Raw genomic sequence first — 253,060 nt, 5'->3', positions numbered from 1 at the left:
TCCTCTCTTGGTTTCAGCCACGGCACATGGCACCTGAGCCTTCTCCATCCTTGAACCTTTCCTTCAATCAGTTCATAAATGTTCTCTTTAAACCCAAAGCCACTGACAGAAATAGGAAAGACATAAACAGGAAGTGACTGCAAAGTCAAAGTGGAAAGAAATTTAATTTTATGCGGTAACCAGCAAAGGTGGCTAGGAAAGGCTCTGTTTCCATTTCTTCTCTGTGTGTATGTTTGCTTGGTGTTAGTTTTTGAGACACTGTCTCCTGAGTGAAGATTAAGAGTCTGAGATAGCCTCGAACTCTCAATCTTCCTGCCTCAGAATCCCAAGTGTTGGTATTACAGAGGTGTGTCATCACACCAATGTCTCTAATTGTCATTTCCTCCCTCCCTCTCCCCTCCCTCCCTCCCTCATTCCCTTGTTCCCTCCCTTTATTCCTTCCTACATCCCTTCATCTCTTCCTATGTCCCTTCATCTCTTCCTCACTTCCCCCTCCTTCCCTCCCTCCCTCCCTCCCTCCCTTCTTCCCTCTTGCCCTTCTTTGGAAAATTAAAGCGGAGTGCAGTGCTATAGGTCTGTCGGTAGTTTCAGCTGTTCAGAAGGCCGAAGCAGGAGGATGCCTTAAGCCCAGGAGTTTTCAGCAAACCCAGGCAACATGCCGAGACCTACTCTCAAAAGTACAGTGTGAGACAGGTGACTGACGCGTGTCACAAAGATCTTAAAGACATCTTCACACCCAGTGGGGAATTTTTCCGAAGAGAGGAGAACAGCCTAAAGGCTTGGACCCAGAGGTCGCTTAAGATGTGCTCTAGGCCCTTTTCTGAATCTTAAGGCAGGACCAGAACAGCCAGGTCTCGGAGTCTATTTGCTATATGCTATTTGCTAATGAAGTGAGAAATCAGGATTCTTTGACATTTAAGATAGGGCAGTGATTGTCTTCTCTTTCTTTCTTTCTCTTTTTTTAGTTTAGTTTTTTATTTTTCAAGAGCCTCACTGTATAGCCTGGAACTTGCTGTATAGGCCCGGCTAGCTTCTAACTTAGAGATCCGCCTGCTTCTGCCTTTCTCAGTGCTGGGATTAAAGGCTCCACCACCACAACTGTCTCTTTTACTTAAAAAAAAAAAAGACGTTTACTTACATGACTCTCTGTGTCTCTGTGTCTCTGTCTCTGTCTCTGCCTCTCTGTCTCTCTCTCTCTCTCTGTCTCTCTCTCTGTGAGTGTGTGTGTGTGTGTGTGTGTGTGTGTGTGTGTGAGTGTGTGTGTGTGAGTGTGTGTGTGTGAGTGTGTGTGTGTGAGTGAGTGTGTGTGTGTGTGTGTGTGTGTGTGTGTGTGTGTGTGTGTGTGTGTGTGTTTGCATAGACTCATGGCATGGCATACATATGAAGGTCAGAGGATAATTTGCTAGTCAGTTATTTCCTTCCAGGGATTGAACTCAAGTCACCAAGTTTGGTAGCAAGTACCTTGAACCACTGAGCTGTCTTTTGGCACCACAGCACCCTGCTCTTAGATGGGCCAGATGGGGCTGGGGCAACTAGGCAGGGGCTAGAGGTGCCAAGGGGACCTGGTCTGTAAATATTCTGACATCTTGACTGGAGGTGAGCACAAGACTTTACACAATTTCCAGAACTTTGAGAAACACACACTTAGTGATGAGTGAGAAGGGTCCATTTCGATATTGGAGGATGCCCAAACGGTGGCTTGATCTCAGTTAAGTGGGCGTAGGTAGCAAGGAGGTGAAAGGTGAGGGCTTTTCTTGGGTCAGCCTACATGGAGGCTGGGAAGAGGAGCCAACAGGATGGAAGTCGATGGTGAGGGAAAAGGCTTCAAGCTTTTTCTTGCCGTGTTACATGTGCTCCCTGTCCACGTGGACCTCAGTGAGGCTGTGGGGAGGTTAAATGCCTTCTCATTATGCATAGGAAGGGAAGTAAGTGACTTGCTTGGCTTGACCAGCAGCATGATGTGGCATGGTAAGAAACCCAAGCTGTTGTGTCCCACACCGAATTCCAAACAAATAAAGGAATGAATGAATGAATAAATGAATGAATTCGGAATGAGTGATTGTCACTGTACTCCAGGTGCTGAAGCCACACCAGCACACTCAGGCTGGGACTATGAGAACGTGGTATTTTTAGAGAAGTGGAGGCCATAAAACTTGTGCCAGTCCCCAACGCCCAACCCCTCCTCCTGAGCTCTGAGATTGTGCCCGGCCTTGGGAAGGGCTCCCCAGCCTTATCTTGAGAAGAGTGAAACTGTAAAAGTCTTTATGGCTTTGAGATCATGTCTGACAGGAGCAGCGATTGTTGCCATAAACCAGAGCTGGCCCTGGAAGGAGGGCGATGCCCTCAGTTGCAAGGAGTCAGGAGACAGTTGAGCAATGCCAAGGGAGCGGCTGCTCCTGAGCCGAGCTCTTTGGGGCCTGTGGATTAGAGCCCATTACAGACTTAGCCCACACTGCCCCTGCCTGGTTCTTATATTTTTAAAGCTCACCCACGCCTCTTTCCATGTTATGATGTCATTGAAATTAGGACGTGTCTTTAAATCACGAATCCCACAATGGCTGTTGGTTAAATCAGATGGGTGGCTGTGGCTGGTTGGTTCTGGTCACTTCCTTTTTTTTTCTCCTGTACTTTTACTGGACATCTGTACCTTTTTCTGTGTTTCTCGAGTGACGTTAGGACCATTTGAGGTAGAGCCATTTGAGGCAGGGCCATGAACTGTGGCAGTTTCTGGAACCCTTCCATTGATAAGAACACTGGAGCCTCTGCAGCTGCAGCCACAGTAGGAAACATCTGGAGATGACCACAGAGTAGCCTTCCCAGAATGCTGCACCATGGAGATGCCTGCCAGTGTGGACGGTGACAAGTCAGAAGAATGGGGAATAATGATTCTAGGAGGCAAAGGGATCTGGAACAGCTGGTGGATGGCTGCAGGGGTTTGGGGGCTCCTTCATAAATACGTCTTGCTTGCATTTTCCACTTTCTTTTCTGGTTTCCCCATGCAGCCCAGGCTAACCTCCAACTCTCTGTGTAGCAAGAACGGCATTGAATTTCTCATCCTCTGCCTCCCACGTGCTGGCCTTGTAGGTGTCCCCCGTTATGCCTGGTTTATGCAGTACTGGGGATGGACCCCACGGCCTTAAGCTAGGCAAACACTCTAACAGTGAGCTACACACCCAGCCTAGTATTTTTATGTTTCCAAGTAAACAAGAGAAACATGTGGATCACTAAGAAGCCTGGTATAGTTGCTCAAGCCTGTAATCTCAGCACTGGAGAGGCTGAGGCAGGAGAATGTGTAGTTTGGAGGCCAGCCTGGGCTGCATGATGAGTTACAGCCAGTCTAGGCTTGCTTCATAGTAATATATGCTTCATATATATATATATGAATAAGAATAGAAAAGAGTCTGGGAATGTCATCACATGTGTGCTCAGCATGTACAAGATTCATGGTTCAATCTCCAGTACCACATAGGAAGGGGAAAAAAAAAAGACAAACAACAACTCAAAGATCTAAAACATCTTATCTTTACGAATTGGGGTTGGGGTGGGCTGGAGAGATGGCTCAGAGAGTAAGAGCACTGGCTGTTCTTCCAAAGGTCCTGAGTTCAATTCCCAGCAACCACCTGGTGGCTCACAGCCATCTATAATGAGATCTGGTGCCCTCTTCTGGCCTGCAGACAGAACACTGCATAAATAATATAAATATAAGCTGGGAGGTGGTGGCGCACGCCTTTAATACCAGCACTGGGGAGGCAGAGGCAGGTGGATCGCTGTGAGTTTGAGGCCAGCCTGGTCTACAAAGTAAGTCCAGGACAGCGAAGGCTACACAGAGAAACCCTGTCTCATTTTTTAAAAAAAAGTATTGGGGTGGGGCAGGCAATAAGAGGGCTTTCTTAGGCTTACTATTGGGATGGAGCATCGTGACCAAGAACTACTTGAGGAGGAATGGGTTCACTTGACTTCCATATCCCAACTCACAGACTGTGAGGGAAGCCAAGGCAGGAAGTCCATCAGGGCAGGAACCTGGAGGCAGGAGCTGATGCAAGAAGCCATAGAAGGGTGCCGCTTACTGGCTTGCTCCTCATGGTTTGCCCAGCCTGCTTTCTTATAGAACCCAGGCCTTCCAACATCAATCACTAATTAAGAAAATTCCCTACAGCTTGTTTACAGCCTGTAGGTTCCCTCCTCTTGGATGACACTAGCTGTGTCAAAATGACATAAAACTAGCCAGCTCAATAGCTGAACAAGTAAAGGTGCTTGCCACCAGGCCCAGGAATGTGACTTCAGTCCCTCAGGGGAAAGAATCTAGTCTTGCAGGTTGTCCTCCGGCCTCCGTGCTTGTGCTATGGCACTCCCTCCTACTGAATCAATGGAATGAAAATTTTAAAAAGGATAGATCTGGCTATGCGGCCCCAGCCAGACTCAAACTGGAAATCCTCCTGTCTCGGACTTCTGAGTGCTTAGGTTACCGTCATGAATAACAACACCCAGCTCCAAAAGTTCTTTGAACAAATGTAAATTAAATATTCAAAGTGACAAGAAAGCACTATGTCGCCATTTGATTGGCAGTGTCTTCTTTCTACGTGATAGGTAAAATGCTGGTCCCTCTTACAACCTTAGTACCTCAGTTCAACCTCTTCCACCTCACCAAGGCAAAGAACCACTGAGTGACAGAGCCAAGCTCTGAGCAAACCCTGTGTTCTCTCAGTGCCAAGGCCCGACTTGATGCACAGTAGCCGCCAGGACATTCCTCTCTTGTCCCAGCTGGACTAACAACAACTCTGCCATCCGAGGCACTCCGAGAAATGGCGAGCTGCCTTTGTTGTTCAGGATCCCAGCAGAGAAGAGCACCTGCTGGACCAGCCGCCCTGTGCGCCAACTGCCCATACCAGAATGCCCAGTATGGCTAAGCCTGCCCCCCAAACTACAGTGTTACATGGCCTTCGTGGCTTTCTCAGGACACTGGCTTATGTGTGTGCCTGGAGCAGCCTCACCTTCCATGACCAACATGTTCTTAGGCCAGCTGATGGGACTGAACTGTCCAGTTGAGGCAAGGAACATTCAAGAGCTGTTGTCTGGCTCTCTCGACGTCACAGAGGGGCAGTGCCAGGAAAAGCTCTAGAGTCCACACACCATTCCCTCAGATAGCTTGGATTTAGATGAGTGAATAAGGCAGGAAGAGGGATTCAAAAGTGAGGCATAGTGGCACACACCTGTAATACCAGCACTCAGGAGGCAGAGGCTGGTGGATCTCTGTGAGTTCAAGGCCAGCCTGATCTACAAAGGGAATCTGGACAGCCAAGGCTACACAGAGAAACCCTGTCCCCCAAAAACAAAGAAACAAGGAACAGGGATACAAAAATGAGTAGAAAGAAAAGACTTCCTAGTCTTGGATTTGCTGGGGCTTGTGGGCATAGTCAAAGGTCTTAACTTGGGTCTTGCTAAGTCCGCACAGTTCTGGGACAGTTGAGGGGGACTAAACCAGAGCAGGCACAGCTACCAGCCCCCCCCCCCCCACTTCTCCCTACCAAGACCCTCTCCAGAGCCTCCTGTCAGGCTTGGGACGAAACTCAAGCTCAGCTGGGCACAGCTGGGCATGGTTGTTTACTTCTATAATGGCGCACCTTGAAAGCTTGAGGCAGGAGGATCGTGAGGCAGGAGGTCACCCTTGGCTACATGGCAAAGCCCAGTCTCAGGGCAAAGAAACAAACCAACAAAACTACCTCTCAGGGGCTGGGGCTGCCTCAGCGGGTACTGGGAGCTCGACACTGGGCCTGGCATCCTGAGTTCCAGGCCTTGCATGGACAGGGTGGAAGGAAGCGACTTTTACAAGTGGTCCTCTGATCTTCACAAGTGCGCTGGGGTGTGCTCCCTGCCCTCCCCTCATAAATAAATATTAGGTGTAGTTTTAAAAATCACCCCTCACTAGGGTCCTGAGTCTGCCCCCCCCCCGCCCCCCGCTTCAATAGCCAGGTTCCTGATCCTTCCCCTATATTCCCTCGTGATGCTTAGTCATCCCTCTGTCTTCTTTCCATCCCAGCCCTCTGGACTGCTTCCCGTGTGCCTTCATGCCTGAGGGTTCCCTAGTCATGGCTCTCTTCCCAGGCTCCCTTTCTCTGGAACACTGTTTCCTCTACTCTCCCAGCAGCCACTTCTTCCTATCCATTTGGGTCTCGGCTCCAGCGTGGTCTTCCAGAGATGCCTTCTGTAAATATAGCTCCGTATAGGAGTGTCGAAGCTCAACCCTCTCTGTTGCAGTGGCCTAAGTCTACCCTTACCTCATGCTAAGCTATCCAAAGGGAATAGGCACGGCTGAGCGCCAAGCAAACTTCATCAGCAAAGCAGGCGGCAGGCTGGACTTGGCTTGAGATCTTAAGCATAGCAGCCCTGCTCTAACTTGTCATCTTGTTTGATTTTCTTCATTGCCCTTAAAACTTCCAGAAGCATCTATATGTTTGCTTATTGGTTTATTGTCGTCCTCTCCTCTTTCCCTCCTAGGGTGGTAACTCCACAGGAGCGGGCACTTGGCCAGTCTTGTTCGGTGTTGCTGTGTTCACTAGTCTCTAAGATGTAGCCCCAGAGAGGCCCCCCTTTTCTGCTGTCCATGGCGTGGTGTGGCCATCCCAGACAGAATAGGGCTCCCCTGAATGAAGAGGTGGAGTCCGGCTTCTGAGGCCCTTGGTTTCCATCTTGCTGTCTTGGGTCCCTTGGCCTTGGATGTTGGGAAGCCATGTTGAAGACACTCGGGGACCCACGGAGGTGCACTGAGGCGTGCTGCCAGTGGGCAGATGTGAGAGAGGGCGACATTAGAATGAATAGCTCAGCCCATTAAGTCTGCTGGTGACACATCAGGGGCCCAGTGACACTTCTCCTGAAGCCTCATGGGGGGACCCTAATACAGAACTCACTCACCTAAGCCATTCCTAAAGTCTAGCACCTCCAAACCATGAGCTAATACATGCTTGTTGCTTTAAACCATGGCAATTAATCTTCAAGCCCCAGTTGCACAGCATAACATTCATATAATGTTGACCATATATATGCTCAATTAATATTAGCCAAAAATAAGTTAGATGCTTAATAAAAATAAAAGATAAGGTTCTGGACAGAAACGTGTACACACAGGGGGTGTACGGCAAGCACTGGAGTTACAGTGGGGGTGAGAGATGGGTACCAGCAGACTAGAGAGAAGGACCTCTGGGAAGGCTTGGACAGTGGAGGTCAGAGGTGAGAAGGAGAGCTGCTTTCCATGTGATGCCCTTTTGCCCATTTGGATGTTTACTTTTCACCAAGTACACACAGCAGAGTCAATCAATGGAACAAACAATCACGATTAAAATAAACAATTCAGTTAGCGGGTGCTTTTGTAACTCTGAGCACACTGCCTGCTCTTCCCTGTGATGAAATACCTATTTCCTGGTGTCTTGGTCCATACTCTGTTGCTATGACAAAATACAAGAGACACGGCAAGTTATTAAGTAAAGAGATATGCTTAGCTCATTGTTCTGGAGGCTGGGAACCCTTAATATCACAGCTCTGGTATGTGCTCAGGGCAACAGAGCTGCATTGTAACATGGCGGAGGAGCATCATGAGGCGAGATAGGCTCATGGCACGCTACAGCCATGACTGCAATAACATATTATCCATCAGCCCACACACAGATCATCTCCATCCATTTCCCCAAAGTTTCCACCTCTCAGATCGGCTGTGTTAGAGATCACATTCCAGTCGCACAAGGTTTGGGAGACGGTGTTCAAACCGCAGTGTTTTCACATCCTCCAAGACATGTTCAAATGCCCTTCTCCTGGCCCCTGCTGCCACTTCCCGGAGATAGCTCCCGTCAATGACTTCCACTCTCGCTCTGTCAGATATCCTCTAGTCTCTTCCAACCCCCCCCCCCCCCAGGAGATGCCGTGCCTTCTGAGTTCTGGGAGAATTCGGCAAAACCAAGAACCCACAGGGATTAAAAACAAGGAGATGGAGATAGTGGACACCTACCTTTCCTTCTGGCTGAGGCCACACATCACTTCTCCGTGCCTTCTGCTTCTGTTTCAAGGGGACCTCTGCACCTGCAGCTGGCCTGGGCCAGTACCACTGCTTTGCGCTGCAAGTGTGTGTGTGTGTGTGTGTGTGTGTGTGTGTGTGTGTGTGCGCGCGCGCGCGCGAGCGTGTGCGCGTGTCTGAGATACTGACATCTATTGCTGGCCCTTGGGTCGTCCCTCACCATTCCCTAGAGTTCTTCTTTGCTTTCCCATGCCAAGCAGTTTTGGAGGTGGAAGCCAGGGCTCCTGCATCCCAGGCAAGGACTCTACCAACGGAGCCACATCCCTGCCCTGAACTTAGAATTTTCTATACATTTTATATGTCAGCTTTTCATGGGTAAAGGGTTTTATGGCAAAGAAATTATGAGTTTCTGACCGTTCTGGGTTTTGCCCATCAGAAAGAGACTGCGCGAGGCAGGCTGTCTTGAGGGTGATTCCTCTGAAGGAAGGAGGAGTCTCCCAGCAGGCAGCAGGCCACTGTGGTCACTGCCTTAAGGGTAAAAGGTGGCCCTCTAGTCAGAGCCTCAGCATATAAGTCCTCAGGGCCTGCTCTGTGAAATCACAGTGATACACTGGAATCCAATAGTCAGACATTACTACCCAAAGAGGCAAGGAGCCAGTAGGGCACGTGGCTTGGGAAGGCCTCCCTGATCATAACTCCACCCCCCCCCCAAACATCCAAAACTCACTTCTTCTCATCACTTTCCCTTTCCTGGCCCTGGTCCTCCCTACCACAAGCCCATGCTTGCCTCCTCCCCCCTTGGCCTCCCTACCCTACACGAACACAGAAGCTTTCACACTACGCAGTGGTCATGTGAAGCATACATTTTCTTAGTCCCACCTCACCCCACTTGGCCCCACAGAGCACTTCACCCCACAGAGCAGCATCCAGGTCTCCAGCCCTGTGTGGTGGTGGGTGCACTCTGAGAACCTCTACACTCAGGAGGAGGCAGGCGCGGCAGAATCTTTGCAAATTCAAGCCCAGCCTAGTCTACACAGTCGCAGGCCAGCCAGGGCCACATAGTGAGACCCTGTCTCAAGCAAGAACAAAACCAAAAGCCCCCTCTGTCTTCTACAAACGCGCCCCGCCCCCTTACCCCAGCAACACTGGCCTATATCCTCAGGACCCTTGAGCTCTTGTTCGCTCGGCCTGGATGGCTCTTCTGCCACAGCTTCAAAACCCACTGCTGGGAGCCCAAAGATGGCTCAAGGGCTAAGATGCCTGCCCTTCCAGAGGACCTGGATTTTGTTCCCAGCACCCACGTGGCTCACGACCTTCTGTAACTCCAGCACAAGTGGCCCCATCCCCAATGTCCTCTGACCTAATTGAGCACATGCTGCACAGACATACACACAGGCAAGAACACTTAGACACATAAAACTTGAAAACAAACAAACATCAATACCTCTTTAGGTTCTGAGGCCACTAAACCTCATGAAACTGGCAGCATAAAGGGCAACTTGGCAGGAAGATATCAAAGCTGGGGACAAGGGTGTGTGGCCGGGAGAGGCCCCTGAACTGCTTGAATTGTATACTATGTGCGCAACCAAACCATAATACATTATTAATTATACCAAAAGGATCTCCCTGATGAGTTTGCCTCTTAAGAGTACCCTAAGGCTGAAGACTTGGCTGCCAGCCTGGGTCGGTTGGAGCTGGCGGAAGGACCGAGTCTAGGGAGGGTAGTGTGGGCTGAGGAACTCAAGAAGGCTGTTGGGAGTGGAGGTGAGAGAGCCAGGACATGAGGCAGAGGAGTGTGGCCTCTCATACCATAAGGGACCCAAGGCTGGAGATGTCAGGGGAGTCACCCAGGTTGTCCCTGGGATCAAATCCAAGTCCCGTCTCCTAATGCAACAGACTCACGGGTTAGAGGGACTTACACGCCTCATGTGCAAAAGACTGCCATTGCTTCTCACTTGACTGGTAAAGAAGAAGCACCCTTGCCCAACGTCACCCAGCAAAGGAGCCTCACTTTGGTTTTATCCCTGGCTCCAAATGATCATCCACTTCCCAACTCTCTCACAGCTTTGGGCCTCACACTAGGTCTCAGCCTGAACCCCAGAGAGGACTAGGGGTTCAAACCCTGGCCTTTCCCAGACGCTTGAGCCCTTTTGTCCCCTTGCCACTCCCCCCGGACAGTTAGGGTCCCCCAACTCCAAAGTAGAAGATGACTGAAGCGCCCTGCTTACCAGACTATTTTTAAAAGTGACAAAAACAGTGACAGGGCTTGTATGTGATAACGGCGATGACATGACTCCTGACAAACAGCTGAGCTGTGAGATACTGACTAATGGCACTGGGATTTATGGCCTGTGGGCCCAGCCCCAATAGACACTGAAGTCACAATTAGGGTCATGGGCAGAAAACTCCCAGCATCCTTTGCCCAGGGAGAGACTTGATATCTCCTTTTCATATGGGGGTAGGGGATAATTTCTGGGACCACTCTCCAGGACCACCATGTTTTACCCATCTGGCTGGGTCTGGCACTTTCAGTATCTCCCTTGCTGAAGAAATACCTTGTCCACTAAACTTTACAGAGGCCTGATCGGTGCATTTCTTCCCAAGCCTGGGGGAGGGTGGCGAGCAGGTGGTGGCGGTAAAAGAGATAGGATAAAAGCCTAGCATCGGGAAGACATTTACTGAGGGCCACTAGTGACTCAAGGGGACCTAGAGAGGAAGCCAGGGCTGGACCCTAGTTTCCCAATTCCTAGGATGAGGGCTTTACTAAACAAGCCTGTCAGAGGCTTGTCCCTTGGGCCCCTGAGAATTCTAGCCTGCCTTTCAGTACTCACAACTTGTCCTTGGGTGCCTGAGATCCTCTTCAGAGACCTCATATTGCTTTTTTTTTTTTTTTTAAATTAAAACAGAACCTATATATCCCAAGAGTTCAAACAATATGGAGAAACAGAGGACAAAGTTCAAAATGATGACATTTCGCTCTATAGAGACTGAGAGAACCATCCAAGTCACCAGACCGTCCCATTGGGGCAAAGCACCACATCCCCTCCCCCCTTCCCCTTCCCCTCCCTCTCCCCCTCCCCCCCCACACCCCGTCCCTGAGCCAAGTTGTGCACTGGTTTCAGGAAGCTGCATACTTGATAGTGTTGAACAGTGTCATAAGTGTGAGTTACAATGCTATAGAAAAACAATTTAAGATTTCAGAAGAGTGATATTATGCTCTATGTATAAAATCCTCAGTAAATAACTACAGAGGTCGGGGAGCTGACTGAGAAGAGTGCTTGCTTGCTGCTCTTCCAGAAGATCAGAATTTGGTTTTCAGCACTTACTAGAGTAAGTTGAGTCCAATGGATTCAACACCCACTTCTGACCGCCACAGGCATTGGCCCATGTGGCATACATTTACACACACACTTTTACACAATTTTTTAAATAGTGCCTAATGAATGGGATGTTTACAAAGTTAAAATGAAGGCCAGGCCTGGTGGCTCACACCTTTAATCCCAGCACTCGGGAGGCAGAGGCAGGAGGATCGCTGTGAGTTCGAGGCCAGCCTGGTCTATAAAGTGAGTCCAGGAGAGCCAAGGCTAACACAGAGAAACCCTGTCTCGAAAAACCAAAACAAAAAACAAAAAAGTTAAAATGAGAAAAAGGCCAGGTGTAGTGGTACATGCCTTTAATACCAACACTTAAAAGGCAAAGGCAAGTGGCTTTCTGTGAGTTCCAGGGAAGTTTAATCTACATAGGGAGTTCTGGGACATCCAGAGATACACAGTGAGACCCTGTTTCAAAAACAGAATCAGGGGGCTGGAGAGATGGCTCAGCAGTTAAGAGCACTGACTGCTCTTCCAGAGGATCCGGGTTCAATGCCAGCACTCACATGGTGGTTCATGACTCTCTTTAACTTCAAGATCTGACACCCTCACACAGACACACATGAAGGCTAAACACCAATGCACATAAAATTTAAAAATTAAATTATTGGAAAAAAACCAACCAAACAACAACAAAAATTCAGTGACTCATGACACTCTGAACAGAGCTTAGGGTTTCACAGGAAGAACTCAGTAATGAAAATCATAACAATAGTGATTTTAGTTTAAGGATTATTTTTAGCTTAAGGATTTGGGGGGGGGTGGAGGGCAAAGGAGCGCATCCAGGAATTAGTTCTACCCTTGTGCCATGTGGGTTCCAGGGTTTGAACCAAGTCTTCAGGTCTGAGTGGCAAGTTCCCTTTCCTGCTGAGCCAGCTCGCTGCCTCCTTCGTATTCTTTCACAATCCTCTCCATTGAAGATTGCCTGGAGCGCCCCCATGTGTTCACATTTTGTCATAACATCTCGGGGACTGCAAAAGCTACCCTTTGAACTGGGATTCAGTTCCCAGGGCCCACAGGTTGGCCAATAACCGTCTGTAACTCCAGTCCCAAGGAACCCAATGCCCTTTTCTGGCCTCCTCAGGCACTGAATGTGTGTGGTATATGGACATACACACCCGGAAAACCCCATATGCATAAAACAGAAAGGCACCCCTTCATCCAAGTTTAGTATTTCTCTGAAAAAACTATGCAGCTTGTGCACAAATTAGTGAATTTCATTGTGATTTTTCATACATATATATCACTGTGCTTTGATCAAGCCCCACACTTCTTCTCCCTCCTTCCCGCTAACCCCACCTCCTTTCTCCCCACCACGTTAATTCTCCTGCTTCCATGGGGTATATGGATTTGCGCAAACACATATATGTAGTTAAGTCTAGACTCTCTATATGTTAAAAAGTGATATTTTCTAAATAATAATTAGTTAATTAATGTTCATGTCTACGGGTGTTTTGCCTGAATTCTTGTGTACCTCTTGTGTGCCTGGTGCCCACACAGTTCAAAAGAGGGGGTCAGGTCCCCTAGAACTGGATTTATAGATGGTAGTGAGCGGCCACGTAGGTGCTGGGAGCCAGTGCTCTTAGGCACTGAGCCGTCTCTCTACTTCCTCCCATTACCTTCTCTCATTCCTCCTTCCTCTCTCTTCTTTCGTGCTCCATACATACTATATAGTATGCTAATTGTGTGTTGTATATTATATTTAAGTATGTATTCCACATTCTTAATAAAGCATGTGGAATTTGACTTTCCAAGTCTGGCTTATTTCACTTAATCTGATGGTCTCCAAGTGCATCCATTTTTCTACAAAGGGCATAACTTTATCATTTTGTGTGGGGGGGGAGCATTTTGTTTTGTCATTTGGGCTGTTCTATTTGTTTGTTTGAAGCAGAGTTTCCTGTAGCCCCGGCTGTCCTTGAACTGGGCATGTCGCTGAGAATGGCCTTGGACTTGGGACCTTCTGTGTCTAATTTCCCTCAAGCTGGGATCACAAGCATGCACCAGGATCCCAAGTCTTCACAGTGCTGGGGAGCCCAAGGCTGGGGATGTAGCTCAGTAACAGAGTGCTCGCTTAGTGTGCAGGGCGTACTGGTTTTGGTCTCCAGCATCCCATAAAATGGGGCACAATGGTACATGCCTGTAACACCAGCATCCAAGAGACAAGAGGATCAGAAGTTCAAGGTCATCCTTTCAGTATTCTTTACAGCTGAATACAATTCCAAGGTGCATTTCTGCCACGTTTTCTTTATCTATCCATCTGCTGCCGAGTGCTCATGCTGGCCACCTACCTATCCTGGCTATTATGCACCAGGCATCAATAGGCCTGTCTAGCTTTGTGGAATGCTGACACAGCTTCCTTGGGGTGGATATCTAGGAGTGCTGTGACTGGATCATATGGGAGACCTATTTTTAGCATCTTGAGAAACCTGCGTAGTGATTTTCCATAATGGGCACAACATTTTACAAGCTTGGAATCTTGATTCCAAAGGTCAATTCTTGGCTTTTCTTTTGTTGCAAGGCCACATTAAAAAAAAAAAAAAAGTACCCAAAACTACACTAACCCAGTGGGTCCCAAGTCCAGCCCCAGCCTTGCCATAACACCCTCCCTGAAGGTGGCAGGGAAAACTCAGCTGAGAACCATTCTACCTCCTCTGGGTTCAGGTGCCAATGAAAAAGTGATCTGGCTTTTCAGGCAGTGCCACCACAGTGTCAGGGTGACATTACCTACCTGGGCTTAAAAATGCTTTCATCTTAGAAATCAGCACAGTGGCTTGCACCCGCAAGCCCAGCTTACTCCCTCAAGCTGAGACAGGAGGCTCAACAGCCCAGGTCAGCCTGGGTTCTATAGTGAGACCATGTCTCAAAACCATACCAAACCAAGAGCAGTAACCACAGAGAGCTCCTGGCAAGCACGTGGAGACGTGCATGTCCGCTCTTTTTCAGTATTTCAAACGACCCGCAGAGTGCAAGTTATTATACCGTCTTTCCCTTTCCCCGCCGCAGTGAACTTTGGGCATCTCTTATGCCAGCAAACAGAGCTGGGTCGGAAAGTGCTTGACTCAAAGGCTGAGAACTTGAACAGTCAGCAAGTGCTGGCCAAGGGGAAGGCTGAAAACAGCTAAGGTTTACTGAGAGCTTTATGGGGCCCCAGGCTGAGCTGCTGCTTTAATGTGAATGCGCTCTCATTTGATCCGGAGGGATCATGTGTCAATAGTCAGATGGCAAGCCTGAAGCTCCAAGGTTAGAACTGGGGTTCTGACCCAGGTCCTTCAGGTTCAAGTGTGGCGCTCCCAGGTAGTACACTTGGGGACAATACGGAGGAGGGCACAAGGGAAGGTCTTCTAAGTGTCCAATGACAGACTCTGAAGGTGACTAGAGTGGAGTTGCATATTGAGAAGAAAGAAGGGAAAAGAAAGGAAAGGAAAAGAAAAGAAAAGAAAGGAAAGGAAAGATTTCCTGCTCAGTGAGAGCAGCCCATTGCACAAACCCCACCTATAACACAATCAAAGCAGTTCTGCATTTAAAAAAATCTCTTACTGCCCCCATTTCTAGAAAGGCGTGTGTGTGTGTGTGTGTGTGTGTGTGTGTGTGTGTGTGTGTGTATGTGTGCAGGAATACCACGTGTGGAGATTGGGAAAAAAATCAGTGTCTTCCACCATCATTCTCCACCTTAGTTTTTAAGACACACTCTCTTGTTGGGTTCGGTGGTGCACGCATGTAATCCCAGCAGAGGCAGAGGCAGAGGCAGATGGATCTCTGTGAATTCCAGGCCAGCCTGGTCTACAAAGTGAGTCTTGGACAGCCAAGGCTACACAGAGAAACCCTGTCTCAAAAAACAAAAAACAAAACAAAAAAAAAACCCCACGCTCTCTCACTAGACCTAGAGCTTGCTGAGTCAGCTGGACTGGCTGGGCAGCAAGCCCTCGGGACCTGCCTCTGCCTCCCCTGCATAGGGTTAGGGACGCATACAACCTCCCCTCGCTTTTGTATGTTTATTGTACCAGTGTTTTACTTGCATATATATCTGTGCAACACGTGTGTGTTGTGCCCACGGAGGCCCAGAAGAGGACATCAGGCCCCCTGGAACTGACGTTACAGTTGTGAGGCTCCATGTGGGTGCTGGGAATAGAGCCTGGGTCCCTCTGGAGGAGCAGCAAGCATGCTTGACTCCTGAGCTGTCGCTCGAGCCCTCACTTGTTCATTTGTTGTTTGTTCTGATTTTTTGTTTTAAACTCAGGACCTCGTGTTTGGATGGCGAGTACTTTGCCAATGGAGGCGTCTTCCCAGCCCACTCCCAAAATCCCTTTTAAAATGTGTTCTGAAGCTGGACGGTGGTGGCACATACCTTTAATGCCAGCACTTGGGAGACAGAAGGAGGCGCATCTCTGTGAGTTCGAGGCCAGCCTGGTCTACAGAGCAAGTCCCAGGGCAGCCAGGACTGTTACACAGAGAACCCTGCTTCGAAAAACAACAAAACAAACAAACAAAAAAAGTCTTTTCTGTGGAGAAACACTCTTTCCCGTCTCTGTGAGGAGACTCGCCCCCACAGCTTTTCTGCTCAGTAGAAAACTTCATTTTAATATCAGGTTAGAATGTCCATCCAAGCTGCCAATACAAGCTGCCAACCTGATTCAAGTGTGAGCTTCCTCCATGGCCCAGCCAAGCTTGCTGGGGAAAGCGGCGTGGATGCCTCTTATCTCTTCCTCTGGGCCAGTGGTGCTGTGGCGCTGAGAAGGGTAGCTTGAGCTGCCCCAGCCTGGCTGCCTTCCAGCTCTCTGGACCCAGAAGTCACTGAACGCTTCTGATTTAGCTGGGCACCACGGAGATGGCCATGCATACAGGCCTCTCCTGCCTTTGACTTTTTGGAGGATGCAGTTCCCTTTCAGGGTATGTGCAGGGCTCATAGGAAGGGGAGGGGCCTCTCTTGCTCCTGGCCTGATTTTAGCAGTGGGGAGTTCGGCACTCGGCTCTTGAAAAATGACAGCTGGCTATCCAGGGGAGCTTTCTCCATTTTTGTGCAAGTCCCTCCCACCTTCCTGAGCCTCCGTTTTCCACTTTTCTTCAGGAGATGGTGATATTTACGCACTTGGCTTGTTACGAAGTAGTGCGTGACCCAGTAAATTTACAGAACATCGTCGGCTCTGACACACTAGGACCTCCCAGCACAGCCCTGCAGTTGCCTCTCTGTGTAACCGTTTACAAGCCAGTTGCCCTCTCAGTTCCCTTCCCTTCCTTTTCCTTTCCTTTCTTCCCCTCCCTTCTTTCAACAGGGTCTCTAGACCCCCAGGCTGGCCTCAAAGTTGAGATCCTCCTGCCTCAGCTTCCTAAATGCTGAGATTATGGACTTGCCTGAGTCTGTTTGCTCAGCTGCCCCACGGAACTCAGGAGATCTGAGGCTGTCCCCACACTGCCTCTGTGGGGTTAGTAGAGCGAGCACACAGAGAGAGGCTAGCACAGTGCCAAGTGTGTGGTCAGAGCGAGGCCGTATGCTGGAACCGTAGATGGTGAGGTGAGCTCTCAGGCTGGCGTTGACGGGGTGGGGTTTCTCCCATCCCTGGCCCCATCACCATTTAGGGCCATGTTTTGGAAAAGATTCAGTCTGGCTGAGATCCAAAGCCCCTGGGAACAGACAGGACATCCTGTCCCTGTCCCTCCAAGCAGCCATGCTGACTCAGGGAGATCAATGTGTGACCACAAAAACACAGCTAGCTCTGACCTCTTCTGGGAAATCCACACGGCTAAGCCCTGGACACTATTCTGCTCCCATTCAGAGACCTGGACGGCTCCCTTCCAGGGACTGATCCTGGGCTCTTGAGCAGAAGGTGGCATTCAGAGAAACAGAATCTCTGGCACTCAAGGCATGCCAGGCGGGGGTGGGGGGGGCAGGGGGTCACAAGCTTCACACGACCCTCCGATTGAAGTCAGATAGTTCTCTTGTGCTTGCCAAGCCTCTGGCTACCCCCACCCCCACCCAGGGCTGGACAGTTTTCCAGCCAAGTCAAGCTCCAGACCCCTCAGGCTGGGTCAGAGGCAGCAAGAGAGATCTGGTGAATAACACGGGAGGTTTTCTTCTTTAGAACCCCGAGGAAGGGCTAGGGTGAGCCCACCCCATCCCGCAACTCCAGCGCCCAACCCCTCACTGTCACTCACTTGGTTTGTGATTTGGGCAAGTTCCTCTGCCACTCAAGAGTTCCAGCCCTGCCCCCTCCCTTAAGAACTTTGCGTCACACATGGGGGCTGGCGCAGAGTGGGGGGGGCAGGCGGCGGGGGGAGCTATTATTGCAAACAGTACTGAATGTCAAGCATAAAGTAATATGAGCAAAATACATATGCGACCCTAGGTCCAATCTGCAGCCCATCCCCCCAAGCAATCAAACTAATAAACAGTAGGAAGTATATGCTACAGTGGCTTAGATGGTCTGGGTTCAAAGCCGGGGGCAAAGGAACAAGCCACGAGGCCACACCTCTCCATAAGGACCTCAGTTAACAGGTGCTGTGCATGGGACAATATTTACAAAGTTGGTGACACAGCTGACCTGCTCAGGTGGTCAGGGTGCTTGCAGCAAGTCTGGTGGCCTGAGTTTGGTCCTCAGGACTCACCTGGTAGAGGAGGAAAAATTCTCCAAAGAGTTGACCTCTGACCCCCTACACGTGTGCCATTGTGCCACACCAACATCCACATCACACAGACACATATCACACATGACACAGAATAAACAAATGTATATGAAAATTTTTAAACAAATAACAAAACAAAACACTTAAAATACTTTATCATCTCCTGTGTGGCCACAGGTAGTAAAAATGGAAATAAAAAAGTAGCAGAGTTGTAGGAATCCATGGGATCCGTGGCTGACTGACAGGATGCCCAGATTAAGTCTAAGCGTTTCTAACCATGTTGGTAAGGCTCCTGGAATCACACAGCTAAGTGTGTCTGATGAGTCATGGGGGACTCATATTTAGTGAGTGCCTACTATGTGTCTAGTGCTACCAGAGACCACACAGTGTGAGTGTGTACAAGCATACACACACATGCATATGCACACGCATGTGTGCATGCATGCACATATATACTTAGGGAGAGAAGCAGTTTAATTTTCACTTTTTAAAACCTTGGTCTTAAAAAAACAAAACAGATGAAGAAAGTCAAATTATACTTATAGCTTAAAGAGTTATTCCAAAGGTCCGGAGAGATGGCTCAGCAATAGAGAGCACTTTCTGCTTGTCTACAAGATCAGGGTTCGACTCTCAGCACCCCCACGGCAGCTATCAGTGATCTGTATCTCCAGTTCCAGGGGACCCAATGTCCTCTTCTGGCCTCTGAGAGTGGTGCACAAATGTGCATGCGGTCAAACACCCCCACACAGAAAATAAACATTTTTTTTAGAAAGTCTTTTAAAAAACAATTTATTTCAGAACAAGCATGACAGTCATAACTGTAATGCCCTTTGGGGTGGGGGAGGGGCGGTCACAAAATAATTGGGAGTTCAGGGCCATCCTCAGCTTCATAGTTAATTCAAGACACTTTGAAACATGTGGAAACTATCTTTAAAAAAAATAATAAATTTTAAAAAGGTCCAGCAAGATGGTTTGATAGGTGGAGATGCTTGTGGCCAAGCCTGTTGGCCTGGGTTTGGCCTACTTGGTGGAAAGAAAGAATTTGAGTCCTGTAAGCTGTCCACCGACCTCCACATATGCACGTGATAAGTGTGTACTAACGCACGCACACACAAAATGAACAAACGTAATTTTTAAAAAGTAGCATTTATAGCAGGGTGTCTTAGCTCATAGGCAGAAGAGTTGCTTCAAGCTTGAAGCCATTGTGTTTTACACAGTGAGCTCCAAGCCAGCCAGGGTTACAGAGCAAATCTCTGTCTCAGAGATAGGGGTAAGAATAGCTGTGAATAGGCGGGTGGTGGTGGTGGCGCACAACTTTAATCCCAGCACTTGGGAGGCAGAGGCAGGTGGATTGCGGGGAGTTTGAGGGCAGCCAGGTCTACAAAGCAAGTCCAGGACAGCCAAGTTTACACAGAGAAACCCTGTCTCGAAAAACAAAAAACAAAAAACAAAAAAACAACCAACCAAACAACAACAACAACAAAAAAGAATAGCTGTGAACTGTACTTGTATGCTTATACATTTCTTTTTCAAATAATCTCTTGAGTCATGACAAAATTCCCAGTATAGATGACAGCTGAAAACAGCTCAGGCATTCCTAGCCACCGTGGCACACTAGCGATGTCAAGATTTCTTTCTTCAGAGGTGGGTCGAAGCTCAGAGAGCAGGCTGTTTGCAGCCTTTCAAGCCAGGCTGCGGGGTGAGCTGCCCTTTGGTGACCTTTCTGCTCTGGAGTGGGGTGATCATAGCTAACAGACATTCCGAGTGACGGTGCGCCACGCCGTTCCTCAGAAGCTGCCAAGGGGCCCCTACCCAAAGCCCACAGCCCTCCTTTATGCACATGGAAACCGGCTCTTTGAAGGTGATAGTCCAAGTCTGTTGCTTCTGAGTGTCCAAGACAGCAAAGAATACAGACGTTCAAGTCTCTGCTCAGTCACTTTAGTTGTTTTGTAATCATGGACAGCTTCATGTCCTTCCGAGCCTGTTCTCCAACCTCTGAAGCCAAAGAGACAAGCTGCGTAAGGTCTCTAGGACAATGTGGAGTTTGGGACTACGCTGACAATCAGACTTGAGTTGAGTCCGACTCTTTCATCTTGGATCCCTTCTGAACTGGAGTGTCTTGTTCTGTACAGACCACTGTGCCCCTGCTGCTGTCCACAGGATAATTATCAGACATAAGTCAGATGACACAAGCTCAGTGTCGCACTGTCCTAGCTGCTCAGCATGCAGGAGCTGTCTTTTGCCTGTGTACCTGAGACGTTCCTCCATCTCTCTCTCTCTCTCTCTCTCTCTCTCTCTCTCTCTCTCTCTCTCTCTCTCCTCTCTCTCTCTCTTTGGTTTTTCGAGACAGGGTTTCTCTGTGTAGCCTTGGCTGGGCTGGGCTCATTTTGTAGACCAGGCTGGCCTCAAACTCACAGTGATCCGTCTGCCTCTGCCTCCCATCTCTTAAACTTTCACTAGAAGTGAGGAAGGCTGACTACCCTCACTAAACTCATCGCCTCCTGCTGGTAGCATCTAGAAGTGCAGTCTGGGCTCCCAGGGCCACCTGTAGGCCAGGTATCTGGGTTAAAGAGAGCAGCACAGCAGGGTTCAAGCTACCTACTACATGTGCAGCTTATGGAAAGTTTGCTATATTTGTCTTATGAGCCCATTTAACCAGCTTTGTTTTTGTTTTTTGTTAGTTTTTGCTCATGAGGACTAACTATGTTAGCTACTTTTCTGTTGCTTCAATAAAATACTCTGGCAAAGCCACTTAAGAAAGGAAGAGTTCCCTCGGGAGGCAGAGGCATGCGGATCTCTGTGAGTTCGAGCCAGCTTGGTCTATGCTATGAGTTCCAGAAGAGCCAGAGCTCTATGGAGACCCTGACTCAAAAAATAAGGAGTGAGGGTGTGTGCGGGGAAGAAAAAAGCATTTGTTCTGGCTTACGGTTCAGGGTCTGGAGATTGTTATGGCAAGGAAGTCATATTGTATTCACAGTCAGGAAGTAGAGAGAGAAATGAACATAGGTTGCTGCTTAGCGCCCTTTCTCCACTTACGTGGCCCAGCATCCCAGCCAGGGAATGGTCCCAGGCAAAGCATCCCCGCTGCAGTGAACACAATTAAGTTAATTCTTATAGACCCATTTTGCCCGTGCTCCTAGAGCCCATCCAGCTGACAATTAGCACTAACCTGCCTAGGGATGGAGGTGCTCTGGGAGTCTGGATGACTTGGCCAACATCATTTTGAGTTCAGATGACCAGATTTTGGTGGGCAGGATCATGTCCTGTCCCCTGAGATGTCCCCATCTTAGCCTCTGGAATTTGTGAATATTTTATGGGGTAAAAGGGATGTTGTTGATGTGACTAAGGATCATGAGATGGGCAGATAATTCTGGATTATTCAGATGGGCCCAATGTCATTGTTTTTTGGCGGTTTGTTTTGTTTTTGTTTTTCAAGACAGGGTCTCTCTGTGTAGCCTTGGCTGTCCTGGACTCGCTTTGTAGACCAAGCTGGTCTCAAACTCATAGATATCCACCTGCCTCTGCTTCCCCTAGTGCTGGGATTATAGGCATACATCAATGCACCTGGGTTGGGCCCAATGTAATTGTAAAGTGAAAGGCAGGAAGATGGGTGTAATGGTGAAGTAATCTCAGCTACTCAGGATGTTGAAGCAGGTGCATTGGAAGTTCAAGACCAACCTGAGTAAGTGTCTCAAAAACAAAATTTTGAGGGGCTTATTATGTAGCCCTGACTGTCTTGCAACAGGATACCCAAACCAGCTGGCCTGAAACACAGAGATCTACCTGCCTCTGCCTTCAGAGTGCTGGCATTAACAGCATAGGCACAATGTCCAGACTTCTCAAATAGTTGAACATGACTTTTTTAAGAGACATGAGCATTGACACGTGTAATCCCAGCACTTCCAAAGCAGACACAGGAGGACTGTGAGCTTGTGGTCAGCCTAGACTAAAGCAAGTTCCAGGGCAGGCTACGCTATGAGACCCTATCCCAAACAAATAAACAGTGCTAAAGAGTGATGTCTTTTAGTAGTAGAGCACTTGCCTAGCATGAATACTGACACACACACACACACACACACACACACACACACACACACACACACACACAGCGAGAGCAGGAGTCTGCCGTGACAACAGAAGGAAGATGGTAGAGTGACACAGGAAGGTTATGCACCAAGTAATTCCAGTAGTTTCTGCTGAAAAAGACAAGAAGTAACCGTGAGAGAATGCAGTGTTGCTGACTCCCTGATATCTATAACAAAGCAAGAAAATACATTTGTGTTGTTTCAAATTACTATATAGTAATTTGCTGTGGGGGGAAACATGATTCTAATACTTATTTTTGGGGCAAAGGGAGCAACAGGATGCCTATTTTAAATGTGAGTTTCTGCACTTGCTCTTAGCCAAAGGCCGAGAATTGATTAAAAGTTAGTTTCTGAGAAATAAAGGTTTCTAAAGTATAAGTGTGTCCCAAATGTTACATAATGCACCTCGTCTTAAAAACAGACCTTTGTTTATCTGAAATTCAAATTTAGCTGCATGTTTCCCTATCTTAAAAACAAATAAGAGCTGGAGAGATGGCTCAGCAGGTAAGAGCACCAACTGGACCTGGGTTGGTCCAAAGGACCTGGGTTCGAATCTCAACATCCACATTGCAGCTCACAACTGTCTGTAACTCCAGTTCCAGGGAATCTGACACCTTCACACAGACACACATGCAAACTACCAATGTACATAATGAAAATAAAAATAAAGAAATTAAGATACAAACAAACATAAACACAACTCAGGATTCCCAGGTCATCTCCTCCCACACATGCAGTTTGGTATCTGGCAAAATCCAAGTGCCCTGCTGGCCACTTCCCATCACCCTGGGACTCCTCTTCTCTATAAGGCGAGGAATGGAAGAGGTAATTTAAAATCATCCCTTAGGACCATCAGGATTTCTCTCTAGAAACGGCCTAATGTCCTTATTCTACCTGAAAGAGGAATCTCAGAGATTTGCCCCCAAATTACAGTTGCATGAAACACGGGTATGTGTGTGGTGAGGGTAGTTAATGGGCCAGGCGTAGAGCTAGTAAACTTCTTTTAAGCTACTGCTGTCTGGAGACAATCTTATGAGTCCCAAAGCAGGAAACAGGTAGTTTCTGAGTCTGGGTCCAGGGTAAGAATCATGTTATTTATGATGAAACTGAGGCCAGGAGGCCAGGGCGCTTGGCCAAAGTGGCCCCGCTGGTGGCAGCCAGTCCAAACCGCTGTCAGCTGAGGAGCAAGGAGTTTTGAAACAATAATGCCGAGGTCTGGGGTCTGAGGCTGGTTCCTGCACCCATCATGAAGTAGGGGAATCTGCAAAAACATGAGGACTTAATGAGAAAATGATGTAGAACACTGGGCATATGGCAGAATGTTCTGGGGAAGTAACTGCATTCCTCCTCCAGCACTCGGTTTCCCAGCCGGTGCCACCAGGTGGGGACAGACCCAAGGCAACGCTGCAAAGCTCACTCATGCGCACTGCCGGGTGGGCGCTGCCTTCGTGTGCCCTGAACGTCACTTCCGGTGCGAGGGCCGGGCCGGCCGGCTGGGGAGTGCGGGTCCATTCAGCGCGCGCTGCCAGCCGAGGCTCCTGCCGCCGTGACCCGCGCTCCGCCCGCCGCCGGGCTGGTGAGTGCCCGCGAACTCGTACGTGTGCCTAGGGGCCAGAGAAAGAGACCCGAGAGGGCAAGACCGCCGGAAGTGGGCCAGAGGGGCGGGAGACCCCAGGAAATGGGGATACCTGGGGAGGGGGCGAAGACCGGAAGTAGGGGCCTTGGACCGCTGTCAGCGGCTCGCGGGGGCGGCGGAGTCTCTGGGACTCCGAGAGAGATATCTTCCTGCCACCGGTTGTTATGAGAGAGGGGGAATGCTCCACAGAGAGATGGCTCCAGGTGGGGAGGATGTCAGGCTTTGTATCTTGTCCCCAAGGCCACCCATCGTGTCATTCCCCAGGCTGACAGCCACTGCTGAGCACCTGGGGATCAACAGGAAGCTGCAGGTGGAGGCTAAAGATGATGAGGCCAGGGCGGGGCTTGACACTTCGCTCTGCCTCACTGGACAGGGCTTGCCGTGTACTTCCCCTGATGTTTGCTGAGTGCTGTCATGAGCCGGCACTGAGGCTTGTGGTGACCCTGGCAGGCAAGTTTTCTACCCTGTTGGGATTGACACTGTAAGGGGGGGGGGGAGGGGGGGCGGTGTCAGTTTCCTCCTTTGTAAAGTGAAAACAGTGATGATAATGTTCTTGCTCAATATTTTGAAGGTGAAATGTGGGGTTGACCGTGTAGTTCAGTGATAGGATGGTGCTTAGCATGTGCAAGGCTCTGGGTTGGTGGTTTTGTTTTTTTTTTTTTTTTTTTATCTCCAGCAAAGCACAGGAAGAAATAAGAAAACGGATGTACGGTGAAGGGCTTGATTCAAAGCAGAACCCTCAAGCATGAATGACTTCTTTGCCTCAGCCCTCCGTGCTGTAAGCTGCACGAGGCAAGGATATATTATTCTCTGCTATGTCCCTAGCATCCGTCAGCACAATGCCTGGCACATACTGGAGGCGGTCAGTGAGTCTTTGGTAAATGAGTGGGTGGCAACTGACTCTGAAGGGTCCTGTCGAAACGCCTGTGAGACTGAATAGAGGTTTCCAAAACCAAACAGGAACCTGGTGCTGCGGGGACTTAACCCACAGGAAGCCAGGTGGGCTGTACGGAATAGACGACATTGCAGTCGGGCCTTGAAGAGGACGAGTTCTCTGGCTGGTGGCAGAGGAACTTTGATGCAGAGGTGTTAGATGTGTGAGACAGTCCGAGAATGGTGGCTCATTAGTTCATCTTCCCTGGCAGGGGAGGGGAGAGGGAGGAAAGGGGAGGGCCTTTGAGGCTAGTTCTGCAACCTGTGGCACTCCAGCCCATCTCAGGTAGGCAGTGAATTGGGATTCCAGGCACCTACCTGTTGGTGACTGCCATGGAAACCGTCCAGGGTGAATTCCGCGAGGTCGGCATTGTCCCACCTCTGCAAAGTGCATTCAAATAAAGCGTTTATGGTGTGGGGCCTATTTGTCTTAATACCTTTTTAGGTGCTACATTTGGGTTAATGAACAAGACCTGGCTAGCACACACCAACGGCCTACACACACACATACACACACGCACATGCACACACACACACATACACACACGCACGCACACACACGCACATGCACACACACACACACATACACACACATGCGCACACACACATACACGCGCGCACACACACACATACACACACACATATACACGCACATGCACACACACACATACACACACACACACACAAGCATGAGATATGTGCTTGTCCATAGAGCTCATGCCAGGCAGCCCAGACACCCTGGAGTGAGTGAGGGCTGACTTGTGTCACTGTCTGCTTTTGGCTGAATTGTCGTTGAACCTGCCACATCAGCGGTTCTCAACCTGTGGGTCCCGACCCACAGAGACCATTGGAAAGTACACACTTCCATCATGATTCACAACAGTGGCACAATTACAGTTACAAAGTAGCAAAGGAATTTTACAGTTGGGGTCACCACAACATGAAGGACTGTTTTAAAGGGTTGCAGCGTCAGGGAGGTTGAGAACCACTGGTCTATATCATCACTTCCTTTACAGTTCATTTTAAAAATTAAAAAGTTACTTTTCACCGTTACTTTCTGTGGATGTGCGGGTGTACACACGCGGCACACATAACCGGGTGGGGGGCAGTGTCAGAGGTCAGCCTTGCGTTGGTCTCCTTCTACATTTACGTGGTTTTGTAAATTTGGTAAAGTTCGACTCCAAGGATGGAACTCGGGTTGCCAGGCTGGAGCTGCACGTGAGCCATCTCGCACCCCTAGTGCATTCTTGAGCCAACAGAGGAAACAGATCATGCCCTTCCTCGCTCAGCACAGAAGTTTGAGGTCCTTACTGGCCTACAGCGCCCTGGCCACTAGCCCCCAGTGGGCCTCTGAATCCGTCGACTTTCTCCCACCTTGCTTCCTTAACTAGCTACACTGGGCATCTTGCTTTTCAGAAAAGCCACACATTTTTTCAGGTACCCTCACCCAACTGTGTAGTATTTGGCTCACCCTGTCTTCTCATCTTTGTTCAGATGTTACCTAGGTGAGCCTTCCCTGGATGCCCTATTTAAAACTGCAAATCCGGCCCCATTCCCTACGTTTCCTTTTCATAGTTGTGGACTGTATATCATGATTAGAAGTATCTCCCATCTCTACCGGACTCAGTGAAACAGGAGTGTTTTTTGGTTGTTGTTGTTTTTTTTTTCTTCTGCAACCCCAGTACCTGGAAAAGAATGTGGTGCATCATAAATGTTTGATATTTGTTGGGTGTGTGTGTGCTGCATGGGTTGGGAAGAGCTGAGGAGAACATACCACAATATGACCAGAGTGAGGACATACCTTTGGAAGCAAGTGCAAGAAGCTGGTGGGGCTAGGTGTTGGAATTCGAGAGATGGAGTGCGCAATCCTGTGGTTTGGAGGGAGTGGCCTGCTTGGTCGCTGGCTGCAGTGAAGCAGAGGGAGTGAAGCCAGGGCGTTACAGCTACGCACAAGAACTCTGGGCTGGCTCTGCTTTCCTTGTTGAGTATGAGGTGGAAGAGCAGCGTCCACTCACAGATGAAGGCTTAGGCTCGGCAGCCAGGGAATCCTGCTGCTAGCTTATTCCCAGGGTGCCTAGGCAGGTGTCCTTTTGTTTTCTATACAGGAGTGTGTTAGGGCAGCTTGTCCCAGAAGCAAGCCCTAGGGTGCACAGGTCCACAGGCAGTGTGTGGAGTTTACTGGAGTACCTACACATATAAAGCCTTCACTCAGGGATGTAGGCTCCTGGGAAGGAGCTTCAGGCAGGAAGAATCCAGCATGTGGACGGAGTCCTTGAACTCAGTTGCCTTTTGGATGCACCTATGTCTCTCTTTCTTGGTTACTCACGGGCTGGAGGAGTTGAAGGGTGCTTGTGGAACGTGGGCCTTAATTGATAGTGCCACTGAAGGAACAAGAGGCCTTCTGCTACATTTCCTTAGCAGAGCTGATACATTTTCATGATCACCGTAGCCAGTTACATTGTAAAAATAAACTCAAGCAAGCTGTACAGGAGCCACTTGTAATCCCAGCACTCTAGAGGCTGAGGCAGGGGGTTAGCAAGTTCCTGGAGCTGCATAGTGAGACTGTCTCAAACAAACAAATAAACAAACAAACAAACAAGAAAACGAAAGAATGGTTTTTAAAAGTCTCTTAAATGTCCAGCTGTTCAGATCTATTTCCTAGAGATAACTGTTGGTGAGTCAGTCTGTCTGTCTCTGTGTGTGTGTGTGTGTGTGTGTGTGTGTGTGTGTGTGTGTGGTGTCTGGCTGTCTTCTTTGATCATGTATTGATTTGCAGGGGTAGGAGGTATGCTCATGCCACAGTGTAGATGTGAAGATCTGAGGACAGCCTGTGGGAGTCGGTCCTCTTCTCCCACCATGTATGTCCAGAGACGAAGCTCACACTGTTAGGCTTGGTGTCTCGTGCCTTTACGTGCTGAGCCATCTTGCTGGTCCCTTACTCCACTAGTCTGCTGGCTCCAGGGATCCTTTTGTGTCTGTCCATCCCCATCCCGCGTCCCCAGCACTGGGGCTACAAACTCATGTGCAGTGGTCCGTGGACACTGGGCATCAAAGTAGCACTCCCTCCAGCCTAGCTTTGAATTTCAGTATTGACAAACTGCTCTCTAGAAAGGTTCTGTTTATATTCTCGCCAGTATTTTAGAGAACCTGTTTTTTATTTTTTGTTTTTGTTTTTGTTTGGTTTGGGATATACATACATACACACACACACACACACATATATATACATACATACATACACATACATATATATATTATGTATATATATGTGTGTGTGTTTTAAACTGGGTTGGAATCTCAAAGTTGTTTGCATTCACATTATGTAATGACAAGCCATGTCTCTGTTTGACACGTCCAAGGGAGGCATAGTGTTCGGTTGTTGGGTTTGACTTAGGAGTGTGATTCATAACATGATCATTTCTCCTTGGGACTCACCTCCCTGAGGTAACTTGGGGAAGACTCCAAATCCCCCATGCACACACATTTGTGCAAGTTTGTGAATACGCACTTGTCAGGGTGTTCCAGGACAGGGCAGAAGACTAATGGGGTTAATTCTCGCTTTTCATCTTCTATGGTCATTAGGCTTATGAGGCAAGCTACCTGTTGAACCATCAGCAGAAGGCTCATGGTACACTGCCTTTTCTTTTCTTTTTGTTTGTTTCTTTCTTTCTGGCAGGGTTTCTCTGTGTAGCCTTGGCTGTCCCAGAACTTACTCTGTAGACCAGGCTGGCCTCAAACTCATAGATATCCACCTGCCTCTGTCTCCTAAGTGCTAGGATTAAAGGCGTGCGCCACCACCCTGGCTCTGTGCTGCACTTTCATAACCCCACCTGACCTGTGGCCTGTCTGTCAGCAGGGACCCTGATAGCTAATGTCAGAAGAAAGTGACTCACTGAGAACCAGCCCCTCTGTGGCCTCACTCTCCGAAAATGAGCTGCCACTTCCTCCGCCTAAACCTCCCGCCTACGTGTGCTCCCTGACGGAAGACTTGGTCACCAAAGCCAGGGAAGAGCTTCAGGAGAAGCCCGAGTGGAGACTCCGGGATGTGCAGGCTCTTCGAGATATGGTGCGGAAGGAGCACCCGCATCTGAGCACATCCCTGGATGACGCCTTCCTGTTACGCTTCCTGCGGGCCCGAAAGTTTGATTATGACCGGGCCCTGCAGCTGCTGGTCAACTACCATGGCTGCAGGCGGAGCTGGCCAGAGGTCTTCAGCAACCTGAGGCCCTCAGCCCTGAAAGACGTTCTCAGCTCCGGATTCCTCACAGTGCTGCCCCACACGGACCCCAGGGGCTGCCATGTCCTCTGCATCCGACCAGGTACTGGGGGGATGTCTGGTCTCTCTGAGATGGGTCTGTCCTTCACCTGATTTCTCTTGTAGTCCCCTCACATCCTTGCCTTTCCTTGTCTGGTTTTGGCTTTTAAAAACAGCCCAGGCTGATCTCAGACTCACTGTGCAACAGAGGATGGTTCTGAACTCCTGACCCTCTTGCCTCTACCTCCCAAGTACTAAGATTTTAAGTGTGGACCACCATGGCTGGCCTCAAAGCTCTTTTGACTACAGGTGGTAAAACCATCCTCAGACCACCTGAGGACCACAAGGAAGATTTGATTTAACGAAGCAGAAACAGCTCCAAAGATGCTGCTACTCTGACCAGGAGCTAGACCCCAGAGCATGGACCCCCAGTGCTGTTTGTGCTTGGCATGGGTAGTTTTTCCCACTGAAGCTAAATATGGCCACTCTCAGCCTTCAGGCTCACCTGGCCACCCAGTGATCTTCTGTCAGTGCAAACCCAGATTTGCAAAGGAGAGAATACAGTGGGCTGAGGGATCTGCTTTTGGTCATGGGATGCAGGCATGCTTGCCACGCCCCTCCTGGCATCTTCTCTGCATGAGCTGAGAACAGATATAAGGGAGGCAGTGTGGGCTGCACAGAAGCCTGGGCCTCCCTCCCACCTTTCCTGTGGTGGCTTAAACCCTGACAAGATTCATTTCGCCTTTTTTTTTCCTTTTCTTTCCCTTCCCCTCCCTGTCCCCCCTCCCCCCCCCCCCCCCCAGTGCTGGGAATGAACCCTGGCCTGCACCTGCTGAGCAGGAACTGTCCCACAGAGCTATGCTCAGAACCCCATGGTTCATTTGCTGATACCAACACTTCATAGTGGTACTTGGTGTAGCTTTTAAAAAATGCATCTTTCTCTTCTCCCCCCGCCTCTACCCCGCTTTGAGATAGTTTCTATGTAGGCCTGGCTGTCCTACATAGCAGTCCAATAGGAACTTGCTATTTAGAGCAGGTTCTCCTCAAACTCAAAGATACACTTGCCTCTGCCTCCCCAGTACTGGAAAGGCATGTGCCCAACTTCACAACAAAACAAAACTATGTCTTTTTAACATTACACAAAGAACTGTGGTAGACTCAAAGACAAATCAACATTATTACATCTACCTGTTCTACTTTCTTGTCTATTGACTTTACTATTCAAACAATATAGAGAGGAGGTGGCGGCTTAGGTATCAGGAAAGATAATGAAAACAAGTTCCTGCTCCTCCTGTGTTGGCACTTCTCAGATCTTTGGCACAGTCCTTTGCAGTGAAGGAAGCTCCCCACAGAGAGCATTTAAGATTGTGACCCTAGGAGAAGCTGAAAGAGGGAAACATTAGAAACGTTTTACCCAGTGAGTGGAGGATGCGGGAACTCTAGCCTTCTGATTCCTAACTCTGTCTCCTGAGCACCAGGTGCAGCGGAGGAAACAGCCCTCACTCCACTCACAGCCCCTGCAGTTCCCCTCAGTGCAGAGCCCACAGACAGCGAGTTAGAGTGCAGCGGGCCCAGAAAATGGGGGAGTGCTGCAGTGTGCAGATCACCTGAAGGGGTGTCACCGAACAGTCTCCTCCGTGTGTTTCCCTCTAGCTGGATGCCTCACACCATGTTCCCGTCTAACCTCTTCCCAGACTGTCTTTGCAGTCTAGACCATTTCTCCACCCTGCCTCACATGTCACACATCCACACAGAGCTGGAGCCGTTTTACCTGCTGCTGTGCTAGGCACTTTCTGAAATTAGGTGCTTATTTTAAAATAAGCAGTGCAGATTTTTTAGCACCAAGAGACCTAGAAACCAGCCAGCAAGCTTTGTCCTGCTACCACGGGCTCAGTGAGCTCAGCTCATAGAAATGTTCTCAGATGGCACCATGCTGGCTGCCCCTCCTGCTGGGACATGGCTGTGCTTGGGTTATGAATTTTGTCCTCCTGTTTGGATGAGATTTGGACCCCTCCCTGCTGACCCAGCTTCTTAGGAGGAAGCATACCTACGAAGCTGTGTTCCCAGTGGATTTTACATTGCCTTTTGCTGAGCTCGTTTGAGGTGTATGTGATATGCAGTTATATTGTGGTGGGCTTAATTCACATGAACATTAGTCACCAAGTTTGGCCAAGATTTGTTAGGAGAATCGTGCATAGGGCAGCGAGATGCCTCAGCAGGTAAAGTCGCTTGCCCCACAAGCCTGTGTTTGGAATCCTGGAATCCAAATAAAAGGGGAAAGTGACGATCCATGATTATATTATGGTCTACATACATGCTCTATGGCACACATGTCCCCTCACATATGATTGGGTATATGTATCATGCACACATACTCATAAATATTTCTAAAAAGAAAATAATTGTGTGCACATTGCTAGCAAAATGAAACTTCGTTTTATAATGTATTCTTTCATGGTTTCATACATATACAATTACTCTGATCATAATCCCCCATTATTCTTTGTCACCCTTCCCGCTGAGTCCCCAAGCCCCCTTTTCCAAGCAGCCCTCAATGTCTGTGGCCCTGTCCCCTGCAGGGAGTAGGTGGGAGTAGCCTACTGCATTTCAGTGGGGTTGCTTTTGTGAGCATAGGTTGGGTGTTATTTACCTGAGTGAGGGGATCTTATTAGTAGCCACCACTACTGAGGACTAGGACCCCCTCCCCCAGCGTCTATGGGGATGACTTTTGTTTCTGAAGCAGAGTCTCATGTAGCCCAGGCTGGCCTTGAACTTTCTACATAGCTGAAGAAGGCCTGAACTCCTGTTCTCACTACCACCACCTCCCAAGTGATGGGAGTGAGCCACGGCCCCGACTCAGCTTTGTCTTTCTACAGGACATAGATCTTGGTGGAGATTTTCTTGAGAATAGTTAACAGCTGGGCATGGCGGCCCATGCCTATTATCCCAACCCTCAAGAGGATCGCTGAAAGTTCCAGACCAGCCTGGGACACAGAGAAGCTCTGTCTCAACCCGCTCATCTCTGATCCAAATAAATAAATAAATAAATAAATAATGAGAAGAAGAGAAAAAGAATAGTGATTAATAGTAAAAAATACCATTGTCATTTTTTTTATCCTTCTCCCAAAAAGAAAAACCATTAAATATGCAAATTATTACTGAAGCATGTGTCCTGCTAGCTTGCACTTCATTCTCAGGCCACCTCTGGACATCAGGCTCATAGCTTCACAGGTATGAGAGGGAGGAGAGATCTTCCCTTTTTCAGGAACCACACCCAAGACTGAGTCTGGCTCTATGTGACCTGGCTCAGACCACAGGCTCTGGCTAAGATGTCATACCAGCCTGGCCAGCCAGTCCCCATTTCTTACCTTCCCTGGAGTCATCAGTCAAGTCAGTTCTGTGCAACCTGTGTGGCCAGAATGGAAAACCAGGGTGGTGATGTCATAGCACTTGATGGCAGGAAGCAGAGTGGCCAAGAAGGCAGGTGTTTTACCTGTTTCCTTAAGATACAGAGGCTCAGAGTGCTGAAGCATCTTGCCCAGCGTTGGAGCCTAGCATATCTGACTTCACAGCTCATGCTTCCCCCCACCCCCATTCCGCGAGACAGGGTTTCTCTGTGTAGCCTTGGCTGTCCTGGACTTGATTTGTAGACCAGGCTGGCCTTGAACTCACAGTGATCTGCCTGCCTCTGCCTCCTGAATACTGGGATTAAAGGCATGTACCACCATGCACAGCTCAGGTTTTTAACCTTAACACTCAGTGGTGTTTTCATCTCCAGATGTTCTGCTGGGTTTGGGAGGTTACAAAACATCAGTTGTTGGCTAGACAACATCAGGTGACAAGAATGTCTTCCTCTTCATTGCAAAGCCAAGGTTTTAGAAGATGCATCTTTCTCTGTGCACTTGTTTGTATTCATTCTGTAACGCTGCCCATCTCTTGTAACCTCAGACAGATGGATCCCAAGCAACTACCCAATAACCGAGAACATCCGAGCCGTTTACTTGACATTAGAAAAACTCATTCAGTCCGAGGAGACCCAGGTGAATGGGATTGTAATTCTCGCTGACTACAAAGGAGTGAGCTTATCCAAAGCATCTCATTTTGGTCCTTTTATAGCCAAAAAGGTGATTGGCATCCTTCAGGTATGGCCCCTCTTTACCATTTCCCCCTGCTGTGGCTCTTTGCTTTCCCCATAGCCCTGTCCACTTACTGTTGTCTTATGGAGGATTACACAGACCCCACTTCCCACTGGCAGTGAGAATAATCTTCAGTCCTTTATGCCATGACTCCGCAGGTACCTGCAGAAGGTACCTCTTACCTGTGCTTAATGGGTCACAAAGCCCTGTCGCCGTCACTGCAGTTCAGTCCTTCAGGGAACACTCTGAGGCAGACAAGAATTTGTTTTCCTTTTTGATAGATGGGGCAGCTGAGACCTAGAGACCACATACAGCCTGCCCCTTGTGTCATAGCCACAGAAGGCTGAGCTCTTGGTTACTGATCTGCCCCTTGGGTGCTGCCCCTGTGAGCTGTGACAATGCCGGTGGTCCAGCCGCCCTTCACTGAGTTACACAGATGCCCAAGCCCCTGCTGTCAATCCACTTCCACACTGATCATCATTTTATTTTGGTTTTTGAGCCAGAATCTCTTGTAGTCCAGGCTGGCCTCAGACTTGTTATGTAGCCAAAGACGGACCTAATCCTTCTGCCTCTACCACCAGTGCACAGCTCCATCACTGTAAATGCAAGTCTTGATTTTCCTTAGCTTCTACTGCTTTTATTTTCCTTTTCTCTGTCTTTCTTTTTATATTTGTTTGTTTGTTTATTTATTTTGGTTTTTCGAGACAGGGTTTCTCCATGTAGCCTTGGCTGTCCTGGACTCAATTGGTTGACCAGGCTGGCCTTGAACTCACAGAAATCTGCCTCTGCCTCCCTGAATGCTGGGACTGCAAGCATGCGCCACCGCGCCCAGCCTGTTTTTATTTTCTTGTGCTAAGAATAAACTCAGAACGTCATGTGTGCTGCGCAGACAGTCTCCCGCTGAGCTCCACCCCTGGCTCCATGTTTTGTTTTTAAATTCTTTTCTGGGTACGGCTGTGTGTGCCTGGTGTCTAAGGAGGGTGGAAGGAGGTGTCACATTTTCTAACACTAGACTTACAGACAGTTGTCAGTTGACATATAGGTACTGGAAATCAAACTCGGGGCCTCTGGAAGAGCAGCTAATGCTCTTAACTGCTGAGCCATTTTCCCAGCTCCTAGCTGTGTGTTTTGATGGCTCCTGCTGAAACACACACACACACACACACACACACACACACACACACACACACACACACACACACACATACCACACACACAGTGTTGGAATTGAATTTGTATCTCTATTTTTCTACTAATGTAAAGATCACCCAGAAGGGACCAAAATTCCAGGGTTAAATAAGTTTGGGAACTGTGTGACTTAATGTGTCCCTTTCTTGTGCCTGTCACTATAAACATCAATGTATTGGACAGGGTTTCCCCAAGTGGCCCTGGCTAGCCTTGAAGTTACTCTGTATGTTAATTACCTGTTTTGTTGCTGTGATAAAATCCCATGACCAAGGCAACTTATAGGAAAATGTTTATTTTGCGTATAGTTCCATAGATATGAGTCCGTCATGGCGGGAAGCACGGCACCCAGAGGCCAGCATGCTTCACATCTCCAATAGCACCAAAGCAGAGAACACTAAAGGCAGTGAGCAGCTGTGTGCTCTTAAAGCCTGTCCCCGGGGCCATGCTTCCTCCAGGAGGCCACTCTTCCTCAACTCCCCACACAGTGCCACCAAGCGGGACCAAGTGTCCAAGCCTAAAGGAGACATCTTATTCAAACCACCATTCTCTAACCCAGGCAGGCCTTGAGCTCGCTCTCCTCATACCTCAGCTTCCTAAGTAGCTGTGGTTACAGCCTGAACCTCGAGGGGAGGCTAAGGAACCCTGACTGACTACGTGTGCCTCTGGCTCCCTCACCTGTTTCCCAAGCAGTCCTGCTTCACGGCATCTTGAAGATGACCTTGGGAAATGCACTTGAAGCAGCTCTGACCTGGAGGGCCCTCTGTTTTCCAGCTCTTTCTCTGTGGGCTTGGGGCTCCCACCTCTTTGATAGCTCTTCTGATGCAGACTTCCTTACAACTTGTCTTCCTGTTGGTCCCCACCAGGGCTGTCTCTGAGGAAGCTGTGAGGGTCAGGCCAGACTGGGGCTGGACTTACATGGTTTAGATGGGGAGGGCAGCTGCAGAGGGAATACTACTACAGATACTACAGATGCTCTAACATGGCGTTCCTCCCCCGTACAGGATGGCTTCCCCATTCGGATAAAAGCAGTCCATATAGTGAATGAACCTCGGATATTTAAAGGCATTTTTGCCATCATAAAACCATTTCTGAAGGAAAAAATAGCAAACAGGGTGAGTGATGTCCTTTGAACTTGATACTTTTTCTTCCTTCCTTCCTTGCTTGCTTTCTTTTTTTGGTTTTTCTAGACAGAATTTCTCTGTGTAGCCTTGGCTGTCTTAGACTCACTTTGTAGACCAGGCTAGCCTTGAACTCACAGAGATCCTCCTGCCTCTGTCTCCCAAGTGCTGGGATTAAAGGTGTGCACCACCACCGCCCAGCTGAACTTGATACTTTTTAAAAAATCTCCCTTGATTGTTTTTTCTCACTTGATTTATTTTTGACACCTAGAATATCATTGTTTTTGTCCAGGAACTAATTTAGAAAGTATATTGATAAACTTGATCATCTTTAAACAAATAAACATGTTTATGATAAACAGATAAACATGATCCATCTTTTTTATGAGGGAACTTGGAACTAGTAAGAGTGCATACTTTGCCTAAAGCAGGAACAGCATCAGGATGCTGTGTTTACAAGGGGCTGAAGGTGGGATTTTAATTATAAGATGCCTCTTTGCTCTGTAACCTATTCAGACTTCCTGATCTCCTGGCTTATGCACTGGGAACCAACGTTGCGTTTTATGTGTAAGAGGATCTAGGAAAGGGAAGGGATGGGTCACCAAGCAGATGGATTGATCATTGCTGACTTGGAACTTCATGCAGTCTCAGTGCTCTACCACTAACGTACACAGCAAGCCCTAGATGACACTTTTAAAAGAGGGCCCTCCTTTCTGACCCACAGAAGTCCCTCCTCTTGTCATCTTCCTCAAGGGCACTGATGGAAATGTGGTAATAGCATTTTTACTATCCTTCCTTGTACCCAGAGACATTGAGGTCTCTCCACTCTCCAACTTATGTTTTTAAAGACCTTTTCGTGTGTGTGTGTGTGTGTGTGTGTGTGTGTGTGTGTGTGTGTGTGTGTGTGTGTTTCCCAAGGAAGTCAGAAGAGATCATTGGCTCCCCCAGGAATTGGAGTTACAGGCCTGCTGTGAGCCACCTGATGTGGGTGCTGTGAACTGAACTCAAGTCCTCTGGAAGAGCAGTACGTGCTCTTAATTTCTAAGCCATCTCTCCAGTCCAGTTTCATATCTTTACAAAAAAAGAAGCATACAGAAATAGAGACTTTCAAGGTTGTAAGAACTAAAACTTAAAATCTAGAGAGAGTAGAGCCTGGTGTGAGTGGTTTTAAATATCCTCAGTAGTTTTGATCAGGTAGACTTGAGAGCTGCTGAGTGGGTGTGAATCCATGTTGGTCCTGTCCTGCTGTGATAAAACACCTCCCCCCCCCAAAAAAAAAGCCATGTAAGGAATAAAGGGGGTGGTTTTGCTTCAGTGAGATAGTAAAGACAGCAATAATCTCCCATAGGCATGCCTGAAGGCCTGTCCACCAAGTGCGTCTGTCACTCTGACAGTCAACACTGCCTTTCGTGGTTCCTAAATGCTCTATTTGCATTTTACCATGCAGCCTGCGGATAGACTTTTTGCATCTTTGAAACTGTCTTATTTGTGGTCCATGATGCTCTTCATTCCCTCCCTTCTGTGCCCACTCATTCAAAACTACAGCTGATGAACTTCTATATGAAACATGAGACGAACAGGCCCAGGTTCTCACACTTCGGAAAACACACACAGAATGGATTAGTTGTGTAATAAAGGGGTTGTGCACTCACTAGGGTAGTGAGAACTGGTGCCGCTAAGACTGCTTGTGAGGGAGTAAGCCATACAGTTGGGAGACCAGCACAGGATAATGTTGAGGCACAGGAGGGTGCCCGCCCAGCATGCTGGGAGAGCTGAGTGATGGGGAGAACAGTGGGTGAAGCCTAAGAAATTAACAGGCCCCACTGTGACAGGCTTTGTGGGCCTGTGAGATGGGAACATCAGAAGACGGTAAATACGGTGGTGTTACCTGAAAGGAGAGGACTGTGCTGAGACAAGGCTCAAGATTGAGAGGCCAGGTAGGAGACGGATGGGAGGCTCTGGGGAAAGATGGTGGCTCGGGACTGATAGGGGTAGTGAAATGGTTGCCTCATGGCTGTCCTGGAAGGTCCACTCCATGGAGGGTGCAGCAGAAGATAAGGTATTCCAGGCCCCTGGGGCTGAGGAACTTTCTTCACTCAGAACATGTTTATTTGAGCACCTGCCACAGGGAGATTGTTTCATTACTGATTCCCCAGCACATGTGTGTCTGTGCTTTTATTATTATTATTATTGTTGTTGTTGTTGTTGTTGTTGTTGTTGTTATTATTAGTTTTTCAAGACAGGGTTTCTCAGTGTAGCCTTTGCTGTCCTGGACTTGCTTTGTAGACCAGGCTGGCCTTGAACTCAGAGCAGTCCACCTGCCTCTGCCTCCCGAGTGCTGGGATTAAAGGCATGCACCACCACCCAGCAATGTCTGTGCTTTTAAAAAAAAAATGTGTGTGTGTGTGTGTGTTAGGTTTGTTTGTTTGTTTTTCAAGACAGGGTTTCTCAGCCGGGCATGGTGGCACACGCCTTTAATCCCAGTACTCGGGAGGCAGAGGCGGGCGGATCGCTGTGAGTTCGAGGCCAGCCTGGTCTACAAAGTGAGTCCAGGACAGCCAAGGCTAACACAGAGAGACCTTGTCTCGAAAAAACCAAAAGAGAGAGAGAGAGAGAGAGAGAGAGAGAGAGAGAGAGAGAGAGAGAGAGAGAGAATAACACCATCTGTTAAAACAAAACAAAAAACAAAAACAAACAAACAAAAAGACAGGGTTTCTCTGTGTGTAGCCTTGCCTGTCCTGGACTATAGATGAGGCTGCCTTAAACTCACAGGCCTGCCTCTGCCTCCCAAGTGCTGGGATTAAAGCCGTGTGCCACCACTGCCAGGCCCAGTGTCTTAAATTTCTGTTACTGTGATAAACCCATAACCAAAAGGATATTGAGGAGGAAAGAGTTTATCTGGCTTACATATCCCTGGTCATAGCCTACTGAGGGAAGCTGAGACAGGAACTTGGGCAGGAACCCGGAGGGAAGAACTGAAGCTGACTGTGGAGGAATGCTGCTTACTGGATTGTTCCTCAAGGCTTGTGCCATTTGCTACTTTATAATCCCAGAACCACCTTCCCAGGGATGGCAATGCCTACAGTAGGCTGAGCCCTCCCACATTAATCATCAATCAGGAAAATGTCCCATAGGCCAATCTGATGGGGATATTTTCTCAGGTGAGGTTCTCCCTTCTCTGATGATTCTAGCTTAATCAAGTTGACAAACAACAACTTACCAGCACAATTAGCATAGATTAGTATATAATAAACCAGTGTCGTTATGGCATTTTCATTCTGTTACCCTCTTGTCATCCTCCCACTCCTGTTGATCCTCTGCCTCTCAACTAGTCCCCTTTCTACTTTAATGCCTTTTTTGTCTGTTTTGGTGATCCGAGAATCTATTTAGGGTTACTTACAAGGTCATGAACAAGGAGCCATTTACAGGAATATGGGCACTAGCCAGTGGCTATAACACTGAAGAAAATGCCTCCTTCTCCCCTCGCAACCATTAATTGCCTATACATCCTCAAGGGAGGAGTGGTTCTCATGCTTCCCCAAGCCTGTGATGGAATGTTGAAGGCCCAATCTGTGCCGGTGGTCACAGCTGCTGAGTATGCCTTTTTATACCCTTCTGTTTTAGTTCTTCCTCCACGGGTCTGACCTGAACTCTCTCCACACAAACCTTCCAAGGAGTATCCTCCCCAAGGAGTATGGGGGCACAGCTGGTGAGCTGGACATTGCCACCTGGAATTCGGTGCTGATGGCCTCGGAGGATGATTTTGTAAAAGAGTTCTGCCAGCCTGTGCCTGCCTGCGACAGTCTCCTGGGCCAGCCCCTGCTACCTGAAGGGCTGATCTCAGATGCGCAGTGTGATGACTCCATGCGAGCCATGAAGTCGCAGCTCTACTCCTGCTACTAGCACTCTGTTGGGAGAGCCACCATGCATAACTCCTTCCGTCCTTAGGAATGCACAAGGCTTAAGGTGCCGAGGCCTCACTCTTGCACCATCATTATGCAGCAGCATGGAGCTGCCCTTAGAGATTCCAGGGCAAGCCCATCACAGGCAGACCTTTGACTACCTGGATAATTCCAGGGAAGACACAGAAATTTCCCTGGTGATTCCCAAATGTTTGGACTCTTAAGTTTGCAACTCTTAGTCCAGAAGCTATATCTGTTCCTTATGCATCCTGGAAGCAACAGGGGTCAAAGTCACTCTGAAGTGACCAGAAGACAACCTGATTGATCATGACTCTGAAGCAACTGCCAGTAATGAAAGGTGGCCACATGTGAGACTTTTGAGTCTCCTTCCCATAAACCCTAGGTGTTGACCTCTGTTGCTCATCAGCAAAATTCAAGGTTCAGGCCTCAGTTGTTACCGCTGGGCCTGGAAAGCACTGTTAACTGAGCAGCAGAAATACCAGGACACAGGCAGCACCTAACAATTAAATTTGGAAGCCAGAAGCTTCAGAGCATCCCTGGGATTCCCAGGTTGAATCTTGCAATAGAAGCTTCCCAGACCCATAAAGCCTTAGCTCTGGTTCTCTCTGGAATCACACAGGTCAACAAAAAATACTGGGTTCTAGTACTGTGTGGCCAAAAGCATTTGGACTAGGAGTCAAGTGTGTGACTGGGTAGGACATGGACCTCAGCTTGTCATTTCTGAAGTGAGGCCAGGTGGCATGGGGACCTTTGGGGATGCTGAAGATGTTAGGTTTTCTGCTTGGAAAGATGACCACCTAGAGGTGATTGGGTCTTGTTTCTTTGTGATATGCACACAAGCCTCATGTAAAGGAGTGTTACCATTTGGCCCTGCCTTTAAAGAAACTAGTATGTTCCTGGGACTTGGTGGTAACCAACTGCCTTTGTAGTAGATGGGTAAACTTGAAAGGTATGGCTCTTGTGAGGCTGGCCGAGTCTTGTACCCAGATCTTGTATAAACTCTTTCTACCCTGGAGACACTAGTAGCATATTAGAAACAGCCACAGTAATTGCCAGTTTGGGGCTTCTTCAGTTTTTGTCCCTGGAAACACACAGGGGCAGGTTATTGCTGGTTCACCTGGGAGGCCCTGCCCTCCCAGACACGCTAGAGTGTTTGTCTAGTGTGGGAGGACCAGCTGGCCAGAATGTGAGTTCTGTGTTTGGGCACTTTAGACACCTGTCAAGACTTCAGCCTTAACCCAAGCATCGAGTAAGGTATTTATCTCCTGGTTTTTGACCTGCTTCCTTTGGTATTCATTGTGTATTATGGTGTTAAGTAGTGTCCGGAACCGTTGCTTGTGCACTTAATAGACTAAGCAGGCATTGCACACAGCTTATAGACAGTGCTTTGAGATTCAAAGGTCAGTCGGTTGTCACTAAGCTGTTCCACTCTTACAGCAGTTCCTGACACGTCCACAGAAGCCCTTTATGGAAACTTATCTCAATAATGCCAATTCTGGGGACATTGTTTTCACCATAGATGCTAATCCTTGATCTTGACCATAGATGCTAATCTTGATCTTCTAGGCCCTGGCTGAGCTCAAGTGCCAAAACACACCACTCTTGACTGTCCATGGAGACCATTTGCAGCTGAGTTTCTGCTATTTGATTTAGCTCCTGCAGGTTTTCTGACTAAAGAGACAGCCACCCAGACACCTGAAACCCTGAAAAAACCCGTGATGGCTCCAACCCCAACCACCTGGATGGGAGCATCTACGAGAAGCTTTCTTAGGTCCTAGGTGGGTAGAGAGCAAAGGAAAAAAACAGACCAAGGCAAAGATGAATCCCTTAGCCCCACCAGGCTGCCTGGTTTAAAGCCTGTCACGTGACTGGCTAGTTCTTTGTCTATTTGACTTAACAAAGGGACAGTCAGGCTTATGGGGGAGAAATCTCAGAGCAGAAATGCTGCCTGCTTGCCAGGCCTTTCTGGTTAGGCCAAGAGCGAGCCATTCCATCAAGTCTCTCAGGAGACTGTATCTGTTGTCTGCCCCAGCTGCTCTGCTTCCTGAGTTGAGAGACCTGTCTGGGCACCTCAGGTTTGAAGAAGGCTGTATGACAGGGATCTCCTGGTGTAAAATAAAGCAACTCCTATACTGAGCAGCAGGGATGCAGCAGGCCTCATTTGAGGGGAACACAGTGCTGGAGCTAGCCAGTGAGCAAGAACTTGGGAGTATCTGACTTTAGGGAAAACTTCTAGACATTTTCCATGGCTGGAAATGAAGGTCACGTGGTATTGGGAGGGAAACGGGATGGTGAAGTAGAAATGGGTGTCTGCATTATCTTTGTGCACAACTTACTTAACATGCTGAGCGCTGGACAGAGGCTTGTACACTCAAATCTGAACCCTGTTCCTAACTGGCTCCCCCGATCCCGCCCCTTAAAGTCAAGATTATTTAAGAATGTAGATCAAGTGAGTTGGTGCTGAAATGTGCTAGTGTAGGAATGCAGTTTTAGTCTCTTGCCCAAGTCCCCTACAGACGTCAAGGAAATCCAGCTTCCTAGACACCTTCCTTATTCTGCCTTCACGTAGGGATAGATAAAATCTACAGAAACAGCCAGAAGTGCTGGCTTCCCAGCTTGGCTTTCTCTAGGCCCAGGTGGCCTTGGACCACATCTCATTCTAGATTTGTAGGCACCTCAGGTTTCAGGGCAGCTTCTTCAGAGTTGGAGGGACTAAAGGCATTCCCTCTGAATATCTGAGATAGCTTTACTACCCAGTAGGGAGTTTGGGAGATGTCACTTCATCTTTCTGGCCGTTCATGGAACTTGCTTTTTCATTTGGGCAGCAGCAGCTACACTGCTGTTGTGCATTATGATACCTCATCTTGAAGTCGGCAGCACTTCAGGTTCTTGGGAAACCTCCTTTAGGAAGGAAACTGTTAACTCAGTTGACATATGTGTAGCTGTGCATGGTCATGTCAGGCAGGAACACCAAGCACATAGGCTGCTCAGGACAGACTTCTTGCTAAGGCCTCTCAGGTTGGTTTGTTTGTTTTGCCATCCATTCACTTTGTAAACCTAAGTAAATTTCTTTCTGCTCTCCCAACTCAGAAATGCTCACTTTCAAATGCAAGAAGCACCGTCAACTATTTTTTCTCAGTGGGAACTTGCTCCCAAGAAGGTCCAGTGTGACTTAAAGCCAGAGTCACATTTATTGGTTTGTGGCCCCAAATTTCCTGGTTTTCTCTTACCTGGGGGCCTGTGGGTATGTTTTCAATCTCACTGGATGTTTTTTCTATCAGGCAGTTAGTGGTAGCTGCTTTGGATTCTTGTGGATGTGCCTCAGCTTCCTGGCGTATTACATAAGAACCCAACAGGTAAAATACTTGAAACTTCTCAGTGGCCAAGACCTCCATTACCCTCTCTGATGGGTGGGAACTGGGCTTTTTCCTGACCAGACTAGGCCACTGTTTTAGCCCCTGGTCACATTCCTTACTTCAAACTGAAATTCAGTTTGGCTCTGAGTATAGGCACATGTGGTGGATTCATCTACTTCAGTGTTTGTTTTGACCAAATGTTTATTTTTCTAGTGCATTTTTCTAAGTGGCGAAAATATGTAATTTTAGTATGCATGACTGGGTCTCCAACAATAAAAATCCCTGTAAAGCCAAGTGTGTGTACTGTGGGTTTGTTCTTGAGACCGGGTTTATGTGACCCTGGTGACTTGGAGAGACACAGGTTTCCTAACCATGGGTCAAGGTACAGCTTCCTGCCCTGTAGATGAGGTTGGGAGGGACACGGTGGCCGGCACTGGCTGTCAGTGAAGAACATCCACACTAAGAGCATGTCAGTTGCTTTGCACACGGTAGAGACACTGTACATTTTCCGGTCCTAAGACTTTTGAGATGTTTCTCTGGATTGACCCAGAGGCCTTCCCATGATAACTCAAGAGCTCCTGTGGGCTGGGGCACATGTGCCAAGTACACAGAGTACATAATCTCAGTTAAATTTTCAGGCACTATGAGTGAAATGTATTGTCCCCATGAGGAAAATGGGGGCCAAAAATGTTAATTAGCTTGCCAAAAAAAAAGCCAGGCAGTCCAGCTGGCTCCTGAGTCAGGAGCACATGATGGCTGGAGTTGAGTGGCACAGCTCTCATTCTCACACTCAAGTAACCAAACCCTGTGAGAATGGAAATGGGGGAATCTTTCAGAGAAACCGTTTTGTTTTTCTTTTGGGTGTTTTGTTTTGTTTTGTTGAGAGAGGGTCTTATGTAGTTCCATCAGATCTCAGATGTGATATGTAACCAAGTATGACACTGAATTTAAGCTCCTACTGCTCCCACCCTCCCCACTTTTACACGTGTGAGTCCAGTGGACTCTTTCTTTTTGGTTAAGACAAAAGTCTTACCCTCTAGTCCAGGATGACCCTTAAACTGGGGGCAATCCTGTCCCAGCCTCCCAAGAGCTGAGATTATAAGCATGAGCCACTATGGCTGGCTCCTTTGGGCTCATTTCATACATTAAGTATATATAATGGGCTTATCACATTATGTATTTTATCATGTTGACTTTATTACCATCTCGTTTTCCCCTCCCACAGATCTCATTTTCCCAACTAGTCCCTCTTATACTTCATGTCTTTTGTGTGGCCCAGTGAATTTAATTAGGGTTACTTACAGGAGTATGAGCAATTTACCAGTGGCCACCCTTCTGAAAATGTCTCTCCCTGAGTGACCAGTAACTGCTTATAGATACTGGGGGAAGGGTGGAGCCCCAGGACCCTCTCCCAGCTTACTATAATTTCCTCAGTGGGGTATGGCCTCACTACCCACTTCCCCAACAACTTTTCATCTCAGAACTGAATTTAACATTTTCATCCAGGAGCACTGTACACAAGCCCAGACTATGAAGGGCACTGGGGTGGCATAGTGTCACACACATTAAGCTACTACCAGCCATTTGTTTACAAAAGGCATATAATGCCCCAGGGCAGACTGGGTCCTCAGGACTAGTCAGCCTGGCATGGTGGTTGAGTCAGTTGAGGAACCTAGAGCACAGAATGCAGGCTTCCTGCTGGCTTCTGGTGACACAACATGTAAATGCAGACTGCAGCAGAGCATACTCTCCATGTGAGTCAGTCTCCTCTCTTCCTTTCCTCCCCTCTCTCCTCCCCTCCTCCCTCCCTCTCCCTCTCTTTCTATGTAAGAAGAAAAATAGTCAAGGAAGGATTTGTCATAGACAAAAAAGGCTGTCCTACTTTCAATCAGATGTTATGGTTTGGTAGAAGATTTCAAAAGCTCTACCAATAACCAGGCCCATAGCTTGCCTAGGGAGACAAAGGAGAAATTACTGGAGACTGCACTTCGCACCTCACACATACTAGGCAAACATCCCACCACTAAGCTACATGCCTATGTTTCTTTTATTTTTTTATTTTAAGATAAGGTCTCCCTATTTTGCTCAGGCTGAAACATGACCTACAGCAAAGGCAGTCCTAGAGCTTATGATCTTCATCATGCCTCAGCATCCCTGGCTTCAAGGCTATTTTTGGCAGTGCCTTTGGCTATTAAGATAAATAAGCTGGGTGTGGTGGCCGCTGCCTATAATCTATTTTATGCTTAGTTGGGTAAAAGAGTGCAGGACTGCTGGCAAGGGCCGGGCCAGCCTAGCCTACAGAGCAAGTCCCTGTCTCCAAACAAAAAGTCCGACCTGCAACAGTGATTCTCAATCTTCCTGAGGCTGGCACCCTTTACTATAGTTCATTTTGTGGTGAACCCCCCCCACCACCATAAAATTATTTTCATAGCTACCTCTTATCTGTAATTCTGCTGTTATGAATTGAAATGTAGTATGTTTTCTTATGAGATCCCCGTAAAAGGGTTGTTCAGTGCCCCCCGCCCCCACAAAAGGGTTATGACCCACAAGTTGAGATCTGCTGATCTAGATAATTCAGCTGAGCCAACTAGTTTTCTCCCAGCCACAGCTAGCCTCTGCTGTTACCTTTGTTATGTTCCTAGAGCACACCACTGCTCTGAGTCAGGGGCCTCGATCTACACATGAAGGTGTGATGAAAGAGCAGGTCAACTTAACTGGAATGGGATGATTCAAAACAATGTCCTATTTTGAAGTATAACCCCAAGCTTACTCAAAAATGCTGTCAGTTTTCATGTCTGTGCACAGTTCTGCACTTGACATATAAAGCACTCGAGACTTAAATGAATGTTTCATATTAACAGGCAGATTTAATTCACTCTTAGAGCGTAGACGAGCAAAGGTGGAACTAATCCCTGGTTTTGGTTTTTCGAGACAGGGTTTCTCGGTGTAGCCTTGGCTGTCCTGGACTCTCTTTGTAGACCAGGTTGGCCTTGAACTCACAAAGATCTACCTGCCTCTGCCTCCCAAGTGCTGGGATTAAAGGCGTGCACCACCATGCCCGGCGCTCCGTTTTTGTTTTTTTGTTGTTTTTCAAGACAGGGTCTCTCTGTGTAGCCTTGGCTGTCCTGGACTCACTTTGTAGACCAGGCTGGCCTCGAACTCACAGCGATCCACCAGCCTTTGCCTCCCAAATGCTGAGATTAAAGGCACGTGCCACCACGCCCGGCCGGCGCTCCGTTTTTAAAGAGAATTTACTTAAAATTAATCTCAAAATTATCATGGTTAAAAAAAAAAAAACCTTTATTGAACTTCACTACCTTATTTTAGTTTAGAATTCTGTTTATTTTGAATCACGTAAGGCAAAGAACAGGGAGTGCTTTAAAATTTAGGACTTTTAAGGGTCTGACCATGGCTCCTCTACTGTTCAGAGAAGGGTTATTTGTCTCACATACTAAGATCAGGGGCCAAACCTATCTGCACCACAAATCCTTTGTAACTTGATTTCCACATATGAACCTAAAGGACAGTAGTTCCAACAGCTCCTGTCAAACCCAGTTTCCTACCCTCTAACTCTACTTAGCTGTCTGTATAATGACTGTTTAATTCTCTAAGACCTCAAACCCAGCCTTCATCAGACTCTGAACATCTCTGACCATTTAAGTACATCTAGTCTTGTTTTAAGCCATAGTGACATTGGCATTTACTGTCAAATGTGCTTAAAATAGATCCATTCTATGAGACAACTTTTATCCTAAAACAACCTCCTGTACTACGTACTGAGGTTCAGGCAGAATGTTCAAGGTCACAAGCACTGTGTATATTCAGTAAGCAGTAGATGGCCTGTGGATAGATAAGCTGTCAATTTCTCCCCAAACCCTATTTACTTCTCTATTTCAAATCTCAGATGAATTGCCCTGATATCTGATATGAACCAGAGTAACAAATCCTAAGGGCACTCTCCTGAGGGAGTCACAGTATTGGCCTCTCTTGAAGGACCTCTTCTTAGGAGTTTTCACACTAATATACCATGCTGGTCACCTCATTTTCCTAAGATAGGAGAATGTCTGTCTGGCTTGTCACCCCTACAGGGACTAGTACAGAACAATCAATGCTTTATTATGCCTCTTTACATGTTGCTTTTCAGGAATATCTTCTGTGACAGTGCCTTAACTATCTCTTACCTACTTTGGTCTTTCACAGAGAAAGTATTTGGGATAGTTCCTAAATGAACTTAAGACTTAACTTACTGGTCAAATCTTAAGTGGTAGAAGAGGAACATCCTGCCTGAAATGTCACAATGACGCGGGACTCTCTAACCAAGCAAACAACAAAAGGAAACCTACCAAGCGCTTCTGAAAAAGGAGCTTCAAGAAACTAGGTATGGTGGCACAGACCTACACTTCAGTACATGGAGGCTGAGGCAGGGTGATCTGAGTTCCAGGCAAGCCTGGGACACACAGCAAAGAACTTTTCTAAACAAACAAACAAACAAACAAACAGGCATCTATTTTAATCAAGTACTTTTATAGTGTGAATGTAATAAACTAACATGCCTTTGATTTGTACACACACGCAACAAGATCGTTACATAACACTGAAATGTTTCCCAAGTGAACTTTCATTTTAATCAAATCTCCAAAGCATTTACTAGGATGACATATCTAATAAAGCCACAGGCGTCTATCAAGCAGTGCCAGCGTAGTATAAAAGTTAAGCAACTCATTAGTCGCCTCTCAGCCTTATGAACAGCCACATTTCTGGAGAAGATTTACATACAAATTCCTTGCCAAGAACCAGGATGTTACACCTCTGAAGAGCCTATGCAAGAAACAGCGTGCATTTCTTTTTTGGTTTGTAAGGAGACTAATAGAAATATATTAAAGGTAGCCTCAAATATCCAACAATCTTTTTTTTTTTAAAGATTATTTATTTATTTATTACATATACAGTGCTCTGCCTGCGTGTACACCTACACACCAGAACTCATAGATGGTTGTGAGCCACTATGTGGTTGCTGGGAATTGAACTCACCACCTTTGGAAGAACAGGCAGTGTTCTTTAACCTCTAAGCCATCTCTCCAGCCCTCCAAAAATCTTCTAACTTACAGTTTAAACCAAAGTTGTAGGAATGAATCCACAGGTCATTTTTTTTATATATATAAAGAATTCTCTTCACAGCACAGCTGTAGCTCATGTTAAAACACAAAAATGGTCCCTTTGTGCTATAGCCTTACAAATAAACATAATATTTATGTATATATATATATGAAAGCTCAGATTCTGCATCAAGCATTATTCAATCTTGCCTTTTGATATAAACTTGAATACAGCCAAATTTGCAAAGCATTCACTCCATAGTTTAGTTGACGAAATGTAGAAATGTAAAATGGATATGCATTTTAAGGAAAGGAGAGTTTATCAGCTTTAGCTGTGTTCTTGACACCCTGAGCTCAGCTGAAGTCCCGACCAGTGAGGACCAGGGGAGCCACAAGAGTCCAGAGGTAAAGGAGGAGGCACACCCAGCTGGAAGACATTTTGACCCACACAGCTAGCCACTTGCTGGATACCTTCTGGAACTTGGCATCAGGGCTAAGAAAACAAGAGGGAGAGAGGAAGATTAGTATCATAAATCTGCATCCCTCCCATTCCACTCACCCTGGCCAATACCAAGAACCCCCAGTAAGACTTAGCTGGCACTATTAACCCTAGTACTGTCCTAGTAGAGACTTGAGAAGCTATTTTTAGTTGTTATGGTCAAAGGATTCTGCCTCTCAAACAGCATTTTCCTTCTTGCAAACATAAAAGACATAACTATTCTTTCAGCAAGGTTCTGAATTACACTAATTACTAGCAAACTGGAAGTAGAGTTCTTGAAATGGTTTTTCCAGCCGGGCGTGGTGGCGCACGCCTTTAATCCCAGCACTCGGGAGGCAGAGGCAGGTGGATCACTGTGAGTTTGAGGCCAGCCTGGTTTACAGAATGAATCCAGGACAGCCAAGGTTACAGAGAAAAAAGCCTGTCTCGGGGAAAAAAAAAAGGTTTTCCTTAGGACATTAATACTTTGACCAGGTCACTTTAATATGACCTCTCTAAAAACACAGAAAAAAATTATCAAGGTCAGGTCGAATGGCTTTATGTCATGATTTTCTTTCTCAAATAACCTGTCTAGAAAAGCTACCAATAATTTGAGTGCAAAGAATTCCAACTGGGCTCTATTTCAAGCACAAGTTGGCAGATGCTTATAATCCCAGAGTTAGGTGCCCGTGGCAGAACCAGAACAATGTTTGAAGTAGGACCATCTCAAAGCTAGACTGAAAGGATATCTACACTGGATACAAACACTTCACTTCCTGAGACAGGGAAGGGCTCCGCAGTAAGGATAATTCAGACTGTCCAGGCATTGCCAAGGGCTGAACGCTCTTCCCCTTTGTCTGTGCCTCCTACCTGTACCAGCTGGTTATGGTCATCATGATGTACAAGGAAGCACAGCAGAGCATCAAGTGGAACAAGGAGTAGCTATACTGCACCCCTTCCTTCTCGTTGTCCACAGCCCGCCGTGGCTGTCCGTCTTCTTCATCACTGGCTCCATTGGTGGTATCACCAAGGATAACACTGTCACTCCCAGAAAGGGTCAGCTTGTTAACTTGGCTATTGCTTGAAGTACGGATGCTGAAAGTAATCCCAAGAAAGTCACGTCAAAAGTGAACCACTTTAGATGAAACAATGCCTTTATCCCACACCTAGTAGGTTATTTCTGGACTGTTCCTACTTTGGACACAGAAAGCCTGCTCAAAGCCCTGCACCAAGTTACAGTCTGCTGCCTGTTAATTACAGGACGGTACTCTTAGTAGTTGCTCGCCCATGGCTCAATGCCAGGAGCACGCTGCCCAGTGTGTTCTTCTACCACCCAAGGCCTCTGCTGTGCGTGTCACATGCCGGCCTCCCTCTTCCAGCTAACATACTCAGCCTTCCCTTCTCTGTCTCAGAGCCGCAGCCTCCTGAAATCCTTCCCTGCATCACCCCTTCCTAGGCTGCGTGATAAGTTTCCTCCCACTTCCCACAGCTCTCTAGGTGTCCTGCCCCAGCACTTGCCAATCCTGCCTTGCTTGCTATTCAAAGAACTCTAACATTAGCTAGTCATCTCTGGATTCCAGCACTGCAGATACTCATTAGAAGAACAAACGAGTTTACGATTGAATAAAAAAATACGGAGAAAGAACAAAAATTACATGATCATTTCAACAGACAGAAAAAGCACGTGACAAAATTTGGGTTTTTTTTCAAGATGAAAATACTCAAAATAAGAAGATAGACTTTTCTTCAACTGATGGAGCAAATGTCATACTTAATGCAGGAAGACAGAAATTAGTGCCCTTTGAGATCAACAACAAAGCAAAGATCCCACCGTAAAATTTACTATTTAACACTGTATCAGAACCTCTAGCCACAGCAACTAGACAAAAGAAAGCAAGCAAGCCACAACTGATGTCAGCAAGGTCCAAAATTCAGAAGGCAACTATCTCTATAACCAAGTTACACCATGGAGGACCAGTAATGTCAGCACGCAGGCGCTGATATAAGAGGATCAGGAATTCAATAATGTACATACAGGCAAACATACACACATACCCGCAATCCCACCACTCAGGAGAAGAATGCAGAATTCAAGGTCAGCCCAGGTTACATGAGACTGTCTCTAAAAAAGAGGCCAATAATTGATAGCTCAACAGGTAAACCTGATCTCTGTGTACCCTAGACAAGCCTGGAAGGATAGAACCAGTTCCTGAACATTATCCTATGGCTTCTGCACCATGCAGTGGGCACACATCCACACACTTGGGAGGTGAAGGACCAGTTAATAGGTTATCCTCGGCTATACAGCAAGTGTGAAGCTGGCCTGGATATGTCTCAACAACAAAAAGCCAAAAATCTTAAGAGAAAAAAAAAAACTGAGGACCAGCAGGATGGCTCAGTGGGTAAAGGTGCCTGCTGTTAAGCCTGATAAACTCACCTCAATGCCCAGGACTCATGTAGAAGGACAGATCCATGTACAATTTATCCATTAACCTTCATATGCGTACCATGGTGCAACTACTGCTCCCACATAAAATATATATACCAGATAAAATGGTTAAAAAAATTAAGTTAAATTAATGCATAAAGTGGAAGGATACTCCATCTAAAATGACAAATGACTAAAGTATCATGTACCAAAATGCTATCCATGGTGAAAGCAGATTCCAAATAAGATATTCTTATTTTGTATTTTATATGTAGTCTCTCTCATTATGCCAATTTATAAAAATAAATTTATCTTGACTAATTTGGAATATTTCTTATATTTTTAATATTTTCCTACTTAACTATTAATCTAATATACAGTATTATATAAAAAATGAAATGAGAAGATAGGTACAGATGAAGTCTATCTGTGGTTTTGTACTAGGGACTATTAAATTTACAAGTTTTTACTTAATCCAAAAAAATTTTGTCAGTTATTGAGATCACACCCAGGGCTTTGTACACACTAGGCAAGCGCTCTAGACTCTGACCAACACTTTCTGCCCAAATCATTGTATATTTTCCTAAAAGATAATTTTAAATATCCCTATTGTAGCCCATTTAAAATCAGATAGACTTTTTTATCCTTCTATACAAAGAGGCCTCCATAAGGCCAGGAGGAATTATGAGGCTGTTTTTTTTTTAAGTTTAAGAAATATACAAAACTGAGTAAGCAAAGACATGTAAAGGACTTTTCATTAAAAAAGAACTACATTGTTTTAATTCTTCACAGTGGTTTAAAAAACCACGTCACTCACTTTCATGAGAATCTTGTATTAAGCACCTCTTACCTAGAACTTACCTAGAATATATAAGGCAGACAACAAAGATACACAGCCCCCCAAAATCATCCAAATTCATAAAGTGTCCATTCTGTGATGGTGGAGTATCGGCGGGAGCAAGAGCAGTTGAATTTGCTGGGGACACAGTTGGTGCAGTGAAATGGGTAATGATGCTCATGAGGGAGGGGTTGCAGGACCGGTCTGAAAATGGAAGGACTTGTTATGATTAGTTACAGTGCACTCCTGTGCCAAGACAGAAGCACAGGGCTTGTCTACACAACATTTAGCTTAGAAGAACTTGAAACCCAGCAGTCAATACTGCGTTTGTGTCACAATCAATGACCTAGCTTTAGAAAAAATACTATCTCAAGTTTTATAAACATCCATTATGACTTCATTGGTTTTGTGAAGTGTAATAGTGTTTTAGCCAAGTGCTCAGACTTTCCAAACGGGAGCTTATCCCTATTTTATTTCAATTATCAGCACCAGGATCAAGGATCCTACAATAATCATATACCTTTTTTAAAAGTCTATTGAATTTTTTTTATTGAACAATAATTGCTTAATCATTGTTAAATACCCTCTAGTTATTTCTGCTAGAAACTGTAACATCAAAGTAAAACTTAAATAAAACAACTCTAATTTTAAAAATAAAAATAGGACTAAAAAAAAAAAAAAGACTCAGTGAAGCCGGGCGTGGCGACGCACACTGTCAGTCCCAGCACTTGGAAGGCAGAGGCAGGTGGAGCTCTATGAGTTTGAGGCCAGCCTGGTCTACAAAGTGAGTCCAGGACAGCCAAGGCTACACAGAGAAACCCTGTCTCGAAAAACAGACAAAAAGACTCAGTGGTTAAGAGCACATGGTACTCTTGCAGAGGACAAATTCATTTCTCAGCACCTACACTGGAGATCTGGCACCCTCTCCTGGTCTCTGAAAGCACCTGCACTCAGGTGCATATACCCAGACCTGCACATATATACATAATTTAAAAAAAAATTTTTTTTAAGAGAAAAAGAACACCAGGCATGGTGGAATACACACCACTCAAGTAACAGAGGCAGGAAAATCTGTGTAAGACCAGCCTGTTTACACAACCAGCTCTAGGGCAGCTGTGACTACAAAAAAGGGGACCCAATCTCAAGTCCTTCTCCACTCAAAAAAAGAAAACAGAAATTCCACCAAAAGTCGAACAAGGTCACCCTTGCCCACCACTCTAACTTAGTCTAGGTTAGAAAAGGCCTAGCCTATGCAAAGGACTGCAGCCCTTCTGACAGCCTGTATGAATAGGTGTGAGCAGACAGGGAGAATCACACATAAAAGGTATATATCTGAAGTCTACTGTCAACACTGGGCATTTACAAGTACTTTTATTGTTGGTGTCACATTTGCTCTAGCTAGTCTGTATACCTACCGAAAGAGTAGTTTTATCAAGAGGGTCACAACATTTCCTTACCAGGTTCATTGGTCATGGCTGACCATGTGAGGTAAAGAGTGTACAGAGTGATGATGGAGGACTGTAGGAGGCCAGAGCGAGTCTGATGTTCCTGTGCAATCAAAACAAAAACAATGCCATATGGATTGCAAGAGACAATTGTCTGAAAGCCTATGTGCCTCCCTAGAATGCACTGAATTGTTAGAAATTGAAAACTTTATTCTTCCTGACAGTTAAAGGCGACAGGTAGCCCTTCAGTTTGAGTTAGTTTACAAAATAATAAGGAAGACAACGCATCTACTGCTGGTTTGCAAAACCATTTCACTATCTTTTTTTTCCCCAAGATTTATTTACTATGTATACAGTATGCACCAGATCTCATTATAGATGGTTGTGAGCCACCATGTGGTTGCTGGGAATTGAACTCAGAATCTCTAGAAGAGTAGTCAGTGCTCTTAACTGCTCTCTGAGCCATCTCTCCAGGACCCCCCCCCCTTATTTATTTATTTATTTATTTATTTATTTATTTATTTGGCTTTTCAAAACAAGGTTTCTCTGTGTCGCCCTGGCTGTCGTAGAACTCACACTGTAGACCAGGCTCACAGGTCTCTGTGAGACCTCAAACCCACCGAGATCCGCCTGCCTCTGCCTCTGTAGTACTGAGATTAATAGCATACACCACCACAGCCTGTCTTTCTAGACTCTTTTATTTGGAGAAAAATCTGCTGAGGTATACCAGGCGCGGTGGTGCACACCTTTAATGCCAGCACTCAGGAGGCAGAGGCAGGCGGACTGATGTGAGTTCCAGGCCAGCCTGGTCTACAAAGTGAGTCCAGGACAGCCAAAGCAGAGAAACCCTGTCTTGGGGGGGGGGGGGGGAATCTGCTCAGGTCTACCACAAAATAGCTAGGTGACCCACCACTTCTTGGAAACTTCAGTTTTCTTTGCTCTTAGTATTCTTTTTTTCTGGATACTATTGCCCAAACTCAAACCTGCTTCAGCTTTAAGCCTTGCTGGGGCTGGAGACTGATCATGTCCAGCTAGTAACTGAATGTGAGTTAACATTTTTTCTTTTTGAGACAGGATCTCATGTACTCCAAGGCTGACCTTGAACTAACTAGGTAGCCAAAGATGATCTTCAACAACTAATCCTGATCTTCAACAACTAACACTTCCTGAATGCTAGGATTAGTCACATGGTACCTTGCCTGGTGCTCAATCAAACTCAGGGCTTCGTGCAGGCTGAGAAAATGCTCCGCCAACCAACCAAGCTATAGTCCAGCCCCTCATGCTCTTTAAAATATACATATTCATTTATTCTGTGTGTGTATGGTGGGAGGTGGACCAACAAGAGTGGAGGTCAGGAGCTGGTTCTCCTTCCACTATGGGTTCCAGGGCTGGTACTCACTGGGGTCAACAAGCAAATGCCTTTATAGGCTGAGCCATCTCAGGTACTTCCTCATGTTTTCCTGAGAAAGAGTCATACTACGGTTTTCTAGACTAGCCTCCAATTTCTTAATGGATCATAACACTTTGGCCTTTGTGGAGGAATGTTGAGTGAATGTATCAACCATCAATAGAGCTCTGTTTAGTCAATCAGTTGGGCAGAAGGACAGGAAGTGAGAGGCGGGGCTTCCTAGAGGAGGAAAAAAGTTTGATGGTTGGAGAAGGAAGAGGTTTTTATGACCGTTGGAAGAGGAGGAGGAGGAAAGAAGGGGACTTAACGAGGACCGGCCCAGGGGTCATAGTGGCAAGTGCTTGGAATATATGTGTGTTATAAGGTTTAGAGTAGTTTGTTTAGTTTATAAGTAGATTAGAATCAGCTCAGACTCTGCCTGGCAAGGTGCTGGCAGCTTTAAAGTACGTTTCAGTCTCCCTGTGTCAGTTATTTGCTTTGTAGGCAGAACGGATACAAAATACTATAACAAGCCTTAAAAGTAGCTGGGACTGCAGGGATATACCACAAATCCAGTCATTTTTCTCACTTAAAAAAGAAAGAGGGGGGAAAAAAAAAGACCATCTGCGCTTATAGGCATACCCAACTATACTCACTTTAGTTTTCTTACATTGAAGATAATTCTCTTAAATTTTCTTTTCTCTCCTTCCTTTGGTCTACAATTCTAGTAGCCCGAATTGGCCTTCATTTGCAACAATCCTCCTACCTCAGCCTCCTAGGTTTAGACTAGCTCTCTCACTTTTTTTTTCTGGTTTATTTTCAATCATGTGTGCTATGTGTCTGAGCACTTGTGTGTGGGTGCCCTTGGAGGTGATGAGCCACCTAATATGGCTGCTGAGGACTGACTTTAGTACTTTGGAAGAGCAACAATTGCTGCCAGACTCCTTAATTTTCTCACTTTTGTAAAAAGTATGTATGTTGTGTGTGTGTGAATAAGGACAGATGTATGCCTTGATAAGTATATGGAGTCAGAGGACAATATAAATATAATGATCAGTCCTTGCCTCGTCTTCTACATCTTCAGCACTACATCTACCAGACTAGCTGGCCATGAGTGTCCATGGACTTGCATGCCTCCACAGCAGGAACCCTGAGATTACTGACATGCACTACCACACTCAGCTTTCTTTTAAAAAAAATTATTTATTCACCTTACATGCCGATTGTGGCCACCCTCCCTCCTCCTTCTCCCCAACTCTCCTCCCCTAGTCCTTAGAAAGGGGGGAGCCCTTCTCTTCTACCATCTGACCATCATGACTGCCTGTATCCTCTTCTTCTGTGGCTTGGCAAGGCTGCCCCACCTGGGGGAAGAGTTCAACAAGTGGGCAGTGGAGTCCATGTCAGATTCAGCCCCTGCTCTCCATACTAGGGGACCCACATGGAGACTGACTGCCTATCAACTACATCTGAGCAGGCGGTCTAGGTCCTCCCCATGCATGGTCCTGGGTTGGTGACCCCTGGGCCCAGATTTGTTGGTTCTGTTGGTCTCCTTGTGGAGGTCCTGTCCCCTCTGGGTCCTTTTATTCCAACTCTTCCATAAGTCTCCTTGTGCTCTGTGCAAAGGTTAGCTGTGAAAATGCCGAGGTTTTTATATGCACTTTGGGGACCTGCCCTGTGCTTGGTGCTTTATCCACTAAGCCATCTCCCTAGTCATAACTTACTCTTCAAAGCTGAGCATGGCTCTGATTCCAGCACTAGAGAGAAAAAGAATCAGAGTCCAAGGCCAGCCTGAGCTACAGGAGACCTTGTCTTAATTATTGATGTACATCACCACACCAAGCTTCAAGTTACCTGGTTTGGAACAGGGATTTTTTTCTTCTATTTCGTTTGTTTGCTTTTTTTTAGTTTTTCGAGACAGGGTTTCTCTGTGTTAGCCTTGGCTGTCCTGCACTCACTTTGTAGACCAGACTGGCCTCGAACTCACAGCAATCTGCCTGCCTCTGTCTCCCGAGTGCTGGGATTAAAGGTGTACGCCACCACCGCCCGGCTTTTTTCTTCTATTTCTATTTTGTTTATTTATTATGTGGAAGGATGTGTGTGTGTGCCACAGCATACATGTGAAGGTGGTCAGAGGACAACATACGGGGAATCAGTCCTCTCCATCCACCCTAGGGGTCCAGGGGATGGAACTCAGGGTATTCAACTGAATAACAAGCACCTCTACCGACTGAGGCATCTCACCAGCCCCAAGTTACCTAGTTTTTAGTCTTCAGTAAACGAATGTCATTATGATACATGGAACTCAACTGGGCAAGAAGGTCCAGAAGTTCAAATTCTAGACTGTATAGTGAATACTAGGCCAGCTAGAATGATAATGTGAAAGTATCTCAAAGTATAAAATTAAAAATAAAAATCAAGAAAGCTGGGTTCTCGGGCTGGAGAGATGGCTCAGTGGTTAAGAGCACTGCCTGCTCTTCCAAAGGACCCGGGTTCAATTTCCAGCACCCACATGGCAGCTCACAACTGTCTGTAACTCCAAGATCTGAGACCTCCCTCCCCCCCCCCGCACATACACCAATACACATAAATTAAAATTAAATAAAAATTTAAAAAAAGATGGGCTGTCAATTTCACATGCCTGCTTACTAAGTTATAATTACAAAGACTTAAGCATGACACGGAAAAATATTTAAGTAGCTAAACATAACTTCACTAAAAACAGTGCCTGGAATTTAGGCTTCTAACATTAATACTAAGTTTTTCACAGGAGAAAGCAAAGTATCTCCATACCTGAATTTTGGGGAGGATGGATACAATAGAAACCGCAACACAAAAAACCAGGTTAAGGCTGATGAAGACCTTGTTTTCTGTGCAGCCATCGGGTTTGGTGTAGAAGATGTAGAGCAGCACGGCAAAGATGATGGAAAGGATGTAAAAGAGGCTGGTAAAAGACAGCAGGGCTGCAAAAGGGGAGGATGGTATGAGCATCCACCATTTGAATAATTAAGACCAATTTTCTTCCATGCTATACGAGTGAAGAGATTTAATACATTCCTATGCTGAGCAATAAGCCACAGTAAAATTTGAGATTGCCCCCAAGTTAAAGTTTCATACTGTTTTGAAACTATTCACCATTAAACCCCAAAATCCACTAATAAAGTCATAACCTGGATTCCCCTAACCCGGTTTCATGGGTCCAATGAAAAATATTTGGTAACTCTGGTCTGAATAATCTCTGAATTACGTATTAGATGTGTATGTAAGTTTTTCTACATGATCCCTGGTCTTTCAATAGCACGGTTCAGGGTCTGGTACAGCGTGGGAACACCTGTAACCCTACCTAGCATGTGCTCAAGGCTAGCCTCAACAACACAGAGCTCCTCTTCTCAAGGTAGGCATGGACAGTAACTGTGCCAGGGACGATGTCTGGAGTAAGCAAAACATCTCATCTGAGACAATCTCATTCTACAGCCACTGGCTACTTAACCCACCTCCCATCAATCCCTGGTCTAGGAAAACTTCATTTGCTACTTTCAAATATCACAGAAATAGTCCTTTCCATTCACATGATAACCAATTGGCTGTGTAACAGAGGTGATTACATTATAAACAGAGAGGGTCCAATGACTGGATGCACTATGCTCATCTTCCAGCAATGCATTCAATTTACAATAGGCATGGCCGACAAACCCAGCTTTTTCAAAGGCAGCTATAGGGGTTGGAGCAAATGCTCAGTGGTTAAGAGCACTACTGGATGCTCCTCCAGAGGCCACGGTTTCAGTCCTGGGGAATCTGAAGCCTTCTTCTGGCCTCTATAGACACTGCATGTATGTAGTGCACAGACAATTGCAGGTAAAATACCCAAACACATTAAAAAAAAGAGGAAGTCCTACATTGAGAGTTTATATATTTAAAACTGGAGACCTTATTACACACCTACTTAAGGTAGCAGTAAGACTCTAAAGTGAGTTTAGATACGTACCAGCATACCAGAACCTTGGGTTTCCTTCTTCCATTCGATTTACCCATGATTCATTCCAGGAGTGAGCCATGTCTACCAAGAGCACCAGCTGGATCAAAATGAACAAAGTGGCCCCGAACATGCCAGCCATAAACCAGACTGTAAACATAAAAAGCCGTTATTTTTCTTTTTTTTCTTTAATTAATTTATTCTTGTTACATCTCAATGGTTATCCCATCCCTTGTATCCTCCCATTCCTCCCTCCCTCCCACTTTCCCCTTATTCCCCTCCCCTATGACTGTTCCTGAGGGGGATTACCTCCCCCTGTATATGCTCATAGGGTATCAAGTCTCTTCTTGGTAACCTGCTGTCCTTCCTCTGAGTGCCACCAGGTCTCCCCCTCCAGGGGACATGGTCAAAGGTGAGGCACCAGAGTACGTGAGAAAGTCATATCCCACTCTCCACTCTACTGTGGAGAATGTTCTGACCATTGGCTAGATCTGGGTAGGGGTTTAAAGTTTACGGCCTGTATTGTCCTTAGTTTGAGCGGGACCCCTGGGCCCAAATCTGCCTATCATAATGTTCTACTTGTAGGTTTCTAGGACCCTCTGGATTCTTCTACTTTGCCATTCTCCCATGCTTCTCTCATCTAGAGTCCCAGTAAGATGTCCTCCCCTCTGTCCCAGTTTCCTGTTAAGTGAAGGCTTTCGTGGGACATGCGCCTTGGGCTAATATGCAGATATAGGTGAGTATATACCATTTGAGTCTTTCTGCTTCTGGGCTAACTCACTCATTATGATCATTTCCAGCTCAATCCATTTATCCACAAATTCTGGGAATTCCTTGTTTTTAATAGCTGAATAGTATTCCATAGTGTATATGTACCACAGTTTCTTTATCCATTCTTCTACTGATGGACACTTAGGCTGTTTCCATGTTCTGGCTATTATGAATAAGGCTGCTATGAACATAGTTGAGCAAATTTTCTTGTTGTGTGCTGGAGCATCTTCTGGCCTCATTCTATTCTTGTATATTCTAAGGAGTGGACTAGCTGGGTCTTGAGGAAGCCCTATTCCCATTTTTCTGAGATAGCACCAGATAGATTTCCAAAGTGGCTGTACTAGTTTGCATTCCCACCAGCAATGAAGGAGTAAAGAACTGTTATTTTTCAACATAAAATAACATTTCAGAATATGACTGCTAATATTTATAGGCAGACTTCAACTCAGGTAAAAGAGGCAGTAAAGACATTCTGTCTGCAGCAGGACAGTATGATTGTTATTTCAAACTTACAAGTATTGAGGAATGTCGTGCTGGATTTCATCTCTTTAGAAGCATTTTACATTTATTTATTTGTGTGTGCACATGCACACATCAGGTAGACACCAGAGAACAATTTCTGTGAGTCAGTTCCCTCCTTCTAGCAGTAGAAATACAGGGGTCAAACTTAGGCTGGTCATGGGACTTCGTGGCAAGTACTTTTTACCCTCTGAGACCTTTTGAAACTTGTTTTAGGCTGGGAGGTGGTGGGATACTGCTTTAATCCCAGCACTCGGGGAGGCAGAGGCAAATGGATCTCTGTGAGTTTGAGGCCAAAGCTACACATAGAGAAATTCTGTCTTGAAAAACAAAATAAAACTTATTTTGGTCTGTACCAAAAGGAGCCTAGCGAAATGATCCACAAGAGATAGTTACCAACAACCATGCTAATTAAGCCAGACCAAGCAAGGCATGGTGGCACACTCCCTTAATCCCAGCACACAGTAGGCAGAGGCAGGTGGATCTCTGTGAGTTTGAGGCCAGCCTGTTCTACAAAGAGAGTCCAGGACAGCTAAGGCTACACAGAGAAACCCCATCTCGAAAAGCAGGGTGAAAAAAGGCCAGACCAGGAGTAGGTTGTAAGTTAAAGCCTCCAAAACGTCTGTTGGTGCTGAGGCTCAGGGGTACAAAACCATGATTGTATCAATGTTTGAGTGGAGTTGGAGTAATAGCTATCTTTTTGCAGAGCTTAGCAATATTTTCCAGATACCATATGACAATTACTTTTTATTTATACTTCCTCTAATTATTTTAGTTTGCACAAAAAAACTTTTTTAGGTTAATACATCTGGACCATGGTCAGGGTCATGGACAGTGAGCATGCAATGCCAAGCTAGATGCGGCTATTGGGGAGTGAAGGCTGAGGAGTGTCTGGGCAGACACAAAAAAGAACCAGGACAAGATGCTGTTACTTGTCACTTCACTAGCACTTCACACTCCAAATAACTCCATGAGACTTTTCCTTTACTTTAATTGGGAAGGGGAAAACCACATGGGAAAGTGTCAGATGTCACCTGTTGCCATGTCACAGAAGCAAATGAAGACGGGGAAAAGGCAACATGAGAATGTTAGGTCTTCATGTTGACAAGCCCTCTGTTGAACTTTTTCTTATAAGATTAACTATTAAACAGTACAAAAAATTAACATATAGTTCCAGAAAAGCTGATCAGTGGATTAGTTTTAATCCATCATTGTCTTAATATGTAGTCATACAACTGGACATAATGTTGTAAAGGCCAGTCCTACAAATCAGTAACGGAATTGCAGCTCTTCCTCAATCACCACACAGTTGTACATGTCAACGCCTCAGCAGTCAGTCATACCTGAAGTGAAATGGCCCCCAGGAATGTAGAAAGATCCAACCATGATCCCAATAATGGCAGCAATCTTGAAGAACCAAAACCTGTTAAAATACAGAAATATACCTATGAAATGATCATTTTCATTCTTTTTTTCTTTTAATGCATGCTTTACCTGCACCTACACTTGCAGGTAGGAAGAGGGCATCAGATCCCTATATAAATGGTTGTCAGGCACCATGTGGCTGCTGGGAATTGAACTCAGGACCTCTGGAAGAGCAGATAGTGCTCTTAACCGCTGAGCCATCTCTCCAGCCCCATAGTTTTTATTCTTACACTGAAAAAAATGCATTTCTGGTTACAAAAATAAAGCTTAAATAGCATTTGCAATATAAATGTCTAGGCTTGCTTCATTTGACTTGAGTCTATTCCACTCAATATTCCATACAAAAAATATTAAACCAGGCCTGTGACACATGCCTGCGACCCCAGCTACTCAGGAGGTTGAAACATGAAGATACAGCCACACCCCCACACAGTATAAGCAATGTTATACTGGTCAGCAGAAACAAAGCTGAGACTCATAACCCTTCAGATGAGCTTCATTAAGAGTTATAGCTTCACAGGCAGAGGCAGCCATGAAGAGACAGCTATTATGGATAGCAAGATGGAGATCCTAAGGGGAAAAAAGCCTTCAATTCCCTTCAGTTCCCCCAGATTATGAAGAATAACAGCATCATATGATGGGACTCTGAAGGAAAAATTCCTGGAAGACAGTGGGTTATTGGGGAACTTGATTGGGGTGGGGGAGGGGAGGAGTGTTGCTTCAATACTCAGTCTATGAGTGACTTGGCATTTGGGCTAGTAGTCACAAGGCACGATGGCACTAGATAAAAATAAATGTACAATTCAGGGATGGTAGGTATGGCTTGCTAGTAGCTAAAAGTGGGCGGAAGGAAACTAAGCTTTGCAAAAGCTGCAAGGTCACAGCATGTGCTGCTTATCAACTCTCCTGTGAGAGCTGGGGGTTGGTGGAGTGGAATGGCAGAAAGCAGCTAAAGGGCTGTAATCTAACATTAGCATGCAAGACAAATACACTCATGAATAAATTTAAGCGTCTTCTTAGTTTTAGCACATTAAAGATAATGCCTTTTCTAGAATTACAAGTTCTAATGGTGAGAGTCATACATGGAGAGTCATAACATTTATATGAAAATTAGCCCCTAATCCTCCATTTACAAAATTGGACATAGATACCATGTCCTTAGTCAAAGAGCACTTGGCAAACAGGCCAGGACCACACATGACTTGTCTATAACCTTTACTACTGTCTTGAGCTAGATATGGTGGCACACCCCTGTAACCCTGCTAGGGCGGTGGAGGTGTGAGGAACAGCATCTCAGGCCAGCCCGGGCTGGTGAGGCCCTGTCTTAAAAAGCCCAAACCTACCAACCAGCCAGTGTGGCTTGCACAGCGGAACATGAAGTAACAAGCTTAAAGAACTGAACATACATGAACTTTAATCCTATCTGCAACCTTTTGCAGCTAAGAGATCTTAGGAAAAATATTTAACTTCTCTGAAATTCAGTTACTATGTCTATTAAAAAACACAGAGATTGCTAGGTGGTAATAGCACATGCCTTTAGTCCCAAGACTAGGGAGCCAGAGGCACCCAGATCTCTGAAATCTAGGCCAGCCTGGTCTACAGAGAGTTCCAGGACAGCAAAGGCTATCCAGGGCAACACTGCCTCAATAAGTAATAGATAAATAAATTTACAAAGCTCCCACCAGCTTCCAACTGAGAAGTATATGTGAGAGAGGAACTGTGGTTAGAAGGGGGACACAAGAGAATAGATACATCAGCAGCCCATATAGTCCCCCCTTCACTGCTTATCTTACTTGTATGCTATGTGTGCATTCGTGTGTGTGTCTACGTGTCTCAGGTACACACTTATCTACGAATGAAGAAAATATGCAGAGTCTAAGCAATGTGTCTGATCTATTTTTCTTTTCTTTTCTTTTTTTTTTTTTTTTTTTTGGTTTTTCGAGACAGGGTTTCTCTTTGTAGCCTTGGCTGCCCTGGAACTCACTCGGCAGACCAGGCTGGCCTTGAACGCACAGAAATTCGCCTGACCCTGCCTCTCGAGTGCTGGGATTAAAAGCATGCACCACCACCGCCTGGCATATTTTTCAAGGTAATAAAAATCTAGGAACCTGAAAGCTAGGGGGAAAAAAGACAACCTTTCATGTACGCATCTGACCACTGCTTCCACCCAATAGCAGCTTGACAGCTGTAGGAGAGTAACCACACACTGAAAGACAGTCTTACGTACCCATTGTGTATTGCTGCTCTGGGATCTTTACTTGTTTTTACTTTTAACATGAGCAAAAAGAAGGCAAAGAAAAAGATGGCCACAGCAAAGTTGATCCGATATACAGCTTTAAAACCGACCAGGACATCACAATCTTTCTCTGCCTTTGTGTCAGCCATCTTGATTTGAAATCCTCCTTCACAGAATCCAGGAATCTGAGGAGGCAAGGAATTTCAATGCCATGAGAATATCAACATCACAAAAACGCTACCTCACTACAGAAGCAGGGACTTGTTTAAAAAAGAAAAAGAAAAAAGCCCCCTTTCAGCAATTTCAGCACTATGAGATTTCTCTTTGACTTCCAATTGACTCAATCTTATTACCTAAGAAAATAAACAAATCACATTTAAAAAAAAAAAAAAAAAGGATGGAGAGATTGCTTAGCCATAAAGAGCACTTGTTATTTTACAGAGGACCAGGATTCAGTTCCCAGAACCAAAATGGTTGCTCACAACTGTCCATCTGTGCTGGAGAGATGGCTGAGAGGTCAAGAGCACTGTCTGCTCTTCCAAAGGTCCTGAGTTCAATTCCCAGCAACTACATGGTGGCTCACAGCCATCTGTAATGTGATCTGGTGCCCTCGTCTGGCTTGCAGGCATAGTACATGCAGGCAGAACACTGTATACATAACAACTGCCCATCTGTAACTCCAGTTTCAGGGGAGCCAATGCCTTCTTCTGACCTCTAAAGGCACACATGGTGCACATACATACAAGCAGGTAAAACATCCAAATGCAATATACATACAATGAGTGGTAATGACAGTTAAGCCTGTAATCCCAAAGTTTGGGAGGCTCAGTGAAAAGACCACAAGTTCCAAGCCAACCTGGACTACAAGATCAGTTTAAGACTAGCTTGGGTCATTTAGCATCAAGCCCTTCTCTGAAGACAGAGTACAGCTCAGTGATAGGACACACGATGAGGCTATGGGGAGGCTATGAGTTCAGTCTTCAATTAACCCGTCCAACATTATCTCCATTTTCCCACAGAATTTTTCAGCTACAATGTAAAACTTCCAAAATAAAGGACTAATGTAGGACTAAGGTTTCCTCCAGAGCCCAACACTGCTAGCTCTGACTTCTACATCTGCAAGTGGACTAATGCCTCATCTTCTGTGTCCTGACTACAGCCAAGGATAATTTAAACCAAGTGTGGTGACACATACCTGGACTCTCAGTACATGAGCGCTAAAGGTAGGAGTACCAATCAAGAGGGCAAGGGCAGCCTAAACTACATGTTTAAGTTAAGTCTAAACTACAAAAACCCTGTTTCATAGTAATAATTATAAGAACAACAATGTTACAAGCCCTGAGTTACTGGGGCTGGAGAGATGGCTCAGTGGTAAGGAGCATTTGGTTCCCTTGCAGAGGATTGGGGTTTGGATCCCAGCACTCACGGTGGACTCATAACTATCCATAACTCCAGTTCCAGGGGATATGACACCCTCTTTTGACCTTGGCATGACCACGCACACATTTGATGCATATGCATACACGTGGACAGAACACTACTCATACACAGAAAATAAAATAAATCTTTAAAAAGGTATTTAAAATTATCTTGAGTATAATAGCAAAAAATAACAATTGTAAGTACTGTAAATACAAAAAGTAATAAAAAATAATCACATTGTAAGGCGCTGTAACGTCTACTTACCTTCTTCAGCTCAGTTTGTATGCCTTCTGTCATCATGATGCAAGACACAATAGTGCCAAGGATGAGAATAGAAGCATAGATGAGCCGAGTTACAGTGGAATTCTTACTGATGGGACAGCAACCACACAGCAGACATGATGCACCACTACAGAGGCATGGAACCTGTAAGAACACCACCATGGGCCATAAGAAGAGCTCCTTCCTTCACGGCTGTTGTAGAACAGATGAGGCAAACCAAGATTTGGTAGTTTTAATAGAATCCCCTTTAATATGGCACATGCCTATAATCCCAGTACTTGGAATACAGAGACAGAAGGATCATGAGTTCCAAGCTACATGGGCAACAAATCAAGGCATAGTAACACACATGTGCAATGTCAGCATTAAAGAGCCTTATGGGAAGAGCATCACAAGTTTGAAGCCAACTGGGACTACATAGGAAGTCTATCTCAATGCACAAACCAATACAACACAAAGCGAAAAATTGAAAGGTTTTGGGGGCCAATGTTATTTCTACCACTTTAGCAGATTATGTATCTAGCCCTAGTTTTCTTTCTGTAAAATGGACTCATTAATAAAATACTCCTCCCACTGGGCGTGATGGTGCACGCCTTTAATGCCAGCACTTGGGAGGCAGAGGCAGGTGGATCTCTTGAGTTCGAGGCCAGCCTTGTCTACAAATCAAGTCCAGGACAGCCAAGAGTACATAGAGAAACCCTGTCTCAAAAAAATAAAATAAAATAAAATACTCCTCCTTTAGACTTTACTACAAGAAACAAGCCAACCACAATGCCAGAAACATAGGAAGAGCTTTCAAATTACTATATTCACAAAGAACATGTTTTGTGTAAAAACAATATAAGAAAAACACAAACAATTCTACTTTTTATTTAATCATTAGCTCCCAAACTGATGTCTCATCATAAGGCAACATTACTACAGTCAGGCGTGGTGGCTCATGCCTTTAATTCCAGTACTTGTGAGGTAGAGATGGCAGCTCTCTATGAATTTGAGGTCAGTATGGTATAAACAGTGAGTTCCAGGCCAGCCAAGGCTACACAGTGAGGCCCTGTCTCAACACGGCCCCTCCCCTAAACAAGACAACATTATGTGCTAGTTAGAAAACCACCTGACTTGTCATGGTTCTTGACGTTATCAAATCATAGTACAAGAATGGGCTAATGCAGATTTATAAGCAACAGCTAGTAAAAGTGGATGACCAGAGCTGCAGAGATGGCTCAGCAGTTAAAGGGCACTTGTTGCTCTTGCAGAGGACTGGAGCTCAGCTCCCATTAGCCACATGGTGGCCCACAGCATCCCTCACTCCAGTTCCAGGGGATCCAGCCCTCTCTTCTGACCTCTGTAGACACCAGGAAGGCAGACGGTGTACACACATAAATGTAGGCAAAATACTCTACACATAAAATAATCTAAAACATTTAAATACAAAAACAATGGATGACATGGTCATTTTTATACCTTTCACAGATGTATCAGGCTTTTGTATTAGAGCAAGCTGAATTAAAAACCTAGTTCTCAGCCGGGCGTGGTGGCGCATGCCTTTAATCCCAGCACTTGGGGGGGGGGGCAGAGGCAGGCGGATCGCTGTGAGTTCGAGGCCAGCCTGGTCTACAAAGTGAGTCTAGGACAGCCAAGGCTAACATAGAGGGACCCTGTCTTGAAAAACCAAAACAAAACAACAACAACAACAACAAAACCAAAACAAAACCAAAAACAAACAAACAAACAAACAAAAAAACCCAAAACCAAAAATCACCTAGTTCTCTCAGATATAAAATGGGCTTAGCCAGGTGGTAGTGGTGCATACCTTTAATCCCAGCAGAGGCAGGTGGATCACTGTGAGTTTGAGGCCAGCCTGGTCTGCAAAAAGAATTCCAAGACAGCCAAGGCTACACACAGAAACCCTGTCTCAAAAAACCAAAGAAACCAAAAAACTAAAATGGGCTTAATGCCACCTATGATCTGAACAAGTTCACTGTGTGAAGAATGACATGTCCAGAATATAAAGTAACCAGCATAATTCCTGACTGAGAAAGGGCTCAACATAGCACACTATGTCCAACAGGAAAAGTGGAAGTACGCAGCTAGCCTCAGTCCAGAAGAGCCAGATTATAGTTCAAATCTGTCAATGGTATAATTCAGGTGCTTTGAGCAAGTCACCGTGGTGCAGGCAGGCCTAAAATCTCTACACTTGAGAGGCAGAGGCAGAGGCAAAAGCAGCGACAAAAGATGGCCACAAATTTGAGGCCAAGCTGGTCTACAAAACACACTCCAGGGCTACCTGCAACTCTATCTCAAAACAAAATTTTCAAGATCCAATGAGACTAACGTCAGAAAAAGGTTTATAGACTGATCTGCAGTGCAGGGAAAAACTAGACAAAGATGACAGAACTGTGTGGAACTACTCTAAAATCAAAACAAGGTTTATAGACTGATCTGCAGTGCAGGGAAAAACTAGACAAAGATGACAGAACTATGTGGAACTACTCTAAAATCAAAACAAGGTTACTTTTGCCTTAAAGTCTGGTCAACTAAGGCCCCTGCTGCCTCTGAGCAGAAACACAAAGAGTTAACCTTAACAAGCCCCGGATGCAATTTATTTTAGGGCATCCAAATAGCACTGTAAAAAAAAATCCACTCCTGCCAGCGTATGGCACACACCTTTGATCTCAGCACTGGGAGACAGAGGCTACTGGATCTCTGTGAGTTAAAGACAGCCTGGTCTACAGATCTTCCAGGACAGCCAGACCACACAGAGAAACCCTGTCTCAAAACAAAAGAACAAAAACCAACTCCATTCCTTTTTTTTTCTCTTTTTTCTTTTTTTGGAGACATGGCCTCTCTAAATAGCCCTGTCTATGCTGGAACTTGCTCTGTAAACCAGGCTGGGCTAGTCTTTACTGCCCACCTTTGCCCCCAGAGTGCTAGAATCAAAGGCATATGCCATTATGCCCAGCCTACTCTACTCTTTAATGAGTAGTTTCAGACTCGGCTTGAACCTTGACCTCTAGTAACTCCGGTCTATCATGCAGATCGTTAATTCAAACAAACTGCTCTGTGAATTTTATTTCTCAGGGAAATAATAAAAATTCTGCCTAACAATTAAGAAAGAGCCTCATATAGTTACCCTCCACCACTACTACACTGCCTTGAGCCCCTTAGAAAGCCCAGCAGTTAGTGTCCATTGTTTTGCCTGCAGCAGCTGTACTACAATGCATCTAATAAGCTCTCTATTGTCGCTTCTGTCTTTGGGGGGTTATTCACATACCAGGCATTATCAGCCTGTCAAGCCAAAGAAGAGTAAAAACATCAACTTCAGAAGGCAACAACCCTGAGACACCATAGTGTCAGAGCTGTACTGTAGCTTCAACCCACTGCTGTTGCTTTAAAACCTATCTGCGGTGCTTTGCTATAAAGTTTCAGCAAACCAACATACCTATTTACTTCTCTGCATCATAAATATCTTGAGGGGAGGCTGTACTTAACACCTTTGCATACTGTACAATCTGCCTATCTACTATATCCCTATTTCATAAAAGGAGAACTCAACTCTTACTGTTGCTCAGGCCAAAAACCTAGTCTCAAAGCCTCCCTCATCTGACTTAAAGGACCAACTTCTAGAAAATGAGGAGGGCGTTTTAAAGCTAGGGGTGAACCGCTTCTCATCCCAGCTTAAAAGTATCTATTCCACTCATGTTTTCAAAAGACAAAAATCCTCGGCCTGACACTAAAACCTTTTGCCTTTTTGGGTAGGACCCCAGCTCTCCCTGAGTATCCCATGCTGGCCTCTCTCAGGCCTGCTTTAGCCTCCAGAATACTGGGGTTACAGGTGTGTAATTATCCTGCTCTTCCTCTTTCCCTCCTCAGACTACAAGCAGCAAGATCTAATCACCTGCCTGAGTTCATCGGCAACAACTCAGTCTTACACACATACACTCTTTTCATGAAAAAAAGGAAAGCCAGGCGTGGTGGCACACTTCTGTAACCCAGGCACTCAGGATGCTGAGGCAGGAGGATCTACAGTTCCAGATGGCCTGGGCTACAAAGTGATATATCCTGTCCCTATAATAACTTGAAGCATTTTGTTAAAACAGGCCAGGTTTTTTTTGGAGGGGGGGTGGGCTCGCACCTGTAATTCCAACACTAGGTAGGCTCAGGTAGGAGGATTGCTGCAAGTTCAAGGCCAACCTGGACTACAAAGTAAAACCTTATTTTGAAAACAGTGAAGGCCAAAATCTTTTGCTAGGAGTGGTGATACACACTGGGTCTCCCGAGTGTTGAACTAACAAATGATCTGCCATGCTTGGCTCGCCACAGCCTTTTCATTTCCTGTTATTATCTCATTCCACTCTTGAATACTAAGCCCCTACTGGGAAAAAATGAATTAATAATTAAGGAGTTTCTAGATTATAAATGCCTGGATAGCATCATTTTAAATTTTCGGTTTAAACAACGGGGGGGGGGGGAGTGAGAACAAGGTATCTCCGACATTACTTCTACCCCAACACATGTCAGAGACATGAGCAGAGGCTGAACCTTTGATTCATTACATCATTTCGGGAATGAGAAAACATTAGGCACTGGTTCAAGCTACCAAGCTCGTCTGAGGCAGATCTGTTAGATTATTCGGTCTGTTCTCTTTCCCAGATCATAAAATTAACTTTAAAAAAAAAATGTTTTACAATTGACAAAGCGGAGAGGAGGAGAGGAATACTCGGAATGCTAGAGTGTTTGATCCCCAAATATTTAAGCCGCAGGGCTTCTAATTAAAGAAACGGCTACAGCCAGTTCCCTTCTGCACCCGAGCTGCAGCGGCGCTGACTTGAAATCCGCGTTCCCAAACCCATACTGCGTAGCGCTGGCATATGCCGAGCTGTGAAGGAAGGATGACTCCAGTGACCCTAAATGCATGACGCCACCTTCTACCCACTCACGAACCCCCGCCTAGTTAGGAACCTCGCCGCCGCCCGTCCTCCGGAACCCTGGGTCCGGAAGCTCGCGAGGGCGGGGCGTCGAAATTGTAAACAATGGCGGCCCGGCCTCCCGCGACCCTCCGCCCACACGGAGAGCCAAGCCACGCCGCCGCACACGGGGACGTCGCCTACCGGGGCCTGGATTCCAAGCAAGTCCCCCCCGCAGCCCCGGGCCTGCCCGCCTCCTCTCTGCCAGCCTCAGAGAGACTCGGGCCTGCCTTGGGCAGCCTGACAACCATTCCCCGCGCGCCTAAGGCCCCGGAGGACCGAGGCCTCGGGACTCACCCAGCTGGCGAGGGAGAAGACGCCCAGGACGGCTCCCATGGTGACGCTTGGGGCCGAGACCCACCGCTCGGAGCGACTCCCTGTGCGGTGTCTAACTGCCGGCTGAGGTGTCGCCTCAGAAACGCGACGATTTCTCAAGCCCCGGAAACTGGGCCCGCCCTAAGCCGGACGCCCAGGTTACGTCATCGAGTGGCCCCGCCCACGGCCCGCAGAGGGGGGAGGAAGGCGGAGCCCAGCACTTGAAAGGCGGGGATATGGCTGCTTGGGTGGCCCCGGCCGCAGAGGAGTCGTAGCGAACAACTCTGGGTTCCCTTGGGGCGCTAGGGATCTGAGGGGGACACGAAGGTGCAGTGGCTGGGCAGTACTTTGGGGTTGTGGAGAGATGAAGTGTTTGTAAGGTCAGGGGCAAACAGGCTATGTTGGGCCGTTTAACAACCTGTTAGGGTCTGTAATTCCAGCTAGAGACTTAGAGGAGGATCGAACGTTCAAAGCTATCCTAGGCTACATAGAGTTCCTGGCAAGCCTGGGCTACAGTGGGACCCTGTATCTGAAAGAGGAAGAGGGTTGCTCATGAAGTAAGAGTGGAGGTGTATGCCACTAACTCACTGCATTGGAGGGGTGTTAAATAGGCTACTCTGGCCAGGTCGTGAGGTAGAAGATTTCCAGACTGGCGGTACATCTTTTTTAGCTGAGATACCAGGAGAACTAAAATTGGATTTCAGGGTTACTGGTGTAAAGGTTAAGAAATAGGTCTACAGGAGATAACCTGGCCAGCTGCAAAGAACAGCCCCACTAAAGATAGCGTTGCCTAGTGACTGAAGGGTCCCGTCGGAGAAAGAGTTGATAAGAGACCCAGTTTTATGGCCACATTCCTTCCTGGCCACCAGGATAGGGTTAATAAAAATCCAGCAGTAACCTGGACAAGGTAGTGAACAAAGAAAGCTAAGCCATTGGGTGGTCTTGGCGCCTTTTTCTGTAACTTGTCACTGTAGATGTTAGGTCTCTCTCTCTCTCTCTTTTTTTTTTTTTTTTTTTTTTTTTTTTTTTTTGGTTTTTCGAGACAGGGTTTCTCTGTGTAGCCTTGGCTGTCCTGGACTCACTTTGTAGACCAGGCTGGGCTCGAACTCACAGCGATCCGCCTGCGTCTGCCTCCCGAGTGCTGGGATTAAAGATGTGCGCCACCACACCCGGCCTGATGTTAGGTCTCTTTATGTTACTCAACCAATAGATGCCAGGTTGGAACTCCCCTGCTTTGGGGTGCTGGGGGTGGGGGGCAGAAACCTACAAATTTACCCTCAGCCCAGAGATCAGGGCTCTTTCTGGATATTACTGTGTGGGTGACAGGTCTGAGCCCCTGCTCTGAGTCGATTAACGGTCCTCATGTATATTGCTTCGGTATTGGTTTTATGGGGGCAGGGGATCTCGCAATCTGGGTACAGCATTAACCAGTTACACCAGCAGTAAAAACCATTTTTAAATGTATCTCTCTCTGGCCAGGTCATGGCCGTCTCTGGTTGGCTGCCCACTCTTTGCCACATTTCTAGTGACTGCTGAGCCCACCTCTGAAGAATGGAGCCCCAGGCCTGCTCTGAACTAACAGAAACTGAAGCCTGTTGCTAGACTTATTTAACCAGGCCTCTCATTTGAACCACCACATAAACCAGGCCTGGTGCACACCACACACAGGGTCCCAGTGCTTGGCCTGTAGAGGCAGGAAGGTAAGAATGTCGAAGTCAGGCTGGGCACTGTGGTGGACACCTTTAATCCCAGCACTGGAGAGGCAAAGGCAGGAGAATCGAATTGGAGGCCAGCCTGGTCTACATAGGGAGCTCAAGAATAGCCAGGGCTACACAGAGAGACCCTGTCTCAAGATAGACAAACAAACAAATAAACAAAATTTTAAGAGGCATATCCTCTGCTACATATGGAGTTTGAGGCCAGCCTGAGCTACATGAGACCATACCTTTAAAAAAGGTAAGGAAAAAATAAAAGGGTTAGGAGGTCAGGGGAGATCGCTAGCTCAGCAGTTAAGAGCAAGCACTGGCTGCTTTTCCAGAGGACCCAAGTCCAGTTCCCAGTACTTGCATGGCAGCCCACAACCTCCTTCTATAACTCCAGTTCCCAGGGTCTCTGACACCTTGTCCTGACCTCCGTGGGAACCAGGCACACACATGCAGGCAAAACACCCACATACGTAAAATAATAAAGACATAAACCAAGGCACTCTCAGATGCTCTGGTGGAAACATAGGGCATTCCGTGGTCAGACTGGCTAATGAATCTTTCTCGCTAACAAACGTAGGAGGGCCCAGCCTACTGTGGTTGCTAGGCAGATGGGTTTGGACTACAAAAAAAAAAAAAAAAAAAAAAAAGTGGGTTGAACATACACCACAGAGAACAAGCTTGTAAGTAGCCTTATCCATGATCCTTGATCTTTCATTACCTGTCTTCAGGTTCCAGCCTTGACTTCCTTTCCTGGATCATAACAAACCCCTTCCCTCCTCACAGCAACAGATCAAACGATTGGACAACAGGTCACAGCAAAGAAGAAGGATGGAAAAATCTCTTCGGTAGGTCTGATGCTATCTGATGACAGGCTTGACCTGTTAAGTTATTCACAGGATGTTAGGTCAGACACACAGGTGACAAAGGAATGGGTAACTGCTAAAGATAGCCCAAGGAAAACCTTAATTAGGCTCTGGACCTGCAACATTCCAAACTTGAGGAATCACTGGAGTTCTAATCAGTTAATCAGCCTTTCAGAGGAGTTAGTGTAAGGTGTCAGTCTTCCCAGGAACTTTCATTCACAGATCTCCCAGAGGACCAAGCACCACATTTTGTGTACCCAGGAGCCAAACAGGGATTTTCCTTATTGTTTGGAAGGCTCATTCCTAGGATCTGATGTAGAGGAGGCTGAGTAGCAAGCAGGAAAGCTTCTTCAGGAAAAAGGAGTGGCTGGAAAAGATATTAAGGAAGAAACTTGTGGACCGTAGAATAGCATCAAAAACAACAAGATGGCAATGTTTTACCAGGACAAAAACCCCCTTCCCTTGATGGGTCTCAGCAAAGCCCTGTACCTCAGTTGCCTCCCCTGTATAATATGTAGCTATCATTTCACGTGGCATTTCAAATTTTATGGAGGGGCAATTTTGATATTTCACTCACCCTTTTCCTATCTCGATGTTTCACTTCCATAGTAAATCTGTCACTAGGGAGAGAGGAGGAGCCTAAATTGATTATGAGGGAGAAGATGATGTTAGTGATCTTCTAGCCTGCTGATTTTTATTTTTCTCTCTTTAGACAGTCTCACTATGTAGCCCCCACTGGCCTGGCACTCACTCATAGTAATCCACCTGCCTCTGCCTCCCAGTGCTGGGTACAAAGGTGTGTACCACCTCATCTGGCTGTCTTTAAATTTTTTTCCCTTATGACTCATTCATAGCCAGGCGTGGTGGCGCACGCCTTTAATCCCAGCACTCGGGAGGCAGAGGCAGGCGGATCGCTGTGAGTTCGAGGCCAGCCTGGTCTACAGAGTGAGTCCTGGACAGCCAAGGCCACACAAAGAAACCTTGTCTCAGAAAAAAAAAAATTAAGGTTGATTCCTTTTTACTTTATGCGTATACACTGTGCGCGTGCCAGGTGTCTGAGGAGCCAGAAGTGGGGGCGCTAGAACTGGATTTACAGAAGATTTCATGCCTGCTAAGGGCTGCTGGGGCAAGAACTCAGGCCCTCCACAACAGCAGCAAGCGCTCTTTTTACCCGCTGAGCTCTCTCCTCAGCAAAAGTCTTTTTTTTTTTTTTTTTAATTTCAATCTAAATTATCTGGAGCCCACAGACCAGGTGTGGAATCTGCACTTTTAACAGTCTCTAAATCAATGCTATTCTAAGGCTTTCTCCAAAGGAGAGAGATCTTAGGTCACTTGTAACAACTGCTCAGATATAACTACTGTGCTGCCTTACGGTCCTTGGCCAGGTTTGAAGGTTAGCGCTCCTGTGGGGATGTGACAGCCGGCCCTAACCTGATCTCGCTGTGCTGCTGTTTGGTAAGGACTCTAGCCCAGTCATTAAAACACCTCTTTCCATTTTCCCTGGGTGGTCGCGTTTGTGTGACGATTTACACATTAACTCTCCTGTGATGGCTAAGGAACTTAGCCTGGTACCAAGCACCCATCGACTTGTTCTAAAATGCCCGTGAGATCCTAGGGCCTGCAGGTGCTACCTATGTGAGATAAGAAGATGAGGAACAGTGTTGCTGCTGTGAGGTACTTAACCCAGTTGCTCTGGCTTTTGTAAACCCACTTATGGCCCCGGAACTCAGATGAGATGGTCCTTTTATCTCTGCATAATGAGGATGAGAAACAATTGAGGGCAGTAAAGCATTTTTTCCTTGGCCAGCCCTGAATTCCACAGAGCATGAGATACTTGTGGCACCCACCTTTGATGTCCACTTTATCAACCCTCCCTAAAGGAGGCTAAACTCCTTTGGTGGACAGGCTTCTGAATTGGCTGTAAGGCTGTTGTCTTTCTGCCAGCGGTAACAATAAATTCATAAATTCGGCATGGTGGCGCACGCCTTCAATTTCAGCACTCTGGAGGCAGAGGCAGGTGGATCGCTGTGAGTTCAAGGCCAGCCTGGTCTACAAAGTGAGTCCAGCACAGCCAAGGCTACACAGAGAAACCTTGTCTCGAAAAAACAAACAAACAAACAAACAAACAAACAGAAGAATAAGTAGATGTCTCTAAAAAGAAGTCTTTGGGCTGCTTCAGAAAGCAGCCTTCAACTCTCTCTAGCCCTTGCCTATGTTGGCAGTATGCATATGTGTTTATATGTGTGTAGGTCTGCACACATGCACACATGTATAATCTATCCCTCCTCTTTACATGGGGTAGTGTTCCAAACACATGGTGCTGCACATTCCATTTATTCACTTGATAAATATTTACTAAGCCTTCGCATGTGCCAGGCACTGTTCCCAGTGATGAGATAGCAGACACCAGGGAACCGAGTGCCTGTCCTTAAAGCAGTGTACGCTCTAGTGAAAAGAAACAAGCAGCCAACAAGTACGCAGTGTAAGCGTCAGACACTGAATGAGAGGAGAGAAGAATACAAACCCGAGTTTGTGGGGAATCTACTAATTTAAAGGTAATCAGGTCAGGTCTTTGTGGCCAGGTGCAGAGGCACAAAGCCAACGAGGAAACGAATCCTAGGCATACCTGGCGGCAAGGATCAGGATACAGGACTGGAAAAGAAAATGAGGGCTTGAGGCAGAAGCCCGACTGGCTTAAAAACCCCAAAACCAAGTGTTGAGGAAAAAAAAAAATCCATGGTAGAGTGTTTGTTTGCCTAGCACGTGCAAAGTCCCGGGTTTGCGCGCCACTGCAAAAACGAAACAGAGGCTGGGAGTGAGGCTGGGTGTGTTGGCACAGGCCTCCAACCCCACAGTTCTGGAAGCAGAGGCAGGAAGATGTCTGAGTTTTGGGACAGCCTAGTGTACATACAGAGTTCTAGGACGGCGAGGGCAGCATAAAGACCCCATCCACACCCCTCCTCCCCCCAGTTAAAAAAAAAAAAGTAGAAGCAAGAGCAGGGACTAGTTAGGAAAGCAGGAGACTATTACTATACATACCCATAGCTTAAAGACAGGTGGGATCTACACGTAAACTGTCGACAGCTCTTTTGGATCTCCTTACTTTAGGTGGCGTTTGCTCTAGGCCAGGCAGCCGTGGAACTCACACTGTAGCCTAGGCTAGTCCACATTCTCAGTGTTCTTCCTGTCTCAGCCTCCCCAGTGTTGGGATTACAGGTGTGAGGCACCATGCCTAGTTTTACTCTCATAATTCTTTCTGCGATGTATCTATCTTATGGATGTACTGCCATTTATTTGCTCAATAGCCTAGCGATGCACATTTAGTCTCAACTGCTTTAAAAACAACGGAGTTTGTGATAGCGCAGCCCCAAGCTGATGACACTGTCATTGCTTGCCAAGGAAGAAACCACTTTACCCCAGGCGTTATTGACACTTATTTTCTTTTTCTTCCCAAAGTGGTCTGGTTTATGTACAATGTGGACCACGTGTGCATGATTCCCCTGCGATGGCAAAGGAACTCTCTTCAGGTACTCCCTAATAGCTGTTGACCTTTGTCCCGGAATGAATGTGAGACCCTAAGGGTCTGCAGGTGTCACCTATAAGAGACAAGAAGAAAAATGCTGTTGCTGCTGGGAGGTAATTAACTGCTTGCGCTGGCCTTTGTGAAGCCACGCGTGGTTCTGTGACCAGGATGAGATGGTCTTTATCTGAATAGTAAGGATCAGAAACAACAAAGGGAGCAAAGCGGTTCTATCACCCAGGTGTGACTCCCATTGAGCATGGCTAATTGTGATGCCCACTTTTCTAAACCCTTCTTGATTCGGCTCTAAGGCTGCCATTCCTCTGCTAGCAGTAAGAATACACTCATTTTGGGGCTAGAGAGATGGCTCAGCAGTTAAGAGCACTGGCTGCTCTTCCAGAGGTCCTGAGTTCAATTCCCAGTCAACCACATGGTGGCTCACAACCATCTATAATGAGATCTGGTGCCCTCTTCTGGTGTACATGAAGGCAAAACACTGTGCATATATGATAAAAAAAAATACACTCATTTAATCTGAGTTCTGATCGAGTCTAATTCTTCGGTTTTTCTCAGTGGATTGGAACTCCACAACAGGTAGGAGCATCCTTTGTGCTTAGAGCCCTGTATATCTGCAGGGTTTTTTTTTTTTTCTCTAGGAAATGTAAGTATTGTTTACAAGCCAATTATTTCCCGTGCTGAAGTTAATTCTGGAGATCAAGTTCTCAGAAAACAAGAACAAAAAAACCAAACCAAACAAAACCACCACCAACAAAACACAAATCAAAACAAACAAACAAACCCAACCATTTTATTCACTATTTGTTATAACCCTTCCTTCTAGAGTTTATAACAGGAATTTGTCACTCCACATTAATTTTCTAGTCTTTATTTCTGGTCAAGGGGCTGGGCTTGTAGCTCCGTGGTAGAGCACTTACCAAGCATGTGTCTACTACCATGTCTACTATAACAGAAGAAAGAAGAAGAAAAGAAGAAGAAGAAGAAGAAGAAGAAGAAGAAGAAGAAGAAATAGTAATAGTAATAATAGTAATAATAGTAGTAGTAGTAGTAGTAGTAGTAGTAGTAATAATAATAATAATAATAATAATAATAATAATAATAATAATAATAATAATAATAAAGCTAGACCTGGTGGCTCGCGCCTGTAATTCTAGCAGTTGGGAGGTAGGAGGCAGAAGGATAAAGGAGCTCAAGGTCATTTTCATGAACAGGCTGAGTTGAAGGCTTGCCTGAGCTACACTGAGACCTTGTTTGAAAAAGGAAAAGAGAAAGAAAGCAAAATAAGAAAGGAAGAAAGAGAAAAAAAAAAGAAAACACAAAACCCAACCCAACCAACCAAAGACAACCTAAAACAACAACAAAAACCAAACCAAAAATTATATATTACCATCCTAGCAAACTTGGGCTAAAGGGCCCCTCTACTCCACAAATCCCTTTCGAGTGGCAAAGGCGAACTGAGGCACGAGCAGCACCCGAGGTACAAGTCCTCATCAATAGCCTCGCTGTTCCTAAGCCCATCTTCCATCGCGTCACCTCTCCGGAAAGCTAAGGCCCAGCCTCAGGAAGGCTTTCCTCACTATGCCCTTTGCTCGCGGCTGCCTAGCCCCCGCCCGCACCCGCACCGTAACCGCACCCCCTTTCCCTCCCCTCCTCCCACCGCCGCCTCCGACCGCGTCCCTTCCGGGCCGCCGTAGTGTTAGCGACGCTGGAGTTCGGCAGCCGCGTCGCCTAGGCAACTGCTCGGCGGCGGGCTGCGGGCGCCAGGCGGCCCCGGGGAGGCGCTCGCGCCGGCGGCCGGGGCTCCGCGAGGCGACGAGGCGGCAGGTAAGCGGCGGTAGAGCGGGCGGCCACGGCCGGGAGAGGAGCGATCCACCAGGCTACCGGCGAGGGACGGGCCGCGGGGACGCCGGGCAAGGACGGAGGGCCGGACCTTTGTCCCCTGGGCCCGTGAGCTGGCGCCTGCGACGGCCTCTGACCCCAGGCGCGTTCGGGTGGGTGCGCTTTCGGCTTTTATTCTTACTGGTCTCTCCAGCCTCATTCTAAAGTTTTCCTTTTAAATAATAATTTTTAAAAAGCTCCTTTTCCATGAGGGTTCCTCGCGGGTTATCTAGGAACTGAAGAGAACGTATACGTGTGTCGCTCTTTGGGAGTCGGGGGGGGGGGGTCGGCGAAATTGGACTTATTTCTGCGTCAGTTTTCTCACCTGCACAATGGGGATAATGTTATTACCTGTCTTATAAGATGACCACAAAGCGCATTTAGTTAAAATCCCCAATACGTGGGAGCTTTTCTTGTTGGTACTACTACGAGGGGCATCATTGAGTATTTATTGAGAACCAGGGCCAGGGCTGATCGCCAGCGGTTTAAAAAAAAAAAAAAGTGAATGAGACATCTTGTCCTTAGGGAACCCTACTCCTGTCCGTAGGAACCCGACCTATGGGCAGGAATTTGGTGTAATTTGAGCTATGGTTTTTCACGTACTCCTGCGGGTACTGAATATAGAGGAGGCAGTTGTAGACCTTCAGAGGTGAGAGGGGTGGTCAGAGAGAGGTTACTTTCAGAAAGAGATTTTGAAGCCTGCAGTTGTGTTGGCCAGAAGACAGAGGCTGGTGACATGCCCGGTGTTAGGAAGACAGAGCCTTGAGGAAACAGCCCAACTTCTAGAGAATCTCCTAAGAATTTCAGCCTGGAAGAGCATCTGAAAAGTAGAAATGGTCTCTACTCGACGTTTGAGAAGCCTTTGTTCCTCCCAGCAGACTTTTTTTTTTGGTGGGGGTGAGGGGGTAAAGTTTTAGGAAGTTTGGTTTTTATTTTTAGGAGCCTTCAAGGGAATTGCTTGTTTTATACAGGATTTTGTGGCCTCCAGGCTGTCCTTGATGCTGCTGTGTAGCCAAGGCTAGCCTTGAACTCCTCACCCTTGTGTGTCTCTACCTCTTGAGTTCTAGAATACAGGTGTGAGGTGGCAGAGGATTCTAATCAGGTGTGTGTGTGTGTGCGCACATGTTTCATCAGTAGTAGATTTCCCACCCTCTTTGGTCTCATCACTCTTATTTTTCACTTTGCAGCCAGTTATTTGTGGTGACTCAGAAAAAAATATATAGAATGTTTCCTTGGACCCTTTTTCATTATTACAACTAAATACCTGAGGTTGGATAGTGTTAGAAAGAAAAGAGGTTGTTCGGCTTATACTTCCATAGATTCCTGGGGCCCACCTCTGACCATGGCTCCCTTACAGCAGACTCCTGAGATGGCTCAGAGTTTTGCATATTACAAGATGGGGAGTTTAGGATTCCTCTTTTTGTGGTGCTGGGGGTCAAGTGACCCTTGCCCATAGCGAGCAGGTGTTCTTGCCTTCTCTCACAAAGTCCCAGGATCCAGTCACAAGAACTCCAACCTAAGGACCTTTTCTAGTGCTGATTCCTTCCCAAAGGCCCCGTCTCTAGACACCGTTTCCACTGCCTTCCCCCACCGCCTCCCTCACGGTGGAAATAAAATCTCTCAACACATGAATCCTTGGGAGATACATGCAAACCACATCTAAGCCATAGCGAGGATGAGGTGCCAGGCACTGTGCAGCACTGTGAGGAGAAGGCTGGTCCTCACCATGGAGATGGAGCCGAGTCAGGAGATGCTGCCTCTCTCCGGCACGTGCTGTGTAATGGGAGCCATTGCTCGGGTGCTTCCGGTCAGGTGAATACAGTCTAGTTTGGAGGTTGGGGAGGAGGAAGTAGTGTGACGTAGCCCTGTCTGGAGAGATGTGAGAATGGTAAAGGGACAGTCTTTTAAACACGTTCAAAAGCAATGTCACAGAGCCCAGCATGGTGGCACCTGCCTATCTCCCCAGCATTTGGGAGGTGGAGGCAAGAGGCTACATAGCAAGTTCAAGACTCGTCTGGGCTGAGTGAGACCTGTATCCCTGTTTGGCCTGGAACTTGCTTTGTAGGCCAGGCTGGCCTAAAACCCACAGTGGTTTATGTGCCTCTGCCTCCAGGCACTAGGACTAAAGGTGTGCCACCACACTGGGCCTTATTTATTTACGGAGGTGAAAGGAGTTCACTACAGCTAGAAGTGGAATATTAACACTGAGCAGCTGTGGTGGTTCACGCCTGCAACCCCAGAACTCAGGAAGCTGAGGCGGGAGGCCAGCCTGGACTACATACACAGCTAGGTCTTGTCTCAGCAGTCCCCCCTTCCCCCGCTCATCCCAAAATAGCCCAAATAATACTGAAAGATAATGAGAGATTCCAAAAGGGCCCAGGTCTGAGGGCTGTTGCTTTGCACACTCTCGGAAGAACCATTCACTTAGGGGACACCAGAAGAAGTGACTCTGGAAGAGAAGACCTAGAGGGTGTCATAAGGAAGACAAACGCAGAGGTCAGCTTTGCCAGATGCCACCGAGGTGGCAAGTAGGAGAAGTTAAAGTTAGATTGTGCCATCGGAATAAATAAGTCCCAGAGGTCACTAGGGACCTGACTGAGCAGATGTGATGAGATGGCGGGGGCGGAATCTATAATGTCCCAGCTTCCAAAGGCTCGGTGTATCAGTGGGCTGAGGTAAGAGTGGGATGTGAGAAGACAGAGTGTAGGCAGCTCTGAGAAGGGCGCCTGTGGAGGGAGGGAGAAGCCTGGAGCGAGGGAGGAGTAAGGGAGGGTTTTTTTTTTTTTTTAAAGCATGGGGGAGAGCTTAAATGCAGTTGGCATAGAGCTGGTGAGAGGGAAAGGCTGAGAAGGCTTGGGAATGGAAGGGAAACGCCACAGCACGGCTTTCTCTGGAAGGTGGAGTGATTAGGCTGAGGCAGAGAGCTTATTGCCAACAGAAGTGCACCGGTGGAAGGCAGCAGCCACAGCTAGAAGCTGTTAGTGTGGAGAGCAAGGCATGCTTTCACCAGCAGGCCTTTTTGAACTAGTATGCTGAGCACCCACCGCCCATGCGCTTTTGCTTTGGTGGGGTGGGTGGCTGGGGCTTGAACTGAGGGCCTTGAGTGTTCTATGCAAGCGCTCTACAATCCCTCACTAATCGAATCTTTATAAAAACCTTGTGGGGCAGGCCCTGTTATGACCTCCAGCTTATGGATGAGAACTGTGGTAAAATGCTTACCCCAGATCACATTATATTTGGGTCCTGTGTTTTGGTTTGCTGAGTCCAGAGCATTTAATCTTTATGTGTGTGTTGTGTGTACACCTGTGTGTGCAAGTATGATTTTTCTGCTCTACTACTCTCCGTCTTTCACTGAACTTAGAGTTAGGGTGGTGGCCAGAGAACCCTAGGGATTCACTTTTCTCCATCCACCACAGTGCTAGGGTTACAAGCATGCCCACCTATGATTGTCTCTTTTTTAAAAAATGTATACGTGTTTGTGTACCTGACTGAGTGTATGTATGTGCACCAGTTGCAATGAGGAGCCCTCAGAACTGGAGTTGTGTGCCATCATGTGGGTGCTGGGAATCAAACCTTGGTCCTCAGTAAGACTAGCAAGTACTCTTAGTCTGGAGCCATCTCTTAGCCCCACACTCATCTTTTTATGTGAGTGCTGGGGATTCAAACTCAGGTCCTCATGCTGGTATAGCAAGTGCCCTTACTCAAGAAGCACCTCTCTAGCCCAGAGCTTTTACTCTTAGTCACTGCCTAGATGGTATAATTCTGTACCTTCCATATTATATATATTGAGATAATTCAAGAGGTTAACCTAAAAATACTGTTGGCATACACCTTTAATCCCAGCATTTGGGAGGCAGAGGCAGGAAGATCTCTTAGTGCAATGCCAGCCTGGTCTACAGAGTGCATTCCAGGACATCAGGGCTACACAGAGAAACTCTGTCTTAAAATCCTCACCCCCTAAAAAAGAAAGAAAAGCAATTGTTATTCTACCAGAGGACCCAGGTTCAGTTCCCAGCACTCACTTGGTGGCTCACAACCATCTGTAACTCCAGTCCAGTTCCAGGGAATCTGATACTTTTCTGGCATTTGCACAAGCATATATGTAGGCAAAATACCTAAATACTTTTTGGGGAGGGGGTTTAAGACAGGGGTTCTCTGTGTAGCCCAAGCTGTCCCAGAACCTGCTCTGAGGATCAGGCTGGCCTTGAACTTGAGGTCTGCCTGCAGTAAGTGCTGCTAACTCCTAAGCCACCACCCCAGCCTTTCCCCACGCTTACATTTATACTTATTAAACAACCTCCATTTTCCTTCCCCCTCAGTTCTGACAGCCACCTACCTGCCTTCCTTTCTACTTTCCTTTCTTCTTCCCTCCCTCTTTTGTTCCCTCCTTCCCTTCCTTCCTTCCTTAAGGCTTTAACTCCCTCATATGCCTCACTTAAAGTCACTCACTCAGTTTGTTTTTAGTGATTCAGTTATTTCACTTAACATATAGTGTCCTCAAAGTTCAGCCTTGTTTTCATATGTCAGAGTTTCCTCTTATTGAGACAGTCTTACTATGTAGCTCCAGCTAGCCTCAAACTCAAGGTAATTCTCCTGCCTCAGGCTCCTGTATGCTGAGCTTACCAGTATGTGCTAGCAAGCCTGGTTCCTTAATTTAAGGTGACTAATACTTAATTTGTGCTTCTAGCATTTAGCTTATCCATCTGTCTCCATTGTTGGAGTCTTGGGTTGTTTCCGTGTTTTGGCTCTTTTGATTAACACTTCTGTGAAACACAAGTTCCTGAAAAAGGTAAGGACCTTGTGTCTGTGTTGTATGTTCATTGGGGAACTAATCCTTTACTCAGTGGTGGTATTATTATTATTATTATTATTATTATTATTATTATTATTATTATTATTATTATTATTATTACTATTACTACTACTACTACTACTACTACTACTACTACTACTACTACTACTATTACTACTATAGTCTTAACTATTGTAGCCTTGGCTTTCGTGATTTCACTATTAGACCAAGCGGTCTTGCGCTGAGAGATCCACCTGCCTCTGCTTCTGGAGTACTTGGGCTAAAGGCATACACCACCACACCACACTATTATTATCTCCGATTTTCTAAATAGAGTATTATGCAGCTAAAGCTGGCCTGGGACTTTGTTTGTAGCCAAGAATGACCTTGAACTCCTAATCTTCCTGCCTCTGCTTACCAAGTACTGGGGCATTTATGGAAATGGGAGCTCTCAGGGTCTGAGCTAGAAAAAGGGTTCAAGGGTTAAGAGTGTATGGTGCTTTTCCAGAAGACCTGAGCTTGATTTCTAGTACCAATGTCGGGAAACTCACAACAGCTTTTAACTGCAACTCCAGAGGAGCCATACTCATACACAGACACATATATACGTAATTAAAACTATACACAAATCTTAGCTGACTGTGCTGGCACCTGGAATCCCAGCACTCGGGAGGCCATCCTCTACCGACTTAGCCACACTCTGAGCCCCTATTCTTCAAGTACTTTTTGGAGAGCGACTTCATATACCTTTTAGAAAAAGATACCTTGGTGCAGTGATGTTGTCTTGTGCCTTTTGATGCTTATAGCTTCTCCACCAGGATTCCCAGCTTCTCTGTTCAGAGTGATTCGTTCTTGGAAAAACTGTTCAACAATGGCAGTATCTGTGTTCTACAGAGTAGGTGCAGTCAAGGGCAAAGTTAATCTTTCATTTATATTTGACAGTTTCTTTCTTTCTTTCTTTCTTTCTTTTTTTTTTTCTCGAGACAGGGTTTCTCTGTGTAGCTATATTTGACAATTTCATAAGTGTATATCCTGTTCAACTACCCCTTTCCCACTCCCTTAATATCCCCAGCATGCCCCTCATCTTCCTGTCCTCTGTGTGTGTGTGTGTGTGTATCTGTCTGTCTGTCTGTCTTGTTGCCTTGTTCCTGTGCAGGGTTTAGGCATTTATCCACAGCTGTAGTGAATTCATGACTATAAAAGCCATGTTATGTCCAGAAGACAGCACTTCCCAACAGCCCTCCCTCTCCCCTAGCTCTTACCTTCTTTTTTCCTTTCTTCTGCAGTGTCTCTCAGACCTTGGGCGTGGGAGTGTGATAAGGGTGTCCATTCAGTACTGGCTCAGTACGCATGGTCACTTATTCTCAGCATTTTGACAGTTATGAGTCCCTTCATCAACCACTGCCTAGTACCGAGTCTCTGACTAAGGCTGAGGGCAGATGTGTAGATAGACATATTTAGAAGACAGTTTGACAACATGAAAAATTTAGCAAAAACAATAGGTTTCTCTGTAGAGCCTATGATCTTTCCACCCACGAGCTTTTGACCAGGTTTATAGCACCAGTCATGAGCTCCCTGCTGTGGAACAGGCCTCAGATCCGATCAGAAAGTGGTTGGTCGCCTCTGTAACAGCCATGCCACTGTTGTACTAGGTTGGTATTGTAGCATGCAGGGCCTGGTGCTAGGTGAAATCATGACTATCTTTTCTTTTCCAGCAGCCTGAATAGCACTGTCTGGCACAAGAAAGCTATAAAGTCAAAGAATAGCAGGCATTTTTAACTGAGCATCTCTAGCCCCTTAAAAATAAATCCTAAAGAAAAATGTCAGCTGAGGAGAAGGCTCAGTGAGTAAAATGCTTGCCTGATAAGATTGAGGACTGTAGTGCAATCCCTAGCACCTGTGTAAAAGTTGGCTGTGGCCATGGATGTCTGTAATCTCAGCTCTAAGGACACGGAGACAGGAGAATCCCTGGGCCTTGCTGGCCCAGGCAGTCTAGCTGAATTGGCATGTTCCAAGTTCACTGAAGACCCTGTCTTACACACACACACACACACACACACACACACACACACACACACACACACAAAACCTCTGGCTTCTGAATGTGTGAGCACTTACTGTGTACACACATACATTCACATATGTATGTACACATCTTCTCTAATCTCTGTTTTGATCCAAAGACTGCAGAAGAATTCCTACCCCTAATTTCTCTCTGTGAGTCACCATAATGCCATAAGAGAGAGAATGTGACTTTCCAGGCCCGATTTTTCTTTTGCCATTTAGTGCCTGTCCTTCTATGAATTTAAATAATTAGTTTGATGTGTCAAAAGTTTGGACTATCCCAGAGAGTCCTGTATAATGGAATTTCCTTTATTTCTAACTCCTGTAGCACTCCGAGCTTTGCTTTTTACAGCATTTCTCATGACCAGTCCCCTCCTATAATTGCTATTGCTGTGTGTGTGTGTGTGTGTGTGTGTGTAAGGACAGGAGTTCCTCACTGGACCTTTACCTAGCTTATACATAATTGGTGATCAGTTGTGGTCTTGGAACTAGTGAATGAATCAAGGCCCCTTTCTTTTACTTCAGAGCCCTCTTCAGTAACACTGTCTTTGAGTTCATTGTTAGTGAAGGCTGGTCATCTTGCCTCTTCTGTGGGTCAGATTTTACGTTAGGGGAAAAACATAAATGTTTTAAAGCTAATTTCAAACCTAAACAACAAAAGAGCAAATAGTGTAAATTAATCCCTATTATCCACCATCTAGCTTCAATCATTACTAATATTTTAGAATGAATTATGATTTGAGATGAAGTGTTCCATGGTAGAGATGCAGGGCATGTAAGATGGGCCGAGTGGACCAAGAGGAGACTGGTGGCCCACAGAAAGACTAGCCTGCCTTTAGACTATTGTGAGCACTACCTGAGTTGACAGACGGAAGTGCAAAGAACACTGCCCACTGCATGGAGGGTGTGACTTAGGTGCCACCACTGCTGTTAGCACCGTGATCATCACTACACAGCAGGAGAAAGGCAAGCGTGGCAGCTGAGGTGCTCAACTAGTGAGTGACCTTAGGCACCACTCTTTCCAAGCTACAGTTCCTTTGTATGAGAATGCGGCTACTAAGATTGTCGTAGCCACCTAACCCACGAGAACATCACAGGTCATAAATCTACTCTGAATTAACATTAAGGACAGTTCTCCATAGTATTCTGACCCTGAGGGGATCACCCTGGAATGTTTTGGGGTGTTAAGTTAGTGCCTTGTATGGTTTTTCATTCTGAGACTTCATGAGCTTCACCCCCAGATCTATTTGTCAGCCCAGCAAATAAACCTTATAACACAGTAAGGTTTCTCTTTTTTTATTTGTAAAAGGCGTGTCTTATTGTTTGTGAGGTAGAGTCACTCTATGGCTGGAGGGTCTCATATTCCCTATGTAGAATAGGCTGGTCTCACTGTGTCTTCCTGCCTTAGCTTCCTGGGTGCTGGGCTGCTGCTGCTGCTGCTGCTGCTGCACTACCATGCCTGGTTAAATGTTTGTTTTCCTTCCTTCCTTTCATTCATATATATTTATTCATATTCTTACTATGTAGCCCTGGTTGGCCTCCAACTCAGAAATCCACCTACCTGCCTCTGCCGCCAAGTGCTGAGATGAAAGACATGTGCCAAGCCCTGCTAAAATGTTTATTATTAAAGCACTTTCACTTTATAGTTTGTCCATATATGCACTGGAGTTGAAATTCTTATCAACCAAGTTGATAAAGGAATAAAAATAATTTTCCTAAGTGGTCCTTGGCTAAGGAGCAGTGTTGGGAAAATTTTATAGCAGAATCTGTTTCACCATCTTTGGAATATAAACACGATTCTTATTTGTCCAGATTTCTCACAGTCATTTGTCAACCCCTAATTAAAAATCACTCCATAAGCCACAGATGATTGTGTTACTTTCCCCAAAGCCAGGATTTTCATAGATAAGTTAGTCTATTTTTCTTTTAAATGAAAATTGAGTTATAAACAAAATGCTTTCTTTTCCAAGATACAAAGAATTCTGATTATGCAGAACACTCTTCCAAACACACAGACTTATCTGTCCCAGATAAGAATTTGATTCCGTGGGAAGAAAAATGGACTAACCCTGATGGTTCTAATAAACGTCTGCATGTTTGTTTGGCAGGACAGTCAGCTGTCACATCCCCTGGGTCACAGAAAACCAGTGCACTAGACCCAGATTCTCAGGAAGTCTTAAAACTTAAAAATGTCTTAAAAACACACACACACACACACACACACACACACACACACACACACACACACACACAACTACTTGCTGTTTAGGCTTGACATTTTAAACATTGGATTGTTGTTTTCGCTAGCATAAGTTTGGCCTTCTTAGCATTTGTGATTCATCCCATCTTATGGTTTATAAACTTCAAGGAGATTAAACCCCAACTTTATACTCCCCAAACTCCAACAAACAAATATATGATACAGTTTTATCTCAAAAAAAGAGCAGCACCTCAAGCCACCATTTAACCACACTGGCAAGTAGAACTCTTCGTTTCCTGCAATAGACTTTTTCCCTGGGTCTTCGGTGTATGTGGTTGACACTTCTTTTCAAGGGCGCTGGTGCAAATCATCTCTGGTTATCTTCTAGTGCTGTCTTAGTAGAAGGCAGTCTTCTTTCCAGGACATTAGCTGGTTAGCTTTTGACACAGGGTCTTTCTACATAGCACACACTGGCCTTGAACTCATTACAGGGTGTGTGTGTGTGTAGTCTCGTATAACCTAGGCTGGCCTTGGCTTTGAATTTGCTGTGTATGCAAGGATGATCTTGAATTTTAGAACCTCTTGCCTATACCTGCTGAGTGCTGTGTTTACAGATGTACAGTACTGTTCCCAGCTTGCGGGATGCTTGGAATTGAACCCAGGGCCTCATGCAGGCTAGGCAGGCACTATGCCAAGTGTTGAGCTATATCCTTAGACTTTTGTTTTGTTTTTGAGACAGTCTCAGTCTGTAGACTGCTGGAACTGAGTTTGTAGTCCAGGTTGACTGAACTGGAATCAGTTTTACTGACTCATTCTCTCAAGTGAGATTACAGGTGCGATACTTAGCTTCTTCCCCTTATAAGAGTTATATGTATAAAAAAAGATTTATATGTATAAATATTGTACATATAGATAAATCTGTTCTTTCCATAGCCAGGGCAAACTTTTTAAAAAATCAGTTTAGTTGTATACTCACATGCAGTTGTAAGAGGTGACAGAGCAACCCTGTGTCCCCTTTCTTAGTCTCCTGTAATAAGAACATCTTGAAAAGCTATACAGCGTCTTCATGATCAGGATGCAGCACAGCTGTATTTTTTACTTTTCTTGTTGCTGTGACAAAATACTGACAGGGACAGGGAGGCAAGCTTCATTTTGGGTCTCAGTCCCAGAGAGTTGCAGCCCATCCTATGGGGAAGTCATGGCAGAGTTCATAGTTCATTGCTATTTCACAACTATGATTTTGCTACTGTTCTGAGCCATCATGTAAATACCTGATGTGCAGGGTAGCCAACATGCGACCTTTGTAAAGAGGTCCTGGCTCCTGGAGGGGTCACTCCCACTGGTTGAGAACCACTGATCTAAACTATTATGGATACCTGACTTTAAACAAACTTAACTTGTTTTTAGTTACTTGTTTTAGGCTCTTGACAACATATAGAGAGGGCTAAAGCTTGTCCCTGTAAATGAATTACATTTGTACTTAGCATAGCTACAAGCATAGTTCTGAGCACAGTAAAGCATTTGACCATGTATAAGGTCATTAACTTAACGCGTATTAATTATCTTTAACAGTTTACAACAAGTTAATAGGTTTTATAAGATTAGGATTTTAGCCAGACGTGGTGGCGCACGCCTTTAATCCCAGCACTCGGGAGGCAGAGGCAGGTGGATTGCTGTGAGTTTGAGGCCCACCTGGTCTACAAAGCAAGTCCAGGACAGCCAAGGCTACATGGAGAAACCCTGTCTCAAAAAACCAAAAAGAAAAAAAAAGGATTATGATTTTTATAGTTTTATTGTTAAGTTTGAGCCTTAAATATTTGAATAGAAGATTCTTTAACATTGGGAACCTTATTTTTCTCATCTATTTACAGTTTTTGTGTTACTCAGTTTATACAAATAGCTAAAGCTTAACCAAGTTAGCAAAGGTAAAGAGGCTAGACATAAATCTTCAAGTCAGGTTTCGTTAGCTGAATGGCCTGAGGAATTTATAAACTTTAGTCATTTTATATACATATGTATGCACGTACATACATACATATTTATATACACACATATATACATACATATGTATACATACATATATACACACATAACATACATATACATACATATATATAAATTAGTTTGAGTGGTTAGACATATATCCCTAAGTCATTTATCCTGAGTAGACCTTTACCACCACCTTAGACATTTTTGTTGTTTGTAAGTTCTATTTTTCTTTTTTTTGTAAGTTCTATTTTTCATAAACAAGAATCCAATCCAAGTTACATATATAGTAGCATGCTATAGCAGATCTATTTTTTAACAAGAGTTGAATCCAAGTTACATACAAGCATGCTGTAGTAAATAAAAAGACTACCTACGTATAGATTTTTTAACTATCAACTTTTTTTAATGATTGGTTTATTTTTATTTTATGTACATTGGTGTTCTTCTTGCCTGTATGTGTGAGTGATGGTGTTGGACCCCCTGAAACTAAAGTTACAGACAGTTGTGAACTGTTGTGTGGGTGCTGGGGACCCTTGGAAGAGCAGCCAGTACTCTAAACCACTGAGCCAACTCTCCAGCCCTAAACTATCAACTTTTTAAAAAAACAACCTAAAAAATGTTTTATGTGTATGTATGAGTGTCTACATGTGTACCACTCATGTGCCTGGTGCCCTTGGAGGCTGAAAGAGGGTGTCAGATCCCCCTGAACTGGAGGTGAAGGGGCTGTGAAACGCCACCAGGGTGCTGGGGACAGAACCTGTGTTCTCTGTCAGAGCAACAATTGCTTTAAACCACAGAGCCATCTCTCCAGCCTTTTTCTTTTCTTTTCTTTTCTTTTCTTTTCTTTTTTTTTTTTTTTTTTACATAATTTAAGATAATTTTTTTGTCATAGATTTTACGGATTTTTAATCCACAGCCAATGAATTTGCAAATCCTGAGATACAGAAAGTTTATATTTTAGCAAAAGGTTTAGTGACGGGAGAGAGGGGTGTTTCCAGCATTCAACAAAACCAAGTGGAGGCCGATGAGACAAGCAGCAGTAATCCCTTTGGGGAATAGTTTACTTTTTAGTTGTTTTAAAGCACGCAGTGTCTTTTGTGGGGCGGAGGCTGTTCTTTTTTGTTGGTCTTTGTCACAGAGTAAGGTGGCCCACCTGACCCAGGACAGAGATTTTAGAGGAAATGTCTAAACAAACATGCTTGGGTCTGGAGAGGGAGGGCCATGCATAACTCAACTCCGGAGCCAGCTTAAAAAAAAAAATAAAGTAGAACAGCATGTGACAATTTTTAATATTGTCCATCCTCAAGAGACATTTGAGTCCCTGTAAAACTGAATTTACGATCAGAGAGAGCAATTAGAGCGAGTAGAGCAAAGAAGGCTCAGCGATAAGACAGGGGCAGGGAGCAGAGAAGGCTTAGAGAGAAGAGATTTTGAGATCATGTGCTTATGCAACAGCAATAATTGTTATAATCTCCTTGAATTTGGAAATGAAGGATGCCATTTTCTTGTCGTTGAGCTGTACTGGGCCAAACCCTTTGCAGAAAGACATTGAGGCTTTAGTGAAATGTCTGTGTGGGAAGAGGAAAAGACTTTAGAGAAGGCAGGTGAGGAGTTGATGCCCCCAATGCCGACTGAGAGAGCGCATGGCTAGAGAGCAGGAAAGGAGACGTCCTTTAGAAGCAGAGCCAAGAGGAAGTGGGAGAGAGGCTCAGGGAAAAGGGCACGAATAGGAACTCCACCAGAAGGAGGATTCCAGGAGAGGGAGGGTAAGTGCCTTAGCAGAGCAGTGCTCTGAACCACAGAGGAGAGCCATACCGCAGACTCACAGGGAGACTTTCCGTGTGATGGGTGCCCAGGATGGGGCAGAGCAGGCTCTGGGAGCCAGAGACCAAAACGACACTCGCTGAGCATGCTAGGAGAAACAAGTGGTTACAGCGCGTGGGGGAGAAGTAGCTAAAGATGCAGACTTTAGAATTTGGAGTCAAATATGATATTTGGGTGGCAGAAGCCAGCAGAAACAAGTAAGTAATACCTTAGGAGAACCAAATCCCAGATTTCTGCACCAGATGTATGTGATGGGGCACAAAAAAGAAATTACCAACATGACCGGTCCATGCCATAGTTTAGAGGAAGGTTTTTATTTTAAAGAGAGACTAGCCAGAGGCATCTGGAAGAATTTAGAGCAGAGACTGGACGTGGCCAGAGCCATCTGTGAGAGAGAAGAGAGAAGGGAAGGGAAGGGAAGAGAGAGAGAGAGAGAGAGAGAGAGAGAGAGAGAGAGAGAGAGAGAGAGAGAGAGAGAGAATAGTTAGGAGAGAGGGCAGAGGGCCGCAGGAGGAACTTATTGTTACAATGAGAACGTGTGGGTGTCTGGGAGGAGGAAGCCTGGGGAGGCAAATGTGGACTTTAAAATATCTCCTGCTGATTTTATCACACGGATCCCTCCAGGAAGGAATCCAGGCAAAGTGGTGGGTTTATTGAAAAGGAAACGAAGACTGTGTGTTGGGCTTTGGCTGTAGCTAGAAGGAGGCACCATGTGGCACCTGGTCTCGCTGTCAGCATGCTCTGATGGACCTGTAGCTTTTGTAGCTTGAAATTTACTGGGCCCACCCTCTCCTTCACCTTGGCCCAGAAGTTACAGTCAGATGAAGCGTTCTGTTTGAAGTGAACCCTTTATATGTCTGTAACCCCAGCGTTTGGAGGGCTGTGGCAGGAGTTGAGTGAAGGGCTAAGCAGTTACAGGTGCTTGTTATGTAAGCCTGACAACCTGAGTTCAGTCCTTGAACACACGTTGAGATGAGAGGCGAGAACTGTCTGCACAAAATTGTCCACAAAGTTCATGTACAAAACGCACACTGTGACACATGCCTCCCACAGGAATGATAAATGAAAACAAACAAAAAGAGGAGGCTGTGACAGTAGGATGGCTTGAGGCCTAAGGTCCAGGCTGTGTGGGCTTCATGCCGAGGCCCTGTCTCATGGCTGAGGGGATAGCACAGTGGTGGAGTGCTTCCGTAGCATCTGGAGGGACCTGGGTTCGATCCCCAGCAGGAGGGAGCAAGTTCTTCAGAGATCCAGTGCAGTAGCCTAGCTGAGAGCGCCATGGCTGTGAAGAGAGAGGCTGTGGGGGATGGAGAGCGCTGGGGCACTTAGGCTCCTCATCGCTTCAGTGGAAACATTTGCTTGCTCTTGGGGCCTCTCCAAGAAGAATCAGGCTCAGGAATGCCTGGCTGACTGATTAACTGTTCCCTTTTTAGAGTCGGTGGCCGAGTCTCTGTTTTGGAAGTGCTTATATAATGTATACCACCTGTTATCTGTGTATTTTTAGCAGTGAGGTTTGGGTAATCCTAATCCTGTCTGGAAAAGAGCAACTGTTTACCAGAAGCGCTTTCTCTTCGCTTTGACTCAGGCTGACTCACCCTCATTTTCCTTCCCACTGCCTCAGAATGATCTTGCTGGGAGGGAATTTTTAGGGAATTCAGTTAGCTTTCTTTCTTTCTTTCTTTCTTTTTTACTTTACAAAGTTGAAAACTATCATTGATTTTTGTCTCAGGACAGACTAAAGTTTTTATGCCACCGTGGTAGAGCCATTGTGACCATGTAGCCAAACATATTACATAGAATTTTGCCTAGACAAGTTGGCTGAGTGACTGGGCAAGTGGCAGAGGTGTATAGGTGACAAGGAGGACCATCCTGTACTCTGGAAACTGCTGTCAACTTCTGTTGTCCTTGGGATTTTCCTCCTTTGAGATAGGAATTGGAGCCAGGACTTTGATGTCCTCACGCTGGCCTTAAGACCACAGAGCCGACTTCTGACAGGGTATCAGAGACACCAAATGGGGAAGGCTTGCAGAGCAGGCTGACTAAATATCTTTCTGTCTTCACTTATCATTCATTCAGTGTGTTCTGCTGATCATGTGAGACACGCTAACCACCAGGGCCGCAGCAGCGGTGGGTAACAGAAGCGCTGCCTGCTGTCACGGCCTGACAGTTGAGTATGCCTGTCTTTTCTCTGCCGCCTACCCCTTGACTGATACTGCTGCAGTGTTGTGGGGATAGGACCCGGGACCTCTTGCATGCGTGGACTGCATTCTACCACTGAGCTACACCCCAACCCACGTGCTTTATAAGTGTAAAGGGGAGCATGGTGTCACTGTGGCCTGCACATGCGACGTTGTGTGTGGCTGAAGTGAGGGAAGAAGGCTTTGAGGGGAGGAGGCTCAGAAGCTGACGCTGACGGGCCGGTGGCACTTTAACTGGGAGAAAGGGTAAAGGTAGGGGTGGCATGGTCAAAGGAGTTTAGACTAAATAAATCATGACTTGCTTTGGGAGGAACTGAAAAGAGTTGACGTGACAGAAGGGCAGAGTTACTCTGGACACACATCCATCTGCAGGCATTAGCGAGGTCAGGTCACAAAGAGAACTGGAGGCCAGCATTTGAGTGGCTGAGTAAAGTTTGTTTATGGCAGAAAGCTCATGGCCAATGCATGTACCCATGGAACCGGTAGCCCAGAGTTAACCTGATGTTGAGGCCAGTGGGAAGGAGCTCAGCATTACTACCAACTGCCCGCCAAAAGCTGGGGATATGACTATGGGAGACAGGGTGGAGGCTTGGGGCGGCAGGCATTGCTGCTGGATAGGCAGGGAGTCTCAGCTTGAGAGCACAGCGGCCTCTTGGCCGTCAGTCAGGGTTTTGAGGACAAACCTCTCAATGCTCTCTATAGGAGCCTAAGTGTCTGAGCACAGCAGGATTGTTCCTCAAGGTATCCTTGAAAAGCCTCCATGGATCTTGCATTCTGAAGAAAGTCTCATAAATGAAGACGCTTTTGAGATGGTCAGTAGGCAAAAGCACTTGCTGTATAAACCTGAAGACCTGAGTTCAATCCCCAGTGTCCACAGTAGAAGACCAGAACCAACTCCTCAAGTTACCCTCTGACCTCCATCATCCATCAGGTGTGCCATGATACACACGCACACACACACACACCTCTTTTCCTCTCTTCCCTGCCCCCTCTCTCACTCCCTCTCTTACCCCTTCCCCTCTCTCTCTAACACACTCTCTCTCACCCCCCCACTTCCCCTCTCTCTCATCTCCCCTCACACACACATACACACTCTCTCTCACCCCCCTTCTCTCACACACACACACAAACAAAAAAAAAAAGAAAGAAAGAAAGAAAGAAAGAAAGAAAGAAAGACAAAGGGACAGGGAGAGACTCAGTACAGAGAAGGGATTTCCTCTCTGCTCCACTGACAAAGCAGATAAGAGTCACTGTGGGTTTGATTGTTTCTCTTGTCTGTAGCACATGAGACCGTCTTCCTTTTAAAACTAAGTGTACAAACATTGGTAGGTTTTGAGCTGTAGATTTACTCAAGTTTGGCATCATTTAAGTGTTAAGATGAGGGTTTTTGATGTGCTACCAGAAATCACTAGCATAGTAGCACTCCGCTGTTTTTGTTAATATTTTCTGTTCTTTGACCCAACTCCCACTGGGGTTGAACCCAAGGCTTGAAGTAGACCAGACTCTTGTTCTACACCACTGAGCTCCACCAGCTTCAGCTGTTTTTGTTGGTGTTCTTCTGTTTTCAAATTATCAAAGAGTGTTTTTAGGAAGGGGACAGTTCGATTTGTTTGTTTCAGGACAGTGTTTCTCTGTGTAGCCTTGGCTGTCCTGGACACGCTTTGTAGACCAGGCTGGCCTTGAACTCACAGCAATCCGCCTGCCTCTGCTTCCGGAGTGCGAGTTCTGGAATTAAAGGCATGCGCCGCCACCACCTGGCCTCATTGTTGCTCTTAAAGAAGGGAAGGGTATAAATTTATCCTCTGTGTTGCTATACGCAATATTGGGTCTGAGTTTTGGATGTTTGAGATAGTTGCCCAGGTTGATCTGGAACTTCTTGAATTTGTGATCCTTCTCCCACTTCCATGAGCTCAAAGTGGGCACCACCATGCCTGGCCTCTGAAGTGCTTCCATTTCTGTTAAAATTAAAATACATTGAGAGATGCAGGGCTGCTCAGCTTTCTTTCTTTCTTTCTTTCTTTCTTTCTTTCTTTTCTTTCTTTTCTTTTTCTTTTTTTTTTCTTTTTTTTTTTTTGGTTTTTCAAGACAGGATCTCTCTGTCTCTCTGTGTTAGCCTTGAACTCACAGCAGTCCGCCTGCCTCTGTCTCCCCAGTGCTGGGATTAAAGGTATGCACCATCACGCCCAGCTTCTTTTTTTCTAAAAAACCGAAAAACCACAATAACCAGCTGGTACCACATGTATGTATTCATGTGTGTGTGAATGCAGGCACACATGCCACAGAGAGGACCGTTTCAGGTAGGACAACAGTGTCAGTTCTTACCTTGTACCCTGTTTGAGGCAGGGGTCTCATTCACTGATGTATAAACAAGGCTAACTGGCTCAGAGAGTTCCCTGTTGTCACTGTAGGCATACTGGCTTATAGAAGTGCATGACCAGACCCAGCTTTACAACACTTAGGAGGAGGAGGAGGCAGGAAGATCATTACCTGAAGGATAGTCTTGGCCACAAGGTGAGTTGGAGGCTACCTTGGGCTCTGTAGTGAGTCACAGGCCAGTCTGAGCTGTAGGGCAAGACTCTGCCTTAGCAGACCAAGACAAAATTAATCTTTTTATTTTGTTGTTTGTTGGTTTTGTGACAAGGCCTCATCCTTTAGCCCAGGCTGGCCTCAGGCTGATAGCAGTGTGCCTGCTTCACCCTCTAGTGCACTGGGTATAGTTATGAATTAGCATGTCTGGTTCTTTCCACAATGCCAGGAGTTATTATTAAAAAGAAATCTCTGATAATGCACATTCAAAGCAGAACACCCACTCTAGCCATGATAAGGCTGATTTTTCATTCTCTAGAAATTTACATTTATATTTTATCCATCCCTGAGGTCTTGTAATGATAGCACTTACCTTCTCTCGTTTTGACAGCTGAACAAAACAATAAAAGTAATACAAGCACATAGAAATAAACATCAGAGAGAATGAGAAGACTTGCCAGGCTTGGAGTTCAGGCCTGTGACCCCAACACTCAGAGCTCAAGGCAGATTTAAAGTACAAGGCCTGTTGGGATAGAGACTGAGTTCAAGGCCAGCCTGATCAATGTAGTGAGACTATGTCTCCAAATAAATACATATTTTAAAGATTTATTTATTTATTGCGTGTAAGTATGTATGCTACGGGGTTGTGAGCCACCTGATGTGGGTGCTGGGAACTGAACCCAGGTCCTCTGCAAGAATAGCAAGTACTCTTAACCACTGAGCCATTTCTCTAGCCCTAAAAGAACATTTTACACACACACACACACACACACACACACACACACACACACACACATTTGTTGTTGTTGTTGTTGTTGTTGTTTTTCGAGACAGGGTTTCTCTGTGTCGCCTTGGCTGTCCTGGACTAACTTTGTAGACCAGGCTGGCCTCAAACTCACAGTGATCCACCTGCCTCTGCCTCCCGAGTGCTGGGATTAAAGGCATGCACCACCACCATGCCTGACTATTTTTTGAAGGATTAGAGATATAACTCAGTGATGGAGATCTGTCTCAGTTGCACAGGGGCCACAGTCTCAATACCACAAAAACAAACAACTACAAAAACAAAACACCCGAAGACAGACTTAAGGGGAGAGTAAGCATCTCACTTCGTTCAGGCCCTCCGAAGACCCTTGCTTTTTCACTTCTGCCTTTTAACTTTTCCTTAAAAGATTTTTTTTGTCACCTCAGAATCTCTGCAATGTACATGAACATGTAATTTTTTAAAAGGACAGGATCTTATTATGTAGAACAGGCTGGCATCAAATTCACAGAGCAGGTCTCTCCTTCCACCATGTAAGTCCCTCTGCCAACTTTTGCCTCTGTAGAGTGTTCGGGTTAAAGACATGTGTCACCACTGCCAGCTTAATTTTAAAAAGTGCTTGTGCGTGTGCGTGCGTGCGTATCTGCATCTGCACCTGCAAATGTATCTGTGTACTTGTGAGTGGGTATCCCTGTAATCTAGAAGAGAGTATCAGATTCCCTAGAGCTGGAGGTAGAGGTGGTTGTGAGCCTCCTGGTGTCGATGCTGGGAATTGAACTCCAGGCCTCTGCAAGAGCAGTACGCACTCCTAAGCAATGAATTATCTCTCCAGCCCCACATGTAATTTTTAAAGTGTTCCCTTGGGCGGGTGAGATGGTTAAGTGGGTAAAGGTACTTGTTGCCAAAACTGAGTTCACTCCCTGGGATTCACATGGTAGAAGAAGAGAACCAACTCTCAAAAATTGTCCTCTGCCTTCCACACATATACATGTCTGCACACACATACACAAACACACACAGTAGGTGATATGTTACTAAAACTTTAAAAGAGATGGCTCAGTCATTAAGAGTACTGGTGTTCTTCCAGGAAACCCAGTTTCGATTCCCAGCCCCTACATGGTGCCTAACAACCATATGTAACTCCAGTTCCAAGGGATCAGACACCCACTTCCGGCCTCCCTCAGCATCAGTCACACAGACACACACCCAGGCAAAACACCAATACATATAAAATAAAAATAAATCTCAAGAAAGCTTAGAAAGCCAACTTGATTTCTTTGCTTAAAAGATGCATCGCTTTAGACAAGTAACATTTTGGAGCTTTTGCTTGTTCACTTGTAAAATGAAAATAGTGACAAATGCTCAGAAAGTAGCTATGAGGATTAAAGGAAATCAGTTTCTTTTTCTCTTTTAAAAAGATTTAGTTATTTTATGTGTATTAGTAATTTGACTGCATATATGTACTATAATGATGCCTGGTACTCGTGAAAGCCAGGAAGTGTCAGATCCCCCAGGAATCAGTTCTGGACAGTTATGAGCCACCATGTGGGTGCTGAGAGCTGAATCTGGGTCTCCTGCAAGGGCAGGAAGTCCTCTTAACTTGAGGCATCTCTCCAGCCTCATGTATATTTTATATATTATTATTTGTGCATGTGTTTGCATATGTTATGTGTGTATGGGTACACATGTGCCACAGTGTAGAAATCAGAGGGCACCTTGCAAGAGTTGGTTCTCTTCTTTTGCCATATGGATCCCAGAGATCAAACTCAGGGCCTCATTTTGGTGGCAAGGACTTTTACCTGCTGTGCTATCTCACCAACCACTTGGTTTTGCTTTGAAGTGCCATCTTATTCTGTAGCCCTGGCTGTCCAGGAACTCGATATATTGAACAAGCTGGCCTTGAACTCTGACCTGCCTTCCTTTTTCTTGAGGTACCATTTAAAGAATATCTGAATCCGTGCATTTTAGCACACACTTTTAATCCCAGCACTGGGAGGCAGAAGCAGAAGGATCTCTGAGTTCAAGGCCAGCCTGCATCAAGCACAGCACCCAGATTGCAAGCACTTCTGTCCCTGGCTGCTTCCTTTAAGGGTGGTATTGAGGATCTGAACCCTTCATGGACTGATGCAGCTTCTCGGCCCCATGAAACCTATTCTTGTTCTTGTTTTGCGATATGTTTAAATAGACATAGACTCCAATAGTCTGCAGGCCCAGTAGGCTGGGTATTTAACAATGGCACTACAGCTTCTGGACTGCTTACTGCTTTCTTTTCTATTCAGTATTCCTGTCAATCATTTCCACCTGTTGTTAAGTCCTGGAGCCAAAGAGGAAATTGAGGGGTGAGGTCAGTCTGATGAGTGTGCTCTGATAGGTCCTGCCATATGGTGGAGGTCTGTTTGCTCTTCTGCTCCCTCAGTCCGTTGTTAACCCTGTAGGGGGTCGCACTGCATCTATCTTATGTCTTTGGGATCTGGTGTACTTGGTCCCAGCACATGTTTATAAGTGAATGAGTGGAGGTTGGTAGTACTGTGGTGCCTTTAGTATACACTACAAGTGGCTTGGTACCTATTACCAGCAACAAGCAATGTCCCTCAAAACTGTTGCAGTGTTCTTAAGAGTCTGAGAGTTCCTGGACATGATCTGTGACAAACCTGAAGATGATTATCAGATTCCATTGAAAATACACATTTTCCGTAGATTCCCGAAGGGATACATACTGTACAATTACTGCAAAGTAGGAAAGCATTTCACTGATCCAGAGGACTGACTGTCTCTCTCTCTCTCTCTCTCTCTCTCTCTCTCTCTCTCTCTCTCTCTCACACACACACACACACACACACACACACTTGTGCATATTAGTTGCACAAGAGAAGAAGGATTTCAGAGTTTCAGATCAGTCCATGGTTGCTTGGCCCTTTGCACTTGGGCAGAACATGGTAATGGTAAGAGTGTGTGGTAAAGGTTAGCTATTCTCAGCATGCAGGAAACAGTGGGAATACAGGAAATGGCCAGGCCAACAGTGTCAAGGTTGTGCTCTCAGTGACCTATTTCCAACTAGCCCCCACCCCTACCTTTCACTAGTTCCCAATAATACTATCATATTAGAGTCCATCAAGGGATTAAACCATTCCTGAGGTTGGAGTACTCAAGATCTAATTGTCTCTGAAAATGCAAACACACACACAGATACAGGCGCGCGCGCGCGCACACATACACATTCACACACACACACACACACACACACACACACACACACACACACACAGAGAGAGAGAGAGAGAGAGAGAGAGAGAGAGAGAGAGTAGTGAGTGGGCTTCATTCATTACCCAGTTGTGTCTTAATCCAGTCGAATTGAAGAATCCAGGCAAATAAAAAAATCAGAATTGAGCTGGGCATGATGGCGCATACACATAATCCCAGCACTCAAGGAGGCAGAGGTAGGAGAATATCTGTGAGTTCAAGGCCAGCCTGGTGTACAAATCAAGTCCAGAACAGCCAAGGCTACACAGAAACAAAAAAAAAAACAAAACAAAAACAACAACAAAAGAAACCAAACCAGAATCCAGTCAAGATGGAGATCAGAATTGACCATCACGTATTTATCCCTTGAACCCACTTACTAGATAAATATCCGAGGGCTGGGGGTGTAGAGTACTTGCCTAACATGCACAAAGTCCTGGATTTGATTCCCAACACTGCATAAATGGGCTAAGGCAGGCCACACCTGCAGTCCTAGCTCTTGAGAGGTGAAGGCAAGAGGATTAGAAGTACAAGGCCACCTTCAGGTGCATAACAAGTTTAAGGCCAGCCTGGACTACATGAGACCCTGTCTCAAAACTAAACAAATAACTGAAAAAGAAAGTCTATGATCTAGGTATGCTAGCACTTTGAGATCTAGACCCCTGATTTCATGCCTTGCAGAAGTTTCTCTAGGGTTCTGTAGATTTCCTGAGAAAGTGTGGTGTGCACTTCTTTAGGTCACCTCAGTCCTTCTCTTCTGTTTGCTTTTTTCCCTCCTTCCCCCTTCGTCCCTCCCTCCCTCCTTTCCTTCCCTCTCACGTCTCTTCCTTCCTTTCTTGTAATTTGGGGGTGAAGCTGCAGGCTAAGTAAGCACTCCAGTTGAGCTATGCTCTCCAGCTACCTTTCTCTGTTCCTTAATTTGGCAGCTCTGAGTTGAAACTATCTTCCTCCTCTGATTTTCATTCAGAGCAGGGAGCACAATCACTAAAAAGCACTTGAAGTATTGTTGGCTGGTGGTTTTGAGGCCCCAGGATGGGGCCCCAGGTTTCTGCCATCCTTATGGCTCCTTGTTCATTCTCTTGTTTATAACACACAGATTGACCCTGGAACTCCAGTTCTTCCTCCCGTGCCCTGCGGAGCTACTTTGAAACCTGCAGCTTTTATTTCTATTACATTTTGTAGAGCTGAGCAACTCAAGTGGTGCTCGGCCGTGAGATCCAGCCGTTGGACAGATGCTTGTTTAGCAGGAGAGAAGATTACAAAGAGCTTCTTTGTTGGATATATGTTGTAAGATCTTCTTGGAGTCTGTGAAGCCATTCTAATAAATCCCCTAGGTAGTTTTGCTTGGTTTTTAACTAATGCTCTTTGTTACTAGTGGATAGGACCTGTAAATATTTTGGAGATCTTGTTTTTACCTAGAACAAAACATTGTTACGTGTGTGTGTGCACTCGCATACGTGCACGCATGTGTAGATTGTCATCTTGGTAGAGGTGCCTTCACCACTCACTGACCCGTCTCTTGAGTCCCAGGAGGAACTGTGCATTTTGCTGTTTGTTTGATTTTGTTGTTTTTTCCAAGGCAGGGTTTCTTTGTGTAGCCTTGACTGTCCTGAAGTCCCTATATAGACCAAGCTGGCTTCAAACCCAGAGATTACCTGCCTCTGCCTCCCAGTTGCTGGAACTAAAGGTGTGCATCACACCGCCCTTCAAAGAGCTGTTTTGTTTTGAGATCTACTAAGTCAATTCCAGTGCCTGTCCCCAAGTTGTTTCTCCTCTGTTTATGTTCCTTCAGTGTTGTGTTCTCCATCCTCTCTTTGTTTTTCTGTTTGCGATGCTGGGGATCAGATCCAGAGCCTTGTGGGTGCTGGACAAGTGCTCTGCCCCTGAGTTCCACTCCCACCCTCCTGTCCTAAGAGTAATGACTTACTTTTTTCACAGAAATAGCCTTAACCTGCACTTTATAAAAATTAAGGTCTTGTGGAAGTACATAATTTAATGAATAATCTCTGTTTAGAGATGTCCTCATTTAGCAAGTCTGAAGTGTGTGTGTGTGTGTGTGTGTGTGTGTGTGTGTGTGTGTGTGTGTGTGTGTCCTTTTACAGATGTAAATGGCTCTTGGAATAGTAATAAAATATAAACTATGAACTCAGTACTTTGAATTATCTCATTTAATTTTGAGTCTCTGAGATGAGACCCTTGATTCACAAATCAGCAGACTTGACATTTGTGGCTAGCTGGTGACTTGTGTAAACATGTCACCAATGCTTGCTTTATAAACATTGTGCTACTAATGAATGCATCTACTTAGGTGTTCTTGTCTCGTTGTCTTTGTGTGATAAATTTCCACATTGAGAGTCACATGGCCAAGAGTGCCTGTGGAAAGCTAGGGCTGCAAATGTAGAGCATTTACCTAGCATGCCTGAGGACCTGAGTCTCATCCTCAACATTATACAGTAAATATAAGCTGAGCATGTGATGTATGCCTTCATCTCAGCACCCTGGAGGAGGCTGAGGCAGGAGGTTAGCCAGGCTATGTAGTAAGATTCTGTTTCAAAATAAAACAAAACAAAACAATAACAAGAATTCAAGATTTGTTGGTGCCTTTCCATTCGTCTTAGAGTGAATGTCATTAGCATTCTTCTTGGTGGATGCATCGTGTGATGGCCCTGCACGTCTCCAACATAAATAGCCACCCTGCATATAGACCTAACAACAACCATTTTTCTCTCTTCTAGACAATGCCTAGCCCTAAAAACAAAACAGCTTTTAGAGGTAGCTAGCTTTTCTAAACAGACTCCTGTTGTTGAGTTAAAGCTGCAGAAGGTTCTGCCTGCTTTTTGTTGTAGCTCCACCATTCTCCTGTGTGGTATGCAGTGAGCTCCAAGGGCATTGGCAGTCCGGCACGCACTGCCTGCTTCTGCTCTGCACTCGGTGGGTAATGCTTCTGCTATTTGCTTGGCACGCCTATGCGATTACAGATTTGTGGATCGCTTCTGAAAACCTTTATCCTCCTACACAAACTGTGACATAAGCAATGTTCTCTGTGTGGGTCTTGAGCTGGGCATGACAGCGTGATAGCAGCACAGAACATGCTGACTATAGTCATTCAGATATTTGTCAGTTTGTGCGGTCCTTGAATGCTGTTAAAATGTGCATGGATTGGGATTTATGATTTAAGCCTTAAAGGAAATATTATGTATTTCAAATCCATAGATAGATGAATTTAAAAGCCACATGCTCTTGAAATGTGATTTCTTTTTATAATCTTTAGAAGCTCAGCAACTCAAGTTAGACATCCTGAGGGCAACACGTGTTGGGGGGCCTGGGGGTGGCGTGGGGAGGGAATGTGTTTGTTGAAATTGTCCAGGAGCAAAGCTCGGCTCACTTGAAGCCCAGAGATTTGTCATCCAAATATGTGCAGATTGCTGATGCTATAAATAGTTTAAACTCAAGTAAACAGCCTCTTCCCCTAGCTGCTGTTTGGCCATTATTCACACGGCAGAACAGGCTGGGAACAGCACCGGCACCACGACTCAGTGCATTGCACCCAAATCCTGGCCATCTCTGCCCAACAGAGCCGCCAGCTTCTCCACACTTTAAGTGTCTGGAGTCAGATGTTTGTCCACCTTAACTCCGTATATTCGGCGTCCTCTCTGGTCTAGCCTGTTGTGGGGCTTTGTCAGCTTGCCACACCGCTCTGGACCAGTACTAGCCAAGATTATTGGCAAGAATGAAAAGCCCTGGGTCACATGGCTGGACTGAAGCAGATTTAGGAGGCACGGGTGGTGTCTCTCAGAGCAGAGGTATGCATAACTGTTTGGAACCAAAAAGCATGACAGCAGTCACCAGAAGTCCTCTGAGCTCTGTACCAACAGCTGGTGTAGGTGCCAGGATCTGGCTGCTGGTATTTTCAGAGCCCCTTCAAGACTCACACAGAATGCTGACAGAGCAACTGAGGACATTCCATGGTTGACTACTGTTTCCTCTGTACTGGGGTCTCCCTTTCCGTTGTCTCCTGCTGCTCTCCCTCCCTCTTCAGCTCTCCTGCTGCTCTCCATCCCTCTTCAGCTCTCCTGCTGCTCTCCATCCCTCTTCAGCTCTCCATCTCTCTTCAGCTCTCCTGCTGCTCTCCATCTCTCTTCAGCTCTCCTGCTGCTCTCCATCCCTCTTCAGCTCTCCATCTCTCTTCAGCTCTCCTGCTGCTCTCCATCTCTCTTCAGCTCTCCTGCTGCTCTCCATCTCTCTTCAGCTCTCCTGCTGCTCTCCATCCCTCTTCAGCTCTCCTGCTGCTCTCCATCCCTCTTCAGCTCTCCATCTCTCTTCAGCTCTCCTGCTGCTCTCCATCTCTCTTCAGCTCTCCTGCTGCTCTCCATCCCTCTTCAGCTCTCCTGCTGCTCTCCATCCCTCTTCAGCTCTCCTGCTGCTCTCCATCCCTCTTCAGCTCTCCTGCTGCTCTCCATCTCTCTTCAGCTCTCCTGCTGCTCTCCATCTCTCTTCAGCTCTCCTGCTGCTCTCCATCCCTCTTCAGCTCTCCATCTCTCTTCAGCTCTCCTGCTGCTCTCCATCTCTCTTCAGCTCTCCTGCTGCTCTCCATCCCTCTTCAGCTCTCCTGCTGCTCTCCATCCCTCTTCAGCTCTCCTGCTGCTCTCCATCTCTCTTCAGCTCTCCTGCTGCTCTCCATCTCTCTTCAGCTCTCCTGCTGCTCTCCATCCCTCTTCAGCTCTCCTGCTGCTCTCCATCTCTCTTCAGCTCTCCTGCTGCTCTCCCTCTCTCTTCAGCTCTCCTGCTGCTCTCCCTCTCTCTTCAGCTCTCCTGCTGCTCTCCCTCTCTCTTCAGCTCTCCTGCTGCTCTCCCTCTCTCTTCAGCTCTCCTGCTGCTCTCCATCCCTCTTCAGCTCTCCTGCTGCTCTCCATCTCTCTTCAGCTCTCCTGCTGCTCTCCCTCTCTCTTCAGCTCTCCTGCTGCTCTCCATCCCTCTTCAGCTCTCCTGCTGCTCTCCCTCTCTCTTCAGCTCTCCTGCTGCTCTCCATCCCTCTTCAGCTCTCCTGCTGCTCTCCCTCTCTCTTCAGCTCTCCTGCTGCTCTCCATCCCTCTTCAGCTCTCCTGCTGCTCTCCCTCTCTCTTCAGCTCTCCTGCTGCTCTCCATCCCTCTTCAGCTCTCCTGCTGCTCTCCCTCTCTCTTCAGCTCTCCTGCTGCTCTCCATCCCTCTTCAGCTCTCCTGCTGCTCTCCCTCTCTCTTCAGCTCTCCTGCTGCTCTCCATCCCTCTTCAGCTCTCCTCTGCTGCTCTCCCTCTCTCTTCAGCTCTCCTGCTGCTCTCCATCTCTCTTCAGCTCTCCTGCTGCTCTCCATCTCTCTTCAGCTCTCCTGCTGCTCTCCATCTCTCTTCAGCTCTCCTGCTGCTCTCCATCTCTCTTCAGCTCTCCTCTGCTGCTCTCCCTCTCTCTTCAGCTCTCCTGCTGCTCTCCATCTCTCTTCAGCTCTCCTGCTGCTCTCCATCTCTCTTCAGCTCTCCTGCTGCTCTCCCTCTCTCTTCAGCTCTCCTGCTGCTCTCCATCTCTCTTCAGCTCTCCTGCTGCTCTCCATCTCTCTTCAGCTCTCCTGCTGCTCTCCATCTCTCTTCAGCTCTCCTGCTGCTCTCCATCTCTCTTCAGCTCTCCTGCTGCTCTCCATCTCTCTTCAGCTCTCCTGCTGCTCTCCCTCTCTCTTCAGCTCTCCTGCTGCTCTCCATCTCTCTTCAGCTCTCCTGCTGCTCTCCATCTCTCTTCAGCTCTCCTGCTGCTCTCCATCCCTCTTCAGCTCTCCTGCTGCTCTCCATCTCTCTTCAGCTCTCCTGCTGCTCTCCCTCTCTCTTCAGCTCTCCTGCTGCTCTCCCTCTCTCTTCAGCTCTCCTGCTGCTCTCCCTCTCTCTTCAGCTCTCCTGCTGCTCTCCCTCTCTCTTCAGCTCTCCTGCTGCTCTCCATCCCTCTTCAGCTCTCCTGCTGCTCTCCCTCTCTCTTCAGCTCTCCTGCTGCTCTCCATCCCTCTTCAGCTCTCCTGCTGCTCTCCCTCTCTCTTCAGCTCTCCTGCTGCTCTCCATCCCTCTTCAGCTCTCCTGCTGCTCTCCCTCTCTCTTCAGCTCTCCTGCTGCTCTCCATCCCTCTTCAGCTCTCCTCTGCTGCTCTCCCTCTCTCTTCAGCTCTCCTGCTGCTCTCCCTCTCTCTTCAGCTCTCCTGCTGCTCTCCATCTCTCTTCAGCTCTCCTGCTGCTCTCCATCCCTCTTCAGCTCTCCTGCTGCTCTCCATCTCTCTTCAGCTCTCCTGCTGCTCTCCATCTCTCTTCAGCTCTCCTCTGCTGCTCTCCCTCTCTCTTCAGCTCTCCTGCTGCTCTCCATCTCTCTTCAGCTCTCCTGCTGCTCTCCATCTCTCTTCAGCTCTCCTGCTGCTCTCCCTCTCTCTTCAGCTCTCCTGCTGCTCTCCATCTCTCTTCAGCTCTCCTGCTGCTCTCCCTCTCTCTTCAGCTCTCCTGCTGCTCTCCATCTCTCTTCAGCGCTATTCATTTATGGTGACTGCAAGTCAAATGCCCGTGAGGAGCAAGTAATAGGGTCTGGTGGGAAGAACACTAGATTAGGATCAGGGAATCTGAATTCTCGGTCAAACTGCTCACCTTTCTAGCTGTTATTTTCAAAGAGGATAGTCTTGAACCCCTGTTTTCATGGGTTGATGAGAAAATGTGTGGGGAATTACTTTTGGATTCTACCAAAGTAGCAGAATGTGAAGGAGAGGTGTGACGGTTCAGACCAGGGCCCTTGGGATTGTTGTGAGAATTAAAAACGGAGAGTGAAGTGGCAGTAACAGCAGTGGTCACATTAAATATCCTTTAGGTGACTGAGGATTCTAACCTTGAAGTTACACTGGGTTTATAGGTGTTGACATTAACAAAGGGCCTGCTAAAAGATGATTTTAATAACTGATAATGAAAGATAAAAGTTGAAGTACAAGTAAGATGTAACTGTGAGTGAGTGAATGAATGAGTGAATTTTGTTACTGTTTGAGACTGGGTCTCATTGTGTATGTAGCCTTGGCTAGTCTAGAACTTGTTGCGTAGATCAGATTGGCCTTGAGCTCACAAAAGATTCCCCTGTCTGTCTCCAAATTGCTGGGACTAAAGATGTGTGCCACCATGACTGGCCATGACCAACTTAAAAAAACAAAACAATGAGTCCAAAAAGGCACCATTCTCCTATGCCCTTCTCACTCTGAGACAACCATTTATTGTGGTATCACCTGCCTTGTAATTTTATTTTATGTAGTCTTGTATAGCGTAGACTGGAGCCAAACTCACTATGAAGGTAAAGATGATCTTAAACTTGGGATCCCCCTGCCTCTGCCTCTGCCTCTGCTGTGCTTGGGTTTCAGGTGTGTTCCACCATGGCCTGGTTGTTTATTTTGTGATGCTTGAATCAAAGCCAGGGCCAGGGATCACAGCAGCTAGGCAGACCCTCTACTGCTGAGCTGCCTCACACCAATCCTGTCCCCCCAAGCCCCATTTTTATATTTAGTATCACAATGCAATAATTTAACAGCCGTTGTTATTAACAAAGTTCTCCAGTTAGCTTACATATTCATTTTTTCCAGGCATAGCCAACCAAGACCAAAAAAAGTTTTGCAGGGCCAGGCGTGGTGGCACACACCTTTAATGCCAGCACTTGGGAGACAGAGGCAAGTGGATCACTGTGAGTTGGAGGCCATCCTGGTCTACAAAGTGAGTCCAGGATAGCCATGGCTAACACAGAGAGACCCTGTCTCAAAAAATCAAACAAAACAAAACAAAAAAAGATTTGCTATATAACCCAGGTTGTCCTTGAACTCAGCATCCTCCTGCCTCAGCCTTCCAAGTGCTGGGATTTCAGACCTGGGCCAATGGTTTACTTTTGACAGTGTTCTTTCTTTGCAAAGTTCCTGGTCTTCTCTTTTGAAGTGGGCAAGATTAAGTGGCTGTCAGCCATGCTCTCTACTCACACAGTTCCGACTTTGAGCTTGAAGACTGTCTTCCTCTAGCTCAGGAAACTTCTGAGAGTTTCTTAAGATACTTTCCTATCTTCTCCCCTTTGCCCTTTTCATTTTGTTTTGTTTTGAGACAAGGTTTCTCTGTGTAGCCTTGGCTGTCCTGGACTCACTTTGTAGACTTAGCTGACCCCAAACTCACAGCAATCCTCATGCCTCTGCCTCCCGAGTGCTGGGATTAAAGGTGTGCGCCACCACACCTGGCCCTTTGCCTTTTCTATCCTGGAATTCCTAGTTAGTGACACATTGAACTCCCAGGATGTTCTAAATCAAGGTCCCTTTTGCTTTGTGTCTCTGTCTGCATTGAGAACTGTCCTTTCCTCACCCCCAGTCCTCCTGCTGAGGGGTTAGTTTCCATATTGATAGTGTTGAGAATTCTCAAGAGCTCATGTTTGTCAATTTCCTTAATGCTTTATGGAAACAATATCTTCAGAATTCCTCAAGTAAGAGTTTATGAAACCCTTCTCATTTGTCCGATTTTCTTGCGTTTACTGAACCTATTTTCTCTTTAGTCTTTGCTGTGCTGGTGGTTTTCTTGTGATAATGTTCTTGATCAATAATGAAAGACTCCTTTTAGGGCATAGGTCTTGGCTTTCCTTGGAGTTGGTTGTCTGCCCCATAGATCTCCTCTTTCTAGAAAATTGTTGGACACCTTTGGGTGGAAAGAGTGGTTTGCTTCAGGGCACATGAACAGACCCAGCAGGTAGACCAGATCACTCAGATGTCATAAAAAGAGGCCAGGCTCTTGGGAGAAGCCTAAGGCCATCTCTGTTTATGTAAAGAACCTTCCTGTCTGCCTGTGGTTGTGGAGCTTCCGACACTGTGTGCTGCAGGGCAGGGGTAGGAGCTGGCTGGCCAGGCGTGGATCTCCTAAGTCCTTTGTTACTGTCACTTCCAGGGTGAGATGCTCCTTCGGGTTCTACACTGCAGTTGCTTCTCGTGTCCCACAGGCACTTGTCAATATACCTAACTGTGGCACTGCTTTCTTCTTTTAGAAGCTATTTGAAGGGAGATCTCTTCTTCCCTAAGGACCTTTCCTAGAGGGAGGGCCTTGCTTATAGTTTACAAGGTGTGTGTGTGTGTGTGTGTGTGTGTGTGTGTGTGTGTGTGTGTGTGTGTCTACTCAGAACTGTTTGAGGCACTTAGAATGGATACATCAGAGACGTTTTGGCCTTTTCAGTCTAGTATAACACGCAGCAGGTACTTAAAATAACATGCTCAGAGGAATGAGAGACCGTTCCAGCATGGATCTCATGTGGCTCCAAACCAGGCCTCTCCAAGAAAGTGACATTTAATGTGGGATCTGGTTAAGCAGAACCAGAGGGTGGAGCAAGCAGAGTGGGCGTGGCACTAAGACTCTGAAGGTAGCCAGAGTGCCTCCTATTAAGCTTGTAGGTTGTGCAGCCTTAAGAAACTCTTTCCTTCTGGAAGGATACTACCAGCTACTTCAGTAAAGTGCTTGCTTTCCAACTGTGAGGACCTGGGTTCAAATCCCCAGGGGTGGCAGCATGTGCCCTCTAGCCACAGTGAGGATGAGGGGGTTGATCCCTGCAAAGTTGCGGGCTAGCCTGGCCTGTATGTAAAGTTCAAGCAAATATACTGACCCTGTCTCTGTGACCCTGTGGGGGTTGACTGTGCTGCTTCCCATCTGACTCATGTTTCTGATTCCAAACCTGACTTTGAGATCTGCACACTGCACACTAGGAGGCTCTCTGGTTGTGTCTGCACGCTAGGGTGACAGATAGTTTTCATGCCTTTTTTTCCTGTTCTCCTATAGAGTCCCATCTTTTTTACATAAGTACTTGTTGTAATTGAAAAGATAAGGGCAAGAAACTCTACTTGTAGTTGTAAATCTCAATATGTTTCTCTGTTGTCTAGAAGCATGGCCTTAGCTGTATGGCACGGAGAACAGGTGAGCTGTAACTGTCACCTCTGCAGCCTGCCTTTCACGAGGCACAGGCTGCACAAGGTGCACTTTTTTGTTTTTTTGTTTTTAATTAACATGCACAGCTGGGTGTAGTTGAGCATATCTTTAATCGCAGCACAGAGTCAGGCAGATCTCTGTGAATTTAAGGCCAGCCTGATCTACAAAGTGAATTCCAGGACTGCCAGAGCTAGTAAGACTCTTGCCTCAAAAAAACAAAACAAACAAAACATCATGCAGTTTACGGTAGCTCTATGCATCAAGAAAGCCGATAGTGATAGCCGGAATCTATTATTCATGCATACGTCCTGTCAAGAGATACCATGGCCAGCTGTGGCGGCTCATGCCTCTAATCATATTTGAGAACCTGAGGCAAGAGGATTGCCATGAGTTCCAGGCCAGCCTGGGCTAGAGTAAGACCCAGTCTAAAAACATCAGAAGAAACAATAGCACCCCACCCCCAACACACACATATACAACAAAACAGACAGACAGACAGACAGACAGACAGACAGACAGACAGACAGAAAATCCTCAAATACCAACCTAACAAAAAAGAAATACCAGTGAATTGTTAATTGAACAGATGGCCCAGTTGGCCTGTGTGAGTGGAGGGAACAGTCCTGCCTCCCTTGTGGGAGCTCTGTGGGGTTGGAGGTGATATATACAGACACACAGACTGTTGGATGTTTATCATATGCAGGTGACAAATGTTTTTGTTTATGGGTTTTCTTATGCTACTAAGTGTCTTACAATCTATTTAAAATGTTACTCAGAAACATCTTTTTCTTAAGACTCTAGCAGAGGAGTATTAAAGACTCACCTGGAAATAAAGGTGGCTCAGAGGAGAAAGGCTAAGGTAGCACTAAGGATGCTCAGAGGGCAGGCCAAGCCTTCGCAGCCCAGGGAGCCCAGGGTCAAGGGCAGCTTCATGGAGAATGGCTGTGTGAACCCCTCAGACAGTTCTGTACCTGCTTTCCTCCCCTCCCCCCGTTCTCACATGGGGTCCATACTGCTGTCTGTGGAGCGGAGAGGCCCTTTCAGAGGCAGTGACACGAAGTATGAGAGTGTCAGGATTGTGCATGCCCGGCCCTGGAGATCCCTGAGATGGAGCACAACCCCTGCTGCTTCCTTCCTGGGCTTCTGAGACTCATCCCCCCCCCCCACACACACACACACTGCCATGCCTGTCCTCTGTGAATGTTACTACTCATCAGAGCCTCTGTCTGACAGTGTGATCACCTTGAGGATTACATGAAGTGACATGTGTATGGTTCTGGTTTACATGTGTCTCTACTGTTGTCAGCTATGACACAGCATGAGTGTGTCATGGCTGTAGGTTGGAGAATTAGAATTCTCTCTTCATGCATTCTGCCACAGATGTATAATCACTAAGATCTACAAGGCAAGTGTTAGGAGCTACGTGCTAAAGAAACTGATGTTTTTTTGTATGAGCTCCTATTATTTTTGTTCCAAACCAGAGGGTGATGTCAGTAAAGTGACCTTTCCCACGAATGCAACCTTATTTCCTGACGCCCCTTGCACTTGTGGGATGAAGGCACAGCTAAACAATGGGCCAGTCCATTGTTGGCCCTTCAGGCTGAGTTGCACTGAGAACAGTCAGGGCAGCTCTCAGAGGGGCCTTTGTGCAGGACTCGGTCTGACATTCTGGAAAAGTACGGTGTCTTTCTTCTGCTTTCTCTTACTCAACTTTGCTACTTTGTCATATCAATGTCTTTATTGCATCATCACCAGGGCAGAGAACCATGGAGCTGAGTCAGAATTAGAAAATCATGTCTTTACCGTTAAGGCATTGTGATTTAAAAAAAAATTTTTTTTGGCAAATTTTTTGTACTTATAGTATGTTAGTCACTTAATCCTCACAAGAACTGGAAGGGTGTGGGGAGAGGCCTCAGTCAGTATGCTGAATCTGGATCCCTAGCACCCACATAGAAGTGAGGTGTGGCTGTACATGTCTGTAACCCCAGTGCTGGGATGGAGGCAGGAGGATCCCTGCAGCTCCTTTGCCAGCCAGCCTAGCCAAATCACTGAGATACCCTGCCTCAAAAAATAATATGGAAGGATTGAAGAGATTGCTCAGTAGTTAGAGCACTTGCTTGCTGTTCTTACAGAGAACCTGGGTTAGGCTCTCAGCACCGTCACTGTGGCTTAAAACTGACCATAACTCAGTTCCAGAAGTCCAATGTTCTCATCCGACCTACCCACATAGGCATCAGGCACACATGGTACACATACATGTATGTAGGCAAAACACTTAAAGACAGAAAATAAAATGTTACACCAAAAAAAAAAAAAAATAAGTTGGGAAGTGATTGAGGAAGACACCCAGCATATATCTCTGGCCTCCACATACATGTGTACATATGTACACATACCTACACAAACATGTATTTACACAGAGCACACACAAAGACCTTATTAGGGGAGGTTATGATGTTATGTTATGATCCCATCCTCCATTGGGCAGCCAAGGCACAAACAGATTGCCCTAGGTCAGCCACAGTGGGAGGAAGGTCTTGCCAGCCCCCACATCTCTCCCAGTTGTTTATGTTGCTCCTGCAGGGTTCTCAAGCTGGTGGGGTTTATTCCACTAAGTTCATGAACTTATTCCAAAGCTGCCTGGTTGGCCAAGACCTTCCCAAGAAGAGCCTGTTTGCTTGAGTCCTGATAAGCATCAAAGTTCTCTGAGAACTAATTGAAATTCCTATTAAGTTACAAAGGGCCACCACCTCCCCCATCTACCATAAAGAGCTGTGACCAGCAGAGTTCCAGCCCTAACTTCCCATCCCCATGCATGCACACAGTTGGTTCTGCCCCTTTGCGGGGAGGCAGTTAAGTCCTCCCGGAATTTTGGTCACAAAGCCAGTAAGCCCACCTGTAAGCTGACCTGATGGGCTGAAGTGCTTCCTTATCAGGCAGGTGGGGTGTTTGTTTTAAGAATAGCGTTGGCATGTGTGTGATGTTCATTCTGACTTAGGAGCTAAGAGCCTCGGTTTCTTTATGACTTTAACCGTATCACATAATTTCTCTGCTTCATTTTCTTATTGAGGAAAGAGAGTAGTAGTTATAATTCTCCTAGACGAGTGGTGAGAATCAAAGTAGGTGAGGTGCACAGTGAGAACTAACATCTGTCCAGTACTTATCTGCACTGACACTGTCTCAGCCCATTCTGAGTGTCACTGCTCATAATCCTAAATGAAGCCACTAGTATCCCACTTTACAGGTAGGAAAACTGAGATGGGGGGAAGGAAGGGGGAGAAGGGGAAGGAAAAAGAGGAGAGAAGAGAGACACACAGGAGGAGGAGGAGGAGGAGGAGAAGAAGAAGAAGAAGAAGAAGAAGAGAAGAGAGACAGACAGGCAGACAGGGGTCCAGGAAGTGAGTGTGTGTGTCATGTGGGACCCAGATCCCACCTCTGACTGCTCATGGTGCTCACAGTCCCTGCCTGGCTCTCCTTGCTTCTCACAGACAAGAGGGAGAGCTTTGCTGTGTCTTCCTGGCAGAGCACACTGCAGATGTAACATTCTTATCTAGCCTGACCATTGCTGGGTTTGTCCCTACGGACAGTTCAGTTCTCTTACTTGTTTATCTTATCTAGTAGTTTTTGTTGTCTTGTTTCATGTCCTCTGGGACTCCTTCAGTGAATTCTTTTGGGTTTTCTCCCTGAGAAATGTTTTAGCTCCACTGTACAGAAGTCCCCAGGAGCCCACAAGGCCAGGCATCTTGGGCCAGGGTTTCTTCCGGCTCAGGCATGTGGCTGTAAGCCTGGAGTAAACTACTCCAAGATGCATTTGATAATAAGCTCTGCACACACTGGCTTCCAGTGGAATTTCAAACAGGAAAGACACCCATGGTATCATTTTACTGATGAAACTGAGGTCCAGTGACTTGCTTGAGGCAGGGCCAAGACCTGGCGCCAGTTCTCCAGGCAACAGACCAGTGCTGTGTCCCAGCCTTTCCTGTGTGCATGCATAAGGACATGAAAAGACACACACACACACACACACACACACACACACACACACACACACACACACCAGCCCACCTTGGGGGACTGGGCAGAGGGGTAGAGATGGAGGAGGCATAGAGAAGCCTCCTGCCTAATTAGCACATTATACACCCAGGAAATGAGTGGAAACCCAGCAGAGTGCAGGCAGCCGCAGTCTTCCCTCAGTGACCGAGAGAGAAGCAGAGGAATTTACACTGGCTACTGACTGACCACATAGGAAGCCTTTTGTCACTGTGGCTGCACCGTTGAAAATTGAAGGAAGGATGTTTGACAAATGTGACAGCCTGGGTTGCAGTTACAGCCCCTGGCGCATTGTCCAGAGGAAATAGATCTCTCCCGTGGAAACTGAGCAAGTGGGTTGAGTGGTTGACATCATCAGGCCGAGAATTGGATTACAACAAATGGGGACTGACTTGGCCGGAGACGTGGGAAACACCCACTAAAACCTCGAAGTGCTTTTCATTTAGGAGACACGGGGAGAGAGAAAAGGGGCAGAGCAAGCTGCCTGCTCCCGTCTGCACCACCCTTCTTGAACCCTGGCTTCTTACTCTGCCTCCCCTTCTGACCAGGACCTCTGCACTTGGAAGAGACGTGGCTCCTGTGAGTACAGCTGTGCTGCCTTGCCTACCCCCACCCCAACCTCCTGCCACCCACAAAGGGTCTGTTTCTATATTATAGTGCATGGACGGTTGCTTCTGACATTACAGCTTTCTCTGCAGCTGACCAGGGCTGCAGAGTGCGAGCCTCATTCTCACAGGCAGGCTCCATCCGGACTGGAGACTTTCTCTCCACAAAGCTTCAACAGTTTTCACAGCCTTCAGAGCACCCACTTGCCCACATAAAGGCTAAAAAGCCAAGCCTAACTGTAGACATTGCTGTCTGTAAAATTTTAATAGTTTTCTGATTATAAAGTTTTGTTTTAATTCTGATTTTAAAAGTTTTACAAATTCTAGAAAGAATGGTCTCACACATATTATATTAAAAACCCTAATCCTCCTGCTTCCACCTTATAAAGGTTGAATTTCGAATACCAAATTGCTTAGGTTCATGTTGTAGCATTGGGTGGAAAACTCTAGGTGCTGAAGGAGTGATCTTTAGCCTTGGCTTTATCATCTTTTTCTTGCTTCCTTTTAAAACTTTGTTTGTGTCTAGGAAATAAACAGACCGTATAAATCCTCAGGCTTTCCTTCTCTTAGAGTCTGCTTTCGGGATTTTAAACAAGGCAAGCTACTCTGTGAGTGAGGGCTCGGCAACTCTCGGTCCCTTTATTAGGTTTCATTTTAGGTCTTCAGGTGGCTAGAATTGGCTTGTGGCATGCTGTGATCCATCTCCCTAAGTAGCAGGTTAGATATATTTGATATATTTTAAAGTTATTTATTATATTTTTATGTCTATGAATGTTTTGCCTGCATGTATACTCGGGAGGTCTGCCTGTACTACTTTAATGCCTGGTGCCTGCAGAGGCCAGAAGTGGGCACAGGGTCCCCTGAAACTCAGGTGGCACATAGGTTGAGCACGCAGGTTAAATAGAGTCGAGAAGCTACAGCTAAGAGGGAAACACACCAGCCTTGGAAAGCAAAAAGCAGGGGTTGCCAAGGGTTAGCTCAGTCAGGGTGGAGCATTTGTACCATATACAGGGTCTCCCTGCTTTTCATCTCCAGCAACACACACACACACACACACACACACACACACACACACACACACACACACAAAGGCACCATTTAGTAAAAAGCCACCCAAGGGAAGTGTGTGGCCTTGGGCAATCGTTTCATACGCTGGGACCTGAGTTTCCTTACTTGTACCTAACCAAGGGGACAAAACCAGATAAGCTTTTGTATTGTTTTTCTTCTGTGGCTGACCATTATAGCGTTTGGAGCAAAGTGCCCTAGGTTTTCAGTGTTCCAAAATGGCTAAAAACTAACCATGGGGGAAATCAGGAGGAAACAGAACAAGAGACATGGCACAGTGGGTGAAGTACTTGCTTGTGTAAGCATTAGGACCTGAGTTCAGATCTCTAGTTGACACGGAAAAGTTGGCTGTAATGGCAAGAACGTTTATAATGTCAGAGCTGGGGACATGGAGGCAGGCCCTAGGGCTCACCAGCTAGCCAGCTTAGCCGACTGAGCTCCAGGTTCAATGAGAGACCCTGCCTTACAAAATAAGGTACAGTGTGATAGGAGCAGGGACCTGATGCTGGCTTCTGGTGCACATACTGATGCACAGGGATACACACACGCACACTCAAATGCCCCTCCTGCACGTGCAAGTGCATGCACCACACACAAGACACAGAAAACAAGCAGGATTAAGTTGCTTGTGAATTTTTAAGGTTTTCTACAGATTGGGTATGCCTGAAAGAGGCTAAAAGTCAGAGTGCATAAGCATGTGTATTTAGGAAGTGAGGGGTAGGAAAAAATGACTATTACTGAACACCCTTCCAGTCGCCAGCCCTTTACCGTAGTAGATGGTCACTGTTAATCCCTGGCCGCCTTGGCAGGAGGTAAGTGTTTCCAGATTCTGCTGAACTCATTCCTCAAGTCGATTGAGCTCCATGTACATAATTAGTAGCTGACTTCAATTCCCATGTCACCACTGGCCTATCCCCCGGGAGCTGATATCTGTAGGCACATAGATAAAAAAGAGACAATTCTGTTTTAAAGAGATTTAAGTTTATTTTACTCATGCAAACGTGCATACGTGCCTGTATGGCATCATGAGAACCATGTGCCCTTGCAGGCCAGAGGGCATCGATAGGGTGCCCCAGAACTGGAGTTAAAGGTGGGCTACCTGATGTGCACTGGGAGCAGAGCCTGGGTCCTCTGGAAGAAGAGTAAGTGCTCTTAACTGCTGAGCCGTCTTTCAAGCCTCAACAATTCCATTTTAACTTAAAGCCTTTCACTCTAGTTTTTAGTTTGGCAAGAAAGGTGAGAGATGGGAAAGAAAAAAAAAATCCCTGTATTTGCCTCTGCGCCCCCTCCCCCACTTTTTAAACCTAGTGTCCTGGCAACTGTTGCTGTAGGGAAAGGATGTCCACAGCTAGGATGCAAACAAAAGCAAAAGCCAGCTGTTGTTCCAGGTCTTGTTAATTCTTTGTCTTTAAGGCCATCAGAGACCCTAATCCTCAGGAGGGTGTATTGTTTGGAAACTGTTTGATGTAAGGTCAGGGTTAGAGGGAGAGTTCTCACAGCCCCTTAGCATATCTTAAAGCTGCAGACTTCCCCAAATGGCTGTGCCATCTAAAGTGGACTTGTAGCTACCCTGTAGCAAGGGCAGTGGGAGGCTTGGATTTTCCTCTGTGCCTTACCCCAAGCCTAGCCTCAAGAGTTGGGGACTCTGGATAGAGGCCATCCCTCTTTCTAAGATGATAGTGAGGCCATGACACTGCAAGGATGGGGCTTGGGCTTCTGCCGGGAAGCTGTGGTGGGAAGTGATGGCATGCCTGCTTCATATGCGGGGTGAGGGTGGCTTTAGTTTCTTGTGCTATCATAGTGCCATTACAGGGCTTTTCCTGACATGTGCCATCCTAGTAATGAGTTCAGGCTGTGGAAGGGACTTCTGTGGTCAGCTTGCTCTTGCATGGGTTTCCTGTCTTCCTCAAATGTGTGTTAATGTGAGGTTAGGCATCTCGGTTCTGCTGGTCTCTTTTAATCTTCACAGCAGTGATGTGAGAGGTTTTCTCCATCTTACACAGAAAGGTACAAAGATGGGGAGAGACTTGCCCAAGTTTTCACATCTAGCAGGTGATAGAGGTAGAGTGCTGAGTGAAAGTAGAAAAAGAAAGAAAGAAAGAAAGAAAGTAGACTGTCCCTGCCACCCCAGAACTTGCCTCACGCTGCTGTCCTGTCCACAACACCTCCCTGGGGCTTGAAGAGGGGTATTGTACCAGAGTCAGAGGCAGAGTGGTGTTACGGTCTAAATCTACGCCTTAGGCCAACATGCTTTATGACTAGGTCCCACCTAGTTTACTGTACATTCTGTCTGATGCCTGGCTCCTGGCCCTTGGCCACTGTGGGCCTCTGAGATCCCTAGACTAGCTAGTGTCTGTAGTCTGCCTGTGCTTTTGGTTTAGTTTGGTGGGAAGACAGGAAAGGGCACTACATGATGCCCTCTTAGCTCAGAGGCCCTGCCCAGATCTTCACTCCTCCTTCAGAGCCTGCCTGCCTTTGGGCAAAGCTGGGATCACACTCAAACCTAGCCCACGGGGTGTCATAGGAGGGGATGAGACACACCAAATTAGCACCTGCAGATTGGTTCAGCTCAAACTCTGAGCTGGGTAATCCATATCTGTGGTCCCAGGACTTGAGAAACTGAGGCAGGAGGATGGCCATGAATTTTAGGCTCTCCTGAGTCTCAAACCTGTGTAGAATGAGTTCTAGGCCAACCTGCGCTGTGTGTGACCCTGTCTCCCAAAGAAGCAAACAAACCACAAAATAAAAAAACGCAGGGCCGGCGAGGTGCCTCCGTGGGTGAAAGCTTGCTGTACAAGCCTGACCATCTGAGTTCAATTCTCAGAACTCAACATGGAAGGAAAGAACTGACTTTTGAAAGTGGTCCTCTGACCCGCACATGCATGTCATGTGCACATACACCCACCACCACCACCACCACCACCAAAAGGACAAAACAACAAAACAGCATGCTCTAGACTGCTGTTTTACAATACGAGAGAGAATGCTAGTGGTGTGGACAAGGCTTCTGAGCCTGCACTCAAATGTGGAATTTACATGAAGACCCCAGGAATGCCTCTTGGGTCTACAAACCAGGCTTCGGGGCTGTTCTCTGTCACCAAACACCTCGTGCTGAACTTCAAGTTAGCCATCAACATGGAGGCAGAAAGAAGTGGCTGCTACTCTCGGGAGCAGAGGGCCCTGGCCTGGCAGCTGAAGGAAGAGCCTCTTGCCTGCTACAGCTTTGAGACACACACCCAGTCTACTCAGCTGGGGGAGAGGGGCCAGGAGAGATTCCTAAGCAGAGACAGAAGTGGGAACTCCTGGAAACGGTTATTACTCATGGCTCACGGCTGTGCGCACCACCTCCCGGAAACCCTTTATGGTGCCTGAGAACTGGCCTGGCTTCCTCTAAAAGGCACTGAGTTTCTGGGAGCCGCACTCGGCTGTGAAGTGCAGACTAGAGCTTATCACCCTAGTACGCCAGCATTTCCCAAGTGATAGAGGCTTTGTTGATGCTTGAAGAAATTGCTGCTTCCATTTGGCTCTTGAGGACAGGATAATGGGCCTTCAGAGCCCTGAAGAGCGGAGTGGGTGCTGGCTAGTGCGCGCACATGTCCCAGGGCTCTAGGCCAGCGCTGTGGAACACTTCACAGACGTGGTCCCTACCATTCTGTAAATGTGTGTTGAGGGCTCTCATACTGTTTGGAGTCTGAGTTTAAGGCAAAGACTCAATTCAAATTTAGATTAAATTAGTTCATCATTACTGCTAGCAGAAGGACGACAGCCGTAAAGCCACATCAGGGGCTTGCAGTGCCAAAAGGAACTAAAGGAAGGGTTCATAAAGTGGGCATCACAATTACCTCACGCTCTGTGGTATCCACAGCTGGGCAGGAAAATTGCTTTGTGCCCCTCAGCTGCTTCTCATCTCCAGTCTACAGTGATAAAGGTGCCATTTCACCCTGTCCCACAGCAGTAAGTGGAGTTACAAAAGGCAGAGCAAACCGTTAATTAGCTCACAGCAGGAACACCATTTGCAGGCCCGTAGGATCTCACAAGCATTTCAGGACAGAGGTCAATGGCTATTTAAGGGGTGCCTGGTGCTGGCTTAGGTTCCCTAGCCATCACTGGGAAGTCATACATCAGTTGTCATACAAATTAGACCACCCAGGGAAAACAGAAAGAAGTGTCATTAATGACTGGAATAGAGTGGTTTCTCCCTGGGCAAGCAACCACACAGTGTCAGGTTAGGGCTGGCTGTCACATTGCTACAATACCAAGCACTGGCTAGAGGAATCACAGACAGCTTTAGTTGTCTCCCTCCACACCCCCCCCCCTTATTTTTGAGACAGAATCTTGTGTAGTCCAGACTGGCTCAAACTCAGTAGATAGCTAAGGCTGGCCTTTACTAATCTTTCTTTCCTCTTCCTCCTTTGTGCTGTAAATTGTAGGTATATACGCTATCAGGCCCTGCTCAGAATTCCACATGATTCCTGGGTTGTTGCTGTTGGTTGGTTGGTTGGTTGGTTTTTGTTTGTATTGTTTGTTTTGTTTTAAATGGCATATTGATGGTTAAACCAAGTTTAAATCAGGCGAGCACTTCACCTGGGGCTACCTCCCAAGTCCTGTGATGTAGGGAAGCCAGCCAGGGAGTGAACAGTTACTGTGGCATGTGCCATGAGAAAGCTGTGGAGGGCTGTGGAGGGCTGTGGGGGTGGGGGACTGTGGGGGACTGTGGGGGACTGTGGGGGACTGTGGGGGGCTGTGGGGGACTGTGGAGGGCTGTGGAGGGCTGTGGAGGGCTGTGGGGGACTGTGGGGGACTGTGGAGGGCTGTGGGGGGCCGTGGAGGGCTGTGGAGGGCTGTGGAGGGCTGTGGAGGGCTAGGCAGTGGGTTCCAGAGACTCTGAGGTGCAGCTCTCTTAGCCCACACTATCCCTCCCGTTGCTGTGCCTGCAGCTTTGCAGCTTTGCAGCTTGTGCTGGGAGCTGCAGCTGCAGCTGAAGCCCTTGTTCCTTCACCTGCATGCTTCAGAAGAGTGGAAGGAACATTTCCTTACACAGTTCAAGGGCCCCTCCTGGGATGGCCTTGGATGGGGAATCCCAGCTCCAGGGATAGGTGACTTGGAGTCTGAAGTCACCAGTGGATCCAGTGGATGTTGTATTGCTTTGTTTTTATAGTGTTTCCCAGACGCTCCTCCCCTAATTACAGCTCAGACTTAAGGAAGAAACGCTACATAGTGTAGAATACTTAGACTAAATCACCATTCGGTGCTTTCATTTCTCTGGTGTCTGTTTGAGTGCCCATCTACCCATCCTCTCCTCACACTGTCCTGTTTCTCCCTGGGCCTAGTGTCACGTGCATTTGTGTATCCTGGAGGCGTGCGTGTTCTGGGCTGCACTCCACTATACAGCACAACTGCCATCTGAGTGGGCGTGGCTGCCACCTTCATTTGTCTTGCCTTGCTAGTCAAAACAGGGGTGGTAGGCCTCCTGTATGGTGCTGTGGTAGGAGTATGGAGAGGGATACAACCTTTTACATTTTTATTTATTTTAGTTTGCTTGTTTTGAGACAGGGCCTCACTATGAACTTTGTGTGTAGACTAGGCTCTCCTCAAACTCAGAGACATCTGCCTGCCTCTGCCTCCCTAGGATTAAAGGCATGCACCACCATGCCTGGCTCTGGCCAAGATCTTTTTTTAAAAAAATTTTTAAAGCTTCTTTAACATATATAGTCACCGGCTAAGATAGTAGCCAATCCTATGGTTACTGAAAATTTTTGAATTGTGACCTAGAAAATGCATGGATCATAGCTTCATTCCCCCCCTCTCTCTGTCTCTGTGTCTTTCTCTGTCTGTCTGTCTGTCTGTCTGTCTGTCTGTCTCTCTCTCTCTTTCTCTCTCTCTCTCTCTCTCACACACACACACACACACTGACACATAGAGGTACATACAGAATTAAATGGATAATAAAGTAACAACAAGAAATTAAAAACAGACCAACCAAAACAGAAGAAAACAATAACAACAAAAACAACCTTCCTGGGGTTAAAGAAACAACAGGAAGCCAGATGTGATACATGCCTTTAATCCCACCACTCCTGAGGCAGAGGCAGGCGGAACTCCAGGTGCTGGAGGCAGACCTGGTGTAGGTAGTGATTTCCAGGGCTATATAGAGAGACCCCATCTCAACTAAAAAATGAATAGAAAAATAATAAATGTAAACATAGTTAGCTTGGAGTAAAACAAACATGTATATCTGTGTGCACACATGTGTGTGTGTGTGTGTGTGTGTGTGTGTGTGTGTATGTGTGTGTGTGTAGATGCCCATGGAGGTCAGAAGAGGGTGTCGGGCATCTTAGAGCTAGAGTTATAGGGATATAGGTATTTGTGAGCTACCTGATATGTATGCCAGGATCTGAACATAATTACTGAACCAGCCTCCCAGGCATAAGATGTATTAATTGCTTACAGTCTGCTAGAGGAATAAATGCTCAGTTACAAAAGACCGCATCTCAACAAAACAAACCTGTTGTGGTGTACCCTGAGAGGGGCCCAGAGAGTGGAGGCAAATCTGAAAGGCAGAGGACCTGGAGCATTGAAGCTCTACCTTCAGTTCACGTTGATGCATTTTCTCGTGGTCAGTGTTCGTTCATCGCCTGTACTGGGTGGAGTGGTGGATGGATAGTGTAAAGGAAACAGGAGTAGCCCTTCCCCAAATGAAGTTCACCCAGACCAAGAATAGGTGTTAGTACCACAGACACAGGCTGACTGAGGTAGAAGAGAGAGTGGGCCAGGGTTTCCTTGAAGAGGTGGTACTAAAATGGGTTTAGGAGGCCTTGATGCCATGAGCCAAGAGCCAAGGGGTAAGGTTAGGGTGTCATGGAGCCAAAATTCTCACCCAACAGGAAGAGGAGCACATGAGCAAGAAAGTGGAGTCAGGAAAGCTTGTAGAATGTTAGAGAAACTGACAGGAAGCCAGAGTAGACAAAGCAGAGGAACCAGGAGGAGTGAGACGCTGATGGTAGCAGCGCAGCAGGGCCTGAAGACGTGGGCCTGCCTGCTGCCTGCTGCCTGCTGCCGTAAAGTGTAGAGGGCAGAGGTGAGAAGCCAAGCAAAATATCTCCATAGGATATGTAGAGATGGAGGTGTCACTGCTGTTTTATTGAAATCTTTATTATCAATTAAGCAGCAGTGAGAAGCAGAGCATTGCCCCCCAGGAGAGCAGAGGCTGATTCAGACAGACACTTCTCTCTCAGGCAACTGGGCTTCTTTCACTTTTATTTTTATCATTCCTCTCCTTTCTCCTCTGTCTAAATGATTCAAACAGTATTCACATTTCTCTTCTCTGAGATCATGGTCTCACAGATATGAAAACCAAAGCGTGTGCTGGGAGCAACCAGCCAGCGAGCACCTCTTCCCCAGCAGCCAGCCACTCCGGGGGCTGGGAGGGGATAATTTATGTTTTACGTTTTGTTTATCATAAATAGATAGCTTTGGCTGACTTTAAAAGTTCACAGAAATCTATATGCCTACACAAGAATTCCAGGCCAGGAATCTGTCTTAAAAACAAAACAAACAAACCCCCAATGGATTGAAAGACCTATTCTGTTTTGATCCTTCCCCCTCCCCTCAAAGTGAAAGCAAATGCTGCTTCAGGTAGGTAGGTAGCTGTGTGAGGCTTCACGTGCCTGTTACCCAGCACTGAAGAGGGCATTGTGAGGCTAGCTGGCACTACATAGGAAGACTGTTCCCCCACAGAAAAGCAGCAGTAATATATGTAGTTTCACAATATTCGTTTACACAACCAAGCATAAACATCTTTCCATGTGAGTTCTTTATACTTGAAATGGCTGTGTAGTGTCTTAGCATCCTGATATCCAAGGATTTGTCTCCATTCCCCATACAGGCAGCTAATTCCACACCGTGTCTTTCCGTCCTTTCACTATGTCTATGGTATTAATTCCTAGCATTGGGTCCGTGCTCATTTCGTGTTAGCTATCCCAAAGGTGGTTCCAGTTTACAGCCCAGAGTGTGCCTAGCTCTAATCTTGTTTTCTTTTCTTCCATTTTCTTAGACTTTCATCCTGATTAATCAAGAGTGAAAAATCTGAAGAAATGCAAGCAGGACAAAGAAATTAAACTAGGTGGGTAGCACCTCTGTACCATCACATCACAAGTATGCCTACACACCTTTTTCCTTTTTTTTTTTTTTTCTTGAAGAAAGAAAACCAATAGGATCTAAAAAGTTCGAGGGGAATTTTAGTCTCTTGAATAAAAGGCAGGGTGGCTCTTACCAGAAGTTACATAACATCATGCTGCAGTGCCACAGGCCTGATTCCCATCCAGACAATTTCTTCATAGCATTGGAAAGACAGCTTCCTTCCGGTGTCTTAGCATGTTTTTTCAGCCATGTTCTCAAACAGATGGAGTCAAACAGCTGATTAGTGACTTTGGGTGTGACTCCACGTTTCTGCTCTAAAGGAATGTTTACAACCACCAGAGTGTGTTATAGGGATTGTCACTTTAAGACTTTGATAGAGTTACCAAAGCAAGCAAAACTCAGTCCAAAGAAATGGGCACAGCCCAGCAGTCCTGTGAGGAGGGATGGGGCAGGCACCTTCCATTTGGAGACCAACTGCACACATGGTGTGAATGGGCTGCCTAGAAGTGTGCTATTTTGGGGGTCAGTATTCACAGTTTTTATGATAGCCAGGTGTTCTGGCATAGAGGTGCAGCAGTGCATGGTCTAAACTAGGCAGCATGGCTGTTGCCTCTCCTTCTCTCCGACTGCCTCGCCCTCTCCTTCTCTGTCTCTCCCTCTCCGTCTCTCTTTGATACAAGGTCTTACCATGCTACTCTGGCTGTCCTGGAACTCACAGAAATCCACCTGCCTCTGCCTCCTGGGTGGTGGGATGAAAGGTCTGCACCTTACCACACTGCAGTGTCACATTGTGAGTCCATGGTCCACAGACATCTGCCCACCCGTGTAGGTGTCCATGGCTGTAACTGTGAAGGGAGTGAGGAACAAAAGCCACTGAGCCCAGCTGACCCACGGGCACCTGGCTCTGTGGGAAAAGTGCTGAGTGCCCGCGGGTGAGCTCATCGCTTTCTGAAGCGCTCACTGGATCTGTTGTGCTTTTGTTCCTCAGCTAGGGATGTGTGAGGAAGATGGTCTTGTAGGAACAGCACAGCTCTAATGAAGTTCAGTTTAGACTCCCTCAGGAAAGAAATGATCTTTTATCTCAGTTGCTCCGCAGGTACCACAGCAGAAATGGCAGGCACGGTCCTTGCCCTCAGGAAGCCTAAGGTCTGGTTGCTAAATGAGTGGTGTTGTCCGCACTAGTACAGAAGCAGGTGAGCAGTGGTCTGGAGAGGAGTGCGCCAAACAGGCTGCAGGCCGCAGGGCTTCTGGAGCAGCACAGGGCAGGCCCAGAGGCTGGAGGGGGCTCTGAGCCCCTGAGGACACAAGGGTGTGCATGTGCTTGTGTAATACAGAGCAGATGCCAGGGCCAGAACTGAGTCTGCAAATAGCTGCCAATGAGTCCAGGCTTTACTGATGGTTCTAAGCAGAAAGTCACTGAATGGTATTCCAGGAGCCATGTGACTTAGGTTTAGAATGGTGACCCTTCTGGAAACTAGGCCCAGTTAATTTTCTTATTCTCTCCATCTGCTTTCATCCCCTCTCCTCAGGGCTTGTACTCTTCCACTGGTGGACCCTGATGAAGAAAGGTGACAGTCTGGGAGAGATGATCTCCTTTGGAGAGACTGAGGAGGTGGGTGGGTGGATAGTCATTCAGGGTAAAGCAGGTCCAGGTGGCCCTGTCCAAGTCCCTTCATGCCTGTGAGCACCAGCTGCCTCTTGTATTAAAGGGTGGTGGGCATTACCTTTATCCTGTTTCCTTCCACTGTGGATATTTTACATGCTTAGGTAGGGCTTCTACAGAAATTTCTCTGCCTTTTTTTTGTCACATAATGTGTTATTGATATCCTCACAGGGATACTGGGGTTTCACTAGCTGCTGTTTGTCCTCTGATAAGGGCCTCTCTCTTCCCTGATGTCACCTTTATGGGAGAGTGAACAAATGCTGACTGAAGACTAGGTGTGTGCTTGGCCATGGCCATAACAGAAGGCGTTTAGAACTAGTAAGCATTATGACAAGCACACCCATGCTTTGCTGTGTATCCATGGCTGTCCTGGAATTCTGTAGACCAGGCTGGCCTCAAACTCAGATCTACCTGCCTCTGCCTCTTGAGTGCTGGGATTAAAGGTGTGTACTATCACACCCGAGTCATTTTAGTCTTAGGCAGTACCCAAATATACAGATATGGAAACTGAAGTGCAAAAGGTGAAGTAGAAAAGCCCATCTCTGACCGTTGTGCACCTGCCATTCTGTATGTGTTTCTACAGAGGAGTTCAGCCATGGCGGAGGCTGTGGAGAAACACACACAGCTCCTCTGTTCTTTCCCAAACCATAAGCTCTTAGCAAGGCCATTGGTGACTAACATATGATCTGGACCTGAGTCCTGGGGCCACTTGTCCATTCACTGTTTTCTGGAAGACTTCCTCTCCACATGCATCAAGGCCACCTCTCTGCCTTATGGTGAGTTCCCTGGCAGCTGAGTGTGTCTGCTTAGTTCACTGGGCATTCTCCTTTTGGTCTGTAGCTAAGGTTCTATTTCATTCCTGATCTTCCTGCTTCCTGCTCCCAAGTGCTGGCTCTAGTCATGTGCTACACATGTGGCTCTTATACCTGGCCTTCTAAGTTTTTTCTTTTTTGAGACAGGGTTTTATGTCACCCAGGGTAGCCTTATTTATAATCACAGTCCTCCTGCCTCTACCTCCCTAGGGCTGGAACTACGTTCATGCTACTCCACCCCCAAAATTCCCTGGGGTTACTTCCAGATGGCTGACAGGTCTATGAGAAGAGCCTCGTTATCTATAATCACAGGGAAATGCAACTTAAACCGAGTGAGTTAGCTACCTCCCAGTGTAAGCAGCGCTGTTATAAAAGGCTCTGGGAGACTGAAGAGGCTCTTGCTCGTTGCTGTTGGAAAGTAAACTAGCTGTTACTGAGAGCTGTGGAGGTTCTCAAGAAAATGACATAGTCAGGTTGGTGACTCACACCTATACTCCTAACATTCAGGAGACTGCGGAAGGAGGATTGTGGTGAGTTTGAAGCCTGCCCACGCTACATAGGTAGACTAATGAAAGAACCACCACATGGTCCAGAATCTCCTGCATGGTTATCTAAGGAGATGGCTGGGTCTCCTAAGTGGATGCCTGTAGTCCCGGGTGTACCACAGCACCATGGGTCACAGTAGCCAGGACATGGAAGCAACTAAGTGGTCAGTGACAGATGAATGGGTAAAGAAAATATCGTGAGCCGGGCGTGGTGGCGCACACCTTTAATCCCAGCACTTGGGAGGCAGAGGCAGGCAGATCTCTGTGAGTTCGAGGCCAGCCTGGTCTGCAGAGCAAGTCCAGGACAGCCAAGGCTAACATAGAGACTCTGTCTCAAAAAAAAAAAAAAAAAAAAAAAAAGGAAGAAAGAAAGGAAAATGTGTGTGTGTGTGTGTATGTGTGTACATATGTGTACATCATATATGTACCCTATATATGAATACTACTTAAAATGGAAAGTTAGTCATAACAACAAGGGTGGACATGGAAGACATAATTAGCCTGAGTAAAGCAAGGCAAGCAGAGGAGAAGTACTACATGATTTCATCCTGGGTTTTGTTTTCTGTCTCCCCCCTCTGACCCCCCCCCCCCAGAGACAGGGTTTCTCAGTATAATAGCCCTGGCTGTCCTGGAACTCTATTTGTAGACTAGGCTGGCCTCAAATTCACAGAGATCTGTCTGCTTCTGCCTCCCTGAGTGCTGGAATTAAAGGCATGTACCACCACACCTAGCCCCGTGATTTCATTCTTTTTGTTTTGTTTCTGTTTTTACAGACTTATTTATTATGTATACAGTGTCTGCCTGCGTGTGTGACTGCCCACCACATCTCATTCTAGATGGCTGTGGGCCACCATGTGGGTGCTGGGAATTGAACTCAGGACCTCTGGAAGAGCAGTCAGTGCTCTTAAACCTCTAAGCCATCTCTTCAGCCCCCATGATTTCATTCTTATGTGGATTCTAAAGAACCCAGAGAAAAAATAGAATGTTGTTGCCAGGGCTTGAGGGCCTAAGGATTGAGACGGTGTTGGCCAAAGTGAGGAGTAAGTTTGATGTACAGCATGACACCTAGAGCTAAGAATCACGTGTTCGGTGCTTGACGGTTGCTAAGAGAATAGATCTTAGGGCTTCTCATCATGAAAAATGAGAGGCCATGGATGCACAATTAGCTAAATGTGGTCATCATTTAGGTAATTTAGTGTATGTGCACACAGATACATAAACATCACACTGTACACCATGAACACACAGACACGTGCGCGCGCACGCACACATACACACACACACACACACACACACACACACACACACACACACGTTTACTTTTGAATTTTACCACCATAATGCCGAGAGGTTTAAACATCTATCTAGTTCATTGGAAGCCATCATTTAACCCTGTTGAGCTGCTGAATCATCTAGAGGTTGGTTTACACTTTAGCACAGAAGTGTAGCATGGCCACATTCTTCCTGGCATCTTACTCAGCAACTCAGGTTATTATGTGTTTCTGAGCAGGAATGCTAAGGCTTCTAGAAATCACAGCATTTGGACAACAACCAAAAGCCACAATGTGGCACAGCCAAGGTTTCACTCCAGGCTTTTTTGTTTTTGTTTTTGTTTTTTTAAGATTTATGCCTTTTATTTTTTAACTATACAAAAGCTACTTCATGGATTTTACTTCATATTTTTAAAATTAATTTATATATTTAATCACTTTATAGCCTGATTGAAGCCCCCTCCCTCCTCTTCCCTCACACCCCTCTGAAGGTTGAGGCCACCTCCATAGGTACCAACTTACACAAAGTTGCAGCAGGACTAGGTACACCCTCTTCCACTGAGGCCAGACATGGCAGCCCAGCTATGGGAAAGGGATCCAAAGGCAGGCAACAGAGTCAGAGACAGCCTCTATTCCCATTGTTAGAGGATCCACATGTTGACTGGGCTGTACATCTCCTACATATATGTAGGGGCTTAGATCCAGCCCATGTGTGCTCTTTGGTTGGTGGCTCAGTCTCTGTGAGCCCCCGTGGGCCCAGGTTAGTTCACTCTGTAGGTCTTCCTGAGGTGTCCCTGACCTGTGTGGCCCCCTGTCTCCTTCATTCCAGTCTTCCAGAAGACTCCTCTAGCTCTGCCTACCGTTTGGCTGTGGGTCTCTTCATCTGTTTACATCAGCTGCTGGATGAAGCCTGTCCGAAGACAGTTATGCCAGGCTCCTGTCTCCGCATAGCAGAGCATCATTACTAGTGACCGGTTGGCTCTCTGCCATGGGGTGGGTCTCAGGTTGGCCCAGGCATTCGTTTGTGATTCCCTCAATCTCTGTTCCATCTTAATCCCTACACTTTTCATAGGCAAGACAAATTTTGGGTTGAAGGTTTTATGGATGGGTTAGTGTCCCCCTCCCTCCACTGGAGGTCACATCTGGCTACAGGAGGTGACCACTTCAGGTTCGCGGACCTTGTGACTCAGTTTCCCACCCACAGTCCACCCCTCCCACCATTATTTTTAGCACCATCTCTGTGTAACCAGGGCAGGACCTACTGCCTTTTTTTCTCTTTCACTTTCTAGTGGTCCCAGGACTTGGGGGTTTTCAGCCCTTCCCTGCCTCCAGCCCCGCTACTGAGATTCTTCTCTGCTTGCAGAGCCAGGGTCTCTAGTGGGAAGCTGAGAGTAGAGCTCTCCAGCTGCTTATCAGGGAAGCCTGTGCACCCTCCTGCCAGCTGCTTCCCAGGACCCCAGGCTTGTGTCCTCCTCTGACTTAGGGCCTCTGGGAATCCCCTAGATGCATGTTTGCAGTGACTCGGTTGCAGCTGTCAGTTCCCAGATGGTTTTCTACCCAAATGGAGTTTAGGAGTGTTAGCCTCTGCTCAAGCAGCTTTTGGTACATTGACAGCCAGAGCCCTGTGCACATTGACACTGCTGGGTGGGGAGACTCTAAGGACCCCAAGGCTCCTGTTGTCATGGACACAGCTTGATACTTACACACGTATACACATTTTCTTGGCAATTGTCCGTAGCTTTTCTGAGATTGTCAACCATATCTTTTTCCTTAGTAATTTGAGAACTTTTGATCTAGAGAGAATTCCTAGATCCAGGTGCAGCGTCACAGTATTTCTGCCAAGGGTGAGCAGAGATAGACGTGCTAATAGTGCTGAAGCTCACAGCTGCCCTTTGAGATGTTCCAGACTCCCATCATGAAATGCACAACCTGACTCTTATTTCATCCTGGGCAGCCCCCAAGTGCTCTGAACATGGTGTGTCATGTTCGAGTCCATGGAAGGACCACTGTGAGCAGCTATATTGTGAGCATTGATAATGGCAGAAAATATGTTGGGGCTAAGCATGGTGGCACACATGCTTTAATACTAGCACTCAGAGGCAGGCGGATCTCTGTGGGTTCGAAGCCAGCCTGATCTACAGAGAGAGTTCCAGGACAGCCAGGGCTACACAGAGAAACCCTGTCTCCGAAAACAAAACAAAACAACCAACTACCACCACCAAACAAACAAAAGAGAAAACCCTGTCTTTAAAAACAAAGCCAGGCATGGTAATGCAAACCTATAATCCCAGCACTCAGGGAGGCAGAAGCAGATGGATCTCTGGGAGTTTGAAGGCAGACTGGTCTACAAAGCAGGGACAGCCAGGGCTACACAGAGAAACCCTGTCTGGGGAGAAAAAAAAAAAACAAAAACAAAAACAAAACACCAAACCAAACAAAACCAAAACAAAAAACCCAAATAAAATTATGTTGCGAGCTTCAGTTCAGTCTGGCATCCACTGCCAAGGGTACCATTAAATGCATATTGCATGCTGTCAAACTCAACCCTCATAACACCCTGAGAAAGCTGGTGCTGTCATTTTACATGTGGAGAAGCTGACTGTTTAGGAGCCTGAGTGACTTGCCGTAGAGTACATAGCCAGTGAGCTAGCCAGGAGCGTGTAACTGAAGCACACCTGCTCATCTGCCTTATTTTTAGGGAAAAGGCAGAAAAATGAGGAAGTGTTCTACATAGGGCATACAGTCCTAGACCCTGTGATTCTGGGAACGTTGCTGTGTGGTAGCCTGTGTGAGAAACCACATCCATGGGAGTGCTCTGAAAGCTGGAAGAAAGCCGTAGGGCATAATGCACTAATGCACCAGTGTCTACACAAGAAGGGCTCGCACCACCAGAATTAGGGTGTTTTTCTTTCTACAGCTTTATGAATTCACATACCATATAGTTCACCCATTAAAGAGTCAGTGCTCTTCATACTTGGACATCCATCTCTGCCATCAATTATAGACAGACGTCTCCATCACCCACAGAGAAACCCTGCATGTTTTGCCACCACCTTCCTGTTCCCTCCCCAGTACCAGGCCACTGCTAATCTACTTCATGTCTCCAGATGAGGGCTTTGAGACTTAGAGAGTAATAACGTGAGAACCTGGTGCTATGGGATGTATCCTTCCTCAGAGAATAATCAGAGAAGTGAACTTTGACTCTAATGTATTTTATAGATGGCTTTATTTACTAAGAAGCTCTGAGTATGTCTTGGATCCACATCACTTTGGGACTAATGTAGGCAGGGGCTGGAGGTTTTGTCAGATTTATATGTGTGTGTGTAGATGCACAAGTGTGCTTATGCACAGAGAACCCAAGATACCCGGCGTCCTCTGCCATTCTATGTGTTCCTTTTCCTACAGCTCTTAGCTACAGTGTTTGTGGCTTTTTGTTTGTTTGTTTGTTTCTTTTTTAAGGCTTTTTTTGAGACAAGAGTTTCTCTTGTAGATCTGGCTGTCCTAGACTCGTTTTGTAGACCAGGTTGTCCTCGAACTCAGCAATCCTCCTGCCTCTGCCTCCAGAGTGCTGGGATTAAAGGCGTGCGCCACCATGTCTGGCTGTTCCTGAAACTCTTCCCACGTTCCAGGTATGTGGGCCTCCACATACGAGGGCTGTTGTACCAGGGCCCCAGCCCGAGTGTCTTTTACAGACCCACCAAGGGGAGGGAGTTTGGAAGTACGCATGCTGCTTCTACCAGTTCTACCATGTGCCTCACATGCTGTAACTTGTAAAGAGTTAAGGAATTAGAGTCTGTCTCCCTCGCTAGACCATGAGCTTCCACCAGGCCATACTTGTGTCCATGACGTGTAGTCAACAAATCTGACACACAGTGATCAGTAAAGTGTTGGATGATTGGATGAATACTGTAGAGATAATAATATCTTGCTTCTTCTCATTTTATTCTGTGTATTTTGGGGGGTGACTTTGGCAGGACTCTTGGGGGAGCTGGAGAGGAAACCTGGGCTGGAAGTGACTCAGGTTTGCTCTAGTTCTCCCCTGTTATATCACACATCACCTCGGTACCCAGTAGTGGGGGGAGCAGTGGGAACTTGCTTTCCCTCTTGATTTTTGTGGTCAGGACTTTGGATGGATTGCCTGGGTAATTCTGGGACTTACCTTTCATGCATAGTGACTGGACCTAAATTAACAGGGGTTGGCAAATAGCCAGTAACTGACCATCACACAGCTTAGGCCTCCTCAGATGGTCACTTCCCAGAGCTAGTTTGGGTGCCTCATGGTATGGCAGCCTCTGATTTCCTGTATTGCTCTAGCACTAGAGACAGGCATCTCAGGAGAGCCAGGTGGATGCTGTATGAGACCCACTAACCTCATCCTAGAGTCAGACCTCATCACTCATTTTATGTTAGAAATTAGAGACTAGGGTATAGCTCAGTGGTGTGTGGAAGACCCTGGGTGGGAACCCCAGTGTCTCCCAAAAGTGAAAGAGGAAATGGAGGAGAAGGGAGAAGAGCAGTTAATCCGAAAGTCAGCTCATGACTCATCCAAAAGGGTTTAAGTTAGACCGTCCATCGCCTTTTTTATTTTCTTAATGGCGCTAAACCCAGGATTATGTGTCTGCTAGGCTAGTGCTCTGTCACTGAGCTGCATTCCCGACCTATTAGATGCCAGCGTGTTCAGCAAAGTCAAACGGCTTGTAGACAGGTTGCAGAACTACTCTAGAGAGGCTGTCTTCCTTCCTCCAGACCCCTAAGCCTGGGGTACCATGCCCAGAGGCACTACCTGGCACAGCAGAGCTGCAGCTCAGCCCAGCCCAGGGCCTTGGCGAGCCTGCGGGAAGGGATTTCACTCTCCTTTCCTGCCCTTGCCTTCATAGTAGAGGGGCTGTCCTTTTCTGGAAGTCTTGCTTCACAGCTGAGCCCCAACTAAGCTTAGATAAGGCACAAATGGCAGGAGAGCTGGGAGGAGCATGCCTGGCCACGGAGAGGACCAGCGACACTCTGCTGCTTCATCCCACCCCACGTAAATCACATCCTGGCCCTGCTGGGGAGGGTAGAGCTGCTAAGAGGGTCAGGTTTAAAATTGATACCTCACGTGATTTTTTTCTATAGCTGTGGATTAAAATTTTTGAGGCTAATTAATTCATAGACTCAACCAAACATCACTGAAAAGACTGAAGAACCCGATCTCCAGCTCTAAATCCAGTGCAGAGGACTCGGTGTGGTATACCTGGCCTATGCTCTTAGTCCTGGGGAGGCTGAGGCAGGAGAATCAGACGTTTGAGGCCAGCTTGGGATACATTGTGAGACTCTGACTAAAAACCAGAAACCACAAGTGAGAAAATTCAGCACAGAACTTGGCTTAAGTATGGTTACTGCATCTGCTGTTTGTTTTGGCAAGCACAGGAGAACATTTTCTTAAGCCTCCCTATTTCCTGCTCCACTTCTTAAAATTCTTTCTTTGAGGCTAAAGACTGGGGTGGCTGGGTGGGCAAGGGACAAAAAGATGACAGAAAATAAACAGACCTTAAGAAAAAAATCTTACTAGATGCTAGACCCCATTGCAGGCCACTTCCATGCTGTAGCCTGCTCACAGACTCCATCCTGCTCCACATCTGCCATGTGACCTTGGGGAAGCTACTGACCTCTCTGAGCCTCCCCTGTCTTTAGCAGAATAGCCACTATAATGCTTTCTTTGTCATAGGCGTGGTATGCAATCAGAAGAGAGACCACCTGGCCCTCTGCTAACAGTGAGCCTTGAGAATCCTCACAGCACATTCAGGGCAGTTTAGTGCCCATGTTTCACAGTTGTCCCTTTGTCAAGTAGGTTGGCCAACACCATAAGGGGCCAGATATTAGCCTCAAAATCCCTGGCTGTATCCACTCCAGGCACCAGGCCTTCTTGACTTACACAGTGAGACAGAGGAGCCCTGGTGGTTTTGAGTCCTGTGGACTTCAAACAAGGAATCTTTAAAAACAGTGCACAGGAGCTGAGAATGCTCTCAGGCAGAGGGAAGAGGCCTAGAAAGGTCAGGGATTGCATTAGGTTTGAGAATTAGGGTCAAGTGTGGCCGAGCAAAAATAGGCTATGAAGAAAGAAATGACGAAAGACTGTGAAGGAAGGCGGGGCTGGGCCATTGTGGGGCTTGAGGGGCTGACAGCAGAGGTTAGGGTTTTCCTGGTGTTGAAGGAAGCAGAGGAATCCCACGGCCCAGTTTCTGTTTCAAGAACAACTCCAGGCTGCATAGGAAGTTGCCTTTGGGGTAAGAGGAATGCAAGGCTGTCGAGGGCCTCTGCATGGCACTTAGCGGGCAGACAGCGGGCACACTGAAACTGTTGCAAGCAGAGATTATGGAAGCTGGCAGAAACTGTAGGTGGGTGGCCGAGGAAGAGAATCAAGAATGGCTCCAACTCTCAACTCAAGCAGCCTGTGACAGGGGAAGGCTGGAAGGGGGCAGGTTGACAGCTTGACACAGGAGGGAAGCCCAGTGACACACGAAGTGGGCAAAGCCACACATTGTAAGGGAGTTTGAAGCTCTTTGGGGTTCACCAACATACAGTATTTAAAGGAAGGGATTTGTGCCACACCCAGCACCCCACTCCCACCCTCACCCAAGAGTGCACAGATCATAAGACTGAGGTTTTGGGAGAGAAGTTCTAACATATAGGTCCTGGTGGAGGCAGGAGACCCCATGGGAAACGTGTCTAGAGAAGTAAGAAACAAATATGAAGGTGTCCTTGTCCCCTAGCAGTGCAGAGGTCACTGATGGCCTTGTGTGTCCCAACACCCTACCCTTTCCTCCCATCACACCACCTCCCACAGCAGGTCTCACAGCTACACCTAGATGGTGGAAGTCTGCACTTCCCGTGTGCAGAGGCTGGGAGCCTGCTGGGAGCCTGCTGGGAGCCTGCTGGCACCCTGCTGGCACCTCTGATCAAAGCTGCAGCCAGGCCTGCTCTCTGCACTAGGTACTGAGCACTGTGAGGTCCTGCACCGCATGTGTCCTAGGGCACTAGGGAGCACTTTGATAGTAGCCCTGTTGGTCTGTGTGCTTCCAGCTTCCTTCACGGAGATGATCTGGGGACTACTGGTTTAGTAGATGCTGGCCTTCCCGTCTGGTATCTATAGTTCACACTGGCCATGGAGATCCCAGGCAGTTTGTCCACGCTGAGAACCTTTTACACAACTACTTCACATTCCTGTACCCTGGTCCTCTGTTTTTTTTTTTTTTTAAAAAGTGCTTGCTTTTTCTGTAACTTCTGCAAAATATTTCATCTTTTCAAAAAGAAAAGAAAAGCAGGAAATGACCTTTCAGTGTGGAGTTTTAATGGAATCTGGCCTAGCAATGAGGACTAAGAGCTGCAGACTTGAAAGACTGTAGCTCTTGGCACAGCCCAGGGCCTCTCCAGTTTACAGAGCCAGGGAGAGCAGCAGAGAGGCACGAGGGAGGTGCCATCCTGTGCTGACGAGAGCAAGCACCTGCGGGGGCTTTGGCCTCTAACTTCAAGGCCTCAATATAAAGCCTTTCCCTTCAGGCGTGTTCAAGGTCAGGCTCCCTATCAGCATCCAGCTCCCACAGAGTTCCTCCAGGGTTTAGGCAGAGAGCTTTGGTGTCCGCTGCCTCCCCCCCCCCCCCCCCCCCCCCGCAGGAGCACAGGCTGAGATAGAGGCTATTAGACACATTAGATGTTGGCTCTGTCTAGATTGTTCCCTAGCCATCTTCATTTTGTGTGAGATGAGGTTTTTGTAGTTTGTTTGCTTGTCTGGTTTCTGAGAGCAGGTCTCATATGCAGCTCTGTATGTAGACCAGGCAGGTAGTGATCCTGCCTCTCCTTCCCAGGCGCTAGGATTTTAGTCAGATGTCACCACACCTGGCACTCCCCCCCCCCCTTTTTTTTTTTCTTTTTCAAATGTACCCAAAGCCACTTTTCTGACCTTTGCACCTTTAGCTGAACCACGAGTACAACGTTTCCTCTCCTTCCATAGCCAGTGTGGTACTCTGCCACGGTAGGTTAGCATCCTCATTCAGCATCTTCTCTTGTGTCAGACTGTAAATGTCTGGTCTCCAGTGTGTACCTTACACCTGGCAAGGTGCCTGGTATATCCGGGGTGCACAGTAGACAGCGAACTCTCCAGGCTGGAAGAGACTTAGAGATCACACTCCATTATTATTTAGATGTGGGAAAGGAAGCCAGTGGAGGAGGTCTGGGAGTCTGCCTCCTGTATGAGGGCTGTGAGGGCTGGGCACACCTTTACCGATGTTGCGTGCTCCTTCCCCTAGAGTCTAGACACAGTTCATCACATAGTGAACTCCGCCGTGAGCTGGGGCTCTCAGGTAGAACAGTGCACATGCGCATGCCGGCCAGGATTACTTCTGGTAGAATTTTTATTCCACCCCGCAGCGAAAGCCAAAGCAAGAAAAGGGGTTTTTTTGTTTTTTGTTTTAGGTTTTTGTCTCTCTGCAGCACCATTAAACTGAGAGTAAACAAAGGAGCCAAGTGAAATGTCAGAAGGAAGGTTTAACTGACAGCTCAGCTACACTGGGACGCAGTGATGTTTTATTAATTGGCACTTCTCACATCTCATGGAACTTTCCAGCCCCTGTAAGCCTGTATTCTCACCACATCTTCATTTCAGCCATGAACTTCAGAGTGTTTTAGTTGTTTCCCGAGGTTCAGGGGCAGACGGCGGCCTCTAGTGTGTCCCAGGAGGTCAGTAGGGAGGCTGGCTGCAGGAATGCACTAGATGCGGTCCACCACAGCACACCTGCAGCCTCTGACACATGACAGCAGGGAGCTCTGCGCTAGGCACCAGGACCTGTAGATTCTAGAACCTTGGTAAGACACTCTGCTATTGTTGTTGTTGTTATTACTACTTATGTTCAGGCCTTACTATGTCACCCTGGCTGGTTGGGAACTCCCTGTGTAGACCAGGCCTCCTCAGAAATTTAGCTGTCTCTACTTCCTGGGAGTAAAGGCATGTGTCATTATGATCCTCTGTCCTCAGTTTTTTCCTAGGGTTTGAAAAAACAAGAGTCTTTGCTAGGTGGTCTCTGGAGTACCTCTCAGGTAATTCTGCCATAAGCTTTTTGTTAACTGAGCAAATATTTGTTATGGTCCTGGGTGCGTCACCGCTGTTGCTCTGTTGCAGGTCCATGGCGGGCCAGGGCTAAGGGGAAACAGCAGCACAGACCCACATTTTGGTGACCATTTTTGAGTATATTATGTCAGTATGTGTGGCCTTACAAGCATGTGCCTTACTTTTTAAAGATGGGGTCTCCTGTGGCCCAGACTGGCTTTGAATGTTCTGTATAACCAAGAGTGACCTTAAGCTTCTGACTCTCTTGGGTGCTGGATTGCAGGAGTGGCAGTCACACTCAACTTTGCTTTTCTCTTTTTAATCATTGGCCGTTTCTGAGCCAGGTATGACCATGAGCCTGACTACTTTTCTGAGTGCCCCTCATGCCAGCAGAGGGCAAAGGACCTGAGGGCGAGCCAGAGGTAGAGGTAGGGAACAGGTGAAAATGCTAGAAGAAAAGTGTTGTCATAGGCCAGCTTGTGTGGTGTTTAGGCCTATGCATTGGTGCTGCGCAGGTGACGCCTGAGGGAAGCCTGAGCTGAGGGCCATAGAGTTTTGTCTTGGGCAGCAGATTATGGAAATAGCACTTGCCCAGGAGAAAGAAGAACCAAGAGAGGCCCAAGAAGGAAGAGAATGTTGCTGTTCCTAATGATGTCACCCAGGTGTCTGCATCTCAGCATGAGCGAGTTTATGGCCATGTCATGGGATAGAGAGATGTACAGAGCGGCGTGAAGGGCAGCCTGGGAACAGCACAGTCAGGGGCTCTGAGAAGCTGAAGTCACCCTAGTCCCCAGCTTCAGTTGCCTCGTTTCTCAAGTGGAGAGCAGAGGAGTCCTGTGCACAGGGTGCTGCTGATGTCATCACCCTGGCCACCCTGAAGGAGGACTCGGGCTATTAAGAGTTGTTTATTTAGTCAGTAAGTATGAAGTACCCACCACATGCAGGCCCTAAACAGCCCTTCAGGGTACGCTGGGCAACAAAGGAAAGAACGATGGTGTTTGCCCTCATGGGAGGGAGGCGACAAAAGAGTGGCCAGCGATGGTTGGAACCCTGAGCTGTATACATTCTATACTCACCTGAAACATGGGGTGAGGATGGCCCAGGCTGGTTGGGGGGGGGTGCTAGGAGAAGGGTGGATGCAGAGCGGCCAAAGGGGAATCAGACGCAGGACACCATTTAGTTTTGGTTTACGCGAGACAGAAGGAGAGGAAAGACATCTGTAATTGCTGATTACAAAGCTTTAAGTTTTCCTTGGTCACATAAGTATATAGGAACAAGAGAAACAAAATGAGCAAAGAGCAAATTTCATAAGAACTAAAAATGAACATGATGATACAATCAGTTTTCTTTTAACTCAATGTCTTTTCCTTAACATTGGAGTCGTAAAGCCTTGCGGTTACAGCAGTGCTCGCCAGGATGACTGTGAGACTGATCCTGTGTCAGTTTGGCACAGCACTAACAGATCAGAAGGTGTTTCTACCACCTGCTGCATCAAACTTCTCTTTCCACAGAGGTCCAATATCTCTGACTCTTGCTTAATTGTTCCATTCCTTCCTCTGTTTTTCTTCTTTGACAGAAAACCACCATTCATTTTCTTTGATTCTTAAAATACTGTGTAGCCCCTTGGTTAAGCAAAGGTGGCCTATCCTTTGTTGTCCTGTACTGACAAATCTGTTCAGGAAAGCAGGCAGTTCACTGGTTTCCTCTGTGTCTCTGTCATAAACCCGTTTCAAAACGATTCCTATCTTTATTATGATTCTGTAAAGAGTAGAAGAACATCAGGATTCCTAAAGCCATTTACTTTGCCTTCAGGAAGGTACCAACGTTGTCAACAACAGCCTGATCAAATTTTTTTTCCTGTCTATGCTAGTTTTTTATTTCTGAAGCTGCACATAAAAGCCTAGTGATTCAATTACAGTTTGTCAGCTTCTAAAATTTCTCTAACAATTGTTCTTAGATCCTCTATCTCATCTAAGTTAGTCTAAGTAGGTTCTATAGAAGACTCAGTTTTCTGCAGTTTTCCCAGGGAGCTTCCCTTCGGTTTATTATTTTTTATTAACACTGGCTTTTGTTACATTATTGCTATTCTAGCCTTTGGAGAGAGGGCCTTTAACAGTAAGAGATGTCCACCAAGGGCTGTGAAGGATCAATCCAAGACATCCAGGCCAGCTGGAACTTTGTCAAACACAGGCCTTCAGGACGCTTGGTTGATGGGGCACTGGAACTTTGTCGAGCAGTGGCCTCGCCATAGACTCAGTATTTTGTTTTAAGCAGCATAGGATTGGTTGAAACGGGAGTGAAAATAAAATAGTATCTGGAGGAGAATTGGACTTCTGACAGGGAAAAGGCACAGAGCCTTTGATGTGGCAGTTCTGCTTTTAAGGAAACAAACCCCAGGTCTTAGGGGGAGGGTAATTGAAGCAGTTTGAACAGTGGCCACATAGGGTCCCGCAGCTGCTGACGGCGGCTGAGGTCTGGGAAGACTGTGGATATAGCGTCAGTGTTTTGATGTAATCATTGTTCAGGGTAATTTGGACTTACTTCTAAGACATAAGCTTGAATGAAGAAAAGCAAGATAAAAAAGGTTTGGCTAGTCATGATAGCTCATGCCTGTAATCCTAGCATCCGGGAAGCTAAGGCAGGAGGATTGCTGTGAGTTGGAGGCCCACATAGGTATATAGTGAGATCTAGCCCAGCCTGGTCCATATTGTGTGTGACCCTTTCTCAAAAAGAAAAGAAAGAGTTCCCAAGAAAATGGCTTAGTGGGTAAAGGCTCTTGCCTCATAGACCTGGCTACCCCAGAATAGCACAGAAGAAAGCTCCCCAAAGATGTCCTCCCACACACCTATACCACTAAATGTACACGCACAATAATAAAGATATAAAAGAATAAATGAAAATTTTGTTTACAAAAGTTTTAAGGGAAGGAGGAAGGGAGGGATTTTGTGCATCACACAGACTTTTCTGGAAGATATACTGTGGTTGCCTCTTTGCATTTGTACCTTGTGAGTTTGATTCTGCATACACACATAATCCTAACGCTCAGTGATTTGTGGACTAGGGTTGTAGTTGTATCATGCAGAAGGCCTTGGCAGTAATAAAAAGAAACCATTTCCCTAAAGAAGATTTAGGAAGGAAGCCAGCTGTGGTGCATTCCTGATCCCAGCAGCTGGAAAGTAGAGGCAGGACAATCAGGAGTGTAAGGCCAGCCTTGGTTATATGGTGAATTTAAGGCCAGCCTGGGCTATTTTAGACCTTGTTTCAAAAAAAGTAGAGAAGATACAAAACTCTAAAATCAATCTTGCCAGTTGTGGTGGTGCACACCGGTAGGATTTGCTGAAGGAGGTGGAGGTAAGATGGATCATGACTTTGAGGCCAGCCTGGGCTACACATTAAAGCCAGGTGGTAGTGGTGCACACCTTTAGTCTCAGCAAGCAGATCTCTATGAGGTCAAGGCCAGCCTAGTCTACAGAGTGAGTTCCAAGACAGCTAGGGCTATGTAGAGAAACAGTCTCAAACAAAAATCACAATTTAAATACTCAAGTGATTGTACGATTTTATTTCACCTAACAGTATATATATGAATATTTCCTCATGTTTGTCTGTCTGTTGAGACAGGATCTTGCTGTGTAGCTGAGGCTAGCAGGACCTGACATGGTCTTCCCTTGCACCCTAAGTGGCTGTGACTCTAGGCTTGTGCCACCACAGGATGAAGAAGGTAGACACGGGAGAAAAGGGAACTTGGGTGTTTGTGTGTTGAGTTGGAAAAACGCCCCAGAGCTGTGTTTGGAATCCCTGTTCCCTGAGGGATGGGGTAGGTGCTTTCCAGGGTTGGGTCTGGGCTTTGGCAGTGATCTCTCTTTGTGAACAGCATCAGCTCAGAGGTCAGACAAGCAAGAGCAAGGTCAGGACCCCAGGAAGTCTGTCCCAGGGAGAGGCTAGCACTTCACATTAGCAGGTAACTCCATCTGCTGGTGTCAGATCCTGGAGAAGAGTGCAGCGCTCTGGCAGGCGGAGCGTTTCCCTGCAGTCCCTGGGGTCTGCCCACAGAAAGGGAGCTGGGGGAGAGACCGAGTGTGTAGGTGGGGAAGAGCAATGTGATCCAGGTGTATTTATAGAGCACTCCTCTGTAGCTGGTGCTGGGCGGAGCATCCTGGAAGGAAGCAGCAGAACAGGTTGGCTGAGCTGGCAAGATCAGCCCTTTCAGTCTGGTGCATTGAAAATCCAGGCACAAATCCCTCCTTTCATGGAAAAATCCCTCTTTTCTAACTGGGAAAAAAGCTGAGGAAAGGGGCTACAACGGATGGTGTGGGTCGCCCAGGATTTGACCCATCCTGTGGGCAGTTGGTGCCACATGGGGAAACATCTGAGCCTAGGAACCACATGGATCGGCTGAGACCTTTCCAAGTCAGGTTATAAAGCAGTGCACTGTGTTTATTTACTGGGTGGGCCATTGAGTGACTGCCTTCAGCAGTCTTTCTGCTGGCAGCGTTGTCATTTGTATTTGTCCCTGCAATGTTATTACCATAACAACAGGCCATTTAGCTGTACTACAGCTTTGAACAGTTTTCCCAAAGGAAGGGGAGACAGTGACCAGCAAAAGGAAGCATCTCCAGGAATTCTTCAGCTGAGGCCTCGCCATAGCTCTAGTGTGCATCATAGTTAAGAAAGATAGTTGGGGTGCGCCATCTGCTGGATGCAGGGGGGACTGCCTTATGCAGACTTTTGCCCCTGCCTTCACCTTTCAGGTGGGGAAATGGCACAGAGAGGGGCAGGGTCTTTGCTCCAAAGAATAGGCTGTGAAATATAATGTATGGTATTGTCCCTAAATAATTACTGTGTTTCTTCTTACCGTTGTCCATCAGAGACAACGACTTTGTTCCCACTCCAGCGTACTCCATGTCGTCTCTCCACCTTTCCCATTGGAAGCCAGCCAGAGAAGTAACTGGTGACTGGTTGCTTTCCTCTCAACGTGGCATCCCAAATGCTCCCATTTCAGTAGCCACACCTCTGTCTACCTCTTGACTTATGTCAAAAACCAAAATTCCCTGTCTGTCAGGTACTGCCTACGTATTTGTTCTCCAAGCTGTGTCTAGAACCCATCTCAGCACCTGCTTGGTCCCTGCTGGTCCCTGCTTCCTTCTCACACCTGACCTCCCCAGCAGCCTCCTAACTCACTCCATCCACAGTTTGTCTTCATGACCGCACCTAAAGCCCCTCTGGGATAAGGTCTGGCTCTGCCCACTCTCAGTGTCCTCCATGTCACTGTCCCCTCCTGCAAGACCCTTCTGCTCTCGTAATGTACCCCATCTTTCTTCCTCAGAGCCTCAGTGCTTGCTGGTCCCTCCCTTGGGATGTTCTGTGCCTCTCTCTTTACATTTAAATTTTCACCTGAGACAGGATCTCATTGCATTATCCCAGAGCTCACTTGCAACGGCATAGCTCAGGCTGGCCTCAAATTCACAGCGGTCCTCCTGCCTCAGTCTCTTCAGTGCTGGGGTTACAGGTGTAAGCCACCATGCCCACATTCTTCCCATGCCATTCTTGGATCTTGACTGCCATGTTACTTCCTGATTTTGAGTCTTGGTTGGGTCCTGGCCATCCCGTAGCACCCTTGAAACCCTGAACACATGGCCTTGACCTAAGGAATGGCAGCTTGATGCTATGCAGAGTGAACTCTAAGCTCTGTCTTTAAGATGTGGATAGCAGCTGTCTGACTGGACTTACAGCGTTATATTTGGTTTTGTTTTCCTCTGCCTCTGCTCAGTCCTCAGTGGAAAAGGCAGTAGTGTCATTTTGTCAGAGGATATCTGCGTCTCACTTCTGCTTTCCTGCTCCTGTCTCCACAGGCCAGAGGAGCGATGCAACAGGCATGATGGAGGTCGAGTCCTCCTACTCAGACTTCATCTCCTGTGACCGGACAGGCCGTCGGAATGCAGTCCCTGACATCCAGGGTGACTCAGAGGCCGTGAGCGTGCGGAAGCTAGCTGGAGACATGGGCGAGCTAGCACTTGAGGGGGCAGGTCAGAGCCAGCACCCCAGCGTCCCTGTGGGCAAGGGGGGGTACTCTGCCAGCCCTTGGTAGCCTCCAAGTCCTACACTTCCTCAGAGAAGCAGCTGCATTTAAATTGGGGCTGTCCATAATTGTGGGCAGACAGCAGGAGTAGCTGGTCATTCCTGTCCTGTCAACTTTGCCCCAGATCCTCTGGGAACATCCCAGAGCCAAGCCACTCCTCAGTGCTCCCCAGAATCATGTACCGCTGGCCAGCCTGCCCGGCCTTGGGTTCTAGCCTTCTTCCGTTCTCCTGGCTCCGTCCATGTCTCTCTAATGGGGCAGGGCTTCCTGACCTCACTGTTGCCCCTGACTAGAATGTCCCCCAATGGAGCGGGGACCACCTGCTGTCGCTTTACTCTCCTGCCCCAGCCACATTACTCTCAAAGGTCTCATTTCTTTGACTTTGAGCCCCAGGAGAGAGGGCCTCTGTTGTTCCTGCATGTGGCAGACAGCTTGTGACCACAGGCTGAATAACCCAATACAGAACCCAAGAGGACCCAGTACTGCCTGGGACACCCTGCTCCCCACTCCTCCCTCTGTTCCCCCAGAGGACTCTGCTCAGCTCAGGTCCACAGTTAGCCATAGACCCATCCTTGGGAAGCTTTCCCTCCAGTTCCTTTCTGCTACAGGCATGGCGGCCATGCTCGCCATATCACTTCCCACAGTGCACTGCGGCTTCCTACTGTGTTACTCCAGGAGCAGGCAGTTCTGGCAGACCATAACATTGTCTGCACCTGTGTGGCCCTAGTCTCGAGTTCTTGGTCCTCACTGCCCAGAAGTGACGTGGGAAGATAGAACAGAGAAGATGTTGGGGGCAGGAACCTAGCCTCTCATGTGATAGATCAACTGAGGCCAAGGGCAATTGTGAGTTTCCCAGGTTTACTCAGCAAATGGCCTCTTGCCCCCAGAGCCTCACCCGGTTTTCCTGTTGGAGGTCCTGTTGGCCTGCCTTGTGCTGGTCTCCACTTTTGGTTCAAGTGTGAACATGTCTGCAGTGCTCATGCCACACCCCTCTACAGCCTCAACTCTTAGTGCCCACTTTTTGCTCTCTCTTTCAGCCACAGCCTGCAGGCTTTCAAAAGCCGTGGTGGGCTTCTTCACAGACTCCCTGGTCCCCATGTGCCAATTGCTTCTCATTGCGGTGCCTTTTGTGCCAAGGCCTTCCCTGACCACAGCTCGTCTCAAGCAGAGGTGCCCTTTTCTCCCTTTGTCTCCAGGGCTCTATAAGCACAGCACCCCCTCTGAACTGAGCTGCTCCAGCACAGGCTGGTTCTTCCCCTCTGTGACTAGCAGTGTTTGGCATGTGACAGGTGCCTGCTCACTGTCCAGCCGAAAGAGCAGTGTGCCCAGCTGGCACAGCAGGCACAGTGCTAAGGGTTCTTCAAGGCTTCTGTGCCCTAATCAGCTCTCATCAGCTTTATTTGCTCCTTAGCCAACCAATATAGCTGCTGTTCCTCATACAGGCCCTTACAATACTGTTTGCCCTGCATAAGAGTCTTTGTGGTTTTGGGTCCTCCCAGTACGTGATGCTTGCTAGCCATTGTGACTGCCAGGGATCTGAGTGCCTTTGATAGAATCAAGGCAAAGTGGCCAGCTACAGGAAGCCTTCTGTGAAGGAAGCCTCACAGTAAAATGTGTCCAGGCATTTCTGAGCCAAAGACACAGCCTTCAAAGGTCCCGAGATTCTGATCCAGCAGGGCAAAGGCCACAGAGTTTTCTCTGCCACCGCTTCCGTGTGTGTGTGTGTGTGTGTGTGTGTGTGCGCGCGCGCATGCGCGCGCGCGCTCGCGCGCTGACACTGGGCAGCACAAGTTTCTTTCCTCTCTGGGGCTGACAAGAGAGGATCTTCTTCCCAACTAAGGGAGATCTGGCTCAGAGGAAATAGGTTGTTCAAAAGGACTCCAACAAGCCAGATTCAGACCAGTCCTCAATAAGCCAGTTATAAGAGCTGAATTAGGAGCTGGAGTGACGGCTCAGCGGTTAAGACCACTTCATAGCAGCTGTAGCTCCAGTTCCAAGTGATCTCATATCACCTTCTAGCTTCCAAAGGTACCACACATGCACTCAGTGTACATGTATACATGCAAGCAAAACATGTATACATGTAGGCAAAACTCATATAAAGTAAAAATAAATTTAAGAAGAGCCAAATTAACACTAAGATCAAGAATAGGCAATTTATTCATTGTGGCCACATTGGGAAGAGAGACAAAGAGATCAAGTGACCCTCCAAGTTCATCTTTGGGACCCTGCCATGAGGGTAGGTTTAAGTAGAGGCCAGAGTAGTGCATACCTAAACTGGCCTGCACAGGTGTGGTCCTGCCCATATGACTGACCCTTTGTTGATTAGGGCCCGTCCTCTAACTCTGACAAATTGCAGATCTTTTCAAGAGGAAAACCCCTTTGGTCGGCTAGGGCTTTAGGCTTTTCTCCAGTAGGAGATCCTGGGGACTATCTAATTCCTTGGGGGCCCATTGTTTTAGTAGTCTGGCAGCCAAGGTGAAGGACACAGAGTCTCTTTAGAGTGTCTTCCTTGTCTGCCAGGCTGCTTACTGCAAAGTGACTTGCAAAGTCTCTAGCAACGCGAGCAACAGAGCCGAGATGATGGGGGAGTTTAAAGGGTCCCAGCTCATGGAAGCTTTACACAATGCAAATGTTACCTCAGGACCACTCATGGGTGTTAGGCCTCCAGAGGCCAGAGGAACTTTGTGGGATAGAGCCTTGGTCCAGCCACCATCCTTAGAGGAGGTAGCTTCAGGCCAGGCAGGCTCAGGTTGGCACACTTGAGCCACAGTGCTAAGGTCTGTCCACACTAATCACTTCCATGAACACCCAGGGCCAAAGACTGCCCTGTGGGGCACTGGGAGGCTGTCCTGCCAACAAGCCTCTGTGGCTGGCAGAGAATGCTGCTTAGTGGAAGAAGTAGGGTTCAGCAGTAAGCGGGCTCTGCACCCTTGATTACAGGCATGTCACATTGCCCCTCTTCTCATGGGTGTCATGACCCTAACCACACCTGCAGGTTGCTATGTGGGTTGATTGACAGACTGCCTATAGAGGCCAGACCCAGAGCTCGGTATAGGCATAAAGACAGGCCTGATGGCAAAATAGAGGGACCTTCAGTGGCATCACAGTGTCTCTGGGCTTGGGATTGCACTACTGCTTGAGCTTTGCCTGTGAGCAGGCTGTGTGGTGGAGGACGCTGACTCTAGGAGGTGAGGATGGAGTACAAGCTGGGTACACTGCTGTCAAGTGGGCGAGGCAGAAGCTGCCCGTCCCACCTTCCAGCACAGCTTGAGAGAAGCTGGGAATGAGGAGACCTCGCTCACACAAGGACTTGCAGGCCAGGTTGCTCCTCTCACCCTGCTGCTGTCTGTCCCTTACTCCAGCCCAGGTGTCTGGCTGGCTGGAGTAGGGCAGGGGTGGATGCTGCCAGCGGTGTGCTGAGTCGGGCATCCTCTACCGTGGATGTACAGGCACAGAGTGTTCTCGTGAGCTGGATGAGTTGCCTCTCCTATTCAGTGTCCAAGGAAACTCCCATTTGCTAAGCACATCCTTCTTGCTGGGAACTTAACATTTACAGTTCCCCACTGGAGAGCACACGTTCATCTCATGCTTTTAGCACCTGTCCATGACCCTGACCTTTACTGACTTTTGTTATGCTAGCAGCCCTGACAGCCTTTCCATGGTAAAAAGTGAGCTGAGAGAGAGCTGGCTAACGTCTCTCTGGCTTTGGTCACCCCTTCCCCAATGCACCTTTTAGCCGGCTCCAAAATCTGGCCACAGCAATCAGTTTGGCTGGTCCTTCTAGACCCCTTGTGCTTCACAGTGCGTAAATACTCAAGAAAACGTACTCCCCTTCTCCCCTGCAGAAGGAGAGGCAGAGGGAAGTGCCCCTGGCAAGGAGGCCAGCAGCCAGCCTGAGAGCAGTGCCGCGAGCGCCTCGTCGTGAGTCTAGAAGAGAGACCTGCTGTACCTCCTGGGACTGGAGCCCTGGCACAGCCCACAGCCCAGGCCAGCCAGGCCACCTGAGAGCCTCATGGAGGCCTCCCTGGCCCCTACTCCAGCAAAGTCCTCTGCCCACACCACAGGCTCCACTCTCCCACACCTCCCTAGGGTGCCCAGGTACACTTTGAAGACACCATTACCACGACACGTTATTTATTCAGCTAGGCGGGGCTCAAGCCAAGCCCTGCCCCCAGGGGAGCAGCCCCCACCTGGACAGGGACTGTCCCGTCACCACTCCCCCTCCGGCCAGCTGCCTACATTGGAAAGATCTTCCTAGCCCTTTTTTAAAGCCTCTTTTACATTTTTTAAAAACATAACCTTTTTCAGCAGAGAAGGGAGAACTGACAATCACCTTTTCCCGTTTTGGTTTTAGGTTTTGGTTTGTCTTGAAAGCCGTTTTAAGCTTAGTTGTGATGATCTATGCAGCTTTAAGTTCCCTTGTGGAGCCTCACAGATCCAGTTTTGGGAAAGGATTTGGACTCAAAACTAACTGACCAATTCTTTGCCCTGTGTACCAAGAGACTGACACTTAGGCCCAGGAAATAAATGCTGGTGATTTGTGTGACTGGCTTAAGATTCCTTCTTTTAACCACCAGGTACCCATCCTCACCCCCTCAGCCAGCAGGGTTCTGCTGCTGCCCCCGTCCCGCAGTGGACAGCACCACTCCTCATGCGGCATCTGGTGAGCTTTCCTCACCCCACCCTCACGGCCCGCAGCTGCAGCAGCCTGAAGGGGCCCGTGTTCAGTCCCCAAAACTGACATGGTAGAAGGGAGAACCAGCTCTCACACACTGTCCTCTGACATGCATATGCACATTTGGTAATTTATAACCAAATTCCAGTTCCAGGGGATCTGGTGCCCTCTTCTGACCTCTGGCACCAGCTATACATGATGTGTATACATACACTAAAATAAGTAAGTCTTTAAAGTAACTAAAAAAGCAACCCGAAACAACTGATTCAAGAGTTCAAGAGTAGCTGGGCATGGTGGCCTAACACTAACCGTATAATTCCAGCACTTGGGGATGTACAGCCAGGCAGTTCCTTGTGAGTTTGAGACCAGTCTGGTTTACAAAGTGAGTCCAGGACAGCCAGGGCCACACAGAGAAACCCTGTCTCAGGGAGTTCAGGAGCATCTGCGCAAACAGCCCCTCTGGAAAAGTGTCATTTCTAGAGGAAAGAAGTCCTGGCTCCTCCCAGCCTGATACCCAGTGTGGGGCCCAGGACCCTTTCATGCTTACCCGCCCCAGCCAGCAGCCCCCAAACCACATTCACCGTGTGCTGCAAGATAACAGTCACCAGCTGCTTTATTGAACACCAGAATTTTAGCCCTAGAAGGAAGGTTTCCTATTCATACCCATGATTGGCAGGGCCCCTGGGCCTAGCCAGGACACCTAATCAGAAGAAAGACCTAGACACACCAAGGTCCGGAAGGAATGAAGGTCAGAATGTCACAGGGTTGTGAAGACTCCACAGGATGAGGCTCAGAGAAGTGGCCTTGCCATCTTCAGAGGACCCGCCCTGCTGGTCAAATGAGAGAAGTAGAAAGGTCAGACCACTCATAACACAAGGCATTGTGGGAAAAACAGAGAACCGCTTCCTCCCATAGAAGTCAGCAAGACAGAAACTACAAGCAAGGCAATGGGTAGCTTGCTAAGGCCATACAGAAATGAAGAGACTCATGGACCTGGGCCTGGGCCAGCTCCTGTTCAGGTCCCACCCCAGGCTGCCCTGATAGTTGGGAGTAGTCTTCAGAGAGCATGTCACAAAACAGCTGTTCTGACAAGAGGCTGACCACTGCCCAGAGGCCAGTCCTCACCTATTCTCAGGTTCATCACCTCTCCCCAAGGATTTCTGCCACAAGCCACACACAAAGTGAGGAGAGGCAGGGTCAGGTGGTCGCTGCACCCCTGCGGAAGCGTACCGTCAGCCTGTGGTGATCATTGGTAGTCCTTGTAAAGCTGCTCCAGAAGCTGCTGCTTCTCATCCTCTGGGAGGAAGCTAGACTTTGCTGCATTGATGTTCTAGAAGGAAAACACGGAGTTAAAGAGCAAGAAAAGGAGTGGCCTTGTGAGCCAGGGACAAGAGGCATTAGCCACAGGACAGTGAGAGCCATAGCAGAGACCATAGGCTCCCATACTCAGTATGGAATGGGGGGCAGAAGCCCTTGCTGGGATTCACTCAGGACCTCAGAACCCAAGACCAAGGTCTCAGCCTAGGAACAGCCTAGATGGCACGAAAGTTCCTGCAGGAAGATAGTTTTCTTCGGAGAGGGTCCTCCAAGGGGCTAAACTACCTGGTCCCTCACCCAGGATGTCGGTGCCAAGGCATCTCTGTGGATGGCTTTGGGTGCCAGACAAACCCACTGTGGGTCTCCAGAGGCTCCAGGCAGCCCTCTCACACAAGCTGGACCAAGTGTCATGGTCGCAGCTCACACCTACTCACCAGTCGCTTGAACTCCTCCTCAGTAAAGCCCATCTCTTTGGTCATCTGGTAGTCTGTGTTCAGGGTGGACTTGAAAATGAGAGGGTCATCTGTGTTCAGTGAGTAGTTGGCTTGGTCATCCTTGAAGCTGGGGAAAGGGCCAGGCAGAAAGAAAAGAGCCTCTTTTTACCCCAAGAACCAGCACTGCCCACCCACCCCCTCCCCTCTTGGATCTTACACAGCCTTGGACAACCTGAAGGGTTGCATTCTCCTACTATGAAGGAAGTATTTGGAAAACTCAGGGGCTTCTATAAAGTCACCCTGCCAGCTCAGAGGCAAAGGCAGAAGAACGGCCTGAGGTGACAGCCAGGGAGAAGGGTGGTTTGGAGAGCTGGGGACGCAGCAGCTCCTGAAGCTACCATGCTCTTTTTAGCCTTCCCCTTCTTGGCGCTGGAGCATGGCTAGCACCCTACCTTTCCTCCCAGGCCCTCCTCAGTCACTTGCCATATGCCAACACACCTCAGAAACGTGGTGCAGCCGTGCACCATCGTGTTGGGATTGATTGGTGTCAGCTAGCTTGGATAGCAGGATCCACCACTTTTAAACTTTTTATTTATGGCTGTGGATGTGCATGCTGTAGAGCATGTCTGGAGGTCAAAGGACAATTGGGACAGTTGGTTTTCTGCTTCTACCATGTAGATTCCTGGGATCAAACTCAGGTGGTCATACTTTGTGGAAAACACATTTACCCACTGAGCCATCTTAACCAGTACCAGAATTTGACACTTGACTCTTCTCAGAGCACCATTCCTGGATTTCTCTGACATCATACTTTAAAAAAATATTCTAAGCTTTTGTTTTGTCTTCTGTTTGTGTGTGCACCGTGTTTGGGGTATGCAGAGCTACAGCAGGGTGTTGGGTCTCTTCCTGTATTGATCCCCACCTTATTCCTTTGAGACAGGGTCTCTCACTGAACCTAAAGCTCATTATATTAGGGCCAGCAATCCTCCTGTCTCCACTCCCTTCCTTAGTGCCAACGTCACAGGTGTACATGCCTGGCTTTTTAAGTGGGTGCATAAAATCTGAACCCTGGCCTTATGCTTGCATAGCAAGCACTCTTACACACTGAGTTGTCTACCAACGCTTGACACCTTAACATACTTTTTTAAAAAAAGATTTGTTTGTTTGTTTGTTTATGAGTGCTCTGCCTGCATGTTCACCTGCAGACCAGGAGAGAGCATCTGATCACATTATAGAGGGTTGTGAGCCACCATGTGGTTGCTGAGAATTAAACTCAGGACCTCTGGAAGAGCAGACAGACAGTACTTTTAACCGCTGAGCCGTCTCTCCAGCCCGACACCTTGGCATGCTTTGGCTTTCCTTCTGTCTGTTTCTACCTGTCCCTAGTGTCACTGTTGTAGGCTCTCTCCTTAGTCCTCTTGATCCACCATATCCCGGAGTCTTTACTCTTTGCCTTTGTATCTGCATACATGCTTTGAACCTTCCTCTAGACAGTGCTGTAGAGCCATCTCCCTCTGAGAGCTGCCACTTGGCTGTCTCACAGGCACCATGTACCCATGCTCTAAGGATGCCCAAGAGCCTCTTGTCACCAGAGCACACTCCTATCTGTGTAAGCTTGGCTTTCAGACCAGGGCTGGCCTGACTACTGTCAGCCCTGTAACCTGCCTTAGGAGAAGACAGCTAAGGACCTGGTCACAGGACCGGAAGGCCTTGATTTTAGTTGCTGGTGGGAGCCAGGTTGTATGGGAGAGGCCTCTAGAGAAAAGCTTCAAGCTGGCCTTCAGCGGAGTGCCCAAGAGCACCAAGAGCAGCAAACATCCACACAGATGGGACTCATTTTCCCCACGCACAAGAGACAGAGTTGGGTAACGGTGTAGAAGCTATGGCTGATGAACCGTGGTGCCTCGGCTCTGCTAGTTAGCAGCTGGGGAGTCAGACTGGTTCCTATGAGGATCACATTCCTCATTTGTTGGACAAGGACAACAATGCCTGCTTCCCAACTAGTCAAAGTGACTTTATTCCTAAGAACCAGGATGGCCAGGTACCCATTCCTGCATTCCCTCCCTTTCCTTTCCACAACAAAACCAAATGGGTCCCAGAAACGAGATCTCACCGAACAACTGCATGCGTCGTTTTGGGATCCCAGGCGCCTGTGAGGTAGCTGGACCAGGGGCAGACCTGAAAGGGGCAGGCGTGTGGCTGGCATACTGGGCCCCAAGGCCATACCTTGCAGGGGCTGGGCCACCTGCTGTGGCACCATTCATGCCAACTGTGCAAGTACCTCCTTGCCTCAAGCCCTATGAAACCACCACTCAGCTTGCCTGTCCCTCCTCTATCCAAAGGGCACGGGATAGCCAGAGTCAGCTCTCAGCCTTGACATCTCACCTCAAAGTGCATGTTTTCTTTCAGTAGCCTCTTGTAGAGGGCCTCGTCCTCCAGGGTGTGGTAGCCGTGTCCCACCCTCTCTGTCTTGAGTATGTCCACAGCCTGTAGAGAAGCAGAGAGGAGCTGAGTCCAGGAACAGGAACAGCATCAGGAGGAAATGTCTCAGGGCCACCGGCTCCTTACCTCTCGCACAACCTCAGCAGAGCCCACCTCCCCAGCGTGGACAGTACGGTGAATGCCGTTCTTCACTGCCCCCTGGAAATGGAACAGAGAGGGCAGGGGTTGCTCTTGTGAGGGCTCTAGCAAGCCCTGTCTTTGCCACCCTTGGGGGTCTAAGTGTTGGCAGGCGTGACTGCTCCCAGAATCAGACTTGGCTACTTCAGTAAGTGCACACACAGTCTGGTGTGGCTCGGTTTTCCAAATCATGACTACAGCAGTAACCACCCTTTACTTCACAACTCCTGGGCACTGATACTATTTGAAGGCTTTAAACACACTATCTAGTATTCTACAGCAAATACTATTATACTTTTTTAGGGTAGAGGTTAAGAAAGTCAAGTTAACACGGTCAAGGTCTAACAAATTTAGACTCAAGGAAATGAGGCCCAGAGGAAAAGCAGCCTGCCCAAGGTCACACAGCCAAACAAGGCAGATGCAGGCTCAAACACAGCTCTCCCAACACCTCGCAGGGGCATCTGTTTACACCCAGTTTTGAGTCCCTAACCCCAACCGAGACACACTTGGGAACTCAGGAGACCCTAAGCTCACCATCCGAGCTCCCCCAGGGCCATCTTTCCCCTTTTCAGACCCACCTCATAGGCTGCCACGTGGCCTGGGAAGAGGCTGCTTCCTTCAATGGTCTCATCACCAGCCAGGTCCATGGCCACCACGGTCTCCTGACGGTACTTCTTGCACAGCTCCAACACTTCAAGGGACCAGCCTGGGAACAAGGTCCAACGGGGCCTTATCAAACCAATGGAGTAGGGCCTGCCAACTGCCCACTGGGCTGTCCTAATCCCTCATCTGAAGCCAGAGAAGACATGAGATCCACTGTCCTGTCTTCAGGTCCTGACTGCTGTTTTCCCATTCCAAGCCTGAGAGCGCCCTCTGCCAGAGGGTCACTGCACAAGGGCATGGTGAATGTCTGCTGACACAGGCTGGGCTCAGTAACTGGCTTATCAACGCCCATGGCAGCCTGGCTCCCACTTAGAAGCTTGGAAAATAGAGCCTGGCATTTAGCCCAGAATACAACTCGTGAGAATATTAGTTTATTGCTAATGTGTCATGCTCTTTTTACACTAAGAGCCCCATAAAGTTACTATGATGTGGGCCAACAAGATGGCTCAGTGGGTGAAGCCCTAAGCCTGATGATCTGAGTTCAGTCCCCAGGCTGCACCGAGGGTTAAACATGTAGGCCACACCCTATTGTAGCAGGCCCTGTAACCTAACATCAGGCCTTGGCTTTGGTTTCCTTAGGGTGGGGGCACAAAATGTGTGTGACCATCTCTAGACAAGGTGTGAAGGAGCTCAAGAGGGTGATGTGACTCACCCAAGGTCACAGAAAGGGCTCTGGAGATGGCAGCGTGAACCCTGGAAGGTTGGCCCGTATTGGTAACAGGAGGACCCCTCAGATAGCTCAGCGGTCAGACCTAAGAGCAGGTCAGACCAGAGTCTTGTGGTCTTAGAAATTTCCCTGTTGTTTAGGTTCCTTTGGCTGTGAGCTTCCTGTCGGTCATGTGGTTGTCAAGACCCAGACTTCCTGTTAAGGAGACTCACCAGAGCCGCCGAGAGTGCACTGGTGGTTTTTATTTTTTTATTTTTTTATTTTTTAAGAAAGCTCTAGAAATATGAGGTGGGGATAGAGGAGGTACAGCCTTGTGGCCAGGCCAAGCCAGGCAGCCTGCAGGGTGCAGTGGTACTCACTGGGTTGGTGGCGCATACAGCACAGTATGGACCGGACCTTGATGCCGAATGCTCGCTCTCCCTCCTGAAGGCCCTGGTTCACAAGGTTCACAACCTCATCAGGGGTGACGTCCCCTCTGTGTGGGAAGAGGAGGAGGCAGGACTTGAGGCCAAGGGAAGGCCATGGGCAGCTGTAGACTCCCAGCAGGGGAGGGCAGCCTTGCCCCTGAATTATTACATCTTCCAAGGAGACACACAGACATGGTTTCAAGGCCTTGTGCAGGGCCTCACTTCCTTAGAGCTGTCTGAGCATTGCCAGCTCCGGGTGTGGGCACGGCAGGCAGCCCTCCCTATTCCCAGAGGGGGCTAACTGTGGGCCTGTTGAATTCCATTCTGCACATGTATCAGATTCATGGCTCAGAAGGAAGGAGGAAGGGGGGTTCGAGAGAGTCCAGGATGCAAGAGGTCTAGACCAGAAGACAGCAATGGGCCAGACTCACTCACTGAACAAAGCCTCTAGAGGTCACTGGCTAAGCCAGGCTGAGTCATGGGGCAGCTAGGCACACACTTCACTCGGGGGAACGACAGCCACAAGCAGAGGGTTAGGAATCGAGTTCCTCCGAGTCCGTGGACCAGACCAAGGCCAGGCCTCTCAACACACTCTAGCCTCTCTCGTCTCAGAGCTAGGCAGTATAGCCCCACCCCCACCCCCAGCACAACCGTCTCCAGGGTTGTCACTCACTCCGGCTGGTTCCAGGGGATTGGGTCCACTTTGGAGTTGGCCAGCAGGTGTGGGCTGTATCGCACTTCCACGTATATCACACCCTCGTTTGCCTTCATCTCCACAAACTCATAGGCGATCCTTTTGATGGCCTCCCTGTAACCTCTGAAGGGAAAGACACAGATGGGCCATAACCTTCAACTCCTTGGGAGCCCCTGTAGCAGACAAGGTGCCTTGGCGCCCGCCTCGTGTCCACGCATTTCTAGCTCGTAGGCTCTCACTGCCTGGGCACCCGCAGGTAGGAGCCCAAGCCCCCTGGCAAATCATAGCATCTGCACTTCTTCAACTACCGACTCGTTCTGACCCCTCCCTCCCCGTGTGACCACATTGCCTCTAACAGGCTTGTCTTCCTGTCTGTCCTGAACGCCGTTCTCCACAAAGCAGTGGAAACCAGGAGGACTAGTGAGATGGCTCCTCAGGAAAAGGGCTGCCACCAGGCCTGAAGACCTGGGCTTGATTGCCAGGGTCCACAGGGTGGAAGGAGAGAACAGACTTCTGCAAGTTGTCCTTTGGTTACTGTGCCCCCCCCACCCCCCCGCAATCTAAAAAGAAAAGTAAAGTAGAATGTAGGGGTATGGCTCAGTGGCAGGGCATGCATCTAGCATCCTCCCAACCCCAAATATACACACACATACATACATACACACACACATACATACATACATACATACACACACATACATACATACATACACACACACATACACACACACACATACATACACACACACACACAGACATACATACATACACACACAGACACACATACATACATACATACTATTTATTTGTTTGTTTATAACAAATGAAACCAAAGCACACTGTTCTCTCCTCTGAGCCCCTAAGGCTTCCAAGTTTTCTAGAAAGATCTGACTCTGTGCCAGCCCAAACGGCACAGTCGACAGCTTCCGTAGCATCTTGTACTTCGCATCCTTCCTTCTGGCCAAGGATTGTGAAGCTCGTCCCTCCCGCCTCAGGACCTTGGGGGTCGCTTGCCCCATCACCCTGCACTCTGCCCTCCTCCATCTAATGCCAGCTTAAGGACCTCCTCCCACCTAGGCCTCCTCTTCCCCCTCTCGGGACCCTTCCTCCATGCCCTGGTCACCACTTGACACTAGATAGCTCATGCTTCTTTTAGGGGCAGTATCCCATCTCCCCTCAGCCCCTTTATCTGTCTTGTCATGGCTGTGACGCTTTAGCCGAGGAAGTGCCCAGGGCACAGTAGCCAAATATTTCTTGAGTAGTGGATGTAAGGCTGTCAGGGGAGATCAAAGGCAGTCAGGTGAGTCCAGAGGGAATATGGATTGGGCAAACTTGATGTTCAGTCATGGACTTGCAGCCTGTGTGCTCCTGGGCTAGTCAGTCACCCTCTCTGATACCTATAACCTTTGATCGGGGTTGTCCTGAGGACAAATGAACAGAGCATCAGAAGCCTCACGCGGGCCAGGACTTGGAATGAGGCAGACAAGTATGACACTTGATCTCAGCCAAAAGGCCAGGAAGTGATCAATGCTGGGTGTTTTAGTTGCTGTTGCTGCTGCTGCTGAGTGTGGCCTCCACGAGCAAGGCACAACCTTACCTGTGAGGGCCTCTGTGAACTGACCAAATGCGAACGGACTGGCCTAGTTAGCACTCCCTCCAGAGTAGGGAGAATGAGTGAGGGAAGGCAAGCAAGTGCCCCAGTGGCCCTTGGGCAAAAAGAGCGGGCCCACCTCTGGGGAGATGGAGTCACTCCCAGGAGGGGGACCAATGGGTGAGGGCAGATCAGGTCTTAATTCTGCCATTGTGGGGCGCTTGCTTGCTGCCTTTCCCAGCCCCAGCCCCCGACAGCTCTCGCATAGCTATACTCTCGTTTATTCTCCAAGTGGTAACTGAGCCCTCATATGGGACTCAGTCCCTTAGGACACAGTGAACAGCAGGAGCTATGATCCCTGCCTTTGTGTCACCTGACAGGGAAGGCAGGCGCAAATGAAGCGGAAAACACATTATCTATCAGACAGGAACATTGTCAACGCAGATAAAGCCGGGAGGCCACAACGCAGCAAGACCTGAACAAGCAGGAACACGGAGCTGTGTGCAGAAGGCAAACCACAGGCTTTTAGGGGGAACAGATTCCAGGGTGAGAGAACAAGGGCAGAGGGCCTGAGGTGGGGTGAGGGGGGTGCTAGTACCCAGGGGTAGGGAGGAGTCAGCATCCTCCAAAGCAAGGGCTCCGAGCTGAAGGACCTGTGCACTCACTGTGTGGTTTTTAGTGTTTTCTCTGCAGGACACAGAGAGAGGCTGGTAAATTTGGGTCGGGAGATGGCTTAGGTTTTCAGAGTCACAAGCCCTTTCTCTAACCTCTCTAATGACTATTCCTGGGCCTTCTCAGAGGCTAATTGTAACCGTAGTGACATTTTTAAGATTTCTGGAATTCACAGAAATATTATAAAAATGTGCTTTTGTCTTAATTCCAGGTGTGGGGCTGCTTCAGAACTGTCTGCGGCAGCTGACTATGGTTTGCCTCGTGCTCTAGCAGAGGAGTGGTTTTGTTAGCTGCAGATAATTTCTGCGACTGTGTGACATTTGGAATTCTGGCAACTTTTCAGAGAGTATATGAATGAAAGGGCCCTGAGAGGCGGGGTTGGTGGTTGGTAGTCATTTAGCATGGCTGGTTGCAGTTTGTAGTAGTCGTGGTGTCAAAGAAACAAAGGGAAAGAAATTAGGTTCAGGGATCTCCCTCCCTCCCTCCCCCCTTAATCTCTTCCTCCCATCCCTCTCTCTCATTCCCCCCCCCCAACACTAAATAGAAGAGAAACAAGTACAGAGGGAAAATGAGAGAGAGAGAGAGAGAGAGAGAGAGAGAGAGAGAGAGAGAGAGAGAGAGAGAAGGATGGGAAAAAGAAGAATCCACACCAGTTACAAGTAATGGTCCTCACTCATCCAGTGACTCCAGACTTCAAAGACAGACCCAGATCCGCCTCCATTTCCCACGCCAGTGTCTGGACTAGCTCTCCTCCAAAGCTCTAAACTGGGACATGAGGGGCCTGGTTCAGGCCCTACCCTGCTCTGCACCCATGTTTTTTCTTAGCCTCAGTTCACCCAGGACTAGGGCTCTTGTTCTGAGATCTGTGATGGTGCCTGGGTCTGTGGAAATTAGGGCGGTGAGTTCTGAACAAGACATATTACAGCGTGACCAGCATGGGGCTTCTGCCCTGAGACGGAAGCCACCTGTGGGCGGGATGAGATTAGGGACCCAAAGGCACCGAGAGATGGGTTCCAGAGCCAGTGCGCACACGGTAAGAAGCAAGGCTGGGCCAGCAAAGTGCTCAGTCCTGGTCTTGGTTACAGGGACGGACACTGCCCTGAGACAAGGGTTGGGAGCAACTCACGCGATAACAGGCATGTAGATGTCAAACTTGGCCAGGAAGGCTGGGAGTGAGATGGGCTTGTCCATGCCGATGATGTTCTGCAGCTCCTCCGCCGTATCTGCCGGGAGGGAGATGCCCCTCTTCCTAAAATAAAACAGGGTGAGGGGCTGCAGCCGAGGCTCGGTGAGTAAGAGCTTCCCAACACCCACATGGAGGCTTATGACCATCTGTAACTCCAGTTCGGGAGATCTCATGCCTTCAGGCCTCCTTTGCAGGCATCAGGCATGTGTGTGTTATACATGCATACCAGCAGGCAAAACACTAAGACACACAAAGTGAATCTTTAAAAATACATACATGTAAAAACAAAACAAATGAAAACAAATTGTGAAATGCCAGGGCAGGATCCAGGCAGCATGGGCCTCTCAGGGCAGCATGGGACAACAGACTGGGAGCCCCAGTAAGAAATGAGGGGGTCCTTCCATCTAGCTCCTCCCCGGTACAAACGAACTGAGCTCCAAGGCCTGGAGAACTATGTAGAGGCCTCCTAAGACTTCCAAAAGCCAGAAGCCGTGACAAATCACACACCTCCCATCCAAGTATTACCAGGCTCAGCCCTGTTTAATTCCAAGATTTAAAGACATTCACAGTGGACTACAGAGACAAGTCAGTATATCTCAAGGGACTGACCGGTAGGCTGATGCCAAAGTGAGTACCATGACAAGCCCATGACATCATCTGGTCCAGGGGCAGGCAGAGATGTCTGGACATATGCCCAGACAGAAGCTAGCAGACACAGTAGCTGCAGTGCAGTGTCATAATGCCCAGGTCAGGAGCTGGTAGCAAGGCCTTTCCCTTTGCCCTCCTGACTGGCATGTCCCGGCAGCCTGGCCTGCACAGCATAGGCCTGCTGTGCTGGCCACTCAGCTCAGAACTCTGTCCCATTCTTGTCCCAACCCCTTTGCCTTAGAGCCTTCTTCCTGTGCCAGGAGCTCTGCCTCTCCGTGCACTGCAGGAAGCTGCTGTGAACTTGGGGTGGCTTCCTCCTTCAGCACATGTGCCGCTGTCTCCACCCACTGTGACAAGGATCTAGTCCACAGGGTCTGGACTGTGGACTTGGTGTCTCTGATTTTATCATCACTATTGTTGTTATTATTGGTGTGTGCGTGTGTGTTTAAGAAAGGAAATACTGAGGGGCCTGGACTGCAGCTTCGCAGCATGTAGAAGGCACTGGGTTCCATTACCAGAACCACAATAAAATTTAAAAAGCCATCCTCCCTGTAGTTTCCCGATAGGTATCACCAGTGTCCCCCTACTCCTGCCTGTGTGTTGTGAGTCTCCACCAGTCCCAGGTCCCCATAATGCACAGTGGGATGTGGTACCTGTGGTCCTGGCACAAAAAAGGAGGTTCTCAGTACCCCCTGGTTCCTCCAGGCTAAATGTTTTGCTGCTGGTCAGACTGCCTCAAAGTCACCCTCCTAAGTGCATGCACAGCCATTGGTGATCCTGGAGAGCCTTCAGAGAGACACACTGCTTTGTTCAGAGACAGTGGTCAGACTGAAGCCCTAAAGCCTAGAAGACAGCAGGGCTATGGTATGCACCTGGAGATAGTTTGCAGACGGACAAGAGAAGCTACAGTGGCGGCTCAGAGTAGTACAGTGATGGCCACAGAGGGTGGCTAGGTCCTCAGTAGAGAGCCTGCAGGGTGGTGAAGGGGCCTGGGAAGGAGGTGAGAGGCACTACAGGAGCTGGAGGAAGAAGGAATGGTTGCTAACACAGTCACCAAGACACAGAAGGGGTCACTTACTTGGACATCAGAAGCCACAGCCTCTTCTCTGCTGCCCAACTACTCCAGGGCACCCCCCTGGAGGGGCCCACTGAGGCTAGAAAAGCCATACCAGACCCCCACTATCTACTTTTTGCTCCTTCACTCCATCCCACCCTGGTTACTCGTGCCTTCTTGACTTGGCTAATGAGGCTTCTTTGACCCTTTAATAATGCCTGATTAGAAACCATCCCTGTGTCCCACCCAAATGACCTCAGCAAGGCTCTGTAGCAAGAGCTACCAGCTCCAAATGACCAAAGGCCACACAGAGATAAGGCCGGAGGTGTCCCCTGACACTAGAGCCATAGATACTGAGAGTAACATCTGGGAGTGACCTTCATGGGGCAACCTGACATGCTCTGAGCTGCTCATTTTTCATGGCTCACTTCACAGAAATCTCTGGTCCCATTGGTGACAGTAGCACGGAACCTGTTGGGCCCCTGAACCAAAACCCTGCCCTGTGCTCACGAGGAAGTCTGTGGCTGCCAGGGCTCCATCTTCCCATCTGTAAAGTGGGGTGGGCAAGAGAATGCCTCCCAAGCCTTGGGACAATGTCACTAAATTACCTCAGTGTAGCGCAGCCAAGGTTGTGTGCTTATGTCACACAGCTGAAGCACAACCATATCCCAGGGCAGGAAGAGGTTGCCCCAGAAGCACAGCATGGAGGAAAGAATGCCTGGCAGAACTCTGGGAACTGGGAGCCGTGCTCTAGAGTTGGAAGACAAATTCCCAAGTATCACTTGGACACCTGGGATTGTCACCCGGGACAGAGGTAGAGTTCAGGCTAGACACACTGGAGACAGCGGGAGAGAGCCGAGTCCTTCCAGCACACACGGGATGCTTAACAGCAAAGGCGTGAAGGATGCTGCAGGAAGAGGCCCACTTTTCCTGACAGCTCTGGAGGAAGGATGCTCGCCTACTACCTCAACCATGGAGGCTGAAGTGGAGAGATCCCAGAACATCACCATCTTCCATCAAGGGCCCTGGGAATCTCCAGGGCCCCTTGGGAGAGTTGTATACTCCACGGCATCCTGGAGGGCTGTGGTTGTCTATAGACTTACTTGCCAAAGTATAAGATCGTTTCTGGCTTGATGGCTCCATCTAGGTGGACGTGCAGCTCTACCTGCAAGGGGCAGAGAAAGAGTGTGAGACACCACAGAGCCTGAGGACCCTGCAACCCACCCCCCTCTTCCTGGACCCTGACTCCATGCATTTCTTAAGCTCTTCACACGCATGCCCTTGCCTAAGATCACCTGTATGTGTTTGGGGGATGGTCAAGTGTTTTTGTTATCCGCTTCACAGCTCAGGATACTGGGGTTCAGAGAGGTTAAATGACTTGCCCAAAGTCACACAGCAAGCAAGCTACGGAAACAGGGCCACAGCCTGGGAGTAGCAGAATCAGCGTTCTAACCCCAGCTCGATTCTAAGGCTTGTGATCCAAACCAGGAGGCCAGCCATGATCCCAGCGAGAGCCAGCCACCACACCAGAGCTGCTGTTCTCTGCCACCTGACTCACCCAACTCTTGAGTTTAACAGAAAAGGCCGACTGCAACTTAAAAATCAGGTGCTTGGGGCCGAGGACGCAGCTCGGTTGGTAGAGCACTTGGTACCCAAGAGCAAGGACGTGAGCTCAGTCAGCACTCACATGAAAAGTGTGGTGGTGCCCACCTGTAATTCCAGAGCAGGGGAGATGGAGAGAGGAGGGGCCCAGGGGTTCACTAACTGGATAGTTGAATCTAAGCAGTAAGCACCCAGGTCCCTGTGTGAAAACCTGTCTAAAAAAAAAATCAAGTGGGCAGCACTTGAATCATGGCACCTGACATTGACCTCTGGACCCCACATGCAAGCACATATAAATACACTCACTCATACCTGCACACACACACACACACACACACACACACACACACACACACACACACACTGAAATAAAAGACTCCAGTGGGGAGTACAGTCCTGCAGTAGAGTCCACACTTGCTTGTATAAGGCCCTATGCTTTGACCCTAGCACTGCAAAGTAAGTGCAAATGTATAAGTGCTAGGCTCTGTTTCACAAACAGGTGCCAGTCAGGCTTGCATTGTCAGGCAATTTATCTGACAACTAAGTCTTTCTGATCCTCTGGAAAGGGCCTTGGTGATCACCCCTTATTTGCCAAGTCCGATGTCTGACACCTTGCACACAAAGCCAAGGCTACAAGCAGCGGCTCTGGAGAGAGTCCATCTGTTAGACTTGGGAGCTGACCCTTGTATGGCTGATCTCGGATGTTTGGCTTAAGTTTCAATCCAACAGTGCAGGATGGTGCACTCTTGTACAAAAACTATGGCAAAGATTTTCGACAGTGACTGTGGAGAGGTGTGGCCCAAAGAAAGCAGTCAGTGCCTATGGGAAGTGGTGTTTTTCAGGAGCTGTTAGGTAGCACAGCAGGTGCTAGGAGCCAGTGACCTAAGGGACTTTGTCGCCTGCCAGATCCATGGAGGAAACTTCCTGGACCAAGGGAGACCTGGAAGTGGCGTTTGCCAGGGGCCATTTCTGGAAGCTGGTGACGGAGATAAGGTGGGCAGGCCAGGCTTAGAGGAGGAACATTTGGGAACTGCTGGCCCAAGGGACAGTTCCAGGAACTCTCACAGAACCTGCTTCCAGCAGAAGAAAGCAGGCCCAGAGGTGCCAAAGCCTCCAGCTGGCAAGACCGTGGAGCAATTAGATGACTCCTAAGGCCAGGCAGTTTGTAAAAGACAGAGCAGTTCTTGCCTTGCCCCACGCCGCCCCGCCCCGCCCCCAGCCTGGGATCACACTAGCCCGTGACTGCCCCACTTGACTAACAGTTTTTGAGACTTAAAATATGTGCAACACTGGAACCCTGAAGCTCATGGCCCATGGAGCTGAGTTACGTAAAACAAGTGACCTCACCCGTCTCCTGTCTCTGAGCCTCTGCCCTCTAACCTAGGCTGGAAGGAGCAGTATCTGCTCAGAAGCCAGGGCCGAGTGCTTGGGGAGGGCATCACACACAGGGGAGACAGTCTCCACTTGATCCTTTGCAGCCCAGGAAAGATACTTCAGTCTGTTCCTCTGCGTCCTCACGCCATACGAGGACAGTGCACCTTTCCTCTAGGTCTTCATTAACAGGGGCCAGATAGATAGTCAGTCATGAAGCTCTAGGCATATAGCAATGGCTAAAATCATGCCATTTATCACTTAAAAAACATACGTAGTCTCATGTAGTCCAGGATAGCCTTAACTTCAATATTTAGCCAAGGATGACCTGGAACTCTTGGTCCTCCTGATCCTTTATCTCTCAAATTGTTGTCTGAGACAGGATCTCCCTAGATAGCCCAAGCTGGCCTGAGATTCATTATTAGCTCAGGCTTGCCTCATCCAATGTGCAACCCCCTCTCATTAGCTTGCCAAGTGTTAGGACTGAGCATGGGCCACCATACCCAGCGCTTAGGAGTTTTTCATTTGAGTAAAAATAGTAAAGCCCCTTCTTGTTGCTGGGGCTACAGGAGCAAGCCAAAGGGACAAAGTCTTGTTCTGTTTTGTGTCGTTTTGTTTTTATTTTTCGAGACAGGGTTTCTCTGTGTAGCCCTGGCTGTCCTGGAACTCTCTTTGTAGACCAGGCTGGTCTCGAACTCATAGAGATCTGCCTGTCTCTGCCTCCCGAGTGCTGGGATTAAAGGCGTGTGCCACCACGCCCGGCAATTCTTGTTCCTTTGGCACGTACAGGTGAATAAATGTGTAGTTACATACCAAGATGCTCCCACAGGAAATACTAACTGTGCTGGGAAAGAACAACAAACAAATGCAGGCCAACTAGGCAGCAAACAGCCTCCCAGAAAGTCTGAGCCAAGCACTGAAGACCGAAAAGCAACTTGACTGGGCAAGTGAAGGTGAGGAGGAGGCAGAAGAACACTCCGGGTGGTGATAAGAGTATGCACAAAGGTCCTGGGGCAGGGGAAAGTAGGGGTGTGGGGGAGGAAAGGAAAATGCTGAGATTGGGAACAGTAGGGCAGAACCACCCGGGAGGGTTGTGTGACCACAAAAAGATAGCCTTTCTGGTGAGAGCACAGAGAGGTGTGAAACGAAGAGGCTACCACAGATAGGAGTTCGAGGCTGGGGTCTACTAGGCCTTGGTTTAAGCCGGCACTTAGTGCAGGGGAGGCAGAGGCTGGAGAATAGAGGCCAGAGATGGGAGGAGACTGGGGGCTGTGACCTATAGAGACCAATCAACCAGGCTTATCACAGAGGAACAGTGACCTCCTGGGGCAAAACACTGGGCCAACTGGAGTTGCATCCCAAGCCCTTGATCCAGCAACGAGGACCCTAGACAGTAACACGTGGAGGCATCTGCACTCTTAGATGGTAGCCCGGACCCTCTGGGTGGGCCCCGAATGGACTCTCATGTCTTAGTAGCAGAGGTAGAGGGGTTTTGATGCGCAGGACAAGAAGCAGCAAGTTGAGCACAGTGGCAGAGATTGGTGTCACGAGAGGACAAGCCCGGAATGCCCGACACTACCAGAGGGTGGGGAAGGAAGGGCGGATTCGCTGAGCAAGTCCTGCTGGTGCTTTTACTTTAGACGCATGGAGTGTGGGTTGGGAGCACGGGGTGTAACTGCCTTTATTCTGTCTTCTCAGTGGCTGGGGATGGAGCCCGGGGTGTTTTATGGCCTTAAGGCCACTAAGCATGTGGTCATCTGTTACAGCTGCCACAGGAATCTCAAACAGTCAGAAGCCAAAGCTAGGAGGACAGATCGATGCCCCTTAGTCTAAGAACTCAGGCGGCAGGAACCCTTCAGGACACCAGGGTAGCCTTGGAAAGTTGTTGATGAAGACCAAGCTTCATCTCAGACCAGTTCTGCCTCGATTACATTCAGGCACAGCCGTGTGATGCTTCTGTATTTTGGGGTTAACGGGGATGGAAGCCAGGGCCTCAAGCAGGCCTGGTACCCTATTACTAAGTCAGCCCTGTTTTGTTCTTGAAATCTCTTTTTTTCTCCCCCTCCTCCTCCTCCTCCTCCTCCTCCTCCTCCTCCTCCTCCTCCTCCTCCTCGAGGTTGAGAAGAGTGCCCTGGAGTCCGTGCCAGAGGCCTGAGCAAGGGCAGAATCCAGATTAGGGAAAGGCATGGATACGGAAAGAAAGGAAGGAAGGAAGTGGAGAAGGTGGAGAGGGTTCTCCTGTGAACCTTGCATCTGAATGATTTACACTTAGCTCAGGAGATGGTGGGGGGGTGGGGGGGGAGATGCGGGTCACAGCAGCTCATTTCTTTTGAGGTGGGAGTGAGTTGGCCACGTTTAGACACTGATGGATGATGGGTATAAAAGAGGTCACTGAAAAAGGGAAGAGGATTTGGAGGCAGAGCGAGGCCTGGCTATGAGCAGCGGGATCAGACAGTGGTTCAGGGCAGAGTCTCTGGGCTCTGTGTCTCCATCAATGGGTACCAGGAACCTGCAAGGCCACTCAGGGAAAGCATTTACGTGTCAACACAAGATGCCTCCACAGGGCTCTCTGCTCTAGCGTAAGAGCAACAACAGTCAGGATGTGACCGCCACACCTGCCAGGCCCCAGGAGACCATCGTGAGCAGAAAGGCTCTAGGAAGCCCCCGGCAGATGTCCAGTGAGTCAGCTCTAGAAATATCCGCACTGTCTTGGGCTGCCTCTGTCCTGTCCCACTTACCAGAACAACAGCCTATGGTGACACAGAACCCAGAGCCACAAGGTAAAGAAAGCCAGACATCAAGGGGCCCAGTATAGGATGCATGCCCAGAAGGCCTGTGAGGAGGAGAGGACCCACAGGGACCCACAGGCCAGGGAGAAGCGGGGATCAAGGAGTTGTGTGCTACAGTGACGACTCCTGTGAGGAGTCGCTCACAGAGACAGGTTTTTCAACAGAAGTAATTTCAATTAGGGGAGGCACCTTGAAAAGCTTCCTTTTGGCTTCCAGGGTGGAGTCAACTTCCACAGAGGGCTGCTATTGTGTTCAGATGGGAGCCAGCTAGCTACTGCACAGGGCGTGCCCCACCAGTAGGTGCTTGGCGAGCGACTCGTGGAGGAGGGCATCAGAGAACCAGGCTGTGGCAACGGTACCTCTGGGGCCAGCTGCCCACATGGAGCAGCTTGGAGGCAAGGGCCATCTCCATGGACAGCCTCAAGTTTGGACAGGTACCCCACTGACCATTCCAGAAAGCTGCCACTGAGAAGCCTATCTACCACCCCCCGATGAGATGGGGGTACAAGCCTGTCCTCCTGGCCACATTCTGGGAAAAGGAGCCCTTAGGAAGACCAACGTTTGAGTGTCTAGGGTGTGAGTATCTATTGTGTCCTCGAAGGCAAGAGCTCCACACCCATTTTACACAAGAGAAAAACCCTGAGGCTCAAAGCAAAGTCTGGAGATTCTGAATCAGTCAGTGAACCCAAATCTGCCCTTGAGCGCCTAACTCTCCTGCCAGGACGAAGTACGGCCATAGCGTTGAGGCTCCTGCTGTCATCAGACCCTTCGTCGCATTCGCTCTTGATCACTAGGCAAGGGTCACATTAGACCTAGTTGCTATTGCAACTGGACTTGTGAAGCAGAACTCAGAGCGGTGTACGGACCTCCCCGGGGCCCGCACAGACTGACTGTAGAGCAGAGGTGCTCAACCAGTGGGCCGTGACTGCCTGCGTCACGAATCATATTTACATTATGATTCATAGCAGTAGCAAAGTTACAGTTATAAAGTAGCAACGAAATAATGTAGTAAAGGGTAGCAGCGATAGGCAGGCTGAGAGCCGTTGTGGTAGAGCAAAGTCAGGGCCCATGTGTTTCTGCCTCTAAGCCCAGGTCTTGCTCACAGCCATAGCACCACCCCGACCCTGGCCGCAAGCCTCTGTCCGGCCTCCTGGCCTCTCTGGTTAGGAGTTTCGTGCATCTCTCTGTAGTCACTCTGCATGACTGTCTCATGGTTGGCCATTATCTGTCAGCACCACAGGAAGCCCTCCTGCTGCTGCCGGGGACAGGAAGCAGCTTAGGAACTTAACAGATAATTACTGTGTCCAGGAACTAAGGAAGCACTAAGAGATGTCAGCCACAAGGTGACGTTCCGAGGCTCATTCACAGGCCCCAGCATCCCAGGTCACAAGACATGGTGCGACAGAGGACAGAACCAGGGCTAGGATCTAAATCTTGGATTCCTTGGCCACGTGCCTCCATACCTGATTCAGGCCTATAGAGGGCAGGCAGGGCTTGTGCCAATAGGACAATGTGTCCCCAGGCTTCCAGACCCTAAACACACAACCCTGTTCTGTCTGTCTGTCTTTCTTTCTTTCTTTCCCCATCCTTCTTTCCTTCTTTCCTTCTTTCCTCCCTCCCTTTGTTCCCTTTCTCTTTCTTTTTTAATTTTGAGACAGGGTCTCTCCACATAGCCATTGCTGTCCTGGAACTCGCTATGCAGTAGGCTGCCCTCGGACTCACAGCCGTCCCCCACCTGTCTCTCTGCTTTCCAAACACTGGAATCTAAGGTATGCGCCTCCACACCTGCCCCTGTTCTTTTTGCCTGTCCAAGATCAGAGACCTGTCTGTGTCACTCTGTTGGGTCTCAGGTGCCAAGTATAGCACCTAGCGCAGCAGGCTCTGGGTCATTGAGTGTCACTAATTAACACCCCTAAGGCGTAATGTCAGCAGTGGCAGTTACGGTAGAGGATCCAAGTGGGCAGAACAGTAAGACCCTGAGCACTGTGGCCAGAACCCAGAGGAGCCACAGGTGCCCACTGCCAGCCCCTCCTTCCTACCTAGCAATGGTCAGCGCCTCATGCCCCATGGCCTCTCGGCTGACTTTTAGGATGAGACCAACAAAAAAGGCAGCATTTAAGCCAATGGACCATCTCAGCACCACCTCATTCAAGAAGCCTTCCCAGGCTCTGCCCTTTCTGGACTCCTATAGCTCCAAGGTACAGACAGGAAGGAGCCAAGCAGTTCCTCGGTGTTTCCTGCAGCCTTAGGGCTTTGTGCAGCTGTCCACTGCTACTCATGAGCCATCACAGAAGTTCCCAGCTAGTACCTCTGCCTGAGTAAAATCTTATGACTCAGCTATCCAGGAATGCCTCCATTTACCCCCACTTTACAGGTGAGAAGACTGAGGCTCAAAGATGAGCTTGCCTTAGGTCATGACTGAGTATCACAAACTAATGAACGCCACAGCCAGGAACTTGTATGACCCTAAAGCTGGATTGTTTGTTTCGTTTCGTTTTGTTTTGTTTTGTTTGTTTGTCTTTTTAGCACAGCAATATGTTCCCGGCACCTTGCAAAGCAAGGTGCTAGGCAGATGGTGGGAAAATGTGACCAGGATGATCAGTAACCATAGTGGGGCTGGTCTCTAGAGACAGGGCTGATCCCTGTTAGACAGCAGCTATCAGTGGCATGTCCGTACTAAGCAGGCATGGTGCCTGTGAGATGCGTATTGGTATAGTTCCTGTTTCATGAGAAAACTAAAGCTGAGTGGTGTTACTTAACCCCAGTAATTAGGTGGGAGATCAGAGCGCAGACAGTTCAGGCCTAGCCCTGGCCACCAGAACACAGATGCTACCCAACCCGGCAGCCGCTCTGGGGCATGGCTCACGCATACCCTAGTCCCCATGATAAATGTACCATTCAACCTCATTTTGAGGCCCCCTGTCTAAGGCTATCCCACAGCGCTGTCTTCCCCAACCCCAGGGGGTACCACCACAGGACACTCAGGACACCTAGGCAAGTGATCAGTTTTCTCCCAGTTTGCAGGGCAGCCTCCCAGGGTATGGAATCAGAACCTGGCCAGCCTCCCGGCCTCCCTGTGTGACCACAGACCCCTTCTCCTCTCTGGTCTTTCATTCTGCTTCTGTCAAACAAAGCCTCTCATGAAACCAAATCTCCTTGTGTCCCCTCCCCAACAACTGCCACAAGAGTCAAAAACGGGTGAGACATTCTCTTCCTGGGGTGGGGGGGTGGGGGTAGAACAGGTGGCTCTGGTAACCGAAAGACACTAAGAACCCAAAGAAGTGCACCCGGGGCTTTGTCTCCACAAGACAAGAAGTGAGGGTGACCCAGAGTCCAGGAAGCACCCACTGCAACCTCCGGAAGGAAGCACATACTTGAGAGGCACTGTAGCAGACGCTGGAGGGGTATAGGTTTTCCCCAAGGCCCCGAACAGTGGTTTCTCTACCCCACCTTCCTGAAGGAAGCAGAGTTTCAGGGCGTGCCTACCTGAGGATTTGATGCTGAGAGGCAGGGGCTCTACTCTGATCTGCCTGAAGGCCAAGGTGCCGATTCTGACTCCTTGCTCTGTAACATAACCCCGACACTCCCCTTTTTCCCCCACAAAAGGAAAATGACAAATTAATTAGCAAAGCAGTTAATAGCACCTACTTCAGTTTTAGGCCCGTCTGTGTTGCAGGCCAGCACCGCTGCTTTCTTGCCTGTGCTACTTTGGCAAGTTCCTTTCCCTCTCTGAGCCAATTTCCTCTGATGTAAATGAAGACAGCATGACCTATCCCAGAGGGCTGTTGTGAATGGAACATGACTTAAGTCACACAAAGCAGCTAGAACCACACTCAGTACAGAACAAACATCCAAGTGTGGGAGAGCAAAGGTGCACTGGACTCACGCTGTGTATGAACTGGCACAGGAGGAAAACCCCGTTTGGAAACATCCTTCCCAACCCAGGCCAGGTCCCTCAAAGTCTGAGATGTGAGGAGCACAGACAGGCTTTGAGTAAGCCCCTCTCCTCTCTAGTCCTTGGGCCACTCCACTTGCAGCTGGAGGCACACAGCTGCCTGTTCAGCCATCCAGGATTCTGTGAAGGAAGCTGCTAAAGGTTCCTGGCACCCACAACCACCCCAAAGAGCCTAAGCCCATCACAGGCGGAGGCCCAGGGTCAGCATGCGTCTTGAACACATAGCGGCAACTGGAGTCATGGGGTTTGCTAGCACTGCTTGAAGTGGGCAGAGTGATAAGGGCTACCGGCACTGGCGCACACACACACACACACACACACACACACACACACGCACGCACGCACGCACGCACACACACGCACACACGCACACACGCACACACACACACCTATCTGCCTTTTTTTTATTTTTCTTTTCTTTTCTTTTTCTTTCTTTCTTTCTTTTTGATTTTCTGAGACAGGGTTTCTCTGTGTAGCCTTGGCTGTCCTAGACTTACTTTGTAGACCAGGCTGGCCTCAAACTCACAGTGATCCGCCTGCCTCTGCCTCCCAAGTGCTGGGATTAAAGGTGTGCGCCACCACACCCAGCTATTTTTGAGTTTTCAAGACAGGGTTTCTCTGTGTAGCCTTGGCTGTCCTGGACTCACTTTGTAGACCAGGCTGGCCTCGAACTTACAGAGATCCACCTCTCTCTGCCTCCTGAGTGCAGGGATTAAAGGCATGGAGCACCACCACCTGGCCCTATCTGCTTTTTTTTTTTTGCAGGTGCCAAAGCTAATTTTATTCCGAAATCTTTATTAAGGCAGCATGATAGAAATGGGCCACCAGCCCAAACCTTGTGGCCTGAGGAAAGACCTGTGTCCATAGGGCTTGCTCACTCTCCAGATAGCTCAGTCACCTCCACAGCACCCATCCCTTCTGAACCCTCTGCTGGGAGATGAGGTGGAGGCCTAAGGAGGGAAAGGCATGGCCCCATCCCAGGCTGTAGCAGCTCCTGGACCACAAAGCGCTAGCAGAGGGCAGGGAAACAGCAGCCTCCAGGGTTACCACCTCTTGCTGGATACAGGCCTCACTGTACCCTCTTACAGTTGTAGTCAAAGCAATAAATTAAAATGACCTTCAGCACCCCCCCCCAAGATTCCTCAATGCCAGAAGCTAAGCAGGAAGCAAAGCAACAATTTGGGTTCTTGCTCTTGTGACCAAGGCTTAGGCTGCTCCCTCTAAGAGCAGCTGGGTGTCTGGATTGCGCGGTGGCCATCTTAGGTTGGCTCTTCATGCAAATCTTGTCAGGATGCTTTCTTTAGTGCCCAGCAAGTACTCCAGAAGCAAGCACTCAGCATGGACTCAATAAAGGCAGGTTGCAGGTGCCTCGGGTCTTGCTTAGCTGGCTGGTCAGCCAGCAGCTTTACATTGCTTGGGGGCATGACAAGAGAATCTCAACTCCACCCAAACCTCCTCAGTCACAGCCCGCACAGTCAAAGCCAGGTGACTTGAGTGCACATCTGAACCTGAAAGGCAGGGCTGGGGAGATTGCTCATCGAGTAAAGAGCTTGCAATACAACTGTGTGAGTCTGAGTTCAAATCTACAGAGGCCACACGAAAGCTAGGCTTGGTAACTCACCCCCGACAAACCCCAGCACTCCCGTTATGAGATGAGAGAAGGAGAGAGAGAGAGAGAGAGAGAGAGGGAGAGAGAGGGAGACGGGAGAATCCCTGTAAACTTATGGGGCAGCTAGCTTGGTGTTCCGGTGATGAACAACAGAGAGCTCCATCTCAAACATTCTGGGAAGTGGAAACTGACGCCCACGTCTGTTTTCTGACCTCCACATGCATCCTGCGCGCACACATACATGTACAAGAAACAAAGCAAACCCTGGAAGCTCTCATTTGCTAACCTGGAACTTGTCTAAGGCCCAAGTCCCACCTGGTGGTAGGCACGAGAAACCAAAGAACCCAGCAAAGGTCCGTGGCTCAGGGGAGACGCCATCTCATCCCCCTGGGCTCCTGCAGAGATCACCCACGAAAGATAGGAACATAGGATTTCTGGCCTTTACATTTTGTTTTTCATCCGAAAACCAAGATCTTGCTATATAGTTCATGCCTAGAACTCAAAAAAAAAATCCTCCTGTCTCAGCCTTCCAAATAATAGGAATTCCAGGTGTGCACCATGGTGCCTGGCTTAGGGAATAGGAAGGCCCAGCTTGGCTAGATCCTAGCTAAGCTCTCTGTACCTGTTTCCTCATCTGTACACAAGGATGATGCTGGCTACACAGCAAAGCCATCGCCAGGATGGACTGGCTATGTGTGGTTATGGTGTATCGGCTGGGTCCTTGGTAAGTAAGCCTCAGATGGTGCAACTTAGTTACACAGGCCGGTCAGGCTCTGATCACAGTGGCTCCTCACCACTTCTGCCAGCTCCGGGCAGCATTCCCTCCTCACTGTGACATGCGACCTCTCACAGCGCAGACGCAGCAGCCAACACGTTACCTTTCTGCTCACGCGTCAGTCACTCTCTCTAACACGCAGACAGCAGGGGCAGCAGATGTAGCAATGAAGTCACACTCTAACATGCAGACACCAGGGGCCGCAGATGTAGCAATGAAGTTCTCCCCAGGCGAGGAAATGACATGCCACCATGGACCAGATGACAGTAACAGGGATCGTAATATAGTGGCACTCCTCAAAGAGCAGTTACGAAAGGGTAGGTGCTACAGAAGTGCAGCCTGTCATGCATTTCTAGTCGCTCCCAATCAAGGGGTTTCATCTACTGCCTTAGGTTCCCATCAGGAAAGGTAGCTCCCCTGACCAAGGGTGGAGAGAATTGAGATCATTAAAAGAAAAGGGAGGGGGGCGGGGGGAAGCCTTCAATGGTGAGGAGCACTAACTGTGGTTCAGGTGTGGAGCACCATACAAGATGTGCAGGAGGACTGGGTTGGGCAGGAAGACTTGCCCTGGTCTTCTAGTGTCTAGCTAGAAGGGCAAAATGAGCTCCCTATGGTAAGAGCATGGGTGACAGGATACAGGTCCACCGGCCCTTCCTTTGGCCCCTCCACGTACAAATGCATTGTACAACTTACCCACTGGATTCTTACCAATGCCTTTGCCACATCTGGCATCCCCACTCAACATCTGTTTCTTGGAGGGGTAAGTCTGAGGGTGACTGTCTCTGATTCCTCCCCCTGAGTCCTCAGTCCCACCCTGTTGACCAGTACAATTTGCCTGGCTGACTACTGGGTCTAGTCCCTCACCGGACAGAATCTGTGAGGGCTACAAATCTGGCCATGGGCACTTGACCCTCCGTGACTCTTCTGTTTCCAAAAGCCACAGTTTGTGGGCGGACATTGGGGTCAAGGGCCATAGCTTGACCCCCGATAAACCTATTGTGGCCAAAGGCCCAGGGTACATAGGAATTCCACTCCAGCGATCCTTTACTGGCTTGGACCACAGATTTCCCCACAAACCTAGCTTACCTGGTGCCCACAAAACAATCATAACACTGAAGTATAAAGCCGTTCACGGAACATTTAACAGCTAGAGACCCTGGGACCCATTCTACTGAGATTCAAACATCAGGTCCCCGCCCAGTCTCACACAGTGCGCAGCCCCACCGCACTGGATGCCCATTTGGCAGATGGCAAGGCTGAGTCCCAAAGGGCATGGGCAGCAGCTGAACCCTAAGGCTGACCAGAGGCACCTCCAGGCTCTGAACTCTCCCTGCCACATCGTCTCTCGCTCGACATCCCGGAAGCGAGCCAGGCCTGGGCAGGAGACGCGGGAGTACCACCCCCCAATCCTTTCAGGGCGAAGATGCCCAGGGCTGGGCCCGGCTAAGCCCAGGGGGCAGCCTGGGGCTAGAACCCGGGCGACGAAGCCCCTCCGTGCTCACTTTGGACTTGTTGAAAGCAGACGTCTGGGCCATGGTGCCGAGCGTGCTCCCTCCGCTGAAGCTCTCCGAGTCCGCGCTGGCTCGATGTAGAGGTCGCTTCCCGAAGGCTCTCAGAGACCGCGGCCCGCCACGCTCTTTTTTACCGGGCAGCCCCAGCCCCGCCCCGCCCCATGCCCCGCCCACGCCGGAGGCTCCGCCTTCCGGGTCCCGCGCCCCGCCTGCAGCCTCGCCTGAAGCCCTGGCGCGCGTTTCCCGGAATTCTGGACCCCAGACCTTCCAGGCGGCTACACACCCTGGGAACCTCCCAGGTAAGCCCCCCGGTAAGCCGGACACTAATGTCCTCACCGAGCCCTGGCCCCTTCGCGGCCCCTTCTGCACCGAGGTTTCCACCGTTGCCTGGGAGCCTACTGTGTGCAGGCCGGAGTCGGAGGTACGGAGCCTCCAAGCCTCCCTGGGGCTGGATTCTGCGAGCTAGACCCACTTGTTGCAGAATCACGAGACGGAGTGTGCAATTAGGGAGATTTAGCGGAGTCTGCGGCTACTGGAATTCACCAAGTGAAGGCGGGTGGGATGCAGAAGACCTTCGTCAGGTGTGTAAGAGACTCCTGGGAGCTAAAACTGAAAGGACACAAGGTTGCTGGAGACACAGGGGCGGACAAGACCACACAGTTCATCTCTCCTGGGGCAGTTACGCAGGGGAAAATGTGCCCATGCATCGAGACCTAGTCAGAATGCTCAGCATCAACGCTGTAGACAAACACACTGGACTGTCTCCTCCACTGGGTTAGTATGAGGTAGTAAAGTGAGTTTCAGCTACAAAGCGCAGCCGGTGTTCTCAGACACAGTACCGAATGGGGACAGAAAGAGTAACGTTGCAGAAAACATCATATGCTATGGTCAACTTCCTAGAGCATATAAAAGCAACACCGAAAAATAGGCATGTTTAGCTATATGAATCCGTGAAGGAGAAATGTAAAGCAAGGCAAACACTTTCCCGTCTCAGCACTGTCAGCTCAACCCTGAGGAGGGACAGGGTGAGTCTGTGGAAAGACTGGGGCACCGTAGAAACATCAGCTTAGTGCCACTATCGCAGAACTAGGTGAGATGCCATTCTCACTTTTCGTCTGTAAATAAGCAAGCCTATAACTAAGGGAAGGGAGACGCTGGAGAGTGGAGGGCTGAGGCCAGCAGGTCAGGTGGGAGCTAAATCATCTTCTGTGCCACACTGAGGTTTGGCCCTTCCCATGAGCTTGCTGGGGAGTAAGTGGAAGTTTGTCCATGGCTTCAGCACAGTGTCAAGCCTTTATTTGGAAAAAAAAAAAAAACAACCCTCTACCTGTTCAAAGTCTAGAAACTGAGGCAAGTTGACATCACAGGTGAGCTGGTTAGAAATAGACTCTTCTTGGTTTTTTCAGGGGGAGGGGAAAGCGCTGTATTCTAAGAGCAAGATCCTTAAACAACTTGTGTGCACTCTGAGGTGGGGCCACCTGGGCGCTCATGCTGGGGGTTACAGCATGAGGGGTGCCCTGGGGAGTCATGGACACCAGGGAGGATCCGGGTGAGACCGTGGAGACTGAGGGAAGAATGGAAGATTCAGGTCCATGCTCCATGTAAGCAGCAGAATCCGGATTTGGGATTCAGTTGCATGTGGGAGTGAGGGGGGCGGAGGAGAGGATGAGTCAAAATGGTCCTTCCAAGACAGGGATGGTAATACCTACCTGAAATCTTAGTGTTCAGGAAGCTGAGGCAGGAGGATGACGGACTATGATTGAGATGTTTGCTTGAGGTTCTGTCTCAAAAAAGAAAAAAAATGCCTAGCACATTGTAGCTTTATGGGAGATTTTTTTTTTGTCACTGCAGATATATGACAAAGACACCACAGGTGGGCACACCCTCGGTGGCTCATGTCCTGGAAGCACTACAAAACTATCATCCCATTCGATCTGCCCCACACCTTGGGCTCCTGGAAGTTGAGTGCATTGGAGAGAGAGAGCTGCCACTTGAGTTTGATCCTGTCTCTTTAGCTGGGCCTGGGCTGGGACAGTCAAGTCTTTCTCCAAAGTCCACTCCCCCGACACATTCGAGAAAGCTCAGGCCATGCGAAGGACTTGCTGGTCCTCCAAAGGCGACGACAACCCTTTAGTGATCCCATCTTTGCCTGATGGGCTCTAGGTTTTGGCTTCCTGACCTGGGGTGGCCTGAAGGGCTTGCTGGTAGAACGTGGCCGAGGAGGCTACTCAGCTTCCGTATCCGGAGTGGTTTGGGGCTCTTTTGGCTTCCGCTGGAGCCTCTTGGTTTCTCCCTCTGGGAACCTGAGCCACCAGAAGATACCATCACTGGTGGGAAGTCCTGTTCAGCTACTCCAGTGGGCTGTTGGGCCAAGCTCCAGTTTTCAGTCACCCCTAACCCGCCACAACACCATGGGCTCTTCTCTGTGGCACAGGCAGAGGGACAGAAGGGGACAGGAGGGAGAAGCCAGTATGTTTATTCCCTTCACTCCCTGAGTCACCCAAGAGGACTGTCTTTCTGGCAAGGCCACAGCTTCTGGCAGGCCTCCTCTACTCTCACCCCGCCTGCCCGACAGCTCCCCTCTTGTCCCTGTCTCCAAGGCAATAACCCGAAGAACTGCACCATGTCTAGGGCTTTCCCTGGGCTCAGCTCCTTGCCTTAGGGTTTTCCTGAAGGCAGATCCTGAGAGTCCTAAGGAAGCACCACAAGATGCAGAAAAAGACAGGGCAGGGAGAGAACCTAGTAGCAGGCAGGTGACAAGCCTGAGCCCCGAGCTTAGCCTCTGGGAGAGAATGGGACTTGTCATCCCAACAGGGGGGCCCAGGCATAAGAGGCTTGGCCACACAGCCTCCTCCATTATCAGGTGTGTTTCTGTGTATATTTTGCAAGGATCAACTCCCAGACTTACTGAGTAGCAGGCAAGCACTGTATCTCCCTCTCTCCCCGTCCCCCACACCTCCTAGTGTCCTTCTGGTATTGTTTTAAGGCTGTTTCCATTATCTTCTTGGGACCCTTAGTTAGTTCAACATAACTAAGCTTGTTCCAGTGGCTGCACAGTACCTGCAGCAGAGAGACAGACCCGGGACATCCAGATGTCAGTGGGAAGTAGTTATCACTCATAGGCATCCCTTGGGCAGTACATAGACCTAACCCACACTTTTGTAGACAGTCTGGTAAATTTTCCTCCGTTCTTCTCTTTGAGTGTGTCATCTGGTCCCTGCCAGTTGATACAGACTGGCTTTGAGGTTCCCTACACAACACCCCTCAGGCTGCGAGCTGGCGGAGGGATGGAGAGGGGCGCCTTCCCCCAGATGCGTTCTGCACACGGCACAGATGCGTTCTGCACACGGCACCGTTTGTTACTGAGTGTTACTGAGCGCAGAGGAACTCTGGCTCTCCTTGTCTTCCTGCAAAACCAAGCTCAGGGTCTAACCGCAGCCAGGGCGGAGTGGTTCATGCCTGTATTCCTCGTGCTTGGGAGGTGGACGCTGGATTGCCACAAAATTAAGGGCTATGGAGGAAGACTGCCTCAAATATATGTAAATCCAATTCCGGCTAGTAGATTGCATTATGGAAACTGCTTAGGAGAGATCTCCGGCTAAGACTAGAGTTAGGCTTAAGTAATAACTTAGGTATCTCAATGCCAAACAGCCAAAGTAACAAAGTGTGTGTGTCTGTGTGGGTGGAGCTGCACCTTAAAAAAAAAAAAACAAAAAAAACTACAATCTGGCAGGCCAGGATTTTAATCCAAGATTCATGAGGCAGAGGCAGGTGGGTCTCTGTGAATTCAAGGCCAGCCTGGTCTATGTGAGTTCCAGGACAGTCAGAGCCATGTAGAGAGAGACCCTGGCTCAAAAACTAAAACATAAAATTTAAAAAGACTAGGCGGGCTCGGTGGTGCACGTCTTTGATCCAAGGGAGGCAGAGACAGGCAGATTGATGTGAGTTCAAGGCCAGCTTGGTCTACAAAGCGAGTCCAGGACAGCCAAGGCTACACAGAGAAACCCAGTCCCAGAAAATAAATAAATAAATAAATAAATAATAAGAACCGAGGCAATCTTTTGATGGTAACCACTGTAGCAAAGAGGATGTAACGAATACCTGGCCCGGAACTGCTTCTTCAATCCCTCTGGGTGGGCGGGTAGTCCCCTCCAGTCCTGCTGAATCTACAGCACTAGAGGCTCAGGGTCACCCTGGGCGTCAGGCTTATGCCAGTCAGAAGAAGGAGTTTGAGGAAGCCACATTCGGAATAAGCACATTCAAGTCATTGTTAGGCAAGCGTGCCGATCACCATGCTACGGAAACACCCCCACTTAAGTCATTGTAATAGGAGTCCTTGTAGTTGGGTTCAGCCTGATCAGGGGGCCACAGAGTTGCAGGGCGTGGGGTGGGCTGGGAAATGTAGTTCAATAACATCTAAAGCAGGGGGGTGGGGTGGGCTGGGAAATGTAGTTCAGTAACATCTAAAGTCAGCCAGCTCAGGAAAGTATCTTCCTTGAGGAAGCCCTTTTGCTGTTCCCCTTCCCACAAGACTTGCTACCATCTTCCCGATGTCAGAAAGTCCTGTGAGGGGCAGGAGAGATGGCTCAACAGTCAGGAGCACACGCTGGTCTTGCAGAGGTTCTGAGTTTGGTTTCCAGCACCCTGTGAATTGCCTCATCATTTTTACAGTCTAAAAATAAAAAAGGAGAATGGATGTGGTGGTGCATGCCTGTAATTCCAGCACTTGGGAAGTGGAGACAGAAGAATTGGGTCATCCTTAGCTACATAGAGAATTTAAGGAGAGCCTGAGCTGCATGAGGCTTTGTCTTTTTAAAAATAAGTTATTTTCTATTTTGTGTGCATTGGTGTTTTGCTTGCGTGTATGAGTGAGGGTGTCCGATCTTGGAGTTACAGACAACTGTGAGCTGCCATGTGGGTGCTGGGAATTGAACCTGGGTCCTTTGGAAGAACAGTCAGTACTTTTTACCACGGAGACATCTCTCCAGCCCAAGGCTTTGTCTTTTAAAAAGAAAGAAAGAAACAAACAAACAAAGAAACAAAGAAAAAGAAATGTTCCAACCAAGCATGGTGGTGCCCACCTTTAATACCAGCACTCAGAGAGGCAGAGGCAGGCAAATCTCTGTGAGTTCGAGGCCAGCCTGGTCTACAGAGTGAGTCCAGGACAGCCTGTGTCGAAACCAAAATAAAATGAAAAGAAATGTTCCATGAGAAGAATGAAATCATACTGTTAGAGGGAAAATGGATAGAACCAAAGACCACCGCGTTAAAATAAATCGAGTTAAAAGAGAAAAGTAGGGCACAGTAGATCGCCTGTCTTCTCAACAACACAATATGGCAAAAAATTATCACGAAGAGGTTGTTGGCTAAGGAGGGTCAGGAGGAGGAGGAGAGATGGAGACGGTAAGGGGGAGTGTGATCAAAGCACATTACAGGGCCGTCCCATTATTTTGTACAACTCATGCACACTAATTGCAGAAGAAAGTCCTATGACTCTGGCTAGCCAGTGGGTGGGTTGGTTTTCTCTCCAGATCTCCAGGATGAGAGTATGTGCTTGTGTGTTGTGGGGTGTGTATGATGGGGTGTCAGGGGAGACTCAGGTCATTGTGATGCCCCTGAGATAGAGGGGAGCTTCATCTGAGCAGGTGCAGCCCTATGCAGAGTCACGTTGGTGGCTGCAGGTGATGATTCTCAGGTGGTAGTGTGGGTCCCCTGTGCCCCCAAACTTCATACAAAATGTGTCCCAATGATGCCCACTGTCTACTGAGCATATGTTATGTATCTCCTCATAGGTGGTGTCCTCTAGTTCTCCCAGCAGCCCTGAAGTGCCGAGGGGCAGGACCACAATCACCCCGCTCATCTTGGGAGGAGCCAGAGCTCTGTATTCTCTTCTGGTGAGAGATGCACTGGGGTTGAGTGTGAACTGCTAGACAGTGTGCTTGAGGGCAAGCAAGTGAAGTTGGGCAGCAGCTAGGTCTGGGGGAAGAGCCCGGGAAAGAGGCAGGAGGAACTCAGGGTTTGCATCCCGCTCTGCTATGAGGCCAGGTGACTAAGGAGTGTGGACTCCTCGTTTGCTCAGCATAGCTCTCTGGGAGGACTCTGTGCCAGGCTTTGAGACTATAGGGGATGCCTCACTGCTTATTCATAGCTCTTTAGATGAGCTGTCCCCTCCTAATGTGATACATGATGATCATTAAATTTATCTTCCCTTGTGAGGTTGTGTACACGTCCAGGAACCTCAGGGTTGCAAGGTCAATGTTGACAGAGCACTTACAGAGTACATCTGGTCAAAACTCATGATGACCTGTGGCTTGCAGCCTCAGGCAAGCCCAGAGCCCCTGTTAACTCTTCAGAGTAGTGGAGATGACACAGAGTCACTAACTCATGGGATACACCAGAGCCGTCCCTAGTTCAGGGCTGACGTGCAGACCTATCTGGCTCATTGTCAGAGCCATAGGCAAATCCAATTACTTGGGCCGAGGAGAGCATCTTTATTTGATACGGAACCATCACAAGTCGGTAGCAGATGCCGCATCTAAATGTGCATTGTGGGGCTCATTCTAGAGGCTGAGGCAGGGGGACTAGAAGTTCAAGGTCATTCCCAGCTATATAGTGAGTCTGAGGCCAGCGTGAGTGACACGAGACCCTGTCACGAATAAACAGACAAACAGACAGAGTAATTTTGTCCTGAAATATGAGCCCAGCAGCCAGATCTTCCAGCCATTAAAGAGGATCCAGAACCCTGGACTTCAAAGTTTAAGATATAATTCAAAGGCTGGAGATGTAGCTCAGTTGGTACAGTGCTCATGTAGCAGGTGCAAGGCCTTTCCTTCAGTCTCCAGTGCTTAGACAACACAGGCAGGAAGATCACAAATTCAGGGTCATCACTGGTTACATAGTGAGCGTGGGCACATGAGACCGTGCTTCAAGTAAGCAAACTAACAACAACAAAACAACAGCAGGGAAAAAAAAACCTCACCATGAATTATAACAGAATACATATCCACGTATTTTCTAATTCTTTTTGTTTGCTTTTTGGTTTTTCGAGACAGGGTATCTCCATGTTAGCCCTGGCTGTCCTGGACTCTCTTTTGTAGACCAGGCTGACCTTGAACTCACAGCGACCCGCTGTGCCTCTGCCTCCTGAGTGCTGGGATTAAAGGCATGCGCCACCATGCCCAAATTCTTTAAACTTAGTAGAAGCTAAGGAAAACATCTGTGCTCCAGATTTGCCCTGCATGTGTGAACTCCATTCAGCCAAGGTCCCTGTTGGCTGGTCTCCCAGGATCTCTGAGTGGGAAGACAGCCAGGGAAAGATTGGACCTCATCTCAGGTTACAAAATAGGATTAGCATCTTTTCACAGCACAAAATCCCCAAATGATAGTGGTTACTACAAGACACTTTTCTCTTTCTGTGTTGTATGAAATCCAGAAGCTGGCCGTGAAGCCATGACTCTGTGAAGACAGGTCAACCCAGAAAACTGAGTAAGAGGATGCTACACGGTGAAAGGCAGCGAGCCCTTTCTGTCCCATCAAATGACCTGTGCGTTGAAGAGGGCAAGCATAAAAACAAAGTATGGCAGCAGGAAGCCAGACACTTGCATCCTTGTGACTTCTCTGGGTGTATGTATTTGAGTCCCTTTATGGCTAAGAAGAAAAAGATAATAGAGCAAGCCAGGAAAAGGACGTTGATGTGAACAATTCATCAAGGAAGTGGGGAACATTCCTGAACCCTTTATTACGAGGGGGGCTCCTGTCATGATAGGGAAGGTCCCATCCTGTCTGTACTCATTATGAACAGACCCCTGGTTGACCAGTTGTTCTTCAGAGAAATAATCAACCAGCCCTTTGACTGACAGTCTGCCCTTCACCTCTGGATCTTCAGAGAAGGTTGGTTCTTCCAACCCTGGAGCCTTTGGGGAGCTCAGCAAGTCTGAGTCTCCGGCCATGGGTTCCTCTAGTGGCTACTGGCTGGCTGTACAGCATCGTCAGTATAGCTGATTCCTCTTGTCTGCTGTTTTTACTTCACAGGGTGATCATGAGCTTGAGGGGCGCCCGAGTTACATAGTGAGATGCTGTCTCAAAAAATTAGAACTTTCAGACTGCTACTGTGGTGCGGAGAGAGCATGTGTCTTCAAACCCCTGACACTCTTAGTGGCCTTCTGTGATTCTTACAGGGAAGAGGCCAATGACTAGGCAGACAGCCTTCCCAGGCTGGGGTTTCCTGAGGTGCGGGGTTTTCAATTCTAAAACCAACACAGTGGCATGGAAACTGATACCCACAAGAATTCTCCTTAGGCGTCATCTTCAGGGTGCCCACCTGGCTTAAGTTTACTCCCTGGTGGGGGGGGGGGTCAGGGAGATGACTTAGTTGATAAGTCATGAAGATCTGACTTCAGGTTCCCAGAAGGCCTACAATCTCAGTCCTGGGGAGGCAAAGGCAGGAAGGTTCTGGGAACTTGTTTGCTGTCTAGTCTAGTCAAGTTGATGAGCGTCAGACTCAGTGATGCTGAAAATGAGACCAAAATCTAAGGTGGAGAGTGATTGAAGAAGATGTCCACCAACCTCTGTCCTCCACACACACATACAGAGTCCCATACATACATACACACATACATGCACACACACATACACACAAGTGCACACACGCACAGTGCCCACCATCTGCTGTCACATACACCTCCCCAGCCCACGTTGCCTATTATTTTTATGACAAATGCTGGAGAGGTCCACAGTGCAACCAGTGTGCCCGCTCCAGTCCTCAGCGCCAACCATTCCCAGATGTGTCTCTTCAGACACGTCATCTCAATTTACTTCTGTCCTACTTTTCTCATCTACAAAATAAGAATATAATCCAAGTTCCACCTCCACGGATAATTGTTAGTATTAAGTGACTCAGTGGATGAAAGTCCATTGAAATGCTGTCACCCAGCCAGAGAGGCCACACCCTTTATCTCCGGAGACATGAAGGAAAAAATGTCTGCATGTCTTAGCAGGCCTTGTAGATATGAGTCTTGAGATAGGGGTCACAGCCTAATGGATTTCAAAGTCTGAGTCTATAATTAATTAATCTGGACCTTGAGCCATTTCATCCTGGTTCCCTGTAGACACAGTGATGCCATTAGACTATTAATAACGAGAAGGTCTTGTTCTCACTTAGCGCTGTCACCGCTTGTAAGAGAGCATTGATTAATCTGTTCCTGTTGATCCAAGCAATCAACAAACAACCAGGGTAAGCCTTCCTGGTGTTCTCTCTTTTTTCTTCTGTGTCTCTTGGTGCCACTTGGAGCATTTAGTGAGAGAACCAAAACTGTGTGTTTTCTCCAGTGGCCACCCCCATTGTTGGTACAAAGACCTCCGCCAACTCTTTCTTCTCTTCTCTTCTCTCTGCCAGGGGTTAGCTGTGTATAGCAGTGTGGCTTGAAACTGAAGCTCTTCCTGCCTCAGTTTTCCAAGTGTAGGGATGTCACAGAAGGTAGCCCTGTCTCTTGCATGACCCTGTGAGAGTCTGTTCAGGGTGAGATGTCTGATGACCATAGACAGACTGTGGAATAAACCTTCCCTTTGACTTTGGTGGCCCACTCTAAATCTGTGTGACTTGGCACCAGCCTTGAATTCTGCATTTCCCAACTTCAAGGGAAGCAGCTATATTATTTTCCCGTCACTACGACGAACGTTCGGATTATCCAACTTAAATAGAACAAAAGGATTTGGGGGTTTTGTTTGTTTGATGTTTTTTGGCTCCCAGTCTGTAAAGCCGCTGTCATCTCCCAGTAGTACCGCCCTGGGGAGCAAGCCTTTGCCACATAGGCCTTTGGGAGCTGCAGGACCAAAATACAGAAGTGACTGAGGTTGGGGTGAGTTTTCCCTGAGATGCGAACCTCCCAGATATTTTGGAGGAAGTCAGAACATTTGTGCTGTCCTTGGACTTTCTCTAGAGGAAGCGAGAGGAGCTGAGTTTGCCTCTGTCTCTGTGGGGAGTTGGGCACGGCTGTCCTTCCCTTCAATTAGGATGACTTAAAAGCAAGGCTGCTCTTTAAAGCAAGCAAGCAAGCAAGCAAACAAACAAACCCCAAAGAGCAGAGGACCTTTTAGTGTAAATTTTATTTATTAGCGTGTGCATATGTGTGTGGGGGAGGGGTCTACAGAACACAACTTTGTGGAGTTGGGTCTCTCCTTCCATCCTTTGTTACCAAAGAAACTGAGGCTCCCTATGGACATCCTTAGTCTCATTAATAAGAGAATTTAGAATAGGCTCAAAAGGAGTCTCAAGAACAATTTTATTAAAGCCTAAAAGAAAAACAGTCCAGGTTAGGTGAAAATCCGACCAGCTGTCAAGGAGATGGAGGAAAACTCATGTCTTTTAAGTTAGGCATGGAATAGAAATAGATAAATTATTTAAAAAGGAAAAGGTAGATTGGAGGGATGGCTCATCAGTTAAAAACACTTACTGCTCTTGCTAAGGACCCAGGTTTGATTCGCAGGACACCCACATCAAGAGGCTCATAGTCACCGGCAGCTACAGCTCAAGGGGATCCAACATTCTTTTCTGGCATCTGAAGACAACCACACCCTCACACACACACTTCATGCACACACAACACATGCACACGCACACTCCACACACGCACACACAACACACACAACACACGTGCACACACACGTGCACACACACATGTGCACAGGCACGTGCACCCACACCCACACACTCACACTCACGCACACACGCACACACACCAATAATATAAGGGGCTGGAGAGATGGCTCAGTGGTTAAGAGTACTGGCTGCTCTTCCAGAAGACCCTGGGCTCAATTTGCAGCACCCACATGGCGGTCTACAATTGTCTGCAGAGTATCTGACACCCTCTGACATACATGCTCACCAGTGTGCATATACTAAAGATGAATCTATAAATAAATAAACAAACAAATAAATAAATAGAACAATCATTCTCAAGAATGGAAGCAGGCTAATGAGGTGAGGAAAGAGCCCACGATAGTATCTGGCCACACATTGTATGGTCTTTTATAGCTACCCACTTCTTGTTTGTAATTTGTTTGTTTGTTTGCATTTAGTTGATGCCAGGATAAGGGAGGGCTTCCAGTCTTCCTCAGACAACTCACTTCATTTACATGTTGATCTTGATTTGTAAAATTTTATTTATTTATTTGTTTATTTTGAGATTGGGCCTATATAGTCCTGGGTGGCCTAAAACCTATTGTATAGACCAGGCTAGCCTTGAATTCATGGAAATCTACCTATTTCTGCTTCCTGAGTGCAGGGAAGCAGAAGCCATGTCGCTGTTTTAGTTCCTGCTCTCCCAGGACACGCTTTGAGTTCTGGGGTGAAACTCAGGTCACCATGCTTGCGCAGAAAAGTGCTGTTCCTGATGAACACCTTGCCATGAGGATGTGCGTATAAGCAGATGGTCATTATTGGAAACATCCCTGGTCAGTGACCTGCTGTTTTGTTTTGAGCTTTGTTGTGTTGCTACAGGAGAGCTCTGCTCCAAAAGGGAGCGAAGCTGCTCCTTGCAGCCTCTAGAGAAGTGCGGTGTTGGGACGTTGATCTGTGACCCGCCGTGGTCTCCTACCGACTGACACCAGAAGGGAGGTGCACATGAAGGCTGGCAATGAGTCTCTTCAAGTATCTCAGCCGGTCTATGGTTGCTGGGTTTCTCAGGCACACAGAAGGCCCTGTTGACTGTGAGGTGACTCCCTGAAAGCTTCCCCCATAAACCACACACTTTACTTCAGCACTTTCCAGACCCACTCACTCTTCAAGGATCCCAACATAAGTAAGGAAGCCAGTTTCCCATAGCCAAGGCCTTCTCCACAGGAGAGCCTCTGTCCTGTGCCCCAGTTGCTTCCACCAATGACATGAAAATCTTCATCGTGCTAGCATCCAGGCTGATTGCAACTGAGTGAGGCCCGGAAGGGGTCTAAGAGGCGCCTGCCACTATCTTGGGTCCCAGCACTTGGGTGACTTATCCTGAATCCCACCAAGGAATGAATAGTCAAGGCAGAAGCCAGGCATTATGGGATCCATCCCTGCTGAGTCAGCACCACTGAGCAGCTCTTGGCCAGATCTCAGAAGGATGCCTTAAGTTCTTGGGAAGGTCTGTAGCCACTGGCCCTCCCAGGTGAGGGCAGCCTCTAGTCTCAGGTGGGTCTTTAATCACCCAGAAAGTAGGGAGGAACCACATAAGTGCTGGCTGTTCTTTTTCCCACACCCTACTGGTACTGTGCACTTGATCCTGGGATCTGTTCCACCCCCACCTCTTGTTTTCTTCTGGCATCTTCTCAGTCATTTGATTCATGGTTCAGGAAAAAAAAACTCCTTCAGGGAGTTCTGTATTCTGGCATCTGTGGACAGAACCATAGGTTTTTCAGTCGTTGACAAAGCAGCCCATTCGACCCATTTCCCCTCACCTCTGCATTCCCTTTCTTCCCAGTTCTCTTAATAAGTTGGTTATCAGATGACCTGCCCCGTTTATTCCTTGTCCACTGCTAGATCAAATGGTCTGAAGACCTCACCCAGGCCAGGCATGGTGAGCCACATGTGTAACCTCAGTGCCGGGGAGGTAGAGGAAGGAGGAGTTCAGGGGCATACATGGCTACCTAGCGAGCATGAGGCCAGCCTAGCCTATAAGAGATCCTGTCTCAAAAGACACACACACAAAAAAACCTACATCAAGCAAGAGGATGCCTCACTGACTAGGAGCATCACCAGCACTCTGGGAGTCCTGTCCAGGCCAAATGCTCCCCACCACTGCAAGCACACAGCTGCTGCCCCAGATACTGAGGACACTCAGGCTCCAAATGAAAGGTCATATGGTCATAAGGGCATGTGACTTCCGTATTTGGGAGTGACTGTGTGCTTTGGTCCCCATTACCCTCTCCTTTTGAGTCACACACACAAAAAATGAGCTGACTCAGCCCAATGGGCAGCCCCAATCTTTACCTGCTGCCTCCCCCTTAGGCTGTCCAGTCGCACACTGGAGAGGAAGCACTGCTCTACTTTTTTTTCCTTCCTTTCTTTCATTCTCACGTGCTGGCGTCTGGCCCATGCCCTCTTGGGTCTGTTAATAAGTTGGTTTCTGAGCTGGGCAACTCCTCCTGCTGGGCTGTGTAAATGCTCTTCCCATGAGCAGGGATTTAAACACACGTTAAGGTTTGTGTTTATCTGTCTTCTATTTGTGTATGTATGTATGTGTATGTACATCTATGTGGGTGCACATGTGTGCTGGTGTGCATGCAAGTATACATGTATACATGCAAGTGTACATGTGTCAGCGCACAAGCTCAAGTGTTGTTCAGGTGTCGTCTGCCTTACTTTGAGGCAGGGTCTCTCGTTGGGCCGGAGCTCATGGGTTAGGCTAGGCTAGCTGGTCAGAAAGCCCTAGGGAGATGTCTATGTCGGCCTTCCCCGTGCTGGGAGTGTAAGCACACAGCGCCAAGCCAGGATTTGTTTTACATGGGTTCTGGAGCTCAAACTCAAGACTTGTCGCTTACCAGGCCAACACGTGGGTGCCATCTCCCCAGCCCCGAGGCTAAAAAGGATGACATGTTATTTATTTAAAATATATTTTCCCCCAAGTATCGGAGAATAATGCTCTTAGATTTAATAAGGTTGCGCTTTGTGTTCTTTTACTGTCTTAGTTGTGCTCGTGATCACTGTTGATTTCATGCACCTGTTCACATGTCATTTTGTCATCAATCTGATGTTGGCCTCTGATGAAGGCTAAACATACTGATGAAGGCATAGCCCTGGTCCCGTTAGAGATTTATCTGTCTGAGGGTCACCAGACCCCAAAGAAAGGAGGCAAATGCTCACCTTGGCCTACTATGGGTGACCATAGTGATGAGGGGCTTAACGGAGGAATTGGCGTGTCTGACCCCATGCCATGCACCTGCCTCTCAGGGCCTCGCATATCTTATTCCTGGGTTGGAAGCAAGTCAGCAACTCTTCTGGAGGATACAGAGGTGTGGTTGTCCTTACCTTGACCTACCTGGCACCCCTTGGTGCTGCGGTTTTCTGAGACAGCTAAGGGAGAAGATCTACCCTCTTGGTGACCCTCAGAAGGATGCTGTGCTGAGCCCAGACACTTCCCTACCACACACTCTTGTCTCAGCCATCAAAATGAGCCTCTACTGATGTGTCCTAAGACAGGGCTGAGCAACCTGCAGCTGCTTCAGTTTTATATTTTGAGCTCATCTTATATATTAAGTTGATACTGGTGTGTGTGTGTGTGTGTGTGTGTGTGTGTGTGTGCGCGCGCGCGTGCGCACGCACGCACGCATGCACACACATGCATCTCCAGGGCTACATTTGAGAAGCTTCTGATTTAATTGAGCTTTTTCTTGTTGTAGAACAAGAATTGCCACATTGAGCACTCGAACACCAATCTCAGATATTTTTGGTTTATTAAACGCAGCACCCCAAGACTGACCATGGCCAGGGACACAGTGGACTCAGGAGCCAAACTGTGATGCCAGCCTGTTTCTAAGGCAGGCCTCTTATAAGAAAACCCATAACCACCTAACAACCAGGTAACCAGGTGGGAAACGAGGGAGGGCAGCGTTACATCATTTTGACTAAACACAAGAAGAATTGATTTTGTTCTGAGTACATTGTAACCAGGTGGCTAGACAAAGCATTTTGTCATTGGCTGGGATATAGGTCTGGGGACTTTCCAGTTCCCTGCTGGTCTAGGAGAAAGAGACGTAATAGGGTTTTGTTTAAGTAGAACACTTCATTAATCCAAGCAGAACAATCAGCAAATATTGAACTGTAAGTAAAAGGCTATTCAAGCTCCCAGGGATATAGAGCCTGAGAGCCTGAACTTAATTTTACCTTATGGTCAAAATGGAGACTTAAAAACAAAATGGATCCTGTTGTGTGAGGAGCTACAGTTATGCTAAGAACTAAAGCAGGTCTCAAGGGAGGGGCTGCAGAGTTTAAGCAGGTTGCAATAATCCTCTCCTGCTGCTTCTTTTGAAAATACAGTTCTGCTCAAACTATGGCACCAACCAAGGACTATATGTGCAGTAAACATCGAACCCCCATCCAGATCTAGCCGATGAACAGGACATTCTCCACAGTTGAGTGGGGAGTGGGGACTGACTTTCACATGAACTCTGGTGGCCCATATTTGACCACGTCTCCTTGATGGGGAGGCCTGGTGGCACTCAGAGGAAGGATAGCAGGCTACCAAGAAGAGACTTGATACCCTATGAGCATATACAGGGGGAGGAAATCCCCCTCAGTCACAGTCATAGGGGAGGGGAGTAGGGGAAAATGGGAGGGAGGGAGGAATGGGAGGATACAAGGGATGGGATAACAATTGAGATGTAATATGAATGAATTAATAAATAATTAAAAAGTGAAAAAAAGAAAATATGGCAAGGTTATCACAAGTCAGTCCTATGCAGAACACAGACATGCAAGAGCAAATGATCAAACTAGGAAAGGGCTCAAAAGTGATTTTTAAAAATCCAGGCAACCAAGCCAGGCGTGGTGGCGCAAGCCTATAATCCCAGCACTCTGGAGGCAGAGGCAGGTGGATCGCTGTGAGTTCAAGGCCAGCCTGGTCTACAAAGCGGGTCCAGGACAGCCAAGGCTACACAGAGAGACCCTGTCTCGAAAAACAAAACAAAACAAAAAAATAAATAAAAATCCAGGCAACCATGAGGCTTGCTTAAGACTAGCCTCCATCCAGGCATGGTGATAGGGATCTGTAATCCAGCCCTGGAGATGATGAAGCAGGACGATTATGGGTTGAGGAAATCTAGGCTCTCTCTGTCTCTGTCTCTGTCTGTCTGTCTGTCTGTCTTCTCTCTCTCTCTCTCTCTCTCTCTCTCTCTCTCTCTCTCTCTCTCTCTCTCTCTCTCCCTCCATATTCAGCTGCAAGCGGCAGCCTCTTAACTTGTAGCTATAACATGTGCAGACCCCAGTGCTATGGGATGGAGTCTTGCAGAAGTGCATCCTTCAGCCCTTCCTGGGGGATTACCATTCAAGGATGCTTTGCATTCAGATAAATTCTCAGTTTCACAAACTACCTCAGGCATGGTGCGTCCTGGCAGAACGGGAAATACCGAGGGCAAGACAGGAACAGACTGATTTCAAATAGCGGGTTGTGAATCTCTGCAACCTTTTGCTTCAGCCTTTGGCCCAGTGCTTGCAGTTACCAAAGACCAGTCGGACAGGACTTTCAGGTTGGAAGAAAACAAATAGGCTTTGCTTCACCTCATCCCCTTGGTTCCTTGGGAGGGACATTTATGCATTCTATACCTGATGGTTTTGGGGTCCCAGGTGAGAGCCCTCTTTACTTCAGGTCTTTCGCTGGACACCCTCAAATATAATATTTATTTAGTTGTCTCCAGCAGCTCGGGAGCCCTGAGAGAATTTCACGCCGTTCCTTTGCTGAGCCTCGCTGCTGTCTGTCTTTGACTTAAACCTCCTGCCATTTGTCTCTCCTGACCTTACAACAGGAGTACTATTAAAACCAAAACCACAGTGGCACAAGAATTGGTCATGATTCTGGAATTTACTGCACTTGGGACATGACTGATAAGGAATGAACCTTCCTTGTGGCAAGGGATTTCCCCCTCATGATTAAAAAAAAAAGATTTATTGATTTATTATTTATTGTATATGAGTGCTTTATCTACAGAAGAGGGCATCAGATCACATTATAGATGGTTGTGAGCCACCATGTGGTTGCTGGGAACTGAACTCAGGACCTCTGGAAGAGCAGGCAGTGCTCTAAACCACTGAGCCATCTCTCCAGTTCCCCCCCCTCAAGATTTTGTTATTGATATTATAAATGCCTTCAACAGAAGAGGGAGATGGTGCTAGGGACATGGCTCAGTGGGTAGAGTACATAGGAAGTCCTTGCTCCATTGATAACACATGGACTGGATGTGCATGCCTCTGAACCTGCCACTCAGGAGGCAGAGGTTGGAAGTTCAAAGTCATCCTTGGCTATATAGTGAACTTGAGACTAGTATGGGGTACAGAAGACCACATCTCAAAACAAACAAACAAACAAAAAAAGGGAGGGGGATGAGAAGGAGAGGTGGTGACATCAGAAATGAGGAAAAGAGACCAGCAAGCTCCTGTTAGGCCTGCTAGGCAGGGCACACTGGAGCCCTTGAGATGGATCTTAAACCGTGAGCGTGCTGACATGATGTGAGTGAAACACTTCCCTAGGAATGCTCTGCCCTAGCTTCTCTCTGAGCCCAAGGGACCAGCCAACACCCAACCTTCCTGTCACCAACGGCCAACCAGCCGTAACCGTCCATCTTGTTCTTCTTAAATCTGTAGCACCAGCATCTCGGGATCCATTCCAGAATGCTGATTCTGGGCAGCTAGAGTGTGTGTGCTTTCCCAGGTTTGTCTGGTTCGAAGGAACTCCTCTGACACGCTTGTGTGAGACTCGGGGTTCTAGGTGGTGAGGGAGTGGTCAGGGTTATGGCCATAGACAGATCCTGTGTTTCAGGTTTGTAACAGAAACCCAGTCTTAAGGTACCGGTGTGTTTGGAGATGTGGAATGTTCTAGAGTTTGGGCAAGCGCATGATATATTTTACTTAGCACACAAGTGGGATCTGAATTAGTGCCCCATAATCTAAAACGTTGATATTCCCAAAGACTAAGGCTTTAATGGTCACACATCTTTTTCTTTTTCTTTCTTTTGCTATACATCTTTTCAAGTTACTGTTTCGCTTTGGTCTTTTGAAACAGGGTCTCAATGTGTTCCCGGATGGTTTGGACTCTTTATGTAGCTGAGGCTCACCTTCAACTTCTGATCCTCCTGCCTCTACCTCCCAGGTGCTGGGATTACAGGTGTGCACCATCATGCCCAGGTCTTACAGTGCTGGAGATCAAACCCAGGGCCACGTGCGTGCCAGGCAAATACGCTACCGACTGAGCTATGTCTCCAGGCTTGCTACCAAGTGAATCTGATTGGTAGACTCCCTGTGTTTAAAATTGTTTGTATCTCAAAGTTGTATAGATGGCTGCAGGGCTGAGTGCACAATTTTAATTACTATAGTTTAATGGGCACAGTGTGATTGTCATGTGGCCAGTCAGCCCTGAGGACAATTCAGAACTTCTGTGTCCACAATGCCCTTAGGTCCTTGACATTTTCCAGCATGGCCTTTCTAACCTAAGTCGGAGGACCAAGGGACTCTGTCTTCTGTCTCTACCCAGGCCCTACGTGTAGTGATGTCTTCCTGGTCCTTTGAGTGTGGTGGTTATGGCTGGTGGGAGGGGCAGGCAGCAAGTTCAGATCTCTGAGACCCTTCTCAGTAGTGGTGGGAGAGCCGGCTGGTGGGAGGCGGAGCAGTGGTTTGGCCATGTTTCTGGCAAAGTTGCTGTTGGTCTTGAGCAGTCAGCTCATCTGTTGGAGGGGGATAGCAGAGTCCCAGGAGGCCCCCAGCACCTTATGGGTGTCCGTAGTCTCTAAGGCAGACACTGCACAGAAAAATGTCACGGAGCAATCACTAGTGTTTTCTTTGAGTACTCCAGGTAATGCTTGTTTCAACAGGCATGAGGGGCAGGGCGGGGTGGCGGCGGCAGGAATTGCCATGGTTACGAGATGGGCTGGACCTCCTCACCCAGCCTAGCCACTGTGAGGGCCCCACAGAGAACACATTTGCACATTTGCTGAGTTCTCCAGTTCTGCCCAAAACAGAACTGGCCTCCTTACCTCCATCTGGAATTCTTTTACAAAGTTACTGATTTTGAGGTCTTGGTATCTGGTCCTGCTTCTTGCCAGGGGAGCAGCTTCTGCAGTGAAGGCCAACGGTCTTTCTTGAGAGTGAGAAAGCAAGGTGGACTAGAGTCTGGATTTCCCAAGGATTGCTCTCTGTTCCCTTACAGTCCAAGGTGGGTCATCTGGGGACCCACTGGCCATGGAAGAGCTCTCAGTCCCCTCCTTTTGTGATTCTGCCATCTCCTGGCACCTTCTCTTGTCTGGCCAGCAGCAAGGGAGGACTGTGGTGAGGGAAGTGTGATGGACCAGGTGACACCACACTTCTGTCCACATTCCTTTGGCTGGAGTGTGGGCCCATGGGCCTAGCCGCAAGGGAGCCGGAGAAATGTCATCTAGCTCTGCCTCAGGAGGAAAAGGGACACAGGTGCCAAAAACGGGATGAAAAAGAATTCATATTCTATTCTATTGGTTTGATGTTTTATTTACTTTTCTTTTTTCTTTTTTTCTTTTTTCTTTTCCCCCCTCCAAGACAGAGTTTCTCTGTGTAGAACTCACATTTTAGACCAGGCTGGCCTCAAACTCAGAGATCCGCCCACCTCTGCCTCCCAAGTGCTGGGATTAAAGGTGTGTGCCACCACCTCCTAGCTTGTTTGCTGTTTTAAAACTGACTACTTCCTCCAGCTTTCTCTAAAGGGAAGTAGTAATTCTGGAGTGCCAACAGCATGCCTACAAGTTTACAAGTCATAAACCCAGTTCTGTAACATCAGCCAGACCATCATGTATCCTGGTCCCTGGTTGTACCTCTTGGTCCTGCTTTTCCTAGCTAGTATCTTGTTACTGTAATTCATGACTGAGATTTTGATTTTGCCATTTGCAGGACTTTTTAAGGGGATGGCAGTTTTTATTATGTGCAAATCGATCTTTTTACCTGGCATAAATCAGTGTATTCTGATGCCCACACTGTGATTGCCGAGCTCAGGCTGTCGCTTAGGCGGCAGAGCACGTGCCAGCATGCAGAAAGTCTGATCCTCACACCGCAGAAGCTGGGTATGACACCAGGTAGATGTCTGGGAGCACTTGGGAAGAAGAGACCGGAGAATGGGGAAGTCAAGGCCACCCTCGGCAACTTAGCATGTTCAGGGCCAGCCTGGGCTACAAGAGACCCGTCTTAGACATAGAGACTGTACCAGCACTGCTGTGCTAGGTCTGATGCCAACCACGCCTTACACTGAATACAAAGTTAAAGCCGCACTGTTCTGAGATGGCTTCTTTAGAGGGTCTGTTCTTTGAGAGCCAGAGTTCTCGCTGCATTTGTTTTGCTTTTATCTTACGAGCACACTTTTTTCATATATGCGTACATACATACATATATACATACATACATACAAACATAGTCACAGACGACAGAACAGGTTTGAATTACCCCCATGAAGCTCTGAACAGATTCATGGAGAGACAACTCCATGGAGAAACAACTGGTACCAATGTCTGCTACAAACTGAAAGCTTATGCACAATATTCTGATTTTTTAAAAAATGCTATCAAGACATTCACACTTTTTTTTTACTATTATTTTTTGAGACATGGTCTCATGTAGTGCAGGCTTGCCTTGAACTCAGTAAGTAGCTAAGGGTGACTGGATGACCTTGAACTTCTAATTTTTCTTCCTCAGCTTCCCCAGTGCTGGTTACGGATATTAGCCACCATATCTAGTTTTATTTAATCCTGAGGACTGAACCCAGAGCTTTGTGCATCCTGGGTAAGTAGTAAAAGAGAAAGCTGCGCCCCCCCAGCCCCTAGAAATTCAAATTCTAAAAAGATAACATGTGGATTAAACAGCTCTTGTCCATGATCCAGCTGACTCTCAGGCTCCCAGGTTTTGACCCTGATGGGTCTCATCTTATGAATGAGCTGTCATCCTACATGGACAGACAGGTGCCTGACAGGTGACAGGTGAGATGGTGGCCTTTTCACTATTGGTGTATTCACAGTTATTCAGCAAACATGAATTCAGTTTCTACTCCATACCAACCAATAGGCAGTGAGCACTTGGGAGGCGTTCTTGTTTTCTCTCTAGAGAGCACGAGGTTATTTTTATTCCTGAGTAGAAAAACGTATTAGAGTTTAAAAACTAAATAGTAAAGGCTGGGACTACAGCTCAGTAGTAAGAATGCCTACCTAGCATGTGTTCTGTTCGCAGAACTGCAAAGAAAGTGGAAAGGGAAGGAAGGGAGGGAGGGAGGGAGGAAGGAGGGAGGGAGGGCTGGAAAGAGGAAGAGAAGAAGGGAGGGAGGGAGGTTTTTCTGTTTTCTAGAGTTACTTGCCAAAGTGTTAAATCTTTTTTTATTTTTTAAATTAATATATATTTTTATTAATTTATTTATATTACATCTCAATTGTTATCCCATCCCTTGTATCCTCCCATTCCTCCCTCCCTCCCACTTTCCCCCTACTCCCCTCCCCTAAGACTGTGACTGAGGGGACCTCCTCCACCTTTATATGCTCATAGGGTATCAAATCTCTTCTTGGTAGCCTGCTATTCTTCCTCTGAGTGCCACTAGGCCTCCCCATCAAGGGGTCGTGGTCAAATATGGGGCACCAGAGTTCATGTGAAAGTCAGTCCCCACTCTCCACTCAGCTGTGGAGAATGTCCTGTCCGTTGGCTAGATCTGGGTAGAGATTCGAAGTTTACTGCACGTGTTGTCCTTGGCTGGTGCCATAGTTTGAGCAGGACCCCTGGGCCCAGATCTGCCCATCATAATGTTCTTCTTGTAGGTTTCTAGGACCCTCTGGATCCTTCTATTTCCCCATTCTCCATTGCTTCTCTCACCTAGAGTCCCAATAGGATGTCCTCCCCTCTGTCCCACTTTCCTGGTAAGTGAAGACTTTCATGGGACATGCCCCTTGGGCTAGTGTGCAGATATAAGTGAGTATATACCATTTGACTCTTTCTGCTTCTGGGTTACCTCATTCATTATGATCGTTTCTAGTTCAATCCATTTGTCCACAAATTTTAGGAATTCCTTGTTTTTAATAGCTGAGTAGTATTCCATAGTGTAAATGTAACAGTTTCTTTATCCATTCTTCTACTGAGGGACACTTAGGCTGTTTCCATGTTCTGGCTATTATGAATAAGGCCACTGTGAACATGGTTGAGCATATGTCCTTGTTGTGTGCTGGAGCATCTTCTGGGTATATTCCAAGGAGTGGAATAGCTGGGTCTGGAATCCAAAATTTATAAAGAACTCAAGAAATTAAACACCACCAAACCAAATAACCCAATTGAGAAATGGGGCTCAGAAGTAAACAGAGAATTCTCAACAGAGGAATATCGGATGGCTGAGAAACACTTAAAGAAATGTTCAACGTCCTTAGTCATCAGGGAATTGCAAATCAAAGCAACTCTGAGATTCTATCTTACACCCATCAGAATGGCGAAGATCAAAAATTCAAGTGACAGCATATGCTGGCAAGGATGTGGAGAAAGAAGAACACTCCTTCATTGCTGGTGGGAATGCAAACTAGTACAACCACTTTGGAAATCTATCTCAGAAAACTGGGAATAAGGCTTCCTCCAACCTGTTACATTTTAAAAGAGGAACCGCTTAGCTAAGAAGAGGTGCTCGGGTGGGAGCTATGCCAGGCTGAGCCTTGGTTTCTATCTCTGAGAGATGCGGACAACGACAGCTCCCTTACCGAGGGACACAGAGAAGTAAGGTGCATAGAGGCTGTAGAGCCCAGCTCCCGCCTCCCAGCTGCCACTGTGGTGATGATTTGGGGACAAAAGTCACCGTGGCTCCCTCCGGAGTCCTCTGGCCGCATTGCTGAACGTCACCTGGGCCAGATATGCAATAGGAATGGTGTAGTTTCTTCCTAAGAGTTCCAGGGACAGCTGCCCTCGGACCTCCGCTCACTTCAGGATGGGGGAACGAGCGCTCCTGCTAGCGTCACTTCACAGGGACACACCCCCTCTTCTTCACTGACATCACAGAGAAGCACCAGCACCATCTTACGGTTTCTGACTGACCCTGAGGTGTGGGCTTGAGACAACCGGGCCTGCCTGGGTTCCTAAAGATGGAACCGCACCATGCTTCTGTCTCCAGGGCCTGAGCACTCCTCTGGTCTCACCTGCCCTGGGTAGGGAGGTACCGTCATTAGTACTTTTTTTTTTAATGGCTGAGTAATACTCCATTGTGTAGATGTGCCACATTTTCTTTATGGTTCATCTGTTGAGGGCCATCTAGCTCGTTTCCAGTTTCTGGACACTATGAATAGAGAAGCGATGAACATGATTAAGCAGGTGTTCCTGTGGTGGGATAAAGTGTCCTGTGGATGTGTGACCGGGAGTGGTATGGCCGGATCTTGAGGCAGATCAGTTCTTCCTGAGGAACTACCACACCGATGCCCACAGTGGCTGTGCACTCTTCACTCCCACCAGCAACGGGCGGGTGTTCTCCTTACTCCACATCCTCACCAGCACGAGCTGTCATTTGTGTGGTTGATCTTAGCCATTCTGTTCGGTGTACGATGGAGTCTCAAGTAGTTTTGATTTGCACTTCCCTGATGACAAGGATGTTGAACTTTTTTTTTTTTTAAAGTGTGTCTCAGTCATTTGAGTTTCTTCTTTTGAGAATTATGTTTAGATCTTTATCCCGTTATTAAATTGAATTATTTTTTTTCTTGCTATCTAATTTTTTGAGTTGTTTATATGTTTTGTATATTACGTGTAGTTGGTAAAAAATCCTTTCCCATTCTGCAGGCTGCCACCTTGTTCGAATGTACCCCTGTTGGACTGAACCTATTAAGTTGTGGCTACGCCAAGATATGTATGAGGCTTAACGTGATGAACTACAGACTCAGGCTAAAATCCTTACCACTCCTATATTAATGCTACTTAATTTTACATCCCACTTTAATTTCCATTACATATTCCATCTGTTTTTCTGTCTTTGGGACTATTTTTCTAACTTGAAAATAACTCAAAAAGGACAGCTTTGAAGAGCATTGGTAATATACAAATATACAAACACAGTTTTCCTAAATCAAAATGATTTAGGCTTCATCTATTTGATATTTCTATAGCACACAAAATGAAAAACGATTCACTATATTAAGTTTCACTATCTTTATTACGTGCAAGATATTCTAAGATCCTGTCAGTGAAACAGTTAATCAATCATCTAAAAGGTTCAGCCAACACAATCAATGTGAGTATATTTTGTCTAGTGAGGCCAGCTTGCTCAGAGAGCATACTCGCTCAAATTCCAATCCACCTGTATATGAAAATGCCGTAGCGGAGACACCTTACTTTGTATGCTAACTAAAAAGATTTAAATTCACAGACTAAGGGTGTGTCTCAGTGGCAGAGCCCTAGCCGAATGTGCCTGAATTCTTGGGTTTGATCCCCAATACTATGAAAAGGAAGACAAGCTTCTCATGCTGGTCCACACACTGGTCCACGCCTCTCGATGCAGGAAATGGGGGAGCCGACTTAGGCTGGGCCCAGAAGCCCTTCTCCTGGAGTCCCTGACCCAGGTGGGTCACAGTAGGACCCAGTCAGACAGAGACAAAGGGTTCGGCCGAGAAATTACATTTCCCAGCCTGAGTCTGGGAAATCCGAGTTCGTCTGATGGCTCATTTGTTTCTTCATTCATTCACTCATTCTGGGTCAGTTCCTAGCTCTGGCAATATTCTCTGGGAGGCCTGGACAGGCTACTTTAGCGTTCCCAACTTGAGTCTGTCGTGGATTAGCCACCATTCAGTGTTTATTTCATATATTATGTACATGCTTTCGTGTGTGTGTGTGTGTGTGTGTGTGTGTGTGTGTGTGAGAGAGAGAGAGAGAGAGAGAGAGAGAGAGAGAGAGAGAGAGAGAGAGAGTGAGAGTATATATATATATACATGCGCAACACTTAGGAATGCTCTCCACTTTCTTTGAGACAGGGTCTCTCATCAGTTGGGCCAGCCTCCCCCACTGTTAGGATTCGGCTCCTTTTGCTTGGGTAGCAAGCACTTGAGCCATCTTGGGTGCAGAACAGCTAGATACAGGGGCTACTGGGGCCATAGGGCAGGTGATGGGCTGGGACAGGCAGCTGACCTACTCTGGGGGCCTCCTGGAAGAAACAGTAGCTTGAAGTTGTGCAAGAGACAACTGTGGATGATGTTCAAGTGTGGGAGAGCAGGGCAGAGGTGGATTTACTGTGAAGCCAGAGGCTTATGCCTCAGAGCAGGTCTGGGTGCCTCCCAACAACCTGGGGACGGGGCCCAGCACATGCTCTTGTAGAATTGCCCAGCTCCGGCGTTTTAACAGTAACTGCCTGAGAACACCACCTCTGACCACTCCAACGTCACCCTGCCATCTTCCTCTCTCCTCCGGCATCACAATGTATGTGTGAGATTTTTAGAGATTATGGCTAAGGAGAAGTTGTCCTGGAATCGTGCTGACTGTGACAATAACTAAAGCCAAAACGTGTCATTCCAAAGAAGATGTTGACACTGGGTAATAGGCGGGTGTCAGGTCAAAGAGTCCTGGGAGATTAAAGATCAAGGAAACAGAGCTTGAAAGCTCACAGCTTTTGTTTTTGTTTTTGCAGTGCTGTGAAATCTAGTCTGACAACCATTATCTTGGGGTGGTTGTCATTGTGAAATAGAGACCTGCTGTGGTGGCTGCCCTTGATCTTCAGGGCTCAGATGGTGATCCAGCTGCTTCACCTCCCTGAATACCTGGGATTGGTGGCTTCACAGCTGTGCCCAGCTGGCCTTTGATATGAAAGAAATTCAGTTTTCCACTAAGAGTGGAGACACCAAACCTATTCCAAATGCCAATGATAAAAATGTTTTGATCGACTGCTAGATAAAAGATGAAATTATCTCACTTTTTGGTGGAACAATGACATCACAGAATTGATAGACAGCTGGAGCTTATTCTAAAGGTTTACAGCAAAAAAAAAAAAGCAATTATAAAATTACTGTAGAGATGTTTTACATTGATGTAAACATTGATGCACACTTAATTTCCATAATTGCCTACATAAATGCAAATCTAATCTCATATAAACTTAATGTTTACTGTTACTATGCAACTTTGGCTTAATATATTTTATTATTAGAATGGTGTAAACTCTTGCTGGCTATGTTACCAAACATGGAAAGGATTTTGGGACCTATCTAGTGAGATCAAGGCCAAAAAAGGAGGTGAATGTTATTTCCTTCAATCTCCCAGCAGAGAAGGAATCCTCTCCCAAGAGCCTCAGCGTCACAGACCTGGGGGGGGGGGCGGGGAAATGGGGCACTTCTCCAGTCCTGTCTTGTGGATGTCATGGGTGAAAACCCTGGTTGTGGGAAATTCTTCTATTGAGCTCATTGCTGTCAGTGGTTTCCCTTTGGCCCTCAAGCATCCACAGGTCTGCGGATGTAGTTAACTCTCCTTCCCACATCATGATGGCTCTGCAGATACCTGAGGTGCAAGGCCTAGGGTGACCTGGCATCCTCTAGAGACTTCTCAGATGCCTTGGCTTCCAACGTCTAGAGTCTTCCTCTTCCCCAACGTCTAGAGTCTTCCTCTTCCCCAACGTCTAGAGTCTTCCTCTTCCCCGTTTCAGAGATATTTCCAGCAACCAGGGAAGAGTTAATGACAGTGGGGGAGACTGATGGCATCTTACATGTGTGGGCTTCAGTTTTATGACAATCCTAGAAGTGGGCAAAGCCACGAGGCCCAGCTTGTAGATGAGAAGACAAAGGTCCAGGGAGGTGTAGTGACCTGCCTAGCTTGTACACAGCTAGTACACAGCGGGTGTCACTGCACTTTCTGATTCGTACCTTAGTCACCTTACCCCATGGCTGGAACTAGGGAGTCTTAGGCTCTGTGTGTGGGAGTGGGGTGGGGGTGAGACTAACACCAGTAACCTCTATCATGGGTAGAGTCCCACTCATAGGACGTCTCAACAGTTATGGTCGCACATGTGTCTAGCAAGGAAACTGTAAAACACATGGAGCAAGACCTGCTGGTATTAGAGAAATAGATTACACAGCCAGAGGTTTAGAACGGTATGTATTTTAAATGTTTAGTTGTGGTAAAAACTTACACAACCAACACTGCCCTTGTTTGGAGGATGGCTTAGCCTTGCTGAGTGAATGTGTTGTCATGGAACCAGCTTCATCAGGACCCACTGAACAACAGCTCTCACTGCCCTTCTCCGTGTCCCTGGCAACCAGCATTCAACCTTCTGTACCCATGAACTTGATAGCACCTTGCATGAGTAGTCTGTTTGTTGTGATGTGTTTTGATTAGCATAATGACTTTACAATCCCTCCATGCTATATATGACATGTGTCAGAATACCTTTCCTTTTTGGGACTGGATCATGCTTTATTGCATGGATAGACATTATGAAACATTTCCCGAAGCACCAGAGGGTCTGTGACGGGACCAGAAGAGCAGAGGGGCACCTGCCAGCTGAATGTTCCTCAGTATTTGGAGCCTCAAGCATCCTATTTTCCCTCAGAGAGGGGGAGCAAGTCAAATCTTGGGCAGGCCACTTGCAAAGTGAACGGGTCCATTTGGCAGCTCCTGTTGCCTGGGTTAGGCACCCCAAGCCTGGCCTGGGAAGGAGAGATAAGCAGCCATCAGACACTGACCCCACAGAGGCCCCCAGCTCTTCCCAGCCTCAGCAGGTCCCTGTGAAAGGGCCAGACCTCACCCCCTCCCCCAGGGATCTCTCAATAGTATCTGCCAGATCTAGGTGGCCCCAGCCTGGGGCCAAGGGCAAACTGTTAGGCTTTGTCTTCACTCCCGCCCAGTTCCTATTCCCAGCCCACCAGGAAACTGGGTCCTCAGCTCTCAATGCTTTATAATAACAGCCATTCATAGCTACTGTACCCTGCACGGTTCACCAGGCAGGCTCCACCCAGACGTCACAGAACCCTTACAATGGGCTACAAGGGAGGCAAAGAGGAGAGGCGGGCTGGGCGGTGGGGACTGGGTAGATGGCCATCTTGAAGGCGAGAACAGGACCTGGGGAGGGAGGACCATTGATGCATCTGCTTTTTTTTTTCCTTTCTTTTTTCTTTTTTCTTTTTCCCTAGAGGGCTCATGCACAACTGGAGCAGAAGGGATGAGAAGAAATAGATGAGTTAGAACTTCGGGCACCAGCAAAATCCTAATTAGGCCTTGTAGACCAAGAACAGGAGTCTGGCTTGTAAGCTGGGCGTGGTGGAGCACGGCTGCAGTCCCAGCACTTGGGAGGTAGAAGCAGGAGTTCAAGGTCATCCTAGCTCCACCATGAGTTCAAAGCCAACCTGAGATGCGCGGGACAGTGTCTCAAAACAAAACAAGCCATCAAACAAAAAAAAGAGCCTGGCGTTTGTTTGTTTGTTTAGGCACCCTGAGTAGAATTCTCACTGACCGGAGAGAGAGTTCGCAGTATATGAAGTAACTGCTGTCAGCTGCTGCCCTGTGCAGCGCGGGCTGAGCCTTATGTGCAGTTCTCTTGGAACTCCTCACCCCACCCCCTTATTTGTTTACCCAGAAGACACTGGTGGATGAACAAACATAAACACAGAGAAGACAACAGCCATCAAGACACTGCGTCCTCATCTTCTGGTGTTCAGTGGAGGTTGACAGCACAGTATGGAGTGTGACAGAGGGAGGGCAGAGGAGGGTGGCCCCAGGGGGCCTGAGAGAGGGCCCCAGGGAGGAGACCTGAGCAGGGTTAGCCAGTCTGGATGGAAGATCTAGAAAGGGCAGGAGTGGGTTTCAGGATGGGGATCAGCAGGTGAGAAGAGACAAAGCCCTGAGGCTCTTGGTGATTAGAAAAGTTGTCAGCACCCAGCTGTTAGCCTGGATGCAGGGGCAGCAGTGGACAGGGTCTATCTGCCCCGCCCCTTCATGCATTGTGAATACTTCCTGGTGGCAGAAAGCCTCCTCCTCAGTCTCTCTGTTTCTGTCTGTCTGTCTGTCTGTCTGTCTGTCTCTGTCTGTCTCTGTCTCTCTCGTTTTTTTGAGACAGGGTTTCTCTGTGGGTAGCCCTATCTGTCCTGGAATCTGCTTTGTAGACCAGGCTGGTCTTGAACTCACAGAGATCTGCCTGCCTCTGCCTCCCAAAGGCTGCTCTCTTTCTTCCCATCTATCTTTCTTTCGTGTGTGTGTGTGTGTGTGTGTGTGTGTGTGTGTGTGTGTGTGTGTGTGTGTACATGTGGAGGTCAGATAACAACTTTGAAGAATTGCTTATTGCTTTCCACTGTGGTCCCTTAAGACTGAACTCAGGTTATCAGACTTGAGTGGCGAGCACTTTTAACTGCTGAGCTGGCTGGTCAGTCCCAGATTTCTTTTTTGTTTGCTGTTTTTGTATTTAGAGCAGGGTCTTGCTCTGTCGTCCAGCCTGGCTTTGAACCTACAGCCATGGACATGGAAGAACATGGAAGAAAGAGGCCTCGGCCCAGAGAACTCACACTCCCTGACTTGCTGTGCGCCCATCTGGCAGCTGACTTGGTTACCAGCTGCCAGCGCCTTCCCGGGAGACGATAACAGTGTTTCAGTGAGCACGGATGTGGGTTCGAAGCACAGCTCCTCAACAGAAGTGATCTTGGGCCAGTTCCTTGGTGCCTCTTGGACCTCAGTGTTCTCATTTGCAGGACGAGGGGAGCTAACCTAATAGAGAGATCGTGAAAGGCAAATGAGGTTGAGCAAGTCCCTGACTAATAGCCCACGATCCCAGAAGTCTGTATTTTCGCTGTCACGTAGGGTCTCCATCCTCTTTTTAGGAGAATGTTATTGGGACTGGGGGAATGGCCCAGTGGATAAGATGCTTTCTGCTAAGTGTGAGGGCTGAGGTTGAGCGCTCCAGTGTCCATAGAAAGCAGTCAGGAGGGTATGGTGGCCCATCTGTGATCCTAGCACTTGGAGACAGGGATTCCCCAGGGCTGGCTACGCCACTGGTCAGTGCTGCCTTCCCATTGGCTGGGCCACAACACTAGCTGGAACCAGTGAGCGCCCCATTCAGCGAGAGACCCTGCCTTAGTAAACAAAGAGGAGAGCACCTGAGGAAGGAAGTGGATGCCAGCCTCTGCCCTCCACGTGTGTGTGCACAAACACTGCCACTCATAGGAGCATGCGCTTACACACACATATGAAAATATATATAAACACACCATATGACTCACACATTTGAGATGTTCAGCTCAGCGTGCGTTGAATTTTTGTCATCCCTCAGAGAAATCCCGTACCCAACAGTAGGCATCCCTGGCCCCCAGCAGAGCCCCTCCGGCCCTCAGTGACTGCTAACTTACTTTCTATGTCTATGGATTTGCCGATGCTGGACACTTCATAGCAACACCACCGAGCAATGCGTGGTCTTTTGTGATAGCTTCTTTCACTGAGCGTGCTTTTCTCAGGGCCCATCTGCACTGTGGTGTGAGTTGGTACTCTACCCCTTTCACTGGTAAATAATACGCCACTGTGTGGGCCAACTGCATTAGATGTATCCTCTTCTTAGTTGACAGACTTTTGGGTTCAATGTGTCTCTTGGCTCTTATGAATGATGCCATAATGGGCATTTGCATATAGACTCTGGGTACTGGGCAGCAGGATGCGATGGCACAGGAACAGTAGAAATGAGACCCAAGTTACCTCTAACAAAAAAGAAGAGCATAACTCTTTTATTGAAACTTCCGTCCCAGCCAAATGGGAAGGCAGCACTGACCAGAAGTGAGCAGGCTGCTTGCTTACAGAGGCAACAGAGGAGAGCTGGCTAAGTATGGTGATGTTCTAATAGTCACAGGCACATAAATGTTTGTGTTTGTGTATATACACGGGAGTGTGTGTGTTAGGATAGGTGTTTTCCGTAGTCACTCTCCACTTCGGTTTTGGAGACAGAGTCTTGTACGGAACCTGAAGCTTGTTGATTGGGCCAGGGACCCTCCTGTCTCTGCCTCCCAATGCTGCTGGGATGACAGATGCACACCACCACATCTGGCTTTTTTATTTGGGTTCTGGGGATTCAAACTCAGGTCCTCGTGCTTGCACAGCAGGCATTTTACTGACTGCACTGTCTCCCCGTGGGCGTGGTTTTGTGGGTAGACACCTTGCCTTGTACTTGCTTGTAGCCACCATCTCAGGATCAGCTGCCTCCGGCATCTTCCTCTTACACTAATGCCGTCTATTACGATAAGGCTGAGGACTCCCGCGTTTGCTTAGAAAGTACCAGGGCACTGTAAAAGAGACACATCTCTGCCCAGATAGGAATGCCCGTGGTCAATCTGCATTATAGCCTTGGAAAACAGCATTTTCCAAATGACCAGCGTGTACACATAAAGCTGAGCAGGCTGGCTCAGAGGCAGAAACAGCAAAGGGGACAGACGTGTTTTTGAAGACAGATATGCTAAGCCTTTTGTCCCATTCTAGTCACCCTCTCAGTACCTGTAGGCACAGGCAGAGTCAGTGTTTTAGCAAAAGTGGCTTCCTACAAAATAATCTAGGTAACTCCTACAGTACCCACACACTTAGAGGTGTAATCTACAAAGAGACGGGGATTTCCTAGCCGGCTCTTGGAGGTGTCATCTGCAAGGGAGGTGATGGGAGCTGAATACGGTATTGCTCAGGGCGTGATCTCCAACATCAGTGGTTTTAAAGTTCACCGAGAATACACAAAGATGGAGGGCTTATATGGGTTTTGTTTGGTGACAATGGTCCTTTAATTTTGTTAGGTGTGTGTGTTTTAGCTCAGCCCTGCCCTAAGGGCCCTGTAGCCCGTGGAATTCTGGCCTTGTAGTCTCGTCATCTGCTCTCTGACAAAGCCACTGAGAGCACAAGGGCGGACACAGAAGAAAACATGTATTATGCTTTGAACAGCAACGAGGTTTATTAGTTTTTGGTCCCCTGTGGCAGTCCGGAGCTAGCTCAGACATCTGTTTTTATTTCTCTGCTGGGTAGTGGGAACTTGGGTTCCGAGCAGAACTTTAATGCTCTGAGGTCCTGCTGGCTGGTTTCGAAAGGAGCTGTGCACTTATGCCACCCCACTACAGGCAGGAGAACTCAGCTTCCCCCACATCCTCACCGACTCTTGTTATTGCCTGTCTTGGCTGTAGCCATCTCCGTGGTAGGTAGCTTTCTGTGGTTTTGACTGACATATCTCTGATGGGCATCTCCCATCTGCTTCACGCCCAGGGCATAAATCCTGGGGTACCCTTTCCTAATTTGGAACTACTAACTTCAATTTCTTTTTCTTTCTTTCTTTCTTACTTTTTCTTTCTTTCTCCTTTTTAAAAAAGACTTATCTATTCATGTATTTTATGTATATGGTATATGAGTGCTCTGTCATCATGCACACCAGAAGAGGCCATCAAGTCCCATACAGATAGATGGCTGTGAGCCACCATGTGGTTGCTGGGAGTTGAACTCAGGACCTCCAGAACAGCAGCCAGTGCTCTTAACCTCTGAGCCATCTCTCCAGCCCTCTAATTTAAATTTCTATGGGAAAAGATGACTGAGGCATCTACAGAACATACCTCCAAGTGGCCTTTCCACAGAGACGTTCATGTACCTGCTTTGAAGCACTGAAAAATCCCCAGGGCTCTTTCTCTCATAGTTACAAAGACTGGGTAGTTACATGAAAATACCTATGATATGGGAACAAAAGTAGGGTGAAATTTTATTTTTATTTTTGTTTTGTTTTGTTTTGTTTTTGAGACAGAGTTTCTCTGTGTAGCCCTGGCTGTCCTGGACTCACTCTGTAGACCAGGCTGGCCTCGAACTCACAGCTGATCTACCTGCCTCTGCCTCCCTGAATGCTGGGATTACAGGCATGTGCCAACTGAGCTTGGCTTTGAAGATATATTTATTTAATATCCATTTAGTCATTGCTAAAGACGCTTGTTAATGGGGCTGAGGAGACCATGCCTGCAAGAGGACCCAACTCAACTCCCAGTACCCACATGGAAATCCGGGCACGGTTATGAAGTTGTGATCCCAAGGCTGGGGACATAGAAACAGGTGGATCCCTGGGATTCCCAGGCCAACGAGCTTAGCCACTTTGCCAAGCTCCTGGTCCCAGTGAGGAACTGTGTCTCAAAAGTCAAGGCGAGTTGGCTCCTGAGGAACAACACCATGCCTTGTCCAAGCAGTCATGGACTGTGACCTCTGACACTATTAGCAAAACAAATATTAGAGTTTTCGTAGCAGTGATGGAAATGCCTGACTTGAGAGAGGGGAGATGTGTTTGGGATCATGGCTTCAGGGGGTTGAGTCCACTGTAGTGGAGAGGGCCTCCGAGCTGAGCTGCTCCTTGGGGACCATGTTTGTGCTCCCCTCCTGAGGGGATGCTGCCTCTCACACTCACTGTGTGTCTGCCCCCTCCTGTCAGTCCTCTCTGGAGATGCCCCCAGCTGTCTGTCATATTTAGGGCTGGCAGGAAAAGTCAGATTCCAGCATCCCACGCTGACCCGATGGAAAGCCATAGGAGTAAACAGGGTACTCCTCCACTTTCTGTAAACAGTAGCTTTTCTTTTCTTTTAGAATGATGTTTATAGTTTTTTCAGTTTCGACAAATAAGTTTTATCACCAATCTGTCATTGGTAGGAATGAAACCCAACAGGTCCCTAGTGAGCAAGTTAAAACAAACTTTTAATAAACAACTACCTAAAAAGATTAACTCTAAGGGAAGGTGGTGCATGAAAATGCCTCAAAGGATTGGGGGTGTGTGTGTGGAGAGAAATAAAACAAAAACCCAAACACAAATAATTAAGATGCAAAACAAAATAAAAGTTAAATAAAAAGCTATATCATATGGGGAAAATTTTACCATACAACCAAACTCTCAACACTGGTTGTGCTCCAAATCAATAGAGGCTCCAGATCCCAGGCCAGAAACAAAATAAAACAAAAATCCAAATGGTCATGAGGGAGGCAGGGGGATGAGGAGTTGGAAGTCATCCTCAGAAACATTAAGTCTGGGGCCAGCTTAGAGTGCATGACGCCCCTCAGAGAAAGAAAGAAAGAAAGAAAGAAAGAAAGAAAGAAAGAAAGAAAGAAAGAAAATGGCAACAAAGCGCCTGCCTATTAGGGAGTCGGGTGTGCCCGGAATTGTCTGAAAAAAGACTTCTCTATAGACTCAGGAACCCGTGGAGATTGGTTCATTGTGTGGCGTGCCCTCTCCACCTAAGTGCCCAGGGTTCCAGGTAGAGACTCCCAGGCTTCCAGAGCTGCTGGGATCCCAGGGATGTTGGTGTCTGGGGAGGACTCCCTGCTGGCCCTGTGCTCCCTGACCAGAGAGCGGGTCTCCTCCTGACATCAAGGAGATGCTGGGCTCTGCGTCCTTTGCTTCGGGCAGCGGTGAGGTGATGGTAGAATGGGACACAGTGGGGGGCGGGGTGCTGAGGTTCTTCTTCCGTCTTGACTGTATCCCAGGGCAGGTGTTGACACTTACATGGCGTAGCAAAGGAAACACAGGCTCAGAGAGGTCTAGGCCCCCACACAGGCACATGTGAAGAGCTAGCTTCAGGAGCCAGCTCTTTTCCCACGCTGCTCCAGGCAGTGGGATGCAGCCGCAGAAGGACACCTGGGCTTTGGATTTGGTGAGCCAGCTGCCTTTCTGAGTGCTGGAGTTCAGAGAACTTTTGTGGCCTAGTGCACCCTACCCTCATCACTTGCTGTAGGCAAGGGACATAGGACAGTTATTATACCTTTGGTTGGCCTAGGAGCTACTTCTGAGCTGAAAGGAAGCTATGCTGATCTTTTTTAAAATTTAATTTTATTTATTTATTCAGATTACATCTCAGTTGTTATCCCCTCACTTTTATCTCCCTGTTCCGCCCTCCCTCCCTCTTTCACCCCTTTCCCCTCCCCTAGGTCTGTGACAGAAGGGGACCTTTTTTCCCACCATATGGTTACCAGGTCAAATCTCATCCTGGTAGCCTTTCTGTTCTTTCTCTGAGTGCCACCAGGCCTCCCCACCAAGGGGAAGTGGTCAAATATGGGGCATCAGAGCTTATGTCAGAGTCAGTCCCTGCTCTCCACTCAACTGTGGAGAATGTCCTGTCCACTGGCTAGATCTGAATAGGGGTTCAATGTTTACAGCTTGCATTGTCCTTGGTTGGTGCAGTAGTTTGAGCAGACCCCCGCTGGGTTCAGATCCGCCCATCATGATGCTTTTCCTGTGGGTTTCTATGACCCTCTGGATCCTTCCTTCTATTTCCCTTCTTGTAGAGCTGGACATTCTAGCCAGGGCAGGGCAGGTTAGTGATATCTGGCGTCCTCTAGTGGACAATGAGAGAAAAGCTCTCTCTTCTTCCAAGCTGGTGTCCAGACTAAGATAAAAATTATCATCATAATGGCCCCATTCAATTTTCACAGGCAAGCACTTTACATGAATATAATACCTGCACAATCACCCCGCGCATTATCACCACATTACAGAAATAATCAAGGATGGAGTAATGACACCATCTACATCCCCCACCAACCCCACTTCCCACACCCCACCCCACCCACCTGGGGTGGTCCCCAACACCTGAAAGCAACTTCCAAGGCCTTTTAGTTAGAAACCCTTGGAGTTGAGAAGAGACCACTAGTAAGGGACGCTCCTGGGCTAGGAGAGGTGCCAGGGGCTGGACTTGGAAGTAAATATGGAAGATTCTGGATCTCTTAAGCTCTCCACACCCCCCCCCCCTTACACAGCTCCTTCTAGGAGTGCACATAGCCACATAGCTTATAAAATCTGCAAAAGCAAGGCATTTTGCTTGCAGTTGTCTACAATTTTGAGCGTAACTGTCACTGAGGCAAGGGCTTAATGCCAAAGAGGACCAATGGTGGGGGCCAGACTGTGTCAGATGTACTCCCCTCACCCAGCACCTCCAAAACCACGGCAGTGGGCTTCCCTGGGTACCCTTGGGAAGCAAGCATGTTTGCTGAAGGCACTGCCAGGTGTCCACTGCTCCTGGAGAGGGTGATTTCAGTGACTCAGCTGCCATTGCATGGATGCAGTGTGCTTAGCCTGATGTGGGGGAGCGGCTGGGCCCTAGGCTTGGGCACAGGGAGGGGTTACACAGGTGTGAGGGTTGCTGCATCCAGCTGCTCTGTGCCCTTCGCTGAACAGTGAAGAGGCCGTTCCACCGAAGAGAAAACTAGAGTCTAGCCGCCGGCTGGATAGTGGCGGGGCCACGGAAGGTGCAGCCATCCAGCTGTTTCCTTTGCCAGCTCTGGACTTTCCCCTTCAGAAAAATGTCAACAATCCCAGACAGCCTGCGGCTAGCCCTGGCTGTCCATCACATCCTCCAAGTGCGCCTCAGGTCCCAGCGCCCCACAAGCCTGTGCGTGGGAATAACTGTTATTTCCATTTGACAGATGGGGAGGTGGTGAGCCCAGAAAGACGAAGCTGCTTAACCGGCAATCCAGAGGCCACCACTGGGATCCCAGCTTCCCATAACACCCTGCTATCCTGGTGCGGGCTGTGAAACTCATTTTGACCAGCAGGGGGTGGCATACCCCAAGAGATAACACCTCGCACCCAGTATTGCAGCCAGCAGAATTCACTGATTGGTGAAGTATCAAGCCTTCAGCCTTAGCTCCATCCCAGACTCCAAGAGCACCTGGGGAGCAAGGAGAGAGCTGCACATAACTGAGAGGCATCCGGCTTCCCGGCAAGCTGAGGGTACACAGCCAGAGCAGTGCCATGCCTTCTAACACTGAAAGAGACGCCTCTCTGCACCTCCTAAGGGAACTGTGCCATAGCACCGTTCAGCCCCAGGTGGCGCTGTTTAGCCAGCAAACAGAGCTACCCAGGGCGGGGCGGGGCCAGAGGTTGCAACCTGCTTCCCGGCCTACAAAAGACAGCCTGGCAAGATCAGAATCACGAATGTTCATGCAGTAACAGACACGATGAGAAATCTCCACAGCTGCCCCGTCAGTGCTCACTCACGTAACAGCCACCAGCTGCCTGTGGGCATCCAGCCCTGGAACTGTGGCTGGTCCTAATTTAAATGTGCTGTTACTGTGAAGTGTGTGCACATGAGTACAAAATCCAAGCTGTGTGTCTATCTGTCTGTCTGTCCCTCCGTCTCTCCCTCTTCCACCTATCTCTGTCACACACACACACACACACACACACACACACACACACACACACACGGGGATTGAACTTTTCACCTCGTGCTCGATCACTACACTCCAGACCTGTAGCATGAGTTGGTATGAGAGAGTTCTGAGTGAATGGTGGTAGTGGCCGCGCAGCACACACTTAGAAGGTGTGCTTGCTGCCTGGTAGTTCAGCACATACTATACCAACCGAGGTGAAAGGTCTACACGGTGAGAGAATTCCCAGCAAGTGATGGGCAATAAAATAAAGGAGAGACTGAGCTGGTGTGTGCTCCCTGAGAGTGCGCTTGGCATTCCCCTAGCCTCTCAACACTCTGGCCTTGATTCCCCTAACACCTTGAAAATGTTAGTAAGAGACACCGAACCAAAGAGGGAAGGGGAGGGGCTCTGTGATTTAAATATATCCGTGTGAAAGCCTGGAAGGCTGCCCTTCCTCAGCAGGTCACAAACCCACGGAGCCAACAGGGAAGGTCAGAAACCTGCCTTTAATTTCTCACAACTCTAGGGGTCAGGCAGGGGACCTGCTGGGGGGAGGGGCATTGTTCAGATCAAATATGGGTTGTGTGTGCATATGTGGGGAGGAGGGAGTCCTGCTCACTAGGGCCTGCTGGAGGGTGAAGGGAGGCAACAGCTGGCATGGGATATGGACTCCCAAGGGCTGAGGTTGAAGTTTTCAGGCGAACCCCAGAAACAGAGAGGTGTACATCGCTCAAGGTCAAAACTGAGAGAGGCCTCTAAGTGTAGCCATCTCTGTGGGACCCACTCCAGTGGGTGATGGCTGCAGAGAACTGGGAAGCAGTCAGGCCGGGGGGACTTGGAGTGACCCCTCATCTTCTTCATCACAGCTACCTGGACCCCACTTAGGGCATGAGGAGAGAGCTAGAGAAATACACCAACTTAGGTCTAAACCCAAGTTGGGGTTCCATTCATATCCTGGACATTTCCCCCCCCCCTTTGCTCCCCTCGCACTGGGGGGGGGGTCTCATGTAGCCATTCTGGCATTGAATTGGCTATGTAGCCAAGGATGGCCTTGAACTTCTGATCCTCTTGCTGCCACCTCCCCGAGTGCTGCGATTACACTCGTGGGCCATCATGCCCTGTTCATGCAGGGCTGGGAATCGAACTCATGGCATCGTGCATGCTAGGCAAGCACTCTACCAGTTGAGCTACATCCCTAGCCCAAGACATCCTTATGTCTATATGGACATTGTATTTGCAAAGTAAGCTGATGTTGCATAGGTGCTGTGTTCCCATTCTACATGGTCCCCATGGGGAGGAGAGGTGACAGTGGCTCTAGGGGAGGGAGAGAGAGAAACAGAGACAGGGAGAGACTAGGATGATACCACAAAGGGCTGAGGCCTGGGTTCACTCAGAAGCAGCACAAGATCTTTTCTAGCACACTATATTGACCTGGGAGACACCCCCCCCCCAATTAAGATCAATATATACTTAGGGGAGCAAAGTGACATTGCTCTAGCAACGTAGAGAGTGGACTCATTTTGGTACGTCTGCCACAAAGGCTTGCCTTTCTTAGCACAGGGTGGGGGGCTGAGATGCCGGCCCACTGCGTGTCCAGATTCACTGCGTGTCCAGAAGAGAAAACAAGTTCAGAGACAGTTGCCAATCTCCACCCCTCTGCCCTTCGGGGCTCCTGAAAGAACAGCTCCTGTGCTCTCAGTTCAGCAGGGTGGCCAGAGGGAGTGGTCCCCCCCCCCCCCCCCCCGAGAGAGACGAGTTGTGCCTCACTCGCCCCCCCGCCCCCCCCCAGAGAGACAAGTTGTGCCTCACCCGCCCCACCACCCCCCTCCCCCCGGAGAGAGACGAGTTGTGCCTCACCCGCCCCCCCCGCCCCCCCCCCGGGAGAGAGACGAGTTGTGCCTCACCCGCCCCCACCACCCCCCCCCCCCGGGAGAGAGACGAGGTGTGCCTCACCCGGCCCCCCCCCCCCCGGGAGAGAGACGAGTTGTGCCTCACCCGCCCCCCCCCGCCCCCCCCCGAGAGAGACGAGGTGTGCCTCACCCGCCCCCCCCCGCCCCCCCCCGAGAGAGACGAGGTGTGCCTCACCCGCCCCCCCCGCCCCCCCCCGAGAGAGACGAGGTGTGCCTCACCCGCCCCCCCTGCCCCCCCCCCAGAGAGACGAGGTGTGCCTCACCCGCCCCCCCCCCCGGAGAGAGACGAGGTGTGCCTCACCCGCCCCCCCCCCGCCCCCCCCCCCCCCCCGGGAGAGAGACGAGGTGTGCCTCACCCGCCCCACCCCGCCACTCATTGCTTCTGGCTCCTCATTTTTCAAATGGGGAGAATCCGTGAACTTCTCTCACTGGTGGCCATGGAAGTGACTGATCACTTCAAGTGATCATCCGAGGTCTTGCGAAGAGGTGCGTGGTACTGTCCCTGTCCTCAGAGGTCAACTGGAGAAGGTCAGAATGGAGCCCTGCCCCCCTCAGCTGAGACTGAGGTCTTGTGTTAGCAGAAGGAAGGTGAGAGAGGCTGCACCAGGAGAGGTTCGAGGCCTAGTCTGGGTTGAGTGGGAATGGGGGGGCGGGGAGTCCAGCACGGTGGGGGCAGACACACCTGTATGTGCGCAGACGTGTAGACAAAGAGCACCCGGGGTAGGTGGCAGGGTCCTGCGTCCCACAACAAACAGCGGAAATTCCAAGGGATTCATGTTTGCTGGGCAGGAGCTGGCGCTGGTTTGCATGCTTGTCCTTGGCAAGGTCAGACTGAAAGAGGGGGAAAAAAGACCCGCTGATTGAAAACAGATTCCTGGGAGGAAGTATTCCAGGCTGGCGTGAGACTATGGCTTGCAGCCTCTGGCCCCATCCCACCCATTCCCCGGCCGTGACGCAAGGCTGGCTGGAGCAAGGCTTTCTTCCTGGCTCTTCACAAGGGCCCTGTTGGCAGAGGACGAGGCTTCTGCCATTCCTGCCCGCGTGCCGGAGTAAGCACTGAGCTTCAAACGCGGATGGTCAGACTACGGACCCTTGGCCATGCTAACTGCTCCCATTGACCTTGGCTTCCACCCCAGAGAGACTGCCCTTGTTTCCCAGGTGAGCCACTGTGTTGAGAAAAGTTAAGCAGGGACCCTTGGGGCTTGCAGGCCATCAGTCTAGCCTAATGGGTAGGTTTCTGGGACAGTGGCTTTATCCTTGGCGTGGGGTGCAGACAGGTTGGCTTGTGGTAAAAAGGAAGAAGACATTGTAGGTACACTGTGATGTGAGGGCAGTACGCTGTAGGGACACTTGACTGGTGCTAAACTCAGATTTAGGGGCTGCTTGTTACAGCAGCATGACCTAGTTTATCCTAACATATAAATCATGATAAACTAAGGTGTGTGCTCTCTGTCTCTATGTCTCCCTCTGTCTGTCTCTCTCCATCTGTGTTTGTGTTGTGTTGTGTTGTGTTGTATAGTGTGTGGGTACACAAGTAGGGGCCAGAGGTCAGCATCAGGTGTCTTCCTCGATCACACTCCATCTTCATTTGTGAGGCAGAGTCTCTCACAGAACCTGAAGCCCGCCATTTGGGCTAGGCTAGCTTGACAGCGAGCCATTGGGATCTGCCTATCCCTGGTTTCGAATGCTGGAGTTGCAGGTGTGTGTCATCACCTTTGGAGTTTTCACGTGGCCTGTGAGGATGGGACTTGGGTCCTCATGCTTGCATGGCAAGAGCTCTCCCCCACTGAGCCATCTCCCAGACTGATGGTGCATGCTCTTTGGAATACTAAGACTTACCCCCTTCCTCTTAGGAGTGCTGGGGAGATGGCTCAGTGGGTAACAGTGACTGCTGCATGAGCACGAGGCTTGGGTTCAGATCCCCAGGGTCCCTGAGAAAAGCCAGGCTCAGTGTCACTTATTTGAAACACTGGCAGTGGCGCGGCGGGGGGTGGGGGGTGGGGTGGGGGTGGGCAGTCAGTCTCGCTGAAACAGTAAGCTGTGGATCCAGTGAGAGACCATGCCTCAAAAAATGACAAGTGGCTGGGCACGGTGCACGCCTGTAATCCCAGCACTCGGGAGGCAGAGACAGGTGGATCACTGTGAGTTTGAGGCCAGCCTGGTCTACAAAGTGAGTCCAGGACAGCCAAGGCTAACACAAAACAAAACAACACTACAACAAAGACAAGTAGAGAGTAATAGAGAAAAACGTCTGATGTCAACCTCTGGCTTCTACACATGCTCCTGTGTATACTCAGCACATGTACACACACACACACACACACACACACACACACACACACACACACACACACACACGGGAGTTTTCTGTGTCCTAGCAATTGAAGTGTGGGCTTCACCCACAAGGAGAATGTTCTGCACCCTGAACTGTATCCAGCCCACCTGGGTACAGTTTCATTTTCAAAAGTACAGTTCAGCAGGACTAAGTACATTGTGTTCAGCCCCTACCATCATCCAGCCACAGAACTCTTTCTTCCACAAAACTGAAACATCGTATCCATCAAATAACTACTCTGCCTCTGTCCTTACCCAGGGCCTGGCAATCACATTTTTAATCTTTGTGAACTGGACTATTTAAAAAAAAACTTCATTTAACTGGAATTATCCAGTGTTTGGGGTTTTTTGTGATTAATTCATTTCACTTAGCAGAATGTTTTAGCATGAGTCAGAATTTCCCTATTTTTCAAGACAGAGTAATATTCCATTGTACAGACATACCACATTTTGATTGTCTATTCATTGGACATTGGGCATTTGGGTAGCTTCCATGGTTTAGCTTTTTAAACATGGTACAGCTTTTTAAATATTTAAAAATGTGTGTGTGTGTGTGTGTGTGTGTGTGTGTGTGTGTATGTAGGGTACTAGCCAAGAAGTCAGTTACAAGTCTAGTCTCTAGGCGTGGCTCTAGCTTGCTATGCATCTTTGAGTAGGTAGATGACTTCCTGACCTGATGCCAGCTGCCCTCACCTACCTGCCTGCTCTCTGCAGCATACAGAAGGCCAGCTGAGGCCACAGTGCGATAGCTCTCAGCAAAGAAGCCACCACAGGAGACTGTTACTGTTATTGCTCAGTGGGGGAGAGGCCAGTGGCTTCCCAGAGGCATGAGTCATTTCTGGTGGGATTCCAGGCATCAGGAGAGGCTGTTCTGGGCAGCAGAATCCAAATTCCACACAGAGCAGGGGCCCTGACCCTGAGCCCTTGGGGGAGCCACACCCTCTCTCCCGGGCCACTGCCACTATGAAGAAGAGTCTGTGGATGTCAGAAGCATGCAAGTTCTTAGGGATAGAGCCTCCAGCCCCACTGTTGCACATAACTGTTAAGGAGGCTCAGAGAGGGTGATGTACCTGCTCAGAGTTGCACAGCCAAAGAAACTGGACCGGATGAGGAAACCTCAGACACACCCATGTCTCAATGGCTCCCACTTAGTACCAGTGTTAGGAAGAAGACTTCAGAGGTGAAGTCTGCACTGGAGCCGTGGAACAAGAGGAAAGAGTGGCCTCATGGCCCCAGAAACAGGCTGGGCATTCCTTTGTGTTTCAGGGACTTTGGTCTGACGACTGGTCGACTCAGCCATCTGTTTACCTTCCCACGTCTTGGTTAACATGGAGACTGCTCAAAACCACAGCAAAGTGACTGAGCCTTTCCCACATCCGTGGCACGGAACTGAGCTGTCCCTCACAGGCTCACATGCCAGCCCTTCCATAAGCCTGGAGCCAGAGCTCCGCCATCCCAAGCCATTTCCAAAGTCGTAAATGAGAGCAGGCAAGAGCTTTGCTCAGAACCCAGGCAGGGGGCTGTGAAATGTGTTCACAGGCTACAGGCTCTGTGCCTCCTTGGAGCTGTGGCATCTCTGCTCTCTGTGCCCATCATCCAGGTGGGAAAACCAAGGCTTAGAACAGCATTGTGACATGTTGGCCAGAGCGGGGGTTGGAGTGAAAACCCACTGTGTCACGACTGGCCTTTGTCTGGTGCACACGATATAAGAAACAGCAGGGTGACAGGATCTGAGTGTCACCCTCTGCTCGGTGACAACCAAATATCCAGTGCTTGGAGCACACTGAGTTGCTTAACATAAAGACAAAAGGCCAAAACTAAACCCAAAGCAACACTTAGTAATCAGGCCACAGTCGTTTGGAGCCTGACCTGTGATGACTATAAAACTTGCTGAGTTCTCTTTAATTTTTTTTAATTATATTTAAATGAGTTTATTTTGTGTGGTGATGGGGGCTCATACAATGCCACATGAGTGGAGGAACTGTGTGGGTCTCAGGAGTTGAAACTAGTTTGTTAAGCTTAGGGGGGCTCTTGCTTTGAAGGCAAATTAATGTGGACTGGAGACATGGTTCAGCAGCTAGGAGCACTTGCCGTTCTTGCAGAAGACCTGAGTTTGGTTCTTACAACCCACGTCAGACGGCTCACAACAACCTGGAGCTGTAGCTCCCTCTTCTGGCCTCTGTGGGTACGTGTGTGTGTGTGTGTGTGTGTGTGTGTGTGTGTGTGTGTGTGCGCGCGTGTGCACGTATGCACATATGCTCACACAGTCACACACAAATAAATAAAAATAAAACGAATCTTTAAAATATTTATTTTTGCCAGGCAGTGGTGGTGCACACCTTTAATCCCAGCACTCGGGAGGCAGAGGCAGGTGGATCCCCGTGAGTTCAGGACACCCAAGCCTAGACAGAGAAACCCTGTCTTGAAAAACAAAAAACAAACAAACAAACAAAAAACAAATAAAATATTTATTTTTAATGTATGTGCATACATGTATGTTTTCCCGTGTGAGCAGATGCACACACGTGTGTGTGTGTGTGTGTGTGTGTGTGTGTGTGTGTGTGTGTGTGTGCCCGCATGAGAGATCAACACCAAGTGTCATTCCTCAGGAACCATCCACCTTCATTTCTGAGACAGGTCTCCTCACTGAGACCTGAGGCTCAATGACTTGGTGATTGGCCGGCTGGCTAGTGGGTCCCAGGGATCCTCCCGTCTCCATCCCCCAGCCTTGAGACATTAGAGCTGGACCATCTTGACCAGCCTTTCAAAATTCAGATGCAGGGAGTAAACTGAGGTTCTCACACACAAGCAACAGCTACTGCCTGAGCTATCTCCCCAGAGTCTGGGCCTGATTTCTAATGACCATGGTCCTTACACAGATAGCCCTTCTCAAGAAAACAACTCCCATTGTAAAATTTGCTATTCAACAAAGGAGCAAGATACCCACGTGGTCCCTGGGATGCAGGCTTCTCACAGTAAAAATGAGTAACTTTTCCCTCCAGTCCCACCATTCTGGGAGGTGGGATGCTCTTATTGTGACCTGGCCTTCCCTCATCTGCTCCCCAGAGCAGAAGTAGGCAGTGTCTATGTGGTCACCATTCACAAGCCTAACACCTTCTCTCCTGGACAGATTTCCTGATCCAAGAAACACATAGGTGACCAGGCTTTCACTTCTCTGGGACGACGAATCTCCACCTGGTGACCAATCCACAGCTGGCTTCTGTTTGAGCCTCCTTTTGATGGCGGTCCAGCCTGACCAACTGGACACTCTGGCCCCATCACTACAGGAAGCTCCACAGCCGAAATCTGAGATTCACACTCAGAAGCTGGAGGTCCTCCGCTCTTAGTGAGCTGCTCTAGCTTAGAGTGATCCTTAAGTCCCATGCAGACGAATGGAAGGTCTGTCACCAGACTCTCCTCTGGCTGCTCTCTGTGCCCTGGGACACCCCCCTCAGTCCCCCTGCCCCCCTCCCCCCGCTCTTCTCTCTTACTGTGGACACTGCTCTCCCTGCCTCCCTTTCCCTGGTATTACCTATAACAGGGCTGGAGAGATGGTTAAGAGCACTGTCTGCTCTTCCAAGGGTCCTGAGTTCAATTTCCAGCAACCACATGGTGGCTCACAACCATCTAAAATGAGATCTGGTTTCCTCTTCTGGCCTGCAGGTGTACTGTAAACATAAATAAATAAATAAATAAATAAATAAATAACATTGTAAATTAAAAAAAACAGCGTCTAATGACTGCCGACAGCACATACAGTAACATGCTTGGCTTTACAATACATACAATATCATGTCTAACTTTCGCTCCCTCTGCTGCCTCTTTTTGCATCTCTGGGGTCAGCACTGGGACCTAATTGAGGTCGGCCAACTTCTTCTTATGCAGCTTCTTGATTCTGACAAATTAAGTACTGCAGAGTCTAACCATAGAGGCCCTGTCCTAGAAAAGTAAGTAAGAATTCACTTCTTTTCCTCATATAAGGACTGTCAACATTGACCCCTCAACACCAGCTTCCCCTTCTTGTAACTTTTTCTTCCTCTTGGTCAGAATGCATGGCCACTCTGAAGAGAAATGAGACCACCACAAGACAAACAACTGGACAATGGGCCTGGGCTCCTTCCTGGGACTTTAAGAAAAGCTCTTGAGGCCGTGGCTGTCAGGAGCAGAGAAACAATCTGGAGGTGACTACCCTATCTAGCTCTCTGGGGGGAAAACATATTGTAAAAAACATATGTGAATAAAGATTGTTTTGTTAATTTTTTAAAAAAGGTTAAAATGAAAATGAAAAAAAAATTGAGGGGGTGGCGGGTGTGGGAGTGGGGTGGGAAAGACAAGGCCCACGCCAGAAAGGTGAAGCGTAACAGAGAAGGCCTGGGCTGAGGCGCAGCGCTGTGCGACAGCTCGGACTCAAAGGCTGTATACCCAGGGTGACAGAGGCTCACCACTGAGGGCAGTACACGGATGTCAAACTGGAGAGTGCTCCTCTGTTCCAAACAATGGAATTCTCCTAAGATCTGCTCCAGACAACATTAGCAGTGACTGAATTCAGGAACAAAGATTGGGGTTTATCAAGATAATTACTTACTTTATTTTTTTTCACTAAGTCTGTCCAACTTAGAAGCTGAAGTCTTAACAAACATGCGTTTCACTAAGCGTCGTCTCAATGTTACACACACAAAAAAATTAAAACTAAGACCTGTTATTTCATCCTCAAGATGGTAAAACTGCCCTTCTGTGTGTTGACCTGCCTAAGCTTAGAGGCCTAAACCAATAAGGACGGAAGAGATTACTGATATTTTATTCCTTGTCCTCCGATGCAGCCAGGATGAAGAGGACAGTGACGAGGAGACCCCTCTCAAAGGCCCCCCAACTCTGAAAAAAGGTAGTTTGGTCTCATGAAATCTGTTGCCTTGGTCACCATGGAGATCCCAGAGGGGAAACTCTAAGGAGGCCACGTGCTACAAAGTGAAGGATCAGTAATTGCAGAAAAAAAAAATGTTCCCCAGATCACATGGTCATCAAGACCCTGATGTGTCCTAGCAGATGACACAAATGGTAGGAGGAAAATTAAGCCCCTGAAGAATATAACCCTTGAAGAATCTCTTCTGATCCTAACAGTTTAATGAGAAAAACCTCTTGACAGCAGGAAAACATAACACAAACAAAATACTTAGTATTAGGGGAAAAAAAAATCCCTTTCCTAGCTCCTCACTATAGCTCTCAACCTGACCGCATTCAACAAGAAGACTCGGTGGTCCTTCAGACCTACAGAGACACTTGATCAGGTGGCCCAGTTCAGCCCCTTGAAGCGGGGACCAGTGGGCTAACCCTGTGGGCACACTATGAACAGCTTCTGATTAGGAATTATCCAGGTGGAAAAAGACATCCTTTCAATATTCAGGCTCCCCTTTACCTGTGTCCCACCAGATCTTTTCTTGACTGCCATAAAAATCTTTCTAAGATGTTCTGTTTTGTCAAAACTACTTTGTCTGCCTCTGAGTGACGAGAAACCCGACCTTGTGCTTCATGTCCCCGCCCCCTGCCCCCTGCCCCCCCTTGTTACTGAAGAAGCCTCCCTCACAGCAGGGTTCACCACGCCCCCTAACCCTGGGCTTGCCTACGTGGCCTGATATTTTACTTCAGTTACCTCTTAATTCAGCTTAAGAGCCTCAGGCTCTAGAAGACCCCAATGGTCCCCCAAGTACACACTAACTGATCACCCCTCAGCCTGTCTCCCATCCTGATTCGCTCCTGCTTCATGGGGGTGGGGGGCTTCCAGGAAAAGTGAAGCAACCTCCACCATGGTACCAGAGTTTTCCTTCTCTCTTTTCTGATAGGTAGAGTTTCTCCGTCAGGCCTCGTGTACTGCTCTGTCCGTCCTTCTCACAGCTTGTACGTCCAGTCGTTTTTCTGGGAAATATCTGGCACGGCCATGCTTGGCCTCCATTGTCTCTCTAGTAGGATTTCATATTCTGCTCTGTATTTTTAGTCCCTGCCTTGTTCAAGGCTAGTCAAGTTGTTTCTTCCAGAATTTCTGGCTGGGACAATTTCCGGGCAACTTCTCCAGATAGGCTTGGACATTATTGGCTCCCACGGCCCCTTCCTTGCTGTTTTTTTTTTTTTCATCCTGCTTTGTATTTCCAGCCCCTGTTTACTTAACCTTCTGGTGTCGTTAGCTAGGTTTCTATTGCTGTGGTACAGCACTATGACCAAAAGCAACTTGGGGAGGAAAGGGTTTCACCTTACAGTGTAGAAGTCAACCATTGAGGGAAGCCAGGACAGGAACTAACCATGAGAACCTGGAGTCAGGAGCTGATGCAGAGGCTATGGAGGAGTGCTGCTTTCTGACTTGCTCTCTATAGCTTGCTCAGCCTGCTTTCTTACACACCCAGGACCACCAGCCCAGAGGTGGCACCACTCACAATGGCCAGGGCCCTCCCAAGTCAGTCATCAATCAAGAAAATGCCCTATAGATGTTCCCAGAGGCCAATGCTATGGAGGCATTTTTTGTTTGTTTGTTTGTTTTAAATTAAGATTTCATGGGGCAAGCCGGGCGTGGTGGCGCACGCCTTTAATCCCAGCACTCGGGAGGCAGAGGCGGGCGGATCGCTGTGAGTTTGAAGCCAGCCTGGTCTACAAAGTGAGTCCAGGACAGCCAAGGCTAACACAGAAAGACCCTGTCTCGAAAAACAAAAAACAAAAAACAAAACAAAACAAAACAAAATTTCATGGGGCTTGAGACATGGCTCAGCAGTTAAGAGCACTGACTGCTTTTCCAAAGGACACATGTTCAATCCCCAGTACCCACATGGCAGCTCACAACTGTCTATAAACTCCAGTTCCAGAGGATCCGGCGCCTTTGCACAGACAAGCAGGCAGAACACCAGTGCACATAAAAATAAATAAATCTTAGAAAAAATTTCTTCTTCCCAGATGATCCTAGCTGTGTCAAGTCAACATGAGAGCTAGCCAGCACAATTATTATCTTCCAGACTACATGGTATTAAAGTCTAGATTACACTGTCTCAGGTCACTGCCATCTAAGAGATTCAGCAATTAATTACCACCTGTCATGGCTATTATTGGCTGGCAACTTGACTACATCTGGAATTGACCGAAACCCAAGTGGCTGGATATGCCTGTGAGGCATTTTTTTTTTCTTAATTAAATCATTAGACGTGGGAAAATCCACCTTAAATCCACCTTAAATGTAGGCCACACTTTCTTTCTTTTTTTATTTATTTATTTATTGCATATACAGTGTTCTGACTGCATGTACACCTGCAGGCCAGAAAAGGGCATCAGATCACATTCTAGATGGTTGTGAGCCACCATGTGGTTGCTGGGAATTGAACTCAGGACCTCTGGAAGAGCAGGCAGCACTCTTAACCACTGAGCCATCTCTCCAGCCCCTGGGCCACACTTTCTGCTGGCAGCCTATATAAAGGACGTGGAAGAAGGAAGCTCTTGTTCTCTTCCTGTTTGTCCTTGCTCTTGTTAAGCTGACATTAGAGCCTACTTCTTCAGAGTTCCAACACACACTGAGGACCAGCTGAGACATCCAGCCTCGCGGGCTGAACAATGACTGGATTATTGCACCTTCAGCTGGGAGTTGGACCAGCTGGACTGCAGCCTGTCAGCCATTCTAATAATCCCTTTTATACAGAGAGATCCGTTCTATTAGTCACAATCCTTCAGACCAGTGCTTCTCAGTCTTCCTAATGCGTTCCTGGTGCTGTGGTGACCCCTTCCCCCCACCTACTATAAAATTATTTTGTGGCTACTTCATAACTGTACTTTTGCTACTGTTACGGATTATGATATTAATATCTGATATGTGACCCCTGTGAAAAGGTCATCCAATCCCCACAAGGGTCGTGACCACAGGTTGAAAACCTCTGCTCTAGACACTCCTGACTAATACACTGCCTCAGAGCTGTCAACCGTCACCACTATCTTCTCCCCGCTGAAGACCTCTCCATCTCCAGGTGGAGGGTCCACTGTCGGGCCTTCCACTTCTTGCAGTGGCCATTCCCTCCCCCTCTCTGGCATGCTTCCGGAGAATTCTATACCTTATTGTCTCTATTAGTTAATGTTCTAGTTTCGGTATTAACAAATTCCTGACCCCCCCCCAAAAAAGACCACCTTAAGGAGGGATGGTTTCTTTTGGCTCACTGTTTGGAAGTATAGTCCATCTTGGCAAGAAATTCATGGGGGGAAGGAGCTTGAGCTGGCTGCCATATTGTACCCATGGTCAGAGAGCAGAGGGGATGGATCTTGGTGCTTGGTGAGCCCTTATTTATTTATTTATTTATTTATTTTTAATGCAGTCTAGGATCTCAGCCCATGAAATGGTGTCACTCACACTTAGGACGGGTCTTCTCACTTTAAGGTAATCCCTCACATATATGCTCAGAAACATCTCTTTTTAGAGATTCTAGACCCTGTGACCCTAAAAATCAATATTAACCACCATCACTCCTCCCTTACCGTATCATTCTTAAAGCTGCAATGGTCCATCCCTCGGGGCACCTTTCCCCGAGGCTCATGACCATCTCGTGATACAAAATCCGTACTGTCCAACAATAAAAACTCCCAACATCTTTCAAAGTTCCGTCTCTGTCCAAAAGTATAAGTTCAAAGTCTTTTCTGAGACAGACAATCTCTTAACTTTGAGCCCTTGTACTTTGTTTGTTTGTTTGTTTGTTTGTTTGTTTAAGCCATGCACTTCCAACATACAAAGGCATAGAGTAAGCCTTTCCATTCCAAAGGAAGGGACAGGCACAGCACAAGGAAAGACTGGACCAAAGCTGAAATCCACCAGGGACAACACCAAACCCTGCAGCTCTGTGGTAAATACCTGGTGCTTATGATGCAAGTAACCTGGGCTCTCTGCCCTTCCAGCTTGGTTACCCGCACTCCCAGCCTCTCCATTGGGCCAGCTCCACCTTGCTTCTGCAGCTCTCCCTGTATGCCCTGTGGTTTTCTTATCTCCAACACTCTGGACTAGACTTTCACAGCTGTGTGTCCCAGGGCTCCTCAGAGCCTCCTTGCCGGGACTCCAACCCTGCCCTGCGCTTCCTCACTTGAGCAACCTTCTGGAACACCACAGCAAGACCCCCGCTTCCTTTCAATCCTGCATCTTCCATGATTTCGAGACCCTGGCACTACTGCATGGTGCAATACTAACTGGTTCTGCCGCCAAGTTAGGAAGGTGGACCACAGCCGCATTGGCCTCTGAGTGCTGACCCTGGTGAAACACTTCCTCAGTTGGTTTCTTGCAAATGAATTTGCATTTTCACAAGACAGAGCCTGGCATAATAGGGCCTTACCCTCAGGACACCTCCCCTCCCCGATCCCAGTGCTGAGTACCGGGCTTCTCTTTAAAGGTATTTGACTCCTTAGTAATCACCATGGCTTCCAAACCTGCCCTGTCTGTAACTCTAAGCTTGCTTCCACCTTTTCTTGCCAAAGGACTTATTTTTCATGTCTTGGGACTCCATTTAACCTTTTTTCCCCATTAGGAGAGAATTTAATTTTAAAAGTGTCACGTTCAACTGCAAGGATGTCAATTCAACATCACATTTAAACATGCCAAAGGAGAAGCCGTGTTGTCAAAATGCCCACTTAACCCCCCAGACGCCTCAAACCCACCCTTTGCTGACCTTCTATACCCCCTTTTTTCTTTCTTTCTTTCTTTCTTTCTTTCTTTCTTTCTTTTTTTTATTAAACAAGAGAAAGTAGACAGATACGTGTTGGTAAATGCTAACTGTCTGTATTCACAGAGAGACACAGTGCAATCTCTGAGCCCAATATACAGACAAAGGAAAAAAGCTAGAGCCTATTCACTATTACACAGGCTCCTAGCACCTTCCAGTGGAGCCAAGGGAGCTGGAGGGCTTCTCTTTTTTCCCCACCAAACACAGTGTTGGTTTTGAATCCACAGTTTTTAAGACAAGAAAGGATAAAAGTGAATTTAGAACAGAAAAATGGAGATTCTTTTCCTATTGTGTTTTGCTCAAAGGTATTCCCCCAAATAAGTTGAGAACCATGGTGTAAAGAGAGACCTCAAAACTGAGTGACTGAGCACATGAGAGGGGGAAGGAAATGACTACAACTTGTCCCCAGGGACTGGAGAAAATTAAAAAAATAATAATAATAAAATAAAATAAAATAAAAAAGGTTAGAATCCATCAGTCTTCTGTGCTAGTCATCCTCACCTTCATCCTACTCACCTTCCTCCCCTCTGTCATCTTTACCTTCATCCTCATCCTCATGCCTTTCCTCATCAATATCTTCCAACCCTTCCCCCCCCTCCTCCTCCTCATCTTCTGCCTCCCCTTCATCCTCATCCATATCAGGATAAATAGTACCACAAGGGATTTAGCCAGTATCATCTTTGATGACCCATCCTAACTCATCTGCACCTGCATCAGAGTGGCTCTCTGGTTCTTCCTGCTGCCACTTCCTGTTTCCATTTGATTTCTTAAAGTTTAATGTTTAGGCCAGGTGTGGTGACTCACGCCTTTAATCCCAGCACTTGGGAGGCAGAGGCAGCTTTGAGTTCAAGGCTAGCCTGGTCTACAAAGTGGGTCCAGGACAGCCAAGGCTACACAGAGAGACCCTGTCTGGAAAAAAAAAAAGAAAGAAAGAAAGAAAGAAAGAAAGTTTAATGTTTAGTTATGTGTGTCCGTGAGTGCTTATGGGAGCGAGAAGTGCCACCAGTCAGATCTCTTGGGGTTACAGGTGGTTGTGAGCTGCCTGACCTAGGTGTGGAGAATTGAACCCAGGTCCTCTGGAGGAGCAGAAGGGCTCTGAACCACTGAGCCATCACTCCAGCCCCTACTTGCATTTATTTAGGAAGGCAGAGATCAATTTGTTGTTTTTTTTTCCACAATGCCGAGTGTCTTTATTTTGGAAAGGCTTTATGTAATCACATTTCAAATGCAAGGGGCGGGGGACAAAGACAGTTTTGGGAACATCAGGGATCAATTTGTAATAGTCAAGTCTATCTGTCCACCACATGGGTCCTGGGAATTGAACTCTGGTTGTCGGTTTCCATGGCACCTGCCTTTTGTTCCATCTTTCTCTCCCTCTGATTGTGACATGGAAACCAGCAACCAGAGTTCAATTCCCAGGACCCATGTGGTGGACCGTGGTGGATTAGCGATGCTGACCAGGGTCTCACCGCCTCTACTCAGCTTCGCAGCTGCTCCGGAAGAAGAACGATGGTCTTTGCCACTTGTCACTGATTTGATCTTGCTGATCTGTCAAGGGGGAGACAGAGAGACAAAAGGTCAAAAAATGAAACGAAAAGTCCCACATCTTAACAACCAGGCTGCAACCAGCTGATGTTGGGCCCTCGGACACCTGGAGCCCGGTCCCAGTGACTCACAGAACCTTACTCCAATGCCCAACTCAAGAAAACAGCTCATCAAGTTTACTACTTAACAAGCTAACACCTGCCATCCTCCTGCGGCTCCAGGATCAGTTTACCCAGGACTCCTGCAATGCGAAGGCTGAGCTATGCCCTCTCAGCTGCCATGCCAGCCTGGCAGCAGTGTGGGGCCTCTCTCTGAGCACATACCTGCCGCTCTCTTGCAGGGAACTGCAACACACCTCTTTATCTTTTTGTAGCCCGGTGAATTTTTTTCACCACCCCCGTACCTGGCCTAACCTTGCATTTGGCTCAGCATACCACACTTTGTTTCCACTATTTCATTTCCTCTTCACCCAGTTTCTCCATTATGAACCCAGAGTGATAATCTGCTTCCTATCTGCTGGTGTCTCCTGGGGTGGGGGATTGAGTGCCATATTGTCAGTCAGTGTGTAGCCTCATCAGCTTCTGGTCAGAGGAGGGCAGTCTGAGGTCTAAGGAAAGGTGGCCTAAGGACATTTAAAATGGAAAAGGCAGAGCCAGGGTTTGAATCCAGTTCTAGATGAGCCCTACTATGTGCCAAACACAGACAAGTATCCTGTTGGGGGAAGCTGTGATCCCGCCTGGAAGCGGTTATAACTGTGGTTACCACCACTCTGGGTTTTTCTCTGTTCTTTCTCCTTTTCTCCCCCCCCCCCTTTTTTTTCTAAAAAAATTCAGACACACAGAAAACATTTGCTGTTTATCTATCATTTCAATCCCACAGCTGTTGACATTTCCCTCAATTTGCTCTATTTCTTTGGTGCCAACATTTTCTAAAGTCAGTCACAATCACCCCCACCCCCACCCCAAAATTCCCTTTTTTAAAACTTGCAAGTGGAGTGTCTGCTCTGTTTCACTCTGTGGAAGCTGGTGGGCTTTCAGTCAAGAGTCACCGGATGAAAAGATCTCAGGGTTCCCCATGACAACCATATGCCGTCAGTTCAGTGAAGAGAGGAAACGGAGGCACAGCAAAGGAACCCAGCTAGGAGGAGGTGGTAAGGCTGAGTGATCTGGGGCTCTCTTGCAGCAATTCCTGCACTCTCTGGGTGCACTTGGCCTGTCTAGACAGCAGCTGCGGGGGGGGGGGGCACCTGAGGGAGGATGTGGACTCAGGGCTACCAGGAGCAGACCACACCTCTGGGAACCCCCACCCCCACCCCAAGTGCTCTCATGAAGCTTGAGCCCTTCTGCCCTGCCCTGGGGTGGAGGGAGAATGCTCTTTCCCAGACGGGTGACCTTTGGGGTTTGTTATGAATAGAGAGTCGTTCTGGGGAATGCGATGGCTGATGGCGGGAGCCTGTGTCCTCAGACTTAACACCCAGGAATGTGGACAGGCATTTCCAACCCCAACCCCAGAGACTAGAAACTGACTCTGTCGGCGGGCCCTGGTCCTAAGCAGCTCTCACGGACATCCAGCTACTGGGGAGGAGGCCTGGCACCACCCATCCTCAGCTGGGAGGCAGAAGTTCTAGATAAGTAGGTTTTAACACCAAAGAGAGCTAAGGTCTACCTCTGGACAGGCACCAACCTGGGCAAGCCACTGTTTTCACATCATCATCATGATCATCAGAAAAAGAGAGAGAGAGAGAGAGAGAGAGAGAGAGAGAGAGAGAGAAAGAGAGAGAGAGAGAGAGAGAGAGAGAGAGAGAGAGAGAGAGAGAGAGATTATCAAAGCGGCTTTGCACTGGATCTGGCAGGGTAAGGTAACTAGGCCCCTAGAATAACCTTCATTTTGTGGTCCTGCTGATGAGACCCAGGGCATCACGTGCCAGGCAAGTGCTATGTCCTAGAACCTCCCCTCCAACTCCTATACTTCCTGTTGGCTGCTTTTCTGCAGTAGACAGGACCCATTTCCTACCAAGGTCCCTCTTGGGTCTCCCCCAGCAACCTTCCACCCATGAAGTAAAAATCTTTTGCTATCTGTCCCCATTTAGCATACATATTCTATCCTGGGCTGTGCCTTCCAAGGTCTCCTCTGTGCTAATGTCATGTGAACAGTGACAGTGAGTAGCTGCCTGAGTAAAGAGCTTGCCCCGAGAGCAGGAGGATCTGAACTGATCCCCCACCAAAAGCTGAGAGAAGCTGAGACAGGCAGCTCTCTGGAGCTTTCTGGCCAGCCAGTTCCAGGCCAGTGAGAGAACCTGTCTCAGAAAACAAAGTAGATGGTTGGTTGTATTAGTCAGGGTTCACTGGAGTCACAGAAATTATGCAATGAATCTCTGTCTCTGTGTGTCTGTGTGTCTGTGTGTCTGTCTGTCTGTCTGTCTGTCTGTCTGTCTGTCTGTCTCTCTCTCTCTCTCTCTCTCTCTCTCTCTCTCTGTGTGTGTGTGTGTGTGTGTGTCTGTGTGTCTGTGTGTCTGTGTGATTTATTGGAATGGCTTACAGGCTTGCAGTCCAGCTAATCCAACAATAGTTGGCTGTGAACACAAAGTCCGAGAATCTAGTAGTTTCTCAGTCCACAAAGTTGTGTGTCTCAGCTGGTCTTCAGTAGATGCTGGAATCCTGAGGAAGCAGGCTCCAATGCCAGTGAAGGAATGGAGGTGCAAGCAAGGCGAGGGCAAGCAGGCAGAGAGCAAAACCTTCTTTCTTCCACGTCTTTATATAGGCTTCCAGCAGCAGGTGGCCCAGATTAAAGGTGTATAGTCCAGCCTCAAGATCTGGCTCAGAGCCTGGTGTGGTGGCACTCAGAGAGGCAGAGACGGGCGGTGTCTATGAGTTCAAGGCAAGCCTGGTCTACAAAGCGAGTCCAGGATAGTCAAGGCTACACAGAGAAACCTTGTCTTGAGGGGGAAAAAATCCAGATCAAAGATATGTGTCTTCCTACCTCAAAGGTCTACACTAGAAGCGGACCCACCCACTTCGCAGCAGAATATCTCTCACAGGTGTGCCGTCCATTTCTGGATTTTAACAAGGCCAGAAACTGACCTCTGATCTCCATATACTCTCACTGTGCTGGCCTCCTCTAATTCTTATGATGGTCCCATGAAATCTAAACTATAGGCGCATTATGAAAAAACTGAAGCATGGAACCATTAAGTAACTCATCCAAAGCCACACTCCGAGCGAGCAAAGGCTGGAGTTAAGAGCAGATTCAAGATGGTATATCAGCCTCCAAACCCAAGATGGGGGAGCCCAGAACACGCTTCTTCCACCTCGAACAGGCTCTGTCCATCACAACACACACAGGTGGCTCCAGGCTGGGGCCCCCAGTGCCCATCCAAGGGAACTGACCTTCCAGGACTCTGAGGATGGGACAGGAGCAGGTGCTGTGTGAGCATCTCTGGACCAGAGAACGCTGCTTCCGTGTTCTTTCCCAACTAGAGGTGGCGCTGGCCTTTCTGCTTTGATGGTTACAATAGTAAGGATGGCCATGACTCCTATTTGCAGAGCAGTCTCGCGGTGTAGGATCCTGGGGCGCTGTGCTGCTGCAGCGAGCCTGTTCTCTGTCTACGTGGCTCCACAAAACAGCCCCTCCCCTGTCAATGCAGGACCCAGGGTCTTACCAGACTTCCGGGCAGCAAGCTGGGGTTCATCCCAGCACTGTTGGGTTCAAGATATGGACTCTGGTTTAACCTTCCCTGTGGGTGGGGATGGAGGGGGCTGCTGAGGGCCTGCAGGCTCCTGATCCCTTCCCTCTTTCCACTGCAGGCACCCAACCATTGTAGGAGCTGAGATTCAGTAGGAGGGAGGTTCGCTTCTGGCCCGTCCCCTCCTCCCCGACACAGTGCACATTGATTTGGATGACATGGATCACGAAGTGAATGGTTCAGATTTAGGGAGGCAGCCTCTTTAGTAGCACAGCCTTAGGTTTTCTCTCTGTACTCCGCTTGTAAGTCACTTTCCGTCCAGACCGTCTGAGTGGTCCTGGGTCTTGCCACATGCAGGCTCGGCTCAGGATTCTACACACACCTCTGCCGTGAACACCCGGTGTTTGTCACTTCACAAAGGGGGCCAACACCGAGCAGGAAACTGACTTACCCCTTTGCCCTCTCACAAGTGGGGTACCCTGCCATCTTTTAAGGTGCCCTTGCCCCAAGATTCATCTCCATCTTCTTAGGTGGGGCTGGGAGCTCCTGAGAACTCTCAGGCTTGAGGCTTGCCGTGCAATTCGACACTGCACTCACATTTTGAGGAGAGTGGTGTGTGGTTAAGTGGTTGAAAGGGAAAGGTTCGGGCTTAGCTGTGAGTTCATTCTCTGCTCTGTCATCATCAGCTGTGGGATGTGGGCTGGCCTTTCCGGCCTTCGCTTACCTCGCTGTGAGTGCATCATTTTCTGAAAGTCTTGTTTCCCAGATCTTTAATCCTCACAACAAATCCACTGGGAAACCTGGACTCAGAGAAGTGAAGAGATCAAGGTGACAGAGCAAGTAAATGACAGGAACAGGACATAACCAGGTCTGTCTTACTCGTCTGGTGCCAGGCAGTTGGATTTGGATCTGGCCTTCCCCGCCAGCCCCGCCCCCTCCGACCCTCAGTGTTGGGGGTGGAGCCTAGGTCCTTAAACTGCCAGGCTAATGTCCCACTATGGAGCCATGCAGACTGCCCCCAAGCCCCAATGATCTTTAAAGAGGCAATGAGCCCAGAGAGTGAGTGCAGAGACCCAGAGTCCACCTTGTGGGGGGATCAAATCCCAGTTCAGCCTCGTACCTTTGTGACTCTGCTGGAAAAAGCCATTTCACTCTTTGACACTTCAGCTCCTCCTTCAGTAAAATGAGACACACACACACACACACACACACACACACACATCACTTCCCGCGATGATACAGGCATAACTCCGATGCAGAACCCTCTGAGGACGCGGTGGTTTCTCCTCCCTCCTCTGTGTGTGTTGTATGTGCACACATGTGTGTACTGTGTACATATGAATGGAAGTTGACATAAAGTGTCTTTTTTATTATTATTATTAATCACTCTCGGCCTTATTTCTTAAGACAGCATCTCTCACTGAACCTGGGGCTCACCGATCTGGCTAGATTGGCTGGTGCAACAAGCCGCAGAGGATCCTCCTGTCCCTGTACCCCAGCACTGGTGTCATGGATGCATGCCACCTTGCCCAGCTCTTACATAGTTGCTGCAGATCCATGCTCAAGTCATCATGGCTGGAGTAGCAAACATTCTATTGACTGAGCCATCTTCCCAGGTTCGAAGATGCAGTTGTTTCCGCCTCCTCCCCATCCTTTCTAGTTTGTAATGGGAGTGATATCCAGGATACCTCCCCCCCCCCACGTCTAGCCTATACCTTTTGGGATACTTAGGGTAGTGCAAGGTGTGTGAACCACTGGGCAGCACATCCTCTGCCTTCCTGAAGGAAAAAAAAAGTCCCCATGGAGGGAAAAGGATGGACAGGAAGTCCCCAGGGCTCCATGCCACCAGCACCACCAGCTCCAGAGAAAACACACCATTACTGGAATCCCAGACAGGCAGAGGGGGTGGAAGTGGCCGTGTCATAGGAAACCACATGGGGCCAGCCAAACCACGTGGGGCTGGCTCGCTGGGATGTTTACGGAAATGCTGGCCCTGAGGTCACCCAGCTGCTGGGCTGGGATCCCCTGGGTACCCACAGGACCCCTAGTGCCAGCTTGGCAGGAACCACCAAAGTCTACAGCTGAGCCCTGTTTACATCCATGGCCAGCCCAGGAGAAGAGAGTGAGGGTCAAGTGAGTGGACAGGGGACAGTGATCTTCCAGGTCATCCATCGTGGGCATCCTGTTGCAATGGGTGAGGAGGGACCACGCCCTTTCTAAGTACTGCTGGGAAAGTAGCATTCCCTCAGGAGACACACGCAGGGGACTCTAGAGGCTTGGGTTTAGATTCTGGTTGTGTCTTCACTGACTGTCTAACTTTGTACGGCTAATGTAACGCCTCAGTGCCTCAGTTTCCCTACCTCTGGAGCGGGGACGGTAGTAACAGTACTTTTTGCGGTGATATTGACATAGTTAAATGATTTAGTATTTAAGGTTGCTCAGAACCACCCATGTCTCATATTAAGTATCCTAAGTTTTTGCTGTAGAAATAGGAAGCTGGGAGCTGGAGAGGTGGATCAGAAGTTAAGAGCACTGACTGCTTTTCCAAAGGTCTTGAGTTCAATTCCCAGCAACCACATAGTGGCTCACAACCATCTGTAATGAGATCTGATGTCTCCCTCTGGCTTGCAAGCAGAATACTGTATACATAATAAATAAGTAACTATTAAAAGAAAAAAAATAGGAAACTGTATTCAGACCTGAAATTATGGAGGACCTGAGGTTATGAGTGTAAATCAGACTTAGATCCTGTCTGGGAGCGTTGACATTATTGTGATGTATGGTATGCTTTGGGGGCCATTACCTACGCCCAGCCACAACAGCAGTTGACTAGGGTATGGACTGTCTCTTTTCATTGCCCTTTTGTGGGCCCTGTCTATATCACCCCACATCCATGTTTTCCATTTGGCTATGGAATGAGCAGACAGATGCATGTCTCTTCTTCTTCTTCTTCTTCTTCTTCTTCTTCTTCTTCTTCTTCTTCTTCTTCTTCTTCTTCTTCTTCTTCTGGTTTTTTGAGACAGAGTTTCTTCATGTAGCCTTGACTGTCCTAGATTTACTTTGTAGACCAGGCTGGCCTTGAACTCACAGCGATCTGCCTGCCTCTGCCTCCCAACTGCTGGTATTAAAGGCGTGCGCCACCACGCTCAGCTGCGTGTCGCTTCTGAGCCCTGAGCATGCTGTAGATCCCAAGCCTTCTAGTGAGGACCTTCCGGCCCAGAGCTTTCTCAACCTCTACACCCAGAGGAGGGGGTCAGTTGTTATTTGCATAAGGCATTCAGAAGAGAGGACACAAGTCACAGATAACGTTCTTGCAATGTGCACCAGCATTTTATTTAGCGTCTCCATCTGCATTCATGAATGACATGAGCCTGTAGCATTCTCAAATGCTACATCAGCCCAAAGCCCTCTGCAGCCATCTCCTCAGAAGATGCGGTGGCAGTCCGAGACCGGACTTGTCTCTGAGCTGCCTGCCTGTGTCCTGGGAGAAGCTCCCAGATTCTAAGGACCCATCAGGCTGGACCCAGATACCCTGAGTGTCTCCAGCACAGGACCTGACAATACAGGAAGGATCAACAGGAGCAAACACTGCTTGGGTGGCTGCCATCTCTGGACCTCTGTCTGCCTTCCTGAGCGCGAGGGTGTGGGACTCTCATGAGATGGGCTTCTCCAGGCTGAGGTGGAGCTTAGACACTATCATATTTGTCTAGTGTACGTGAAGTCCCGGGTTCAATTCCCAGTACTATATAAACTGAGTGACATAGCTCACACCTGTAATCCTAGCCCTGGAGATGGGGAGGGAGGCAGGAGGAGCAGAAGTTCAAGGTCATTGGCTGCTACATAGCAAGCTTGAGACCAGCCTGGGCTGTGTGAGATTGTCTCAGAAAACAAACAAAACAAGACACACTTCTCCTTGGGATCTTTAGGGCCTGCTCCATTTAAGATCCCTCCTCCTGCTGTATCTCAAGCTGTTTTTTTTTTCCCTTGTGCATGTTGCAACCATAGGGGTCTTTAGGGGGCCGTGTTCTGAGTGGAGAGCCTGCTGCCTGGAGAGCTTCTGTGGAGGCAGCTATGAGCAGGTGGATCTCCCATCTCCCACCCAGGGACCCTGAGGCCCAAGCTGATGCCTGCCTGGGACAGTGACTCAGATCCCTTCTTGGCACGTTTGCCACCCCATGACTAGAGCCCTCAGGACTGGCTTCTAACCAAGTCCGCCGTCCCCACAGCCAATGCTCCTCCACCACAGCAGGCATGGGGACAATTAGCTCCAGGCCAGGCCTCATGTTCACAGTGGTCCTTGGTCAGCCGAGCACGTATGACTCAGGATCTCAAAGAGTCCTGGGAGGCTGAAAGGATGCTCTGTGTTGTCATCACTGCGGACTGGGCCCCATAGAGTTCCCACACATCACTCAGGCAGGCATGGGAGTGGGGTTCCCATACCTGCCTCGGACAGTTTTTCCATCTCTACAAGCGGCCATGCAGCGTGCCCAAGGCCTTGACATCCTTTCCATCATGGACATGAACATGTCTGTCAGTTGACATTTGCCTGCTCAGGTGCAGCTCCCCTCCACCCCTGCCACCACCATGGCTCCATCCAGACTCAGTTCTTCCACTTCCAAGCCTCTACTCCCTTCCGCCCCTACACAAATCACCCAGATGACACCTACCCTTGCTTCTAAATTCTGTGTCGCATCCCCCCGGGGCTGGCTCAGGCCTACCTCTCTTTTTCTCCTAGGCATCCCTTACTTGCTATGGAGAAACTCTCTCTGCTGGCCTCTGTTCCCCAACCTCTTGAGCTTACTGTGAGCAGGAACATGTTTTTCCCTCTTTAACACTGAGGCATGGACTGTACAGCCAGGGTTTGTAGAATGAATGCATGGATGGTGGATGGGCAGATAGATAGATGGGTTGATGGATGGATGAGTGTACAAACAGATGCACAGGTAGGTCAGACAGGCGGACATGCATGCAAGGATGGACAGACGAGTGGTTCTTAGGCAGACAGTGACAGCTATAGAGACCCTGGGGAAAAGTGGGTCCTTGGAGCTGGGGTCTTCTGACTAAGGCAGGGACTCTCAGGTGGGGTAGGAGTAACCCAGTGCAATATTGCCCCTGGCTTGGTGCCTGACCCACTGGTCCAACTCAGCAAAGTATCCTGAATTCTGAGTTACGCTGCCGGTCTCTCCTGAGGTTCTTCCTCCAAGCCTCTCACTGGGTCAGAGCTGTTCCTGGAAATAAGTGACTTCCAGGTATATAAAACCTAGACCTCTGGGCCCAGAGGTGCTTGAAAAAATTTTTAAAATTACTTCTCACGCACTTTATGGATAAGGAAACTGAAACCCACAACGTCAAAGAGTTTGCCCAAAGGTGCACAGTACTACAGCAGGGATAGGAACCTGGCTTCTTCAGTTCACTGATTCATTAGGACGCCAATGTGCTTCCCCCTGAGTGCTGTGAAATAATCCCCCATGCCATCCCTGTGCTCTCAAACCCCAGTTCACACCAGCTTACAGCCACGTGCTGTGTGTGCTGTGGTCACCACATTCCAGTCCTTCTGTGGGAGCACGCCATTTCAAACTTCAGCCAAGTGGTAAACTGTCCAAGTCCACAGCTGTCCCTGGAGACCTGTCACATGGCACCTGGGACCTCGGGGCCAGGGGTAGACATCTGAATTCCTGTCCAGCCTGCAGAACACATGGGAAGAGAAGCCACAGAGGGACCCTGGGGGCTGAATGCTTGCAGTCATGGGAGCAGCTGAGGCCATGCTCCCAACCTGTCAGGGCAGAGGCGAGATCAGAGCAGAGGCGGGGTCAGGGCGGAGGCGGGGTCAGGGCGGAGACGGTCAGGGCAGAGGTGGGGGTTTTTGAAGATGCAAAGTCTAGTTTGGGGGTGCTAGCTCAGGCCCCTTTTTTGGTACACACGATGTCGCTGAAGATGCAGAAGGAGTGAGCAGCAAAGGGGCAAATTGAGTGTGGCTGTGTGCAGCAGGGGATTCTGTGAACAAGTCAACAAGCCAGAGATCAAAAGAATTCATCAAAGCAAGACCAAATTAATAGCAGACACACATGCCTGAGCAGGCTAACCAGAGGTACAGTGTACAGGAGAGGCTGGGGTGTCTCATGTCTCAGGGGCAGAGCACTTACCCAGATCACACTAGTCCCTGGGTTCCGTCCTCAGCACCTCCCACCAGGTAAAATAAAATACACACAAAATGGTGGAAATAACCTAAACCTAAAGATTCAGCCATTTAAAGGCCACTGTGAACCAATGATATACATATGCACCGGAAAGCCTAACGCCTGAGGAGACAGCTTTTGGGAAGGCTTACGGTACCAAAAGAGGGACCTGGAGTGATCAGTGGGTAGTGTATGCAAGCTTGGGGTCCTGAATCCAAATCCCCAAAACTCACACAAAAACACAGTCTGGCAGTACACATCTGTAACACCAGCACGGGAAGGCAGAGACAGGAGGACTCACTGAGGGGATTCACTGAGCAGCCAACCTAGCAAATCAGTGACTCCAGTTTCAGAGAGAGAGAGAGACCCTGTCTCAAAGCATACAGTGGAAAGCCACAGAGGAGGAAGCTCCGCATTGACCCCTGGCCTCCTCACCTGTGTCCACTCCTGTACACATCCACTTTCGTGCACACAGACACGCAAATACTAACATTTCAAAAGACTAGCCCCAAGAACAAGGGGAGAATAGAAGCCAAGGCATCATTCTTTCAGATCTCCTAGCCTCACAAATCATCACCTTCAGGCTCTGGTGGCAAAGCTGCGCAGAACTGCAGGAAACAGTTCTTACGGCGTCGTCGTACAGGTTGCAAGAGAGGCAGGGAGGGGGAGGGGACGCTGCCAAGGAAGCCATTATGACAAAAGCTAGATAAGGCAACTGGTGAAGGAATGCTACAGGCTCACGTCATTCATGAACGCAGATGGAGACGCTAAATAAAATGCTGTCTTGCATCCAGCAAGGTTAAAACAATCACATTCCTTCGCTTCCAGGAAGTTTATCCCGGAGGAAATACCAACAACAGAGAACTAGCCAGCATATCTGCCTCAGAGGATCAGGGGGAAACAAAAAACAAAAAAAACAGCCCAGTGTTCATGAAGCCTGGCACAGACACGGCTCTTGGACAAGGTCCATGGTCTTCAGGGAAAAGAAGTACCTTAATCTCACTGAACTTTTCAGACCCAAAAGCTGCGTTTATATCTTGAAGGTCCAGGAAAGGCGAGAGCCACAGATAGTGCTGCTGTGGTCTGAGGGCTGGTGCAGGGCAGCCAGGCGAGTAAGGAGGAAGGAAAAGATGCCATCCTTGAAGGGGAGAGACAAGGCTAGAAACCAACAGACAGACTATTAAATGGGACTCAGCAAGGCTGCTGGGTGCATGGTCACCACCACCAGCAATAAAACAAAAATATGCTGTTTTTACATTAGCAATAAGTATCCACGAATAGTCCAACTCATGTCAGCTCAAATAGAAGAAGGGTCTAGGGGAACCGTATAAATACTAAAAACAGCAGTTACATATAATCGCACAAATATGCACATATCATTACCCCTTTAATTACGTACATTAAATCTATAGGGAGGAGCATCCTGGACACATATGTAGCTCTAGGCGTCATATGGGACCCACCCTCCTTTTTTGTCTATGAGTTAGGGTCTCTCTATGTAACCCAAGCTAAACTTAAACTCACTATCCTCCTGCCTCAGCCTTATAAGCACAGGGATGGCATGTGTGTTCCCCCATGGTCCAATCTCTCTCTCTCTCTCTCTCTCTCTCTCTCTCTCTCTCTCTCTCTCTCTCTCTCTTCAAGGTACCCTCATGGTCCAAGGTGGCTTCGGAACCTCACCGTTACACCTTTGACCAGAAGTGAGAGGAAGAAAGGAGTGTTGGTGGGACAAAAAGAAAGCCGTTCTCTTTAGGGACAGGTCCCATAATTGGCACGCAATGCTTTTGCATAGCCCACAGACAACAGGAAGCTAGCCACATCGCCTTGCCTAGCTGCCAAGCCATCTTAAACTCAGGTCTTGGTCGTGGCGGCAGGAAGTAAAGAGCGTTATTGGGATGGGCACTGCACAGGTCTGTCCGAGGCCCAGAGAGGCTATGGGGTTTCCATGTGGCCACAGAGCAGACGAGCAGCCAAGGGGGCACGTCCAGGGTGGCTCAGGGTTGACTGTACATCACTGGCTGTCTATGGCCACCTTGGCATGCCCAGCCACACAGCCCCCTGCTTCTCACTCCCCACCTGCCGGATTCAGAGCCTGGGCCCCATTCTTCGGCCTCCACCACCTAAGCAAATGGCTATGAGCTGCCTTTTCAGTGTCCCTGGTGCCATGCCTGTGTGTGTGGCATAGCCTAGGCTCGGCGAGCATAGGAAGGCCAGGGAGGGAGATACAAACGGCAGCCCAAGCTGACCACGCCGTTTCGTCTGCCAGCCCTGACTGACGAAGGTCATGAGGTCTTCTTCTTCTCTAGATATGGCTTTTACACCCACAGTGGGAGAGATAACCTGTGTGTGACCCAGGGGAGTGTGTAGTCTTCCTGCTTGCTTGTTTTTGTTGTTGTTGTTGTTTGTTTGTTTGCTTTTTGCTTTTTTGTGTGTTGTTTTGTTTTGTTTTCGAGATAGGGTCTTTCTTCGTAGACCAGGCTACCCCTCTGTGTTCCGGACTCACACGTATGTTCCACTGAAACTGGTGGAGGTGTTGGGAGCCACAGCTCTCTCCGAGCACCTCAGCCCTGTCTGTCTTTCTTTTAAAGCAAGCTCCCATGTAACTATTCTAGACTCCAACTCACTATGTAGCCAAGGGCAGTCTTGAACTTCTGACCCTCTAACTCCATTGCTGAACTTCTGACCCTCCCAAGCTCCAAGTGCTGGGATTGCAGGTGTATGCAACCGCACCAGTTCATTGCACAACGCTGGGCATCTGTGCAAGCCAGGCACACACTCTATCAACTGTAGCCCCGGCCTTCCAATCTCATGTCCTTATACCCTGATGTTCCCTGGGCCCAATGGCTGGGGATGCTGGAAATGTCCCACAGTTGGTGGTGTGAATCCTGTGTTTGTTCTTGCGTAGTCCTGCGCAGTCCAGTACCCAGGAAGCCGCCTGCCCACGAGGCACCTTCTGCTCTGAGTAGGCCAGGCTGCCGTGCTGGGTCCCTCCTCTGGGCATTTGAACATGCTGTTCCCTCTGGAACATTCTACCACTCTTACAGTTAATTTTACGTAACTGTGTTTGTTTCTCTATTTCTCTCTTAGCCTGGCTATCACACAAACAATTGTTTAATAATAATCTTCACAGCACGTGAACTGAGCAGTTATTAATCTATTCTTAACCCTCTCAGCTAATTTGGTTTCCTTCCAGCATACATTCCAGAGACACTTGTGTTTTGTATCTCTCCTTGCTCTAGCTCCGTCTTCTGTGGTTTCTTGAACCTCTGCCCAGGGCTGAATCCACTACTTCCTCTTTTAACTCCTCCTCCCCTGTCTGGCAGGAAGTCCAGCCCTGTTCTCTCCCCTGCTCAGCCATTGGCTGTAAACTGCTTTATTTGGCATATCGGGGACAGTTAGGCAGCTGAGCTTATACAACGTTGAGACAGGAGATTCTCAGAACAAGGCTTGCAACCAGATATGGGGGAATCCAGAAATAAGCATTTGAACTACACAATAACATCATGCCTGCATACCACAGAGCCTTCTTGGCTTTCAGAAATGGCATCTCTCTCAAAAGATTGGACCCCAGCCTTAGTCTGAACAAGGGGGCCTCCTCTCCCAAGCTCTGGTCTCCAGGTCTCTGCTGTGTTTCCAGTCCCACAGAGCCCCTCAGAGCTTGTGTGGTTCAACAAAGACAGTTTAGCTCAGTTGGATCAGCTGAGCCCACACAGTAGGCTCAGCCTGCTCAGGCAGCCCAGCAAGTGCCCACAGCACACAGTAGGCCCAGCCTGCTCAAGCTTGGCCATGGTAGGCAACCTTCGAAGCTAAGAAGGCAACATAGGGAGGCTTTTGGTTGTCAAGAGCAGACAGGCTGCCAGAGAAGCTCTGTTCTGGGTCACACCCACCTCTGGGTGGCTGCCAGTCTCCCTGCCAGAAACCGCAGGCTGGGTCTGGGCTGCCCAGAGCTCAGGCCACGGGGCTGAGGACGCTGTGGGTCAGATCTGCAAAGCGTTTGACAGACACTTCTGGTCTCCACAGGATCCTGGGGTGGGACAGGAACCCTGGCAAGGCTGCGGCTGCTGTGCCGGTGGCTTGGGCTGGAGACCTTCCTTGCTGGGAACCGAGGAGCTGCGAGGGCCCTGCCGGCTTGTCCTCAACTCTTTGGCACAGGCGGTGGCTCGGGCTTCACACACTGTCAGACACCTTCCCGGTGGCCTCCACGGCCTCACCTTCCAGGTAACTGGGCTCATTCCTGGGACTATGGGGAGAAGAATGAGAAGTGTGTGTGTGTGGGAGGGTGTCTGTCTGTCTGTCTGTCTGTCTGTCTGTCTGTCTGTCTGTCTTTTTCTCTCTGTGTATGGACCTAGAAGGGGACCTCATAGCCTCTAGAACATAAAGACTCAGGTCTTGCCTCCCAGGTTTGAAGCTGGCTCCACGGGGGACACGGTGACATGAGGGGCAGCCTATTGATCCATCTCCTGGCCACTTCCTCCCTCTGCCTCCTCTCAATGGTAAGGAATCCTGGTCTTGAAAGACAGCAAAGTTCTGGATGGTGGGACAGATATGTGGTCACATCTTCGGACCCCTTGGAAGAATCCTATACTGGCTACTGTCTGGTCTCTGTGCCCAGGCTTGCTTCCCTCTCTGGGCCCAGACAGCTTGCAAATTCTGCTGTGTGACCTCAGGCAAGCATCCTTCCCAGCCTCAGTTGAATGGGTACAACATTCATGAGGCTTTTGGGGAGAGGTCATTGAGGAGAATTGTTCTACTGAGGACAGTGTGGGTTCTGGACCCAGAGGAGTGTCCAAAAGAGAATGCAGGCACCTTCCAGTCTCCTCATAGAAACTAAATCAGATGTGAGTGTTGTGTAACTCTGAGTGAGGCCAGGGATGGATGCTGGGGTCTGATTGCAAAATATAGCATGCTGGCCCTCAGCAGTCAGTGACTGCTGACCCTGATCAGAGAGAGCAGGAGACATCTCTGTGGTAGTTGTCCTTGTCCCTTGGTGTCACATGAAACATCTTCTAAATGGGCTTGTGCGTAGCTCCACTTGCCTCACATTTACAACAGTCTTGTAAGAAATTGTCCTGTTTCAGTCCAATGAGACTCAGAGAGGGTAAGCAACTTACCCAAAGCCACACAGCAAAGAAACATTATAACAATAGAAGGGCAGCACGACAAAGCCTGGGGCAGACATGGTGTGTCTGGAGGCGATCCCAGTCTGGATCTCTCCACCCGAACCTGCGCAATGCCTCACACTAAATGTGGGCTTCCCAGTCAGGGGCTGGAGCCAATGGTGCATGAACAGAAACCTCTCCCTCCCTGGCAAGGCCAGGACCAACTGGCTGCCAGTCTTAGAAGGGGATTGGCAGAATAAAAAAGACACGAGAGTGGGTGGCTTAGGTAGTTCCCTGGGTCCCCGGGAGGGGAGGGTTCTAAGAAACAGAGGAAGAGGTGCCCTAGATTCGCCACTGGAGTGGCATTGGTGGGGCCATTCCTTCCTTCCTGCTCCTGGGAAGCTGGTTGACATCTGGCACAGAAACCTGCCCTGCCTTGTCACTGTCCTTGAACAAGTGGGTAGACTGAGGCAGAATTCTGGGTGGTGGGACAGATATGTGGTCACAACTGTTGCTAATGTAGTCCCCAAAGGGCAGCTGGCACCAGAGTTACATTTGAGCTCTGGCTTCCCAGGAACGTGGATTCCGATCCAGTTCCACGGCTTCCTAGCTGTTTACTATTTGACGCTGATCCATTTTTGACATCATAGGTTTGAAGTTTTTATTTTGAGACAGAGTGTTACATTACTCTGTAGCCCAGGCTGGCCTGGAACTCACTATGTAGCTCATGCTGACTTCAAACTTAAGGTAATTCTCCTGCCTCAGTCTCCCAAGTGTTATTTCATCATCTTTAAATCAGACAAGAACCCACCCCAACTCCCCAGACCTCACAGGAGAATGTTAAACGGACAGTTCGTCCACACAGCACTTAGAGTAGTAACAGTTGTCACTAGTGGAGTAACAGGTGTCACTAGTGGAGCAACAGGTGTCACTAGTGGGGTTTCCTGGGGCTCGGGACATGGAGAAGCCAGAAGCTCCTGAGGGCCTGCAGCAGGCCTGGGGCTCAGTAGAAGGCTTGTTTTGTGCTTGAGCAGTTCTCTTCAACCAAGGGCATCAAACCCTCTCAGCGTCTGTCTCTTTTCTCTCAGGCCAACTCCAAGTGAGTTACCCCAGAATGTACTATGTCCTATGCTGAGATGACATAGAAGGCTCAGAGAAGTGACAGTGCATTTTCATTTCAAGCTCTCAGAGGCTGCTGGTCCAGGAACTCTCTGGAATCTGATTAAAAAAAAAAAAGACTTATTTATCTATTATGCATACAGTGTTCTGCCTGCATGCATGCATGCCCGCCCGCCAGAAGAAGGCACCCAATCTCATCATAGATGGTTGTGAGCCACCATATGGTTGCTAGGAATTGAACTCAGGACCTCTAGAAGAACAGGAGATGCCCTTAACCTCTGAGCCATCTCTCTGAAAATTTGCAGCCTGTCCTGCCTTAGGTGGGAGCCACTTGGTCAGGGACAACTAATGACTCTAGGGCGGCCCCTGCTGGCCACAGTGAGAACTGTGGACCCCGGAAAGCAGGTTTTTGGGACTCTGGGTCTAGGAGTGGACAGGATGAAGGCGGCTGTAAAGGGATCACTGCCTCCTTGGGCCAATCAGGATGTTTGGGTCTTTAGTTTCCTTTTCCTAGATCATCCAATTAACACCTTCTCCTGCTAAAGACTGACTCCACTGGTGAGACAGGCAGTTGGAACATCTCAAGTGGTAGCTTGGTCCCCATCCATGGCTTGTACCTCTTCACTTGGGTACTTCTGTCCTGGGTGGAAGGCGCAGTTGAGTCACTGGGGTGAAGTCTTGGCCCTGAAATCAATGTGTTCTGAGTCCCTGGCTCAGGTTTTGTCTGTTACAGGAGAAGTATACTCCTCTGGGGCCATGAGTCTATACCGGGGTGGTGGGCTTGGCATGGCTCCCAGCTCTGGCTACGGGCAGTCACTTTCCCCTTTTTGGAGTCACTTTCCCCATCTGTGCAGGGTGGTGGGGTAATGGGAGTGGGTGGGGAGTTAGGCTGTGGGCCTCGCTGTTTTCTTAGAAGCTTCTAGACAGCTTACTAAATAGATAGCAGGTCCTGCCTCTGTGACTTTTAGTTGTGTGAGTCCTAGAGGAGGCCTGGGAATCTGCATTTCCCCTTTCCTGGCTAATCTGATGCGCACTCAGGGCTGGGAAACGTTGGGTCGAGCCAAGATCTGGAAATTCCATGTTCTGTTCGATTTCTTCAGCCTGGGAGCAAGAGCTTGCGTACCGGCTCTCGCTCACCTCACTCCTCAGGCCTTCACTCTTGCCTTCCTGTGAGTTAGTGCATGGGGACCGGAAGTTTTCCTTTATGGTAATTAGCAAAGATGACCACCGGGCCACCAGTGTTATCCACCATTAGGAGGCTGAGGAGATGGCTTGGCAGGTAAAGGGCATGCAGTGCAAGTCTGCAGGGCCTGAGATGGATCCCCAGCAGCCCTATGGAGCGGCCAGGCACAGTGGGACACATCTGTACCCCCAGTGCTGAGAGGGTCAGCGATGGACAGATCCCAGGGTTCACTTGGCTAGGCATCCTAACCAATTGGTGACTGCCAGGCTCAGCGAGGGACCCTGTGGAGAGTCAGAGAGGCGGCCAGCTGACATTGGTCTCTTCACATTTACACACACACACACGCCTGCATAACACACATTCGTGTGCACGCCAAGAAACAAAACCTAACCATATTGATGGCCTCTTCCCTAAACTCAGGGGTCAGGGATCAGTGGCATTGTTTCCTGTCCCCGTTTAACACAGGAGGACATCTGGGCTTGGAGAGCTTGAGGAAGCCTTGGGCCACTCAGCCAATAAGGCAGGACCTAGATCTGAGACTCTGATGGGCAGGTTCTTGCAATGTTATGCTGCCTCTCAGGAGCACGATGGGATGGCTCAGGTTGAAGGCCAGTTCTGTATGCCAAGCTAAGGGGCCGACTTGGTCTGATTAGGCCGAGAAGGGGCCGGTTGTGAGGGTCTGCACACTTTCCATGACAGTCAAAGCTGAATGAGGTTTCTGTCTCCTCAGGTGTGCGCCCAGCTGTGCCCAACACCCTGTACCTGTCCCTGGACACCACCCCGGTGCCCACTGGGGGTAACCCTCGTGCTGGACGGCTGTGGCTGCTGTCGAGTGTGTGCACGGCGGCTGGGGGAGTCCTGCGACCACCTGCATGTCTGCGACCCCAGCCAGGGCCTGGTTTGTCAGCCTGGGTCAGGCCCTGGTGGCCAGGGGGCCGTGTGCCTCTGTAAGCAGGTTTGCCAGACCAATGGGGAGGAGGGGTGTCAGGCCATGGGATTCAGAGTCAAAGAGGAACCCATCCCCCTGTATCTCTCTCTCCTTACTGTGGGCGCTGTGTCTATTCAGCTTGACTGGTGACCCAAGGGTTCCTGGGCCCACTGCACTGTTTCTTTCCTCTTGTTCTCTGCTGAGACTTTCCGGATGGTGATTTCTATCCACACCCATCCAAATTACAGCCAGCTTCCAGAGCTGGGCAAACAGCTGCCCCTAGGCAAACACACAGGAAGAGTCCAGGCTCCAGGCAGGGCGTGGCGTATGCCATGAGGAGTACCAGGCACTCGCTGTTCATACCCCATAGTGAGGTTGCACAAGTTCTACAAACAGGGAAACTGAGGCTCAGAGAGGTTGAGCATGCTCTCTGCCCTACAACCTGCCCCATCTCCAAACAGATTTAAATAACAGTCCACTTCCTCCATTCCCCAGCTGGGAGCCTTGGGGCTACATTGTGAACCCCCCAGTACTGTTTTCCAGTGGCAGTGGCGTTGGATGTGTGACATTCCTCACCAGTGTCTCAGGCCTGGGCGTCTTCTGACACTTTGGGGTAGGACTTGGTGACTGTTGCTGGGAGGCTCTCTGTGGCCTGACCTTTCCCAGCACCGTCTCTGCTTAGGAGGTGCCAGGATCAGCTGCCAGTGGTGACCTTGCCAAGGTCGCCGAAGAGCAAAATTACCCCAGTCAAGAACTTTAGAGAAACAGAAACCGTTTATTTTTGTTTATTTTTACACTTCAGCAGTTTCATCTAAGTGTATTTCACACTATGACAGAAGTGCTCTCATGTGCTCCCTTTCTCACGCTTGCTCTCTGCTCCAGCCACACTAGCCTTGACACTCGAGTCATGTTCTCAGTCTCAGGGCCTTTGCACTGGCTGTCCCCACCCCCACCCCACCCCCCTCCCCCACCCCCCCATCCCTCCTTTTCTTAGCCATATGTATGGGACGTTCCCTCACTTCCTTCACATTCCTCCTCACACGCCACTGTGTCTGGTGAGGCCTGTCACCATATTTAAGAAGTTACAGTTCCCCCTCTAGTACCTAAACTGGGCCATTTCACTAGGCAGGGCCACAGCCAAGCAACCTCGGCTGGCTTGCTGGCTGTGTTTATTTGCACTGGAGTGCTCCAGCGTGGGGGCGGGGGATGCTTGCCCATCTGCCCACATAGCCTGAATTACAACCTCCTGGCACATGGCCTAGGCCACAGGAGGCACGCAGCAAATATTTGTGGCATTGTGTGGATGACAGCAGAGGCTTTAGCGGGGCTGGCAGTAACAGGAGCCCTTTCTTGAGTAAGTCCTGTGAGAAAATGCCTTGCAAGCCAATTTCACTTTAACACTGAGGTAGACCCTAAGGTGATCCCCATTTTGCAGGCGAGGGAGCTCAGCCCAGAGAGACTTAAGTCACTTAAGTAGTCACACAGCTTGCAATCGGCTGAAGGGAAAAAAAGAATTGTGAATCCTGCCTTGCAACTGACTTCCAGAGGTGGGAAAGGACACAGAAATTCTCCCAGTTGGCAAAAGCCCAGGGCTTGTGCTCAGGGGAGGCTGGGGCGCTCAGATGAAGGCTGGTATCATGGGTGCGGAGGGGAGGGCCAGCAGAGGGGGCCCTGAAGAAGCCTTGGAGGAAACAATGGTTTTGACACGGGTACTGTGAGATGGGTGTGGTGTGTCTGTGTGTGAGATGGGTGTGGTGTGTCTGTGTGTGTGATGGGTGTATGTGTCTGTGTGTGAGATGGGTGTGTGTGATGGGTGTGTGTGTCTGTGTGTGAGATGGGTGTGGTGTGTATGTGTGTGTGATGGGTGTGTGTGTATGTGTGTGAGATGGGTGTGTGTGTATGTGTGTGTGATGGGTGTGTGTGTATGTGTGTGAGATGGGTATGTGTGATGGATGTGTGTGTATGTGTGTGTGATGGGTGTGTGTGTATGTGTGTGAGATGGGTGTGTGTGATGGGTGTGTGTGTCTGTGTGTGAGATGGGTGTGGTGTGTCTGTGTGTGTGATGGGTGTGTGTGTATGTGTGTGAGATGGGTGTGGTGTGTATGTGTGTGTGATGGGTGTGGTGTGTCTGTGTGTGAGATGGGTGTGGTGTGTCTGTGTGTGTGTGTATGTGTGTGAGATGGGTGTGGTGTGTATGTGTGTGTGATGGGTGTGGTGTGTCTGTGTGTGAGATGGGTGTGGTGTGTCTGTGTGTGTGATGGGTGTGTGTGTATGTGTGTGAGATGGGTGTGGTGTGTATGTGTGTGTGATGGGTGTGTGTGTATGTGTGTGAGATGGGTGTGTGTGTATGTGTGTGTGATGGGTGTGTGTGTATGTGTGTGAGATGGGTGTGTGTGATGGATGTGTGTGTATGTGTGTGTGATGGGTGTGTGTGTATGTGTGTGAGATGGGTGTGTGTGATGGGTGTGTGTGTCTGTGTGTGAGATGGGTGTGGTGTGTCTGTGTGTGTGATGGGTGTGTGTGTATGTGTGTGAGATGGGTGTGGTGTGTATGTGTGTGTGATGGGTGTGGTGTGTCTGTGTGTGAGATGGGTGTGGTGTGTCTGTGTGTGTGTGTATGTGTGTGAGATGGGTGTGGTGTGTATGTGTGTGTGATGGGTGTGGTGTGTCTGTGTGTGAGATGGGTGTGGTGTGTCTGTGTGTGTGATGGGTGTGTGTGTATGTGTGTGAGATGGGTGTGGTGTGTCTGTGTGTGAGATGGGTGTGTGTGTATGTGTGTGAGATGGGTGTGGTGTGTCTGTGTGTGAGATGGGTGTGTGTGATGGGTGTGTGTGTATGTGTGTGAGATGGGTGTGTGTGTATGTGTGTGTGATGGGTGTGTGTGATGGATGTGTGTGTATGTGTGTGAGATGGGTGTGGTGTGTATGTGTGTGTGATGGGTGTGTGTGTATGTGTGTGAGATGGGTGTGTGTGATGGGTGTGTGTGTATGTGTGTGAGATGGGTGTGGTGTGTCTGTGTGTGAGATGGGTGTGTGTGATGGGGGTGTGTGTATGTGTGTGAGATGGGTGTGTGTGATGGGTGTGTGTGTATGTGTGTGAGATGGGTGTGGTGTGTATGTGTGTGTGATGGGTGTGTGTATGTGTGTGAGATGGGTGTGGTGTGTCTATGTGTGAGATGGGTGTGTGTGATGGGTGTGTGTGTATGTGTGTGTGATGGGTGTGTGTATGTGTGTGAGATGGGTGTGTGTGATGGGTGTGTGTGTATGTGTGTGAGATGGGTGTGGTGTGTATGTGTGTGAGATGGGTGTGTGTGATGGGTGTGTGTGTATGTGTGTGAGATGGGTGTGGTGTGTATGTGTGTGAGATGGGTGTGTGTATGTGTGTGAGATGGGTGTGTGTATGTGTGTGAGATGGGTGTGGTGTGTCTATGTGTGAGATGGGTGTGTGAGATGGGTGTGGTGTGTATGTGTGTGTGATGGGTGTGTGTGTATGTGTGTGAGATGGGTGTGTGTGATGGGTGTGTGTGTATGTGTGTGAGATGGGTGTGGTGTGTATGTGTGTGAGATGGGTGTGTGTGATGGGTGTGTGTGTATGTGTGTGAGATGGGTGTGTGTGATGGGGGTGTGTGTATGTGTGTGAGATGGGTGTGTGTGTATGTATGTATGAGATGGGTGTGTGAGATGGGTGTGGTGTGTCTGCGTGTGAGATGGGTGTGTGTGATGGGTGTGGTGTGTGTGGTGATGAGTGTGGTGGTGGTGTGTGTGATGGGTGCATTGTGTGTGTGATGGGTGCATTGTGTGTGTGATGGGTGTGTGTGTATGTATGAGATGGTTGTGTATGTGTGTGTGGTGTGTGTGGTGGGTGTGTGTGTGATGGGTGGTATGTGTGTATGTGTGTGTGTGTGAGAAAGAGAGAGAGAGAGAGGGAGAGAGAGAGAGAGATGGGTGTGGTGGGGTGAACCTAGAAGTGGCAAGGCCAGGTAGGGGTCCAGGCACAGTTTCTAGGGAACCACTGTCATGATCCTGGTCAGAGGGTCTGATCTCTGTACCTAAGGGGCTGTGGTCTGGAGGCCACGGGGACAGGGAGCAGTTGTCCTCTCTGGAGAACAAGAGGCTGCCAGGAGGAGCACTCTGGCCTCCAGCCCTCCAGGCAGGTGGTGACACAAAGGCCCATGTGTTTCTTGGGCACCTGTATGTGCCTAGCCCTGAGCTAGATGCTCTGTGGGTGGTCCATGTAGCCCGAGGGCACAAGTTACTGTTGTCATCGATGGTGACAGGGCCACTCAGAGAATCTGAGTAGCAAATTCAAAGTTCTACAGCTGACAAGTTAAGCCCGGATGATGATGACACCAGCCAGGAAGAGTTCTCTAGCCCAGGCTGGCCTTGAACTTCTGACTCTCTTGCCATCACCTCCCAAGTGCTAGGCTTACAGGAGTGCCAGCAAGGATGCATCACACAGAGTTTATACAATGCTGCAGACTGAGCTCAGGCCTTGAGCAAGCTCTCTACCTTCTCTTGACCCAGGGCTTCACTTTGTCAGATTCCTTACACACAGAGTTTCATTTAGTCCATGACACACTGTGAAATAAGTGCCAACGTATTCTATTTTTCACATACAGAACCTGAAGCAAGAAGTGAAAGTACTTGGTCTGTAGTTAAGAAAGGCCAGGCTCCTAGACTCCTCTCTATCTTGCTGACTAGGGCGGCTAACCAGTAGAGTTGGGGGATGTGGGGAGCAGAGGAGACAGGACAGGGTGCCTGCCTTGTGCTCTGACTCCAGGACCCAGAGCTGATCACTTTTTCCCTCCCTATGCAGTGGAAGAGGAGGATGGAGGCTGTGAGGTGAACGGCCACAGGTACCTGCACGGGGAGACCTTCCAGCCCAATTGCAGGGTCCTCTGCCGCTGTGATGACGGTGGCTTCACCTGCCTCCCACTGTGCAGTGAGGATGTGCGGCTGCCCAGCTGGGACTGCCCACACCCCAGGAGAGTAGAGGTGCCTGGAAGGTGCTGCCCTGAGTGGGTGTGTGACCAGAGGGTGACGCCGGGGATCCCGCCTTCCACGGCCCGAGGTGAGTGAGTGCAGGGTAGGCCCAGGCCACCAATGCCCCAATTGCAGCAGCTCGTGGAAACAAAACTGACCAAACAAAAGGCAACCACTGAGGGATATAATTTTAACTAACAAATGGTTGAAAATAAAATTCAAGGGACTTGAGATGTGGCTCAGTAGTTAAGAACACTTGCTGTCTTGCAGAGGATCCGAGTTCAGTCTTTAGCACCAACATGGTGGCTCACAAATATCCATAACTTGAGTTTCAGGGGATTTGATGCCCTCTTCTGACCACTGTGGGCACCAGGCATTCATGTGGTGCACATGTGTACATGAGGCAAAACATGCACACATAAAATAAAAATAAGTAAATCTTAAAACATGAGTTCAAGTTCAGGGGCTGGAGAGATGGCTCAGTGGTTAAGAGTGCTATGTGCTCTTCAAGAGGTCCTGAGTTCAATTCCCAGCAACCACATGGTGGCTCACAACCATCTATAATGAGATCTGCTGCCCTCTTCTCTAAAGCACTCATATGTAATAAATAAATCTTGAAAAAAAGGCCGGGCGTGGTGATGCACGCCTTTAATCCCAGCACTTGGGAGGCAGAGGCAGGCGGATCGCTGTGAGTTCGAGGCCACCCTGGTCTACAAAGCGCAGCCAAGGCCACACAGAGAGACAGACCCTGTCTCACAAAACAAAACAAAACAAAACAAAAAAAAAAAAAAAAAGAGTTCAAGTTCAGGAGACAGAATAGGGAGGAGGAAAGACTTAGCATCCTTGAGCCAAATTTTTGCATCTCGCAGCAGTCATATAAATATAGTATAAGTGACATAAGATAGCACAGATACTAAATATAGTATAGGATAATATAACACAACATAAATAGATATGTATAGAATATATATTTGTGATACATATTCCTATCATGTCATATGTGATATAATTAAATGCATATGAACAATTTATAATATTATGAACACCTGCTTGCTTGGATTTCAGTAAAATCCTTAGGTTAAGGATTATGTAAAAGCTGAACCAGACAGAATTAGAGTTTGGGAAACAGCCCAGGGCTGGGCAGAGGCACAGGCAGGATTGCTACACTCTTCTACAAGCTCTTCAACTCTGGGATTTCTGTTGTCTTGTTTCTTTAAAAACATTATCCTTATCACATGAATTTGATGGGGGAAGGTGACCAGGAAGTGAGGACTGGCTCTGTGCATGCCAGTATGTATGACTCTAAGGAAGCTGTTGAAGTGCTCTGCCTCAGTTTCTCCAACTGGAAAGTGGGACAAATAAGAACACCCACCTTTTAGAACTGTTGAGAGGACACGATGAATTATTTCAAGTAAACAGGCAGTAAAGATGCCTGATGCTAGCTCCGCAGGAGTGCTGTGGCTGACATTATCCCTGGCAAGGAAGACGACACACCAAATTAGGCACACAGGAGAGAGGCACCCAGCTCACCTTATGTGTCCCCACCCACACAGTACCCGGAATTGAATCTAGCATGTTGTACAGCTAGAAAACGCTCTACAACTGAACCATACAGCCAGCTCTCGGCTTACATAGAAAAAAGTGAGTTAAAGACCCTGCCTCCCGTGCGACCTCACTGTGTGCTCATGCGCAGGGTGTGAACATCTGGCTTTCTGCATTCATGGACCCAACCAGCTGTTCATCAAAAACAGTTTTGTGATTGGGTCTGCATTGAACATGTGCAGACTTTTTTTTATTCATGAGACAATTCCTTAGCAAAGATGGTTTCACAACTTTTCAGTAACATTTCCATTTTCACTAGTGTCAGTGTTGTATGTGGTGGTGGGTGCTAGGAGGGTGTGTGTGTGTGTGTGTGTGTGTGTGTGTGTGTGTGTGTCTGTGTGTGTGTGTGTCTGTGTGTGTGTGTCTGTGTGGTCTGTGCAAGCAGTAAATGGTGACCCCAGCATCCTCACACCTCCTGCCCTGACACACACACACAGGACGCTTGTGTGTGCAAAGCAGAGGTTCGCAGCATCAGTGACATTTGGGGTGAGTCATGTTTTGTGGTTGGGGGGCTGCTGGGTACATATGGGATGTACAAAAACAATGTTACCTCTACCCTCTGACACCCCTCCCCCGAAAAAAACCCCTTGTCTACATTCATTGAATGTGACAGCTGAAAATGTATATTTTGTGCTCTTAGTTCTCAGGCACAGAAAGAAGGACACCAAACATAAGAGAAAAGGGTAGTGGGGAGGAGGAGCTAGGCCAGGCTGGGCCTGCCATCTTGGGCCCCTGAGCTTCTTGCCAGCAGGTTACGATACCATGCCACACAAGCGTGTCTGTAAGACACCGTGTATCAGGGAGTAGGAAGGTAGAGAAAAAAGAAAGGTGACCAGTGTTGCTGGGGTACGCTGTGCTATGATGCCCCAGCTGTTGTTCTTATACAGTTCCAGATGTTAGGGAGTTTAGGAAGAAACGACAGGCAAGCAGCCTTGCCGAGTTCCCTGTCACGGAGAGCAGGCGAGCAGACTTGCCTACTGAGCCCCAACCTCTTCATGTTCACCCTCTTCTTTCTAACCCCCAGGACACCAACTTTCTGCCCTCGTCACTCCTGTGTCAGCTGATGTCCCCTGTCCCGAATGGAGCACTGCCTGGGGCCCCTGCTCAACCACCTGTGGCCTGGGCATAGCCACTCGCGTATCCAACCAGAATCCGTTCTGCCAACTGGAGATCCAGCGGCGCCTGTGTCTTCCCAGACCCTGCCTGGCAGCCAGAGCGCGCAGCTCATGGAACAGCGCCTTCTAGAGCCAGCTGGGGATGCTGGAGATAAGGAGCGGGCCAGTCTCTGCAGGTGTCTGTCCCTAGGACCAGGCCCTGGACTCACGGTAAATGCCCCTGCCCATGCTCTTGGCTGCAGTTAAGTACCCTGGTTTGGTTCACTGTCCAGGGCCACTGAGAGATGCCTGCTCTGTCTGAGGTAGGTGGAGTATGTGACCAGCTCCATTTCTCTGAGTCAGCTCGGGATTCTGACCCATCTGGCTAATTTCTTACTAAGCACGCACATGGGACAGCTTTCTCTTCAAACTTCCCTGTACAAAAACGACAACTGAAAGGACTTTTAAAGCTAGGCTGTGCTAGGCAAGCCTGGCCACCATGCTGGGGAATATGGCGGTACCAGGCAGCAGACTTCCTGAAACTCCCAGTTACCCTTCTTAGACTTCTTGTGCGCTTGTCCCCAAAGACTGTGAGTGGACTCCTGAGTCTGGCTTCCCTAGTTTGAGAACACGCTGCCTTCTCTGGAAGAATTCCGGGCCAGAATTCTCTGTGAACATGAAGAGATGAGACCACACTGAAGAGCGTCAGCAAGCTGCATGAACTTCACTTTGTATTTGTAAGACGCACATTTCTGAAGCATTTGCGTAGCTGGCGGCACCACACTTCGGGCAGGCCAGGGCCGTTCTCTTCAACACAGACAAGGATGGTGGAGCACCTCCTTTGGAGGATTAGATCGTCCTGGGACAAACAGCCAAGCCAAATATAGAGTTTTGTTTGGTGTCTTGAGTTTTCCTGTCAAAACAAAACAAAATAAATTCCCACCCAAATAGAGATTTTACATCATTTCCCGTGGTCTTCTTTGTGGCTAGGAGACAGTTTTGTTGGTAAGTGTTTGCAGGAAAGCAGGAGACCATGGGATCAAGCCCTGGCACCCACATATAAAGGCCAGGTGTGGTGGTGCCCCCTTAAGACACCTGCACTGGGGAATCGGAGGCAGGAAGATTCCCAGGGCCTCTCAGTCGGTCAGCCTAGCTCACTTGATAAATTCCAGGCCAGTGAGAGAACCTGTCTCAAAAAACACAGGGGGCAGCTACTAAGGAACAATGCCTGAGGTCTTACACACACATGTCTGCGCAGACGCACACGTTCACAGACGTATGGGCACATATGTACATGCATACACACCACAAACAACTAATACTTTTTAAACTGAGGTTATCATCAAAGTCTAGCCAGGCAATGAGAAAAGGCTCTGGCTGGTGGGTGACGCCCACCTTTAATCCCAGAACTCCAAGCCAGAGCCAGGTAGGCGGAGCTCTGTGAGTCTGAGGACAGCCTGGTCTACATATTGGGTTCCAAGCCAGCCAGAGCTACACAGTGAGATCCTGTCTCAAAACAAAAACAAACCCCATAAAAACTAAACAAACAACAACAGTCTGTGTTTAGACAATGATTTTCCATGCGTAACTTTGTTGAGATGTATGTAACTCA

The 253,060-nt window shown here is 48.2% G+C and overlaps 5 protein-coding genes and 3 long non-coding RNA genes across 20 annotated transcripts; 5 read left to right on the top strand and 3 right to left on the bottom strand.

Annotated features, from left to right (window-relative positions):
• The first annotated feature begins 23,549 nt into the window (after positions 1–23,549).
• On the top strand, positions 23,550–42,915 carry TTPAL (alpha tocopherol transfer protein like). 6 transcript variants are annotated; one of them, XM_084777377.1, is made up of 6 exons: positions 23,550–23,652; positions 23,977–24,162; positions 28,502–28,964; positions 32,849–33,042; positions 35,226–35,336; positions 38,967–42,915. In XM_084777377.1, the coding sequence occupies exons 3-6, from the start codon at positions 28,517–28,519 to the stop codon at positions 39,243–39,245; spliced, it is 1,032 nt and encodes a 343-aa protein (XP_084633503.1). In that variant the 5' UTR covers positions 23,550–23,652; positions 23,977–24,162; positions 28,502–28,516; the 3' UTR covers positions 39,246–42,915. The 6 variants fall into 6 exon arrangements, with proteins under 6 accessions (XP_084633503.1, XP_084633502.1, XP_084633501.1 ...); XM_084777376.1 differs by lacking the exon at positions 23,977–24,162; XM_084777375.1 differs by lacking the exon at positions 23,977–24,162 and having other exon boundaries at positions 23,557–23,652; positions 28,499–28,964.
• Positions 42,916–47,124: 4,209 nt separating this feature from the next.
• Positions 47,125–70,338, bottom strand: SERINC3 (serine incorporator 3). The gene is made up of 10 exons (XM_084776203.1): positions 70,180–70,338; positions 64,901–65,062; positions 63,206–63,399; positions 60,897–60,976; positions 58,276–58,413; positions 57,084–57,253; positions 52,919–53,009; positions 51,485–51,665; positions 49,066–49,290; positions 47,125–48,210 (listed from the first exon to the last, which is right to left on the bottom strand). The coding sequence occupies exons 1-10, from the start codon at positions 70,216–70,218 to the stop codon at positions 48,072–48,074; spliced, it is 1,419 nt and encodes a 472-aa protein (XP_084632329.1). The 5' UTR covers positions 70,219–70,338; the 3' UTR covers positions 47,125–48,071.
• Positions 70,339–77,989: 7,651 nt separating this feature from the next.
• PKIG (cAMP-dependent protein kinase inhibitor gamma) lies at positions 77,990–147,596 on the top strand. Of its 7 annotated transcripts, none has more exons than XM_084777216.1 (5): positions 77,990–78,128; positions 123,519–123,587; positions 141,840–142,033; positions 142,824–142,997; positions 146,899–147,596. In XM_084777216.1, exons 3-5 carry the CDS (start codon positions 142,003–142,005, stop codon positions 146,976–146,978), a joined length of 285 nt encoding a protein of 94 aa, XP_084633342.1. In that variant the 5' UTR covers positions 77,990–78,128; positions 123,519–123,587; positions 141,840–142,002; the 3' UTR covers positions 146,979–147,596. The 7 variants fall into 7 exon arrangements, with proteins under 7 accessions (XP_084633342.1, XP_084633345.1, XP_084633343.1 ...); XM_084777217.1 differs by lacking the exon at positions 77,990–78,128 and adding an exon at positions 78,135–78,295; XM_084777218.1 differs by lacking the exon at positions 77,990–78,128 and adding an exon at positions 114,227–114,374.
• Positions 147,597–148,323: 727 nt separating this feature from the next.
• On the bottom strand, positions 148,324–173,447 carry ADA (adenosine deaminase). Its single transcript, XM_084777212.1, has 12 exons — positions 173,284–173,447; positions 160,784–160,845; positions 157,919–158,041; positions 154,509–154,652; positions 153,788–153,903; positions 152,677–152,804; positions 152,048–152,119; positions 151,865–151,966; positions 151,593–151,657; positions 149,480–149,606; positions 148,959–149,058; positions 148,324–148,555 (listed from the first exon to the last, which is right to left on the bottom strand). Exons 1-11 carry the CDS (start codon positions 173,314–173,316, stop codon positions 148,975–148,977), a joined length of 1,056 nt encoding a protein of 351 aa, XP_084633338.1. The 5' UTR covers positions 173,317–173,447; the 3' UTR covers positions 148,324–148,555; positions 148,959–148,974.
• A 39-nt stretch (positions 173,448–173,486) lies between these two features.
• Positions 173,487–181,293, top strand: LOC311594967. Its single transcript, XR_014778263.1, has 3 exons — positions 173,487–173,591; positions 179,085–179,186; positions 180,725–181,293. It is a non-coding gene; the product is annotated as an uncharacterized lncRNA (long non-coding RNA).
• Positions 181,294–197,800: 16,507 nt separating this feature from the next.
• LOC311594966 lies at positions 197,801–203,435 on the bottom strand. Its single transcript, XR_014778262.1, has 3 exons — positions 203,299–203,435; positions 200,891–202,660; positions 197,801–200,613 (listed from the first exon to the last, which is right to left on the bottom strand). It is a non-coding gene; the product is annotated as an uncharacterized lncRNA (long non-coding RNA).
• An 8,892-nt stretch (positions 203,436–212,327) lies between these two features.
• Positions 212,328–218,775, top strand: LOC311594968. Its single transcript, XR_014778264.1, has 3 exons — positions 212,328–213,144; positions 218,164–218,267; positions 218,368–218,775. It is a non-coding gene; the product is annotated as an uncharacterized lncRNA (long non-coding RNA).
• Positions 218,776–226,596: 7,821 nt separating this feature from the next.
• On the top strand, positions 226,597–252,421 carry CCN5 (cellular communication network factor 5). Of its 2 annotated transcripts, XM_084777214.1 has the most exons (6): positions 226,597–226,734; positions 239,463–239,660; positions 239,843–239,935; positions 243,574–243,790; positions 248,586–248,840; positions 251,379–252,421. In XM_084777214.1, the coding sequence occupies exons 3-6, from the start codon at positions 239,876–239,878 to the stop codon at positions 251,597–251,599; spliced, it is 753 nt and encodes a 250-aa protein (XP_084633340.1). In that variant the 5' UTR covers positions 226,597–226,734; positions 239,463–239,660; positions 239,843–239,875; the 3' UTR covers positions 251,600–252,421. The 2 variants fall into 2 exon arrangements, with proteins under 2 accessions (XP_084633340.1, XP_084633339.1); XM_084777213.1 differs by lacking the exon at positions 226,597–226,734 and having other exon boundaries at positions 239,366–239,660.
• Positions 252,422–253,060: the final 639 nt, after the last annotated feature.

The sequence above is a fragment of the Acomys minous genome (genome assembly GCF_964271855.1).
Source record: "Acomys minous genome assembly, chromosome: 3".
Classification (NCBI taxonomy): Eukaryota; Metazoa; Chordata; class Mammalia; order Rodentia; family Muridae; genus Acomys; species Acomys minous.
Note: the sequence above shows the minus strand (reverse complement) of the source record. Positions and strands in the feature narration are given on the sequence as shown.

Coding starts and splice junctions, on each gene's coding strand:
- ADA (XM_084777212.1), bottom strand. CDS start 173,316: ATGGCCCAGACGTCTGCTTTCAACAAGTCCAAA. Junction 154,653..157,918: donor ATCTACATGCCTGTTATCGC/GTGAGTTGCTCC, acceptor CTTTCCCTTCAG/AGGTTACAGGGAGGCCATCA. Junction 151,658..151,864: donor AAGAAAACATGCACTTTGAG/GTGAGATGTCAA, acceptor TGCCCCTTTCAG/GTCTGCCCCTGGTCCAGCTA.
- PKIG (XM_084777215.1), top strand. CDS start 140,629: ATGGTCTTCCCTTGCACCCTAAGTGGCTGTGACTCTAGGCTTGTGCCA. Junction 140,693..142,823: donor GCCACCACAGGATGAAGAAG/GTAGACACGGGA, acceptor CTGTCTCCACAG/GCCAGAGGAGCGATGCAACA. Junction 142,998..146,898: donor GCTAGCACTTGAGGGGGCAG/GTCAGAGCCAGC, acceptor TCTCCCCTGCAG/AAGGAGAGGCAGAGGGAAGT.
- TTPAL (XM_084777376.1), top strand. CDS start 28,517: ATGTCAGAAGAAAGTGACTCACTGAGAACCAGCCCCTCTGTGGCCTCA. Junction 28,965..32,848: donor TGTCCTCTGCATCCGACCAG/GTACTGGGGGGA, acceptor TTGTAACCTCAG/ACAGATGGATCCCAAGCAAC. Junction 33,043..35,225: donor AGGTGATTGGCATCCTTCAG/GTATGGCCCCTC, acceptor TCCCCCGTACAG/GATGGCTTCCCCATTCGGAT.
- CCN5 (XM_084777214.1), top strand. CDS start 239,876: ATGAGGGGCAGCCTATTGATCCATCTCCTGGCCACTTCCTCCCTCTGC. Junction 243,791..248,585: donor CCAGGGGGCCGTGTGCCTCT/GTAAGCAGGTTT, acceptor CTCCCTATGCAG/TGGAAGAGGAGGATGGAGGC. Junction 248,841..251,378: donor CCCGCCTTCCACGGCCCGAG/GTGAGTGAGTGC, acceptor TCTAACCCCCAG/GACACCAACTTTCTGCCCTC.
- SERINC3 (XM_084776203.1), bottom strand. CDS start 70,218: ATGGGAGCCGTCCTGGGCGTCTTCTCCCTCGCCAGCTGG. Junction 65,063..70,179: donor TCTTCTCCCTCGCCAGCTGG/GTGAGTCCCGAG, acceptor GTGTTCTTACAG/GTTCCATGCCTCTGTAGTGG. Junction 57,254..58,275: donor CCCAAGGTTCTGGTATGCTG/GTACGTATCTAA, acceptor CCCCTTTTGCAG/CCCTGCTGTCTTTTACCAGC.